This window comes from Nuphar pumila, chromosome 16 (genome assembly GCF_984573655.1).
Source record: "Nuphar pumila chromosome 16, dmNupPumi1.hap1.1, whole genome shotgun sequence".
Taxonomy (NCBI): Eukaryota; Viridiplantae; Streptophyta; class Magnoliopsida; order Nymphaeales; family Nymphaeaceae; genus Nuphar; species Nuphar pumila.
Window position 1 is genome coordinate 57590566 of NC_143264.1, and position 288358 is coordinate 57878923.

Sequence of the window (288358 nt, forward strand, 5' to 3'; positions counted from 1 at the left end):
CCATTGACGTTTTTCAACCTTTTCATTCTCCATCCCATGTTGCTTTCCTATCATCTCTTCTTTTCGATGAAGAGCCTAGACATTTTGGCAAGGTTGTCAAACATCTGCATTGATGTGAGGCTATGTCAAATGAAATCCATGCTTTGGAAGATAATCACACCTGGTCTATAGTTATATTACCACCTGATAAACACCCTATTGGTTGTCGTTGGGTGTATAAAGTCAAACACCGAGCCGATGGATCCATAGAGCACTACAAAGCGCGACTTGTGGCAAAATGATACATGAAAATTGAAGGATTCAACTACCATGACACATTTATTCGAGTAGCCAAACTCACTATTATTCGTTGCTTACTTTCTTAACAACTATGAAAGGTTGGTTCCTCTATCAGCTTGATGTTAGTAATGAATTCTTACACAGTGATTTACATGAAGACGTCTACATGCGGCTTCCTCCTCGTTTTCGTGTTAAAGGAGAAAATCAAGTGTGTCAACTTCATAAATCCCTTTATGGATTGAAGCAATCCTCGAGAAACTGATTTATGAAGCTTACATCTGTCCTTAAGGATGCTCAGTTCATTCAATCTCGAGTTGACTACACTTTATTTACATGGCAAACATCCAATAGTTTCATTATTATTCTCATCTATGTTGATGACATTATTATCACTGGTAATAATGATTTGATGATCACACAAATTAAGGATTTTCTCCATACTCGATTTTACCTTGAGGACTTAGGTGAACTTAAGTATTTCCTTGGCATCGAGGTCACACGTACTCCTTTTGGATTTTTTCTCAGTCGGCGAAAATATATTCTTGATATCTTGTCTGATGCTGGTCTTCTTGGGGCAAAATCCATAGAATTTCCTATGGATAATAAATGTAGACTTACCATATCCAACTCCATATCGACGTTTAGTCGGGAGACTTATTTACTTAACTATGACACGACCAAATATTATTTATCTCGTTCAACTGTTAAGTCGACACATCAAAATGCCGCTTTCAGAGTCCTTCAATATTTAAAGTCTTCACCAGCAAAAAGAATTTTTAGACAATCAAGCAATACTCTACAATTATTAGCTTATTGTGATTCGAACTGGGCCACCTGTCCCACAACCCGTCATTCGTTTACTAGATACCTCACTTTCCTGGGTCGGAATCCCATCTCATGGTGATCTAAAAAGCAAAATACGGTATCTCTATCCTCTGCCGAGTCTAAATACCGAGCTATGGCTATAGCCACTTGTGAGCTAATTTGGTTACGTGCGTTACTATAAGATCTTGGTTTCTCTCATGTACAACCCATGAAGCTCTATTGTGATAACCAGTCTGCTCTTCACATCGCTGCCAATCCCGTCTTCCTTGAACGCACTAAGCACATTAAAGTGGATTATCATTTTATTCGTGAAAAATTATAAAATGGGCTGATCTCTACACATCATGTTTCTACCAAAAATCAACTTGCCGATGTGTTCACTAAACCACTTGGGAGAGACAGATTTCATGAGCTTATTTCCAAGTTGGGGGTCATGCAATTGCCGACTCCAACTTGAGGGAGAGTATTGGCTCACTCTATCTTTATCTCAACTTCACCTCATGATCGGTTACCGAATATCCTGGACTGGGCCATCTGGCAATAACATCTTGCTATCTTCTTGAAAACCACTATGGCATATCATGGCTTGAGCCATCTGACCATAACATTATCATATATTGGCAGGAGTTACTGCATATTACAGGCTATCTAGCCTCTCTCTCTATAACTTTTCTTGTTGTATTTTGATATTATCAATATCTTGTAACTATTGTAACGATATCCTGTGCGCCTTTTTTATACCTCAGATTTCATCACAGAATAAATAAGAAATTCAGAGCTATCTCTCATTTCACATGTTTCTTAGGGACGAGTTTTTTGGTACTTTTTTTTACGGTTTCATAAATGAGTTTGTACCAATATCCGGTACTCGTACACTTGATATGCGATACGCTGCAACTATGAAAAAAACTAAAATCTAATACTTGATGATTTACATAAGATTTTTATTTTTATTTTTTTAAAGAGAAGTTGGGGAATAACCCCTCATGGAATTCGAACCTGAGACACCTTGGTTACGATAGTGTGACCGAGCCATGGACCTATCTCATTCAAGAATTGTGATCAGGTGCAATTTGATTGCACACCAAGTGTGCTTCTGCACCTAATCACCCACCATCTGCTGTTGGGTCCCACAGTTTCCAGGATTGCACTTGAGATTGGAATGAGATCTAGGTCCAGACAGGGACCAACATGTTGGGCCCATGCCTCAAATTCCATGCATATCCAAAGCAGGACTATTCTTTCTATTACTGCTAAATTCTAATCTAATCATTCCAAATCTTATAAAAAGTAAAAGCAGGGGTAGTAGAGGCTAAACAGTTTTGTGCCTTCAGGATTTTTTATCAGATGACACTTTTATCGTATTTTCTTGCAGTGAAATTATAAATTTAGGTTTAGATAGTGGACACAAAACCCCTTATATATATAGGACTAATGTCAGATAGCGAATTGATCGGGCGTACAATCAGCGGTGGAAAGAAATTTTCAGAAAAAGGGTCTTTAGCAGAGGTCGTCGGCCTTACAGGCTACTGCGCTTTAGCCTGTAAAGCCTTTAGCAGCGGTCGCGGCCTAAAGGCCTTTTGGGTGGATGCCTGGCCCGCGTCCGCTCGTTTGATGCTAACAAAGCGTCCACCATTAAGCTCATAAGAAAAAGCTACCTTTTCTCCTACATTTTCAAGAGCCCATCTCTCTTACACTTTTTTTGTCAGAAGCTGCTCAGCCAAAGCGATGTGATATTTTCTTCACACCATTCGACCATACAAAATTCATTACAATTAACTTTCACTTTTTCCTTTTTTTCTCTCTCCTATATGGATGGACCAACAAGATGTTAGGTTAATTATTTCTACCTTTTCCTTTATCGACTCTAAGTGGTATAAAAAGGAATTTGTTGGCTTTAGTATTTTTTTCAATGCATGCTTTTAATAAAAAATAAACATTTTAATTTAAATGTACACCAATTTTATTATTAGTCTTTTTTTACAATAAATTTTTAAAGTAAACTCCATTTATATAGAAGCCAAAGGCCATCCTAGTGCCTTATAAAAGGAATAAGGACTAATTACCGGATCACATTTTAGTTGAAAATGGATATGGATGAGTTAGCTTTTGAGCCTACTAACTGAGAGAGAGAGAGAGAGAGAGAGAGAGAGAGAGAGAGAGAGCAATTAATGAGATGCCTAGTCAAAATTACTAGAAATTAATGAGTTTCCGAACAAAACTAACTGGCTATTTAATGAGTTAATTGATGAAAAAGAGAGAGCAATCAATGAAATACCCAACCAAAATTATTTGTAATTAATGAGTTGCATACCAAAATTAAGAGTGAGAGAGTACAACATACATTAAATCAAGTTGCGAGACACGATAATTAGTATGCAATTTGACGAACTTATTGAAAGAATATAATGATAGGTTGCATCTAGGGGTGTGGCAAAATCTGACACGACCCGCCAACCCGACCCGCCAACCCGCTTCTTAGCCGGGTTCGGGTTTGGCTTAAACGGGTCAACCCGCCTAACCTGTTTATTAAACGGGTTGGGTTCGTGTTAGGGGTATGCCAACCTGGCTGACCTGTTTAATAAACGGGTTAGGCGGGCGGGTCAACCCGTTTACCTGAACATGACCCGCCAACCCGTTTACCCAACCCCGACCCGCCCGCCAACCCCTTTACCCGTTTACTCGAACCCGACCTGCCAACCCGCCCGCTAACCCGCCAACCCGTTTACCCGACCTAACCCGTTTATTAAACGGGTTAACCGTGTCGTGTCGGGTTACCCGTTTAATAAACAGGTCGGGTTCATGTTGAGGTATGCTGACCCGCCAACCCGCCCCGATTGCCACCTTGCATCTACACAATTAACTGAAAAGTTCATAACCTTGGAAGGAGATTTCTAGCCGAGCGGATACATTATAAATTTATAACCCAGGGGCAGTTGTGGTCACCCTAGAGAACACCTTTTTTAACAGCTACCAAAATAAAGCGTCCAACTTTTTTTGTCTTTCTTTTTTATTGAGAGAAAGGAAAGCTTAAATTTATTAGGATAAAATAATAGTAAGTTATCTTAGAGGGATGAGGTATCGATCCCAGCTTTACAAGAAGGGAAGGACAACAAACAAATAGAGGGTGGAGCCAATACAGATCGGTCGCAGGCCACTTGAGGGCAACCATGTGAAAGATATTGGATAGAACCTCTAGTTAGCATTTGACCGCCACCTCCCTCCAAGCATGATACTTTAAAAAAGCTAAAAATTAGCCTAAAATTTTCCAAATAAGAACCTCAAGTTAGCATTTGTCGTTGGGTGTCAATGGGTCAGGCTTAACCGAGACCCGACCCATACCAAACCCTATAAGCTTAGGGTTTAGTTATAATGAAGGAGGTTCGATTAGAAATACGGCTTGATCCAAAGGGTAAGATTAATATATGAATTCAGGTATGGTTTGTGAAATTCCATACTAGACATGGGTCTAACCCAATTTTCGATTAAGACCTGTGGTTTTTCAATATAAAAAAAGATAATTTTTTTTATTTTTTTGGGTATGGACTGGGTCTGGTTTATGTAATCCATATAGGGTTCGGGTATGGTTTTTCTTATAGCAAATCCAATCAAACTCAATACCCACACCTCAAAGTCAGATCCGGGTTCGGACTCACCTGAGTCTGAACCAGATCTGACCCATTGACAACTTAATTGATTGTCTCTAAATTTTCTGATATGAGGGACAGAAAGTTCAGGTTTGGCAGTTTTCAAAAAACATGAGGCCTATATTGGAAATTCAGAAATATAAGGTCTGTTTTTAAAAGAAAACGTAAAATGCTGGTTTCTCAGTGAAAATTTTACTCAAGGACAATGATCGTAAGTATGGCAGGCAGAGCCAGCACGGCTAGGTCTCTGATCCTGGTGGCAGTTTCTCTGTGTAAATATAAAAGAAATCCGAATTTCCCCTTTATTTGGACTCTGTTTGAGAGCCAGAGATGTAGGGGTGGCAATCGGGTCGGGTTGGCGGGTCGGGTCGGCGGGTTAGCGGGTCAGCATACCTCAACACGAACCCGACCCGTTTATTAAACGGGTCGACTGTGGCAAACATGAACCCGACCCATTTATTAAACGGGTAACCCGACACGACCCGCCTAACCCGTTTAATAAACGGGTCGGGTCAACACGACCCGTTTACACGACACGGGGACCCGTTTATTAAACAGGTCGACCCAATAACATAGACACGATAACCGACCCGAGTAACCCGACTGGTTAAACTAAAAGTCTAAAACTGCCAATTGATGAAACAGAATGAAAAGAGCTGACAGAGTGAATGCATCAGGGTTCAGCTCTTTAAGCTGCATCTTTCTGAACAATTCAAATGCTCACCATCACCACTTTGTCAAAGACACCATCAGAAAACCCCTGTATAATGTTTCTTCACAAAGTGGTGCTAAAATTCCAACCATACCGAGTACACAAGCAGTACTGCAAGGTAGAATCAGGCAATGTCAAAACAGCCAATACTATTGATCTGTTTCAAATATGGAATATCCTAGCTGGTATAAAGATGCATTCTTCATATAATCTGAACTATGTACAGGTAAACATGCAAGTATAATACTAAAGACCTGATGTTTGATGTACCAATAAATGGTAACAACCACAACAAAGGATCAGCCTGAAACAACATAAATAGTAATTCTTACTCACACTGATGAATGTGAAAAGGGGTGGGATATATAGCCGTGTGCTTCAAATGGTTTTTCCCTTTTATAAAGATGGAAGGCAACAACAAAATATTTAAACCAAAAACATGCCACCAACGATAGGTCTACCACTAAGCCCAAACAGGCTGTAGGTAAAAAACAACTTAATCTGATACATTGAGTAACCAAACTGGATAGGGCAGCAAGTGCAGATTAGCTTGAGAGCATACACTAAAAAACCATAAAAGAAACCCTCAAATTCCAGCCAAAACAACACCAACAAAAGTAAAAATGGAATTTTAGGAGGAAAAACTAAAACCCTACAAAAGCCTCAACCCAATTTGAGAGAAACCCCATGGATGTGCATCCTCCACAGTAAAAGATGCAGAGGCACTCGTAGCAGCCTGTTGTTGGTATTCCACTTGCTTGTGGACCTGTAAACGCAACTCAGCAACCCACAACGGAAGGAGGGAGAGCGGTGGATGCTGCAAGAAATAGAGAGAGAGAGACACCCAAAACAGAAGGAGGGAGAGCGGTGGATGCTGTCGAGTGAGAAAGGGGTCTCGGGCCTCTCGACGTCTCGCAGCTCGCTATCGGCTGCGGCTAGGTAAGAAGGAGCGAGAACTGGAAAAGTGGAAATGCTAACTTTAGGGTTAGAATCATATATATATATATATATATATATATATATATATATATATATATATATATATATATATATATATAAAGTTATAAACGGGTTGCGGGTTGACGGGTTCGGGTAAACGGGTTGACCCGCCCGACTAACCCGTTTATTAAACGGGTCAGCCGGGTTGGCGGGTTGACATACCCCTAACACGAACCCGACCCGTTTAATAAACGGGTTAGGCGGGTCGCCCTGTTTATTAAACGGGTTCATTTTTTCCAAACCCGAACCCGCCTAAGAGGCGGGTTGGCGGGTCGTGTCAGGTTTTGCCACCCCTACAGAGATGGGAGGGGATAGATTTGAATGAGGGTTTAATTAACGGCACCCACCCCAAAGGTGTTTGAAAACTCTGTTTTGGGAGATGAGAATTGTGTTGAGAGCAGAGAAAGGGGCGGAGATGTGTCATTTTCAACTACATCCTTACAACGATGTAGTCCTCATTTCCCATTTTCTTCTCCACCCCCATCACCCCTCTCATCTACTCTCCAACACCAGCTCCCAAAGATCCCAGAAGTATAAAGAAAACAGACATGGTGATGGTAGTTGGAATGTCATGCTCATAAAAAGGGACAAAGGCAGCAGCATCAAATATACGAACTACGAAAGTGTCATTTTTTAGAACAGGACACCAAAAGAGGTTTATAAGGGCTTTTTTTTAATGTGTACAAGCAGTTAGGCATTTTTTTTCAGTAATGGAAAATAAAAACTACTTGGCATTTGGGCTCAAAGTGTATTGTGTAGGAATCTTTTGATCCAAAACACCCAACTTTACTTGGATTGAATAAAAGAGAATTACCAACACCACCATCATCATGCGTTTGTCCCCACTTACAACGGATTTTTAAGAGGGGGATTGAGATCTAATTTGTTGAACCATGTTGAGAGAGAGAGAGAGAGAGAGAGAGAGATCCGACTTAGCTCCATACATCAATAATTTCAGTACAAGAAAATAGCAAAGAGAAAATTAGAAGAGCCTAATGTGTTGCTTGTTCTAGTGCTTGCTCTGTAATGAGTGCCACATTATGTTTCATGGATACTGAATTTATGAGGTGGCTATAGTTTCCCTTCTCCATAAACAACTGAGCGAAATGGTGCTTGCAATAAAGGATGCCATTAAGAGAAGCGTATGTGGATAGTGTGAGGGCGCAACCACCATAAGCACACTTGAAGCAATTATTATGATAAGACTGCCCTTCCACTGTTACCTGTGACAGAAATTTGGATTAAAAAAATAACCCATATATTTTAAATAAAAATACAACTCAAAATTGGTAGCTTAAACCATGGTGAATCAGATAACAGATATAAGTTAGAAATAACCAAGTAAGGTGAGAAAACATTTTGCAACATGGCAGATGAACTACTTAAGAGTCAGCTAGGTCAACCACAAAGGAACAGCTTGAAGAAAAGTGACTGCTGAACTTCATAACTAATTAAATTGAGATATAAAAAATACCCTTAAATTTTAGCAAATTTTAGACAAACCACTTTTAACATATGTAGGTCATGATCATTCAAGAGCTTACAATCGGTATAGACATGATGAGAAAATTCTAGACAAAAATCACTTCAAAACATGAAAGATAATGATCCATTGGGATGGAAGCAACATGTGATGGTCATTGTCTCTACACAAGTGGTGGTACATTTTTATTCAAAATGATTTTATATTTGCTTCTTGTTTGTGACAGTGTGTTTGCAAGCATCTAGCCTACTAGAGTGGCATTGAAAGTGTAAAAGATACCAATCTAAAGATGAACCACAGAGAAAAATGTAGAGGGCACTGATGCATGCTTCATGCTAAGACAAACAATATTGTTGTACATTAATGAAAGAATAAACAAAAACAAGCACCCTTTATCAACAACTCTAACAAAGATTTTATGGTTGTAAGTCAAAATATATAAAAACGTGAGTTGAATATTTTACTAGAGATAACAAGCATAACTGATACTCATATAATGAAACAACTACTCAATGTTCTAGTCTCAACATACTCATAAGTGCTAATAGTTTGAAAGTACTGTAAATTGCATATTTTCATGCAATAAACAATTTGAAAATGTAACATAGGATTCCATCTATGATGCTGACATGCTGACAATTTGTTACAACAAAGAAGATGAATATGGACCATGGGAAATTTCAAACAAGTAGTCATGCTGTAGGCAATTGTTAGATCTTCTAAATATATTCAGTTGAGTATGAAAAATTATCAGATCTTTTAAATATATTCAGATTACTTACAAAATTTCAACTTGATGTAGTACCTATGTAGCCAAAAGCCTAGTTGGCAGAACCCAAAAAAGCCAAGTCGGTGTAGGCAGGACTAGTCATCTTAGTCAGTACACAAAAAATAAAAAGAAATAAAAAAATACAAAATTTACAATGAGTTGCTAAATTTAATAGCGAAGATGTATTCAACAACGTAATTATGAAAAAAAATATATAGCATGATGCAACACATCATAAAATTGTAATTTCACTATATGACAAACTATATTTGGTTAATAATTATCTTGTTGATTAGATCCGATAATACCTGTAGAAGAAGCTCCTCTCATTATTGTTTAAATAAAAATTAAAAAAACCACTAAATTAGGGGGGAATGATTTTACTCGAGTGTATAGGCAGCCCTATAAACTCCACTATTTTCTTGCCATTGTAAAACTGGAAACTATTGAAGCTGGCACCATCTCAAAGGGTGTGAAGCTTTACACTTGTATTCAGCCTTGTCACAGCTTGAAACTGGCCATAAATGTTTAGTCTCATGAAATCCCTTTGTTAAGTTATATGTATAATTTCATAGATAGTTATATATATATTCAAGATATACATATACATAACTATAATTAATAATGTAATTTAGGTTGCTCACCAGCGGCATTTTGGTCATTTTGTACATGTTAGAAAATAGGTTTTTCTTTATTCTTCTTCTTTTAATTTTTTGTATTTTATGTCATTATGTAAGGGCATTCTTGTAAAATGCCTTGTAGTCGTTGGGAGTACTCCCAACAGTCACAAATATGACCGTTGGGAGCCTCCCAACATCTATTTGGAGGCTCCCTCTTGGCCTTTTCTTGTCTATAAATAAGGGCTTAAGGCCCCCTTGTATTTGTAAGCTTCTTTGAAGCTCCTTGATGAATAAATTCATTATTTTTAAGTGTTATCTCTCTTTTGATATTGTATGCGCTCTTGTGCTTGTGTAAGCCTTAGTGCTTTTTAGATTGTCCCATAGTGGACTTGTGCATGTGCACTTTGTGATTGCATTCTTAGTAAGCCCTTAGTGATTTTTGTGCTTTGGACGATTTGTGGGTGTGATTTGTGCCTCTTGAGTGAGGTGTGTGAAGACTCCTTGTTTCATTTCACCCTTCACTACAGTATCAGAGAAAATTTTGGGCCAGTTTGACCTAGAACAATCCACTTCTTGACTTGCCTAGGTGCATGGCTCTAAGTGATTAGGCTATGCCTAGCCCGACTAGATGTATTAGTCACCAATTTTGACTACATAGAGCTGCAACATTATAGAACTTATAATAGGGACAGATCCAGATTACGAACAAATGCACTCGGACCTAGCATTTATCAAGTCATATCTCACAAAGTCTTGGTACACTATTTAATGGGAAGTTGGTGAAATTAGAAATCCAAGACATCAGAATAATCAAAAGTAGAAGAGGAACTAGCACTGAGATGAGGCTGTAATTTCTGCTCAGCAATGGGCAATAAAAGATGTTGCAGATGGAATAATCTAGCTTTAAACATAAACAATTCTAAGAGTAGAAAAACTCAGAAACCAACCTTCTCCAGAGGATATGCTGTTTTATTACATGCAGTGCACTTGTCCTGCGTACCAGAGAACATGGAGGAAATTCTACTAGGGGCCTTAGCCTATAATTGCAACATCAAAATTAAGTAATAGAAACAAGTTCAAAACATTACTGTTAACTAGGAAATAATGGATGGGAAAATGGATGTTCTAATATGACTTACCAGTTCAGACCTTTCTGAAGACTTTGGTGCTAAGAAATAGAAAACGAATTAGATCAAATTCAACAACAATGTAAACAAATGAAAGCTAATAAATGTGAAATGCAAGCAGAAAAGCATTTTTATCTTACGTAAATGGAAGCTCTTGTTGAAACTTCCTGTTTCCTTAAAAAGCTGTTCAAAATGAGGCTTGCAGTAAAGGACACCTTCCAAGGAAGAGTAGTTGCTCATCTGAATACAAAGACACATATGAAGTGCAAATCAATATGGGAAAATGGAACCTTGGTTGTTTTAGAATTCAGGACTTCAGAGAAAACAAGGGAAATAGATAGGAAAGATAATATTAAGGATGGAGGAGGATGCATCTTCAGTAATAACAGAAAAAGCTATTTTTTAAGTGCAAATCTACGAGAAACAAGTTTCCCACTGGCTAATCATTGAAACCTAACCAAAGCAAATAACTATTGGGTAATAGATATATTTTTATAACTACACAACAATAAAGAGAAAAAAAAAGCGAGAAAAAAAATTCCATGATGCACGCACCTAAGGTGGTTTCATAAAAAATCAGTTATAAAAAGTTCCAAACAAGGTATAGTATAACATCTCCTTTTGCTATGTTTGGCTATTCGGTAAGAGCCTAGGAGGCAATTCCTCATGTAACCAGGATAACAACTACTCATAAACCATGAAAGATTTATAGTTTCCTAGTCTTCCACATGATGCAATTTTAGTTTCATAAAAACAAAAAAACACATTTCCAACTGCATTCAGTCAGAAGTGAAAAACCACTATGCTTTAAGTTGCCTTTTCTAGGCCAAGTTTGTGGAGAACATTTGAAAAAACAACTTAAACCATCAAGCAAGTTTGGCAATCCGTTGTTGTCTGTGTCCTAATCTATGTAACACAGACTCTTCTAACAGGGCACCGCACCCACACCCATGTGGGTGTGACACTTCGACACAACTTTCTTTGTGTCAGGTGAAGCCAACCACACTTATGTCCATTTCTATCCAAAAATAGATTTAGTTAACCCTAACCAAGTCCAGTTTTATCTATATTATATATAAATACATAAATGCCACACATACATGTAGTGTTAACTTAAAACTGTTAAAAATTATATATATACCCTCCCCACACCTCCGCACCCAAGTTTTTTTAATGTGACGCATCACCGCATCCGCACCCGCATCCACACCTGTGTGACATAGGTCCTAATCTACAGTAGACTAAAGTCAAAGCAATCTTGTGTTTTAACTAAACTTTTTCCAAGTCCACAAGGCAAACTGAGTTTAGCAACCACATAAAGAAAGCTTTTGTCAAGTTGAGAAGCACCAAAAAAAATTTGAATTTGCATTTCTTGATTCAGCCTCTTCTAACTCAAACAATGCCATCAGTCCCTCTACTTTGTGAGACCACCAGCCATACAAAAAACTCGCATGAGTACTGTTTGCCAGATTCATCTTCAAGAACAGTGGGTCCATTGTGATTTATTATTGTGTGACATGGAAATTTGACTTGATTTGGCTAAGCTGCCTTAGACCAAGGACACGATTGTATGGCAATCTGGACCTGGTCTGTGACTAATCCTCTCATATGAAGGTGATTCAACCAATGATGCAATTGGAGGAAACATTTTCATGTCTTCCCAGTATTCAGTTTTGAACTTTTTGATATTTTGCATAGACTAATTGGTATCAAAGGTGCCAAAATTCGAGTCTGAATATAACCGCTAAAGGTAAAAAAAAAACAATTCCTATATTCAGCTTCCTTTCAACAGGTGAAATCTAGTGAGAAATATCAATACACTACTAGTGAATTGTAGTAGATTGCCTATAGGATATATGAGCAACATAATTTTGGATGTGTTGCTGGCACTTTTTTGTGTAGCTGACAAAAACTAAAATACCTTTGACCACCATTGTTACAAGATTTAATAAAATCCACATTATGTTAGAGACAACATAACTACATAAATAAATGTAAATAGGCAATCATTTATGAGTAAAGAGTAAAGACACCACACAAGATCTTAAATCAAGAGTCGTGATGAAGGTATTAGAGGCTAGCCTCATCTCCCACTCATAATATACTCCAAACATAATCTGACTCATAAATCCAACGAAATCCCATGCGTTTGTGGTAGGGCTGTCAATAGGTGCAGTTTGTATCGGGTACCCAACCCGACCCAAACCCGAATACACGGGTATGATCATGAAAAATGCCATCGGGTCGACCCAAACTCGACCTGAGCAATATGCGGGCCGGGTTTGCGTGATGATTTTTGCTGGGTACCTGACCTGACAAGGCTGGAGGATTTTGATATGTATTTTTAATAAAAAAATCTGAAATTATACGGATTCGGGTCTGCTGCTCCATTTTCATGATCTAACAAAACCCAAACCCAAGCCCAGTTATTTGTTATTTGGGCAGGGTTCAGATATACCCTAATGGGTCGGGTACCCGAGCGTTGACCATCCTAGTTGGTGGGGAAATAAATTTTAATGGTGAAAACAGTTTAAAAGTATAAATTTAAGATGCCAAGGTATACAAATTGATGTCTCTAAATTAGGGTTGTCAACGGGTCGGGTTTGGTTCAGACCAAAATGAGACCAAACCCAGATCTGATTTGAGATATTGGTACTGGGTTCAGACCCGGATTCACCATAAGAGAAAGCATCCCAGATCTTATAAAAATTAGATGAACCAGACCCCAGATCATACCTGGTAAAATAGTATATATATTTTAATCTTGTTTACATTGAAAAAATTATGGATCATAGTCGGAAGACTCGGAACTCAAGTCGAGACCGGGTCTGGTATGAAATTTCTAAAACCATACCCGGCTAATATATTAATCAGAGCCTTTTGGCACGTTTGGACGAGAGAAAAACTCTCATAGGAAAGAAAAAGAAAGTTTTGCCCATGAGAGTTTTTGATATGAGAAGTTTTTCATAAGAAAGTTTTTCGATTGTAGCTGAAAAAAACAGGAAAATGTGAAAAAATGAGAGAGGAAGAGGGTGGTGGTGGTGATGGTGAGATGGGGCAGTGAAAAGTGTAAAAATAAATTTTCTCTTAGTAAAACAATATTCGTAGGGAGGAAAGTTTACTAACAAAAAATTATATTTTTTTGGAATAACTCAATTATATAGAAAGATATGAAAATTCCGTACGAACAGATTTTATTTTGCATCACCTTTCCTGCATCTTTCTACTTTCAAACGTGCCCTTTGAATCTAGCCTGAATTCTAATAGGTCCTCCTTGTTTATCACCAAACCAAAGGGTTTGGTGGAATCGGGTCGGGGTTTAGACGATAAAATGCATCCAATGTATTTAACCCTAATTTCACTGAAGAATGAAGATATATCCAGAAGGACAAGGAGAAGGAGAAGGAGAAAATTACCACCAAGGTGCCTTTGCAATGGCTGCATCTGAAGCAAGACTTGTGATACGGAACCCCGTCTGCAGACAGGAGATCGACGATGTAAACCGTCTTGTCGCACGCCTTGCACTTGTCCAGCGTCCCGGTGAACGACATCTCGATTGAAATTGGAATCTCCTCGCAATCGGAAAAGGAGCAGAGATTGGAGATCACGGATCGAGACGGAGGCCGCCCGAGCGCACAGCAAACCCCGAAAGATCGACTGGCCTAGCCCAAAATTCCACTGTCCCCTCCGGACCTTATATCTGATAGCGAGAGGAACAAACAACGAATCCATCGCAACCGCACCCTTAATTTGGGCTCAACTCCGCAAAACCCTGGATGACGTCCCAAAAAAGAAGAAGCGAGTGACAGCATCAAAAGGTAGGTATTGATGCCCTAATCTGAGGGCCCCCGAATTCCAGATGGATGGTGGGACAGATCGAACAAAGAGGATTCCATGAGAGAGAGAGAGAGAGAGTCTCGTGGCTGACTACCCATATAACAAACCCCGGTCATGGCGGCAACTAGGGGTTAGCCGTTAGTGTTTTCTTTTTTTCCACGGTCGACTGGTTAGAAAAAAATAAAAAAGAGCGAGGGAAACGGGACATGTAAAGGAAGAAGACGACGTCGCCATCAAGTATCGTTGGCCTTTCCTTCCCAGTGAATCTATTATAAACTCTTTCCTTCTTTTGCAAGGTGTCCCTACATCAAAATAGGTCTAACGGCTGAGACGGGCCCGTTCTCTCTCTCTCTCTCTCTCTCTCTCTCTATATATATATATATATATATATATATATATATATATATAATGGGTACGGAATAAATTAAACTTGCTAAATGAGTTCTTAAGGTTATTTTTAGTTATTTTTAAATTATGTAATTGATTTGATTTTATAGGGAAGTGCTGGATTTTGACACATGGTTGGGTTTTTATATGGTTAAAAAATCAACGGTCCAAAGTCTTTGTAAACTTTTGAGGCTTTAAATATCATTTTTTCATCGAAAATACATGAGCCGGGTGGGAATTCTTCGTATGCCCAACACATTTATGAGGTCAAATTGTTAAAAATATATCAAAAAAGCAGAAAAACGCATTTAACAAGTTCAATTTTAACATATTTCATTTTGTAAGTACTCATTACTCATACACATATATATATATATATATATATATATATATATATATATATATAAAAGTGGTAGTTACGACAACCCTTAAAGTGCACAACTAGCAGCAGACCAGACCTCATAAATGTGTTATATATATATAAAAGTGGTAGTTACGACAACCCTTAAAGTGCACAACTAGCAGCAGACCTCATAAATAGCGACCACTTTTTTAGGCTTTAGCGCACTTTCATAAGACACCGCTAAAGGTTTCAGTTCTTCAGTAACCTTTAGCAACAATCAAAACCATCGGTAAAATGAATTTAAAAAAAAGACACAGACCTTTAGCAGCGCCCTAAAACGGCCCTAAAGCTTGGACATCGTCAAATACTGTGTGGTAAGTAGTTTTACCTCTGAGCTCTTTCAACAAACTCGCCCAAGTTGGGCTGTGAGTGGAAAGTCCACTAGGCATTGAAGTGGCCAAGGAGCCAAACGGCGCACCATGTCATGTGCTGCGCTCACTGCGTGCATGCTAAGGCCTACACGTGTGCGTGGGGCTGAACTGGTCTGGGCGCTGCATGTGGGTGTGGCGTCGAACTGCGCTCACACGAGTTCTATCAATCCACTACGCCCCTTCTTCTCATTGCCCTCAATGAGGGACCTTGGGTACTTGGCACAAAATTATGTTGCTGGATCGTTATCCAAGAAGTACTCAACTTCAACCTCAAAAGACCAAACCATTTTTGCCTTTAATGAACCCATGTTTTCTTCAAAATTCGAATGGGTATAACCTCATCCATACCTACTATACTATCCAATCAGGAGGGAGGTCACCCTTGAATGGTTTGAGAAGGAAGACATGGAACACTGGGTGTATGCGGAGAGCCAACCGATAAATCAAGCTTGTAGGTTTTCCTTCCAATGCGTGCCAATATACTGAAGGGTCCATAGTATTTTGGGACCAGTTTAGGATGGCTATAAAACATACCCTACGAATCGCATGGTGACCTGTTCCCCATTTTCCATGCTCATGTTATTCATTGGAGACATGTACATGCAACTCATCCATCATGTGACCCTCTTTCCCCATGGGGGATCCTTCTTGCCCACTCATGAGTCCCTACTAAGATATTGGGATCATACGCAATAGTCGCTTTTATTTCAATTAATTATGACGCTTTCTTCCTTAACCCAACTTGGATTCTAAACACATAGAGTACACTTCCTTAGCTTCGCATGACACTTTTTTTTTTAGCTAGCTCATGGTTTGCCTTACGGACCCTCTCACTTTAGTATTGTGACTTGTGAGATCTCACTTGGTTTGGCCTTGCCATTAATCTCAATGCACACATGAGAGCCCTCTTGAGGAGCTTGGGTGTCCAAGAGTACATCATCATCATCATCATGAGCAACTTTAACATTGTGAGCAACCTCACCTTTTCTCATTCTCTAATGACTCATCATCCTCATTATCAATGATTTGGAAAAAAAAATTGAGAACGTGACACCTATGCTTAGGGCTCCATTTGCCTCTACACTTTAAGCATTCCTCACGTTTGCTTATCTCCTCCATTTGCCTTGGGGAAATAGATTCAACCTTAGGCTTTGGAGTTTCCTCTTTCTGGAGTGGGGTCAGCTTTGAGCTCTAAGGAGTTTTTTGGGGATCTAGTTACTTGGAAGCACCCTCATAATTGTCCAATCAAATGGGACCAAATATTTCAAGAACACTTTCTCAAATTGGGTCCAATTGGGTTTTCCCCTTAAGATCTCTATCCAATGGAACCATTTAAACGCCATTCCCATTAGCTTGGGAATAATCACATTGTGATAGCACAGGAGATAGTGGTTTGCTTGGCATAACCACTCCACTCCATTGCCATCAAATGTAGGAAGCTCAACCTTCAATTGTCACCCATTGACGCCTTGACCATCTTGGCTTTCCCAAGGTGCCTTACCAAGAACCCAACCCTCATTAACTCTTTGGAACTCTTCGGTGCCTCTCTAGCAACCTTAGAAAATTCCTTCTCAGCCCCTTTTTCCTTCATGCAACAAGAGGTGAATTGAGTCATGGGTCGCTCATATCTTCCCACACTCACATTCAGCTTCTTGTTTAAGTGTTTGGGGTAACTCATGTATCCCTCGTACCTCTTGTGGACATCTTAGGATCCTTGGGAGCCATATAGCCATGCTTGATGTAACAGCCAAAAATTTCTAACTTGAAAACTTCCTATAATTTTGTTTTTATAAACGATTCGATGAATTACATCGATAACACAGTGAACAACATTTCATGGTTCTAAGTTGGCAAATCTTAGGCGGGTTACAGGCAAACACATGACCACAAAGATTGAATCCTAATTTTATTGGACTTGGGTCCAAAAACCCGTACACACCATTTTGTCTCATAATTTAAACTGGATTCTTTTCAAACCATAATTGAATTAAAAGTTGGTAGATATCCGAGTTAACATTCTCAAACTTAAAACAATTTAAACATTCAACATAAATAAAATAAACCAGGGATCACAGAGAGTGTGGTTCATTGACTCATCGCTCTATCCAGCCATCACAGCATCAGTCAACTCATTCGTAACCTAAAATGCTTAATATTGAAGGGATCAGACTCCATTCAATCACATATCACTAATATCATAATTCCTTCTATTACTTATCAATGATAGAAATTACACAAGATAATGATAAAGCATTTATCACAATATTCAAAAGCAATTCTACAATCCAATATACCCAGATAATACAAACTCTATAGTCTCAACCTCTAGTTTGCATAAAATCTTTCATGTCAATCAATGGCATGCAGTATTATTAACAAGTAAAAGATCATGCTTTGAATGTTTGAATTATTAAGACATATTTTCACTCATGTTTATCATAAAGTAAAGTGATCAAGTATAAGTCTTTATTTTGCTTAGTAGCCCGTTTCAACGGGTACTTATGAAACAACCGAGACAAAAGAGACCATGACATGCATTTATTATGTCATGCATTCTGTTTTCTCGGATGACTAACTGAATCGTAATGGCTAATGCGGGCGGTCCAAGATCGAGAGAAACTCCCTACAAAGATCATTAAATTTAGGATATATCTTATACTATTGCACTACCTTTCTAAGACAACAATTTGGTAGAATCCAACCCTGTAACTCCGATGACTGAGGACATCGAGCCATTGCTAGTTGAGAGCATGATAATCAACAAAAATATTCATCAGAGTTTGTACCACTTACTCTCTCCAAGGTAAGCATCTACTGAATGGATTATTTGGTCCACTATTATCAACATGGTATTATATTTCATAACATATGCCTCTTATAATTTTGACAAATCATGACTCAATGGCTCAAGCAACCTTTCGGGTAACTTTACCATTATTATTTTATCTGGCTCATAATCCATTTAGTAATCCCTGTTGCTTTTAGGTCAGTCACGTAAATTATGTATGCATAAATTTTCATAATTGGGTGTGCCTCTCACATCCCAAGGGTTTTCATTAATTACATATACATGCAAGCTCATCTATGCTTAACAGTTGCACAATAATTCTCATATCCACTAAAGCCCCTTTTGACAGAAAAAAATAATGAGTGGACGTGAACCCGCTTATGGTGTGCTAAAAAGGTGGTTAGCAACTACCACCTTTTCTCTCTATATATATACACACACTAAAACTGTGAGAACCAGAACTCTTTTTGCAAATCTGACCATGCAGATGCGTTTGACATGGTGAATTTGATAGGAATTTATTGTTCTATCGTGTATTTTCGATGAAAAAATATAATTTTTTGGATGCTTGAATATTTATGATGATTCTAAGTCATGGATTTTAACACCTTAAAAGATCTTCCTTATGCATCTAGATGATTCAAGAGTTGGTCTTTATAAAACAAAGCATGTAGATCACATCTATATGGACGGATTTAAGAGAAAAGAACAAAAAATCCATGTAAATCGTGGTTCACATGGTGGTTGTCATATATATATATATATATATATATATATATATATATATATATATATATATATATATATATATATATATATATATATATGTGTGTGTGTGTGTGTGTGTGTGTGTGTGTGTGTGTGTGTTAAACGAAATATGCTAAATGGATTTTTCGGCTTTTCTATTATTTTTTCCATCTGACCCCATAAATGTGTTGGACATGGTTTATTTACTAGGAATCCACAACTGGATCATGTGTTTTCAATGAAAAAAATGATATTTGGAGCCTCAAAATTTTACAAAGATTTTGTACCATTGATTTTTTGAACCTTATAAACAACCCACCCATGTGTCTAAATCTAACCCTTCAAGAGTTGATCCCTATAAAATCAAGTACATAGATCACATATGTATAGTTAGAATTTAAAAAAAAAGCTCTCAAGCCCCATTTAGCATGTTTCAACATACTTCATTTAGAGTGGATGTACACACACACACACACACACACACACACACACATATATATATATATATATAGTAGAGCATAGCCACTTGATGAGTAAGTGCTTGAGCACCTACTTAATCAAGCGGACCGTTCATCGCACACGGTCATGCACAAAAACATAAAAAAGATCAAAAATACATTTTTCCACTAAAAATACCCTTTAGTGGTGCTTTTTGAGAGCCTCTAAAGGCTTAGGGATACGCACATCATTACAAAATTGTAATGATGCATGCATCCTTTTGAACATTTAGCAGCATTTTTTAGCGCCACTAATGCCTTTTGGGTATGTTTTGACCCATTTTAGGCACATTTTGACCCATCTTGACCGGATGTTTTTTGTTTTTGCATTGGCCATCGATCAAGTGCTGCCAACACAAGCACCTATTGATCAAGTAGCTATGCTATACTCTATATATATTATTGCTAACTACTTTTCTAGCTAAGCATCATGCTAACTAGGCTTTCAAAGGGTTTTCCTCGTGTTTTCTTTAAATCTAATCATACATATGTATTCTGCATGCTTAATTTTATAGGGACCGACTCTTGGATTATCTGATTCCGATACTCAAATAGGTTTTTATAAGGTTTAAAAAATGGAAGGTCTAAGATTTTCCTAAATATTCAAGGCTTAAAAAATCATGTTTTTAATCGAAAAACATGATCCAAGTATCATTTCCTAGTAAATTGATCGTGCCAAACACATCTGTAAGGTCAGATATACGTAATACATGGGAAACCCCTTTGAAAGCTCGGTTAGCATGACAGTTAGCAACTACCACCTTTATATATATATATGTATATATATATACATATATATATATATATATATATATATATATATATATATATATATATATATATATATATATATAGAGAGAGAGAGAGAGAGAGAGAGAGAGAGAGAGAGAGAGAGAGAGAGAGAGAGAGAGAGATTGGTAGCTATTCACACCTTAACTGCAAAATCATACATGCTAAATAGGTTTTTCTACCCTACCAGTGTTTTTTTCGCAGTTCTGAGCCCATAAATATGTCGAGCATGGTAGTTTTACGAGTAATTCACACCTGGATCATGTGTTTTTTTATGAAAAAATGATATTTGGAGCTTCAAAAATTTACAAAGATTTTGGACCGTTGATATTTTGAACCTTATAAAAACCCACGAATGTGTCAGAATAGAACGCTTCAAGAGCTTATCCCTATAAAATCAAGTACATAGATCACATTTGCATGGTCAGAATTTAAAAATAAAATGAAAAAGGCTGAAAAACCCACATCTAGCACGTTTATTGTGAGCCGCTACCAATCTCTCTCTCTCTCTCTCTCTCTGAGAGAGAGAGAGCATAGTGCTAAATGAAACATTTTATCAATTTTTCTGCATTTTTTTTTTAATTTCTGACCATACAAATGTAATCTATATGTTTGTTTTTATAGTAATAAGTTCTTGGAGGATTTGATTCGGATGCATTGATAAGTTTTTATAAGGTTTCAAAATTCAACGGCATACAATTTTTATAAATTTTTGAGTCTCCAAATACCATTTTTTTCCATCCAAAATGTGTGATCCAAGTGTCGATTTCTAGTAATCAATCAAATACACCTGTGTGGTTAGAATTTAGAAAAAAACACCAGAATTTAGATAAAATGTTTGATTTATCATTGTGCTATATTTACATGGGCTGTCCATAAAGGCCGTTTTTGCACAGGCTGTCCATCAAGGCCGTGATGGACGGCCCACATAGTTGCGCACCAGAAGGTTGCATAGCTCTCTCTCTCTCTCTCTCTCTCTCTCTCTATATATATATATATATATATATATATATATATATATATATATATATATATATATATATATATATATATAACAGGACTCCACTAGCCGTCCATCGTGGCCTTGATGGACGGTCATCACAAAAAGCTAAAAAAAACTAGCTAAAAGTGAGATTTTTTGCCTTTTTTGGCTTGAGCGCAGTTTCAGACCGCCGCTAAAGGTCCTAGCGGAAACTGAGACATTTAGTGACGGTCAAAAATTTGTCAGTAAATGCCCAGCTTTCTGCTGGGACCTTTAGTAACAGATTTCTGACCGCCTTTAAAGGTCTCAGTTTCCTCTGGGACCTTTAGCAGCGGTCAGAAACGACTAAAGCCAAAAAAGGCAGAAAAGTGGGCTTTTAGTTCATGTTTTTTTTGTGGCCATCCATCACAGGCCCATCCCACCTGTGATGGACGCACTATATATAACAGGCAAGCCCATGGGATTTTCCACACAACTGGAAATGTGCTGGTGCCCTGCACCAAACTAAGAAGAGAGATTCCCATGTTTTGGGATTTTTTTTCCTCTTAAACAAGCCAGCTTGAGCACCGTGGGATAGGTCTAAGAGTTCAAAAATTTTAGATTTCAGCTTAGAAATAATGTACTTTTTCAGAAATGTGTCAGCTCTAGTCACCACCAAATTGAGCCGAGGTTGGACATACTCATGTTCGGTGCATTCAGCTTGTTTACCAGACCTATGCTAGACCGGTAAAAGGTTTAATTCATGTCTTCTTGTTCCATATACTTCACTGTGAGACGATTTGATGCATCGGTGAATCCAGTGAGATCATGCCTGTATAATGATGAAAGTTAGGCTTTCCAAAGAAAATAATTTTCAGAGGTCCGTTTAATTGATAAGAATGATCAAACCGGTTTCGCATCCCTAAAGTCATCCTTATCTTCATACATCTCCTTGGGATTTCATTGATGCAAGTTGTATTTTGATCAAATTGAACATGGACGTGATCTACACCATTCATTTAGTGAAGATTGACATTAAAATCACCATCAGACGTGTGCAGGATACAAAAATTTGTGATTTAAAAAATCACAATTTTTCATCAAAAAATACAATCCGAGGTCGATTCTTATTAAATTAGCCACGCTGAATCCATCTATAAGGTCAGATTTGATCAAAACAACTTGCATCATAAGATTTAAAGAGTATGAAGATGGGAGATAAGTGGAAGTCTATAGCATCATCCAAGTGAAACTTCAAGCATTGCACTATATAGGTGTCTAAAAAATCTGACAAATATAGGCCATGTAAGTTGATATAAGGAGAATCAGGATCACCAAATATTTAAATGATCATCTAAAAAAAGCTTTCTGTTTTCATTTATTACATGGAGAAACCGACGCTGAAAGTCCTGCTGAGCTATGGTTGCCACACCCTGTGATGTAAAACCTTGAGGCCAACCCTTGGGACATGCACCCCAGGTGTACTCTCGATGTCGTTCACCTTGAACACCTTAAGTTGATCCACCTAGCCAGGTGTGAGGAGCCCTTGTGAGCATCCAAAGAAGTTTTTTTCTTCTGAAAAGCATAGGTCATACATGACACACAAGGTTACTCAGGATCACCAAATGTTTAAATATTAATTTCAAGAAAACCAGAAGATTTCATAATTCTCTGTTTTGATTGATTCAGTGGTTAAGATCTAAATGTCATACACATTCAGGACAGGATCCCCACTGAGATCAGCCAGATTAAGGAGGCAACACAACATTTTGACATAATATTAAATCTGAGATTGTCTTCCCATGGCGGTCAATCCTCCGTGAACAGTTCACTCCACCATCTAGAGCGTTCCGAACGACGATATTTAGTGAACTGATTCCCTTGGCTTCATAGATTTCAGTGCTGACATGCTCATCAACCCAATCATTTCCCTTACTGTTATCAGGACCTACAAATATAGAGCTAACGAAAAGAGAGGATACCACCTGCTTCACCCATGTGGGTGTAATTATCTTCTTCAACCTCTCAATATCTTGAGGACAATGTGGAATGATAGAGAAGTTCAAGTCGTTGCCTTTATCTCCAGCCCTGCTGTGTGCTACATGATATAAAGGAATCTTTTGGCCACTTGGTGCAGGCTGTTGAGGAAGAGTGCTGGGTGTTGAAATGCTATCTGCAAAAGCATCACATTGGCTCCCAAATGATTTGTACGTCGCAAGTGAAGGACACAACTGGGTTTCCCTTGTCTCTAAAGCAGCAGAACATTTAGCACTTGTGCAATAGAAGACATGTTCACGTATAACCTAGATTGAGAAAATAAAAAATCAAATGTTAGAGCAATCAAATCCCAATGAATCCAAGATGTACCCCACCGCTTTCACTGGTCAGTCTTCCCAAGGCATGGGGATCGGTGGACCACCCAGGGTTTACTTTGTAGGGGCATGGGCCCATTAAGTGACCCATGTTCTTAGGAAGGTTCCTCGTCATAAAAAAAATTTAATAAATAAATTCAGAAAATGAAATCCATAATAAGGGAGTGACATTAGCAAGAGAAAATCAGCAAACACTGTTCTATGATATCTGAATGTAATATAGATGCAACAGTTCTTATGGTTAGCCATTTTGAATTTGCCAACATAAAACAGTTTAGTTTGGTGGCAATTCGAGTATTTCAGAATTGAGGGAGTTTATTGCACTAAACTATTATTATGCTTTGAGCAATTTTTTTTACTTTTTTGCCATATGTTAGGTCAGCCATGTGCTAAAAGAGGTCTCCATCTTTTTTTTGGCAAAGTTCTTGTACTCGCAAAAGTACTATTCAGATTCTAACAAACAAAAGGCCTCCCATCTTTTTTTTGGCAAAGTTCTTGTACTTGAAAAAGTACTATTCAGATTCTAACAAACACAGACATGCACTTTCCAGTTTCTATGCACCAGTTACTACCATTATGATTTAAAGGCAATGTATAAGCAGTGTTTTTAAGTCCATGTTGATAAAGGTCCAAATATAACTGTTCAATTCTGTTATTATGGCATATTGTATTGCTAGGGTGGCAGAAAACAGATAGTTGGCAAACTCATGACTCAGCTGAGTTGCCTCATATCAGTTCATAACCAAGACAGAAAACTAGTACAACTCAGTTAAGGGCCAAACTTTGATGAGTCTAAGCATTAACTCGGCCAAATCAACCAAAACTCAGTCGAGTCAGCTGAGTCTTGGGTTAGGTGAAACAGAAAATTTGAAAAAAAGCTTTTTAAAAGCACATGAAAACAAAAGAACATTTAACTTTAAGGGGTCAAAAAACAAACTGAAGGCACAACCTTCAATGCTACTTTTACACCCTTTTACTCATAGTAGAGTGTGTTGAGACAGGCAGGTGGAACCGTGGAGGATGTTAAAATGTAATGTATATACATATATGTATATATGTGTATACGTATATGTAATATCGTGTATTTTTTCATGTGTTTCAAATTATAAAATTCTGAAATTTTGGCTAAGTACTTTACTAAATACGATAAATATCATGGAAAATATCCTCAATTATAGGTGACCTCAGCTGTGCCTGGGCATGGCCTAGGGCCTACTGACAAGACCAAGTTGAGACGATTAATATTTGTAAAACTTTTTGTTTTTAACCTTTCAAATCAAGCAAAAATCGAGCGAAATTCAGGCAAAATTCGGAGGCAAAAATCAGGTAAGTATACCGTTAGATGCGTCCCGTAATTCTGAGAACATTGGTATTTCGTTTTTCTGAAATCGGGTTACGGTTGGCCCGAAAATCGCATTTTTTCAAAAATTGCCCGTCTCTATTTTTACCATTTTCTGGATTGGATCCGATCCGTTTGATCCGAGTTGACATGGATCTGAACCCAATCCAGGACCCATATTAACTAAGATCTGATCCAGGTTAGGATCCATATAGATTTTGGATATGGATATGGATCTTGGATTTGGATCCAGATTCAAAATCCAAATATAACCAATTTAAAGGTTAAATTAAGAGTAGATTATGCTTTAAGAGGACTTCCAGAGGAGGGCGATACCCTCTGGAATATTCTAAAAAATTAATTATTTAATAATTCAATATTAAATAATTAATTAAATATTAAATAATTAATTAAATAATTAATTAAATATTAAATAAATAATTAAATATTAAATAATTAAAATTTAAAATTTTATTTATTGGATAAGGTGGAGTTCTACATTTAGTAGAACTCTACCTAGAAAGGTATTCTAAAGAGGGTGACACCCTCTAGATAGACTCCTAATTAGTTAACTAATGAAAAAATAAAATATAAGAGAGAAGAAAATAATAAGGAGCAATTAGAGAGATAGGACTCTATTCTCTATAGAAAAGAGGACTCTAGAGGGGGCGTCACCCTCTAGAGGATCCTATCAAAAGATAAAACAAAAAAATAAGGAAAAAAATAAAAATTCTAAAAAGAGTATTTAAGGGGTTGGATTTCCCCCTCTCTAGAATCAATATTCTAGAGAGAGAGGGAGCCCAACTCGTGGGAGAGAGAGAGGAGAGAAAGAGAAAAGAAAGAAAAATGTTGCGGAAGAGATGAAGTGCACCGAACCCTAGGTAGAGAGAGAGAGACACGAGAGAGAGAGACGACTGCAAATAATAGAACCTGTTAACTCGTTATTAGGGCCTCTCTCTATGTTAAATAGAGAGAGGCTGAAAAGAGTAGTTACATTTAAGCCTACTATAAAATCAAAATTTCAAATAGCCTCTAATATATAAAAAGACTTCACTTAAAACCACCTATTCTCAACACTCCCCCTCAAGCTGGAGCATAGATATCAATCATGCTCAGCTTGTCACAACATTTTGAGAAATTTGGTCTAGCAAGAGGTTTTGTAAACATATCTGCAACTTGGTCTTCAGACTTTAGGTATTTGGTAGTGATATGACCAACTTGAACCATATTTCTTACATAGTGGCAATCAACCTCAATGTGCTTTGTTCTCTCATGAAATACAGGATTGTTCGCTATATATGTTGCCGCTTTATTATCACACATCATGGTCATGGGAGAAGAAACTTTCACCTGAAGATCATTAAGAATAGTACGAACCCATATCAATTCAGCAACTGTTTGGGCCATAGCCTGATATTCCGATTCTGCACTTGACCTAGAAACAACATTTTGTTTCTTACTTCTCCAAGAGATCAAGTTGTCTCCCAGAAACACACAGAATCCTGTGGTAGATTTTCTATCCACTACAGATCCTGCATAGTCAGCATCAGAATAGGCCACTATCTCCAGATTTTCACCTTTTCTGAACAATAACCCCTTTCCAGGAGAAGATTTTAGGTATCTGAGAATCATAATAGCTGCATTCCAGTGTACCTCAGTTGGCTTGTCCATAAACTGACTAACTTTGCTTACTGCTAAAGCAATATCCGGCCTAGTCACAGTTACATACAGTAGCTTCCCTACTAGGGAGCGATAGCTTTTGCTATCAACCGGTTTTGACCCTTCTTCAAACAACTGAACTTTATGGTCCATGGGAATATTTGTTGGTTTAGCTCCCAACATTCTCGTTTCCTTTAATAAGTCAAGAACATACTTCCGTTGAGACAAAACCATCCCTTCACGGCTCCTGGCAACTTCTATACCCAGAAAATACCTGAGTGAACCAAGGTCTTTTGTAACAAAGTGTTTTTGGAGATGAGCCTTTCTGGCTTCAATAGCTTTCACATCATCTCCTGTAAGAATGATGTCATCCACATATACCACCATAACAACTATTCCAGAGCTAGTTTTCTTGATAAATAGTGTATGATCTGTTGCTGACCTATTAAAGCCAAAGCATGACATCACTTCAAACAATTTTTGAAATCATGCTCGAGGACTCTGTTTCAAGCCATAAATCGCCTTTCTCAATCTACACACCTTCTGACACTCCCCCTCAACCCCGAAACCAGGAGGTTGGTGCATGTAAACGGTCTCAAATAGATCCCCATATAGAAAAGCATTCTTCACATCTAACTGACACAAGCTCCAACCAAGCTGAACAGCTACTGAGAGAACAAGACGAATGGTACCCATCCGTGCAACAGGAGAAAAAGTTTCAAAGAAATCAATACCATATGTCTGAGTATATCCTTTCGCTACTAATCTGACCTTGTACCTTTCAATAGAACCATCAGATTTATACTTTATTGTATATACCCATTTACATCCAACAATGTCAGCATCTGCTGGGGAATCAACTAGATCTCATGTATGCTGAGATACTAAAGCATCCATTTCTTCTTGAATAGCCAGCTTCCAGCGATTATCAAGCTCTGCCTGTTGATAGTTCAGAGGAATAGTTTCAGCAGATAAGGCTGAAATAAAAGACTTCATCTGATTTCCAATTCTGGCATCGGAGACAAAATGTGATATGGGATATAAGGTACATTGTCTTGTCCCCTTTCGTAGAGCAATAGGCCTGTTATCATCATCCTGAAGATCAACAGTGTCAGTAGAACTTACCTCAGGAGAAGAAGAAGATGAAGGCTCTTGCGGAAGTGGAGCTCTACGCACATATACCAATGGAGGATTATTAAATCTAGAAGAGGATGAAGTTTGGTTCGGTAATGAGGGCACAGATTCCAAAGGAAAAGGAGGTATAAGTAATGGAAAAGACTCAACTGGATCAACCTGCAGCGGGGAAACGGAACTAGAGAAATATGGAGAGGATTCCAGGAAAGATACATCTGCACTGACATACTCTCGGCGAGAAATAAGATCATAACATCGATAGCCCTTTTGATTTTTTGGATAACCGATAAATATGCATTTTGTAGCTTGAGCGGCTAATTTATCACGGTCAGGGCCAAGTTTGTGTACAAACAAACACATCCAAATATTTTTGGTGAGAAAGAAAAAAGTGGGGCATTAGGTTTTAGGATATGTAATGGAATTTGATCACCCACAGAAGACGAAGGCATGCGGTTGATCAGATAACAAGCAGTGGTAATCGCATCACCCCAGTATAACGCAGGAACATTGGATTGAATCATAATGGTCCTGGCAACATCAAGGAGGTGCCGATGTTTTCGCTCAGCCACCCCATTTTGTTGAGATGAATAGGCGCATGAAGTTTGGGGTTGGATGCCATGATCTTGGTAAAATTGTAACAGACCTTTTGATTTAAACTCGAGAGCATTATCAGTGCGAACAATCTTGACAATAGATTCAAACTGAGTTTTTATTTCAAGAATTAGGGATTTGATAATACTTGGAACTTCAGATCGTTCTTTTATTAAAAATACCCATGATAACTTAGAGAAATCATCAACAATAACAAGATAATAACGACACTGAGTCTTAGTAGGAATCTTACTAGGACCCCATACATCTGCATGAAGAAGTTCAAAAACTTTATTACTAGACTGACTCTGACTCGAAGGGAACGAACTTCGATGATGCTTGCCCAACTGACATGCTTCACACTGAAATGATGTGGTGGAAGGAATATGAGGAAAGACCGACCAAAGCTTTGACAATGAAGGATGACCAAGACGACGATGCCACTGAACAGGACTGAATGAATGTTCCACTATAGCATGAACAATACCCATTGGATGATGTAGGTAGTAAATTCCATTTTCTTCATAGCCTCCATCAATCTTCTTCCCCGTCAGCAAATCCTGAAAATGACAACCCATTGGATCAAATATTACTCTACAGTTTTGTTCTTTTATAAGGCAACTAACAGAGAATAAACTTTGAGGAAAGTTTGGAGCATAAAGAGCATCTTTCAACTGTAATGAGGAGGATATAAAAATATTTCCCTGACCAACAACCGGGGAGGAGCTCCCATCGGCTAATGAGACTCTAAGCTGAGCCTTAATATCCTTAAGATCTGAAAAAACACGTGAATTTCCACACAAATGTCTGGATGCACCAGAGTCAATAACCCACTTACTATCAGTCGAATGAAGATGATGTACGGTTGAATAGGCAACACCAGCTACAGGAGGGGTGGAACTCAAAGGTCGAAGAGCTATCAGCTCATCATATTCCGCACGACTAAGGGTGATACTACTTTCATTTGCAGCGATATTCTCTTGTATATTTGTTGCCTCGATAGTAGTAACATTTGCTTTTGGAGTATATGACTTTGATGAATAAGAGGTTGGCCGACCATGCTTATCCCAGCAACGATCTTCTAAATGTCCAGATTTTCCACAGAATGTACATTGAAGCTTTCCTCTGCCTCCCATACCACGTCCACGTCCACGTCCTCGTCCTCTGATATTCTGAATATTTTCACGCCCATAACTAGATGGGACAACAAGAGCAGATGACTGAGTCACAGGCTGAGATTGTGGCAGAGAGATCGCAAGTCTACTCAGACGATTGTAAGCATCAGCAAGAGTGGGAACATCTGATCCAGTCAACATTTGAACTTTTGCAACAGAAAAATCTGAAGAAAGAGCTGTAAGAAAACGAGCAACCATGGTTTGTTCTTGATGATCCTTTTGCTTCGAGCAACAAAGAGGCCTGTGAGCATTAAGTCTTTCAAACACAACTTTGACAGAGGCATAGTACTGGGCCAAGGTCTGACCTCCCTGTTGCAAATTATATATTTCCTGTTCGACTTGCAGGATACGACTCACATTCGTTTCTTGTGAGTATGTATCACGAAGATTGTCCCACATCAGTTTGGCTGTATTATAGTAGATCAATCCATCTGCAATATGGGGTTCGACACTATTCATGATCCATGACATAACTATGTCATTATCTTCATCCCAAGTAACATATTTTCCCAATTTCTCAGTGGGTTCGCCTTCCAACAAAATATGTTTTCGACGATGTTCAGATACCGACATCATAAAAGTTCTGGACCACCTGGCATAGTTGGTTTCATTCAACCTTACGGAAAAGCCATACGAGAAGGGGTTGGCAAAAGCCTTATACTCCCCAATATGTTCCGTTTTGGAATCACATTTTTAAGTTTCAGCCATACTAAAAAAATACTCCTGTTTCAGCAGGGACAAATTTCAATAACGTGTGTTACATTCACACAGCAACCTAGCAACTGTTACAAAAAAAACACCGACAATAAGGAACAGCAGGCCACAAGAAGAGTATTTTCCCAGCACAGCAGGGAATCAAGCCTGCAATTTCTGCTACAGTAGTGGACAACAACCCACACATATGAATATTGAACAACTGCACACACATATGAGACAATCACGCATCAGCCAGAACCGACGACCAGCATCTATCCTCCACACAGACTCCCTCGACAAAAAAACTGATAATTTTCATCACAGCAGATAAAACCAACTTGTTGTTTCCACTAATCACGACAGCATGAACTGACAACATGAACTGATTAACTAATCACGATAGCATGAAAAAAAAATCAATAACGATAGATGCTGCAATCACGATAGATGCTGAAGTCACGCCAACAGTTGCAATCACGACAGTAAAGAAATTAACGACAGCATGAAGAATCACGTCAATCATGACAATCACTACAACATGGAAGGTAAACATTGTTATCAGCTGCCAAATCCAGAAAATATCAGCAGATCTCGATCAAGAGAAGGGGGTTACGACTGCCAGACCTGAAGATACACTCCCACGATGGTCATTAGATCTAATGACAGATCTGTTATCAGATAAAAAAAAAATTAATCCACACCTGGTTCGAGATCGTTGCAGATCACGCTCCTGATGTAGGTCACGCTCCTGGTGTAGATCACGCTCCTTGGTGTAGATCACGCTCCTGAGATCGTAGGCTTTGATACCATGTTGCGGAAGAGATGAAGTGCACCGAACCCTAGGTAGAGAGAGAGAGAGATGAGAGAGAGAGAGAGAGAGAGAAGAGAGAGAGAGACTACTGCAAATAATAGGACTTGTTAACTCGTTATTAGGGCCTCTCTCTATGTTAAATAGAGAGAGGCTGAAAAGAGTAGTTACATTTAAGCCTACTATAAAATCAAAATTTCAAATAGCCTCTAATATATAAAAAGACTTCACTTAAAACCACTTATTCTCAACAAAAAAAAGAGAGGAAAGAAGAAGAAGGAGAAGGAGGAGAAGAAAGGAAGAAGATCTGTTATTTTCGACAATTTTTTCGATCTATTTTCGTTTCTAATCTAAGGTACAGGTTTATCTCTAAGTTTTTACGGGAAGGAATAGGTAAAAATTTAATTCATGTATGGGTTTGAGGAAAAAGGGTAAATCTGTAATATCACGTATTCGTCAAACTTAGTCATTTTGAGATTTTTCAAAAATTTGGCTAAGTATAAAAGAAAAATCGGTAGATCCTCGATTTTAGGCTAATGTGTTTGAGTCTGGGCTTGACCTAGGTCTCATTGCCAAGGCCTAAACGGGCCACTTAAAACGTGAGAAAAAGTTTGATTTTCGACTTTTAAATTCAAGCGAAATTCGAGTTATTTTCTGGTGAAATTCATAATTTATGTTCAAGTTATATATCGTTGGATGCGCCTCAGAATTTTGAGCACAACGATATTTTACTTTTCTGAATTCAGGATTCGGTTGGCCCAAAAATCGCATTTTTTCGAAAAAGGAGCAGTTTGTCGATTCGGATCCGGATTTGGATCCGATGGATTTGATCCAAATTAATACGGATTTGGACTCTATCCAAGACCCATATTAATCTGAATTTGGTCTAGCCTAAAACCCATTTGGATTTTTGGAGATGTCCATGCCCAACGATTTTCCAACCTTAAATTTATTTTGTGCCTTTAAATTGAAGTTAATTAGTGTTAAGAAGCCTCATGGCAACTTTTGGAAGCTTCTGGATTTTTATTTATTATTTAATATTTACTAATTAATTAATTTTAACTAATTTCGAATTTTATTTTTATGGTTGTTTAGGGCTTCTTAATAGAGTCCTTATACATGCCAAAAAAAAGGACTTAAGAAGGTTTGAGAAAGGACTTTTAAAAATTGGAAACTTTGAAAAAGTCAACATAAAAGAGTTTTGGAAATAAGGGAGTAAGAATCTCAAAAATTAGGAAACTCTCCAACTCCAGCCCATCTAGAAAGGGCTGGAGAAGATGGGGGGGCATCACCCCCTCTTGGCCTATTTAAACCTCAAAAAAAAAAAAAAAAGAGGAAAGAAAAAGAGAGGGAAAAAGAGAGGGAGAGAAAGGGAGGAAAAAAGAGAAAAAGAGAGGAGGAAGAAGAGGGAGATCAATTGATCTCCAGCCATCCGATGTTTTCACCATCAAATCCATATTTTTTTTTTATTCACGGTTAAGGTACGGGGTTCCTCTCTAGAAATCAAGTGAAAAATCGAATAAAGAAGAGATTTTCATGCAAGATTTTCATGAAAATCCATGAAAAATAGTAAATCTATATGTTTACTCTAAAATACATGGAGGATTTATGGATCCTCTTCCATGGATTTGTTTTGATTTTATTCATCTTTTCAAAAAAATAAATTTCTGTGTATGCTTCTTTTTATGTTAAATCAGAATTTATTTTATAATAAAAATAGCTTGTTATGCGCTTGTATTATGATATTTTCCTTTTCCATGGACGGTCCATGATTTGACTTATTAGATGCATATAAATAAGTGGTAAACAAATCTCGTATGCGTGCATGTCTCATAAAAATCAACATAAGCATATTAAGAATGGGTACTTGTCTGAAAAGAATGTTTCGATATTAGCTGGCCTTGTGGGTACACACAGGCATGATACATAAAAACAGTCGAGATCGATCCGGGGGTCTATTATGCTATGTATTTTATGATACCCCGAATGATTGACTGAGTCCACTCCTAAGGGGACCGCCAATGACCGACAGAGTAAATCCCCAAAGGCCACTTGTTCCACTTGTTTTCAAAGGATGCATCCAACTTCTGCAGAAGTGTTGAGATAACTTTTGTAGCCCCTTTCCCCTAACTCTGATGACGGGGGAAACTAAGTCATTTGCCTGAAATAGCCATTAATAGCTTGTCCATCAGAGTTTTGTACCATTCATCCTCTCTCTTGATGAACCGTTTCGAATGAGCACGACGGGGGTTTCTTAATCGCTGCCCCATTCTACATACTCTGATCCATTAGACCCACTCGAGCATCTTGCCTGTAAAGACGCATAGTCATCATTTAGTGAATTACACGCGTCATTGCGCGTTCGAGGCAACCACACACCACTCATCCTACTCACTGCAGTACGCAACGTACCTGTTAAAAAATATAACCACGATGAGAGGGGTTAACTCATAATGAGGGTGAAAACAACATTATTTTGTGGTCTCAAACACGTGCCCTTGCACATTAGAAATAGACACAGACCTCTCATCCTACTCATCATAGTACGCAACGTACATGTTCAAAAGTACAACTACGATGAGGGGTCTGGATTTCTCACAGGAAATCCCCAACACATCTGCTTTGCAAAAGTCCATAGTGTAATCATTCGAGTTCCAACTTGTCTTACTCTGGTCCTTTAGACTGTCACGAGCCTCTTGCCTGTTAGGCGAACATCGATATTATCTGATTACCATAAAGTGTCAAAATACGTTTCGAGGTTACTACAGACCTCTCATTCTGCTCCTCGTAGTCCAAACATATCGTGCATGACTAAGAGTACGACTATGAAGAGAGGGACATGGACAACAATAATCTCGCGAAGGAAAGAAAAAAAATGCCAACTATCTTAGTTTGGCCAGAAAAACCCAATAACTAGGTCTCGCATCAGAGGTGATGTAGCACCGGTCTAGCAATGGTGCAGGTTCCTCGGTAGAACCTTCGCCCATCCCATGCACATGCCCTTAAACAGGGTCATCCAAGTTGCATTGAATACGTGAACTAAAGTGGTAAAACACTTCTCCCAAATACATCGATTTGAGAGATCGAGCTGCTATCGCATAAAAGACTTTCAAAATTTGCTTTACAAAACTATATGTTTCGAAAATAGGTTTGCGTTTAAAAGTCATCCCTTTGAAGAACCAAGTGCATAAGTGTGCATCGTGTCTTTTAACACAAATGAAAAGAAAATATGCTCAAAGGCTGCACTTAAATGCAAGTTGACAAAAGCAAGCTCGTACACAATCCAGTGCGACGAAAAAGTGTGATCGATCCCCAAAGTGCAAAATTGTGTGTCGAGCATAAAACTTCATAAGTAGTGTACAAGGTACGAAACCATACCTTAGCCAAATAGCCAAGCAAGTACGTGAGTACTCAAGGCAATGCACAAGATACGAAACCATACCTCGGCTAACCAAACATGCAAGCAAGTTATACGCAAAGTAGAAGAGCATCAATAACTTAAAAACCAAAAAGGACAAAAAGAAAAGCCTTGGCGCATAAAGTGCGGGACAACATAAAGGAAAGTACAAAAATTAAAAGAGACAAAACGTAAAAGCCGTGGCGCATAAAGCACGGGGCAACAGAAAGGAAAATAAAGAAAGTAAATATGAAACAGAAGCCTGGGCACATAAAGCGCGACGGCAAAGTAAAGACAAGGAAGTAAAAAGCCATGGCGCATAAAGCGCGGGGCAACAGAAAGGTAAAGTGCAGAAAAGTAAAGAGAACAAGAATCGTGAAACTGCGTCCTTGAGTTAAAAAACATCAAATGTAAAGATAAGAATTAAAAGCATGGGCACATAAAGCGCGGTGGCAACAGGAAAGGAAAGTGCAAGGAAAGTAAAGAGGGCAAGGATTGCGAAACCGTGTCCTTGAGTCAAAAGACATACATATAAATTTTTATATGTATACATGTATAATTGTCTCTTTATTTCCATTTTAATTATTTTTTCTTAATTTAGCATTCGTCTGTTCATTGTACTTTTACGCAACAATCCCCTACCTTGAGGGGTTGTGGGTCTGGGTACGCTAGCAAGGGTAAGAAAGCACGGGCTCAAGCCACGGGGTGCGAGCCAGCTCCGTCGTGCAACCTGCGAGCATAAAAGCGTTAGCATGAACATATTTTGAAAAAGAAAGGGGATCGGTAAAACCCACAGTGGGTTCGGACTCGGCCCCGGTTTAGATACTACGAAGGCAAGCAGATGGGGTTCTGCTCCCTGCCTGCATGCTGTAGAGGCAGGCAGGGGCCCTGCATCCAACAACCAAGAAGCAGAGGCAGGGGCTTCCCTTGCCAGGCAAGAAACGGCAGAGGCAGGGAGCAGGGCCCCCTGCCTGCCGAAACAACTGATGTAACGCCCCAGAAGTTCGACTTGAGAGAAAAGGGTTTGAAATAAAATTACCTTCGAAAATCAGAGTTTACAGCAAAGATTTTTAAAGATGCCAAAATGTTTTAAATTAAAGCACAAATCGATTCTTCTCAGTACGTTAGCAAAAGGACCCAGTGCAAACACAAGCCCATTTCAAAAGCCAGAATAGTGAGCAAAAGATAGAAAAAAGTATATTCATAAAAAGGGTTGGGTTTATACAAGGCACGAGGATATCCACCCAAAACAACAAAAAAGTACAAAACCAAATAGCCAGCGTATCGACGAGAGAGGCGAGGCTTTGACCACGTAGCATTTGCACCACCGCCAGTAAGAAGAGGTACCTGTCACCTACACCCATAAAAATGGGGTCAGTCCTGAAAATTGGTAGGTACACAGAAGGAATAAGATGAACTAATTTAAAGCATGCTCAAATATAAGCAAATAGAAACTGATACAACATATGCAGGTGAACAGCAAGCTAACCAAGATATTATGTAACGCCCCAAAAATCCAGGACTTGTAACTTTTTAGAATAGTTTAGAAAGCTTTGAAATCATACAATAATCAGAGTTTAAATAATACTTCAGCGGAAAATGATATTTTTAAAATCACAAGTCGATGGACCTTGAGCGCATTACAGCGTAAACTTTCCTTTGTCAAATCCCGCACAACCATTGAAATCAAATGGTTTAGAAATGGAGTTTCAATAATTGAGAATTCGTTTGTTGAAACCAAGAAGAAGCTTACTAAACAGTTTTATTAACTCACAGTTTAATAAAAGAGAAATTTTGAAACACACTTTATACCAAATTTACCAACATGTCCTCAGGAGTGAAATGTCAGGGAAAAAACTCTATCTTGATCTCATCACGTCATCGTGCCATCGCAGACTGTATTACCTATCCATTACCTGCCCATAAAATGGGTCAGTTTCGCTAAAAACTGGTAGGTGCACAGACATGACAATATTGAACATAATTAAGCAGAATAATTTAATATGTCAGGTAGACAGACAATTATATAGCAATTTAATTTCAACAGATTCAGAGAGCAACTATCATGAGCACAATGCTAAAATTATTACAAGCATTTTACTGGCACAAGTAGGCTAACTATTACAAGCAAAGCACTGCACAAGAAAGTTAACTAGCAAAATACAATGCTTCGTCAACCACACACAATTCCATAAGTATTGAACCTGTTGTACCCTATAACTTTCATATGGGCATAACTCAACAAATTGTGTGATCAGATTATGTTTCGATATTAACTGGCCAAGCGGGTACGCATAAGGCACGACTCTAGAAACAGTCTAGACTGATCCAGGGATTTATTATGCTATGTATTTTATGATAACCCGGATAGCTGACTGAGTCCGCACCTAAGGGGACGGTCGGTGACCAAGAGAGAAATCCCCGAAGCAGCATAAACAATGGATGCATCCCAAACATGGAGAGCTACCACCTAGGATAATTATGGTAGTCTCATTCCCTTAACTCCGATAACTGGGGAAGCAGAGTCTTTTGCTCGTAACTGCCATTAATGGCCTGTCCATCGAAGTTTTGTACCTTCCTGTCCTCTCTCCTGATAGGAGTCAGCGATTCGAATGAATACATCAGGGGTAGTTAACTGAAGACCCATTCTACATACTCTGGTCTTTCTACCCACTCGAGTATCTTGCCGGTGAAGGCGAAAACATCACTTATTTAGGTGATCACAACATTTTGTTATTTGCGCTCATCGAGGTTGCCACAACCTACTCATCCAATCATCGCAACGTAAGAAGACGTACTTGTCAAAAAGTACGGTCGTACATGTCATAAGTACGACTACGATGAAAGGGATATGGTTCCACAAAAGAAACCCCAATAGATATTATCTGCAAAAGAATGAATACAACACAGCCTAGCAAGATAAGTCTTGAATTCACTTCAACGACATTTTTCATATGATGCAAGGTCATCTCGGATCTCTCGTCTGATCAACAAAGTACTTAACATGTTATGCATGTCTAAAAGTACGCTATACTGAACCGGGGAGGTTTGTGGGCTTCTCAAAAGGAATACCCAACACACAACTTCATAACAATTCAAAGAAATAGGAGTGCTCATTTGGCACGATTCATCCTTAAAAGCCATAATGCCACATTAAGTCATTCACGCAAGGCACAACACTATCAATCTTGCATCCAAAATTTATCTTAGTATCGACATGTGACACTAGATTGATAAAAAAAGAATGGGTCCTTCAACAGAACCCCACTCATTCATATGCTCATGCCCCTGATCGGGGTTATTCAAAATGAGCCGCAACTTGAATCAAGGTTATAAAACATTTCTCCCAAGTGTGTGGACTTGGGAGGGGCCAAATGTGACCGCAATCCTGCAAGACCTAAAACTTAACTTTGCAAAAGCTGTGCAATTTGAAGAGCACTGGGTTGACAGAAGGAAACTCGCTTTTAAAGAACTACAACGCACAAACACAACTTCTAGTGTTTTGAAAACAAGTGATATCAGGATAGGCACAAGACTACGTTTATGTAAGTACATATTTACCATAAATATGAGCATATGCAGGTTATAACCTGACAACAAGCAACTCTCGACTTGCAATGCCGCACATCGAGCGAAACGCACATAAGTAACACACGAGGTACCAAAACCATACCTTGACCAGTTAGATAGGCAAACACATAAGGTCATAAGTAATACACGAGACACGAAGTCGTACCTCACTCAAAGGAAACGTGCAGGCAAAAATGTATGCAAGCAACCAAGGGCATATGTATTTCAAGAAATACGAAACCAACCTCAACTCATAAGCAACTATGCAAAATAATGATCGAAGAATGAAATTGTACATCGACCCATAGGAACGTACAGGCAAGTATATATGCAAGCAATTAAGGGCATGAGTATTGCAAAAAGTACGAAACCACCTTCAACCACATAAGCAAATACTCAAATTAATACTCGAAGAGTACAACCGTACCCGAACTCATAATTATAACAACAAACAACAACAACAACTACGCCTTCATCCCAAAACAATTGGGGTCAGCGATATGAACCAAAAAAGAAATTCATTTTGGGTCTTCCACATGAATCCTTTTCCTCCAATCATTTCTATCCAACGCCATGTCCTCAGTGAGGTTCAAAGCATTCATATCCTTTCCTATCATCTCCATCCAAGTCTTCCTAGGCCTACCCCGACCTCTTTTAACTAATATATTTTTCCATTTCTCCAACCTTCTAACTGGAGCATCATTAGGCCTTCGCCGAATATGTCCAAACCACCGTAAACGATTCTCTCGCATCTTATTTTCAATGGGTGCAACACCTACCTTCTTACGTATCTCTTCGTTCCGAATCTTATCTTTTATTGTATTTCCACACATCCATCTAAGCATCCGCATCTCAGCTACACTCATTTTTTGAATATGATGTCTCTTGGCAGCCCAACATTCCGTACCATATAGTAAAGCGGGTCTAATAGTCGTCCTATAAAACTTTCCCTTCAACCGCAATGGCATTCTACGGTCGCACAGCACTCCAGTAGCACTTTTCCATTTCATCCACCCAACCTTTATCCTATGATTTACATCTCCATCAATTTCTCCATACTTTTGAATGATGGATCCCAAATATTTGAAATAATCATTCACCGGTATATCTTGCTCACCAAGCTTCACTACACTCCCATCACTACTTCGTTGCTTACTAAACCGACATTCCATATATTCAGTCTTACTCTTACTCAACTTAAAACCTCTAGCTTCCAATGTCTGTCTCCATAATTCTAACTTAGCATTAACCCCAGCTCTAGACTCATCAATCAAAACAATATCATCAGCAAACAACATACACCACGGTACATTTTCTTGAATTGATCTCGTAAGCTCATCCATCACTATCGCAAATAGGAAAGGGCTTAAAGCAGATCCTTGATGTAACCCAACCGTTATCGGAAAATTGGTTGTCACTCCTCCACAAGTGCGGACATTGGTTACTACTCCTTCATACATATCTTTAATTATACTAATGTACTTGAGAGAAACACCTTTCTTCATCATTATGCAGACAAGAAAATATTTCAATGCAGAAGCAATATAAATCTAAGTATATCCAGCATGGACATCTTAATTATTTTAATTTAATTAGGTTCATCAATTGCCCTTTGTGCGACTTTACCCTACATTGGGATGTCGTGCAGCTGCGTACGCCTATGCGTGAGGATAATACGAGGGTTGAGCAGCGGAGCACGATCGGGACCTGTTGCGTAAATATGCAAGAGTGTTAAATATTCAATTATGTTAATATAATTAATGGTGCGACGAGGACATGGGTAGGTTTAGGCGACAGGGACGAGCCACTACCGAAAACAGCAAGGTGGCAGAGAAAGAGCCATTGCCAAACATAGCGAGGCGGCAGGGGGCGAGCCCCTGCAGACAGCACTGAAGCTGCAGGGGTCGCACCCTTGCCGACAGCAGCGAAGTGGCAGGGGCTGAGCCCCTGCCGACAGCAGTGAGGCGGCAGGGGCTGAGCCCCTGCCGACCGCAACGAAACAGCAGGGGCTGAGCCCCTGCCGACAGCCACGAAACGGCAGGGGGGCCAGCCCCTGCCGACAACACGAGACGACAGGGGACCAGCCCCTGTCGACAGCCACGAGACGACAGGGCTAGCCCCTGCCGACAGCAACAAGGAGGCAGGGGCCAGCCCCTGCCGACAGAGAGAGGGAGAGAGCTCGGGACGGGGGGGGGGGGTGACAGGGGGACAAGCCCCTGCGTGCAGAGAATCAAGGGGCAACAGGGGCATTGCCCCTGCCAGCCGAGATAGGAAGACGGCAGGGGCACTACCCCTGCGCGCCAAAACCCCAGAGGCAGCAGGGCGAGCCCCTGCTTGCCGGGAAACATGAAGCGACAGGGGCATTGCCCCTGCCTACAGGTGATCTAGGGGTGTCAGGGGGACTGACCCCTGTCAGAAAAAGAGAGACCGGGGCGGGGGTGATAGGGAGGGCAACCGACCTCCCGTCGGTTTCCCTATCACCCATAGGGGTGAGGGGGTGTCGCAGGGGCCATTGGTCCCCTGCCGGCACTCCGGCGCACCCCCAGAGGGAAGAGGGGACGACAGGGGCCCCATAGGCCACCTGTCGGGCCCCCGATGGGCACAGGGAAGGTGGGAGGCCGTGGCAGGGGCTGTGAGCCGCCTGTCGGCCTCCCGGCGAGGTGACGGAGAGAAGGGTGAGGAAGAGAAGAGGGAGGAGGAGAAGGAGGTGAAAAGGGAGGTGCAGAGGGCGTACCTGGAAGGAGAGGAGGTGAGGTGGCTGGCGGTCGGCGGCGTGCGCAGGAAAGGAGGAGGCGTCGATCGGCGTTGCCGCCTGCAGGGAACGAGAAGGGGGGCGGGGCATCGATCCCCCCCTCCCGCAATGCTCTTAAAGAGCTCGGGGAGGGGCGACAAAAGGGGAAACCCCGATGGGTTTCCCTATCGGGCCGAAGGCGCGATGGGGGGGGGGGGTGCGGCGCACAGGAGGAAGACCTCCTGTGTCGGGTTTTTTTAAAAAACCCTAACGGCGATGGGCTCGGGTCGGGTCCGGACCCGACCCGACCCGACCCGACCCGGCCTGGGTCCGATTTTTTTTTTTTAAAACGCTGGTTTTACATCCTACCCCTCTTAAAAGAATTTCGTCCGCGAAATATCATTTAAAAGACTATCTGCAACAATCTGGTTCTTAGTTACTCGTTGTTAATGAGGATACACTATATGTGTGAGTGATCTGAAACACGTATGCTATTAAAGTAATCAGGATAGCACATAATAAATTCCTGAGACAGGTTCGAAGCCAACAACTCGATCGAACAAAATGTGGGTAATTTTGTTAATATTTTATGTCTTCGCAAGGGTTTATACGGAGTCACAAAAAAGGTTTGGCAGAAGACTGTAAGAATGTTTATTCGTCACCTTCTACTAGATTCGATACGAATGAAGAGACACAACAAGACATTGCTTTAGTTTGTTTACGTTCCTTGAACGGAGGTTTCTGTACTTTATCATAATCAAGTTGTCGTTCGTTACCCTTACTAATTCTAACAGACTTTATGTCCGGAATAGCCTCAACTTATCCCTATAACTCAAGGTCTTACATGGCCAGTTGTCTTATCTTCGCTTAAGTTATCATTCGTAGAATGGCCCTAACTTTCATAGAAGACAAAAACATAACCTCGCATCAAGATCTAGAATCAACAAGGATCCGATTCTCTAATCTAAAACCAGTATATAATCATGCTACAACATAAAGCCAAATTTAAAGATTCATAACCGACTATAACAAATGCTCTCAAAAGAGCATCATAACACACCAGCATCATAACGCGTCCTTGAGTTTAAAAGACAGAAAGTAAAGCCTAGGCACATATAGCGCGACAACAACAGAAAGTAAAGTGCTGGAAAGTAAATAGGACAAGGATCGCGAAACCGCGTCCTTGAGTTAAAGAACAGAAAAGAAAGCCTGGGCACATATAGCACGACGACAACAGAAAGTAAAGTGCTGAAAAGTAAACATGACAAGGATCGCGAAACCGCGTCCTTGAGTTAAAGAACGTACATATAGCTTATATGTATACGTATATATATACATTGTTTAATTATCTTTTCTTTAGTTCAGTTTAGTTTATTCAAAGTCCTTTTGCGCAACTTTTCCCTACCTTGGAGAGTTGCGAGTTCCTGCACGCCTGCGGGCGTAAGTGCGAAGAGTCTCAGGCCACGAGACACGAGTACGCTCCGCCGTGCAACCTGCAAACGTAAAGAGGTTAGCATAAGACAAAGGTGGAACACGGGCCTAACCGCCAAGGAAAAACGGGCAAACAGGGCCCCTGACGAATAACCCAGGTGGCAGGCGACAACCAACAGCGACAGGGGGCAGAGCCCCCCTGCGGGCAAACAGAGGCGACACGGGGGGGGGGGGGAGCCCCCTGCCGGCAAACAGAACACCGACAGGGGCGAAGCCCCCTGCCGGCAAGCCGAACCACGACAGGGGGCTCCGCCCCCTACCAGCAAACAAAAACGACAGGAGGCGAAGCTCCCTGCCGGGAGACAGAACGACGACAGGGCCCCCCGCCCCCTGGCGACAAACAGATCGACAGGGGGCCAAACAGGGGGGTCAGGCCCCCTGCCAGCAAGCCGAACAACGACAGGGGCTCTGTGTAATAACCACAAAATTTTATGCGTAAATTTGCATAATTTATGTGTTATGGGCCTGGGTCCACTTTTCGGATCCAGGATAAATATGTGAATAATATCATATTTGAAATATATATATATATAATATAATAAAAAAAAAGATTAATAAAAATATGTAAGGGATCCACAGTTGAATCCATTTGGACCCAACCTATGGATCCACTTCGCAATGGGTAGAGGGTCCAAAATTGTGGACCCTAATAACCATCGAATCTGCACCGGGTCCCGGGTTCGGACCCGAGTTGCGTCCCCCGTAGCAGGTAAGTAACGAAAAAATAAAAAAGAGGAACTCTTAGCCCCGGGTCGGACCCGACCCGGATCCGTAACCTGGTAGAGTTTTTAAAACCCGATATCGGGTTGCAGTCTTTAAAAAAAGGGGAAAAGCAAGAATCGTGCCTAGGGCACGATTCCTGCAGTACCGAAAGGGAGGAGGGGGAGGGGGAGCGGTTACAGAGGGAGTAACCGAACCCCGCGCCTCTCGGCAAGAGAGAGGGGGGGGGGGGGGGTTTGGCGATAAAAGGGGAAGTGGAGAGGGGGTCTCACCCTCTTCCCTCGTCTCTCTCTCGTTCTCCTCCTCTCTGTCTCTCCCATCTTTTTCTCCATCCCTCTCGAACCTTTCGCGGCGGCAGCCACCATCACGATTACCGGAGGCGGCGACCCTCCACCTGCGGCAGTCACCTCCTCCTCCCACCGAAAAAGGTAGGAACCCTGTCTTTCTCCCTCTTATTAAGGATGGTAGTCGTCCAAGGGTATTTATGTCACTGCACTGTTGTATCTCTATATTATGTATTATGCTTGTATCTCTTCATGGGTCGGGAGTTTGCGCCTGGAGCAGACCCGTTATCTATTGTTACTTCAGACCCATAAGTAATATAAAGAGTATTAGGGCACGTTCTCAACAAAAGAGAACGATATCAGCCCTTCTTTGCTGCAGATGTCTCCAACCTCTTTCTCTCTGTTGCTGTTGTGTGAATGCAACGTGGGTGATAAAACCTAACATGGTATCAGAGCAGGCTCGCCTGTGACTTCCATACAAAGTGTGCAAGACGAATTCCAGCGAGAGTGCCCTGCGAGATTCAGATCTTCTGTCATAAACAGGTTGGACGATTCATCTTTTCTTCGGTAGCCTTCATCCAACCCTAAACTGCTATCCTTTGCCATCATCCTTCTTCTCTTTCATTTTATCCCCTCTTATTCATCATCTACGTCATCAGACCTGGTCATCGTCAGACCTAGTATCAAGTTCTTCCACCCTAGGCCTGATCGGCAAACCCAAATTTGGTTGCCATCGGGTCTGCTCTCTTTTCTCCTTTGTTTCTATTTCTCAATACTTTAAAGGGACCCTATCTCGATACGTCTGTTGAGTTTCAATACATATCCTAAACTGCAGCAGATCTGAACTATTTCAGATTTCTTGATACGTCTGTTGGTTTTCAATACATACCCAAAACTGCGTCAGATCTGAAACTGCATCAGATCTGAATTATTTTGCATTTTCTGGATTGTCAGATCAGATTATAATAAATCTGATTTCATATCAGACTGATTACAATGCTTGTTGTTATCTAAAAAAAAAGGAGAAACAACAAGCACATTTACTGTAATCTTGGGCAGATTTTACACGATTTTTCACATCTATTCACAAATTTTTCAGTCTTATCCTCACCCACTGTTCTTCCTTCTTCTTTCATCATTATGGATTCTCCCTCTTTGCGTCTAGTTTTCTCGGACATCTCATTTCTGAAAGGCTCAACAATTCAAACTACTTGACCTGGAAAAGACAAATTCTGCCATTTATCAGGAGTCTGGATCTCTCTGGGCACCTTGATGGGACAGTCTGCGCACCACCCGAGTTCATCACGCAGGAACAACAGGGTGACAAAGGAGATGCCTCCAGCACGATAAGTCGCAATCCAAATTTCATATCATGGAGGAAGAGAGACCAATCAGTCGTAGCATACATTACCTCCACTCTCTCTCAAGAGGTATTTGTGAGTATTCCCGATGAATGCTCTGCTTTGGAGTTGTGGCAGAAGTTAGCTAAGACATATTCACAGATTTCGGAAGCCAGGATTCTTCATTTGAAAAGAGAGTTCCAGCTGTTAAAGAAGGAAAGCCTTACTGTGACAGAGTACTTGAATCGAGTCATGACTATCACAGATCAATTAGCTATGGTGGGCTGTGAGATCCCTGACAGAGAAAAGGTGCAACAAACGCTGAATGGTCTTGGACCCGATTATCACATGTTGGTTACATCATTGCTATGTCTGCCATCATTACCAAACCTTGAAGATCTCCGTGCAAAGCTACTACAGTATGAAGTCACCATTAAAGGGGAGACCTTTTCAAATCACAACAGTCACGAGGTAATGATCACAGGGGTAGGATCAGAAAGGGGGCAAAAATCCTTCCGTGGAGGACGTGTTCAAGGAAGAGCTAATTTTGGAGGACGTGGATTATTGCCTACTCCAAATAATCAATTCAACTCATTTTCCAACAATCAAGACTCCAGACATATACCGACATGCTATTTATGTAATAAGAGAGGACACATTAAGGCAAATTGCTGGCATAACCCTCAAAACAAAGGAAAGATGAATGGGGCTACACTTCCCAACAAAGGAAAAGAAATAGGGGGACCGAAGGATGATGATAAGGGCAATGTGAAGAACCTCTTGATTTCTGCACTTTCAGGGTTGAGTTTCAAACAAAATGAACAAGGAACATGGTATATTGACTCTGGGGCGACAACACATGTTACAAGTGATGTTGGTAAGATCTCAAAACCAATTTCCTATTTTGGAAAATTCAGCATTAAGACTGGTGATGGTACTCTTCACCCTATATCACATGTTGGAACCGTTGACCTTCCTCTTTCTAATTCTTCCCTAATTTTGCCTAATGTTTACCATTCCCCGGGCATAGCTAAAAATATTGTTTCTGTGTCTAAACTTGTTGACGAAACTAACTCTTCTGTTGAATTTACTTCTTCTTCTGTATGTGTTAAGGACCTTCTTACGAAGAAGACGCTCGTTAAAGGGGAGCGACAAGGAAATATGTATGTCCTCAAGGAGTCTCCATCTTCAGTTCGTGTTGCTTCACCATCTTCAGTTCGTGTTACTTCACCAATCTCATTAATTGTTCAGTCAAAATTGTCTCAAGATTGTCTTAGTTTTGTTAAATATGTATATGTAAATGGATATATTTCATGTACTGTATTGTACCACTGTACTGTATTGTACCACTGTACTGTATTGTACCACTGTACTGTATTGTACCACTTGTACAGCATATAAATATCAATGGAAAGGGGAGAAGATCCCATTGCCGCCCAACATTTTTTCTCTCTTCCCTCTTACCTCTCTCTCTATCTCTTGCTACGATAGTAAGGTGACTCCCACATCTGATTTCTCACATGGTGGAAGGCCCCTAAGGACCTTGACGTGCGTTTTTGGGCGTTCTCAAGGAAAGTGTTTTTTTTTTTCATCTTTTCTCTGTTGTTTCTCCGTTGAATCACTATATTTCGACGTCGTTTCTTCATTTCCTCATATCGTGCATCTTTTCCTTCTTACATATTCTGTTATCCCCAATTTTATCAACCCTAATTTCTGTTTTCAATTTTATCAAACCTAATTTCTGTTTTCCCCAAATTTGGGAACCCTCATTTCTCAAAAGTGCCTCTTTTCTCAAACTTCTTGTGATTTCTTATCTATTTCTTGCAATATAGTTGATAAATCGTACATTCTGCACGATTAACTGAAAAATCGTGATTTCCAAAACTCAAAAATTTCTGTCCGTACGGTTCTGTCCGTACAACCGTACGGTTCTGTCCGTACAACCTACGAATTTCTGTAGTGCTGTTTGATTCATCCTTGATCTTCTTCCTTATGGATTCTAAAATCAGCCCCGGATTTCTTTCTCAACTTATTTCTCACAAATTAACTCATGATAACTACTTACTTTGGAAACGGCAAATTCTGCCGTTTATCCGAAGTCATGGTCTTTCCGGGCATCTGGATGGGGGATCACCCGCCCCACCTATGACTATTACGCAAGAGGTAACTGGTAATGATGGGAAGGTGAGTTGCATTGCTATTCCAAATCCTGTGTATGATGTTTGGTTTCAGAAGGACCAATCTGTGGTTGCCTATTTGACTGCCACGTTATCTGATCGTATATTACAAACTATCTCTGACCATTTTACTGCTGCAGAACTATGGAGACATCTTGCTCACTCTTATTCACAGGTTTCTGAATCACGTGCACTTCAACTGAAATGGCAGTTCCAATCTATGCGAAAGGGAACTAAGACCATTACTGAATTTCTAGGGGATATCAAAATTATCATTGATCAGTTGGCCGCTATTGGATATCCTGTTTCTGACAGAGATGTTGTTCAGCAGGTATTGGGAAGCCTTGGGCCCCAATATCGTATGTTTTGCACTGCATTACAGGTTGCCTCTACACTTCCATGCTTTGAGGATTTACAGGCCAAACTCTTACAGTATGAAGTTAGTTTGACTCAAGATCATCTTATTGATGATCCTCACCCTGTCATGTTTACATCTGGGTCTACCTCATTTCGTCCACCTGCTGCTCATATGGGCCGTGGAGGACTCCTTCCTACTCCTACTGCTCCACCTGCCACTAGAGGTACCCGTGTCCCTACTTGCTTCCATTGCAACAAGCGTGGCCATGTGAAAGCAGATTGTTGGCACAACCCACAGAATCGCAACAAGGCAGGGAGGCCAGGACCAAGAGCTGGACAGATGAATGTTAGACAGTTTCAGGGGCAGCCGCAGGGAAATTTTCGAGCACATCAGGGTACTGATCAGGGACAGAGTGCAGGGTTGCCACATGATGTGCAACAAATTCTGATGACTGCATTTAACAACATGAATTTGCGTCAGAATGATGATGGAGTTTGGTATATTGATTCTGGAGCAGCCGCACATGTTACTTCTGATGCAGGTAAACTTTCCAACATGGTTCCTTATATTGGCACTGGCACTATTGTCACGGGAGATGCTTCCCACCACCCTATTTCTCATACTGGAAATGCATCTCTCTCTTTGTGACAATCTACACTACCATTGAAAAATGTCTTACTCACTCCTGCCATTGAGAAAAACATTTTATCTGTTTCTAAATTGGTTGATGAAACAAATTCATCCATGGAATTTACTCCGTCTTCTGTTTGTCTTAAGGACCTTCGAACCAAGAAGATGCTCGCTAAGGGTGAACGATGCGGAAACATGTACGTCTTCGAAGCAGCCCCCGGGACTTTGAAGACGTCATCTACCGTGTCTCCATCTTTTCCTGCTTATTTGAGTCAGTCTTCTTCTGTTATGCAATGTAATAAGCCAGTTTCTTGGCATCGTCGGTTAGGTCATTGTAGTCAAGGGTTCCTTGACAAATTGTCTTCTCAGGGTTTTATTCCCAAAGTCAAATTAGATCATAAGTGTCCTAGTTGTAATGTCTGCAAGAGTCATGTACTTCCCTTTCAAAGTATCAATAAAAGAGCTTCCAAGCCATTTGAAATTATTCACTCTGATGTTTGGGGCCCAACTCCTGTTTCATCTCTATCTGGCTCTCGTTATTATGTGTTATTTCTTGACTCTTTCACTCGTTACACTTGGATTTACTTTATGAAATCTAAATCTGAAGTGTTCAAACTTTTCAAACAATTCCATGCTCTTGTTCAGAACCTTTTCAATTCAAATATCACTTATTTCCAGTGTGATGGTGGTGGAGAATACATATCTCATGATTTTAGTGAATATTTAAAGGACCATGGCATCACACGTAACTCCTCTTGTCCTTACACTCCACAACAGAATGGAGTAGCAGAACGTAAGCATCGGCATATTGTTGAAACCGCGTTAAGTATGATGCACAATATTGATATTTCTTTCTCTCTTTGGACTGAGGCCTTTCACACTGCAGTGCATATCATTAACAAGTTGCCTATGGAATTATTAGGAGATCAGTCTCCTTATTATTTGCTTCACGGTTCTCACCCTTCTTATGATGATTTGCATGCTTTCGGATGCATTTGTTATGTCCATGTGGATCATTCTTTACGTAACAAGTTTCAGGACAGAGCAGTTCAGTGCAGATTTCTGGGATATGCCGATGGGTATAAAGGATATAGATGTTATGATCCTATTTTGGGTAAGATTAAGGTGTCTAGAAATGTTGTTTTTGATGATGACCATTTCAGCACTTGTGATACTTCTCAGGTATATGAGCAAACTACTTATGATCCATGGCTTTGTGATACTTTGCTATATGACTCTATCAGAGATCCTGTTGTTGATGAACCAATTCAGTTTGAAGCAGACAACTCCATCATCCAGGATGCACCTTCACGGTTTTCAGGTTTGGTTTATGCCCGTCGAGGAGCCCCTCCAACTCCATCTCACGAGGCTCCCCCTCTTCGACGATCCACACGTGAAAGGCATCCTATCCATCGTTGGGTTAGTTACAACAATTTTTCTCTTGACTTTCAGTTGTTTCTAACCAATGTGGCCAAAGAGAAAGAGCCGTCTACTTTCCATCAGGCAGCCCATTCTCGAGCTTGGGTTGAAGCTATGAACGAAGAAATGGCAGCACTTCATGAATGTCATACATGGGATATTGTTCCACGACCTGTTGATAGAAATGTTGTTGGTTCCAAATGGGTTTACAAGATCAAGCGTAAACCAGATGGTAGCATTGAAAGATATAAAGCTCGCCTTGTTGCACGCGGATTCACACAACAATATGGGCAAGATTATGAGGAAACTTTTAGCCCTGTTGTCAAAATTGGCACCATTCGTGTGATCCTCACTTTGGCACTTCAGCATGGTTGGTCTCTTAGCCAGTTGGATGTCAAGAATGCGTTCCTACATGGGGACTTGAAGGAAGAGGTGTATATGGAGCAACCTCCTGGATATAGTGAACATGATGCGGCTACATGGGTTTGTAAATTGAGAAGGTCTCTTTATGGTTTAAAACAGGCATCTCGGTCTTGGTTTGAGAGTTTCTCCATGGAAATTCAGCAGCATGGCTTTTCTAAGAGTATACTTGATCATTCTTTATTTATGTATAAGAATGATCATGTTACTACTTGGGTTCTTATATATGTTGATGACATCATTATCACTGGGAGTGATGATGCACATATTGCCTTGGTCAAGTCTTTACTCATGACCAAATTTAAGATGAAGGACTTAGGCCCATTGCGATACTTCTTGGGAGTTGAAGTCGATAGGCAAGATAATCGACTCACTCTAAGTCAACACAAGTATACTCTTGACATTCTTCACACCACTGGTATGATTAATTGTAAACCTCTCAGCACCCCATCTGTCTTAAATCATAAGTTTAGTGCAAAAGAAGGCCAATTATATCATGATTCCACTTTATATCGCCGCATTGTTGGTATGTTGCAATATCTTACATTTACAAGACCTGACATTGCTTATGCTGTAAATCAAGCATCTCAGTTTATGCATGCTCCCACTGATTGTCATATGGAATGTATTAAGCGTATTCTCCGATATCTGAAAGGGACTATTGGAGATGGATTGCTCTATCACAAAGATGAAAGCTTCACTATAGGACACCGTTTACTTACATATTGTGATGCAGATTGGGGTGGGGATCCTGATGAGCGTAGGTCGGTTTCAGGATATTGTGTTTTCATTGGCCCAAATATTGTCACTTGGAGTAGTAAGAAACAAAAGGCCATTGCTAAATCCAGCACTGAGGCAGAGTACAGGGCAATGGCAGCAGGGACAACTGATGTCACTTGGGTATGACATCTTCTTCAAGAGTTGAATGAACCCATCTCTTCCTCTCTGCTTTTATGTGATAATCAAAGTGCCATTAATATTTCTTTTAACCCTATTCATCATTGTCGCACGAAGCACATTGAGATTGATCAGCATTTTGTTAGACAAAAGATTGAAACAGAAGAAATTGAGGCTTCGTATGTCAGATCAGAAGACCAAGTGGCAGACATCTTCACCAAAGGATTGGTTAGTCATCAATTTTGGTTACTTAAGAGCAAGTTGAGCATGATTGAAGATCATCCTCAACTTGAGGGAGGTTGTTAAATATGTATATGTAAATGGATATATTTCATGTACTGTATTGTACCACTGTACTGTATTGTACCACTTGTACAGCATACTGTACTGTATTGTACCACTGTACTGTATTGTACCACTTATACAACATATAAATATCAATGGAAAGGGGAGAAGATCCCATTGCCGCCCAACATTTTTTCTCTCTTCCCTCTTACCTCTCTCTCTATCTCTTGCTACGATAGTAAGGTGACTCCCACATCTGATTTCTCACAAGTTTGTCTAAGTGTAATAAGCCAGAAGTTTGACATCGTCGATTGGGTCATTGTGGTCGTTCGTTTATTGAAAAGCTTGTGTCAGAAGGGCTTGTTCCAGAGTTTAGTTTGAATAAAAGATCAGAAGAACCTCTTTGTTCCAGTTGTCAGTTATGTAAGAGTCATGTACTCCCCTTTCATTCAATAAATCAAAGAGCTTCAATTCCTTTTGAAATCATATATTCTGATGTTTGGGGCCCTGCTCCCGAGACCTCCTTGTCTAGCAGCCGCTATTATGTCATTTTCATTGATAGTTATTCTAGATTCACCTGGATATATTTTATGAAACACAAATCTGAAGTATTCAAAATCTTTTGTTCGCTCCATGCTCTTGTTTATAATCAATTTTCATCCAAAATCCAACATCTCCAATGTGATGGAGGAGGAGAGTATTTATCACATGAATTTATTGAATTTCTCCAAAAGAATGGAATTAATCGTCGTATATCTTGCTCACATACACCACAACAAAATGGTGTTGCTGAAAGAAAACACAGGCACATCGTGGAAAGTGCCTTAAGTATGCTCCACGACTCCTGTGTTCCCTTGAGTTTATGGACAGAAGCTTTCCACACAACGACATATGTCATAAACCGTTTGCCTATGAAATTGCTTAAAGATAGATCTCTATATTTTACTCTTTTTCAAAGACACCCTGATTATAACGAAATGCGAGCCTTTGGTTGTGTCTGTTATGTTCACATTGACAGTTCTCAACGTGACAAGTTTCCAGACAAGGCATGCAAGTGCTATTTTGTTGGTTATGCTGACCAGTACAAAGGGTATCGATGCTATGACCCAACCTCTCGCCGCATTAAAGTCTCACGGAATGTTGTGTTTGATGAGTTCATTGCTGGGGAATCAGACAGAGCAGCAAAGCAGAGTCAGGGAGAGAAGCAAGCAGAGCAGAGAAAAAGGGATGAAGTGTATGAACCGTGGATGGCTGCAGAACTTTTTGATCAGACAGAAACACGAGATGATTGTTCGTGTAAATCACCAACTATTGCGTAAGAAGAGGCCGACAAAAATTCTCAGATGGAGGGAGTCATAGATTCCCAGTTGAGTGTACCATCTACGTCTGATGGTAATACAAGATTTCAGGGACTTGTCTATACAAAAAGAAATGGCCACAACAATGACTCATGCCCTGACGTTCAGCCTCGAAGGTCTGGAAGAGCCCGTCATCCCATTGAAAGATGGGTAAGTTATGATAACTTCTCCATGGATTTACAATTGTTTATTTCCCAGATTGAAAAACAAGGGGAACCGAATAATTTTGTAGATGCATCTAGATCAAACAGGTGGATAGAGGCCATGAACGAAGAAATGCAAGCGTTGCACGAATGTGGAACTTGGGAAATTGTTCCACGACCTTCGCACAAAAATGTAGTAGGATCCAAGTGGGTCTACAAAATCAAATACAGGCCCGATGGATCTGTTGAACGGTATAAAGCACGCCTTGTGGCTAAGGGTTTCACTCAAGAATATGGACAAGACTATGATGAGACATTCAGTCCAGTTATTAAATTGGGTACTATTCGACTGGTTCTATGCTTGTCAGTACAGTATAGATGGACACTCTGTCAGCTTGATGTCAAGAATGCTTTCTTGCATGGCGATCTAAAGGAAGAAGTGTACATGGAACAACCACCTGGATATGCAGAACATGGTCCCAGTTTACATGTCTGCAAATTACAAATGGCTATTTATGGTTTGAAACAAGCATCTCGCTCATGGTTTGATAGTTTTTCGCTCGAAATTCAGCGACATGGGTTTCTTAGATCTCAACTTGATCACTCCCTGTTTATCTATCGACATCAACAGGTCAACACTCTACTTCTTATATATGTAGACGATATTATTCTCGCCGGAAATTCGGATGAGCATATAGAGATCATCAAGGACTTACTGGGAAGAAAATTTAAAATGAAAGATTTAGGCATATTGCTCTATTTTTTGGGAGTAGAAGTGGATCAACAAAATGAAACCTTATCCCTAACTCAACATAAATACACAATGGATTTATTGGATAAAGCAGGGATGAGAGATTGCAGGCCGTTGTTTACTCCTAGTGTGTTGAATCATAAGCTCAGTGCCCAAGATGGAGAACCCTATCGTGATCCCAAGCAGTATCGTAGCCTTGTGGGAATGCTTCAGTACCTTACTTTTACTAGGTCTGATATTGTCTATGCAGTAAATCAGGTATCTCAGTTTATGCATGATCCGCGTACCGAACACATGAATGCGGTTAAAAGGATTCTTCGATATTTAAAAGACACGATTGGAGATGGCTTACTTTATCATCGGTCTCGGGTTGAGGGGAGCAAACATCAAATCACTGTATATTCAGATGTAGATTGGGCTGGAGATCCAGATGACAGAAAATCAGTTTCGGGATACTGTGTTTATCGATGGAAATCTGGTGGGGTGGAGTAGCAAGAAGCAACGAGCCGTTGCCCGATCCAGTACAGAGGCAGAATATCGGTCTATGGCGGCAGCCACCACAGAAATCACTTGGATGAGGCATATACTGGACGAGATAGGAGAAAAGTTTTTGCCTGCTACACTCGACTGTGATAATCAAAGTGCCATTCAAATTTCGTTTAACACCATTCATCACGGCCGTACTAAATATATAGAAATTGATCAACACTTCAATAGTCAGAAAATTGAAGATGGAGAAATTGACCCAGTGTACATCTCCACTGAAGATCAAGTTGCAGATTTGTTTACCAAGGGTCTCACTAGTATACGTTTTTTGTACTTAAAGGGCAAGTTGTCCATGGTTTAAAACTGTGCACAACTTGAGGGTGGGTATTAAGGATGGTAGTCGTCCAAGGGTATTTATGTCACTGCACTGTTATATCTCTATATTATGTATTATGCTTGTATCTCTTCATGGGTCGGGAGTTTGGGCCTGGAGCAGACCCGTTATCTATTGTTACTTCAGACCCATAAGTAATATAAAGAGTATTAGGGCACGTTCTCAACAAAAGAGAACGATATCAACCGTTCTTTGCTGCAGACGTCTCCAACCTCTTTCTCTCTGCTGCTGCTGCGTGAATGCAACGTGGGTGATAAAACCTAACACCTCTTCCCTGTGTTTTCTCGGCTAGCTGCCGACGACAGTCTCGGGCTGACAGTCTCGGGCTGCGAGCGTAAGAGATGACAGTCTCGGGCTGCGGGACCCGTGGGGGCTTCGTCGTGCAACCTGCGACGCAAAAAAGTTAGTACGCCATGATCCAAAAATAGGAGGCGGGTCCGATAAGACCCGCAAAGGGCGTCAGACCAAACCCCGGTGCGAGGGTAGGCAGGGAGCTTCGCTCCCTACAGAAAAGCTGCAGAGGCAGGGGCATAGCTACTGCCTATGCACGAAGTGGCAGAGGTAGGGGGTGATGCTCCCCCCTTTCTAGCTCCTTCTAAAGAGGGCTGGAGATTGGACTTCCCATATAGGAGTCCATCTCCAACTCTTCTTTCCAAATTTCCTAAAACTCTTCTTCTTGACTTTTCTCATTCTTTCCTTTTTTTTTAACTCTATTAGAGTTCCTTTATTTTCCTACCTTATGCCTTTCTCATAACTATTATGGACTCTTCTAGAGTCCCCACCATTTAGCAACTTCTGAAATTCAGAATTAAATAATATATAATATATAATATTAATTATTTATTAATAAATAAATATTCAGAAGCTTTCATAGGGTACCTTATCCCTTCGGGAGTTTTTTTAACTTTAAAAATCCTTTAATCTAACCCTGTATTTTGAATTTAAAGTTTTAATTTTGTTGAATCTGGATTTTAGATTTGGATCTGGATCCAAGATCCAAATCCATATCCAAAATCCACATGGATCTTGAGCTGGATCAGATCCTAATTAATATGGGTCTTAGACTGAGTCCAAATCCATATTAACTTGGATCATATAGGCCGGATTCGGTCTGATCCAATCCAGACCTGGTCCTATCGAGGCAAGGCCTTTTTTGAAAAAATATGATTTTCAAGCCGACCGTAGCCCGAATTCGGAAAAGTAAAATACCGTTGAACTCAGATTTTTGAGGCGCATCTAACGGTATATGAATCAAATTTTGCCTCTGAAATTTGCATGAAGCTTTCATAGGGTACCTTATCCCTTCGGGAGTTTTTTTAACTTTAAAAATCCTTTAATCTAACCCTGTATTTTGAATTTAAAGTTTTAATTTTGTTGAATCTGGATTTTAGATTTGGATCTGGATCCAAGATCCAAATCCATATCCAAAATCCACATGGATCTTGAGCTGGATCAGATCCTAATTAATATGGGTCTTAGACTGAGTCCAAATCCATATTAACTTGGATCATATAGGCCGGATTCGGTCTGATCCAATCCAGACCTGGTCCTATCGAGGCAAGGCCTTTTTTGAAAAAATATGATTTTCAAGCCGACCGTAGCCCGAATTCGGAAAAGTAAAATACCGTTGAACTCAGATTTTTGAGGCGCATCTAACGGTATATGAATCAAATTTTGCCTCTGAAATTTGCATGAATTTCGCTCAAATTTCTTTTGATTTTAAAGGTTGAAAATAAACCTTTTTATCACCTAATTGGCTCGTTTCGATCTTGTAAATGAGACCTGGGCCACGCTCGGACTCAATCATCACATCCTAATATCGAGGATTTACCTATATTTCTACAACACTTAGTTAAAATTCAGGCTAAGTATGAAAATACACGATATTATAGGAGTTTTTGTACCATTCTATCATCTCACTTGACGGAACCAAAGAGGCAAATAAGTATGTCAGGTTCCATTTTCACTGACGACCCATTCTACATGCTCTCGTCTTTTAAACCAACTCGAGCATCTTGCCTATAATGGCGATCATCACTATTTATGTGATTTTCTTTTAATCATTGTGCATTTTCACACTACGAGGTTACCATAACCTCCAGTCCAATCATCATAGTACTAAGATGTCGTGTATGTCTGACAGTACCACTACGATGAGAAGGATATCGGTTTCTCAAAAAGAAACACCAATATTATTTCAAAATTTTAAAGTCCCGTGCTTTAGGCTAGAGAATATCTGAGTCATTTCGGATACCAAAAAGAAAGATTGGACATACGTACCACCTAGGGCTACGTAGTCAAAGCCTTTCTGTTACATAGGTTTAAGGGAAAAACTCAGTTGCAAGTACGCAAACTTTAAATGCTTGTTTTGCTTTTCGAGACAGCGAATAATACGAGCTTGAAATCTTGCATTTGAAACCCTTTTAAAAATAAAGACTTGGCGAGGATGCGCAAATATGCATTTTTAAATACATGCAAGCATAATATAAGGTAGGCAGGAGTACGCAAAACTGCATACTTTATACAACAACAACAACTACGCCTTCATCCCAAAACAATTGGGGTCGGCAATATGAACCAAAAAAGAAAATCATTTTGGGTCTTCCATAAGAACTGCATACTTTATAAAGTTATATATATATATATATATAATACATATATATCAAATCATAAGCCTGTGCGCATTACAGCGCGGCGGCAAAGTAAATGACATGAAGCAAGGCCTAATGTGCAAAACCACACATCGAGCTAAATAAACTGCATAAGCGATGCACGATATACAAAATCGTACATCAGCTAAATAAATTATGTAAGTGATGCACGAAACCGTACATCGGATAAATAAATTACATAAGCGATACACGATGTACGAAATCGTACATCGGCTAAATAAATTGCGTAAGCGATGCACGATGTACGAAACCGTACATTGGCTAAATAAATTGTGTTAGCAGTAGCCTATGCACATTACAGTGTGGCGGCAAAAAAAATGACAATTTTAAATGAACAAGAATACGCAAAATTGCATCCTTGAGTTAAAAGTATATATATATATATAATACGTATAAGTTAAAAATATTTTGTCATTTATGAAGAAAGGTGTTTCTCTCAAGTACATTAGTATAATTAAAGATATGTATGAAGGAGTAGTAACCAATGTCCGCACTTGTGGAGGGGTGACAACCAATTTTCCGATAACGGTTGGGTTACATCAAGGATCTGCTTTAAGCCCTTTCCTATTTGCGATAGTGATGGATGAACTTACGAGATCAATTCAAGAAAATGTACCGTGGTGTATGTTGTTTGCTGATGATATTGTTTTGATTGATGAGTCTAGAGCTGGGGTTAATGCTAAGTTAGAATTATGGAGACAGACATTGGAAGCTAGAGGTTTTAAGTTGAGTAAGAGTAAGACTGAATATATGGAATGTCGGTTTAGTAAGCAACGAAGTAGTGATGGGAGTGTAGTGAAGCTTGGTGAGCAAGATATACCGGTGAATGATTATTTCAAATATTTGGGATCCATCATTCAAAAGTATGAAGAAATTGATGGAGATGTAAATCATAGGATAAAGGTTGGGTGGATGAAATGGAAAAGTGCTACTGGAGTGCTGTGCGATCGTAGAATGCCATTGCGGTTGAAGGGAAAGTTTTATAGGACGACTATTAGACCCGCTTTACTATATGGTACGGAATGTTGGGCTGCCAAGAGACATCATATTCAAAAAATGAGTGTAGCTGAGATGCGGATGCTTAGATGGATGTGTGGAAATACAATAAAAGATAAGATTCGGAACGAAGAGATACGTAAGAAGGTAGGTGTTGCACCCATTGAAAATAAGATGCGAGAGAATCGTTTACGGTGGTTTGGACATATTCGGCGAAGGCCTAATGATGCTCCAGTTAGAAGGTTGGAGAAATGGGAAAATATATTAGTTAAAAGAGGTCGGGGTAGGCCTAGGAAGACTTGGATGGAGATGATAGGAAAGGATATGAATGCTTTGAACCTCACCGAGGACATGGCGTTGGATAGAAATGATTGGAGGAAAAGGATTCATGTGGAAGACCCAAAATGAATTTCTTTTTGGTTCATATCGCTGACCCCAATTGTTTTGGGATGAAGGCGTAGTTGTTGTTGTTGTTGTTGTTTTCTTATGCAACTTTCCCCTACCTCGGAGATGGTCTAACTCACTGACAATTTCAAGCGTAGGTTCTTAAAAGCTCATGCCTTGGTAAACGTGTCACGTGCCGGTGTGGAGCGCTAACAGGATTATGTTGCGCTGCATAAAGGATGATATTAAAACCTTATCGTGATGATGATTGCGTCGCAGGAGTCAAACCCGAACCCAATTCGGGCCGACCGGACCAAGTCGGGCTTAGTACAAGAGGCGGAGGGTAAAGCACGACTGAGCCCGGCTCAGATGACTGATTGAGTCAGCTCAGTATGAAAGCGCGGACCAAGCTGAGCTCAGTTCCAGCTGAGCTTAGCTTGGTAGGCCAAACAATCAAAAGAAAAAAAAAGAGGGGTGGGCTCAGTCTGCAGGCGGGGACCGAGCTGAGCTCGGTTCCAGTTGAGCTTAGCCCGGCAGGCTAAGCAACCCAAAAAAAAAGAGAAGGGTGTGCTCGGTGGTCAGGGTCAATGTCACCAACATGCGAGGAAGAGGAGGGTCGTCTGTGGGTAGCAGTGGCCGCGGTTCAGCAGGGGAACCGAGGTGCCAACCCTCGACCTGAGAAACCGAGGCAACTAGGAGGAAGTGGGGGTCAACCCTTGGTCCATTTGGTGGCAGGAAGCCGAGGGCAACAAGGTGGCTCGCCAGCGTCTCTTGTCTGGCAGAAAACGCCAACGAGGAAGAGGAATAGAAGGGAGGCGGCCTGCTGGCCCGCCTCTCCCAACCGACAAAGAGCAGGTAAGAAGATCGGTGGGAAGGTAGCATGCTGGCCTGCCTCTCCCGTCCGATCAGAGAGCAGACAAAGAAGAAGTGGAAGGAGCAGAGAGGGGCGGAGCTGCCCTCTCTCTCCGTCTGGCGAAGTGCAGAGAAGAGAGGTGGAGGAGGGGCGGGGCTGACGCCCACCTCCTGTTTGCTAGCATCCGGTGATGGATTGACGGTGGCACCCTCCTCTGCCGAAAATATATATATATATATATATATATATATATATATATATATATATATATATATATATATAGAGAGAGAGAGAGAGAGAGAGAGAGAGAGAGAGTACTTGAGGGGCAACGCCGGTCTGGGTGTGCCGACAACAGAAAGGAGACGAGGGGGGGGGGGGGGAAGAAGAGGGAGGAGAGAGACGAGGTCGGGGCTGGTCGTGCCGGCGAGAGGAAGAAGATGAGGGGAGAGAGGTTCGGGGTCGGGGAACTCCGGCGAGCAGAGATCCCGGCAGGTGGTTGGGGTTGTGCGTCGGCGTTACTCAGGCGAGGGAGGTGGTGTCGCATCGGGGTCGGGTCATTCGCCGGGGCGGTTCAAGGAAAGTGTCAGGGAGAGGTGAGGTGTTGGGGTTACTCGGGCTTTGGGTGTTCCTTAAAAAGAACCCACCCCCTGTGGGGGGTTTAAATAGAACACGGGGGTTGTGTTGGCCCGGATCCGGTCGGATCCAACCTAGATCCAAAACACTTTTTTTTTAAACCACGAGTCTTACTGTTCCCTTGCGACTTACAGTGTACAGTTGCGCTTAGAGTCTGTTTTGCTTTTGTTGAGTCTGATATAAGCTGCCCGGTTCAGGTGAATCAATACCCCGAAGGGGCAGCCCGTATACTTGAACTGTAATAGCCTGCAGGCAAAATTGTGAATGAAGTAAATGCGTTGAGCTTTCTTTTGTTCACCCTCGTTGTGATTGCTTCTTGTGATTGCAATTTCTCTCCCTCTATTCTCTCTTGCTCTCTGATTACAAGCTTCCGCGATCGGCAAGCGAGCTGACTAGTAGGCTTGCGGCGGTGAGGAAGGATCGTCGCGCCGCGCTGGCCCATTGAAGAAAATAGGCCCGTGACAAGTGGTACTAGAGCCCGTTCTCGTGCTGGAGAAGGGACTCCGGAGTCTGTGTCGACAGACACGCCGACAGACTGCGATTTGTGAGCAAGACATCGTGGCGCCTTATCAAAACTTGCGCAACACCAAAGGCAAGACAATTGCTTAAGCTGAGGAGATGGATTCACCTCGGGGCCAAGAAGAGTTGGCTGCAACTGTTAACAAGCTGGTGAAAGAGGTGACTTCGCATGATAAAGTGATTTCACGCGCATGTGAAGCATTCAATGGACTGAATGATGTGGTGGCGAGCCTGCAAGAGCAGGTAACCTTATTAATGAAGCAGGTCACTTCGTTGACGACTACAGTGGCCGACTTGCAGACTGAAGTAGGGGAGCTTCAGTTGAAGAATCGTACGTTGCAGCGGACGGTGACCCTAAATGGCGGAAATTGTGAGAGACCATCAATGATTGATGTGCCAAGACCAGCAAAATTCAATGGTTCTCGTGACAGCAAGGCCATTGAGAACTTCTTGTTCCAAGTAGAAGACTACTTGGATATCCAGAATGTGACCCTCGAAGATCTGAGGATTAAGGCTGCAGCGGCCTTACTTGATGGAGATGCTATCGCTTGGTGGAGGCGGAAGCACAATGACATGGAGAGGGGTCAATGTGTGATAGACACCTTTGATGACTTCAAAATGGAGTTGCGCAACTACTTCATGCCAAGAAATGCGCAGAGGCAGGCTTACTGGATGGTTCGTGAGCTCAAACACACTGGTTCGTTGCAAGACTATGTCAGAACGTTCCAGAAGCTTATGCTGGAGATACCTAACATGTTAGAAGACAACATGCTCAACTGGTTCATTGTGGGACTTCAGCCATGGGCATATTCTGAAGTGGAAAGGAGTAACCCCCGTATTTTGGAGGATGCATATGTGGCGACAGAGCGCTTAGTTGACACTCAGCGCAAGCCTTTCACCCCATAAACCAAAGTTGGGAAGAAGTCTGACCACGGAGGCAAGAAGGATGAGCAGCGTAATGATAAAGGTGAGGTGTCGACACGCCATCAATCCGAAAAGAAGCAGAATTTCACAAAGCATAACAACAACAACAAGGGTGCGGTTGTGACATGTTGGTTCTGCGGCGATAGACATGTAATGAGATATTGCGGAAATATAAAGAGTGCATACAAGCACTTACAACAATGAATAAAAGAGACAATATCACAAATCCATAAAGTGGCAATACAAGCACAAGCCTTTAAGAAGGCAACAATATAAAAAGCCTCTTATTGAGAAGAGAAAGAAGCTCTCAAGGATGAGAATACACAAGGGGTTCACCCCTATTTATACAAGAGGAAGAGGAGGAAAAAGAAGGGCCAAAGGGCCTCAAAAGGAGAGCCAAAAGGGGGCTCCCATAGAGTCGTTGGGAGCCCCCAACGGTCACATTTGTGACCGTTGGGGGCTCCAACGACTTCTATGTTGGAGCCCCTTTAGGTCCTCAAAAAAGAATAAAAAAGAATTAAAAAAACAAAAATAAAAATTACATTTAGACAAAAAAGAAAAATAGTTGTTTTCTAAAACAACTATGTGAAATTACAAAAATACCCCTATCGGGTATTGATGTAATATACAACATATATATATTAGATACATTTTAACACCCCCCCTCAAACTTTACGGGGGAATGACAGAAAGTTTGCCAAGAAGAAACATGAAGCGAGGAGCCGGAAGAGCTTTAGTGAAGAAGTCCGCCAACTGATATTCTGAAGTGACATATGGTAGAGCAATAGTTCCTCGTAAGAATTCATCACGAACATAGTGGCTATCTATTTCGATATGTTTTGTACGTTCATGAAAAGTATGATTGCTCGCAATATAGATGACACTCTTGTTGTCGCAACATAGCTTTGAGGCTTCAGTAATATCAACGCCCATGTCTTTAAGCAAACTGCGAAGCCATACAAGTTCCATTGTCGTGGTTGCCATAGCCCGGTACTCAGCTTCAATGGATGATAGTGAAACTTTCTGCTGCTTCTTGCATCGCCAGGCAATCAAAGAGTCCCCTAAAAAGACACAAAAACCAGTAGTTGAGACTCGATCATTGGGATTACCTCCCCAATCTGCATCAGTATAAGCAAGAAGATTTAAGGAAGAAGAGGAGGATAGAAATAGCCCTTTATTGATGGTATTCCGTATGTAGCGGATGATTCGGAGAACAGCATTCATATGCACAGTTGTAGGAGCATGCTGAAATTGACTAACTGAGTGAACCGCATGAGTGATATCTGGTCTGGTGATGGTTAAATAGGTAAGAGACCCAATGAGTTGTCTATAAGGGGTGGGATCCTCCAGAAGAACCCCATCTTTTAACCGCAATTTGGCATTAATAACCTCTGGAGTCTCTACTTTCTTATCATCAGAGATCCCAGACTTAGAACATATATCTGCAGCAAGCTTCATCTGTGACAAAATATATCCTCTAGGAGAATATGCAACCTCAATTCCAAGAAAATATCTGAGAAAACCTAAGTCAGACATATCAAAATTATCTTTTAACATATTTTTAACATTGATAATACTATTTTGATCATTTCCAGTGATAATCATATCATCAACATAAAGCAACAAAATTACGATACTAGAACCTGCATGTTTAACAAAAAGAGCAGTGTCAGTATAACAAGAATGAAATCCTAACTTTATCATGATATCACTGAAACGATCATACCAAGCCTTAGGGGCTTGTTTAAGACCATATAATGCCTTCAAAAGTCGAAGTGTTTGACCTTGCTTAATATTTATTCCGGGTGGCGGATCCATATAAACTTCTTCACTTAAACTTCCATTTAAAAAAGCATTTTTTACGTCTAGTTGATAAATAGGCCATTTTTTGGCTGATGCGACAGCTATTAAGGTCCTCACACTAGTCATTCGAGCTACGGGAGCGAATGTTTCTTCGTAATCAATGCCATATTCTTGGGAGTATCCCTTAGCAACTAATCTAGCTTTATATCGTTCTAAAGAGCCATCGCTTTTAGTTTTAACTTTGAAGACCCAACGACAACCAATAGGTTTTTTGTGTGAGGGTAGATTAACTATTTCCCAAGTATTGGCCTTTTTTAAAGCATTTAGTTCAACTTGCATTGCTTCAACCCAATGAGGTATAGATTTGGCTTGATTATAGTGGGCCGGTTCAAAATAAGAGTGTAGAGTTATCAAACATGCCCGATAGTTGGGAGTTAAGGAATCATAGGATACAAACCTATTTGGGGGTATTGATATTCTAGAAGAATGCCTAACTGGTGGTTCCTCAGTGGATTCAGAATTTTGAGAGTATTTTTCGAGGGCACTAATAGGTTTTTCTTGATTTCTTCTTGAATAAACATTTATATTGGTATCACTATCATGAACATTTATATTTGAATCACTATCATTTGACAGTGTTATGTCAAGAGGGGATACCTCACAAGTATTGTCTATGTTTTCAAGAAAATCTTCTTGTATGTCATCAATGAAATCATATAAGAATATATAATCAATTTCATTTGTTTCTTCTATTTTATCAAAACCGTTTTCTTCTTCTAGAAATGTTACATCTTTTGAAACATATAGTTTATCATTCTTAAAATCATAACATCTATACCCTTTTTTATTTTCACCATATCCAAAAAATACACATTCAATTGCTTTTGGAGATAACTTATCCCTTTTATGTAGTAGGACAAAACATTTGCAACCAAAAATACGAAGACGATTAAAATCGGGTGAAAACTTAAAGAGTTTTTCATAGGGAGAAGCATTTTTTAACTTAGAAGAGGGCATTCTATTGATTAGATAGATTGAGGTTAGAACAGCTTCGGCCCAAAACTTCTTTGGAATATTCCTAGATACAAGTAATGTTCTAGCGGTTTCTATAATGTGCCTATGTTTCCTTTCCGCTAGGCCATTTTGTTGAGGAGTCCTAGGACATGACTTTTGTTGGCAAATGCCATTTTGGGTTAAATAGTTTTGGAATTCGTGAGATAAGTATTCGCCACCGGAATCGGATCTTAAAATAGATATGTTACTTTGAAATTGATTTTGAACCTTTTTATGAAAATCTTTAAAGAAAGTAAATACTTCCGACTTATGACTAAGGAAATAAATCCAAACATACCGAGTAAAGTCATCAATAAATGTAACATAATATGAATAGCCCCCTTTAGACATAACCGGAGAAGGCCCCCAAACATCCGAATGCACCAATTCAAAAGGCCTTGATGAGAAAAAGTTCTAGTTGGAAATGGAATAGACTTTATTTTTCAAAAAATACAATCTTTGCAATTAATTTCTTTTTCCTTACAAAATTTGTTTCCAAAAGGAAAGAGGCACATTTTGGAATAACTTGGATGACCAAGTCTTTTATGCCAAGTTTCCATGTTTTTTTCTTAGACATAAGAACAAAAAAAGTTTGTAGGGAGATCAAGATGGTCCATATAATAGAGGTCTCCCTTTCTATGGCCTTGCCCAATCCGCTTCCCGGACCGGAGATCCTGCACAAAGCAACCATTAGATGAGAAAGATATTTTACATCCATGGTCGGCAATTTGAGAAACCGAAAAAAGGTTTAAATTTAGTTTGGGAACAACTCTTACTTTTGGAACACAAAAATTTTGTGAATCTTTAAAAGAACCAATACTTGAAATTTTCAAAAAAGTTCCATCGGCCGTAGAGACACAAGAGTCCTTTGAATTGGTGCAAACATCACTAAGTGCATTTTCATGAGGGGTCATATGAAAAGAAGCTCCGGAATCAAGGATCCAAGAATACGTACCGGGTGATGATGATGAAGCAATAGCCGCACCCGATGTGGAGGAAGAAACTTTTAGCATTTGTTGAAGAGACATAGATATTTGTCCAAGAGTTTCTTTAATGTCATTGTTCTTGCCTTCATCTTCTTTGGTGGTGGTTTCTTCAAGAGAGGCCACTTTAGGCTTGAAGGTTCCAATAAGCTTTGGACAAGCGGGTCTAATGTGTCCCGGCTCATTGCAATAATGACAAACAATCATTTTTCTTCCTCCATTATAGTTCCCTTGTTTCCCAAAATGAGGAGGCTTATAAGTTCTAACATTGTTACCCGGTTTGGATACGGCAAGGACTTCATTAACATGCTTACTCATGCCAAGCCTTGTCTCCTCTTGAGTGATTTCGGCAATAGCGTCCTCAATAGGAGGAAAAATAGATCTATGGAGAAGTGAAGATCTCACTTGCTCAAATTCGGGACGTAGCCCAAAAAGAAATTGAAACAATCGCTCTTGTTCCATTTGTTTTTGCCTTAAATCAATATCTTCCATAGAAACCCATTTTGGCTCCAAGAGAGCCAATTCATCCCATAGTGGGTTTAGGGCACTATAGTAGTCTTGAATGCTAGAATCACCTTGCTTGTGTGAAAACACGTGAGAGAGAGGGAGAGAGAGAGAGAACCTTTCTTGAGAAGTCGGCAGCCCTTAATGTCTCGGTTGCTGCACTCGTGCCTTTATTAGTATAGGGTTACAATTATAATTTACAGGGACAAAATTGCCCCTTATAAGTAACACATGTTACATTATAATACAGCTAAAGTAAAACTCGTGGATGGATATGGATCCGATATCGGATCCATATCCAATCCATATTCCACATTCTAATACCCTCCCTCAAGTTGTGCATGGGGTTGAACCATGTGCAACTTGTTCTTCAGATACCAGAAGCGATGACTTGTAAGACCTTTTGTAAACATATCGGCAACTTGATCTTCTGAAGGCACATAAACTGGTTTAATCTCTTTGTCGGCTATCTTTTGTCTGATGAAATGTTGATCGATTTCAATATGTTTAGTCCGACTGTGATGAACAGGATTGAATGCAATTTGTATAACACTTCTATTATCACACATAAGTGTCGAATTTGAGATATCCTCTCCCATCTCTGTAAGAAGGTGCCTAATCCAGGTCACTTCTGCTGTGGTAGCTGCCATAGATCTATACTCTGCCTCTGTGCTAGATCTTGCTACAACCTTCTGTTTTCTGCTACTCCATGAGACAAGATTTCTCCCAATGAAAACACAGTATCCTGAAACAGACCTTCTCTCATCTGGATCCCCTGCCCAGTCTGCATCTGTATAGGCAAGTATGTCACGTTTTGGTGATTTCCATGAAGACTGAGTGTATGTGAGTCCATCACCCACCGTTCCTTTGAGATAGCAAAGGATGTGTTTGACAGCATCCATGTGACCAGTCTTTGGTTCATGCATGAATTGAGATACTTGATTGACAGAATACACAATGTCTGGTCTAGTGAAGGTAAGGTATTGTAACATACCTACTAAACTCCGATACTTGACTGCATCAGGATATAACTCACTATCACAAATATTGAGCCTTTGGTTAACAACACTGGGTGTGGGTAGAGGTTTACAATCTGTCATTCCTGCTTTAGCCAGAAGATCAAGAGTGTATTTATGTTGAGTTAATGACATTTTATCACCTTGTCTATCTACCTCTATTCCAAGAAAATATCTCAGCTCCCCAAGGTCTTTCATTTTGAACCGCATACTCAATAGAACTTTAATTCGTTGAATGTGGTCTGGAGCATTACCAATGATAACAATATCATCAACATATATGAGTAAGAAAACCACAGTGGTACCGTTCCTATATATAAACAGAGAATGATCAAGTTGGGAACGAAAGAAACCATGTTTATGGATTTCTAAGGAAAAACTTTCAAACCATGACCTAGAAGCTTGCTTCAATCCATACAAAGCTCTAGTTAACTTACATACATATTCTTTTGGGCTTCCCTCTGCATAACCTTGAGGCTGCTCCATATAGACTTCTTCCTTTAAGTCCCCATGAAGGAATGCATTCTTAACATCAAGCTGACTGAGGATCCACCCATGTTCAATTGCCAGGCCAAGTATAATGCGAATAGTTCCCATTCTCACCACTGGGCTGAATGTCTCATCATAATCCTGACCATATTCTTGAGTGAAACCCTTGGCCACAAGACGCGCCTTGTACCGTTCAATGCTACCATCCGGTTTATATTTAATTTTATAAACCCATTTGGAACCAACAACATTTTTATCTGGAGGACGGCCAACTATCTCCCATGTTCGACATTCATGAAGTGCCTCGATCTCCTCATTCATCGCTTCAATCCATTTGTTGGATTGGATAGCTTGATGAAAACCAAGTGGTTCATCGTGTTTTTCAATCTGGGATAGAAAGATCTGAAAGTCCATAGAAAAGTTGTCATAACTAACCCACTTTTCAATAGGATGCCTTATCCTGCCTGATCTTCTTGGTGCTTCTCTGTCATTAGACAATGCAATGTGTTCTTCAGTAGGTACATTCGTTTGCTCTCTAGATCTCCTGGTATACACATTTCATTTGTATCTTCGACACTATGCTTGTGATGCATCATCTGAAACTGTCTCACCATGTATGCTTTCAGGAGGCAGAATAGTATGCTCGGCAGCATGTGAAATAAGTTCAGCACTAAGCCATGGATCATACCAATTAGCAACTGAACCAGTAGGTTCACGATTGACATCTGTTTCTTTTCCCAGAAAATTATTTTCATCAAAAACAATATTTCTGGAAATTCTGATCTTCTTATTGGCAGGATCATAGGATCTGTAACCCTTGTGTTCATCTGCATAACCTACAAATTGGCATATAGAGGCTTTGTCTTGGAATTTAGTTCTCATGGATTTGTCAATATGAACATAACATGTGCATCCAAAAACTCGTAACTCATTATAATCGGGATGTGCACCAAAGAGAACATAATAGGGAGATTGATTTTCAAGAATAGGCATGGGAAGGCGGTTTATCACATGAGTGGCAGTGTGAAAGGCTTCAGACCAAAGACTAATGGGTAAGTTACTCCCATGCATCATACTCATTGCACTTTCCACAATATGTCTGTGTTTGTTAGAAAGTGACTTTAAATACATTGGGTTCAATAATGAACCCATATCTATGCACGTGAGGTGCAAATATACCCATTAAAGGGAAACAACATAAGCACATAATGTGCTAACACATAAAACCCATAAAAAGGGAAAAATATGACATAAAGTCATAAGTTGCATATCATTGAAGAATAATGGAGAAGGGGTAAAAACCCCATTACAATGGAGCATAAGCTCCCTCAAGAAGTAAGAAATACAAAGGGGAGAGCCCCTATTTATAACAACAAAAAGGAGCCTTGGAGGGGCTCCACACATAGACGTTGGAGCCCCTCCAACGGTCACAAATGTGACCGTTGGAAGGGGCCCAACGTCTATTTGAGTGGGCCCCCCAAGGTACCTTTTGGTACTTGAGAAAAAAGAAATAAAAAATAAAAGAAAAAGAAAAATAAAATAAATTACAATCACATTCATAAAGTGAATGTGCGTAAAACAGAGAAAAAGACTAAAATACCCCGACGGCTAAACAAAATGAAAAAATATATATATAAATAGGAGGATACATATACATATATACCATATATGTATATGTATCATCTTTTATATATATAAAATATATCTAATTACAACAATAGATGGGTACATTTTAACACCCCCCCTCAAGCTTTGCAGGGAAACGAAAAGATTGAAAAAAGGGCAAAACTCCACGAGGCTTCGGCGACTCCAAGAGGCTTCGGCAAGGATGCAATGAAACTTGAAATAGCCTTCCTCCAATTGTCTTCAAATGATGAACCCATTTCTCGAACCATCCAGGGTACTTCCCTTTGTCCTATCTCCAAGATCCTGAGAAAAGAAAACAACAAAGAACAAGTAAACAATATCTTTGCACTTTAATAAAAAAGGAACATTCCTAACAAGGTGCAAAATTTATGCATAATATGATAGTTACTTTAGTATGAAACGAAAAATTTAGAAAACCAAAGTTTCTAAATCATACATTATGTTAAAACAAAATGAGCGGAAGCAAAATGCAAGAATGCATAATGCATTCATATGGTCCACCATTGGACAAATATAACCCCATAATGGGGAATAACAAAATGATCCACTAAGGGATACCACAAGAAGCCTACGAAGAGGCATAACATACATATGTTTTATTGAATAAGAGCCCAAAAAAGGCCATAAAGAGCATATGCATATACGAATCATTATATGAATTGATACTCAAAGAACTAAAACATGCTTCAAACATGTAGTGAAGATCCAAAAAAGAGAAACGAAGTCTCCAAGCATACTTTAGGCAAAATAAACCCAAGAGTTCACAAGGTTTTTTAAAAACATTTATGAAAGTCACACTTAATAAAAAAAAATATTTTATATATAAGGGTGGCAAAAACCATAAGCACTTAATATATAGATTAAATGCTAAGAAATCAACTTGATATGCATATCAAAAAGATGATTTACTTGAAAAACACAAGTCATGAATGAAATTTTGCAAATTTCAATAATAGTTTATTCATTACAAACAACTTCCTCATTAGTCCTCCAAAACCCATAAATCAAGTGTATAAGCTACTAGATCAAGAATATAAAACCATTAAAGGCAAAAGACACACACAAAGGTGTGTAAACGAACCTCTTGTCTACATATAATAATACTTGAAATAAGTGCATCTACGACAAGAGCAAGAGAATACATGCCAACATGGACTAAAAAGTATCTCTTGTCTACGTAAAAATGCACTTAAAACCAAGTATGTTCAGCTACTAGAACAAGAGTAATAAGCCAACCATGGGCTAAAACATAATACATCTCTTGTCTACATAAGATGGCACATGAAATGAGTGAAATAAGCCAACCATGGGCATACATCTAAGCGACTAGAACAAGAACACAAACGCCAACATGGACTAAGATCACACACGATGGTGTGAATCAACGTGTCTTGTCTACATATAAGATCACTCAAGACAAGTGTGTTCAGCTACTAGACTAAGAGAGCAAAAGCCAACAAAGGGCTAAAAACACACGAAGGTGTAATAAAATTCTTGTCTACATATGATGACACTTAGATAATGGGCATAAAAGGAAAGGACTTTTGAGGCAATAAAGCTTGTAATGACAACATATAAATAAAACCTCGAATGAAACAATATTCCTTTTAAAAAAGAATACTCATAACAATAACATTTTGGAATAAATGCATGTAAAAAGTATCTTCAACAAGATACTACAATCGATAAAATAATATTCTTGAGAACAAATGTGTGAACATACACACACCAAGAACACTTGTGAAGAAACACAAGAACACATGTGCACAACAAGCACAACATACGGAATCACAAATGTGCAAGTGCACTCATAACATTCTTAAACAAATAAAAGGTTGGGCTATAATCCCAAAACACCTTGATTTTAAATGTACCTTAAAACATTTAAGGTTTCAAACACCATATGTCCATCACATTTACATAGAGGCATCCATAATATCAATGGCCACAAGAGAAAAAATGAGTGACACACTCATAATTAGAGATCAAATAACAAATCATTTTAGAGTCCCAAGGTGCCCATAATTCACCTCAACAACCATCTATAATATGGAAGGTGGACAATCTAAAATGATACAACACGAGGTGCCCATAACTCACATCGACAAACATCTCTAATATAACAATAATAAGGCCAAATAAATGATGCATTAAATAACATGTGATGGACAAATATAAGTGCCACAAAAGGGCAGTAACCACATAAGGAATCATTTTCCAAATAAAAGTTTTTACCAAGAGGACCGATTAACAAATTGAATCAAAGGTCCAATATAATCCATCAAAAGAATTTTGCATAAACACGAATTATGCTTAATCTTCAAAAGAAGTCTTGTACCAAAAAAGACTTATTAAGCAACAAACACAACAACATAAAGAATTCATCAAGACAATCAAGCTTTTAATCAAAGAAATCATAAGAACCGTAATGGTTCACAAAGAAGGCTTTAACACAATACTCAAGGAAAGAATATTCAAAAAACACTTGAAAATTTATAGATTTGGGATTAAATCCCATACAACAATTTTAAAATATTCTTTGATTGTGATGAGATATGCGGACACATACAAAGTGCTATAAGCACTTACAATGATTTAAAAAGAACTCAATATCTAAATTCATTATATTTTTCACAAAAGAAATGTGCATAAAGGCTCCATAATGCAAAAAATGTCTACAAAGAGACAATACACATGTAAGCACACAAGGCTTTATAAAAGATGTGCACGAAGGCACTCATACAATACTTGAACAAATACACACCAAGGTGTAAACAAACATGCACTAAGGCATGTATATCATAAAAAAGAGGGAATGCATACAAGCGCAAAATATTTGAGAAGCAAATGTGCACAAAATACAAAAATACACAAAAGTGAGCAAGTATGCACTTTATAAAAAGAGCAATGCTTGAAATTCTCAAATTTTAATTATGTAATTACATGCTTGATAAGTGCAATTGAGGACAAAGAAAACCATATTATGGACAATGTAGGCATCTTTAAAGATATTATTAAGAGGTTTCGAAACCTTATGAAAAATACAAACCAACAAGTTTATAAGGAAAAAATGAAATCATTTATACCAAAAAGGATGTAATAGATGAACTATGCACTCTATGTGGGAAATTCCTTTTAAAACAATCTTTCCTAATGGTTCATCATAGATAATTTTTCAAAAAAAAAACATTGAAAAACTTTTTAGGAATTCTTATAAGTCATCATTAACAAGAACTACTTTAGGATTCAACAAAGATTTTAGATGTGAGAGATTCTCATACAATGATTATATCAATTTTTTCAAAAATGCACTAAAATCCATAATCAAGAGGGGAACTCAAATCAAATTAGGGTTCATATGAGAGTTAAGAAATTTTAAGCAAAGATCATTATTTTAGCAAGAAATCATATATATAATTTTTAAAAGTTAACTTATAGGTCAATCATGAAATATTTATTTAAGAACTATAAATCTCACATAATTGAAGGTAATTTTTAAAAACATAAATTACTATTATATGCGATGAGTAGTTCGAAAAATAAACACGAATTTTATATTTGGACAACAAACGATTTCACCAAATTTAAAAGGAGATATTTTCAAAATATATGAGCACACGAAATGTGAAAAGAAATAATTCAACTATCATGACCATTAAACGAACAAACTATATGCAAGAAACATATTGTCAAATGCATAATACTTTTAAGAAAAGGGATACATACCGAATAACTTGAAAAGCATAATACTTTAGGAAGAGCAATGAATACTTCACCATTTCTTGAGCGACACGCTTTCCGTTGCACCAAAGGACAACCCCATCGTGACCTCGCTCTGATACCATGTTAGAAAGTGACTTGAAATACATTGGGTTCAATAATGAACCCATATCTATGCACGTGAGGTGCAAATATACCCATTAAAGGGAAACAACATAAGCACATAATGTGCTAACACATAAAACCCATAAAAAGGGAAAAATATGACATAAAGTCATAAGTTGCATATCATTGAAGAATAATGGAGAAGGGGTAAAAACCCCATTACAATGGAGCATAAGCTCCCTCAAGAAGTAAGAAATACAAAGGGGAGAGCCCCTATTTATAACAACAAAAAGGAGCCTTGGAGGGGCTCCACACATAGACGTTGGAGCCCCTCCAACGGTCACAAATGTGACCGTTGGAAGGGGCCCAACGTCTATTTGAGTGCCCCCCCCAAGGTACCTTTTGGTACTTGAGAAAAAAGAAATAAAAAATAAAAGAAAAAGAAAAATAAAATAAATTACAATCACATCCATAAAGTGAATGTGCGTAAAACAGAGAAAAAGACTAAAATACCCCTACGGCTAAACAAAATGAAAATATATATATAAATAGGAGGATACATATACATATATACCATATATGTATATGTATCATCTTTTATATATATAAAATATATCTAATTACAACAATAGATGGGTACATTTTAACAGTGTTTACGTTCAGCGATTCCATTTTGTTGTGGTGTGTACGGGCAAGAAACTCTACGATGCATCCCATTATCTTGGAGAAAATCTAAAAATTCTTTAGAGGAATACTCACCACCCCCATCACATTGGAGAATTTGGATATTTTGAGAGAATTGATTTTTAACATAGGCATGAAAGTGACGGAAAATGGAAAAAACCTCTGATTTGTATTTCATAAAGAATATCCAGGTAAAACGAGAGAAGCTGTCAATAAAGGATACATAATATTTACTTCCAAAAGAGGAAGGATTAGGAGCTGGGCCCCAAACATCTGAACATATTATCTCAAAAGGTATAGAAGCTCTTTTATTTATTTGATGAAAGGGAAGTACATGACTTTTGCAGACCTGACAACTGGGACATATTTTATTTCTCAATAAAGATGAAACAGACTCCGAAAGAAGACCGTTGGACACTAACTTTTCAATAAAGACTTGACTACAATGACCAAGAAGAGAATGCCAGAGATCTGACTTATTACATTTGGATGTACTTAAGACACTTTTGAGGACGAGATCAGACTGGGGCTTCAGGACACTGGAGGCTGGATCTTCATTAAAGACATACATGTCTCCACGTCGCTCTCCTTTAGCGAACATCTCCTTCGTTTGAAGATCCTTGACAAAGACAGAAGTAGGAGTAAATTCCACAGAAGAATTGGTAGAATCAACAAGCTTGGAAACATATACAATATTTTTCTTTATATTTGGTGCATGAACAACATCAGATAAAGGAATGGATGACTTAGACAAAGGAATGACGACATTGCCTATGTTCGAAATAGGGTGGTGAGTCCCATCTCCAGTTACAATATTAGATTTTCCAAAATAGGGAGTCATAGTAGAGAACTTACCTGCATTACTAGTGACATGGGTTGCTGCCCCAGAGTCAACATACCATATTCCATCATCATTTTGCTTCAGATTCAAGTTGGCCATAGCAGATAGAAGGAGATCCTTAGCATCCTTACTGACTCGGAACGTACCTGCAGTTCCTGATGCACCAACATTTCTAGTGTTTTGCATTCTATTCTGATTTTGTGGGTTGAACCAGCAGTTGGCCTTGATATGACCTCGCTTGTTGCACTGATAGCATGTGGGAACATTCTTTGAAAAATTGGCATTAGAATTTGGTGTAGGTAGTATCCCACGTCCACCCTGAATTGGATTTCCCTTGCCTCTGCCACACCCTCCCCGTGTACGATCAACAAACATCCGTGTGACAAGAATCTCATGCGTAGATGATTGCCCTGCTGAAGCATCAGATATGCTTTTCAAAGACATCTCGTATTGGAAGAGTTTAGCACGTAATTCCTCAAAACTGGGCAACGAAGACAAGCATAATAAAGAAGTGACAAGAACATGATACTCTGATCCCAGGGCATTCAGAGTTTGTTGCACCTTTTCTTTATCGGACACTGGATATCCAACAAGGGCTAATTGATCTGTGATGCTTTTGACTTGATTTAAAAATTCAATAATGGTCATTGCTCCCTTCTTTAAAAGCTGAAATTCACGCTTGAGAAATAGTACCTTAGCCTCTGATATCTGAGAGTAGGTTTGAGCTAAAGTTTCCCACAATACTTTAGATGTGCAATCATCAGGGATAGAAACCAAAACTTCTTGCGACAGTGTGGAAGTGATATATGCGACGAGAGCCTGATCACGTTTCATCCAAGCAGTAAATACAGGATTGCGGGTGGTGCTTGACATTGCTCCATCTCCTTTTTCTTCGGTGGTGACAAATTCCGGAGGTATTTGAGTGGAGCCATCCAAGTGACCTGAAAGATCTTGACTGCGAATAAAAGGGGTAATCTGCCTTTTCCAAGTCAGATAGTTATTTGTATTCAGTTTTTCCGAAACCAGTTGCCCCAGGAAGTTGGAGGAAAGACTAGAACTACCTGAAGAATCCATTTGTAGGCTTATGACAGAGATGTGGCTGAAAACAAAGAATAGAGTGACGCAGCTTATGACAGAAATAGGTACCAGAAGAAACGAATTCATCCTTCTTGTGTAAACTGTGAATGAATGAAGAAGAAGAAGTAACCAACTGTGAATGAATGAAGAAGAAGAAGGGACCTGCAGTGGCTGTGTGAATTAAGAAAAAGAAGTGCAGATGCTGTGTGTGAATTAAAAGGAATAAGAGAGATTACAGCAGTTGCTGTGTGTGGATTAAGGGGAATAAAAACAACTACAGCAGTTGCTGTGTGAAATAACAGGAATAAGGAGAACAATAAGAAAAGAGGGTGAAATCACAGAACTATAAGAAAAGAGGGTGAAACCAAATCACGGTGAAACCACGAGGAATAAAAAAAATAAATTAGGAATAAGAAAAAATGAATTACGGTGAAATCATGACAAATAAGAAGAACTCAGCTTCTTTGTGAGTGAAGGGAACAAACAAATCAAGAAGTAGATGCCTACAGAAAGGAATAGGGAAAAAAAAATGGGAACCTGATTTACATGAACTGATTCACGTTGCTGAGGAAGGCAGATTTACGAGTTCTGAAAACTCGACTTTTGCTGATTTACGTGAACTGGTTCACGTTGCTGAGGAAGGCAGATTCACGAGTTCTGAAAACTCGGCTTTTGCTGATTTACGTGAACTGATTCATGTTGCTGAGGAAGGCAGATTCACGAGTTCTGAAAACTCGGCTTTTGCTGCAGCAGTCTTGGCTAGTGCGCGTGAACAGATTTGGTAGTTCACGTCGCTGAGGAAGAAGATCCTTTTTCACCCAGGAATACAGCGTGCTCTGATACCATGTGAAAACACGTGAGAGAGAGAGAGGGAGAGAGAGAGAGAACCTTTCTTGAGAAGTCGGCAACCCTTAATGTCTCAGTTGCTGCACTCGTGCCTTTATTAGTATAGGGTTACAATTATAATTTACAGGGACAAAATTGCCCCTTATAAGTAACACATGTTACATTATAATACAGCTAAAGTAAAACTCGTGGATGGATATGGATCCGATATCGGATCCATATCCAATCCATATTCCACATTCTAATAGCTTGGTGGTTCTAATTTTTTCTTGCAAGAAGTATGCTCTTGCAAGATCCTTTTGGGTATACATACCCCTCATAAAGGACCAAGCCTCATTGGCTCTACGAAATTTAGCTATATTTGCACATACCTTAAGTTTCACATTGTTCATAAACCACGCAAGGATTTTTGCGTGATTGTTTTCCCAATCTTCCACTTCCTTTTGATGACTTTCAATGGCCTTGAGGCGAGCATCTCTCTCAAGAGCCTTTTCTTGACCTTCTTTCATCTTTGTGAGCATAAGCTTCGGTTCCGGAACGGTCCCCATGACAAAACCCCAAAGCTTCTTTCCTTTGAGATTATTCTCCATAGCCGATGCCCACATCATATAATTCTTTCTATTGAGCTTGAAAGATAGGTCAATCTTTGTCTCCATGATGTTGCCAAGAAGTGAGAAGATGTTCACAAAATATGAGATACACGAACCACACCTTTCCTTCAAGAATCGAGTGGCTCTGATACCATGTAATGAGATATTGCGGAAATATAAAGAGTGCATACAAGCACTTACAACAATGAATAAAAGAGACAATATCACAAATCCACAAACTGGCAATACAAGCACAAGCCTTTAAGAAGGCAACAATATAAAAAGCCTCTTATTGAGAAGAGAGAAAAGCTCTCAAGGATGAGAATACACAAGGGGTTCACCCCTATTTATACAAGAGGAAGAGGATGAAAAAGGAGGGCCAAAAGGGGGCTCCCATAGAGTCGTTGGGAGCCCCCAACGGTCACATTTGTGACCGTTGGGGGCTCCAACGACTTCTATGTTGGAGCCCCTTTAGGTCCTCAAAAAAGAATAAAAAAGAATTAAAAAAACAAAAATAAAAATTACATTTAGACAAAAAAGAAAAATAGTTGTTTTCTAAAACAACTATGTGAAATTACAAAAATACCTCTATCGGGTATTGATGTAATATACAACATATATATATATATATTAGATACATTTTAACAAGACATATCGCCCGGCAGTGCCCAAAGCGCCTTGTAAAGGATGACAGGCAAGTCAATGCTGCACGGGAAGAATGCAGCGATACTGAATGCAGTGACACTGAGACCATGCAACCAAGGATGGGGGCCATGCGATCGATTAACGCAGCTAAAAGTTGCGCAGCTAAAAACATGCAGGTCAGTAAGGAACTTATGTACGTAAAAGTCATTATGAATGGAAAGTCTACTTCAGTTATGATAGACTCTTGGGCCACACACAACTTTGTCTCGCGGGAAGAGGCAAAGCGGTTGGGCTTGAAAACTGGGCCAAAGCAAAGGACTATCAAAACAGTAAACTCTAAGGCCAAGCTCATCCTTGGTGAAGCAAGAGATGTGGCTACTCAAGTGGGGAGTTGGGTCGGCAAAGCCAACTTCTCTGTGGTGCCCCTAGACGATTTCAAGGTGATTCTGGGTATGGAGTTTCTGTGAAGCCAGAATGTTATGATGCTGTCAAAGTTTAACACGTTGATGATTATGGGGTCAGACCTGTCCCACACAGTGCAGTGCCTTACGCAGAAAGGCAAGTCTTCAGTGTTATCGGCAATGCAATTGAAGAAGGGTGTCAAGCATGGGGAGCAGACATTCTTAGTTGCAGTGCGTGCAGATGAAGGGAAGGTAGAAGCAGCAGTGCCTCCGACCCTAGCCCCACTATTGGAGGAGTTTCGGGGGGTGATGCCTCCGGAATTGCCAAAGCGTCTTCTGCCAAGACATGAGGTCGACCACAAGATTGAGTTGACCCCGGGAGCGAAGCCTCCCGCAATGGTCCCATACAGTATAGGGCCAGCTGAACTAAAGGAGCTGCGCAGGCAGCTAGACAAGATGTTGGACGCAGGCATTGTTCGTCCATCAAAAGCCCCATTTGGTGCCCCAGTCCTTTTCCAGATGAAACATGATGGCTCTAAACAGTTATGTGTGAATTACCGTGCTCTGAATAAGGTCACAGTGAAGAACAAGTACCCATTGTCATTGATAGCGGACTTGTTCGATCAGCTAAGCAGTGCCCGTATCTTTTCTAAGCTAGATCTACGATCGGGTTACTGGCAGGTGAGGATTGCCGAAGGTGATGAGCCGAAAACAACTTGCGTCACCCGCTATGGTGCTTACAAATTTCTAGTAATGTCATTCGGGTTGACAAATGCTCGAGCCACGTTCACGACTTTAATGAACCAGATCTTCTATCCTTAGACAACTTTGTGGTAGTCTACACGGATGATATCGTGATCTACAACAATGTTTCAAGTGCTGAAGGAGAATGACCTCTGTGTCAAACGAGAGAAGTGTCTCTTCGAGCAGGAGGAGATCAACTTCCTTGGCCACGTTGTGGGGCGTGGTGTGCTGCGTATGGATGGGCAGAAAATAAGGGCCATCCAGGAATGGGTTCCGCCAAGCAAAGTGCCAGAATTGCGGTCCTTCCTCGGTTTGGCAAACTATTATCGGCGTTTCATCGAAGGTTATTCCCTCATTGCTGCGCTCCTCACAGATTTGTTAAAGAAGAATCGGGTATGGCTCTGGACAGGAGCGTGCTAAGATGCCTTCGATGGCTTGAAGAAAGCCTTAGTGAGGGAGCCGGTGCTGCGACTGCCTGATCATTCGGGACCCTTTAAAGTCCACACTGATGCCTCAGACTTTGTCATTGGCGGAGTTATTATACAAGATGGTCATCCGATCGCATATGAGAGTCGCAAGCTGAAAGATGCAGAGAGGCGTTACACAGTGCATGAACGTGAGATGACCGCCATTATGTATTGCCTCAGGACCTGGCGACACTACCTTTTGGGTGCCGAGTTCGTCGTTAAGACGGACAATGTGGCCACGAGCTATTTTCAGACGCAGAAGAAGTTGACGCCTAAACAAGCTCGATGACAGATGTTTTTGGCTGAGTTCGACTTTGCCTTGGAGTACAAGGTTGGAAAGACCAATGTTGTGGCGGATGCCCTGAGCCGTACGGCTGAATTGACAGCTGCGTGCGCGGAGTCTTCTGAAATGCATTTGGACAGTGCATTGTTGAGCCACATCCGCAAGGGTACGCAGCAGGATCCGACCGCACAACACCTTGTTTCTCTGGCGCAGGCAGGAAAGACTCGGCCATTTTGGCTACAGGATGACATCCTCGTAACAAAAGGGGGACGCATCTTTGTGCCACGGTGGGGAAGCCTTCGCCGAGAGCTACTCAAGGAGTGCCATGATACACTATGGGCCGGCCATCCTGGTCAGGAGCGGACCTTAGCACTCCTTGAGCGCGGCTACTATTGGCCGCAGATGAGAGACGACGTTGAGGGGTATGTGCGGACATGCCTCATATGCCAGCAAGATAAGGGGACAAACTAGAAGTCTGTCGGTCTCCTTGAGCCTCTACCAATTCCAAAACGTCATTGGGATAGCATCTCCATGGACTTTATTGTTAGTATGCCGAAGATAGAGAGCCTCAGTTCTATTTTGGTTGTGGTGGATCGTTTCTCAAAGTATGCCACCTTCATCCCAGTTTCCAAGGAGTGCCCTGCAGAGAAGACTGCAGAGTTGTTCGTAAAGCATGTGGTGAAGCACTGGGGCATACCAAAGAGCATTGTGAGTGATCGTGATGCTCGCTTCACGGACAAGTTCTGGCGTGAAGTATTTCGGCTACTTGGCTCTGAGTTGCTGTTTTCAACAAGCTTTCATCCGCAGACAGATGGGCAGAAAGAGCGTATCAACGAGATACTGGAGCAGTACCTTAGGCACTTTGTTAGTGCCAATCAGAAAAATTGGGTGAAGCTCCTTGATGTGACACAATTTTGTTATAATCTGCAGAAGAGCGAGTCTTCAGGCCACAACCCGTTTGAGATAGTCACGGGGCAGCAGCCACTGACCCCGCACACTCTTGCCACACAAGAAAAGGGAAAACTATCCTTCGCCTATCAGTTTGTTCGCGACTGACACGAGCAAAATGAGTTGGCGAAGGCATTCTTACACAAAGCGGCAAGGAGAATGAAGAAGTGGGTGGACAAACATCGTCGGCCCGCAGGATTCCAAGTTGGGGACAAAGTGTTGGTGAAGTTATATCTTGGACGCACAAGCATCTTCCGCGGGCGGCACCGCGGACTACTCAGAAAGTATGAGGGACCCTTCACCACCACAAAGAAGGTGGGCAAGCTGGCATACAAGCTGGAGTTGCCCCCAGACTTCAAGGTGCACCCGGTGTTCCACGTGTACAACCTCAAGCAGTTCCATCCAGATGATGGAGACCCGGAACACAATGTGCCGCAACGCGCTCCCATCATGCAGAAGGCCCCGACAGCACAACGGGCCAAGAAGCACCTCAGTCAGATCCTTCGCCACAAGGTCAACTACTTGGGACAAGCGAAGAAATACTTGGTGCAGTGGGAGGAAACAGCAGAACCAACGTGGGAGCCTGCATTTCGAATGAACAGCTGCTACCCAACTGAAGTCAGGGCTTACCACGAAACAGATGGCGCCGAGGACGGCGCATGATTTGAAGGGGAGAGCATGTTCCCTTGCGACTTACAGTGTACAGTTGCGCTTAGAGTCTATTTTGCTTTTGTTGAGTCTGATGAAAGCTGCCCGGTTCAGGTGAATCTGTAAAACCCATTTAAAAAAAAAAAAATCTGTTTGGACCCGGGCCGGGTCCGGACCCGACCCGGGCCCCCTTTTTATTTTAGGGTTTTCAAAAGAAAAACCCGAGCATTCGGGCGCCGCAACCCCCCCCCCCTTTCTTTCCCCTTCGTGTGCGGGCAAGTTTGGGAAACCCACCAGGGGTTTCCCCTTTCGATTGCTCCTGCGCCTTTTTGAGGGAGGTTGGAGGGCGAGGGGAGTCACGCCTCCCTCTCGCAGCCCTCGCTCCCCCCTCCGCGCCGGTCTCCTCCCTGCTGCGCGCGCCGCCGACGCCGGCCACCACTTCCAGGTACGCCGTTCTCTTCTCCTCCCTCTTCTCTCCTTCCCCCCCCCCCTTTGTCTCCTCGCCGGGAGGCCGACAGGCGGCGCACGGCCCCTGCCGCGCCCTTCCGCATCCCCTGTACCTTTCAGAGGGTCGACAGGGAGCCCTCGGGCCCTGTCGCCATTTTTCTTTTTCTACCGGGGCTGTCGAAGGCCCAGCAGGGGTCCAGTCACCCCTACGGCACCTGTTGCCGTCATCATTTTGGGGGTCGCCATGACTCGGTCTGGCAGGGGCCCAGCCCCTGCCATTCGTTGACTCGGTCAGCCCCTGCCATTCGTCGACTCTTCCGGATAGGGGCCGAGGCCCTGCCACCTCACCGCCATCGGCAGGGGCTCAGCCCCTGCCGATTCGATGTTTCCGGCAGGGGCTCAGCCCCTGCCACTTGACGTTTCTGGCAGGGGCTCAGCCCCTGCCACCTTCATTTTCGCAGGCAGGGGCTCAGCCCCTGCCACCTTCATTTACGCAGGCAGGGGCCCAGCCCCTGCCACCTAATCGGTTCTGGCAGGGGCTCAACCCCTGCCACCTTCATTTTCGCAGGCAGGGGCCCAGCCCCTGCCACCTAATCGGTTCTGGCAGGGGCTCAGCCCCTGCCACTTTCATCTTCGCAGGCAGGGGCTCAGCCCCTGCCACTCGGCTGTTGCTGGCAGGGGCTCAGTCCCTGCCACTTGATTGTTCTGGCAGGGGCTCAACCCCTGCCACATTTATTTTGCCGGCAGGGGCTCAACCCCTGCCACATTTATTTTGCCGGCAGGTGCTCAGCCCTGCCGCTTCTTTGCGTTGGCAGGGGCTGACCCCCTGCCGCCTCAGTAGTTTTCGACAGGGGCTGATCCCCTGTCGCCCCGTTGCTGTCTGCAGGCAAGGGCCCGCCACTTGTCGTTTTTCGGTTTTCGGCCAGCAGGGGCACACCCCTGCTGCCTCTCTTTTTCTCCTATAGGCAGGCTTATTTTTCTACTTCTCCGCATAATAATTAGAGTAGCACTGTTGCAGACCTCGCATCGGACCCCCGCTCTGGCTCCGCGGCCCGAGCCTCGTATCATCTACACGCGTAGACGCACGCAGCTGCACGACATCCCGAGGTAGGGGAAAGTCGCACGATGGGTTTGTAAGAATGAAATAAAATTATAAGGATTTTGTGATAGAATAGTTTTTTTTGGCATGCATTCTCAATCGTAGAATTTCCTAACTGGTGATTGTCTGTGTTGTGTTTCTGCATCTGTATTCTTTTGAAATTTCATACTTATTGTTGAAGCTCTACGAGTATACTCATTGCTAGAAAGACCTTATTCCTGTATGTTCGCCTGGCTCACTGTTATAAGTTACTATAAATGCCTTATTGATTATTGCCTGATGAATCTTGGAGGTGACTTCTTGATTCTTAGTATTCGAGCATGCCAAGCATAATACTGACATTTATAAAACCTCGTGATAGGCTATCTATCGAGAACCCACAAATTTACTTTGGTAATTAGACCTGAAGAAAAGTATGATACAATAGTACGGGAGGTCATTCAGTACCTCAAAGTGATTAAGAAATTCCTTATTGATATCCATGAGATGATACCGGCCTCCCCAGGCCCCTCTGCTCAGAGAGCAATTCATGTTACGTATGAACCAAAAGAATCATAAACCATTATGCTGCCCTCTCATCGTAGTTGTACCTCTGGGAAGGTACGATCGTACTTTTGGACAAGTACGGCCCATGTGGGTTACGATGGTGGGATGATGAGGTTGTGGCAACCTCGATGAGTGCAATTAGCAAAAGGCTGAGATCACATAAAAAGGTGATCATTCGCCTTCACAGGCAAGATGCTCGAGTGAGTCTAATAGACCAGAGCATGTAGGATGGGGCGGCGGTTAAGAAACCCCCGTCGTACCCTTCCGGTCTTCACGGTTCATCAAGGGAGAGGATGGATGGTACAAAGACTCCGATGGACAGGTTGTTAACAACCACCCCACGAGCAAAAGACTCGTTTTTCCCCAGTCATCGGAGTTAGGGGAAATGGGATTACCATAAATTATCCTAGGTGGTAACTCCCAGGCACTTCTGCAGAAGTTGGATGCATCCATGGGCCACGAATGCCTTTGGAGATTTACTCTCTTGGTCACTGACCGTCCCCTTAGGAGCGGACTCAGTCAGCCATCCGGGTTAATGAAAACACCTGACATAATAAACTCCCGGATCGGTCTCGGCTGTTTCTACGTTTCGCGTCTGTGCGTACCCACAGGCCAGTTAATATCAGAACTCAAATAATAATTTTATGAATAAATGTAGATGACTGAGACTTACACTGCTTCTCTTTGCACTTATTACATTTGCTAGAATAGACTACAACTGCTTTAATTGCTTAAATATCATAATTACTTATCTCATGAATGTCCTGTTTTATTTTCATTCTACTTATCTGTTCGTGCACCTACTAGTTTGTTATGAAACTGACCCATTTTATGGGTAGGTGAGGAGTAGGACTTCACTGGCGGCCGATGGTGTGGTGCAACGTGGATCAAGATTCATTTTCTTTCTGCTGGCGGCTTGGCTCTGGGACTTTTTTTGGAGTTTTTCTTAGATTTATTGAACTTTGGAATAAAAGACTCATTTTGTAATAAACTGCAGATTTTAATCGATTGCCTTATTTCTTAAATTCCTTTAAGATGTTGTACATGTGAATGATGTTTTTTCAGCTAACGTACCCAGGATTGTTGACTTGTGTACCTTTCTAAATGTCTTCCGCTGTTGTTTTTAAATATTAAACTTTAAATCTTTGAAAGGTTTTTCGATAAGGTTTTCGAAATCACAAGTCGAAATTTTGGGGCGTTACAACTTGGTATCAGAGCCAGATCAGAAAGAAGTGAATCTTGACTATTGAGCATCCCATCGCGCTGTAAGTAAGTCTTTGATATTTTATAGCATGTTTAGACTAAATTATATTCTTGTGTTATTCGTAGTACCGTTGGATATATGGATCCGGTTACTGGTTCTAATGGTAGTCGCGATAGGAGCACGCGTAGTGTACGTGGCCGTTCCGTAGGGGAGAGGGGCGGACGTGAGATGTTCGGGGCTGGTTACTGGGCTAACCGCCCTCCTCTACCCATTTTTACGGATGAGCAAGGCTTCGCACTACCGATCGCCTACCAGATACCCTTGGCAGCAGCGTGGGCTGAGGTGCATGCTCGAGAAGGTGGTTTCGTGCCTTCACACATTCGGGTGCACCATCAGACACCACAGGAGTCATCGGGAGATTTTGTTCCCCCTGAGTTAGCAGCGGAGTGTGGTTTCTGCGGAGAAACAGGCCACACCATGGATGCCTGCCTCCACAAGGCTGAGCATGACGACAAGATCGCAATTTCGACTGCAGGCGAGCAACCGCCCCCTCCAGCTGACCCAGTTGGCGGTGTATCACCCACATACACACCTGCGACGGATTCTTCAGATTATAGTCTTGGCTCACCGGAATATACTTCGGCGACTCCCCTTTACGGGCAGGAGCCCTCCTACGAGGAGCCACTTCCCTTCACCCCTAAGCGCAGATTCAGGCGCACGGGCAATAGAAGGGAATATCTTAGGAAGTATTCTAGTCGTCCCTAAGGGGAGGTAGCACTTACCCAGTTTTGTTGGAGTCTGTGAACTCATTTATAATTATAGAATAGAACTTTTGCTCATGTACCAGCACAGCTGAATTCTAAATAATTGACTTTCGTAATAAAGATTAATGTTTTTGCCTTGCTTCTATACTTATGCCTACTTGTACGTCTTCAGTATTTTTGACTTTAATCTTGGTTGCTTTTAAGGATGGCGGGAAACTCAAGCCACAGCATGGCTGATGAGTTGCGTGAACAGAGGGGATTCATGATGGATACCCTCAACTCCTTAGCTGAGGCGATTCGTAACCAGGGTCGCCTCCATCAGGATCCAGGTTCCCTTGTTGGGAATGCACCAACCGCCACATATGAAAAATTTCTGAAGCTGGACCCTCCTACTTTCTCTGGCAAGGTTGATCCTGACTTGGCGGAGAGTTGGGTTAAAGAGGTGGAACGGGTGTTCCAAGTGTTGTCCGTTCCTGATGATAAGAAGACAATGTTCGGGTCCTTTCGTTTGAAGGACGACGCTCGCGAATGGTGGGACACTACGCGGGAGGTGCAGTTTCCGGGTGCTGAGGTGATTCCGTGGGAGGCCTTCCGAAGGGTTTTTCTCGGAAACTATTTCCCTCCTCATGCGAGGGAAAAGAAGGTGGAATTTCTGGAGCTGTGTCAAAGAAGCTTAAGTTTGAACGAATATATCGTCAAATTTCAACGGTGGGAGCGCTTTTGTCCTCACCTATTCGAGGATGATCATGAGCGGGCCGGGAAGTTTATACGCGGACTGAAGGAAGGACTCAGGCATAGGGTTCTCACCAGCATGCCCGCGACTTTTTCTGCGGCAGTAGCAGCAGCCACCCTACTGAACGAGGATTGGGAGCGTTAAAAAAGTGTGCAAGCCAAGAAGTCAACCACGTCAGGTGGTGAGCAAAAGAAGACATTTTCCGGCGGCCCAGGGCAACGACCACCTTTTCCAGTGAAGACTGAAGCAGGGAAGAAACAGTTTCCTCCAACAAAACGCCAGCGACAACAGGGCCCTCCACCACCCAGGCAACCGTCGAGTGATAACTGCCCTAGGTGCAAGAGGCCTCATGTGGGACAATCTTGTCCGCGGGACACGGGCGGATGCCTGTACTGTGGCAAGATGGGCCATTTCATACGCGACTGCCGGAAGAAAGCAGCAGATGACCTCAAGCGAACCGACAACGTATCTCAGCCTCCTCGACCCCCTCATCAGCAACAACAGCGAACACAACCAAGCAGTGGCAGAGAGCCGGGTCGAGTTTATGCAGCTACGGTCGATCAATTGACCAAAGGGGACCTCGTTCAAGGTACCATTCTTGTTGCCGATCAAGCAGCTTTTGCACTCTTTGATTGTGGTGCCACACATTCGTTTGTTTCAGAAAAATTCGTAAAACAATTGCATATAACGGTAAAAACGCTTGATAATGCTTTAGACGTGTATAACCCCGTTGGGAAGAACACAGTTTGCACCACTTTCATACCTGAATTGGACGTAGTTGTGGCAGAGCGGCACTTGCCTGTTTGTGCTATCCTGCTGGAGATGACTGAATTTGACGTCATCCTAGGCATGGATTGGTTGCACAAGTATCATGCCAAGATCTTTTGCCGTGATGGCAAGATCGTTTTATCACCTCCAGGCTCTTCGAGAGTAGAATTCAGAATCCCCAGACATGTTCGAGCAAGCCGGATGATCTCGGCGCTTAAGGCACAGAACTTCTTGCGGAAGGGATGCACTGCCTTTTTGGTTAGTGTTATCCAGTCAGATCCAATGCCCATTCCCATCAGTGAGCTTGATATTGTTCGCGATTACCCCGACGTTTTTCCTAAAGAGCTGTCGGGACTTCCACCGTCTCGTGGGGTAGAATTCAGTATTGAATTGCTACCAGGTACGAAACCAATCTCCAAAGCACCCTACAGAATGGCGCCAACTGAGCTTGAGGAGCTAAAGAAGCAGTTGCAGGAGTTGTGGGATCAGAGATTCATTCGCCCCAGCGTTTCTCCTTGGGGAGCTCCTGTACTCTTCGTGAAGAAGAAGGACGGGACTTTGCGGTTGTGCATCGACTATCGAATGCTCAACCAGGCCACAATAAAAAACAAGTACCCATTGCCGCGTATCGAAGACTTGTTCGATCAGTTGCAGAAGGCCAAGGTTTTCTCGAAAATCGATCTTAGGTCTGGATACCATCAACTCAGAATTAGGAATGAGGATATTCCTAAGACGGCCTTTCGGACGAGATACGGACATTACGAGTTCACAGTCATGCCGTTCGGACTGACCAATGCCCCCGCAGCTTTCATGGACTTGATGAATAGGGTGTTCAAGCCATTTTTGGACACCTTCGTGATCGTGTTCATCGACGACATCTTGGTGTACTCAGAAAGTCGAGAGCAACATCGAGAGCACCTAGTAATTGTGTTGGAAACCTTGCGAAAGGAACGGTTGTATGCCAAGTTCTCTAAATGTGAATTCTGGCTCGAGGAAGTTATGTTTTTGGGACACGTTATTTCTAAGGAAGGAGTGTCCGTGGACCCTGCAAAGGTGGAGGCTGTACTAGGTTGGCAGCAACCAAAGAACGCGCGTGATATCAGAAGTTTCCTTGGACTAGCGGGTTACTACAGAAGATTCATTCAGGATTTTTTCTAAAATTGCGTTACCCCTGACGAAGTTGCTGAAGAAAGAGGCTAAATTCTTATGGGACGAGAAGTGCAAGGCGAGTTTTCAGTTGTTGAAGGAGCGACTTACCAGTGCTCCTATTTTGACCTTACCTTCTGGTAAGGGCGGATTCGTGATTTATACTGATGCCTCTGGGTCAGGCCTAGGGGCCGTGCTGATACAGAATGGGAAGGTAATCGCTTACGCTTCTCGACAACTTAAAATTCACAAGAAGAACTACCCAACTCACGATTTAGAATTAGCTGCGGTGGTGTTCGCACTGAAGATATGGAGACATTACTTGTATGGGGAGCAATTTGAGGCATTCACCGATCATAAGAGCCTTAAGTACCTATTTTCGCAGAAGGAATTGAATATGAGACAACGGCGTTGGCTTGAATTCCTCAAGGATTACGACTTCACCCTCTCCTACCACCCAGGAAAGGCGAACGTAGTGGCGGACGCCCTCAGCCGCAAAGCACCAGAAGTTTCAATTAATGCTTTATTTGCTGGATGGAGGTTGGTCGAAGACCTAGCCTCATGGGAACCTTTCGCGATCACTCAAGGTTCAATCGGTTTATCCCACCTTGTTGCTCAACCTGAGCTACTTACGAGGATCATCAATGGACAGAAAACGGATGCACGCTACGAGAAGTTGAAGGCTCAGGCGATACTGGCAGATACCCCTTTTCGTCTGAAGGAGGATGGAAGTATATGGTTGAGGGAGCGCCTTTGGGTTCCTGACGACCCGATCCTTCGAGATGAAATTTTGGCAGAGGCCCACAAGTCTAGGTACACAATTCACCCGGGTAGCACGAAGATGTTCAAGGACCTACAACGCAGCTATTGGTGGAACGGTATGAAGCGAGACGTGGCTGAGTATGTCTCGAAGTGTTTAACGTGTCAGCAAATCAAGATCGAGCACCAGAGACCCGGTGGGGTCATGCAGCAGATAGAGATCCCTCTATGGAAGTGAGAAGATGTTACCATGGACTTTATAGTCGGTCTTCCGAGGACACGGAGGAAGCATGACGCGATTTGGGTGATCGTCGATAGACTCACCAAGTCGGCTCACTTCCTACCTATCCGTCTCAACCAATCGTTAGATAGTCTCGCTGATCTCTATGTTAGAGAGATTGTGAGATTGCACGGTGTTCCAGTCTCGATTATCTCCGATCGTGATCCTAGATTCACTTCAAGGTTTTGGGGACAACTTCAGTTGGCGTTGGGCACCAAGTTGAAGTTCAGCACTGCGTTTCATCCTCAGACTGACGGGCAGTCGGAACGTACGATTCAGACCTTAGAAGACATGCTTCGAGCCTGTATGATGGACTGGAAGGGAGAGTGGGATTCCCACATCAGTTTGGCGGAGTTCGCGTATAACAACAGCTATCATGCGAGCATCGGGATGGCCCCATATGAAGCTTTATATGGGAGGCCATGTCGATCACCTGTTTACTGGGACGAGGTTGGCGAACGAAGTTTGGAGGCACCTATAGTTTTGCAACACTATACTCAACAAGTGCAGATGATTCGGGAACGACTCCGTACCGCTCAGAGTCGGCAGAAGAGCTATGCAGATAGACGCCGACGAGAGCTTACCTTCGATATTGGTGAGATTGTTTTTGTTAAAGTATCTCCGACGAAAAGCGTATTTCGGTTCGGGAAGAAGGGAAAGCTGAGTCCTAGATACGTCGGACCGCTCGAAATCCTGGAGCGGATTAGAGAAGCAGCTTACCGCGTGGCGTTACCTCCGCAGTATGCTCAGATCCATAATGTTTTTCACGTATCCATGTTGAAGAAGTATGTTCACGATCCATCGCATATCATTCATTATGATGATGTGGACATTAGAGGGGACTTGACATTCGAAGAAAGACCAGTGGAGATCATCGACCGTCGTGACCAAGTGCTTAGATCAAAGACCATTTCCTTTGTAAAGGTTCGGTGGAAACATCATGGAATTGACGAATGTACTTGGGAACCTGAGAACGATATTAGGGAAAAATATCCTGACCTGTATTTTGATTCTTCAAGGTAATAAATATTTCGCGGACGAAATTCTTTTTAGAGGGGTAGGATGTAAAACCCATTTAAAAAAAAAAAATCTGTTTGGACCCGGGCCGGGTCGGGTCCGGACCCGACCCGGGCCCCCTTTTTATTTTAGAGTTTTCAAAAGAAAAACCCGAGCATTCGGGCGCCGCAACCCCCCCCCTTTCTTTCCCCTACGTGTGCGGGCAAGTTTGGGAAACCCACCAGGGGTTTCCCCTTTCGATTGCTCCTGCGCCTTTTTGAGGGAGGTTGGAGGGCGAGGGGAGTCACGCCTCCCTCTCGCAGCCCTCGCTCCCCCCTCCGCGCCGGTCTCCTCCCTGCTGTGCGCGCCGCCGACGCCGGCCACCACTTCCAGGTACGCCGTTCTCTTCTCCTCCCTCTTCTCTCCTTCCCCCCCCCCCCTCTGTCTCCTCGCCGGGAGGCCGACAGGCGGCGCACGGCCCCTGCCGCGCCCTCCCGCATCCCCTGTACCTTTCGGAGGGTCGACAGGGAGCCCTCGGGCCCTGTCGCCATTTTTCTTTTTCTACCGGGGCTGTCGAAGGGCTAGCAGGGGTCCAGTCACCCCTGCAGCACCTGTTGCCGTCATCATTTTGGGGGTCGCCATGACTCGGTCTGGCAGGGGCCCAGCCCCTGCCATTCGTTGACTCGGTCTGGCAGGGGCCCAACCCCTGCCATTCGTCGACTCTTCCGGATAGGGGCCGAGGCCCTGCCACCTCACCGCCATCGGCAGGGGCTCAGCCCCTGCCGATTCGATGTTTCCGACAGGGGCTCAGCCCTTGCCACTTGACGTTTCTGGCAGGGGCTCAGCCCTTGCCACCTTCATTTTCGCAGGCAGGGGCTCAGCCCCTGCCACCTTCATTTACGCAGGCAGGGGCCCAGCCCCTGCCACCTAATCGGTTCTGGCAGGGGCTCATCCCTTGCCACCTTCATTTTCGCAGGCAGGGGCCCAGCCCCTGCCACCTAATCGGTTCTGGCAGGGGCTCAGCCCCTGCCACTTGATTGTTCTGGCAGGGGCTCAGCCCCTGCCACATTTATTTTGCAGGCAGGGGCTCAGCCCTGCCGCTTCTTTGCGTTGGCAGGGGCTGACCCCCTGCCGCCTCAGTAGTTTTCGACAGGGGCTCATCCCCTGTCGCCCCGTTGTTGTCTGCAGGCAAGGGCCCGCCCCTTGTCGTTTTTCGGTTTTCGGCCAGCAGGGGCACACCCCTGCTGCCTCTCTTTTTCTCCTATAGGCAGGCTTATTTTTCTACTTCTCCGCATAATAATTAGAGTAGCACTGTTGCAGACCTCGCATCGGACCCCCGCTCTGGCTCCGCGGCCCGAGCCTCGTATCATCTACACGCGTAGACGCACGCAGCTGCACGACATCCCGAGGTAGGGGAAAGTCGCATGATGGGTTTGTAGGAATGAAATAAAATTATAAGGATTTTGTGATAGAATAGTTTTTTTTGGCATGCATTCTCAATCGTAGAATTTCCTAACTGGTGATTGTCTGTGTTGTGTTTCTGCATCTGTATTCTTTTGAAATTTCATACTTATTGTTGAAGCTCTATGAGTAGACTCATTGCTAGAAAGACCTTATTCTTGTATGTTCGCCTGGCTCACTGTTATAAGTTACTATAAATGCCTTATTGATTATTGCCTGATGAATCTTGGAGGTGACTTCTTGATTCTTAGTATTCGAGCATGCCAAGCATAATACAGACATTTATAAAACCTCGTGATAGGCTATCTATCGAGAACCCACAAATTTACTTTGGTAATTAGACCTGAAGAAAAGTATGATACAATAGTACGGGAGGTCATTCAGTACCTCAAAGTGATTAAGAAATTCCTTATTGATATCCATGAGATGATACCGGCCTCCCCAGGCCCCTCTGCTCAGAGAGCAATTCATGTTACGTATGAACCAAAAGAATCATAAACCATTATGCTGCCCTCTCATCGTAGTTGTACCTCTGGGAAGGTACGATCGTACTTTTGGACAAGTACGGCCCATGTGGGTTACGATGGTGGGATGATGAGGTTGTGGCAACCTCGATGAGTGCCATTAGCAAAAGGCTGAGATCACATAAAAAGGTGATCATTCGCCTTCACAGGCAAGATGCTCGAGTGGGTCTAATAGACCAGAGCATGTAGGATGGGGCGGCGGTTAAGAAACCCCCGTCGTACCCTTCCGGTCTTCACGGTTCATCAAGGGAGAGGATGGATGGTACAAAGACTCCGATGGACAGGTTGTTAACAACCACCCCACGAGCAAAAGACTCGTTTTTCCCCAGTCATCGGAGTTAGGGGAAATGGGATTACCATAAATTATCCTAGGTGGTAACTCCCAGGCACTTCTGCAGAAGTTGGATGCATCCATGGGCCACGAATGCCTTTGGGGATTTACTCTCTTGGTCACTGACCGTCCCCTTAGGAGCGGACTCAGTCAGCCATCCGGGTTAATGAAAACACCTGACATAATAAACTCCCGGATCGGTCTCGGCTGTTTCTACGTTTCGCGTCTGTGCGTACCCACAGGCCAGTTAATATCAGAACTCAAATAATAATTTTATGAATAAATGTAGATGACTGAGACTTACACTGCTTCTCTTTGCACTTATTACATTTGCTAGAATAGACTACAACTGCTTTAATTGCTTAAATATCATAATTACTTATCTCATGAATGTCCTGTTTTATTTTCATTCTACTTATCTGTTCGTGCACCTACTAGTTTGTTATGAAACTGACCCATTTTATGGGTAGGTGAGGAGTAGGACTTCACTGGCGGCCGATGGTGTGGTGCAACGTGGATCAAGATTCATTTTCTTTCTGCTGGCGGCTTGGCTCTGGGACTTTTTTGGAGTTTTTCTTAGATTTATTGAACTTTGGAATAAAAGACTCGTTTTGTAATAAACTGCAGATTTTAATCGATTGCCTTATTTCTTAAATTCCTTTAAGATGTTGTACATGTGAATGATGGTTTTTCAGCTAACGTACCCAGGATTGTTGACTTGTGTTCCTTTCTAAATGTCTTCCGCTGTTGTTTTTAAATATTAAACTTTAAATCTTTGAAAGGTTTTTCGATAAGGTTTTCGAAATCACAAGTCGAAATTTTGGGGCGTTACAGAATCAATACCCCGAAGGGGCAGCCCGTATACTTGAACTGTAATAACCTGTAGGCAAAATTGTGAATGAAGTAAATGCGTTGAGCTTTCATTTGTTCACCCTCGTTGTGATTGCTTCTTGTGATTGCAATTTCTCTCCCTCTATTCTCTCTTGCTCTCTTATTACAAGCTTCCGCGATCGGCAAGCGAGCTGACTAGTAGGCTTGCAGCGGTGAGGAAGGACTGCCGCGCCGCGCTGGCCCATTGAAGGAAATAGGCCCGTGACACTTACACTGTTACACATACACTTATAATCTTTAAAAAATCTTGACTCGCCAACAATACCTGAAAGAAATAAGGTAGCATAAATACCCATAATTTGGACTTTTATTTTGCATGAATAATAATGAGATTCAGATAAATGCTTTACCTGTATTATCGGAAAATTAACTATTATCACCTAACGAAGTTGTGTGCATGAATGTGTTTCATGCATGCTCAACTTTAAAGAAAAAGGCCCAACAACACCAAGAATCGAAGAATATCTCTTACCAATTCTTTCTGAAGAATTATCTCCTTCTTCCACCCAGTGCTGCATTTCACAAATTAAACTGATTAACAAATTAACCTTGCATAATGGAAAAAGAAAATCTATTCACAGCATGTTTAGTTCTTGAAATTGAAGCCCATTCTGCAAAATCAAGATTTTTGTTTCTTTGAATTATGAAAACATAGATGCACAATCAACAGAAGTGATGAGGAAAGAGCATTCTTGCATGTTAAGTAAAAATTCCCTTTCCTCCTTTTCTTTGAGGAACATGGACCTGTCAAAACAAACAGTTGACTTGATTTCATGGAATGGACTTTGACTATCACAAACCAGACATGCTACAAAGCAGAAAAAGAGAGGACCATCAATAAGATCAATATTTAAAAGAGCAAATTGAAGTGAAGCTGTTTAAGAAAAAAAGATCAGTGTCTGACAGTTGGTATTACAAGATAACGTCCACATGCAACAGTTGATTAAAAATGCAGAGAACCTGATTCCACCACCTCCTGCAGGTCCATTTGTATAAAGTGCTTCAAACTCTTTGACAAAGTGAACAGCATGGTTTTTTGAGTCAAACAGTCCATCCATTCTGAGTCTTATGTCCATAACATGTTCCATACATGAGTTATGCTCATCAATGCTTGATGCCTTTAGGCTATCTACACCAATAATATAGGAAATGATATGATCTTGAATACCAGGAACTCTTTCTTCAGTCCATGACCTGACCTGTTGAATATATCTGACTATAAATCACTAGTGCATCTGATAAATTGGAATTTATTACTTCAAGGTTGTGATGATGTCCCACAGCTGCCAAATTTAACAAAAATGCTACTGAAACAAAATAATTAGCAGAAGATATAAAGTCTAATGCAGCCTCCCATAAAGTAACCTATTCTTGTGCACATGGGAATTTAATTCAAGATCGAAAAGCACAATCAATGCTGTACTAACATGAGCATATTATGCATTGACTAACCAGGAAGTCAGCAGCTTCCGCACGCTTCACACACGCATAACCACCATAAGATATTTCTCCCCAACCTTTCCATCCGCAATCCTGAAAAAACATTTATCAATACCAAAGAAAAGGCTATGACAAAGATCAATCAATTACCTGAAATTTACAAATGACCACTAATTACACATTTTCTAGCCCTCTTTTTTTCCAAAAAAAAATGGATGACATGTCGCAAAGAAGTAAAAGAAAAAAATTACAATCTGCTAAAAGTTGCACATCACCTCAGAGTATTTCCTTTTGAATCCAACTATCTATATATTCCCATCTTGTTTCAATCAGTCTCTCGCTATCCTTATATTGTTTTATTCCATTTGAAAACATACATTTTATATTCTTAAAAGTGATAAGGGAACTCATTCCAGATTCCACTGAGCATAATTAGAAGTCATGTTAACCTATATATAGTTGAATACAAAACAAATTTCACAGACAAATATCTTGAAAATTAACCACTTATTTTTCTTCATATCCTTGAACAACAATAAGTTTCACACAAAAGAAATCCTATACACTTTCATATTTCTGTGTGCTGTCTTCATGTGCATCTGCAATACAGAAATCTGCTTAAACATTGTCCAATGGATGCCCACGTAGAGTCTGGCATGACATTATGACAGGCATGTAAGGACGGGAAGATACCGTAGCATGACATATATAAGATGGTTCCCAGTAATGGATCTCTTATAAATAGATACTGCTAAGCACATAGAAAAGATAAGAGAAAACACATAAACAGCCATATGAAGATGTTATAAAATAAATTCAATTTACAAGGAAAAAATGAAGAAAACAACAAAAGAAACTTTATATAGATAAAGAAAATAATAGTACTTGGTTTAGATACAGGCTCGGTGTAAGTGTAGAAACATGGTATCAAACTTGGGTGTGCATCAGCAGTTGAATTTCTCTAACCTGATCAGAAATGAGAATTATTTTTTGCAAAATCCAATTGATGGGAATTAGTATATGTAGGTCAAACATGAAATAAAAGCATAATAAATTTTAGATTTTTTGGCAGCATCAATAGTTCTTACATAATTGTACTAGAAGTATGATAAAGGAATAAACATCGAGCTGCACATAGAAACCTATGCTGATAACATACGCCATAAGTATGGGAAGATAAACAGATATTCCAAGCTTGGCAGATTCAAATTTTGTACATCTTCCGTAATCTTCAATTCTGGAATGTCAGAATATTTTACCGTTGGAACCAACTGAAGTAGCTTATTGGGAAACTTTTCAGTAGATGGCATTGTTCCCAAGCAAAGAACCTTATCTTTCGACAAAGCATGGAAAGTAACATCTCGAAAATCTACAACCTGTTTTGAGGAGATATAGAGTCAGCATTTCTGAAGTATTAATAGTTCTATGGTTTAAAAATAAGTGCCCTTAGGAGAGAAAGTCAAGAAACAAAATAACACCAACAAATGTTTCTAACTCACCACGTCAGGTGTAACATAAGCACCAGGATCTCCAACTTCATACAGCAGCTGTTGTGCACAAGTATTAAAATTTAAGACCCCACCGCTTTTTTCTGCTTTAGCCACACAAACTGTTCCGTCAAAGCTAACTTCTGCAAATGGAAGTGACAAATCTAAAAGCTGTTCAAAAGAGAGGTCTCGATCCTTATCCCCTGAAAAAAATACTTATTAGTTATTAGAATCAGCAGATCATCGATCTGGAACACAAACAATTTCAACAGAGGAATAACACAGGTATGTCAAAGCTAGTACATGATATAAAAGGTCAAGCTTCAACAGCGATCATGGATGTGCCTATGAGATACACTTGCAAGAACCAGAAAATGTACCAGGATGCATGTAATATCCCCCAGTAAGTTGACAACCACATTCCAGAAGATGCCCAGCTAACACTCCCTGTGCCAGCTCATTGAAGTCATTCCAATTCCATCCCAGTTCATAAACCTATGTATGGTGCAACAAAAGTGATATACTGTTGTTACTTAATACTATGGGAGGAAATATTGTATCTAGCATCATATAAAAATAACTACATAATCAAGCTCTCCAATGCGACCCGTTAAAACCCAGGTTGGTGAAAAATAAACAGGTATGAAATTCAATAACAGCCACACTGAATTTGTGAAATGTAAGAATAAGGTAAATCATAGTCTTCCATGTGCTTAATAATTCTAACAATCAAGAACATTTGGAAAGACCAATTCATGCCTACAAACAGAACTTTAGGGATAAATCTTTTACATTTTTCTTCCTCCTGTTATGGTTGGCTTCTTTGTTCATACATGCCTATGTAGAGATGTAAACAAATAAAAATTTTGACCCGAATCAAAAAGCAATTAAACCCGATCTGCATGAGTGCTAAAGGAGATGGATATAAAACTAGTTTTGCTTGCAGATACACAATGTTATAAGGAAAAGATTAAGGCTACTATACAAACAATATGACCCTAAAAAATATATCTAATGTCAATAACTTAAAAGTTGGAGTTCTTTTTAGAGCTCAATTAAGAGTAGGGAACATGCAAATGCATCTTCTGTAAAACCCGAAAATTTTATAAAATTATGCAAATTGGGCCTAGATCCAAATTGCAGATCCAGGACCCATAATGGGGGTTTTCTGCATACATTTACCTCGTAAATTTGATAAGTACGTATAAGTACAATAATTTTTAATTAATTAAATAATTTGGAGAATAATCATTCAATAGGGGTGCGTAGATGGGTATGGGATCCATATACCGGATCCATATACATATGTATATATATTTTTATATATCTATATATATATATGTATAATCATAAATAAATAATATTAATATTATTAATAAAATAGAAATATACATATATATATATATATATATATGTATATATATTAAGCGGATTCGAGGATCCATAGTTGGATCCACTTGGATCCAACTTGCGGATCCATTTTCATGGGGGTAAAAATTTTACGTATAATGTGAAATTAAAATTTAATAAAATTTTATTTTTAAAACTTATCCGAGGATCCACAGTTGGATCCAACTTGTGGATCCATGTTGACTTGGGGCCGGGTTGCAGGTCTCGGGTTCGGACCCGAGCCCCACCCCATAAATTTTTCTGCCCTGTTAAATAAAAAGGGCAACCCGATAAGGGTTGCCCGATAAAACCTAATACAAAACAGAAAGGGGGGCGCAGGGGCAGGGGGGTTACGCAGAGCGTAACGACTCCGCGCCCATCTCGGCAGAGAAGGGGGAGGCCTGGGGCCGATAAAGGAGGGGAGTGGATGTAATGAAGTGCCAAATGAAAAGAGCAACGTCTCCAAGCGAAAGCACGGAAGCACGCACATACACAAGATGCCACTAAAGGGCAAAATAAACCACAAAAGTGGTCAAGCACAAAAAGAAGATAAAAAATATATCTCACTTCATAGAATGCTTCAAGAGAAGCTTAGCAAATACATGGGGCTGAGCCCCTTATTTATACACAGCAAGGGACCCAAGGAGGGGCTCCCATAGAGTCGTTGGAGCCCCTCCAACGGTCATATTTATGACCGTTGGAGGGGTCCAACGACTCTATGTGGACCCCTCTCAAGTGAATAAAAACAAAAAAGAAAAAAGCAAAAAAAGGAAAAAGAATAAAGGAAAAAGAAAAGGAGAAAAGCATATCAATGATATGCGTGTACAGGGTGAAATTACAGAAATACCCCTATCGGGTTTTACAAAATAAATATATATATATATATTTATATATATAGATAGACATATATATATATATATATGTGTATGTGTCGTAATCTATGTATATATATATATAAATATACATCATATTTTAACACCCCCCCTCAAACACATGGTGAGATCACCGAGAGTTTGCTAAGGAGGAAGTAGAAGCGAGGCGAAGGCAAAGCTTTGGTGAAGAAGTCCGCCAACTGATATTCGGTAGGAACATATGGAAGTTGAATGGTGCCTCGTAAAAACTCGTCTCGAACATAATGACAGTCCATCTCAATATGCTTCGTTCGTTCGTGAAAAGTATGATTGCTAGCGATATAAATGGAGCTCTTGTTGTCACAGCATAGCTTTGAGGGAGTTGAGAATGAGACACCCATATCTTTAAGTAAGCTTCTTAACCATATAATCTCAGTTGTGATAGTGGCCATCGCCCGATATTCGGCTTCAGTAGATGAGAGAGAAACTTTACGCTGCTTTTTACACCTCCAAGAGATAAGTGACTCCCCAAGAAACACACAATAACCTGTGGTCGAAATACGATCATCGGGGTTACCCCCCAATCAGAGTCAGTATACGCAAGTAAAGTAAGAGGTGAAGAAGAGGATAAGAATACTCCCTTAGTTATGGAATCTTTTAGATATCTGATAATCCTCATTACTGCTGCCATGTGAGTGGTGGTAGGAGCAGTCTGAAATTGGCTTGCACTATGAACAGCATGGGAAATGTCAGGCCTGGTAATAGATAAATATGTTAAGGATCCAATCAATTGACGATAAGGTGTGGGATCTGCTAAAGGAGTGCCATCATTGGCTCTCATCTTGGCATTGATCACTTCTGGAGTCTCCACCCTTTTGTCATCTGTTAGCCCAGACCTAGCAATAATATCAGAGGCAAGCTTCATCTGAGATAGGACATACCCCTTGGGGGAGTATGCAACTTCAATTCCTAAGAAATACCTCAAAAAACCCAGATCAGACATATCAAAATTTTTCTTAAGAATATTTTTAATAAGATCAATACCTTTCTTATCATTACCTGTGATAATCATATCATCAACATATAATAACAAAATGGTTATGTATTCATTAGAGGATTTAACAAACAAAGCAGTATCAGTGTAACATGAGGAGAAACCATTATCAAGAACTACTTTGCTAAAAAGATCATACCAAGCTTTTGGCGCTTGTTTTAACCCATAAAGAGCTTTGTTTATTTTTAGAATATTGCCTTTCCCAATTTCAAGACCCGGCGGAGGATCCATAAGAAATTCTTCACATAAAGTTCCATTTAAGAAAGCATTTTTAACATCAAGTTGGTATATAGGCCATTGTTTGATGGATGCTAAGGCAATTAAGGTTCGTACACTAGTCATTCTGGCCACGGGAGCAAAGGTTTCTTCATAATCAATCCCATATTCTTGGGCATAGCCTTTTGCTACCAAACGAGCTTTGTATCTTTCAAGAGACCCATCACATTTAGTTTTGACTTTATATACCCATCTACACCCAATTGCCTTCTTCCCTAAAGGTTGAGGAATAATGCTCCAGGTTTGGGCCTTGTTAAGAGCCTCTAATTCGATTTTCATGGCTTCAATCCAATGTGGGTGATCTTTAGCTTCCTTAAAAGAGGAAGGTTCGTGATACGAATGTATTAACATAAGACAAGTCCTATAATTCGGAGAAAAAGATTCATAGGACACAAACTTTTGTGGTGGCCTACTGGTACGAGAAGATCTCCTAGGTAGATGGTTGTCAGTAGATTCTTCTAAAGAAATGTCTTGAGAGTATCTGTCAATAGCAGGTTGATGTTCATTTCCTATCCGCCGGGTATAGACATTTATATCATTAAGGTTTTCATTTTGGGAGGTATTATCATGTTGTTGTATATTATTATAATGTGAAATCCCATCACAACTAGTATCACAAGAAATAGCCTCAGGAGACTCAATTCTAGGAGCTAAGTCAAATAGAAAAGAATAATCGATGTCTTCCTTAGATGTGTGGATATCGAAACCATTTTGTTCTTTAATAAAGTTTACATTTCTCGACACATATAATTTATTGTTTCGAATATCATAACATCTATAGCCTTTTTTATTCTCACCATAGCCAATGAACACACATTCAATAGCTTTAGGTGACAACTTATCTTGTCCTAGACTAAGTACAAAACATTTGCATCCAAAGATTCTTAGTCTATTAAAATCGGGAGTAATTTTAAATAATTTTTCAAAGGGCGAAACATTTTTCAAAGAGGAAGAGGGCATACGATTCACAAGATATGTTGCGGTAAGAAGAGCTTCGGCCCAAAAGTTTTTAGGAACACATTTAGACACAAGAAGAGTGCTTGTGGTTTCAATTAAATGCCTATGTTTCCTTTCCGCAAGACCATTTTGTTGCGGAGTTTTAGGACAAGATCGTTGGTGCAAAATTCCATTTGTTTTAAAATAATTTTGGAAGTCTTTAGACATGTATTCCCCTCCGGAGTCGGATCTAAAAATGGCTATATTGTGTTGGAATTGGTTTTGAACAAGAGCGTGAAACTCTTTAAAATTGGTGAAGACATCGGATTTATTCTTGATAATATAAACCCATGTGTATCTAGTAAAATCATCAATAAAAGAAACATAGTAAGAGAAGCCTCCTTTGGACATAACGGGTGCCGGTCCCCATACATCGGAATGCACAAGTTCAAAAGGCCTTTTTGACACAAAATTGCTATGAGAATATGGAAGAGAGTGAATTTTCCCAAGAATACAATCATTGCATGTAAAAGTATTTGTATTACAAAATTTTTACAAAAATGGAAAAAGGTACAATTTAGAAATACTAGGGTGCCCAAGTCTCCTATGCCAAGTCTCAATATCTTTGGATTGAACATGATTACAAAATGATTTGGATGGCAAAGACAAAAAATCCATATAGTAAAGGTCCCCTCTTCTATGGCCTTGCCCAATCCGCTTCCCGGACCGGAGATCCTGCACATAGCAATGGGTTGGTGAAAAAGAGACATTACATTCAAAATCGGTAATTTGAGAGACGGAGAAAAGATTTAGATTAAGTTTTGGGATGATTCGGATTTTGGGAACAAAAAATTCTTTGTTTTGGTCATAAATTTTCTCAAGGTTTCCAATACCCTCAACATTTAAAGAAGTTCCATCGGCGGTGGATACATATGATTTAAATTTATTGAGACTTGGTTTTGACAAAAGTGATGCATTTGGAGTCATATGGAAAGAGGCACCCGAATCAAGAATCCAAGAAGACATACCTGGGAATGAAGAAATGGCGGCACCGGAAGTGGAAGGTGAGGATGATGATGTAGAGGCGTTCATCTTCATAAATTGTTGAAGAGTTTCGGTTAGATGAGCGATGGAATCCTTTATGTCACCATCCTTCTTTGAATCTTCATTGATGATTGGAGGAGTTTCTCCCACGGAAGCTACCTTCTTCTTGAATTTAGGGCAATCGGGACGAATATGGCCCGGTTCATTACAATTATGACAAATGATTTTCCTTCCTCCACCATTATTCTTCCAAAAAATGTGGTGGTTTATATGATCTTACATTGTTGTCGGGTCTAGACACGGCATGTACTTCATCAACATCCCTTTTCAAGGCCAAACGGGTTTCTTTTTGACATAAATCGGCCAAAATATCGCTTAGAGGAGTAGAGGCTCTATGAAGTAGAGATCCTCTAAGTTGTTCAAATTCGGGACGAAGCCCATGAATAAATTAAAAGAACCTCTCTTTTTCCATTTGCTCTTGTCTCATAGTAATAGCACTTCCTTCCCATTGCGGTTCGAGAAGGACAAGTTCATCCCATAAAGAGGATAGGGCACTATAATAGTCCCTAATGCTCATATCACCTTGCTTGGTAGCTCTTACCTTTTCTTGAAGAAAAAAGTGCCTAGCAAGGTCTCTTTGATTGTACATACCTTTCATGAAAAACCATGCTTCATTAGCCTTCTTGAATTTTGCAAGATTTGCACAAATCTTCAATTCGACGTTATTCATGAACCATGCCAAGATTTTAGCATGTTCACTTTCCCAATCTTCCATTTTAGAAGAGTAATCAAGAATAGCCTTTTCTTTTTCTTCTTCATTCAAGGCTTTTTCTTCACTTCCTTCAAATTTAGTTAACTCTTTAGTTGTGGTTCCGGAATGGTTCCACATACATAACCCCAAAGCCTTTTACCTTTGAGATTATTCTACATAGCGGCCGCCCACATGCGATAATTGGTCCCATCCAATTTGAATGAGAGATCGATTTTTGCATCTTTGTTGGCCATTAGAAGAAAAATTTATAAGACAAGAGAGTGGAGAGGTATTACTTGTCAACGGAGGATCCAATGAAGTCTTCTTAGCCAAGGCTCTAATACCATGTAATGAAGTGCCAAATGAAAAGAGCAATGTCTCCAAGCGAAAGCACGGAAGCACGCACATACACAAGATGCCACTAAAGGGCAAAATAAACCACAAAAGTGGTCAAGCACAAAAAGAAGATAAAAAATATATCTCACTTCATAGAATGCTTCAAGAGAAGCTTAGCAAATACATGGGGCTGAGCCCCTTATTTATACACAGCAAGGGACCCAAGGAGGGGCTCCCATAGAGTCGTTGGAGCCCCTCCAACGGTCATATTTATGACCGTTGGAGGGGTCCAACGACTCTATGTGGACCCCTCTCAAGTGAATAAAAACAAAAAAGAAAAAAGCAAAAAAAGGAAAAAGAATAAAGGAAAAAGAAAAGGAGAAAAGCATATCAATGATATGCGTGTACAGGGTGAAATTACAAAAATACCCCTATCGGGTTTTACAAAATAAATATATATATATATTTATATATATAGATAGACATATATATATATATATATTATATATATGTGTATGTGTCGTAATCTATGTATATAGATATATATATATATATATATAAATATACATCATATTTTAACAGTGGAGAGGGGCTCTTGCCCTCTTCACTCAGCCTCATCTCTCTCCCTCGTCTCTTTTGTTCTCTCTGTCTGTGTGCGTGCGCCGGAGGAGAGGAGGTCGCCGGTGAGATTCGGCCACCAACAACCACGACAGCATCCGTGAGTGGAGCCTTGGCCACCAGCCACCACCGAAGGCCACGGCAGCCTCCGATTGCCGGAAGGATCGTCGAAAAAGCTCCAAACAGGTACGGGTCTTCTTGGAAATAGGGTGAGGGATCGAATAGGGATTCGATTCCGTGCGTGTGTTTTCGAGAGAAGAAAAAAAAAATCGGGGGTTTTGAGTAGTAACGACAACCGATTTGGGGGTTTAGCTGACAACCCCATTTCGGAACCCTAGCTATGGTTGGGGTTTCTGTGCCTAACCCTAAACCGAAAACATTTTTTTTCAACCCAACTGGATTTGGGTATTTTTCTTGCCTAATCCCACCCTGCAGAATCCCTAAATCACAACGATTTGGGATTCGACTGGGGTATAGGATAACCCCAGTCGTGGGATTCCCGATTTTCCCGAAATGGACAACCCCAGGTTTGGGGGTTTCCTCTTTGGGGACTCGATGAACCTGATTGTGGAAGCCTGGGGTCGATTTGTGATAAAAAGAAGATTATGGTGCATGTAAATGAATTTACAAAAGAGGGAATCTGATTGTTTTCTGGTTGTGGTTCTGGTTTCTATTTAAATAAAATTTTATTTCCCTAATTGATTGTTGATTTAGTGTAATTTCTGAAATTTTAGTACTTAGCATGTATTAATGTGGTGATTTGTTGGATTATCCTGGATTTTTGGCTGTATTAGATAATGGCTTGGAGCCAACTATATGAAAATTTAATGCATCGGCTGTCCTATTAATTAAAGTGTGTCCATAGGGCACTGTGCACTTTACTTGTTCTTTCAAGCATGAACTGCTCTAACAATCATCATGAGGAAAATTGTACATAGCTGTAATCTTGAGTTGGATATTCTTTTTAGTTAATTAATGATTTCAGACTTTAGATGGTTGCTTGTGTACAAAGTACTTTTTGTGATTTCTTATCCACATCAGCTACATTCAGGGTTTACCTTTACATGAAGTTAAATTATCATCTGTTATATTAAGCTTGAATCGAGGGTTAAGAGCATACAGAACTGATAATTATAGTCTGTGTCTCTGCTGGAATGAAGTTCTAGATGAGTGAAACTTGATTAGGGTGGAACGGCAACCCTGATTTTTATAAGAGTGCTTTATACTTCACCTATGTGGAACAACGTCCTTGCATACATTTCAGAGATTTTGATCCATTATCTTTTAGGTGGGTTTGTTTTCCTGTTAAGGGTTTATCTATATGTAAGGAATCCTGAAGGAGTGGTCTTATAGTTACTGTTTTTGAACTAAAATTTCTGAGCCTAATATTAGCATCCAATACTTCTGTCAACTTAGACAGAATAATCGATATGAATGAGTAGTCTCAAAGCTTTTAAATATCATCCAACTTGACTGATTTTAAAGTTAATAGTAATTGACATTAAGGCTGGGATTGAACTTGTGTATCTTTTTAAAAACAAAACTATTTTTCCTTACTGAATAGCTTTAATAAAAATTTTGCTGGAAATGGACTAGTTAGGGACCCACTTATCTTTGGGTTGTGTTACTGCCATATAGGAATAAAAATTCTGTTGTAAAACAGGGAGTTGTACGAATGCGGCAATGGGGATAGGAACAACTTGAATGGTTGCTGGTATACCTGCATTAGATTAATTATGTTTGAAAGGGGCAGCCCTACGTACCATGCAAATTTTATGTTTGATATGCCTGTTTTACCTGCTCATGCCAGAGGGTTTTTAATTCTGTCTCTACAGCATATATATATATATATATATATATATATATATATATATATATATATACATGTCCTGATTTCTATTGACAGGGCTGAATTCCATATGTTTTCATAGTTAGCCGAATGTTGTTAATCAGACTTTCTATTTTCACAAATGAATATACAAAGTCCTAAACCATTAAAACATGAATGATGTAATATACTTCTGATAGGTTCATGAACTGTGAAAGTCCGATAGGATCTCGCATGCATTACCTAATGTGATGCTGTAGGCTGTCTATTGGCATAAGATGGTGCCTGAGTGTGGTTAAACTCAAAGTTTGTAAGATGCAGCGTGGGATCATTTCAACATAACCTGAAAATTTCGGTTGTGTATAATATTGCTCATGTTACACTGTTTAGGGAGGATGGACACATAAAACTGAAATTTTATATGTATTGTATCTTGCTTTGTTGTATCTATCTGAACATTTTACTTTTGTCTAAAGTTCATGTGTTATTTAAAAGTTGGGGTATGGGATTGTATGGAAACACTGTCGGGGAGGTTTATGCTTTCATTTGACTGTTATGATTATGGTACTCATGGGTGTGAACATGAGTCAGTTATTATTAATTCTTCTTGAACTCGTATGCTTGATTATTGTGTGAATTGGTACATGTACACTCACACACTTAAAGAAACCATGGATTTGGTTAAATGTGATGTAGGTAACACACACATATTGAAAATGCATATGAATGCATTATGACATGCATATGTTTGGATTTATGATTTTCATAAGTGCAAATGCTTTTGGCACTTTGGCTTAGTGTTATAAATGAAACACTACTTTTGTTTTGTGATGTGATGCCTCGATGACCATCATCGGCCTGGAGAGCCGTGGGTTTGGTTTTCTTTTATTTATGTTTTTAAAAGCATCACTTAATGTAACGACCCCAACTCATCCCCTTTGAAAATGCGGATTTTTTTTTTCCTAGAACAGTGCGGAAAACTTCCCAGAGACCCGGGGTCCTCACAGTTCCAATTCCAACTGGATAGCCACAAACCACAAAGGAACTTGCAATTAACATCCATAACTAACCATTACCTTTATTCATGAATGAAAAACTAATCTCAAAAAATAAAGTGTCTGACTCAAGTAACTACTGATGACATTAAGCAAATAACAAGAACACTAGACTGAAAAACCGAAATAAAGAGCCACTCTGTCCACAAAGAAGACTGTCAAACTCGTTGTGACTCTCACGCCCTCGCAGTAGCTGTCGACTTCACTGATCACCTGCTTCTGCGAAAAACCAACGAAGTAGGGTGTCAGAATCGAAATCCTGAGCACAGCTACTTCTTAATGAAACAAGTGAGATAAAGAATGAAGATGAGATATCATGCAACAATTAATGGAAATACATACAAGACAGTTTATAGCAATTGAGAATTTAATCATGCAACAATCATAATTGCTAAGCTCGCAAAGACAGTAAAGCAGTAGCATCTACTAAAATTTCAGCATGCAACAAGAATTTAACATTCAACATCTACCCTCATGTACTGAGTAAGGAAACCATTAAAGTATGCATGATCTAATGCATAACAGGAAAAATGCATGTCTTTTATGCAATGCATGAATCATTTTATTATCTTCCATTTAAGTCTTTTGTTTCCTTATGCATGCCCTATTAAATGCATACAACTTTATGTTTCTCTTTTAATTACCGTTGCCCGCGGATACACCAAACGGGTACAAATCCCGAGGTTAAGTTAGGTTCCCAGGGTAGCTTAGCACACAATTTATATTTTATTACTGGGTTCCAACTTAGCCCTCGACCGAATCACCTTCGGAACATTAGACCTCCACATCTAATGTCGGGGACACAAGGGACACCCCACGCCCACAAGTGCCACTTTCTTGGTACAAAAAACAACAGCTGTGTCAAACACACCACTCCCGGGTAAAGTGGCGGACTCTCCCTAAAACCATGGCCAGGAGAAGGAACCTCAATATCGGGTTCAGGGGACCAAAATTAAGCACACAGAGTTTTGTATCCTCACAGTCTCCCCAAGACCGGATTTCTAAGATCCCATTCTCCAGATGGGTGATCCCAGAAGGTATATTACACTGTGCTTTATTATTTCTTTTATTTAAAATTTAATTTCTTAAATTTTGCAACATCATATGCAAAAAGAAAGATAAAAGCTCGCATCTACCTCGCGAGAGCCATCACAGGACTCCGGCCTGTGGAAACATATAGAACAGTGCAATAAAACTGAAATATTAATAAGGCATGATCTTTGCAATGCATTGAAATGAATGAGGGAAAACAATTCCACAACTCGGGTTTACCAAACCCTCGATGATTCATCATGATCACCGAAGCACTGATGCAAGAATCATAATCATAAGTATGCAGTGGTATTAACATGCCTGCAAGGGATAGGCATATACGTACCAAATTAACCTATTGACAATAAACATGAAATATGACATTCCCATATGCAGATTACACAACCCATGTTATACCCCATTTTTCTGTGCATATGCATGGTATGCGCATGCATGCCTCTTTATGCAATTATCACCACATATGGTTCAAATCATGAATTGTAATGAGATGAATAAAAGAGCATTCATGTGTTTATGTATATGCAACCACACCTGTTAAGTCTATAAATAAGTAAGCACTCAACAACTTTGTCATGGAATAAAGTGTAAGCATGCTCAAACACACATATGAACCACATCAACGCCTAACATATGTGAAAATTAAAATTTCAGGTACATGACTTATTCCCAAGGTTTAACATGCCGTAAGAGATTTAAAAGCCTAACTTTACTAATTGCAGCCAGCCCTGTTTTTATAATTTAACACACTTATATCACTAGCATGCTACAATACCCACATGAGAAAAAAAATTGTATCTAACAGCGCAGCCCAGCCGACCCGGTCGGCTGGGTCTGACAGGGTATTCACAGGCCCCTTTTGGGCCTGTGTAAGCTGCCAGGAAGCCCCTCCTGTACAGAAAATTTTTTTGTATAAAGTATACCCAAAAGTTTTCTCAAGGCCAAGGCCCAGGCCAGCACCCACTGACTGGGTCGACTGGGCCTGCCCCAGCCCTGCCAAAACCATCCACACACACCCAACCAAGCACTTGGCTGGGCCTGTCGGTTCGGCCAGCAGCTGACAGTCAGCCGAGAGCCACTCTGCTGGCTGCCAGCCAGCCAAACCAACAGCCGAAACCTCACTAAAAACAGATTTCACAGTTTTTTTTTTTTTTTAAGAACAATGCCCAGCCCAGCCGACCCTGTCGGCTGGGTCCACCAGCATGTGCACAGACCCAGTTTGGGCCTGTGTATGCTGTCAAAAAGAACAGCCTACCTGCCACAAGAAAACTGATATATATATATATATATTTATTTATTTATTTTTATATAAATGTTTTTGTTGCAAGCCTGCCCAGCCGACCTTGTTGGCTGGGCTTAACAGCATATACACAGGCCCAGTGTGGGCCTGTGTATGCTGTCTACAAGAACAGCATAAAAGAAGTTTTATTTACGCACACTACCTGTTAAAAATATCATGTATATATTTTTTTTTTTTGAAAAGGGGAAGAACACCCAGCCCAGCCGACCCTGTCGGCTGGGTCCAGAGGCATACACACAGGTCCAGTTTGGACCTGTGTAGGCTGTCAAAGGTGACAGCAAAACCCACCCCACAAAAACTGGATATATTTTTTTGAAAACACATACCTGCCCCAGCCGACCCTGTCGGCTGGGTCCAACAGCTTGTACACAGGTCCAGTTTGGACCTGTGTATGCTGTCAACAACAGCAACACCACTTACTTTGCAAAACTGCAATCTTCCCTTTTTATTTTTTTGAAAAGGATACCCAGCCCAGCCGACCCTGTCGGCTGGGTCCAAGACATGTACACAGGTCCAGATTGGACCTGTGCATGCTGTCAAAGAGAACAGCAAAACACCTCTTTTGAAAAATCTGCCCCCTAGTATGTCATATATATGTATCTATATATATATTTTTCTGAAACAACAAAAATACAGCCTATACTAATGGAATCACGGTGGAAATCGAGGGTCCACTGTTCCTCTATGGATTTCCACTAAAAGAAGCATGGAAAATCCAATCTTTACCCTATTTCTCATTTATTTCAAGAAGAAGTACCCGTACCTTTTTGGAAAAAGAAAAGAATAGAGGCAGGGGGGCCCCTTTGGCCCCCGCACTCCCCCTCTTTTCCTTGAAACCCAGCATGGGCCAATGACCCCTGTCCCTCTTTAGACCGACAGGGGCCTCTGGCCCCTGTCCCATTTTCTTGTCGAGCAAAACTCGACAAGGGCCATTTGGCCCCTGCACCCATCTCTTTTAACGGTATGGGTCATTGGACCCTACCCTGTTCTCTTTCGCAACTGTAGGGACCAATGACCCCTGCAGTGGATTGCGGAGAAACTAAGCTTTCTCCCTATCTATTCTTTTTATGCATGCTAAACTACGTATTTTGCAGTTTACGCAACGGAGCCCGTTCGCGCCCCGCGAACTAAACCGACAATCACCTACGTTCGTAGACGACTCCATTCTCGTAATACCCAAGGTAGGAGAAGTTGCACAAGGACTTAAATAATTAAATCAAGCTTAAATAATTAATGATCGAAAGCACTTAATGATATATTTATATACTTATACGTATATAAGTACACTTTTAAATCAAGGACGCGGTTTCGCGATCCTTGTCCTTTGCTTTCGCATTTCCTATTTCAGTTTGCCGTCGCGCTTTGCGCCCAGGCTTTTACTTTCGTATTTACTGCTTATTGTCTTTTAATTCAAGGACGCGGTTTCGCGGTCCTTGTCCTTTGCTTGCGCACTTCCTGTTTATGTTGTCGTCGCGCTTTGCGCCTAGGCTTTTGCTTTCGTATTTTACTACTTAATGTCTTTTAATTCAAGGACGCGGTTTCGCGATCCTTGTCCCTTGCTTTCGCAGTTCCTGTTTGTCGTCGCGCTTCGCACCCAGGCACTTCCTTTTCGCATTATTGTCTTTTATTTTTGCCTTGCCATAGACTCAGTGTATTCGGGAGGAATACCTATTCCTCTTTCTACCCGATATGTTTTGGGAAAACCCTTGATCTGGGGCAAGATCAAGTTGTTGGGTGATAGGTTCATTTGTGAAACCCATTTACCAAAACCAGTGTCGTTTATATAGCACCCAAACACTGCGTCATCGGATGTCAGATTCGAGAAAATCACATGTCATATGTTGGCAAGTTGTGTGTCGTTTCGAAAGATTTGAAATGTTAAAATAGCTTTTAAAAACATTATATCTTTGTGAAACACACTCCCGAGGCTCCTATTAAGGACCTGTATCCCTTTCCTCGTAAGTGTACTCCTTGAACATGCGAGACATGTTAGTACTACGACGATTGGATGAGAGAGTCTTATGACCTCGATTAATGCTTAGTGCACATTGTTGAAATCACATATAAAAAAAAATGGGATCGCCTTCATAGGCAAGATGCTCGTTTCGGTCTAATGGACCAGAGCATGAAGAATGAGGCAATGGCTAAGAAACCCCGTCGCGCTCAATTCAACTTGGCTTCGTTAAGAGAGAGGACGAAGGGTACCAACTCCGATGGACAGACCATTTATGGCTTTTTAAAAGGGCAAAAGACCCATTTTTTTCTCCAGTCATCGGAGGTTAGGGGGAGGGATAGGGGCTACATAAGTTAGCCTAACACTTCTGCAGAAGTTGGATGCATCCCTATCAGGCCTTGGGGACTTACTCTCTCGACCATCGGTCGTCTCCATAGGAATAGGATTCAGTCAGACAACCGAGGTATATTAAAATACTTAACATAATGAACACTCGGCTTGGACTCGACTGTTTCGACTCACGTACCATGTATGTACCCGCATGGCCGGTTATCAAGTAATAACTAAATTGAGCATGCACACCCTTTTCAGTTTGTTATACTTAGCTTATTCCTCGAGTCTATCTGCTTAGTTTGCTCGTTACTACCTGCTGCATAAATTATTTATGCCTAATTTAGTTCTTTCTGTCTTTGTACTCTCCTGCTAGTTTTTCGCAAAACTAACCCATTTCATGGGTACAGGTGACGATTAGGTGCATCAGGCGATGGCGCGACTGCGAGATGATTTAAGGATCCACTGTTTCTGCTCGTAGTTCTTCTCCTGGACATTTTGGTTTTTGATACGGTTTTCCCTTGAGGAAACCCAAATTTTGTACAAACTTGATACTCTCTTTAAATAGAAGAAATGGTTTCCTAAGTATTATTGCAGATCGTCCATGGTAAATCTTTGTTTTCTCGCTAACGTGCCCAAGGTTGTCAAACCTGTCCTTTTTCTTTTAAAAGAAATCGTTTCCGATGATTTTAGAAATAAACTCTGTAAAGAAAAGGAATTTTCCAACTATTTCAAGGAATTTATAAGGTTCAAAATTTTGGGGCGTTACAATATTTGTTTTGCTTTTTGAGACAACGAATAAGACGAGCTTGAAATTTCGCATGTGAAACCCTTTTAAAAATAGAGACTTGGCGAGGATGTGTAAATTTGTGTTTTTAAATGCACGTATGCGTAATATAAGGTAGGCCGGTTTTATGATTTTTTTAAACATTTGGCTAAGTCTGGAAGAAAAATCATTTGGACCTCGTTATTAGACCGATGTTTTTTAGTCTTATCCTGGCCCAGGTCTCATCGACAAGGTCGAGGCAAGCCAATCAAGGTATAAGAAAGAGTTTTATTTTTTACCTTTAAATTCAAGCGAAATTCGGGTTATTTTTGGGCAAATTTCGGAATTTGATATTTGTGGAATATGTCGTTAGATGCGTCTCGAAATGCCGAGCGCAATGATATGTTACTTTTTTGAATTTAAGTTTCGGTTGGCCCAAAAATTGCGTTTTTCCAAAAAAAGAGCAGTTTGTCGAACTGGATCTGGAGTTGGATCAGATTGGATCCAATGCTTATGATCCAAATTAATATGGATTTAGATCTTACCCAAGACCCATATTAATCTGAATTTGATCCAGATCATGATCCAATTTCATTTTGGATATGGATTTGGAATTTTGGATCCGGATCCAAATCCAAATCCAAATCCATGCCCAATAAAAATCTAGCTTTAAATTCAGTTTAAAGTTATAGATTGAAGTTAACTGAAGTTAAGAAGACTCCTAAAGTAATTAAACTAACTTGAGAATTTCAAAATTATTTAATTAATTAATAATTAATTAATTAATTAATATTAGCAATTCCGAATTTCTATGATATGAATGATTTGGACTTCTTAAAAAGTCCTTGTACATGCCTCGTATGGCTAAGGAGAGTTTAGAAAGACTCAAAAAAATACAAATTTGGAAACTTTGAAAAAAGTCAAAAAAATAAGATTTTGGAAATTTTTGGAAAAAGGAAGGTGAGAGAGAGAGAGAGTCCTCTTATGATGAAACTATCCCTCTCCAGCCCATCTAAAGAGGGCTGGAGAAGGGGGGGGGGGGGGTCACCCCCCCTCTTGGCTATATAAAGTTAAAAAAAAAGGGAAAGAGAAAGGGAGAAGGAAGGAAAAAGAGAGGGAAAAGGAGGAAGAAGAGGAGGAGAGTTGCTCCAGCCCTCCACCCACGTTTTTCAACCTTTACCCTTATTTTTTTCTTCATTGGATATTCAAAGTATGGGTTTTCTCTATTGAATCAAGTGAGAAATTGATATAGATTGGATTTCCATGCAATAATTTGATGGAAATCCATGGAAAAGTGTATATCTATATTTTTGCAAAAACACATGGAGGATGATGCATGGATCTTCCTCCATGGTTGTATTCTTGATTTTTTCTATTCTTTCAAAGAAATAAAAAATTTGTACATGATAAAACAGAATTTTTATTGGTGGTAAAAGTATTTATTTAAAGGTTTCTTTTGCTAGTTTTTATGATGTTCTATTTAAAAAAAAACATGATTTGAATGTTTAGAATCGGTTTTGCCTATTGGACTTACCATGTTCCAGATGTTGCCAGACCCGGTGGGCAGTGGGTTATTCAAAAAAAAAAAACTGAAGTCCCTTTCTGTTGAGGGTGCTTAGGGGCTGGCAGCCAGCCGAGCAGGGCTTGGCTGACTGCCAGGCCCTAGCAGTTGGATGTACAGGCCCTGGTAGGGCCTGTGCACTAACTGTCAGACCTGGGCTGGCCTGACAGCCCTGGTCGTGCCTCAGAAGGGGGCTCTGCCAGACCAGCACAAGCCCGGCCTGTGCAGGGTCTGTTTGCAGGGCCACCTTGATCCCAGCCGACTGGGCTCGGCTGGGGCTGTACTCTAATTGTTTAAAAAAAAAAGAATTTACAGACGGCAAGGAGGAAACTTGAAACATGACCATAAAATTCACACTGCAACACAGGCTACAGTTACCATCTTCACCCGCAGTGATGTTTCTGAGGTTACCAGCATGGCAAATCTCATCCTCAGGGGCACCATGTGTAACGCCCCAAAATCCAGGACTTGTAACTTTTTTTTGAAAAGTTCGAAAGCTATGTAATCATTCGTTTATCAGAGTTTTTAAATAGTAATTCAGTGGAAAATAGGGTTTGAAGTAGTCAATGGACTTTGAGCGCATTACAGTGCAAACTTTCTTTCGCAACAAATTTGAAACTCCGTACATTTAATAAACCAAATAGATTCTGAAATGCACTTTATAATAATTTAAGACTTGTACAAAGAAAAAGTTTTCTAGAAAGCCTTTATGCAAAATTACCAAACTGTCCTCAAGAGCGAAACGTCAAGGAAAGAGTGTAAGATCTCGTGTTTTCAGACCTTAGTCACTTCATGAAAAACTTTGAAATTTGGCTAAGTCTGGTAAGAAAATCGTTTGAGGCTCGAGTTTAGACCAAGGTCTTAGAGTTTGGGTTTGACCCAAGTCTCATCATCAGGGTCTAGACAAGCCAATCGATGTGTGGCAAAGAGTTTTAAATTCAACCTTTAAATTCAAGCGAAGTTCGGGTTATATTCGGGCGAAATTCGGAATTTGATATTCATGTAATATATCGTTGGATGCGTCTCGAAATTCTGAGTGCAATGGTATTTTACTTTTTCAAATCCGAGTTCCGGTTGGCCCAGAAATCACGTTTTTCTAAAATTTTAGCAGTTTGTTGGGACGGATCCGAAATTGGATCGGATTGAATCCAAGGTATAGGATCCAAATTTTTATGGATTTGGGTCCTAGTTAGGTCCTACAAAAATCTGGAATGGATATAAGTCTTAATCCAAATCTTGTATGAGTATGGGTTTGGATCTTGGATCCGGATCCGATCCAAAATCCAAGCTTAACATTTTTATGACTTTAAATTCAGCTGGGAGTTTTAAATTGGGGTTATTATTATATAAAAAGTCTCCAGGGTCAACATGACCAATTTTGGGAACTTTTGAGTACCCATTAATAAGTAAATTCAAAAAATTGTATTTATTAAATTAATGATTTTTATTAATTTCGGGAATAGAGTTAAGAGGGTTTAGGGTTAGCCCTCTTCCCTAATTAAAAAAGGGTATTGAGGATTCCATACCTTTTAGGATTAGGAGGTCAAATAGTCAACCAAATGTACATTAGGGAAGGAGTCTAGAATTTGGAAACTCCCTAATGTGGGAGACCCAAATCTGGAAACTCACTAATGAGTTTCCAGCATTAAATAGGAGAAGGAAGGGGGGGGGGGGGGGGGGGCAGCCCTTTTCCTTTCTTTTGGCTGGAGAGAAAAAAAAAACAGGAGAGAGAGAGAGAGAAGAGAGAGAGAAAGAGGAGAAAGCAAAGAGGAGTGAAGGAGGTAGAAGAGGAGGTTGGAAGCATTGGAGCTCAGCCACACGCCCCCATAGCCTCTATTCTTTTCTTTTTCCAAAAAGGTACGGGTACTTCTTCTTGAAATAAATGAGAAATAGGGTAAAGATTGGATTTTCCATGCTTCTTTTAGTGGAAATCCATAGAGGAACAGTGGTCCCTCGATTTCCACCGTGATTCCATTAGTATAGGCTGTATTTTTGTTGTTTCAGAAAAATATATATATAGATACATATATATGACATACTAGGGGGCAGATTTTTCAAAAGAGGTGTTTTGCTGTTCTCTTTGACAGCATGCACAGGTCCAATCTGGACCTGTGTACATGTCTTGGACCCAGCCGACAGGGTCGGCTGGGCTGGGTATCCTTTTCAAAAAAATAAAAAGGGAAGATTGCAGTTTTGCAAAGTAAGTGGTGTTGCTGTTGTTGACAGCATACACAGGTCCAAACTGGACCTGTGTACAAGCTGTTGGACCCAGCCGACAGGGTCGGCTGGGGCAGGTATGTGTTTTCAAAAAAATATATCCAGTTTTTGTGGGGTGGGTTTTGCTGTCACCTTTGACAGCCTACACAGGTCCAAACTGGACCTGTGTGTATGCCTCTGGACAGAGCCGACAGGGTCGGCTGGGCTGGGTGTTCTTCCCCTTTTCAAAAAAAAAAAATATATACATGATATTTTTAACAGGTAGTGTGCGTAAATAAAACTTCTTTTATGCTGTTCTTGTAGACAGCATACACAGGCCCACACTGGGCCTGTGTATATGCTGTTAAGCCCAGCCAACAAGGTCGGTTGGGCAGGCTTGCAACAAAAACATTTATATAAAAATAAATAAATAAATATATATATATATATATATCAGTTTTCTTGTGGCAGGTAGGCTGTTCTTTTTGACAGCATACACAGGCCCAAACTGGGTCTGTGCACATGCTGGTGGACCCAGCCGACAGGGTCGGCTGGGCTGGGCATTGTTCTTAAAAAAAAAAAAAAACTGTGAAATCTGTTTTTAGTGAGGTTTCGGCTGTTGGTTTGGCTGGCTGGCAGCCAGCAGAGTGGCTCTCGGCTGACTGTCAGCTGCTGGCCGAACCGACAGGCCCAGCCAAGTGCTTGGTTGGGTGTGTGTGGATGGTTTTGGCAGGGCTGGGGCAGGCCCAGTCGACCCAGTCAGTGGGTGCTGGCCTGGGCCTTGGCCTTCAGAAAACTTTTGGGGCTTCCTGGCAGCTTACACAGGCCCAAAAGGGGCCTGTGAATACCCTGTCAGACCCAGCCGACCGGGTCGGCTGGGCTGCGCTGTTAGATACAATTTTTTTTCTCATGTGGGTATTGTAGCATGCTAGTGATATAAGTGTGTTAAATTATAAAAACAGGGCTGGCTGCAATTAGTAAAGTTAGGCTTTTAAATCTCTTACGGCATGTTAAACCTTGGGAATAAGTCATCTACCTGAAATTTTAATTTTCACATATGTTAGGCGTTGATGTGGTTCATATGTGTGTTTGAGCATGCTTACACTTTATTCCATGACAAAGTTGTTGAGTGCTTACTTATTTATAGACTTAACAGGTGTGGTTGCATATACATAAACACATGAATGCTCTTTTATTCATCTCATTACAATTCATGATTTGAACCATATGTGGTGATAATTGCATAAAGAGGCATGCATGCGCATACCATGCATATGCACAGAAAAATGGGGTATAACATGGGTTGTGTAATCTGCATATGGGAATGTCATATTTCATGTTTATTGTCAATAGGTTAATTTGGTACGTATATGCCTATCCCTTGCAGGCATGTTAATACCACTGCATACTTATGATTATGATTCTTGCATCAGTGCTTCGGTGATCATGATGAATCATCGAGGGTTTGGTAAACCCGAGTTGTGGAATTGTTTTCCCTCATTCATTTCAATGCATTGCAAAGATCATGCCTTATTAATATTTCAGTTTTATTGCACTGTTCTATATGTTTCCACAGGCCGGAGTCCTGTGATGGCTCTCGCGAGGTAGATGCGAGCTTTTATCTTTCTTTTTGCATATGATGTTGAAAAATTTAAGAAATTAAATTTTAAATAAAAGAAATAATAAAGCACAGTGTAATATACCTTCTGGGATCACCCATTTGGAGAATGGGATCTTAGAAATCCGGTCTTGGGGAGACTGTGAGGATACAAAACTCCGTGTGCTTAATTTTGGTCCCCTGAACCCGATATTGAGGTTCCTTCTCCTGGCCACGGTTTTAGGGAGAGTCCGCCACTTTACCCGGGAGTGGTGTGTTTGACACAGCTGTTGTTTTTTGTACCAAGAAAGTGGCACTTGTGGGCGTGGGGTGTCCCTTGTGTCCCCGACATTAGATGTGGAGGTCTAATGTTCCGAAGGTGATTCGGTCGAGGGCTAAGTTGGAACCCAGTAATAAAATATAAATTGTGTGCTAAGCTACCCTGGGAACCTAACTTAACCTCGGGGTTTGTACCCGTTTGGTGTATCCGCGGGCAACGGTAATTAAAAGAGAAACATAAAGTTGTATGCATTTAATAGGGCATGCATAAGGAAACAAAAGACTTAAATGGAAGATAATAAAATGATTCATGCATTGCATAAAAGACATGCATTTTTCCTGTTATGCATTAGATCATGCATACTTTAATGGTTTCCTTACTCAGTACATGAGGGTAGATGTTGAATGTTAAATTCTTGTTGCATGCTGAAATTTTAGTAGATGCTACTGCTTTACTGTCTTTGCGAGCTTAGCAATTATGATTGTTGCATGATTAAATTCTCAATTGCTATAAACTGTCTTGTATGTATTTCCATTAATTGTTGCATGATATCTCATCTTCATTCTTTATCTCACTTGTTTCATTAAGAAGTAGCTGTGCTCAGGATTTCGATTCTGACACCCTACTTCGTTGGTTTTTCGCAGAAGCAGGTGATCAGTGAAGTCGACAGCTACTGCGAGGGCGTGAGAGTCACAACGAGTTTGACAGTCTTCTTTGTGGACAGAGTGGCTCTTTATTTCGGTTTTTCAGTCTAGTGTTCTTGTTATTTGCTTAATGTCATCAGTAGTTACTTGAGTCAGACACTTTATTTTTTGAGATTAGTTTTTCATTCATGAATAAAGGTAATGGTTAGTTATGGATGTTAATTGCAAGTTCCTTTGTGGTTTGTGGCTATCCAGTTGGAATTGGAACTGTGAGGACCCCGGGTCTCTGGGAAGTTTTCCGCACTGTTCTAGGAAAAAAAAAAAAATCCGCATTTTCAAAGGGGATGAGTTGGGGTCGTTACAGGTTTGGTATCAGAGCCCCACAAATACTTGCAATTTTATCGTCTTTTAATGTTTAATTATCATAATTGGTATGTGAGCCCTGTCCTGAAGCGTCAACAAGTTGTGACTCGTCCTCCAGAGCAGTCTTCTTCACTGGTATGTTGCTTAATACTTTTGCTTACTTTATATAAGTCCTATGTGATTATGTTACTTAAAATTTAATGTTCTTTGGTGTGAATTAAAAGTTTGATGTGATTCGGGAACAAATACTGTTCATGATCAACCCTAAAGGGGTAGTGTCAATAATAGTCTAATTTGAAAAGGTAGTGCATTGTAGATGTTGCACTATACCCGTAGAGGCGCTTCGTCTTCTACTGCTGCTCCCACGAACTGGCAGGAGGAAAGAGATTTCATGATGGAGACCATCCATACCCTAACAGAGACTATGGCGGCACAAGCTGCACAAACGGCCCAAGCAGCACAGGCTGCACAGGCAGTCGTGCAGGCAGCGACTCGTGACCCTCCGGTCAACATCGTTCCCAACGCAGGTGGCGTTTCGTTCGAGAGGTTTCTGAAGTTGGACCCGCCTTCCTTTTCAGGAAAGGCAGACCCGGAGGCTGCCGAGAGATGGGTCGAGGAGATTGAGCGGGTGTTTGACGTCTTACTTGTCCCTGAGGAGAGAAAGACACCCTTTGGCACGTACCGCTTAAAGGGCGATGCCATGAACTGGTGGGACACCCTGCGAAGGGTGAAATTTGTTGATTGGGATGAGATTCCTTGGGAGACGTTCAGGGAGGAGTTTCTGGACGCCTACTTTCCCCCTTACGCCGAGGAGCAGATGCAACAAAGGTTCCTCGATCTGACTCAGGGGACCATGAGTCTAGTGGAATACACTACTAAGTTCCGGAGGCTTGAGAAGTATAGCCCAAACCTCTTCAAGAATGAGAAGGCAAGGGCAGCTAGATTCGTTCGTGGACTGAAGGACGGGTTACAGACTCGTGTGCTCGGGGGTCGTCCTTCTACCCTGGCCGAGGCGATCGAGTCGGTCACCGTACTGACCGAGGACTGGGAACGATCCAAAGGTGGTTTTCAGAAGAAGGGTGGCAGCAGAGGAGGTTCTTCAGGCGGGACCAGGAAGAATCCTCCAGCAGGAGGGGGAGTGCAGAACGGGAAGAAGCAGCGGACCTGGGACGGGTGACAGCAGGGCACGCAACAGGGCCGACCTCAGCCGCGGAGACAACAGGGGAAGGCCCAACCGGCATGCCGCAGATGTGGCAAGAATCATCCATTAGGTTTTTGCCCATCGTTTAAGGGGGTATGCTACCAGTGCCAACAACCAGGGCACATTGCCCCCTTCTGTCCGAACAAGCCTGCGGTTCCGGGTGGACAGCCGCAACAACCACAGCAGCAGAGGCCTCAACAGCAGCAGGGTCAGCGCAAGACCAATGGACGGGTCTACGCAACGACAGCAACCTCCCAGGATGATCAGGCTGATCTGATCGAAGGTATATTCTTAGTCGCCGAACACTTTGCACGTGTTATGTTTGATTCGGGTGCAACACACAGCTTTATTTCCTCTTCGTTTGCAAAGTTGCTTGATTTGGCTCCATCTAGCCTCGAAAGGGCTCTTGATGTGATGTCACCTATGGGTGCATCCTCTTCCTGCGGGAAGTATTTTCCGTCCGTAGGCGTGGTGATAGAAGGTCATGAGTTGTCGGCCGATTTGGTCATTTTGGATATGACATTCTATGATGTCATCTTGGGCATGGACTGGTTGTCCAAGCATAATGCGACCCTCCAGTGTCGGGGCAGGAAGGTAATCTTGGAGCACCCCAAGTTATCGACATTGTTGTGCCATTCGACGAGACCAACCGATGAGGTGAAGATCGTGTCAGCTTTGAAGGTCTCCAAGTACCACAAGAAGGGTTGCATGGTATTCTTGGCCAGTGTTTCTGCTCAAGACAGTCAGGCGCCGTCCTTGGAGCAGTTAGACGTTGTCCGCGAATTCCCGGATGTTTTTCCCGAGGATTTGCCGGGTTTGCCTCCGCATCGAGAAATTGAGTTCTCGATCGAGCTAGTGCCTGGTACAACACCAGTTTCACGCGCTCCGTATCGCATGGCACCTACTGAGTTAGGGGAACTGAAAAAGCAGTTGCAGGAGCTTCTTGACAAAGGATTTATTAGACCGAGTGTATCCCCTTGGGGTGCCCCGGTCCTCTTTGTTAAGAAGAAGGATGGTTCAATGCGACTTTGTATTGACTACCGCATGTTGAATCAAGTGACGGTGAAGAACAAATACCCTTTGCCTAGGATCGATGATTTGTTTGATCAGTTGAGAAGGGCCAAGGTGTTCTCGAAAATCGATCTTCGTTCAGGATATCATCAGCTGAGGATTAAAACCGAAGATATTCCTAAGACAGCGTTCAGGTCCAGATATGGGCATTATGAATTTCTAGTGATGTCATTTGGACTTACAAATGCCCCTGCGGCATTTATGGATCTGATGAACCGGGTTTTCAAGTTGTGGCTGGATTCTTTTGTCATCGTGTTCATAGATGACATTCTGATATATTCGGAGAGTGTGGAAGATCACCGAGAGCATTTGCGACTCGTGCTGCAGACACTGAGAGAACATCAGCTTTATGCTAAATTCTCAAAGTGTGAGTTTTGGATCGATAGGGTGATGTTTCTTGGTCACGTGATATCCGAGAGAGGTGTAGAGGTTGATCCAGCAAAGGTGGAAGCCGTTTTGTCATGGGAACAACCGAAGACGGTGACAGACATTAGGAGTTTCTTGGGATTGGCGGGTTATTATCGTCGATTCATTCAAGATTTCTCGCGTATAGCGGCTCCGATGACTCGGTTGTTGCAGAAAGAAGTGAAGTTCGAATGGTCCTCTCGCTGCGAAGACAGTTTCCAAGAGTTAAAAAAGAGGTTGACCACAGCGCCGGTGTTGACATTGCCTTCCGGGGCGGGTGGTTTTGTGGTATATAGTGATGCGTCAGGGACTGGACTGGGTTGTGTTCTTATGCAACATGGAAATGTCATAGCATACGCTTCCCGACAGCTAAAGGTGCATGAGAAGAATTATCCCACACACGACTTGGAGTTAGCGGCAGTAGTGTACGCGCTGAAGATTTGGCGTCACTACCTTTATGGAGAAACGTTTGAGGTCATGTCTGACCACAAGAGCCTCAAATATATCTTCACCCAGAGGGACCTGAATTTGAGGCAACGTAGGTGGTTGGAATTCCTAAAGGATTACGACTTCTCCATCGCTTACCATCCGGGTAAGGCGAATGTGGTGGCTGATGCGCTTAGTAGGAAGGCGTCAGTCACAGCAGCTAGCTTGATTGGACGCAGTTGGGATCTGGTCGAGGAGTTCGTACAATGACAACCTTTTTTCTGATGACTCTGAGCGCATCCTTTGTGCCGGGATGCAGGCACGACCAGAGATCATAGACCGAATCGAGGAACTCCAATCAGAAGATCCGGACTTTGAGAAGTTGTGCGATAGTGCTCAGAAACCAGAAGCGCAGTTTAGCCGAGAGGAGAGCGGGACCATTATGTTCGGAGACCGATGGTGGGTTCCTAAAGCATTACGGGAAGAGCTGATGAGTGAAGCTCACAGGTCGAAGTATTCCGTTCACCCTGGTTCCACCAAGATGTTCAAAGATCTTCAGAGGACGTACTGGTGGAATGGGATGAAACGGGACATCGCGGAGTTCGTATCTCGGTGTCTTACTTGCCAGCAAGTGAAGATTGAACACCAGAGACCGGGTGGACTTTTGCAGCCTCTTGAGATTCCAGAATGGAAGTGGGATGATATCTCAATGGACTTCATCGTAGGGCTGCCTAAGACCCGACGACAACGAGATGCCATATGGGTGATTGTGGATCGGTTGACAAAGAGTGCTCATTTTCTTCCGATCAGGATTAGTCAAAGCTTGGAGAGTTTGGCCGATCTCTACGTAGAAGAGATTGTTAGGCTTCACGGAGTGCCTCGTTCGATAGTGTCAAATCGGGATCCGAGGTTCACATCTCGATTTTGGCGCCAGCTTCAGAAAGCCCTTGGCACTACCTTGAAGTTTAGTACTGCTTTCCATCCGCAGACAGACGGGCAGTCAGAGCGAACGATTCAGACGCTCGAGGACATGTTGAGAGCGTGCGCTCTGGATTGGGCCGGTGATTGGGACAAACATGTGAAGCTTGCAGAGTTTTCTTATAACAATAGCTTTCATGCTAGTATTGGCATGGCCCCGTATGAAGCACTGTATGGCCGACCGTGTAGATCACCGGTTTGTTGGGATGAGGTTGGAGTGAGAGCAGTAGAGTCTCCAGAAATCGTCCAGCACTATGCGGATCAGGTACGTTTAATTCGACAAAGGTTGATTGCAGCTCAAAGTAGGCAAAAGAGTTATGCCGATCAGCGGCGTAGAGAGCTCAGTTTTGAGGTAGGCGATCACGTGTTTGTTCGAATCTCGCCTACGAAAAGTATCTTCCGGTTTGGGAAGAAAGGCAAGTTGAGTCCCAGGTATGTGGGACCCTTCGAAGTCCTTGGACGTGTCGGAGAGACTGCGTATCGAGTAGCCCTTCCTCCTCAGTTTTCGCAGATTCACGATGTTTTTCATGTCTCGATGTTGAGAAAGTACGTGCCTGACCCCTCACACGTAATTCACTATGAGGCGATCGAGGTACAACCTGACTTAACAACGGACGAGAAGCCGATAGAGATTGTGGAACGCCAAGAAAGGGTACTGCGCAGTAGGACGATTCCATTTGTAAAGGTGCGTTGGCAGCATCATGGGCTAGATGAATGCACTTGGGAGCCTGAGGCGGATATGCGTCAACACTATCCTCTTTTATTTGGTACGTTCTAATTTCGAGGACGAAATTCTTTTAAGGGGGTAGGGATGTAAGATCTCGTGTTTTCAGACATTAGTCACTTCATGAAAAACTTTGAAATTTGGCTAAGTCTGGTAAGAAAATCGTTTGAGGCTCGAGTTTAGACCAAGGTCTTAGAGTTTGGGTTTGACCCAAGTCTCATCATCAGGGTCTAGACAAGCCAATCGATGTGTGGCAAAGAGTTTTAAATTCAACCTTTAAATTCAAGCGAAATTCAAGCGAAGTTCGGGTTATATTCGGGCGAAATTCGGAATTTGATATTCATGTAATATATCGTTGGATGCGTCTCGAAATTCTGAGTGCAATGGTATTTTACTTTTTCAAATCCGAGTTCCGGTTGGCCCAGAAATCACGTTTTTCTAAAATTTTAGCAGTTTGTTGGGACGGATCCGAAATTGGATCGGATTGAATCCAAGGTATAGGATCCAAATTTTTATGGATTTGGGTCCTAGTTAGGTCCTACAAAAATCTGGAATGGATATAAGTCTTAATCCAAATCTTGTATGAGTATGGGTTTGGATCTTGGATCCGGATCCGATCCAAAATCCAAGCTTAACATTTTTATGACTTTAAATTCAGCTGAGAGTTTTAAATTGGGGTTATTATTATATAAAAAGTCTCCAGGGTCAACATGACCAATTTTGGGAACTTTTGAGTACCCATTAATAAGTAAATTCAAAAAATTGTATTTATTAAATTAATGATTTTTATTAATTTCGGGAATAGAGTTAAGAGGGTTTAGGGTTAGCCCTCTTCCCTAATTAAAAAAGGGTATTGAGGATTCCATACCTTTTAGGATTAGGAGGTCAAATAGTCAACCAAATGTACATTAGGGAAGGAGTCTAGAATTTGGAAACTCCCTAATGTGGGAGACCCAAATCTGGAAACTCACTAATGAGTTTCCAGCATTAAATAGGAGAAGGAAGGGGGGGCGGCAGCCCTTTTCCTTTCTTTTGGCTGGAGAGAAAAAAAAAACAGGAGAGAGAGAAGAGAGAGAGAAAGAGGAGAAAGCAAAGAGGAGTGAAGGAGGTAGAAGAGAAGGTTGGAAGCATTGGAGCTCAGCCACACGCCCCCATAGCCTCTATTCTTTTCTTTTTCCAAAAAGGTACGGGTACTTCTTCTTGAAATAAATGAGAAATAGGGTAAAGATTGGATTTTCCATGCTTCTTTTAGTGGAAATCCATAGAGGAACAGTGGACCCTCGATTTCCACCGTCATTCCATTAGTATAGGCTGTATTTTTGTTGTTTCAGAAAAATATATATATATAGATACATATATATGACATACTAGGGGGAGGATTTTTCAAAAGAGGTGTTTTGTTGTTCTCTTTGACAGCATGCACAGGTCCAATCTGGACCTGTGTACATGTCTTGGACCCAGCCGACAGGGTCGGCTGGGCTGGGTATCCTTTTCAAAAAAATAAAAAGGGAAGATTGCAGTTTTGCAAAGTAAGTGGTGTTGCTGTTGTTGACAGCATACACAGGTCCAAACTGGACCTGTGTACAAGCTGTTGGACCCAGCCGACAGGGTCGGCTGGGGCAGGTATGTGTTTTCAAAAAAATATATCCAGTTTTTGTGGGGTGGGTTTTGCTGTCACCTTTGACAGCCTACACAGGTCCAAACTGGACCTGTGTGTATGCCTCTGGACCCAGCCGACAGGGTCGGCTGGGCTGGGTGTTCTTCCCCTTTTCAAAAAAAAAATATATACATGATATTTTTAACAGGTAGTGTGCGTAAATAAAACTTCTTTTATGCTGTTCTTGTAGACAGCATACACAGGCCCACACTGGGCCTGTGTATATGCTGTTAAGCCCAGCCAACAAGGTCGGCTGGGCAGGCTTGCAACAAAAACATTTATATAAAAATAAATAAATAAATAAATAAATATATATATATATATCAGTTTTCTTGTGGCAGGTAGGCTGTTCTTTTTGACAGCATACACAGGCCCAAACTGGGTCTGTGCACATGCTGGTGGACCCAGCCGACAGGGTCGGCTGGGCTGGGCATTGTTCTTAAAAAAAAAAAAAAACTGTGAAATCTGTTTTTAGTGAGGTTTCGGCTGTTGGTTTGGCTGGCTGGCAGCCAGCAGAGTGGCTCTCGGCTGACTGTCAGCTGCTGGCCGAACCGACAGGCCCAGCCAAGTGCTTGGTTGGGTGTGTGTGGATGGTTTTGGCAGGGCTGGGGCAGGCCCAGTCGACCCAGTCAGTGGGTGCTGGCCTGGGCCTTGGCCTTGAGAAAACTTTTGGGTATACTTTATACAAAAAAATTTTCTGTACAGGAGGGGCTTCCTGGCAGCTTACACAGGCCCAAAAGGGGCCTGTGAATACCCTGTCAGACCCAGCCGACCGGGTCGGCTGGGCTGCGCTGTTAGATACAATTTTTTTTCTCATGTGGGTATTGTAGCATGCTAGTGATATAAGTGTGTTAAATTATAAAAACAGGGCTGGCTGCAATTAGTAAAGTTAGGCTTTTAAATCTCTTACGGCATGTTAAACCTTGGGAATAAGTCATGTACCTGAAATTTTAATTTTCACATATGTTAGGCGTTGATGTGGTTCATATGTGTGTTTGAGCATGCTTACACTTTATTCCATGACAAAGTTGTTGAGTGCTTACTTATTTATAGACTTAACAGGTGTGGTTGCATATACATAAACACATGAATGCTCTTTTATTCATCTCATTACAATTCATGATTTGAACCATATGTGGTGATAATTGCATAAAGAGGCATGCATGCGCATACCATGCATATGCACAGAAAAATGGGGTATAACATGGGTTGTGTAATCTGCATATGGGAATGTCATATTTCATGTTTATTGTCAATAGGTTAATTTGGTACGTATATGCCTATCCCTTGCAGGCATGTTAATACCACTGCATACTTATGATTATGATTCTTGCATCAGTGCTTCGGTGATCATGATGAATCATCGAGGGTTTGGTAAACCCGAGTTGTGGAATTGTTTTCCCTCATTCATTTCAATGCATTGCAAAGATCATGCCTTATTAATATTTCAGTTTTATTGCACTGTTCTATATGTTTCCACAGGCCGGAGTCCTGTGATGGCTCTCGCGAGGTAGATGCGAGCTTTTATCTTTCTTTTTGCATATGATGTTGAAAAATTTAAGAAATTAAATTTTAAATAAAAGAAATAATAAAGCACAGTGTAATATACCTTCTGGGATCACCCATTTGGAGAATGGGATCTTAGAAATCCGGTCTTGGGGAGACTGTGAGGATACAAAACTCCGTGTGCTTAATTTTGGTCCCCTGAACCCGATATTGAGGTTCCTTCTCCTGGCCACGGTTTTAGGGAGAGTCCGCCACTTTACCCGGGAGTGGTGTGTTTGACACAGCTGTTGTTTTTTGTACCAAGAAAGTGGCACTTGTGGGCGTGGGGTGTCCCTTGTGTCCCCGACATTAGATGTGGAGGTCTAATGTTCCGAAGGTGATTCGGTCGAGGGCTAAGTTGGAACCCAGTAATAAAATATAAATTGTGTGCTAAGCTACCCTGGGAACCTAACTTAACCTCGGGGTTTGTACCCGTTTGGTGTATCCGCGGGCAACGGTAATTAAAAGAGAAACATAAAGTTGTATGCATTTAATAGGGCATGCATAAGGAAACAAAAGACTTAAATGGAAGATAATAAAATGATTCATGCATTGCATAAAAGACATGCATTTTTCCTGTTATGCATTAGATCATGCATACTTTAATGGTTTCCTTACTCAGTACATGAGGGTAGATGTTGAATGTTAAATTCTTGTTGCATGCTGAAATTTTAGTAGATGCTACTGCTTTACTGTCTTTGCGAGCTTAGCAATTATGATTGTTGCATGATTAAATTCTCAATTGCTATAAACTGTCTTGTATGTATTTCCATTAATTGTTGCATGATATCTCATCTTCATTCTTTATCTCACTTGTTTCATTAAGAAGTAGCTGTGCTCAGGATTTCGATTCTGACACCCTACTTCGTTGGTTTTTCGCAGAAGCAGGTGATCAGTGAAGTCGACAGCTACTGCGAGGGCGTGAGAGTCACAACGAGTTTGACAGTCTTCTTTGTGGAGAGAGTGGCTCTTTATTTCGGTTTTTCAGTCTAGTGTTCTTGTTATTTGCTTAATGTCATTAGTAGTTACTTGAGTCAGACACTTTATTTTTTTGAGATTAGTTTTTCATTCATGAATAAAGGTAATGGTTAGTTATGGATGTTAATTGCAAGTTCATTTGTGGTTTGTGGCTATCCAGTTGGAATTGGAACTGTGAGGACCCCGGGTCTCTGGGAAGTTTTCCGCACTGTTCTAGGAAAAAAAAAAAATTCCGCATTTTCAAAGGGGATGAGTTGGGGTCGTTACAAAGAGTCTCATCTTGATGTCATCATGCCATCGTGCCATCGCAGTCGTGGAAGCATTGATCGGAGCAGTTGAATGGCTCCAAGCGAAGGTCCAGAACCTGGATCATAGGGTGGATAGGTTGGTTTGCAAAAGCTCCAATCTAGAACGAGGTGTTAGCCCTCAAGTTCTTTCGGATCTGATGTACCTTCGGGACCCCGATGATTGTATTTTATGTGGGAAGGTAAGTCATTCTGCTAAAAAATGACACCTTAATCAAAGTCGCAACAAAAAGTTTGTTGAAGATCGTAATGATAACAAGCGTCGACCTGCTAAAAAACATAAACTTGGTGAAGGAAATAAGTTGCAACGATCGTTAAACCGGAGATGCCTAAGATGCAACTATGTTCATCGTGGACAAGCATGCCCCCGAGACACTGGTGACTATTTATATTGTGGCAAGATGGACCACTTTATCCGCGATTGCCGCAAGAAGAAGGCCGACAACCTCCAGTGGATGAGCGGCACACCCCAACCTCCTCAGCAACAACAACATGAACAACTCAAGCACTAACCCATAACCTTTTCACTATGACAGAACACATAGAGAATAGCTAATAGTTAACGCCCCAAAATTTCAAACTTGTAAACCTTTCCGAAAAACAAACCAGAGGCTAAAAAGAAATCTCTTTACTTCAGAGATGGATTATGAAATCAGCGAAAGACTATTCCTTTGTTAATTTCAGAATGGCAAGCTGACAACTTTGGGCGCATAAGCTCAAAGAACCAAAGTGCACATCCTACCCTCCTTAAAATAATTTCGTCTGCGAAATTTCTATTGCATATATTGGTCAAAATACAAGTCAGGGTATTTTTCCCTGATATCAGACTCATACTCCCATGTACATTCATTTATTCCATGGTGTTGCCAACGTACTTTTACAAGAGAAATCGTCTTCGATCTGAGCACTTGGTCTCGACGATCAACGATTGCCACTGGTCTTTCTTCGAACATCAAGTCTTTTTGGATATCCACATCATCATAATGAATAATGTGTGATGGGTCATGAACATATCTTCTCAGCATAGATACGTGGAAGACGTGGATCTGAGCGTATTGAGGAGGCAGCGCAACACGGTAAGTCGCCTCACCGATCCGATCCAAGATCTCAAAAGGTCCGACGAACCGGAAACTCAGCTTTCCCTTCTTCCCGACACGAAAAACGCTCTTTGTAAGAGATACCTTAACAAAAACCATATCTCCCGTTGAGAACACGAGCTTTCTACGTCGATGATCGACGTAACACTTCTGCCGACTTTGCGCGGTACGCAAACGTTCCCTGATCATCTGCACTTGCTGAGTATAGTGTTGTAGCACTATAGGTGAATCTAGCATCCGTTCACCAACCTCATCCCAGTAGATAGGTGATCGACAAGGCTTCTCGTACAAGGCTTCGTACGGGGCCATACCGATACTCGCATGATAACTAATATTGTACGTGAATTCTGCCAACCCGGTATGAGAGTCCCATTCTCCCTTCCAGTCCATCATGCAAGCTCGCAGCATGTCCTCCAAAGTCTGAATCGTGCGTTCAGATTGTCCGTCGGTCTGAGGGTGGAAGGCGGTGCTGAATTTTAGTTTTGTGCCCAAGGCCAACTGCAGCTGCCCCCAAAACCTGAAGGTGAACCTCGGGTCACGATCGGAGATGAATGACACAGGAACACCGTGTAATCTCACAATCTCCCTGACATAGAGGTCTGCCAAGCTATCCAGTGACTGACTGAGCTGTATAGGGAGGAAATGCGCCGATTTAGTGAGTCGATCCACGATCACCCAAATCGCATTGTGTTTCCTCCGCGTCCTCGGCAAACCAACGATGAAGTCCATCGTGATGTCTTCCCACTTCCATTGTGGAATCTCCATCTGCTGCATCACTCCGCCTGGTCGCTGGTGCTCGATCTTAACCTGTTGGCAAGTCAAGCACTTTGAAACGTACTCGGCTACGTCCCGCTTCATTCCACTCCACCAATATCTGCGCTGCAAATCTTTGAACATCTTCGTGCCGCCTGGATGAATCGTGTACTTGGATTTGTGGGCTTCAGCGAGAATCTCATCTCTGAAAATAGGATCTTCTGACACCCAGAGACGATCCTTATGCCATACACCTCCTTCCTCACTCAGACAAAAGGGGGTATCGGCCCACTGCGCTAGAGCCTTCAGCTTTTCGTACTGCGCATCGATCTTCTGACTGACAAAGATCTTTGACAATAGCTCAGGTTGAGCTACCATGCTGGAAAGACTGATCGAATCTTGAGTGACCACAAACGGTTCCCACGAAATCAGATCCTCGATCAGCTTCCACCCCACAAATAATAAATTAACGGAAACGCTGGGAGACTTGCGGCTCAGAGCGTCGGCTACGACGTTCGCTTTTCCTGGGTGGTAGGACAAGGTAAAGTCGTAATCTTTGAAGAATTTCAGCATATTCAGCTCCTTCTGCGAGAACAAATATTTTAGGTTCTTATGATCTGTAAAAGCCTCGAACCGCTCTTTGTACAAATAGTGTCGCCATATCTTCAATGCAAAGACCACCACTGCTAACTCCAAATCATGAGTCGGATAATGCTTCTCATGTATTTTAAGTTGGCGCGATGTATAGGTGATCACTCTATCATTCTGCATTAAGATGCAACCCAAACATGTCCCGGAAGCGTCGGTGTAAATCACAAAACCACCTTGACCCAAAGGTAGGGCCAAAATAGAAGCAGTCGTAAGACATTCCTTCAACATCTGAAAACTGCTCTCGCATATGTCGTCCCACACGAACTTAGCTTCTTTCTTCAGGAGCTTCGTCAAGGGTAGAGAGATCTTAGAAAAGTCCTGGATAAATCTTCGGTAATACCCAGCTAATCCAAGAAAAGTCTGAATGTCACGAACATTCCTCGGCTGCTGCCAACTGAGTATAGCCTCGACTTTCACGGGATCCACGGACACACCTTCCTTGAAGATGACATGTCCCAAAAACATGATCTCCTCGAGCTAAAACTCGCACTTAGAGTACTTAGCGAACAAACGCTCCTTTCGCAAGGTTTCGAGAATAACTCTCAAGTGCTCACGATGTTGCTTTCAGCTATCGGAATACACCAGGATGTCGTCGATGAACACGATCACGAAGGTGTCCAAGAAATGTTTCAACACCATATTCTTGAGATCCATAAACGCTGCAGGAGCGTTAGTGAGTCCGAAGGGCATGACCGTAAATTTGTAATGCTCGTACCTGATCAGAAAGGCCGTCTTGGAGATATCATCTCCCTTAATTCTGAGTTGATGGTACCCAGATCTAAGGTCAATCTTTGAGAAGATCTTGTCCCTCTGCAACTGGTCGAACAGATCCTCGATGCGTGACAATGGGTACTTATTCTTTATTGTCGCCTGATTAAGCATCCGATAATCGATGCACAAACGCAATGATCCGTCATTCTTCTTCACGAACAAGACAGGAGCTCCCTAGAGCGAGACACTGTGTAACGCCCCAAAATTTCGACTTGTGATTTCGAAAACCTTATCGAAAAACCTTTCAAAGATTTAAAGTTTAATATTTAAAAACAACAGCGGAAGACATTTAGAAAGGAACACAAGTCAACAATCCTGGGTACGTTAGCTGAAAAACCATCATTCACATGTACAACATCTTAAAGGAATTTAAGAAATAAGGCAATCGATTAAAATCTGCAGTTTATTACAAAATGAGTCTTTTATTCCAAAGTTCAATAAATCTAAGAAAAACTCCAAAAAAAGTCCCAGAGCCAAGCCGCCAACAGAAAGAAAATGAATCTTGATCCACGTTGCACCACACCATCGGCCGCCAGTGAAGTCCTACTCCTCACCTGCCCATGAAATGGGTCAGTTTCATAACAAACTAGTAGGTGCACGAACAGATAAGTAGAATGAAAATAAAACAGGACATTCATGAGATAAATAATTATGATATTTAAGCAATTAAAGCAGTTGTAGTCTATTCTAGCAAATGTAATAAGTGCAAAGAGAAGCAGTGTAAGTCTCAGTCATCTACATTTATTCATAAAATTATTATTTGAGTTCTGATATTAACTGGCATGTGGGTACGCACAGACGCGAAACGTAGAAACAGCTGAGACCGATCCGGGAGTTTATTATGTCAGGTGTTTTCATTAACCCGGATGGCTGACTGAGTCCGCTCCTAAGGGGACGGTCAGTGACCAAGAGAGTAAATCCCCAAAGGCATTCGTGGCCCATGGATGCATCCAACTTCTGTAGAAGTGCCTGGGAGTTACCACCTAGGATAATTTATGGTAATCCCATTTCCCCTAACTCCGATGACTGGGGAAAAACGAGTCTTTTGCTCGTGGGGTGGTTGTTAACAACCTGTCCATCGGAGTCTTTGTACCATCCATCCTCTCCCTTGATGAACCGTGAAGACCGGAAGGGTACGACGGGGGTTTCTTAACCGCCGCCCCATCCTACATGCTCTGGTCTATTAGACCCACTCGAGCATCTTGCCTGTGAAGGCGAATGGTCACCTTTTTATGTGATCTCAGCCTTTTGCTAATTGCACTCATCGAGGTTGCCACAACCTCATCATCCCACCATCGTAACCCACATGGGCCGTACTTGTCCAAAAGTACGATCGTACCTTCCCAGAGGTACAACTACGATGAGAGGGCAGCATAATGGTTTATGATTCTTTTGGTTCATACGTAACATGAATTGCTCTCTGAGCAGAGGGGCCTGGGGAGGCCGGTATCATCTCATGGATATCAATAAGGAATTTCTTAATCACTTTGAGGTACTGAATGACCTCCCGTACTATTGTATCATACTTTTCTTCAGGTCTAATTACCAAAGTAAATTTGTGGGTTCTCGATAGATAGCCTATCACGAGGTTTTATAAATGTCTGTATTATGCTTGGCATGCTCGAATACTAAGAATCAAGAAGTCACCTCCAAGATTCATCAGACAATAATCAATAAGGCATTTATAGTAACTTATAACAGTGAGCCAGGCGAACATACAGGAATAAGGTCTTTCTAGCAATGAGTCAACTCGTAGAGCTTCAACAATAAGTATGAAATTTCAAAAGAATACAGATGCAGAAACACAACACAGACAATCACTAGTTAGGAAATTCTACGATTGAGAATGCATGCCAAAAAAAACTATTCTATCACAAAATCCTTATAATTTTATTTCATTCTTACAAACCCATCGTGCGACTTTCCCCTACCTCGGGATGTCGTGCAGCTGCAAGCGTCTACGCGTGTAGATGATACGAGGCTCGGGCCGCGGAGCCAGAGCGGGGGTCCGATGCGAGGTCTGCAACAGTGCTACTCTAATTATTATGCGGAGAAGTAGAAAAATAAGCCTGCCTATAGGAGAAAAAGAGAGGCAGCAGGGGTGTGCCCCTACTGGCCGAAAACCGAAAAACGACAAGGGGCGGGCCCTTGGCTGCAGACAGCAACGGGGCGACAGGGGATGAGCCCCTGTCGAAAACTACTGAGGCGGCAGGGGGTCAGCCCCTGCCAACGCAAAGAAGCGGCGGGGCTGAGCCCCTGCCGGCAAAATAAATGTGGCAGGGGCTGAGCCCTGCCAGAACAATTAAGTGGCAGGGACTGAGCCCCTGCCAGCAACAGCCGAGTGGCAGGAGCTGGGCCCCTGCCTGCGAAAATGAAGGTGGCAGGGGCTGAGCCCCTGCCAGAACCGATTAGGTGGCAGGGGCTGGGCCCCTGCCTGCGTAAATGAAGGTGGCAGGGGCTCAGCCCCTGCCTGCGTAAATGAAGGTGGCAGGGGTTGAGCCCCTGCCAGAAACGTCAAGTGGCAGGGGCTGAGCCCCTGCAGGAAACATCGAATCGGCAGGGGCTGAGCCCCTGCTGACAGACACGAGACGGCAGGGGTTGAGCCCCTGACGATGGCGGTGAGGTGGCAGGGCCTCGGCCCCTATCCGGAAGAGTCGACGAATGGCAGGGGCTGGGCCCCTGCCAGACCGAGTCAACGAATGGTAGGGGCTGGGCCCCTGCCAGACCGAGTCATGGCGACCCCCAAAATGAAGATGGCAACAGGTGCCGCAGGGTTGACTGGACCCCTACAGGCCCTTCGACAGCCCCGATAGAAAAAGAAAAATGGCGACAGGGCCCGAGGGCTCCGTGTCGACCCTCCGAAAGGTACAGGGGATGCGGGAGGGCGCGGCAGGGGCCGTGCGCTGCCTGTCGGCCTCCCGGCGAGGAGACAGAGGGGGGGGAAGGAGAGAAGAGGGAGGAGAAGAGAACGGCGTACCTGGAAGTGGTGGCCGGCGTCGGCGGTGCGCACAGCAGCGAGGAGACCGGCGCGGAGGGGGGAGCGAGGGCTGCGAGAGGGAGGCGTGACTCCCCTCGCCCTCCAACCTCCCTCAAAAAGACGCAGGAGCAATCGAAAGGGGAAACCCCTGGTGGGTTTCCCAAACTTGCCCGCACACGTAGGGGAAAGAAAGGGGGGGGTTGCGGCGCCCGAATGCTCGGGTTTTTCTTTTGAAAACTCTAAAATAAAAAGGGGGCCCGGGTCGGGTCCGGACCCGACCCGGCCCGGGTCCAAACAGATTTTTTTTTTTAAATGGGTTTTACATCCTACCCCTCTAAAAAGAATTTCGTCCGCGAAATATTTATTACCTTGAAGAATCAAAATACAGGTCAGGATATTTTTCCCTAATATCGTTCTCAGGTTCCCAAGTACATTCGTCAATTCCATGATGTTGCCACCGAACCTTTACAAAGGAAATGGTCTTTGATCTAAGCACTTGGTCACGACGGTCGATGATCTCCACTGGTCTTTCTTCGAATGTCAAGTCCCCTCTAATGTCCACATCATCATAATGAATGATATGCGATGGATCGTGAACATACTTCTTCAACATGGATACGTGAAAAACATTATGGATCTGAGCATACTGCAGAGGTAACGCCACGCGGTAAGCTGCTTCTCCAATCCGCTCCAGGATTTCGAGCGGTCCGACGTATCTAGGACTCAGCTTTCCCTTCTTCCCGAACCGAAATACGCTTTTCGTCGGAGATACTTTAACAAAAACCATCTCACCAATATCTAAGGTAAGCTCTCGTCGGCGTCTATCTGCATAGCTCTTCTGCCGACTCTGAGCGGTACGGAGTCGTTCCCGAATCATCTGCACTTGTTGAGTATAGTGTTGCAAAACTATAGGTGCCTCCAAACTTCGTTCGCCAACCTCGTCCCAGTAAACAGGTGATCGACATGGCCTCCCATATAAAGCTTCATATGGGGCCATCCCGATGCTCGCATGATAGCTGTTGTTATACGCGAACTCCGCCAAACTGATGTGGGAATCCCACTCTCCCTTCCAGTCCATCATACAGGCTCGAAGCATGTCTTCTAAGGTCTGAATCGTACGTTCCGACTGCCCGTCAGTCTGAGGATGAAACGCAGTGCTGAACTTCAACTTGGTGCCCAACGCCAACTGAAGTTGTCCCCAAAACCTTGAAGTGAATCTAGGATCACGATCGGAGATAATCGAGACTGGAACACCGTGCAATCTCACAATCTCTCTAACATAGAGATCAGCGAGACTATCTAACGATTGGTTGAGACGGATAGGTAGGAAGTGAGCCGACTTGGTGAGTCTATCGACGATCACCCAAATCGCGTCATGCTTCCTCCGTGTCCTCGGAAGACCGACTATAAAGTCCATGGTAACATCTTTTCACTTCCATAGAGGAATCTCTATCTGCTGCATGACCCCATCGGGTCTCTGGTGCTCGATCTTGATTTGCTGACACGTTAAACACTTCGAGACATACTCAGCCACGTCTCGCTTCATACCGTTCCACCAATAGCTGCGTTGTAGGTCCTTGAACATCTTCGTGCTACCCGGGTGAATTGTGTACCTAGACTTGTGGGCCTCCGCCAAAATTTCATCTCGAAGGATCGGGTCGTCAGGAACCCAAAGGCGCTCCCTCAACCATATACTTCCATCCTCCTTCAGACGAAAAGGGGTATCTGCCAGTATCGCCTGAGCCTTCAACTTCTCGTAGCGTGCATCCGTTTTCTGTCCATTGATGATCCTCGTAAGTGGCTCAGGTTGAGCAACAAGGTGGGATAAACCGATTGAACCTTGAGTGATCGCGAATGGTTCCCATGAGGCTAGGTCTTCGACCAACCTCCATCCAGCAAATAAAGCATTAATTGAAACTTCTGGTGCTTTGCGGCTGAGGGCGTCCGCCACTACGTTCGCCTTTCCTGGGTGGTAGGAGAGGGTGAAGTCGTAATCCTTGAGGAATTCAAGCCAACGCCGTTGTCTCATATTCAATTCCTTCTGCGAAAATAGGTACTTAAGGCTCTTATGATCGGTGAATGCCTCAAATTGCTCCCCATACAAGTAATGTCTCCATATCTTCAGTGCGAACACCACCGCAGCTAATTCTAAATCGTGAGTTGGGTAGTTCTTCTTGTGAATTTTAAGTTGTCGAGAAGCGTAAGCGATTACCTTCCCATTCTGTATCAGCACGGCCCCTAGGCCTGACCCAGAGGCATCAGTATAAATCACGAATCCGCCCTTACCAGAAGGTAAGGTCAAAATAGGAGCACTGGTAAGTCGCTCCTTCAACAACTGAAAACTCGCCTTGCACTTCTCGTCCCATAAGAATTTAGCCTCTTTCTTCAGCAACTTCGTCAGGGGTAACGCAATTTTAGAAAAATCCTGAATGAATCTTCTGTAGTAACCCGCTAGTCCAAGGAAACTTCTGATATCACGCGCGTTCTTTGGTTGCTGCCAACCAAGTACAGCCTCCACCTTTGCAGGGTCCACGGACACTCCTTCCTTAGAAATAACGTGTCCCAAAAACATAACTTCCTCGAGCCAGAATTCACATTTAGAGAACTTGGCATACAACCGTTCCTTTCGCAAGGTTTCCAACACAATTACTAGGTGCTCTCGATGTTGCTCTCGACTTTCTGAGTACACCAAGATGTCGTCGATGAACACGATCACGAAGGTGTCCAAAAATGGCTTGAACACCCTATTCATCAAGTCCATGAAAGCTGCGGGGGCATTGGTCAGTCCGAACGGCATGACTGTGAACTCGTAATGTCCGTATCTCGTCCGAAAGGCCGTCTTAGGAATATCCTCATTCCTAATTCTGAGTTGATGGTATCCGGACCTAAGATCGATTTTCGAGAAAACCTTGGCCTTCTGCAACTGATCGAACAAGTCTTCGATACGCGGCAATGGGTACTTGTTTTTTATTGTGGCCTGGTTGAGCATTCGATAGTCGATGCACAACCGCAAAGTCCCGTCCTTCTTCTTCACGAAGAGTACAGGAGCTCCCCAAGGAGAAACGCTGGGGCGAATGAATCCCTGATCCAACAACTCCTGCAACTGCTTCTTCAGCTCCTCAAGCTCAGTTGGCGCCATTCTGTAGGGTGCTTTGGAGATTGGTGTCGTACCTGGTAGCAATTCAATACTGAATTCTACCCCACGAGACGGTGGAAGTCCCGACAGCTCTTTAGGAAAAACGTTGGGGTAATCGCGAACAATATCAAGCTCACTGATGGGAATGGGCATTGGATCTGACTGGATAACACTAACCAAAAAGGCAGTGCATCCCTTCCGCAAGAAGTTCTGTGCCTTAAGCGCCGAGATCATCCGGCTTGCTCGAACATGTCTGGGGATTCTGAATTCTACTCTCGAAGAGCCTGGAGGTGATAAAACGATCTTGCCATCACGGCAAAAGATCTTGGCATGATACTTGTGCAACCAATCCATGCCTAGGATGACGTCAAATTCAGTCATCTCCAGCAGGATAGCACAAACAGGCAAGTGCCGCTCTGCCACAACTACGTCCAATTCAGGTATGAAAGTGGTGCAAACTGTGTTCTTCCCAACGGGGTTATACACGTCTAAAGCATTATCAAGCGTTTTTACCGTTATATGCAATTGTTTTACGATTTTTTCTGAAACAAACGAATGTGTGGCACCACAATCAAAGAGTGCAAAAGCTGCTTGATCGGCAACAAGAATGGTACCTTGAACGAGGTCCCCTTTGGTCAATTGATCGACCGTAGCTGCATAAACTCGACCCGGCTCTCTGCCACTGCTTGGTTGTGTTCGCTGTTGTTGCTGATGAGGGGGTCGAGGAGGCTGAGATACGTTGCCGGTTCGCTTGAGGTCATCTGCTGCTTTCTTCCGGCAGTCGCGTATGAAATGGCCCATCTTGCCACAGTACAGGCATCCGCCAGTGTCCCGCGGACAAGATTGTCCCACATGAGGCCTCTTGCACCTGGGGCAGTTATCACTCGACGGTTGCCTGGGTGGTGGAGGGCCCTGTTGTTGCTGGCGTTTTGTTGGAGGAAACTGTTTCTTCCCTGCTTCAGTCTTCACTGGAAAAGGTGGTCGTTGCCCTGGGCCGTCGGAAAATGTCTTCTTCTGCTCACCACCTGACGTGGTTGACTTCTTGGCTTGCACACTTTTTTAACGCTCCCAATCCTCGTTCAGTAGGGTGGCTGCTGCTACTGCCGCAGAAAAAGTCGCGGGCATGCTGGTGAGAACCCTATGCCTGAGTCCTTCCTTCAGTCCGCGTATAAACTTCCCGGCCCGCTCATGATCATCCTCGAATAGGTGAGGACAAAAGCGCTCCAACCGTTGAAATTTGGCGATATATTCGTTCAAACTTAAGCTTCTTTGACACAGCTCTAGAAATTCCACCTTCTTCTTTTCCCTCGCATGAGGAGGGAAATAGTTTCCGAGAAAAACCCTTCGGAAGGCCTCCCACGGAATCACCTCAGCACCCGGAAACTGCACCTCCCGCGTAGTGTCCCACCATTCGCGAGCGTCGTCCTTCAAACGAAAGGACCCGAACATTGTCTTCTTATCATCAGGAACGGACAACACTTGGAACACCCGTTCCACCTCTTTAACCCAACTCTCCGCCAAGTCAGGATCAACCTTGCCAGAGAAAGTAGGAGGGTCCAGCTTCAGAAATTTTTCATATGTGGCGGTTGGTGCATTCCCAACAAGGGAACCTGGATCCTGATGGAGGCGACCCTGGTTACGAATCGCCTCAGCTAAGGAGTTGAGGGTATCCATCATGAATCCCCTCTGTTCACGCAACTCATCGGCCATGCTGTGGCTTGAGTTTCCCGCCATCCTTAAAAGCAACCAAGATTAAAGTCAAAAATACTGAAGACGTACAAGTAGGCATAAGTATAGAAGCAAGGCAAAAACATAAATCTTTATTACGAAAGTCAATTATTTAAAATCCAGCTGTGCTGGTACATGAGCAAAAGTTCTATTCTACAATTATAAATGAGTTCACAAACTCCAACAAAACTGGGTAAGTGCTACCTCCCCTTAGGGACGACTAGAATACTTCCTAAGATATTCCCTTCTATTGCCCGTGCGCCTGAATCTGCGCTTAGGGTGAAGGGAAGTGGCTCCTCGTAGGAGGGCTCCTGCCCGTAAAGGGGAGTCGCCGGAGTATATTCCGGTGAACCAAGACTATAATCTGAAGAATCCGTCGCAGGTGTGTATGTGGGTGATACACCGCCAACTGGGTCAGCTGGAGGGGGCGGTTGCTCGCCTGCAGTCGAAATTGCGATCTTGTCGTCATGCTCAGCCTTGTGGAGGCAGGCATCCATGGTGTGGCCTGTTTCTCCGCAGAAACCACACTTCGCTGCTAACTCAGGGGGAACAAAATCTCCCGATGACTCCTGTGGTGTCTGATGGTGCACCCGAATGTGTGAAGGCACGAAACCACCTTCTCGAGCATGCACCTCAGCCCACGCTGCTGCCAAGGGTATCTGGTAGGCGATCGGTAGTGCGAAGCCTTGCTCATCCGTAAAAATGGGTAGAGGAGGGCGGTTAGCCCAGTAACTAGCCCCGAACATCTCACGTCCGCCCCTCTCCCCTACGGAACGGCCACGTACACTACGCGTGCTCCTATCGCGACTACCATTAGAACCAGTAACCGGATCCATATATCCAACGGTACTACGAATAACACAAGAATATAATTTAGTCTAAACATGCTATAAAATATCAAAGACTTACTTACAGCGCGATGGGATGCTCAATAGTCAAGATTCACTTCTTTCTGATCTGGCTCTGATACCAAGTTGTAACGCCCCAAAATTTCGACTTGTGATTTCGAAAACCTTATCGAAAAACCTTTCAAAGATTTAAAGTTTAATATTTAAAAACAACAGCGGAAGACATTTAGAAAGGAACACAAGTCAACAATCCTGGGTACGTTAGCTGAAAAAACATCATTCACATGTACAACATCTTAAAGGAATTTAAGAAATAAGGCAATCGATTAAAATCTGCAGTTTATTACAAAATGAGTCTTTTATTCCAAAGTTCAATAAATCTAAGAAAAACTCCAAAAAAAGTCCCAGAGCCAAGCCGCCAGCAGAAAGAAAATGAATCTTGATCCACGTTGCACCACACCATCGGCCGCCAGTGAAGTCCTACTCCTCACCTGCCCATGAAATGGGTCAGTTTCATAACAAACTAGTAGGTGCACGAACAGATAAGTAGAATGAAAATAAAACAGGACATTCATGAGATAAGTAATTATGATATTTAAGCAATTAAAGCAGTTGTAGTCTATTCTAGCAAATGTAATAAGTGCAAAGAGAAGCAGTGTAAGTCTCAGTCATCTACATTTATTCATAAAATTATTATTTGAGTTCTGATATTAACTGGCCTGTGGGTACGCACAGACGCGAAACGTAGAAACAGCCGAGACCGATCCGGGAGTTTATTATGTCAGGTGTTTTCATTAACCCGGATGACTGACTGAGTCCGCTCCTAAGGGGACGGTCAGTGACCAAGAGAGTAAATCCCCAAAGGCATTCGTGGCCCATGGATGCATCCAACTTCTGCAGAAGTACCTGGGAGTTACCACCTAGGATAATTTATGGTAATCCCATTTCCCCTAACTCCGATGACTGGGGAAAAACGAGTCTTTTGCTCGTGGGGTGGTTGTTAACAACCTGTCCATCGGAGTCTTTGTACCATCCATCCTCTCCCTTGATAAACCGTGAAGACCGGAAGGGTACGACGGGGGTTTCTTAACCGCCGCCCCATCCTACATGCTCTGGTCTATTAGACCCACTCGAGCATCTTGCCTGTGAAGGCGAATGGTCACCTTTTTATGTGATCTCAGCCTTTTGCTAATTGCACTCATCGAGGTTGCCACAACCTCATCATCCCACCATCGTAACCCACATGGGCCGTACTTGTCCAAAAGTACGATCGTACCTTCCCAGAGGTACAACTACGATGAGAGGGCAGCATAATGGTTTATGATTCTTTTGGTTCATACGTAACATGAATTGCTCTCTGAGCAGAGGGGCCTGGGGAGGCCGGTATCATCTCATGGATATCAATAAGGAATTTCTTAATCACTTTGAGGTACTGAATGACCTCCCGTACTATTGTATCATACTTTTCTTCAGGTCTAATTACCAAAGTAAATTTGTGGGTTCTCGATAGATAGCCTATCACGAGGTTTTATAAATGTCTGTATTATGCTTGGCATGCTCGAATACTAAGAATCAAGAAGTCACCTCCAAGATTCATCAGGCAATAATCAATAAGGCATTTATAGTAACTTATAACAGTGAGCCAGGCGAACATACATGAATAAGGTCTTTCTAGCAATGAGTCAACTCGTAGAGCTTCAACAATAAGTATGAAATTTCAAAAGAATACAGATGCAGAAACACAACACAGACAATCACTAGTTAGGAAATTCTACGATTGAGAATGCATGCCAAAAAAAACTATTCTATCACAAAATCCTTATAATTTTATTTCATTCTTACAAACCCATCGTGCGACTTTCCCCTACCTCGGGATGTCGTGCAGCTGCGAGCGTCTACGCGTGTAGATGATACGAGGCTCGGGCCGCGGAGCCAGAGCGGGGGTCCGATGCGAGGTCTGCAACAGTGCTACTCTAATTATTATGCGGAGAAGTAGAAAAATAAGCCTGCCTATAGGAGAAAAAGAGAGGCAGCAGGGGTGTGCCCCTACTGGCCGAAAACCGAAAAACGACAAGGGGCGGGCCCTTGGCTGCAGACAGCAACGGGGCGACAGGGGATGAGCCCCTGTCGAAAACTACTGAGGCGGCAGGGGGTCAGCCCCTGCCAACGCAAAGAAGCGGCGGGGCTGAGCCCCTGCCGGCAAAATAAATGTGGCAGGGGCTGAGCCCCTGCCAGAACAATTAAGTGGCAGGGACTGAGCCCCTGCCAGCAACAGCCGAGTGACAGGGGCTGAGCCCCTGCCAGAACCGATTAGGTGGCAGGGGCTGGGCCCCTGCCTGCGAAAATGAAGGTGGCAGGGGCTGAGCCCCTGCCTGCGAAAATGAAGGTGGCAGGGGCTGAGCCCCTGCCAGAAACGTCAAGTGGCAGGGGCTGAGCCCCTGCAGGAAACATCGAATCGGCAGGGGCTGAGCCCCTGCTGACAGACACGAGACGGCAGGGGCTGAGCCCCTGCCGATGGCGGTGAGGTGGCAGGGCCTCGGCCCCTATCCGGAAGAGTCGACGAATGGCAGGGGCTGGGCCCCTGCCAAACAGAGTCAACGAATGGTAGGGGCAGGGCCCCTGCCAGACCGAGTCATGGCGACCCCCAAAATGATGACGGCAACAGGTGCCACAGGGTTGACTGGACCCCTACTGGCCCTTCGACAGCCCCGATAGAAAAAGAAAAATGGCGACAGGGCCCGAGGGCTCCCTGTCGACCCTCCGAAAGGTACAGGGGATGCGGGAGGGCGCGGCAGGGGCCGTGCGCCGCCTGTCGGCCTCCCGGCGAGAAGACAGAGGGGGGGGAAGGAGAGAAGAGGGAGGAGAAGAGAACGGCGTACCTGGAAGTGGTGGCCGGCGTCGGCGGCGCGCACAGCAGGGAGGAGATCGGCGCGGAGGGGGGAGCGAGGGCTGCGAGAGGGAGGCGTGACTCCCCTCGCCCTCCAACCTCCCTCAAAAAGGCGCAGGAGCAATCGAAAGGGGAAACTCCTGGTGGGTTTCCCAAACTTGCCCGCACACGTAGGGGAAAGAAAGGGGGGGGTTGCGGCGCCCGAATGCTCGGGTTTTTCTTTTGAAAACTCTAAAATAAAAAGGGGGCCCGGGTCGGGTCCGGACCCGACCCGGCCCGGGTCCAAACAGATTTTTTTTTTTTAAATGGGTTTTACATCCTACCCCTCTAAAAAGAATTTCGTCCGCGAAATATTTATTACCTTGAAGAATCAAAATACAGGTCAGGATATTTTTCCCTAATATCGTTCTCAGGTTCCCAAGTACATTCGTCAATTCCATGATGTTGCCACCGAACCTTTACAAAGGAAATGGTCTTTGATCTAAGCACTTGGTCACGACGGTCGATGATCTCCACTGGTCTTTCTTTGAATGTCAAGTCCCCTCTAATGTCCACATCATCATAATGAATGATATGCGATGGATCGTGAACATACTTCTTCAACATGGATACGTGAAAAACATTATGGATCTGAGCATACTGCAGAGGTAACGCCACGCGGTAAGCTGCTTCTCCAATCCGCTCCAGGATTTCGAGCGGTCCGACGTATCTAGGACTCAGCTTTCCCTTCTTCCCGAACCGAAATACGCTTTTCGTCGGAGATACTTTAACAAAAACCATCTCACCAATATCTAAGGTAAGCTCTCGTCGGCGTCTATCTGCATAGCTCTTCTGCCGACTCTGAGCGGTACGGAGTCGTTCCCGAATCATCTGCACTTGTTGAGTATAGTGTTGCAAAACTATAGGTGCCTCCAAACTTCGTTCGCCAACCTCGTCCCAGTAAACAGGTGATCGACATGGCCTCCCATATAAAGCTTCATATGGGGCCATCCCGATGCTCGCATGATAGTTGTTGTTATACGCGAACTCCGCCAAACTGATGTGGGAATCCCACTCTCCCTTCCAGTCCATCATACAGGCTCGAAGCATGTCTTCTAAGGTCTGAATCGTACGTTCCGACTGCCCGTCAGTCTGAGGATGAAACGCAGTGCTGAACTTCAACTTGGTGCCCAACGCCAACTGAAGTTGTCCCCAAAACCTTGAAGTGAATCTAGGATCACGATCGGAGATAATCGAGACTGGAACACCGTGCAATCTCACAATCTCTCTAACATAGAGATCAGCGAGACTATCTAACGATTGGTTGAGACGGATAGGTAGGAAGTGAGCCGACTTGGTGAGTCTATCGACGATCACCCAAATCGCGTCATGCTTCCTCCGTGTCCTCGGAAGACCGACTATAAAGTCCATTGTAACATCTTTTCACTTCCATAGAGGGATCTCTATCTGCTGCATGACCCCACCGGGTCTCTGGTGCTCGATCTTGATTTGCTGACACGTTAAACACTTCGAGACATACTCAGCCACGTCTCGCTTCATACCGTTCCACCAATAGCTGCGTTGTAGGTCCTTGAACATCTTCGTGCTACCCGGGTGAATTGTGTACCTAGACTTGTGGGCCTCCGCCAAAATTTCATCTCGAAGGATCGGGTCGTCAGGAACCCAAAGGCGCTCCCTCAACCATATACTTCCATCCTCCTTCAGACGAAAAGGGGTATCTGCCAGTATCGCCTGAGCCTTCAACTTCTCGTAGCGTGCATCCGTTTTCTGTCCATTGATGATCCTCGTAAGTGGCTCAGGATGAGCAACAAGGTGGGATAAACCGATTGAACCTTGAGTGATCGCGAATGGTTCCCATGAGGCTAGGTCTTCGACCAACCTCCATCCAGCAAATAAAGCATTAATTGAAACTTCTGGTGCTTTGCGGCTGAGGGCGTCCGCCACTACGTTCGCCTTTCCTGGGTGGTAGGAGAGGGTGAAGTCGTAATCCTTGAGGAATTCAAGCCAACGCCGTTGTCTCATATTCAATTCCTTCTGCGAAAATAGGTACTTAAGGCTCTTATGATCGGTGAATGCCTCAAATTGCTCCCCATACAAGTAATGTCTCCATATCTTCAGTGCGAACACCACCGCAGCTAATTCTAAATCGTGAGTTGGGTAGTTCTTCTCGTGAATTTTAAGTTGTCGAGAAGCGTAAGCGATTACCTTCCCATTCTGTATCAGCACGGCCCCTAGGCCTGACCCAGAGGCATCAGTATAAATCATGAATCCGCCCTTATCAGAAGGTAAGGTCAAAATAGGAGCACTGGTAAGTCGCTCCTTCAACAACTGAAAACTCGCCTTGCACTTCTCGTCCCATAAGAATTTAGCCTCTTTCTTCAGCAACTTCGTCAGGGGTAACGCAATTTTAGAAAAATCCTGAATGAATCTTCTGTAGTAACCCGCTAGTCCAAGGAAACTTCTGATATCACGCGCGTTCTTTGGTTGCTGCCAACCAAGTACAGCCTCCACCTTTGCAGGGTCCACGGACACTCCTTCCTTAGAAATAACGTGTCCCAAAAACATAACTTCCTCGAGCCAGAATTCACATTTAGAGAACTTGGCATACAACCGTTCCTTTCGCAAGGTTTCCAACACAATTACTAGGTGCTCTCGATGTTGCTCTCGACTTTCTGAGTACACCAAGATGTCGTCGATGAACACGATCACGAAGGTGTCCAAAAATGGCTTGAACACCCTATTCATCAAGTCCATGAAAGCTGCGGGGGCATTGGTCAGTCCGAACGGCATGACTGTGAACTCGTAATGTCCGTATCTCGTCCGAAAGGCCGTCTTAGGAATATCCTCATTCCTAATTCTGAGTTGATGGTATCCGGACCTAAGATCGATTTTCGAGAAAACCTTGGCCTTCTGCAACTGATCGAACAAGTCTTCGATACGCGGCAATGGGTACTTGTTTTTTATTGTGGCCTGGTTGAGCATTCGATAGTCGATGCACAACCGCAAAGTCCCGTCCTTCTTCTTCACGAAGAGTACAGGAGCTCCCCAAGGAGAAACGCTGGGGCGAATGAATCCCTGATCCAACAACTCCTGCAACTGCTTCTTCAGCTCCTCAAGCTCAGTTGGCGCCATTCTGTAGGGTGCTTTGGAGATTGGTGTCGTACCTGGTAGCAATTCAATACTGAATTCTACCCCACGAGACGGTGGAAGTCCCGACAGCTCTTTAGGAAAAACGTTGGGGTAATCGCGAACAATATCAAGCTCACTGATGGGAATGGGCATTGGATCTGACTGGATAACACTAACCAAAAAGGCAGTGCATCCCTTCCGCAAGAAGTTCTGTGCCTTAAGCGCCGAGATCATCCGGCTTGCTCGAACATGTCTGGGGATTCTGAATTCTACTCTCGAAGAGCCTGGAGGTGATAAAACGATCTTGCCATCACGGCAAAAGATCTTGGCATGATACTTGTGCAACCAATCCATGCCTAGGATGACGTCAAATTCAGTCATCTCCAGCAGGATAGCACAAACAGGCAAGTGCCGCTCTGCCACAACTACGTCCAATTCAGGTATGAAAGTGGTGCAAACTGTGTTCTTCCCAACGGGGTTATACACGTCTAAAGCATTATCAAGCGTTTTTACCGTTATATGCAATTGTTTTACGATTTTTTCTGAAACAAACGAATGTGTGGCACCACAATCAAAGAGTGCAAAAGCTGCTTGATCGGCAACAAGAATGGTACCTTGAACGAGGTCCCCTTTGGTCAATTGATCGACCGTAGCTGCATAAACTCGACCCGGCTCTCTGCCACTGCTTGGTTGTGTTCGCTGTTGTTGCTGATGAGGGGGTCGAGGAGGCTGAGATACGTTGCCGGTTCGCTTGAGGTCATCTGCTGCTTTCTTCCGGCAGTCGCGTATGAATTGGCCCATCTTGCCACAGTACAGGCATCCGCCAGTGTCCCGCGGACAAGATTGTCCCACATGAGGCCTCTTGCACCTGGGGCAGTTATCACTCGACGGTTGCCTGGGTGGTGGAGGGCCCTGTTGTCGCTGGCGTTTTGTTGGAGGAAACTGTTTCTTCCCTGCTTCAGTCTTCACTGGAAAAGGTGGTCGTTGCCTGGGCCGTCGGAAAATGTCTTCTTCTGCTCACCACCTGACGTGGTTGACTTCTTGGCTTGCACACTTTTTTAACGCTCCCAATCCTCGTTCAGTAGGGTGGCTGCTGCTACTGCCGCAGAAAAAGTCGCGGGCATGCTGGTGAGAACCCTATGCTTGAGTCCTTCCTTCAGTCCGCGTATAAACTTCCCGGCCCGCTCATGATCATCCTCGAATAGGTGAGGACAAAAGCGCTCCAACCGTTGAAATTTGGCGATATATTCGTTCAAACTTAAGCTTCTTTGACACAGCTCTAGAAATTCCACCTTCTTCTTTTCCCTCGCATGAGGAGGGAAATAGTTTCCGAGAAAAACCCTTCGGAAGGCCTCCCACGGAATCACCTCAGCACCCGGAAACTGCACCTCCCGCGTAGTGTCCCACCATTCGCGAGCGTCGTCCTTCAAACGAAAGGACCCGAACATTGTCTTCTTATCATCAGGAACGGACAACACTTGGAACACCCGTTCCACCTCTTTAACCCAACTCTCCGCCAAGTCAGGATCAACCTTGCCAGAGAAAGTAGGAGGGTCCAACTTCAGAAATTTTTCATATGTGGCGGTTGGTGCATTCCCAACAAGGGAACCTGGATCCTGATGGAGGCGACCCTGGTTACGAATCGCCTCAGCTAAGGAGTTGAGGGTATCCATCATGAATCCCCTCTGTTCACGCAACTCATCGGCCATGCTGTGGCTTGAGTTTCCCGCCATCCTTAAAAGCAACCAAGATTAAAGTCAAAAATACTGAAGACGTACAAGTAGGCATAAGTATAGAAGCAAGGCAAAAACATAAATCTTTATTACGAAAGTCAATTATTTAAAATCCAGCTGTGCTGGTACATGAGCAAAAGTTCTATTCTACAATTATAAATGAGTTCACAAACTCCAACAAAACTGGGTAAGTGCTACCTCCCCTTAGGGACGACTAGAATACTTCCTAAGATATTCCCTTCTATTGCCCGTGCGCCTGAATCTGCGCTTAGGGTGAAGGGAAGTGGCTCCTCGTAGGAGGGCTCCTGCCCGTAAAGGGGAGTCGCCGGAGTATATTCCGGTGAACCAAGACTATAATCTGAAGAATCCGTCGCAGGTGTGTATGTGGGTGATACACCGCCAACTGGGTCAGCTGGAGGGGGCGGTTGCTCGCCTGCAGTCGAAATTGCGATCTTGTCGTCATGCTCAGCCTTGTGGAGGCAGGCATCCATGGTGTGGCCTGTTTCTCCGCAGAAACCACACTTCGCTGCTAACTCAGGGGGAACAAAATCTCCCGATGACTCCTGTGGTGTCTGATGGTGCACCCGAATGTGTGAAGGCACGAAACCACCTTCTCGAGCATGCACCTCAGCCCACGCTGCTGCCAAGGGTATCTGGTAGGCGATCGGTAGTGCGAAGCCTTGCTCATCCGTAAAAATGGGTAGAGGAGGGCGGTTAGCCCAGTAACTAGCCCCGAACATCTCACGTCCGCCCCTCTCCCCTACGGAACGGCCACGTACACTACGCGTGCTCCTATCGCGACTACCATTAGAACCAGTAACCGGATCCATATATCCAACGGTACTACGAATAACACAAGAATATAATTTAGTCTAAACATGCTATAAAATATCAAAGACTTACTTACAGCGCGATGGGATGCTCAATAGTCAAGATTCACTTCTTTCTGATCTGGCTCTGATACCAAGTTGTAACGCCCCAAAATTTCGACTTGTGATTTCGAAAACCTTATCGAAAAACCTTTCAAAGATTTAAAGTTTAATATTTAAAAACAACAGCGGAAGACATTTAGAAAGGAACACAAGTCAACAATCCTGGGTACGTTAGCTGAAAAAACATCATTCACATGTACAACATCTTAAAGGAATTTAAGAAATAAGGCAATCGATTAAAATCTGCAGTTTATTACAAAATGAGTCTTTTATTCCAAAGTTCAATAAATCTAAGAAAAACTCCAAAAAAAGTCCCAGAGCCAAGCCGCCAGCAGAAAGAAAATGAATCTTGATCCACGTTGCACCACACCATCGGCCGCCAGTGAAGTCCTACTCCTCACCTGCCCATGAAATGGGTCAGTTTCATAACAAACTAGTAGGTGCACGAACAGATAAGTAGAATGAAAATAAAACAGGACATTCATGAGATAAGTAATTATGATATTTAAGCAATTAAAGCAGTTGTAGTCTATTCTAGCAAATGTAATAAGTGCAAAGAGAAGCAGTGTAAGTCTCAGTCATCTACATTTATTCATAAAATTATTATTTGAGTTCTGATATTAACTGGCCTGTGGGTACGCACAGACGCGAAACGTAGAAACAGCCGAGACCGATCCGGGAGTTTATTATGTCAGGTGTTTTCATTAACCCGGATGGCTGACTGAGTCCGCTCCTAAGGGGACGGTCAGTGACCAAGAGAGTAAATCCCCAAAGGCATTCGTGGCCCATGGATGCATCCAACTTCTGCAGAAGTACTTGGGAGTTACCACCTAGGATAATTTATGGTAATCCCATTTCCCCTAACTCCGATGACTGGGGAAAAACGAGTCTTTTGCTCGTGGGGTGGTTGTTAACAACTTGTCCATCGGAGTCTTTGTACCATCCATCCTCTCCCTTGATGAACCGTGAAGACCAGAAGGGTACGACGGGGGTTTCTTAACCGCCGCCCCATCCTACATGCTCTGGTCTATTAGACCCACTCGAGCATCTTGCCTGTGAAGGCGAATGGTCACCTTTTTATGTGATCTCAGCCTTTTGCTAATTGCACTCATCGAGGTTGCCACAACCTCATCATCCCACCATCGTAACCCACATGGGCCGTACTTGTCCAAAAGTACGATCGTACCTTCCCAGAGGTACAACTACGATGAGAGGGCAGCATAATGGTTTATGATTCTTTTGGTTCATACGTAACATGAATTGCTCTCTGAGCAGAGGGGCCTGGGGAGGCCGGTATCATCTCATGGATATCAATAAGGAATTTCTTAATCACTTTGAGGTACTGAATGATCTCCCGTACTATTGTATCATACTTTTCTTCAGGTCTAATTACCAAAGTAAATTTGTGGGTTCTCGATAGATAGCCTATCACGAGGTTTTATAAATGTCTGTATTATGCTTGGCATGCTCGAATACTAAGAATCAAGAAGTCACATCCAAGATTCATCAGGCAATAATCAATAAGGCATTTATAGTAATTTATAACAGAGAGCCAGGCGAACATACAGGAATAAGGTCTTTCTAGCAATGAGTATACTCGTAGATCTTCAACAATAAGTATGAAATTTCAAAAGAATACAGATGCAGAAACACAACACAGACAATCACCAGTTAGGAAATTCTACGATTGAGAATGCATGCCAAAAAAAATTATTCTATCACAAAATCCTTATAATTTTATTTCATTCTTACAAACCCATCGTGCGACTTTCCCCTACCTCGGGATGTCGTGCAGCTGCGAGCGTCTACGCGTGTAGATGATACGAGGCTCGGGCCGCGGAGCCAGAGTAGGGGTCCGATGCGAGGTCTGCAAGAGTGCTACTCTAATTATTATGCGGAGAAGTAGAAAAATAAGCCTGCCTATAGGAGAAAAAGAGAGGCAGCAGGGGTGTGCCCCTGCTGGCCGAAAACCGAAAAACGACAAGGGGCGGGCCCTTGCCTGCAGACAGCAACGGGGCGACAGGGGATCAGCCCCTGTCGAAAACTACTGAGGCGGCAGGGGGTCAGCCCCTGCCAACGCAAAGAAGCGGCAGGGCTGAGCCCCTGCCGGCAAAATAAATGTGGCAGGGGCTGAGCCCCTGCCAGAACAATCAAGTGGCAGGGACTGAGCCCCTGCCAGCAACAGTCGAGTGGCAGGGGCTGAGCCCCTGCCTGCGAAGATGAAAGTGGCAGGGGCTGAGCCCCTGCCAGAACCGATTAGGTGGCAGGGGCTGGGCCCCTGCCTGCGAAAATGAAGGTGGCAGGGGCTGAGCCCCTGCCAGAACCGATTAGGTGGCAGGGGCTGGGCCCCTGCCTGCGTAAATGAAGGTGGCAGGGGCTGCAGAACCGATTAGGTGGCAGGGGCTGGGCCCCTGCCTGCGTAAATGAAGGTGGCAGGGGCTGAGCCCCTGCCTGCGAAAATGAAGGTGGCAGGGGCTGAGCCCCTGCCAGAAACGTCAAGTGGCAGGGGCTGAGCCCCTGCCGATGGCAATGAGGTGGCAGGGCCTCGGCCCCTATCCGGAAGAGTCGACGAATGGCAGGGGCTGGGCCCCTGCCAGACCGAGTCATGGCGACCCCCAAAATGATGACGGCAACAGGTGCCGCAGGGGTGACTGGACCCCTGCTGGCCCTTCGACAGCCCCGGTAGAAAAAGAAAAATGGCGACAGGGCCCGAGGGCTCCCTGTCGACCCTCCGAAAGGTACAGGGGATGCGGGAGGGCGCGGCAAGGGCCGTGCGCCGCCTGTCGGCCTCCCGGCGAGGAGACAGAGGGGGGTGGAAGGAGAGAAGAGGGAGGAGAAGAGAACGGCGTACCTGGAAGTGGTGGCCGGCGTCGGCGGCGCGCGCAGCAGGGAGGAGACCGGCGCGGAGGGGGGAGCGAGGGCTGCGAGAGGGAGGCGTGACTCCCCTCGCCCTCCAACCTCCCTCAAAAAGGCGCAGGAGCAATCGAAAGGGGAAACCCCTGGTGGGTTTCCCAAACTTGCCCGCACACGAAGGGGAAAGAAAGGGGGGGGTTGCGGCGCCCGAATGCTCGGGTTTTTCTTTTGAAAACCCTAAAATAAAAAGGGGGCCCGGGTCGGGTCCGGACCCGACCCGGCCCGGGTCCAAACAGATTTTTTTTTTTAAATGGGTTTTACACACTGGGGCGGATGAATCTGTGATCCATCAACTCCTGCAACTGCTTCTTGAGCTCTTCGAGCTCGACTGGCGCCATCCGATATGGAGCCTTAGAAATTGGCGTAGTACCCAGCAGCAACTCGACGCTGAACTGCACCTCACGAGGTGGAGGAAGGCCTGGCAGTTCCTCCAGGAAGACGTCTGGAAAATCTCAAACAACCTCCAAGTCTCCCATCGGGACTCGCGTCGGCTCAGACTGGATGACACTAACCAAAAAGGCAGTTCTTACCTTCCTCAGGTAGCTCTGCGCCTTCAGCGACGAAATCAATTTGCTCGCCCGAACGGGTTTTACGATTTTGAATTCCACCTTGGGCATCCCTGGTGGAGATAAGACAATCCTGCTATCTTGGCAGAAAATCTTGGCATGCTACTTGTGCAGTCAATCCATGCCTAGGATGATGCCAGATTTCGTCATAACTAGCAGGATAGCACAAGCCGGTAAATGTCGATCTTTCAAGACTACGTCCAACTCTGGTATGTAGACCGCACAAATGGTGTTTTTCTCAATCGGGTTATACACTTCAAAGGTATTATGCAAGGGTTTTACAGGTACGTGCAAAAAATCGGCAAATTTTACCGAGATAAAAGAGTGTGTGGCACCACAATTAAAAAACACAAAAGTCGCTTGGTTAGCGACAAAAATGGTACCTAGCACTAGGTCGCCCTTGGTCAACTGCTCGACCTTGGCGGTGTAGATGTGTCCTGGTGCCCTTCTCTGACCGCTCGCCTGCGGTTGTGGCGTCAGATACTGTTGTTGCGGCTGTGGTGGCCGAGGGAGCAAAGGTGCTCCGTTGTTATGCCTGGAGTCATCAGTCGCCTTTTGGCGGCAATCATGGGCGTAGTGGCCCATCTTGCCACAATAGAGGCATCCGCCTGTGTCAAGCGGGCATGCCTGCCCAATATGAGATCGTTGGCATCTGGGACATACATTGTCAGCCTGCTGTCTGGCTGGAGGGTTGCCCTGAGGCCGCTGACGCTTCGAAGGAGGATACTGTTTCCTTCCTCCTTCGCTCTTTATAGGAAAGAACGGTCGTTTGCTTGGGTCGTCGGAAGGTGTCTTCGGCTCACCACCCGCAGTGGGTGGCTTCTTGCCCTGAGTACTTCTAGTGCGCTCCCAGGCTTCACTCAAGAGGGTGGCGGCAGCAACTGCCGCAGAGAAGGTCGAGGGCATGCTGGTTAGGACCAGATACATGAGCCCCTCCTTCAGACCCCGAACAAACTTTTCTGCTCGCTCGCGATCATCCGCGAACAGGTTAGGGCAGTAGGATTCTAAGCTCTGGAATTTGGCGATATAATCCGTCAAACTCGAATTACCCTGTCTGAGCTCTAAGAACTCCACCTTCTTCTTCTCCCTCGCATGAGGCGGGAAGTAGTTCTCCAAGAAAGCCTTTATGAAAGCTTCCCAAGGAATGGGTGAAATTCCAGGAAATTGCACACCTCGGGCCATGTCCCACCAACTGCGGGCATTCTCCTTCAGCCTGAAGGTCCCGAATAACGTCTTCTTGTCGTCAGACACTGACAAGACCTCGAACACTCGTTCCACCTCCTTCACCCAGTTATCGGCCATGTCTGGGTTGAGCTTGTCGTCGAAGGTCGGGGGGTCAAGCTTCAGAAATTTCTCATATGTCACTGCGGTATGCGGGCTCGGCTCAGGAACGGGCACTGGTTCCCTTTGAGAACGAATCTGATCTCGCATAGCCGCTGCCAAGGAACTTAGAGAATTCATCACGAATCCCCGCTGATCTAACCATTCGTCAACAGACTCTTCATTCGAGTTTCTTGTCATCCTTGGAGTAAACAAGGAATACCAATAATTAAAAATTTCAGGAAGCTTGAAATAAGCCAAAAACATAAGTACTATTCATGTTTGACATGAGTAGTTTATGAAAACCCAGCAATGCTGGTACATAATCAGAACGTGTCAAGTCACTTAGCTTAACAATGCAAATACACCTACTAAGCAATAGGAAAGGTATACTCACAGCGCGATGCGGATGCTCAATGGTCAAGAATCCTTGCTTCCCTTAGCTCTGATACCAAGTTGTAACGCCCCAAAAATCCAGGACTTGTAACTTTTAGAATAGTTTAGAAAGCTTTGAAATCATACAATAATCAGAGTTTAAATAGTATTTCAGCGGAAAATGATATTTTTTTAAAACCACAAGTCAATGGACCTTGAGCGCATTACAGCGTAAACTTTCCTTTACCGAATTCCGCACAACTATTGAAATCAAATGGTTTTAATATGTAATTTCAATGGTTGAGAATTTGTTTGTTGAAACCAAGAAGTTTACTAAAACAGTTTTAGTAACTCAAGGTTTAATAAAAAGAGAAATTTTGAAATACACTCTATACCAAATTTACCATGTCCTCAGGAGCGAAACGTTAGGGAAAGAGCTCTATCTTGATCTCATCGCGCTATCGTGCCATCACAGAGTGTATCACCTATACATCACCTGCTCATAAAATGGGTCAGTTTCACTAAAAACTGGTAGGTGCATATACAGGACGATATAGAACATAGTTAAGCAAAATAATTTAATATGTCACGTAGACAAGCAATTATCGATATTAACTGGCCAAGTGGGTACGCACAAGGCACGACTCTAGAAACAGCTAGACTGATCCGGGGGTTTATTATGCTATGTATTTTAAGATAACCCGGATAGCTGACTGAGTCCGCATTTAAGAGGACGGTCAGTGACCAAGAGAGAAATCCCCAAAGCAGCATAAACAATGGATGCATCCTGAACATGGAGAGCTACCACCTAGGATAATTATGGTAGTTTCTTTCCTCTAACTCCGATGACTGGGGAAGCCGAGTCTTTTGCTCGTAACTGCCATTAATGGTTTGTCCATCGAAATTTTTGTACCTTCCCGTCCTCTCTCCTGACAGGAGTCAGCGGTTCGAATGAGTACATCAGAGGTAGTTAACTGAAGACCCATTCTACATACTCTGGTCTTTCGACCCAACTCGAGTATCTTGCCGGTGAAAGCGGAAATCATCACTTATTTAGGTGATCTCAGCATTTTGTTATTTGCACTCATCAAGGTTGCCACAACCTACTCATCCAATCATCGCAACGTAAGAAAACGTACTTGTCAAAAAGTACGGATGTACTTGTCAAAAGCACGACTACGATAAAAGAGATATGGTTTCACCAAAGAAACCCCTACAGATATTATCTGCATAAGAAGTAACACAACACAATTTGACAAGATAAGTCTTGAATTCATTTTAACAATATTTTGCATATTTCATGATACAAGGTCGTCTCGGATCTCTCGTTCGATCAACAAAGTACTTAACATGTCGTGCATGTCTAAAAGTACGCAACACTGAAAAAGGGAGGTGCGTAGGCTTCTCAAAAGGAATACCCAACACCCAACTTCATAACGATCCAAAGAATATAGGAGTGCTCATTTGGCACGATTCATCCTTAAAAGCCACAATGCCACATTAAGTCATTCACACAAGGCACAACACTATCAATCTTGCATCCAAAAATTTATCTTAGTATCGACATGCGACACTAGATTGATAAATGAAGAATGGGTCCTTCAACAGAACCCCACTCATTCATAGGCTCATACCCCTGATCGGGGTTATTCGAATTGGGTCGCAACTCGAATCGGGGTTATAAAACATTTCTCCCAAGTGTGGACTTAGGAGGGCCCAAATGTGACTTCGCAATCCTGCGAGACTTAAAACTTAACTTTGCAAAAGCTGTGCAATTTGAAGAGCACTGGGTTGACAGAAGGAAACTCGCTTTTAAAGAACTGTAATGCACAAACACAACTTCTAGTGTTTTGAAAACAAGTGATATCAGGATAGGCACAAGACTACGTTTATGTAAGTACATATTTACCATAAATATGAGCATATGCAGGTTATAACCTGACAACAAGCAACTCTCGACTTGCAATGCCGCACATCGAGCGAAAAGCACATAAGTAACATACGAGGTACCAAAACCATACCTTGACCACTTAGATAGGCAAACACATAAGGTCATAAGTAATACACGAGACACGAAGTCGTACCTCACTCAAAGAAAACGTGCAGGCAAAAATGGATGCAAGCAAACAAGGGCATATGTATTTCAAGAATACGAAACCACACCTCAACTCATAAGCAACTATGCAAAATAATGATCGAAGAATGAAATTGTATATCGACCCATAGGAACGTACATGCAAGTATATATGCAAGCAATTAAAGGTATAAGTATTGCAAAAAATACAAATCCACCTTCAACCACATAAGTAAATACGCAAATTAATACTCAAAGAGTAAAATCATACCTCGACTTATAAATATGCAGACAAGAAAATATGCAATGCAGAAGCAATATAAATCTAAGCATATCTAGCATGGGCATCTTAATTATTTCAACTTAAATAGGTTCATTTATTGCCCTTTGTGCGACTTTACCCTACCTCGGAATGTTGTGTAGCTGCGTACGCCTACGCGTGAGGATAATACGAGGGTCGGGCCGCGGAGCACGAACGGGGACTATTGCGTAAGCTGCAAAGGTACGTTATCAGTATGCATTTGAATGAATAGGGAAAACGACAACAAAGGACTGGGGTCTCGGCTTCTCTGCAAAACAAGGCAGGGATCAACGGTCCCTGCTGACCTGAAACGGAATGGGGTAGGGTCCAATGACCCATGCCGCCAAAGGAAACAAGTGCACGGGCCATCGGCCCCTGCCAGATGACTAAAAGAGGGGCAGGGGCCATCGGCCCCTGCTGGGTCTCCGAAAAGGGAGGCAGGAGCCGAAGGCTCCTGCTGGCTTTAAAGGAAGGGCAGGGGCCATCGGCCCCTACCAGAAAGAGAAATGGCAGGGGCTGATGGCCCCTGCCGAAAAAATGAGCAGAGGGAGGGGAGCACAGGGGCCAAAGGCCCCCCCGCAGCTTCCAAAAGAGGAGACAGGGGCCAATGGCCCCTGTCGTTCATGGAGAAAAAAGGCAGGGGCCGCCATCGGCCCCTGCTGGGTTTTAAAAGAAGAGGGGAAGGGAGACAGGGGGACGACCGACCTCCTGTCGGTCGCCCGATCTCTCACAGGGAAGAGAAGGAGTAGACAGGGGCCCCATAGGCCCCCTGTCGGCCTCTGATGGATACGCAGGGCACGGCAAGGGTCGTGCGCCGCCTGCCGGCCTCCCTGCGAACCCCTAAGAAGGGAGAAAAAGAGGGAGGTGAAGAGGGAGGGCACGGCAGGGGCCACCGACCTCCTATCGTGCCTTCCAGCGAGATGACAGAGAGAGAGAGGTGAAGGGAGGAGACGACGTACCTAGGGAGAGGATCGTCGGCGGTGGTTGCAGCAGCGGCGGCGATCGGACCAGCAGGAGGAGGCGTCGGCAGGCAGACGAGGGAAGAGGGCGCGAGGGGGAGGAGGCGTCGGTCGGGGTTGCCGGCGAGGCTGTCGCCTGTAGGGAACGAGAAGGGGGCGAGGCATCGATCCTCCCCTCCCGCAACGCTCTTAAAGAGCTCGGGGAGGGGCGACAAATGGGGAAACCCTGATGGGTTTCCCTTATCGTATCGAAGGCGCGGTGGGGTGCGGCGCACAGAAGAAAGACATCCTGTGTCGGGTTATGAAACCCTAATGATGATGGGCCCGGGTCGGGTCCGGACCCGACCCGGGTCCGATTTTTTTTTTTTTTAACGTGGGTTTTACAATCTCACGATCCAACAATCAGTGTGAACAGACTTTATGTTTCGATATTACTGGCCTGCGGGTATGCGCAGGCAAAACGTAGAAACAACTGAGACTAGTTTGGGCGTCTGTTATTCTATGTATTTTGAATAACCCAAATAGCTAGTTGAGTCCACTCCTAAAGGGACGACTTTAGCCGAGAGAGGATTCTCCAAAGGCTGATAAGCAGTGCCACGGATGCATCCAACTTCTGTAGAAGTGTTGAGCTAACTACTGTAGCCCCTTTCCTCTAACTCCAATGATTGGGAAGGCCGGATCATTACCCGTAGGCTATGTCACATGGGTGCGGGTGCGGGTGCGGGTGCGGGTGCGGGTGCGGGTGCGGGTGCGACACGGGTGCGGCACAATTTTAAAATTTTTGGACACGGGGACTCGGCAAAAAAAAATATATATATATATATATATATATATATATATATATATATATATATAATTTTATTTTATTTTTAAAATGCCACAGCTGACAGCATAGTCTGTGTGTCTGTGCACAGGCACAGGCACAGCACTGTGCACAGGCACAGGCACAGACTGTGCACTGTGCACTGTGCACAGGCACAGACTGTGCACTGTGCACAGGCACAGCACTGTGCACTGTGCACACTGCACAGCACTGTGCACAGGCACAGGCATAGACTGTGCACTGTGCACAGGCACAGACTGTGCACAGGCTGTGACTGTGCACACTGCACAGACTGTGCACAGTCACAGTCAGGCAGCACAGTCACAGTCTGCACTGTGCCTTTTTTTATATATATTTTTAAGCAAAAAAAAAAATAAAAAAATGGTTTTTTAGGGACATTTTTGGACTCGGTCAAAGTTGACCGAGTCCAAAATGTGGACGGACTCGGCCTGGACTCGTTGACCGAGTCCGACTCGGCGTTGACCGAGTCCGGGCCGAGTCCGAAGCCGCACCCGAGTCCGCACCCGTGTCGGGGCGTGTCGACTCGGGTGCGGCACCTCCTTAGCCGAGTCCGTGTGACATAGCCCGTAGGGTAGTTGTTAACAACCTGTCCATTGGAGTTTTGTACCGCTCTATCCTCTCCCTTGACAAACAACAAGAAGCGAATGGGTGCGTTAGGGGTTGTTTAACTAACGACTCATTCTATGTTGTGGTCTTTAAACCACTCGAGCATCTTGCCTGTGAAGGCGAATGTGAGGTCATTTTATGTGATTACAGCATTGTGCATTTAGCACTGTTCGAGGTCGCGCGACCGTCTCATCCGATCATCGCAGTACTAGACGTGTAGTGCACGACTACAAGTACTCTAGGATGAAGGGGGTATAGCTCCTCAATAGAAGCCTCAACAAAAGTGTTTCACACAGATGTAATGTTTATCAACTTTACTTTTGACATTTTTTATCTTTTGAAACAGCCAGTACCTTGTGCCAACATTATGCATGCGATTTTCCAGAATCTCATCCGCTATCGGGGTATCTACATGCCTCGCATGACTCGATACCGGCCTCGATAGACGGGATACAGGTTTCTCAACAGAACCCCTGCTAAGAAGTTCGCTCGAACCCCAACTCGTTTACAGGACTGCGTACTCAAAAAGTCAGGATCCTTGCGAGGTATCCCTCTCCTTAGACGAGGATGTAACGCTAGCTCCCAACTCAACTCTCATCGCAAGAGAGAGAGTGGTGAATGCCCCTTGCATCCTCCACGAGGATGCCTTTAAGGCATACGCAAAGAGCGAAAACTTGCGCGTCATCTGCAATAGCAAAGCAGTAACAACACATATGCAAAAGCAAGAGCCTAGGAGCAAAGTGCAATGGCAAAGTAAAGACGGTAAGCAGAAATGCAACACAAAACCTCGGCGCAACGCGCAACAGCAAGTAAAGACTGATAGAATGTGAGTGTTACAAATATATATAGATAGATAGATAGAAATTCAACATGTATGTCCAATAAAAGGGAATTGAGAACATGTATAGATCCATATATACATGTTCCATGACATGAACAATAATAAGATCACTAAATCTGATTTTATTGCATCCATTTGTATTTTTGCTATGCATGTACAAGAAAACAAAAAATCGACATGCCCATTCTTGGGTGAACACTCATCAAATCTGTAAAACCCCATTTTAAAAAAAAAAAAAATCTGTTTGGACCCGGGCCCCTTTTTATTTTAGGGTTTTAAGTAACACGACACAGGATCCCGAGCGCCGCACCCCCCCTCTTCTCCCCCCTTCGTTTTCGGGTTGATTGGGGAAACCCACCGAGGTTTCCCCTTTCATCGCCCCCCCCCGAGCTCTTTATGAGCATTGCTGGAGGGCGAGGGGAGGCACGCCTCCCCTCTCGAGCTTCCTCCCCCTCACGCCGGTCTCCTCCCTGCTGCGCCCGCCGCCGACGCCGGCCACCACTCCCAGGTACGACGTTCTTCCATTTTCTCCTCCCTCTTTTCTTCCTCACCCCCTCCCTCTCACCTCGCCGGGAGGCCGGCAGGCGGCTCACAGCCACTGCCGCGGCCTCCCACCGCCTCCCTATGTCACCGGGGCCCCGACAGGTGGCCAACGCGGCCCCTGTCGTCCCCTTCTCCCTCTGCGATTCGTCGGAGTGCCGGCAGGGGACCGGTGGCCCCTGCGGCACCCCTTTTTGCTGCCACCTTGTGGCCTTCGGCAGGGGTTGGCCCCTTGCCGACCTGTGTTGTCGGCAGGGGATCAGCCCCTGCCACTTCGTGCTGTCGGCAGAGGTTGGCCCCCTGCCGACCTGTGCTTTCAGCAGGGGCTGGCCCCCCCTGCCGTCCAGTGCCGTCGGCAGGGGTTGGCCCCTTGCCGACCTGTGTTGTCGGCAGGGGCTCAGCCCCTGCCACTTCGTGCTGTCGGCAGGGGTTGGCCCCTGCCGACCTGTGCTTTCGGCAGGGGCTGGGCCCCCCTGCCATCTAGTGCTGTCGGCAAGGGTTGGCCCCTTGCCGACCTGTGTTGTCGGCAGGGGCTCAGCCCCTGTCACTTCGTGCTGTCGACAGGGGTTGGCCCCTGCCGACCTGTGCTTTCGGCAGGGGCTGGGCCCTCCTGCCGTCTAGTTTTCAGGAAAGAGGCTAAATTCTTATGGGACGAGAAGTGCGAGGCGAGTTTTCAGTTATTGAAGGAGCGACTTACCAGTGCTCCTATTTTGACCTTACCTTCTGGTAAGGGCGGATTCGTGATTTATACTGATGCCTCTCGGTCAGGCTTAGGGGCTGTGCTTATGCAGAATGGGAAAGTGATCGCTTACGCTTCTCGACAACTTAAAATTCACGAGAAGAACTACCCAACTCACGATTTAGAGTTAGCTGCAGTGGTGTTCGCACTGAAGATATGGAGACATTATTTGTATGGGGAGCAATTTGAGGCATTCACCGATCATAAGAGCCTTAAGTACCTATTTTCGCAGAAAGAATTGAACATGAGACAACGACGTTGGCTTGAATTCCTCAAGGATTACGACTTCACCCTCTCCTACCATCCAGGAAAGGCGAACGTAGTGGCGGACGCCCTCAGCCGCAAAGCACCGAAAGTTTCGATTAATGCTTTATTTGATGGATGGAGGTTGGTCGAAGACCTAGCCTCATGGGAACCTTTCGCAATCACTCAAGGTTTAATCGGTTTATCCAACCTTGTTGCTCAACCTGAGCTACTTGCGAGGATCATCAATGGACAGAAAACGGATGCACGCTACGAGAAGTTGAAGGCTCAGGCGATACTGGCAGATACACCTTTTCGTCTGAAGGAGGATGGAAGTATATGGTTGAGGGAGCGCCTTTGGGTTCCTGATGACCCGGTTCTTCGAGATGAAATTCTTGCAGAAGCCCACAAGTCTAGGTACACAATTCACCCGGGTAGCACGAAGATGTTCAAGGACCTACAACGCAGTTATTGGTGGAACGGTATGAAGCGAGACGTGGCTGAGTATGTCTCGAAGTGTTTAACGTGTCAGCAAATCAAGATCGAGCACCAGAGACCCGGTGGGGTCATGCAGCAGATAGAAATCCCTCTATGGAAGTGGGAAGATGTTACCATGGACTTCATAGTCGGTCTTCCGAGAACGCGGAGGAAGCATGACGCAATTTGGGTGATCGTCGATAGACTCACCAAGTCGGCTCACTTCCTACCTATCCGTCACAATCAATCGTTGGATAGTCTCGCTGATCTCTATGTTAGAGAGATTGTGAGATTGCACGGTGTTCCAGTCTCGATTATCTCCGATCGTGATCCTAGATTCACTTCAAGGTTTTGGGGACAACTTCAGTTGGCGTTGGGCACAAAGTTAAAGTTTAGTACTGCGTTTCACCCTCAGACGGACGGGCAGTCGGAGCGTACGATTCAAACCTTGCAAGACATGCTTCGAGCCTGTATGATGGACTGGAAGGGAGAGTGGGATTCCCATATCAGTTTGGCGGAGTTCACGTATAACAACAGCTATCATGCGAGCATCGGGATGGCCCCACACGAAGCTTTATATGGGAGGCCATGTCGATCACCTGTTTACTGGGACGAAGTTGGCGAACGAAGTTTGGAGGCACCTATAGTCTTGCAACACTATACTCAGCAAGTGCAGATGATTCGGGAATGACTCCGTACCGCTCAGAGTCGGCAGAAGAGCTATGCAGATAGACGCCGACGAGAGCTTACCTTCGATGTTGGTGAGATGGTTTTTGTTAAAGTAGCTCCGACGAAGAGCGTATTTCGGTTCGGCAAGAAGGGAAAGCTGAGTCCTAGATACGTCGGACCGTTCGAAATCCTGGAGCAGATTGGAGAAGCAGCTTACCGCGTGGCGTTACCTCCGCAGTATGCTCAGATCCATAATGTTTTTCACGTATCCATGTTGAAGAAGTATGTTCACGATCCATCGCACATCATTCATTATGATGATGTGGACATTAGAGGGGACTTGACATTCAAAGAAAGACCAGTGGAGATCATCGACCGTCGTGACCAAGTGCTAAGATCAAAAACCATTTCCTTTGTAAAGGTTCGGTGGCAACATCATGGAATTGACGAATGTATTTGGGAACCTTAGAACGATATTAGGGAAAAATATCCTCACCTGTATTTTGATTCTTCAAGGTAATAAATATTTCGCGGACGAAATTCTTTTAAGAGGGGTAGGATGTAAAACCCCATTTAAAAAAAAAATCTGTTTGGATCTGACCCGGGTCGGGTCCGGACCCGACCCGGGCCCCTTTTTATTTTAGGGTTTTAAGTAACCCGACGCAGGATCCCGAGCGCCGCACCCCCCCTCTTCTCCCCCCTTCGTTTTCGGGTTGATTGGGGAAACCCACCGAGGTTTCCCCTTTCATCGCCCCCCCGAGCTCTTTATGAGCATTGCTGGAGGGCGAGGGGAGGCACGCCTCCCCTCTCGAGCTTCCTCCCCCTCACGCTGGTCTCCTCCCTGCTGCGCCCGCCGCCGACGCCGGCCACCACTCCCAGGTACGCCGTTCTTCCATTTTCTCCTCCCTCTTTTCTTCCTCACCCCCTCCCTGTCACCTCGCCGGGAGGCCGGCAGGCGGCTCACAGCCATTGCCGCGGCCTCCCACCGCCTCCCTATGTCACCGGGGCCCCGACAGGTGTCCAACGCGGCCCTTGTCGTCCCCTTCTACCTCTGCGATTCGCCGGAGTGCCGGCAGGGGACCGGTGGCCCCTGCGGCACCCCTTTTTGCTGCCACCTTGTGGCCTTCGGCAGGGGCTGGCCCCCCCTACCGTCCAGTGCTGACGGCAGGGGTTGGCCCCTTGCCGACCTGCGCTGTCGGCAGGGGCTCAGCCCCTGCCACTTCGTGCTGTCGGCAGAGGTTGGCCCCCTGCCGACCTGTGCTTTCAGCAGGGGCTGCCACCCCCCTGCCGTCCAGTGCTGTCGGCAAGGGTTGGCCCCTTGCCGACCTGTGTTGTCGGCAGGGGCTCAGCCCCTGCCACTTCGTGCTGTCGGCAGGGGTTGGCCCCTGCCGACCTGTGCTTTCGGCAGGGGCTGGCCAGGGGACCGGTGGCCCCTGCGGCACCCCTTTTTGCTGCCACCTTGTGGCCTTCGGCAGGGGCTGCCCCCCCTACCGTCCAGTGCTGTCGGCAGGGGTTGGCCCCTTGCCGACCTGCGCCGTCGGCAGGGGCTCAGCCCCTGCCACTTCGTGCTGTCGGCAGGGGTTGGCCCCCTGCCGACCTATGCTTTCAGCAGGGGCTGGCCCCCCCTGCCGTCCAGTGCTGTCGGCAAGGGTTGGCCCCATGCCGACCTGTGTTGTCGGCAGGGGCTCAGCCCCTGCCACTTCGTGCTGTCGGCAGGGGTTGGCCCCTGCCGACCTGTGCTTTCGGCAGGGGTTGGGCCCCTTTGCCATCTAGTGCTGTCGGCAGGGGTTGGCCCCTTGCCGACCTGTGTTGTCGGCAGGGGCTGGGCCCCCCTGCCGTCTAGTGCTGTTGGCAGGGGTTGGCCCCTTGCCGACCTGTGTTGTCGGCAGGGGCTCAGCCCCTGCCACTTCTTGCTGTCGGCAGGGGTTGGCCCCTGCCGTCTTGTGTTTTCGGCAGGGGTTGGCCCCTGCCATCCATGTGCTTCCGGCAGGGGCTGGCCCCCTGCCATCCATTGCTGTCGGCAGGGGCTCAGCCCCTGCCACTGTGTGCTGTTGGCAGGGGCTCAGCCCCTGCCACTTCTTGCTGTCGGCAGGGGCTCAGCTACTGCCACTTGGTGGCTGTCGGCAGGGGTTTTTCCCCTGCCGCCACGCTATTTGTTTTTGACAGAGGGCTCAGCCCTGTCTCCCCGCGGCTGTCTGCAGGCAAGGGCTCGCCCCTTGTCGTTTTTCGGTTTTCGGCCAGCAGGGGCACACCCCTGCTGCCTTTCTTTTTCTCCTATAGGCAGGCTTGTTTTTCTACTTCTCCGCATAATAATTAAAATAGCACTGTTGCAGACCTCGCATCGGACCCCCGCTCTGACTCCGCGGCCCGAGCCTCGTATCATCTACACGCGTAGACGCACGCAGCTGCACGACATCCCGAGGTAGGGGAAAGTCGCACGAAGGGTTTGTGTGAATGAAATAAATTATAAGGATTCTGTGATAGAATAGTTCATTTGACATGCATTCTTACTCGTAGAATTTCTTAACTGGTGATTGTCTGTATGGTGTTTCCGCTCCCGTATTTGTTTTGAAATTGCATGCTTATTGTGAGCTCTACGAGTAAACTCCTTGCTAGAAAGATTTTATTGCTGTATTTTTGCCTTGCTCACTGTTATAAGTTACTATAGATGCATTATTGGTTATTGCCTGATGAATCGTGTATGAGACTTCTTGTTTCTTAGTATTCGAGCATGCCAAGTATAATACAGATTTTTATAAAACTTTGTGATGGGTTATCTATCGAAAAACCCACAAATTACTATCATTAGACCTGAAGACAGGTATGATACAAATAGTACGGGAGGTCATTGAGTACCTCGAAGTGATCAAGCAACTGTTTATTGATATCAATGAGATAATACCGGCCTCCACAGGCCCATTTGCTCATAGGGCAATACATGCATGAACCAAAAGTATCATAGAACATTATGTTGCCCTCTCATCGTAGTTGTACCTCTAGGAAGGTACGATCGTACTTTTGGACAAGTACGTCCCATGTGGGTTACGATGGTGGGATGATGAGGTTATAGCAACCTCGATGAGTGCAATTAGCACAATGCTGAGATCACATAAAGGGTGACCATTCGCCTTCACAGGCAAGATGCTCGAGTGGGTCTAATGGACCAGAGCATGTAGGATGGGGCGGCGGTTAAGAAACCCCCGTCGTACACATCCGATCTTCACGGTTCATCAAGGGAGAGGATGGATGGTACAAAGACTCCGATGGACAGGTTGTTAACAACCACCCCACGGGCAAAAGACTCGGTTTCCCCAGTCATCGGAGTTAGGGGAAATGGGATTACCATAAATTATCCTAGGTGGTAACTCCCAGGTACTTCTGCAGAAGTTGGATGCATCCATGGGCCACGAATGCCTTTGGGGATTTACTCTCTTGGTCACTGACCGTCCCCTTAGGAGCGGACTCAGTCAGCCATCCGGGTTAATGAAAACACCTGACATAATAAACCCCCTGTATCGGTCTCGGGTGTTTCTACGTTTCGCGTCTGTGCGTACCCACAGGCCAACTAATATCAGAACTTAAAGAATATCTTCATGAATAGTTGTAGATGACTGAGACTTACACTGCTTCAACTAACCACTCTTTGCACTTATTACATTCGTTAGAATAGACTACAACTGCTTATCTCATGAATGTCCTGTTTTATTTTCATTCTACCTATCTGTTCGTGCACCTACTGGTTTGTTATGAAACTGACCCATTTCATGGGCAGGTGAGGAGTAGGACTTCACTGGCGACCGATGGCGTGGTGCAACGTGGATCAAGATTCATCTTCTTTCTGTTGGCGGCTTGGCTCTGGGACTTTTTGGAGTTTTCTTAGATTTATTGAACTTTGGAATAAAATGCTCATTTTGTAATAAACTGCAGATTTTAATCTATTGTCTTATTTCTTAAATTCCTTTAAGTTGTTGTACATGTGAATGATGGTTTTTCAGCTAACGTACCCAGAATTGTTGACTTGTGTTCCTTTCTAAATGTCTTCCGCTGTCATTTTTAAAAGTTAAAACTTTAAATCTTTGAAAGGTTTTTCGATAAAGTTTTCGAAATCACAAGTCGAAATTTTGGGGCGTTATAAAATCTGAACATGAAATAAACTATACATGATCAATACATGAATTCAAGAGATCGACAAGCATAAACCAAGTTTTTTTGTACAATAAAAATTATTAAAAAAGAGTAAATTTGCATATATATATATATATATATATATATTCGAAATCGTGTATTTCTATATATATACATAAAATCAGATCTCTCTTTTTTTCACTAAAATATTACATGAACCTAATCTAGGCTATTTCTCCATGTTTGAATCAATAGAAAAACCCGTACCTTCGATTGGAGACGGAAAAAGAGCGGAAAAACTTCATCGGATGATCAGAACGGAAAGGGATCCTCCTTTCCTTCTTCTCCTCCTTTTTCTTCTTCTTTCCTTTCCTTTCCTTTTCCTCTCTTCTATCTCTCTCTCTAGAAAACAAAATCTAGAGAGAGGCGGCAAGTTAGACCCTTTATAATTTTTTTTTGGTCTTCTAGAGAGAGGGTAACGTCCCTTCTAGAGTCCTTCTATAGAGGATAGAGTTCTATAAAATGTAGAACTCAATCTCTTTCTAACTACTACTATTTATCTTCTTATTATCTCTTATTTCATTTTATTTCTTTTTTTACTAATTTGAGATCTATCTAGGTAGAGTTCTACCAAATGTGTTATTTTTCCGTTATCCAGATAATTAAAATTCATAATTTATTAATTATTAATATTTAATTAATTATTTTTAAAATAATAAATTTCCATAATGCTCAAAAGGGCACCCCCCCCCCCCCTCTGGGAGTCTTTTTAACATGGAATTTCACTCAATTTAACTTTTTAATTGAATTTAGAACTTTTAAATTGGTTGGACTTGGATTTCATATATGGATCTGGATTTGGATCCGTATCCAAGATCCAAATCCATATGGATCTCAACCTGGACCAGATCCTAGTTAATATGGGTCTTGAACTGGGTCTAGACCCATATCAACTTGGATTAAGCGGATTGGATTCAATCCAATCCAGAACTAGTCACATCGAGGCGGGTCATTTTTGAAAAAATGCGATTTTTGGGTCAACCGTAGCCCGAATTCAGAAAAACAAAATATCAATGTTTTCAGAATTTTGAGACGCATCTAATGATATATTATCTGATTTTCGCCTCAGAATTTCACCTAAATTTAACCTGAATTTTGCTCGATTTTAAAGGTCAAAAATAAAAAGTTTAAACAAATCTTATTTGCCTCGTTTAGGTCTTGTCAATGGGTCATCAGCCATGCCCAGACTAAGCTGACATCGCCTAAAATCGAAGATTTTATCAACTTTACAAAATACTTAGCCAAATTTTCAGAAATCTTAGAATCTACAATGAAGGAAAAACATACGATAAATGTGACTGTTAGGAGCAGCTCCAAAGCTAGTTAGAGATGTCCCATTCAAAAGTATCAAATTAAAAAAGCAAAAAAACAGCAAAAATAATAAGTATACAGTCAGCCTCTAATGGGCTGACTTCTATTACAAACTGAAATGACCGAAATACCCCGGATTGGGGTATTTCGGTTTACATAATATGGACATACATATATATTAATATATACATATAGATATATGTATATATCTATATATACATATAAATATATATTAGAAGCTTGTCTTAACAGTGTCTTGTTTGAATAGTTACTACTTTTTCTAAAAAATTTAAAAGAATTGTTTCAAAATATTTTTCTTGTTACTTTTTTAAAAACAAAATAAATAATAATAATAAATGTCTAGTTTATTTTCTATACTTATTTTGTTGGTGTGTGTGATCATGGTAATGTTTTTCCTCTATAAAACAAGTTTATTCTCAATATATTGTCTAGTTTATTTTTTATATATTGTATTTTCATCTGTTTTTGGTATGCTTGACCATCCTCTCTCCATATGTATATATATCTAATATTATAACTATTTATGAAATATATATATATATATATATATATGTGTGTGTGTGTGTGTGTGTGTGTGTGTGTGTGTGTGTGTGTGTGTTATTTTTGGTGTTATAATCGTTTTGTTGTAGTTGTTGCTTCATGTTGCAGGAACTTAGAGAACTCATGGATTGAGCTTAGGCGACATGAATTAAATTTCTTAATGATGATTGAAGTTCAAGATCTCATCTTGATGTTTATGCAAGGGTTTGAAGACCCATCCATATCTTATTGTTGCAAACTTTCGGTGATCCACCACAAGTTTGAGGGGGGTGTTAAGATATATGTAGCCTTTTCTTGTGTAATAATTTTTGTCATGTATATACCAAAGTACACCTAAGTGTACTTTAGGTATTTCCTTCTTTTTATGTAGTCTTATACTCAAGGTATATTTAGGTATACCTTTTCCATGTATTTTAGGATAAGTATACTTGTAGGCTAGTTCTGGGTTTCTTTTAATTTTATTCTTTTTATTTTTTTGTATTTTGGTAGCTAGTCCAACTAGCTGTTGGGGTCTACTAGCCATTAGGATGGTCTGACAGCTAACGACTAGTACTTTGCTTGGCTATTTATATAAGGCTTATGCCTCATTGTGAGTTTGAGATAGGATATTGTGTAATTGTTTTGCAGTGAGGTTTATATGTAAATTTTGTTTATTTTATTATTAATAAAAATTACTATGTTATTTGTTGGTGTTTTTATAAATGTATAAATGTTATTTCTTATCTATGGTCAAATGAGTTATGTCTATGCATTTGTTCCTCTTTATTTGTCTTTCCTTTGTGTCTCAGGTTCCATGCCGCTTCGTGACAAGTTGACATGAACAAAGAAGGAATTCCCTGTTGATAAACTGATAGGCTTTAAAGGAGACATGCCACAGTCTCTTTAAATGCTGGCAGCATTATAGAAAGAGATTTGTCATCTTAACATTATGTGAGAAGCCTGTGAGTTGCCGAAATGCGAAGGCCATGATTCATGAACTGCTTACAGAAACCTTAAGCCTTAGAGAGAAGAAACCAACGAAGAACTCCATTAGATATAACTGAGTGAATGACTTAAAAGGAAAAGATCAGTACTTTCTATGAGTTCCCAACAAGCAAATGCAAAAAAAAAAAACAAGGGAAAATTTTCTGTGTAAAGTAAAATGAAAAGCAAAAACTAAAGCTTGCTAAACAGAACGTGACTGAATCTGAACATAACAAAATTGTAGTACAAAAACACAAATATTAGAATCCAATCAAAGTACTTTATAGGCTACCAAGATAGAGAAGTGCTACTAAATGAAGAAAAAAGTCAAGCCAAATTGCAGAGTAAGCCTAGAACCTTGAAACTAAATGACATTAAGATTCTGGAAAACTTAGAAGCATAGAACCATTTTCATACCATTGGACCCAGAAATAAGGCAGCATCAGCAATCCTTGAAGTAATTATCACATGGGGTTTGTATTTCTCTAGGCATTGCACAATTGGAGCGGCTCCCAGATATGTACTTGAACCCTTTAAGCATCCAGAAAATAAAAAATAGTTAAATACAATTTAGAATAAAGGAAAATTATAAAGTAAAACTAAAATATCACTATCCAAGGTGTCTGTGTAATATCGTGTACTTTTCCTTCGTTATAGATTCTGAGATTTTTTAAAAAATTGACTAAGTACTTTGAAAGTCGATAGCAATCCTCGATTTTAGGTGGAGAGTCTAGGCGTGGCCCAAGACCCATTGACAAGACCTAAACGAGCCAATTAAGATTTGAAAAAACTTTTTATTTTTTAGCTTTAAAATCGAGCAAAATTCGGGTTAAATTCAAGCAAAATTTGAAGGCGAAATTCAAGTAAATTCAGGTAATATATCATTAGATGCATCTCGAAATTCTAAAAACATTGATATTTTGTTTTTCTGAATCGGGCTACGTTGACCCGAAAATCGCATTTTTTAAAAAGTGACCCGCCTCGATGTGACCAGTTTAGGATTGGATCGAATCTGATCCGTATGATCCAAGTTGATATGGATGGATCTGGACCCCGTTCAAGACACATTAATTAGGATCTGGTCCAGTTTGAGATCCATATGGATTTGGATCTTGAATCCAGATCTAAATCCAAAATCCAAGTCCAACAAATTTAAAGATTTCTCTGGTTGGTTTCTCTGTATCTCTCCCTCTTTATCCTCCTTTATATTCCTTTATCTTTCTCAAACCCTAATCCCAATGATTTGTTTATAAACCCAAAAGTTTCCTTTTGCACCTTTTTTCTTTAAATCCGTTTCCTTTATTAAATCTGAAACCTTTTCTCCTCTCAATATCAGTATTAATAGACAAAGTAATACATAACAACAAGCATCAAAAACACATGCATGCAGATAGCATGTGCAGGAACATAGAATGGGGCTCTTACTTCTGCCACAGGATCGGAATTCAAGCATGACAATGATGATCCTGGCACATAGAGACAGAAATAAGTGATTCTGTTGTAAAAGAGGAGAAAAAAGAGAAAAAGGGGCATATACCGATATCTGAATTCAAAGAAAATAATATTTTGATGTGGTAAGACGTGAAATAAAGAAAAATAAAGTTAAATTTTAGGTCAAAATGTGGGGCTGCATTTAATGCTCCAGTATCAAAGAAAAAGGTCATTGTTGTCTTAAACAAATCATTAGCTATCCATCATGCAAAGACTTGGGAATGTGAAGTACCAATTTGAAAAAAATTAATGTATAAATCTTGTGGCATTTGTTTTTGTTTCCTTCAAACATATGCCTAATTAGTGAAACATCCAAGTAATCCCAATCATGAAAAAAAGCAATTTATCAAGATTAAAAGACTACTAAATTGGAATACCAATCTTTACAAGGGCTGAATGCACAGGCTAGTATTAAATACGAAAGGATTTTGATGGCAGCATAAAAATGTATTCTTATGTCATAAATTTCTGGACAACATTATTTAAATTTGGCATTTGTTCCGAACATTCAAAAATCAAATGTATATTGGGATATAAAGGTGCTCTTAGACCTCATGCAAAATTCCTTATTTTGTGATAGATCCAACTACATCAGCAGAAAATGATCTTGTGCCAAAAAATTGAAAGAGGGAAGGGAAAAACACAAAACGTAGGTACAGAAATCAAGTAGTGGACACCATCACTAAAGGTTTGCAGAAGGCAACACATGGAATCAAAACAAGCTGTAATTATTCAAGCATGATGAACTTCAAAGTGATTTTTAAGAGTCATAACCAAGGGATATTTTCTGGAGTTTGTACACCCAGAAATAGTTTTCTACAAGTGGAATAATATATATTGTATCATATTTTCTAGAAGGCAGTTGCAAGTGTGGATACCTCACTGCTTCATATGTGCTTAAACTCTAAATGTATTAACCAGACTACCAAAGTGCATCATCCTGTCATGCTAAAGATATTAATGGAGTAAAGACATGTCCTCAAATTCTAACCTAGCTTTGATGACCATTCTTTCATTGTCCTTGAACCTGATTTCATCTATAAACCCAGTTGTGATGATAGCTAGCATCTTCCCTTTCGATAATGCCGCAAGCTGACAAAGTCAATTTAGATACCAAATTCTGAATATGACTGAGCATGGCACTTGCATAATCACATGGATGTTTGCATATTGAGCATGAAATGAAATGAAAGTTGTATTTTTGTAATCATGTGATCTTATGCATGTGAAATTTGTTATTGATGTACATTCTTGTTTAGTATGTATGAAGGTGCATTTAGAAGCGTGTTAAATGAATGTATAAGTAGCATGCTTATCATGGTTTTTGCATTAGATGCATTTGTAATGAAATAAGCGGAAGAAACCAAGAATGCTAAAGCATTCACTATGTCCCACACGGACAAATGCAACAAGCACAAGAGAGAAAATCCACTAAGGGATATACAAAGGGCCTTATAAAAAGGCTACACACATGAAAAATAATATCACTATTATTGAAGAGGAGCTCTCAAGAGCAATACAACATACATGGGGGGTTCCCCCTATTTATAAGAAGAGGAGACCAAAGGGGCTCCCAATAGAGTCGTTGGGAGCCCCCAACGGTCACATATGTGACCGTTGGGGGCCCCAACGACTCCATTGTGGGGCCCCTTTTCGGTATCCAAAAAATACAAAAATAAAAATAAAAAGAAAAATAAAAAATAGTGAAATACGAGAAACAAAATAAGTACCCCTATGGGGTACTTTGTGAAATGACCATAATACCCCTATCGGGTATTATGGTATTATTACATATGTTTTAACACCCCCCCTCAAACTTTACGGGGGAATGACCGAAAGTTTGCCAAGGAGGAACAAGAAGCGAGGAGCAGGCAGGGCTTTGGTGAAGAAATCAGCAAGTTGATATTCTGAAGTGACATATGGCAATGTTACTGTCCCACGAAGATATTCATCACGTACATAATGACAATCCATTTCAATATGTTTCGTCCTCTCATGGAAAGTGTGGTTGCTGGTAATGTAGATAGCACTTTTGTTGTCGCAACAAAGCTTCGAAGCCCCGGTAATTTCGACTCCCATATCTTGAAGAAGACTTCGAAGCCACACCAGCTCCATTGTAGTGGTTGCCATAGCCCTGTATTCTGCTTCAGTAGAAGACAATGAGACTTTCTGTTGTTTCTTGCACCTCCAAGCAATTAGCGAATCTCCTAGGAATACACAAAAGCCAGTAGTTGAGATTCGATCATTTGGGTTTCCTCCCCAGTCAGCATCAGTATAAGCTAGTAAATCTAAGGAAGAGATTGAGGATAGGAATAGCCCTTTAGTCAAAGTATTTTTAATATATCGAATGATCCGGAGCACAGCACTCATATGCACAGATGTAGGAGCATGCTGAAATTGGCTTGCAGAGTGCACAGCATGAGCAATATCGGGCCTGGTGATAGTCAGATAGGTGAGGGAGCCTATGAGTTGCCTGTAGGGCGTAGGATCGTCCAGCAGAACTCCATCCTCCAGTCGTAGTTTAGCATTGATAACCTCGGGAGTCTCCACCTTTTTATCATCTGAAATCCCAGATTTGGAGCATATGTCTGCAGCAAGCTTCATCTGTGACAGTATATACCCTCGAGGAGAGTATGCAACTTCTATGCCAAGAAAGTACCTGAGAAAACCCAGATCAGACATATCAAAATTATGTTTTAACATATTTTTAACTTTAAGAATACCGCTTTCATCATTGCCAGTGATGATCATATCATCAACATAAAGCAGAAGGATGATGATACTATTACCTGCATTTTTAACAAAAAGAGCAGTGTCAGTATAACATGAGCGAAATCCCAATTGTAACATGATAGCACTAAATCTATCATACCAAGCCTTAGGGGCTTGTTTAAGACCATATAAGGCTTTTAATAACCGAAGGGTTTGACCTTGGTTAACACTGATTCCCGGCGGAGGATCCATATATACTTCTTCATTCAACTGACCATTAAGAAAGGCATTTTTAACATCTAATTGGAATATAGGCCATTTCTTAGATGATGCTACCGCAATTAAAGTTCTAACGCTTGTCATGCGAGCCACGGGAGCAAAAGTCTCCTCATAATCGATGCCATATTCTTGTGAGTATCCCTTAGCAACTAATCTAGCTTTATAGCGCTCTAGGGAACCATCACTTTTTGTTTTGACTTTGTAGACCCATCGACATCCTATAGCTTTCTTATTTGGAGGAAGGTGAACTATTTCCCAAGTTTTAGCTTTATTTAAAGCATCTAGTTCAACTTTCATTGCTTCAACCCAATGAGGTATACTTTTTGCTTGATTATAATGGGAGGGTTCATAGTAAGAATGCAAGGCTATTAGACAAGCTCTATATTTAGGTGAAAGAGTTTCATATGAGACAAACCTATTAGGTGGAATTGATTCTCTAGAAGAACGCCTAAGGGAGGTTTCTTCTAGGGGTTCATTAAGCCGCAAGAATTTTTCTAAAGCACTAATAGGTTGGGCTTCCTCACGCCGAGTGTATACTTGGAGATTGTCACCATTAGTTGGTGATACATCATCATCATGAGAATCATGAGTATTTTCTAAAATTTCCGGATGACTCAAAGAGTCATCATTTGAATCTTCTAAAAGATCATTGATAAACATATAATCAATTTCATTTGATTTTTCCAATATGTCAAATCCATTTTCATCTTCTAGAAAGGTTACATCTTTGGAGACAAATAACTTATTGTTTTTATGATCAAAGCATCTATAGCCTTTTTGATTTTCACCATATCCTAAAAATACACATTCTATTGCTTTAGGTGACAATTTATCTCTTTTATGTAAAAGAACAAAGCATTTACACCCAAAAATCCGAAGACGATTGTAGTCGGGTGTCATATTAAAAAGTTTTTCATAAGGGGAGATATTATTCAATTTTGAAGATGGCATCCTATTGATTAAATAGGTGGAGGTTAACACGGCTTCGGCCCAAAAATTTTTAGGAATATTTTTAGAAATGAGTAAGGATCTAGTGGTTTCCAAAATATGCCTATGTTTTCTTTCCGCTAGACCGTTTTGTTGAGGAGTTCTTGGGCAAGATTTTTGATGACAAATGCCATGTTGTTTTAGATATGCTTGAAAATCATTTGATAAGTATTCTCCACCCGAATCGGATCTAAGAATGGATATTTGACTTTGAAATTGATTTTGAATTTTTGCATGGAATTCTTTAAAGAAGTTAAAAACTTCCGATTTAAAGTTAAGAAAATAAATCCATACATATCTAGTATAATCATTAATAAAAGTAACATAATATGAATAACCACCTTTAGATAGAACCGGAGATGGCCCCCAAACATCGGAATGCACCAATTCAAAAGGTCTTGTTGTCACAAAGGATCTAATAGGAAAAGGAGTAGACTTCATTTTGCCAAAAATGCAATCTTTGCAATTGATATCTTTTTCTTTACAAAACTTGTGTCCAAAAGGAAAAAGATACATTTTAGAGTAACTTGGATGTCCAAGCCTTTTATGCCAAGTTTCAATATTTTTGTCTTGGACATAAGTACAAAATGAGGTATTTGGAAGCATTAAATTATCCATAAAATAAAGGTCTCCCTTCCTATGGCCTTGCCCAATCCGCTTCCCGGACCGGAGATCCTGCACAAAGCACCCTTGGGATGAGAAAGATATTTCACATCCATGGTCGGCTATTTGAGAAACGGAAAAGAGGTTAAGATTTAGTTTTGGAACTATTCTAACTTTTGGAACAAGGAAATTTTGAACATTTTTAGAATCAAGAGTTCCAACACCATTTATTTTGAGAAAAGTTCCATCGGCCGTAGAGACACAAGACATTTTTGAATTGGTGTGCACATTGGTTAATGCATTTTCATGAGGGGTCATGTGAAAAGAAGCTCCGGAATCTAAAATCCAAGAGTACGTACCGGGAGGTGATGATGAGGCAATGGCGGCACCGGAGGTGGAAGAAGTGACCTTTAAGATTTGTTGAAGAGCCAAGGAGATTTGTCCAAGAGTGTCTTTGAGATCCCCGTTCTTGCCGTCATCTTCTTTGGTGGTGGATTCTTCAACGGAAGCCACCTTTGGCTTGAATGCCCCATTTAGCTTTGGGCAAACGGGTTTAATATGTCCCGGCTCATAACAATGGTGACATATAATCATTTTTCTTCCACCACTCCCTTGCTTACCAAAATGAGGTGGTTTGTATGTTTTAACATGATTGCCGGGTTTAGATACGGCAAGAACTTCCTCTATGCTTTTACCCATGCTATGCCTAGTCTCTTCTTGAGTAATCTCGGCAATAGCTTCTTCTAAGGGAGGAAACGTGGATCTATGGAGAAGTGAGGATCTCACTTGTTCAAATTCGGGACGAAGCCCAAATAAAAATTGAAACAATCTATCTTGTTCCATTTGTTTTTGTCTTAGAACCACATCCTCCATAGATACCCATTTAGGCTCTAAAAGAGCCAATTCATCCCACAAAGGATTTAGAGCACTATAGTAATCTTGTATGCTCATGTCGCCTTGTTTTGTGGTTCTTACTTTTTCTTGCAAGAAATAAGCTCTTGCAAGATCCTTTTGGGTAAACATACCCTTCATAAAAAACCAAGCTTCATTTGCCCGGCGGAATTTTGCAATATTTGCACATACCTTAAGTTCGACATTATTCATAAACCATGCAAGGATTTTTGCATGGTTGCTCTCCCAATCTTCCATTTGATGATTATAATCTTCAATGGCCTTGAGACGAGCATCGCCTTCAAGTGCTTTCTCTTGATCTCCTTCCATCTTTGTGAGCTTAAGTTGGGGTTCCGGAACGGTTCCCATTACATAACCCCAAAGCTTCTTGCCTTTGAGATTATTCTCCATTGCGGATGCCCACATCATGTAATTTTTTCCATTGAGTTTGAATGATAGATCGATCTTGACTTCCATTGCTACACAAGGAAGATGTGAGAAAGAAAGGAAGTAGAGAGAGACAAGATTTTACCTTTAGAAGATCTTATGGCTCTGATACCATGTAATGAAATAAGCGGAAGAAACCAAGAATGCTAAAGCATTCACTATGTCCCACACGGACAAATGCAACAAGCACAAGAGAGAAAATCCACTAAGGGATATACAAAGGGCCTTATAAAAAGGCTACACACATGAAAAATAATATCACTATTATTGAAGAGGAGCTCTCAAGAGCAATACAACATACATGGGGGGTTCCCCCTATTTATAAGAAGAGGAGACCAAAGGGGCTCCCAATAGAGTCGTTGGGAGCCCCCAACGGTCACATATGTGACCGTTGGGGGCCCCAACGACTCCATTGTGGGGCCCCTTTTCGGTATCCAAAAAATACAAAAATAAAAATAAAAAGAAAAATAAAAAATAGTGAAATACGAGAAACAAAATAAGTACCCCTATGGGGTACTTTGTGAAATGACCATAATACCCCTATCGGGTATTATGGTATTATTACATATGTTTTAACAGCATTCGGTGGTCAAAAGTGGATCACCACAGGCGGTGTGGGCCTTGAGCAGGTGTTGCTCCATGTTTAGCTTTTTCTTATGCATCACAAAAATCCACATAATGTTTATTGAACTAATTGCATTGTTTCATGTTATAAAATACTGTAGTTCCGTGATGAGTTTTGCATGTTGATTTACGAAACGAATGTTGTTTGGTTTTGCATGTCGTTTTGCAAAACAAAGATTTGAAATAAATCATTCTTTTGAATGAAAAGATAAAAAGAGAAAACAGTGTAATTAATGTTTTTTTAGAATATCTCTTCTTTAGTGTGGGAATCCTAGATTGTGGTTTTGGGGAACCGTGACGATACTAAAACTCCATGTGTGTTTTGTGCCCCTGAACCCAACTAGGTGATTCACCTCCCGGCAACAGTTTTAGAGAGTTTCCACCACTTTGCCTGGGGTGGTGTGTAGACACAACTGTTGTTATTGGTATACCAAGAAAATGGCATTAGTGGATGTTGATTTCTTTAATGTCTTGGCATTGGATTTTCTAATGTTTTGATAGATGGTGTTGATTCCTGATATCGGTCGAGGGCTAAGTGTGGAACCCAGTAATAAAATGTAAATTATGTGTCAAGCTACAACTGAAAACCTAACTTGACCTTGAGAATTGTTGTACCCGTTTTGAGTATCCGCGGGTTATGGTAATAAAAAGAAAAACAAAATTTGTGTGCATTTAATAGGAACGTGCATATAAAAAAAACTCTGATAAAAGATAATAAATTACTCATGTATATGCATTGATATCATGCATATTCCTGCTATGCATTAGATCATGCATATTTACATGTTTCCTTATTTGTGTTATATTAATGGTTGCATGATAATTATTTTCTAATGCATGATAAATGTTCTTTATTGCTTAATAGTTGTTCTCTATTGCTTAATAATTGTTCTCTATTGCATGAGTGAATATTTGAATAATGAATTTGTTATAATTGTGTCCCTGTAAAATGTTGCATGAATCTTATTTATATATTTTTTGCTTATTTGATTCATTAGAGGGACTCGTATGCAGAATCTATGATTCTGACACCCTTATTTTTATGTTTTTCACAGCCTCTAAGACTCAGTGAGGGGACTTGCTACTACGATGAGCTACGAGGGCTACATGAATGCTTGACAGTTTTACTTAGGGACAAAGGGGCTCAACTTTTTGGTTTATTTACATTCCTTTACATATTGTTCTTAGACTCTATGATTTAATTAATAAAGTTGGTTTATTTTCATTGATGGTAATGTAAGATCCCTTGTGGTTGTAGATATGTTATGATTGTAAAGGCCCTCGATCTCTGGGAATGTCTCCACAATTGTTTTAAAAAAACACTTTTAAACAGGTACGAGTTGGGGTCGTTACAACGCCTAAAGTCCATTGACTTGTTATTTCAAATATCATTTTTCACTGAACTACCATTTTAAACTCTGAAAAAGGATTGAGTGCAAAGCTTTAAATTTTTCCTAAAAAGTTTACAAGTTCGGGATTTTGGGGCGTTACAGAAGCTCTACTAGTAAAAGAAATGTTTGTACTGCCGATGGAACCTCTCTTGATATTAATGGAATTGAAAATTTTGAAAAATATCCTAATTTAAGCATTCCTCAAATAAGATTTGCTCTAAAACTAAATTTAAAATTATTTTTTGTTTCTCAAATCACTAATCATGGATGTAGAGTCTTCTTTATTTCTAACCAATGTTTAACACAGAATCTTCAGTTCGGGAGGCAGATTGGGGAAGGGCATAGAGAATGAGACTTATACTATATGGATCAGTTGAAAATTTCTATCAAGACTTTTTGTCTTAATGTTCATAAATTGGATAAAGTTTTGTAGCATCAAAGACTAAGACACTCTAGTATGTATAAATTATCCAATGTTCCTCCTCTGAGGATTTTTTGTAATGATATCTCTAGTACCGATTGTATTATTGCAAAAATGAAATCAATTTCATATCAAGAGAGGTCTTTTTTTGCTGCTAAACCGCTTAAATTAATTCATTCTGATGTTTGGGGTCCTGCCCCTATTGCCTCCAAAGGAGGATACACTTATTATGTTATTTTTGTGGATAATTACTCCCGCTATACTTGGATATATTGTCTCAAACATAAACATGAAATATTTGAGAATTTTAAATTTTTTCATAAGTTAGTTACAAATCTTTTAAAGTCCAATATATCTATTTTTCGTTCTGACTCAGGGGGTGAATACATGTCTAATGACTTTCAACAATATCTAAGAGAAAATGAAATACTTCATCAAAGGTCATTTGCATTACACCACAACAAAATGGTTTGGTCGAAAGAAAGCATCGACACAGAAGAGAGATCACTAGAACTCATCTCATATCTAAAAGTGTTCCCAAATATTTTGGGTTGAAGTTGCTCTCACCTCTGTATATCTTATAAATAGACTACCTTTTTCAAAAATTCAAAACCTTTCACCATATGAAAAAATTTATAATGTTTCTCCTGATTATCCTAGATTATGGGTGTAATATCGCGTATTTTCACACTTAGTTAAATTTGAGATTTCTCGAAAATTTGGCTAAGTCTAGGAGAAAAATCGTTTGAACCTCGATTTTAGATTGATGTTTTTGAGTCTGGGTTTGACCCAGGTCTTATCAACTAGGTCTAAACGAACCAATCGAAATGTGAGAAAAAAAATTATTTTTTACCTTTAAATTCAAGCAAAATTCGAGCAAAATTTAGGTTATTTTCGGGCGAAATTTAGAATTTGATATTAGTGTTGCATGTCGTTGGATGCGTCTCAGAATTCTGAGCGCAACAGTGTTTTACTTTCCTCAATTCGGGTTCTAGTTGGCCCGAAAATCATATTTTTTTGAAAATTTAGCAATTTGTCGATACTGGATCCGAAACTGGATCGGATTGGATCCAAGTCATATGATCTGAATTATTATGAATTCGGATCTTATTTAAGACCTACTTTAATCTGGGATAATCCAGATTTTGATCCAATTTCATTTTGGATATGGATTTGGATTTTTAGATCCGGATCCAAATTCTTGTCCAAAAACAATTTAGCTTTAAATTCAGTTTAACACTTTAAAATAAAGTTAGTTAGGGTTAAAAAGACTCCTAGAGTAATTAAACTAACTTTGGAAATTCAAAATTTATTTAATTAGTTATTAATTAATTAATTATTAAATTAATTATTAAATTAATTTTATTAATTTCGAAAATACAGTTTAGGGCTGAGTAGGACTCCTTATTCTTACTTAAGAGAGGCTATGAGAGTTTTAAAAGAATTGGTAAGTTAAAATTAAATAAATATACCAAATGTGGAAAAAAGTCAACATGGGAAGTTTCTAAAAATTTGGAAACTAGGGGAGAGTTCTCATACCTTTTAGAAAGGGATGAAGAAGGGGGAACGTCACCCCCTCTCTCTCACTTTATGAAAGAAAAAAAAAGGGAAAGGGGAAAAGAAAGAGAGGAAAGAAAGAAAAGAGAAAGAGAGAAAAGAAGAGAGGAGGAAGAAGAAGGAGATCTCCTCATCTCCAACCGTCCGGTGCTTGCAACCAATCTTTTTTGTTTTTCTTTCAATCTTCGGTTAAGGTATGGGTTTCTCTTTTGTTTCAAATAGGGTAAGGAGCACAAATTCGTATTCTATGCAATATTTTAGAAAAAAAATATATGAGAGAAGTAAGTCTGAGTATTTACTCCTATAAGGGTTTGATATCCCTATCTTTCGAACTATATTTTGGGAAAAATATGTACTTTTGAGGATCTTGTCCGTGGATCCCTAAATCAGGATAGATTCACATCTTTATAACATGCGCAAATCAGGTCCAGTTTTAGAATATGTAAGATCGTGGGGGTATGATACAAGAATAAGCATTAGCATGCATACTTACTAAGATGCATACATGAGCATGGGTTATTAGCTTATGGATTCATGAAACGTATTCCAGATTTTGATTAGTTATATAGATACATAATAAAAAGAAAACCTGTGTGTTCTGATTTATGCGTGTGGATAAAACGATATCAGTGTAAGCTATTTCCTGGTTAAACCAGAAATCGTGTCCTTGTTTTATAATTGAGAACATCTGTGTTAAGTGGTATGTTTATCCTCTTTGGAGTATTTGTAGAAAAAGTCTGGATGCAAAGGCCTGTGCAAGCCTGTGGGGCTATGAGGTGTACATGGCTCAGCTGGGGTCTGGTCAGGCTGAACCAGACCCATCTTCGTACCAGCTGGACACCTGGCAGCCCAGCCGAGTGGGTCGGTTGGGGCATGCCAGGCCCTGTCAGGCCTAGTCCAGCCCGGTTGGACTGGTGCAAGCTGGGCAGCATCCTGCCAGGCTTTGACAGACCTGCCAGGCCCAGCCGAGTCGGCCCTGGCAGGTAGTTTTTTTTTTGAAAAAAAAGTAGTAAAATTTTCTTTTTGGGTCTGGGCTGGCTGGCAGCCCAGCTGAGTGATACTTGGTTGGCTGCCAGGCCTTGGCAGGGTGCTCACTGGCCCAGCTGGGCGTGTATAGTGACTGCCAAGCTCAGCCGACTAGGTCAGCTGGGCTGGAGCCAAGTCCCAGCCGACCGTCAGTAGGCTGGGTGCTGGATCAGTCTTCCTTTCAAAAAAATATATAAATAAAATATATATGCGGTTTGGTATGGACAGGCCCAAATTTTCTGTTTATGAAAATAAATTGGTTAGGCTATGCATGCTAATATTACAAATTATGCTAAGTGTATTGGGCTTAATCATATGCATACAAAGGGGTGATGTTCCTTATGTGATTAAACTTGTTGTGTGATACTTATTCGAAATTGTTGTTGCAAGCAGGCTTGTGCATGTATATATACGGAATTTAGGTGCTTTTGCAAGATCAAAATGGCATGAGTGTTCGCACGTTTTAATTGGAATAATTCATTAATGAAATCATGCATTTGTCAGGAATTGTACACTGAATGAAAGTTAGAATCTAATGTGAGTGTGTGAACTCATGTACACGCCTATGAATATTATAGTTACTCGCACATCCTCTTGAAGATGGCATAAATGAATGTACTTTAAGAGGCATTTAAAAGTGGATGCATATTGGCATATGATTCATGATTTTTGCATATGAATGCATCGATGATCAAATGGATCATCCTGAGCTGTGTGAGCCTTGAGCATGTATTGCTCTTTGTTTTAAATTATTAAATGCATTGCAAAAATCAAATGTGATATTATTGCACTGTTTCATGTTGCCACTAGTTGTGGTCCCGTGAAGAGCTTGACATGTTAATTTGCAAGCTTATGTTATTAATTTTGCATGTTGATTTGCAAATGTAAAAGAGATGAATTAATAACAAGATAAAAGAAAGTAAAGAACAGTGTAATTTATGTTTTTTTGATGTCCCTTCTTTAGTGTGTGAATCTTGGATATTGCGGTTTTGGAGAAACTGTGAGGATACTAAAACTCCATGTGCGTTGTTGTTGCCCCTGAACTCGATATTGAGGTTCTCCTAACCACGATTTTAGAAAGAGTCTGTCACTTTGCCTGGGGGTGGTGTGTAGACACAACTGTTGTTTTGATATACCAAAAAAAGTGGCGCCAGTGGATACTGATTTCCATGGTGTCTCTGACATTGGATGCTGATTTCCAATGTTCCGATGGATGGTGTTGTTTCCTGATATCGATCGAGAGCAAAGTTTAGAACCCAGTAATAAAATACAACTTGTGTATTAAGTTACCCTGGGGACCCTACTTGACCTCGGAGATTTTACCCGTTTGGAGTATCCGCGAGCAACGGTAATTAAAAAAAAGAAACTTAAATTATGTGCATTTAATATGGACATGCATATAAAAAAAACTCTAATAAAAGATAATAATTTATTCATACATTGCACTGAATCATGCATATTACTGTTATACATTAGATCATGCATATTTATTTGTTTCCTTAATTGTAATATATTGACGAATGCATAATATTGTTCTTTAATGCATGTTAAATGTCTTTAGTGCTTATATTGTGACCTCTGTTGTTATTAAATGTTCTCTCATGCTTAATAAATGTTCTCTATTGCATGAATAGTTAATTGAATTATGAATTTGTCATAAATGCGTCCCTCTAAAATTTTGCATGAATCTTATTTATGTTCTTTTTACTTATTTGATTCATTAGAGGGACCTGTACGCATGATTCTTTGGATTCTGATACCCTACTTTTTGTGTTTTTCGCAGCCTCAGATGCCTAGTGGGGTGACCTGCTTCTGAAAAGAGTTACGAGGGGACCACACGACTACATGGCAGATTCTTTGAATGGCGTGGCTTTTTCCTTTTGTCTTTCCTTTTGCTTTCTTTACTTTTAATTAATTATGTCTCAGACTCTTTACAATTGAATAAATAAAGTTTGGTTTGGTATGAAAGATGAGTATAAGATTCCTTGTGGTGGTGGTGTTTAATTGTAAGGTCCTGAGTCTTTGGGAATGTTTTCGCACTTATTTAAAAAAAAAATTGTCACTTTTTCTTGGGTATGAGTTGGGATCGTTACAATGGGTCTTTGGGTGTAAATGCTTTGTTCTCATCCATAAGAATGATAAATTATCTCCTAAAGCAATTTCATGTATATTATTAGGATATGGAGAAAGCCAAAAAGGATTTAAGTTTTATGATACTAAAAATAAGAAACTTTATATTTCTATGAATGCCACATTTCTAGAACAAGAAAATGATTTTGACACTGTCTCATAAAAAGATGAAAGTGAATACAAGTTTTTAGAAATATCCCTACTAAATGAAGATATTAATGAGATAACTTGCAACGAATCTCAAACTACTGAGCCCCACGATCATCCAAATGTCATTCAATATCAAAGAAGACAAGATAATGAACAATGAAGTGCGTTTGATAAATATTCAACAATAGAAGAACAAGAAAACACAAGAATTAGGCACTCAGAAAGACCACGTAGAGTTCCAGATAGATTTGTGTCATATGAATCTTTTGAACCTCACTATAGAGCTTGTTTAGTAAAACTTTATTCATACTTTGAACCTTCCATGTTTAATAAAGCAAAGGACTATCCTGAGTAGAAAAATGCTATGACTGAAGAAATTAGAGCCTTAGAAAAATCTCAAACTTGGGAATTGTCTGATATACCAACCAACAAGAAATCAATAAGATGTAGGTGGGTTTTTAAAGTCAAAACTAAAAGTGATGGATCCCTAGAGAGACATAAAGCTAGGTTAGTAACTAAAGGATATGCTCAAGAATATGGTATTGACTACGATGAAACAATTGTTCTTGTAGCACATATGACTATTTTTAGAATTCTCATAGCCATAGTCTCTGTTAGGAAGTGGCTAATTTATCAAAATGGATGTTAAAAATGCATTTTTTAAATGGTAATTTAAAAGAAATATATATAGATCCACCCCTTGGATATAATGTTCCTAAGAGAAAAGTTCTATGCCTTAGAAAAACTTTGTATGGTCTTAAACAAGTTCCAAAAGCTTGGTATAATCGCTTTAGTTTTGTTATGCTTAAGCTTGGATATACTTCTTATTATACTGACACTGCTTTCTTTGTTAAGAATTCTGTTGCAAGTATTGTTATTTTATTACTTTATATTGATAACATGATCATAATTAGAGCAAATAAAAAGAAAGTAGATCAAGTTAAATTTATTCTTAAGTAAAGTTTTGAAATGACTGAACTTGGTTTTTAGGTCTGGAATTATTGATGACAAAAGAGTAAATACTCCTGAAGTGATAAATGCAAAGATAAAAATTGTTGATGGAGAACCTACTTGACATATGGGCAGATGATTGGAGCATTGACATACTTGACTATTACTAAACCAGACATAGCGCAAGCAGTTCACATAGCCAGTCAATTTCAACACTCTCCTACCTCTGTGCACATGAGGGTCGTGATGCGTATTATTAGATATTTAAAAAATCCTGTTTCTAAAAGATTATTTTTATCTTCTTCTCTTAATTTAATTACTTATTATGACTCTGATTAAGGGGGGAGAGACCCAAATGACAGACGCTCAACTATTGGTTTCTATGTTTTTGTAGGAGATTCCATAATATCGTGGAAATATAAAAAACAACATAAAGTATCTCTATCCTCTATAGAAGTTGAATATCTGGCAACTACTATGACTGAAATTGTATAGCTAAGGCGTCTTCTCAAGGATATGGGAGTAATTGTGACAGAGCCATCAAGATTATGTGGTGATAACAAAAGTGACATCTATATTGCTGGAAATCACATTTTTCATGAGGACACTAAACATGTTGAGATGGACTGTCATTATGTTCGAGAAAAGTTTTTGAAAAGAACTATTTCACTGTCATATGTGACTTCAGAATACCCGCTTGCAGATTTCTTTACCAAAGCCTTGTCTTTGCCACGGTTTCATTTCTTGTTGGACAAACTTTCGATTATCCCACCGTAAGTTTGAGGGAGAGTGTTAATGTAAACATATATGTTTACATATGTTAGTTAGAGGTATTTTAGTCTTTTTACATGTAAATCTGGAACTAACGTATTTTATCTTTCTTTATTTTTTTATTCTTTCTTTTTAGAAAATGTAAATATTCCCAGCCAAGAGGGCTTTTTGGGAACTAGGATAGTCATTGGAACTCTACCCAACGGCTAGATTTCTAGCCGTGGCTCTTTAGTGCCTCTCCTTTGTATATAAAGGGGTGAGACCCCTCTCTCTTGTTATGCATTCTCAAAGGGATTATTCCCCAAAAATATCCATTATTTTTATGTGTTCTCAGCCCTTAGTGGCTCATTCTTGTGTTTACATGTGTTGACCCATAAGAGGTCATATTCACTAAGTGTTCTCTTGCCCATAAGTAGCACACACATTGGATTTACAACTTGTCATTAGAGTACAATTGGATTAATGATGATGCACACTGCAAATCATAGCCTGCTAACATGGCGGTAACATGTATGCAATGTAACGAAACAAGAAAGCAGCAAATTCACTTTGTTCAACTTCTTAAGACAGAAATCAAAGTTTACTAAAATATGATCAATAAAATTGCGACAATGCTTACACTTGCAAGAAAATTGGACATACATATTTCAAATTGGGTGTGGTTCCCCAACAAGAAGCTACGGTATACCTGATTTAAGTAGAGTGAACTCAGAAGCCACAGAAACTGTTATGGAAAGTCCAAGATTGCTTGCCAGGTTTAGGACCTTCTCCTGTGCGCCAAGTGGATTGACTTTCACAAGATGTTTTAGAACAAGTTACAACAGTAACCAATCCAACAGCATATATTTTCAAGATATTGGAACCCTAAATATGTTAAGACACGTTCTTACTTGCACCCATGTTGGTAATTATGCACATTTCTCTTTCAACAGCTAATGGCAGAAGCAAAGACATCCATTCTGAAACTGCATGCACATTAGTCAGTGTCAGAATTAACAGAAGCATATAGAAAAAGAAAAACTGTCCAAATGAAATCTCTGAAGCTTGTGTGAAAAACAAAAGCTGTCCATCCAACTTGATATAAGACAGAAAAAGGTGATGGAACTCCCATACTCAACAAACAAGAATACAACACCTAACCACCTACACCATATAACAAGGCATTAAAACACATATAAACAAACAAATAAAAAAGAAACAAGCAAAGAACTACATAAAAAAGCATTTAAATGGCCCAATAAGTACATGACCCCAAATTACTTTATAAGCTAAACACCTAGCACAAGGGTAGAGCAAACAGCTGTGTAATGAAGTAACACCAAGAAGATGGGTCCCACCGGCACCAAGGTCACAAGCACAAGAGTGCACAAATGAGCCACTAGGGGCACACACACAATGGCCACTAAGGGCATAAAAGCAACAGTCACTAAGGGCACAAAGTAGAATTACAAGAAAGCACACTCAACACTTTAAAATAATAATTTTATTAAGGGATCAAAATGCACAAAGAATGCATAATACAAGGGGGGTGAGAATCCCCTATATATAAACAAAGAGCAGCCCAAACTAACTGTTACGCTAGTCTAACGGCTAGAAATACTAGCCGTTAGATTAGTATCCCTAGCTAAAGTACAAAATAAAAAACAAACAAATAATAAATTTGAATTACAAAAAAATATATGTATATACATATATACACTATACATATACATATATAAATATATATATATGTGTGTGTGTGTGTATGTGTATGTGCATGTATAATATATGTAATATCTTGTGTTTTTACACTTAGTTAAATTCAGAGATTTTAGAAAAATTGGTTGTGTTCTAGAAACATTGAAAAAATACTCGATATTAGGTAATGACATTTGAATCTGAGCTTGGCCCAAGTCTCATCAACAAGACCTAAACGAGCCAATTGAAACATAATAAAAACTTTTATTTTTGACCTTTAAAATCAAGCAAAATTTAAGTTAAATTCAGGCAAAATTCAAGTTATATATCAATAGATGTGCCTCAAAATTCTGAATTCAACGATATTTTATTTTCTTAAATTTGAGCTACGGTTGGCCCGAAAATCATTTTTTTTAAAAAAGGCTCGTCTCGATGAGACCGGGTCTGGATTGGATCAGACTAGATCCGATCTGTATGATCCAAGTTAATATGGATCTGGACCCAATCCAAGACCCATATTAATTAAGATCTGAACCAGTTCAAGATCCATATGGATATTGGATATGGATCTAGATCTACATCCAATATTCAGGTCCAACAAAATTCAAAGCTTTAAATTCAATATACAGGTTTAATTTAAGGAAATTTGAAGTTAAAAAAACTCCCAGAGGAGTAAGACACCCTCTAAGAACCTTATGGACATTTATTAATTAATAATTAATTAATTATTAATTATTTAATTATTAATTATTAATTATTAATTATTAATTATTAATTATTAATTAATTAATTATTAAAATTTAATTAATTCCAAATTTCATTTAGATATGGTAGTTAACAAATAATTAGGGTCTCTAGAAGAGTCCAATTTGGTTGAGTAAACAAAACTAAAAAGGTAAGTAAGTAAAAAGAAAAGAAAAAAGTAAAAAGTGGAAAAATCAACATAAAGAGATTAGGAAAGGAGGGTTGGAGATAGAGTCCCATATGGGAAAACTCTATCTCCCAGCCCATATAGGAAGCCCTAGAGGGGCATCACACTCTAGAGGATTCCCTCCTCTATAAAACCTCAAAAAAAAATGGGAAAGAAAGAAAGAGGAAAGAGAAAGAGAGAGAAGGGAAATCGTGGGAGAGGAAAAAGAGAAGAAGAAGACCCTCTTTCACTCCGAATATTTTTTCCGATCTCTTTTTCAAACTTCAACAAAGATATGGGTTCTTCTTTTGATTCGGATGGGGGAAACAGTCTAAATCAGATTTACGTGGGGGTTTTATATGGAAACCATGAATCTGATTTTTTTGTGCATGTTCAATCAATGTATTGATGCAGGAGAGTAGGAGCCATGGAGTTCAATGTATGCATGGCTTGTGTTATGTATTTCAGATTTCAAACTTTTGATTTCAGGATAAGAACATGCTTTATACATGATTGTGCACATATATATATATATATATATATATATATATATATATATATATATATATATATATATATATATATATATATATAAACGAGTGGGGGCTCGGCCAGGGTTACCCTTAACCCATGACGGACTGGTTTGGATCAGATCTGATCCAAACTAGACCTGTCACAGGCTTAGCAAACTGATTTTAATTGTATTAGTGTGTGTTTTAATATATATATATATATATATATATATATATATATATATTCGTATATTCAGATCTGCTGAAACATTGTTTTTTTCTATGTGAATCTCACCATACTGTATTCAAACACAACCGACTCGAATTAGATTTGTCAAGTGAGGAAACACTTATGCTGACTATCCCCTCAAATAGTCATTAGTACAAGAACATAATACAGTTCATTTTAAAATTTCTTTGAGAGAGTAACCAAGTAAGCTTATGGATTTTTGTTTATACTTGATAATATAACATTTTGATCATCCTGGTTACGTTGAAATTATGTAGATCCTAATGGGAACTTGAGCTGGCCTGGGTCTGATATGAAAATTTCACAACAAATCCCCAGCTCCATATACTTTTTGGACTCTGTATCAGACCTGAATTCTGATAGAAAGTCTGTTATTATCAGCAAACCCTGACCCTGTAGGGTTCGGTACTGGTCAGATCTGGGTCACACCCGACCCATTGACAGTCTATGTAGAAATCATTTCAAATTTATATGGTAGTTCAGATTTCGTTTGGCCTGGGTTAAACCTCGGTAGGTCTATAACTTCTTTTATCATCTTGTCATTTTCTATTACAGATGGGAAACTGAAACCAAACGGATTTGGGATTCTGTGTATTTACTAGCTCGATCATCACAATTTTCAATTCCTACTGCATCTAGATCAAAAGAGGAGTAAGAGAAAGAGTAAGGGGATCGAGAGGGAGACGTCGTTCGATCACGGGAAAATTGACAGGTAACCCTCTCTCTTCCTTGTTGTGTTTGTTTTATGGAAGGAGAGAACGGCACTGGCAACCATAAAGGTTGTCGGCGTTAGTCAGACAAGAGAGAGGCTGGCAACCATAGGGTTGCTGGCATTTTCGTATAAAGGAGAGAGGGGCGAGAGACAGAGGGTGGCATCCTCTGTCTCAAGCATCGACAACCAAGGGATTGTTGGTGTCGCCCACCGAGATAGAGAGGGTGAGAGACAGAGGATGGTGCCCTCTGTCTTAGCCGTCGACAACCTCCTACGCCATCGTAAAGAAGAGAGGGCTTGATGGTGGGTGGGCACCCTCTATCCCAGCCGTCGGTTGTCAGCATCCTTAATTGTGGAAGAGAGAGAGGACAGGCGAGAGACACTAGTTAGAATCCTGTCTCAGCCGCTAGCAACCAGGAAGTTGTTGACGTCCACGTCGTGAGATAGAGGGGGGCACCTCTGACTCAATCAACAAAAATTAAGTGGTTGTCGGCATTGCTTAGCCAAGAGATAGATCGACGGACTAGGGGAGTGACCCTCTATCTCAATGATTTTTGTAGACCATAGACTGACTCGGTTCGGGTCTAAACTAGACCGACTTGGCCTGGGTGCGATCATAGACCAAGTTTAGTTGGTTTGAAACCAATCCAACACAGTCTAGGTGCGACCTAGACCAAACTAGGGTCAGGGTTAAACCTCGGTAGGTCTACAATTTGCATTGCATTCACTGCATCATAGCTATTTATTCTTTTTGTAACTTGTGTACTGCATCTAGATCTACATACTAGATTAGTTTATCATATGAAAACGAAAAAAAAAAATAAAGTAAAAAGAAAAAGACGTTGTGCCATTTTCTTTGATAGTCTTATAGTTTTTTTTGTTTACTCGGTTTTGACGCCAAGGAGTTTGCTAATTGTTTTCAATGTCAGGTAGTTAGTTGGTGTTAAAGCAGATTCGTGATAGGTTATTGAGTTAGTTTAATTGATTTAATTAGTTTAGTGTTCAGCTTAAATTAGAAGTCGGTCAAACATCATGCATTTTCTTTTTTTATTGCGAACAGCCATAGGCGTCTTTTTGAATAGCTAGTTATTAATAATGGTCTTGTTGTTTTAAATTCACCATAGTTAGATAGTTTAATATCAAGTCTTGGTACAGTAATTTAGTTAGTTTTGATTTGCTGCAGGTCATTTGATGTCAGCCCAGAATCTTGTTGGTTTGAATTTTTGTTTTGCATGAATGGCAATTAGTACATAGGAGCTGAGTCTTCTTAAGCGTCGTTTCCCTTGAGAATAGGGTAGCTTGCTTATTTTAGTATCTTCTTGATGAGTATTGTTGTAGATTAATGGTTATTTAATTCTGTTGAAGATGACTAGGGTTTCACGCAAATCAAAAGAGAGAGAAAGAGAGAGAGAAAGAATCGTTACTTTCACATTAGGTCTAATCTCACTTAAATAGAGAGATTAGACATAAAATAAGCATGTACAAAAATACCCTTTGCTACAATGAGAAACTACGATAGACCCAACGTATTAAATAATTACGAGACTATCCTTGGTACGGTGACTATTTCTCAACACTCCCCCCCTCAAGCTGGAGCATATATATCAATGATGTTCAGCTTGTCACAACACTTTGAAAAACTTGAACTAGCCAGGGGTTTTATGAAAACATCATCAATTTGGTTTTCTGAAGATATGTGCTTGGTACAAATGTACCCAGTTTGTACCAAGTCACGTACATAGTGACAATCCACTTCAATATGCTTTGTCCTTTCATGAAACACTGGGTTATTAGCAATATAAGTAGCAGCTCTATTATCACATATCATCTCCATAGGTAATGAGACTTTTACTTGGAGATCAGTCAACACAGATTTAACCCACATCATCTCTGCAGCGGTCTGAGCCATAGCTCGATACCCTGATTCAGCGCTCGACCTAGCAACAACAGTTTGTTTCTTACTTCTCCAAGTAACCAGATTTCCTCCAACAAACACACAGAATCATGTTGTTGACTTTCTATCAACAACCGACCCTGCATAATCCGCATCTGAGTAGACAATAACATCTAGAGAGAGATTTTGTCTAAACCATAGTCCTTTGCCAGGGGATAACTTTAGATATTTGAGGATCATCATTGCAGCCTCTCAGTGAGCCTTTGTAGGTTTGTCCATAAACTGACTTGCTCACGGCTAAAGATATATCAGGTCTTGTTACAGTCACATATAATAGCTTGCCAACTAAGGAACAATAACTGCTAGTGTCCACATACTCTGATTTTTCATCAAACAGGTGAGCCTTAGGATCCATAGGAATCCTTGCAGGTTTGAAACCTAACATCCATGTCTCCTTTAGCAGGTCCAAGACATATTTTCGTTATGACAAAACCAATCCTTATTTACTCCTTGCAACCTCTATGCCCAAGAAATATCTGAGTGGTCCCAGATCCTTAGTTACAAAGTGTTTCTACAGGTGGGACTTGGTTTCAGAGATGTCTTTTTCACTGTTGCCTGTGATTATAATAGTTAAAATATATCATGCGTATGGATCTGGATCCAGATCCATACGCATGGCATATTAAATGAAACACACATGCTAAATTCATCTTCATTAATGGCATCCTTGTAATATCTCTGATATTACAAGGCTCGTTGTATACTCCTTGTATTTTATAAATGTTAGGGTTTGGAGGTCGAGCAAGCTGTGTGCCGCCCCAGCCGATTTTGCATTTCTCTCTCTCTCTACTTTCCTGTGCAGGCTCTTGCAGGCTGAACCACACATACGAGATCGAAATCTCACATGGTATCAGAGCTTTCCCTGGTTGCGGAATCCTATTAGGATTGTGTTCAGCGAGATCACAGGTTTTGGCTTGTCTTCCTCTCCCAATCTTTTCCCTTTTTCATTTTCCGCTTTTCCCCTTTTCATTCTCCTCTCTGACTGCAGTCTCGTGGGAATGTTACAATACTTGACCTTTACCAGACCTGATATAGTTTATGTTGTCAATCAGGTATCCCAGTTTATGCATGCTCCAACAGAGGGTCATATGGAAGCTGTGAAGTGCATTCTACGCTATTTAAAAGGAACTATAGGAGACGGACTTGTTTATCGCAAGAACGATAATTTGCATAGAGGACATGAACTCATCACTTATACAGACGCAGATTGAGCAGGGATCCAGATGAGAGACGATCTGTCTCTGGATATTGTGTATATATTGGACACAATTTAGTGTCTTGGAGCAGCAGAAAACAAAAGGCAGTGACACGATCGAGTACAGAGGCTGAATACAGATCGATGGCTGCAGGCACGGCAGAAGCCACATGGATTAGACACTTATTGAGTGATCTTGGGGAGACAATTATTCGATCATTTCTTCTATGTGACAATCAAAGCCCAATAAACAATGCATGTAATCCTATCCAGCATAGCAGAACGAAGCACATTGAGATTGATCAACATTTCATACGACAGAAAGTCGAGCTGAAGGAGATAAAACTACGTCATGTTCGAACAGAAGATCAAGTGGCAGACCTGTTTACCAAGGGGTTTGTAATAACCTCAAATTTTGTAATTTATTTATTTAAATTTATTTGAAAACAACGAGTATTTTTCTAAATTTGGGTCTCGGATCCGTTACCGGATCCATAATAGAACGTGTAAATAACCCACAATGGGGTATTAAAACTATACTTATAATAGTTAAATAATTAATTAATAGTATAAAAGAAAAGAAAAACCGAGTATTTAAGGTTGGATCCGTGTTTGGATCCAAATGGATCCAACATATGGATCTAAGATCCATATAATGGCCTTTATATCCATATTCATAATAAAACTAATAATATAATATATAAATAAAATTTAAATTTTTATTTTTTTTATTTATCCGAGGATCCACAGTTGGATCCATTCGGATCCAACTGATGGATCCATATGGTTGGGGGTCGGGTTACGGGCCTCGGGTCCGGACCCGAGCCGCACCCCCTGTGTAACCCTTTTAAAGAAAGGGGCAACCCGATAGGGTTGCCCGATAAGGTTGTAGCAGAGCAGAAAAGGGGAAAGAGGGGGGGGTTACGCAGGCGTAACCGAAACCCCCACCCATCTCGGCAAGAAAAGAGGGGGGGGTTCGGCGATAAATGGGAAGTGGAAGAGGGGGGTCTCACCCTCTTCTCTCTCTCTCTCTCTCTCTCTCTCGTGTGGGCGAGCATTGGGGAGGTGGAAGATCGCCGGAAGGCTGCAGCCACCGCAGGCCACGGCAGCCCCTTTTGTTGTCTCTTCCCTTGCGTGCGACCATCACGACACCGGAGCAGTTGAGGCCGGTGGAATAGCTCGTCTCCTCACATCAACCGCAACCCCCAAAACATCGGATTGTAAAGGTACGGGTTTTTCCTCTTGATTTCGAGTGGGAAAGAGGGTGCAAATTTTGTTTTCCATGGAATATTTTAGGAAAATCGTTAGAGGGGCAGATTTGGGGGTTTGAGTCGTCGGAACCCCAAATCGTCAGTTTTGTGAAATTGGAGGCTATGGGTTATACTGGTACCTTATTGGGTGGGTTGAGGATGCTATCGAAATTAGTTTTGTGGCTGATAGGTTTGTCTAGCAGAAGTTTTCTCCACGACCGATAGTCTAGTAATCTGATTTTCAGTTTTTTTTTTAGGATTCGAGTTGCACATGTTGAGATTGTGTGGCTGGTTTGGTATTGTTTAGCATAAGTGGGGTCTATCGTGATTTTGTGGGGTATTTGTTCCAAGGATGTGTAAGGGTTTGCAATACACTCCCTATGAGTGGACTAAATCATTGCAAAACCTTAGTTCTGTGTGTATGCTGAATATCATAAAAGGTTTTTTTAGTAGGTACTGATTTTAGGAATCCCAATTCTTTTAAGAGTTTGTCTATTCTATTGGAATGTATATGACCTTGTGTAGTATATAATTAGACATGTGCTTGCTGAAATCAAAAGTTGTCCAGATCTTTTATGGTTTTGGCTACATTCATTCATTTTTCAATAGACCAGTTCATTTAGATATGAAATGGGGATTAGAAATTCTGCTTTGTCTATACTAAAAAGGGGTGTGTTATTTTTATTATCCTGCATATATATATATATTGTAATGATCCAAGTTATCTGGTCTTTTATTAATAATATCGATTACTTGATCTTTTTTTTATGGTCTTGCATATTCTGTTGTTTTGAGTAGGCTGCATTTCTGTGTTTTGTTTTAGCTGCTGTCAGTGAAGAGATGAATAAAAATAACTTAGAAGTTATGATTATTATGCCTGCAAACTGAAAACCTTTTTGGTATGCTAATGCTCATTCTTATCAAATACTCTGATATGCTTGTTGGGTCTGGAAGTCTAAACCAGTCTGTTTTTGGGATGCTAGATTAGACCATGTAACCTGTACATTACATTCCACCCATCCAGTTAATATACATCATGTTATGTTATTTTCTTGTAAGTAGAAATACCCCTATTTAATTGTAAAGTGCATAATAGTCATTCTTTATATGAAGGCCAAACAAATTTTAATTGGGGGACCAGACTTAACATATGTCCAGATTGTCTGACTGCAACATATACATACATGCTCGGTTGGTTATGTAGGGGGGCTGCATCTATCATTACCCCATTATTGTACACACACACACAACAGTTATACCGATTTTATAGTGTTACCCTGGTTATATTTTATCTCATGACCAACATGTGTATAATGGTTTCTTGTTATATGCTACTTTATGTTCAACATATGTAAATGTTCTGGTTATACTTTATCTCGTGAACAATATATATATGAATGTGACTACCTTTGCAAAAATATGTTTCCAAGTTCAGTGTCCTAGAAAGATTGTACATGGTTTACTAAGATTGTGGTGTATGATTGGTGAATTGTTGACTCGTGTTTTGGGTGACTTTTCTACATAACTCTTTTTGGTCCAGTAACCAGTGCTAGAAGCTTCTGTTTGGTAAGCCAACATGGTCTTGGTCCAGGCCGCCCAGTGTTCACCAGTGCTACTTAGACCATATGCCTAATATTCATATTAATTGTCAACCTTCAAAATTCTTGGAGAAAGTTTTGGTGCAAGGGTTGTGCATTTTTATCATAATAAAAAGAAATCTTAGGACACCAAATCTATCTTGATTTATGTTTATGTATTTTGTTCATGCCCATTTACATGGTGATCAAGATACGTAGGATAGCTTATGCTGCGTTACTAATGGTAACACTTGGCTGTTTTCTCATGCATGAGTCTACATGGAATTGAAGTATGTCTACATGCGAGTGGTTGTATGAGTGTGCACATAGCCGTTGTACGTGTGTATTGCAGGGAAAGCATGCATACAAATACTCAATGAAATCATGCCGTTGACATGAATATGCAAATCCGGGGGACACATGCAATAAATATGAGACTGCGAATTCATATGCATGCATATGCTTATCATTGTTTAGTGCGCATTTTTAATTGGCATGCATAAATGTACATTGTGAAACATTCAAAAGTGATGCTTTGTGGTATGCTATTCATGGTTTTTGCATGTGGTGCATCGATGATAAATTGGATCATCAGGGGCTGGGTGAGCCTCGAGAACTAGTTGTTCTCCGTTTTAATTGTTTGTGATGCATTGCAACAAATCAAATGTGATATTGTTGTTTTACCGCACTGTTCTATGTTGTCACGGGCTGTGGTCCCGTGAAAAGCTTAGCATGTTGATGTGCAAGCTTATATTATTAATTCTGCATGTAAATTTGCAAATGTAAAAGGAAATGAATTAATAACCAGATAAAAGAAAATAAAGAACAGTGTAATTCACTTTCTCCTTGATGTCCCTGCTTTAGCGTGGGAATCTTGGATATTGCGGTTTAGGGGAAACCGTGAGGATACAAAAACTCCGTGTGCGTTTTGTTGCCCCTGAACCCGATATTGAGGTTCTTCTCCTGGCCACGGTTTTAGGGAGAGTCCGCCACTTTACCCGGGAGTGGCGTGTTAGTCACAGCTGTGAGTTTGTTTTGGTATACCAAGAAAGTGGCGCCAGTGGATGCTGTTTTCCCTGGTGTCCCCGACTTTGGATGCTGTTTTCCAAGGTTCCGATGGATGGTGCTGTTTCCTGATATCGGTCGTGGGCTAAGTTTGGAACCCGGTAACAAAATACAAATTGTGTGTGAAGCTACCCCGGGAACCCTACTTAACCTCGGGGATTGTACCCGTTTGGTGTATCCGTGGGCCACTGTAATTAAAAAGAGGAACTTAAGGATGTGTGCATTTAATAGGACATGCATATGGAAAGAGGAAAACTTAAATGGAAGATAATAAATGGGTCATGCATTGCACACAAATCATGCATATTCCTGCTATGCATTAGTTCATGCATATTTACCTGTTCACTTAGTTGTTTATGTTGATCATTGTATGATGTTGATCTATTTTACATTTAATTGCCTTATTGATTAAGTTATGATCAATGTTGCATATTTCGTGTTCCCTCCTGTTAACTGTTTAATTATGCATGAATGGTTAATGGACTTAAGAATTGAGTATAATTGTATTCCTCAAAATATTACATGGATCTTATTTATGCTCTTTTTCTTATTTGATTCATTAGGGAAACTTGTACGCAGAATTCTTCGGATTTCTGACCCTCTTATTTTATTGGTTTTTCCCAGGCACAGGTGATCAGTGAAGTCGACTAGCTTCTGAGAGATACGAGGGTCACATTTGTTTCAGACGACTTCACTTACGGACAGAGTGGCTCTACTGTTATTTTCTTTTAGTTCTTCTGATTTCCTGCAGTTTGATATTTCATTTTTGACATGGAACATATTACTCTTATTGATTCATTAATAAAAGAATTCAGTGGATTGGTTATGATTGATAAATGTAAGTTGCTTTGTGGTGTGTGGTTATCCAACTGAAATTGGAACTGTAGGGACCCCAGGTCTCTGGGAAGTTTTCCGCGACTCTTTTAAAAAAAAATATTCCGCATTTTTCAAAGGTAGGAGTTGGGGTCGTTACAGGGTTAACAGGACGTCAATTTTGGTTATTGAAGAGCAAGTTGTAAATGCTCCAAAATCACGTACAACTTGAGGCAGGGTGTTAAAATATATCATGCGTATGGATCTGGATCCAGATCCATACGCATGGCATATTAAATGAAACACACATGCTAAATTCATCTTCATTAATGGCATCCTTGTAATATCTTTGATATTACAAGGCTCGTTGTATACTCCTTGTATTTTATAAATGTTAGGGTTTGGAGGTCGAGCAAGCTGTGTGCCACCCCAGCCGATTTTGCATCTCTCTCTCTCTCTCTCTCTCTCTCTCTCTCTACTTTCCTGTGCAGGCTCTTGCAGAGCTGAACCACACATACGAGATCGAAATCTCATAATAATATAATCAACATATACTACCATAACCATAATCCCTGAACAAGTCTTTTTAATAAAAAGAGAGTGGTCTGAAGCAGATCGAACAAACCCAAATGCTGACATGACCTCAACCATCTTAGAGAACCACGCACGAGGACTCTGCTTGAGACCATAGATTGTCTTGTTCAACTTGCAAACCTTCTGACACTCCCCGCATGTAAATTGTCTCCTCCAAGTCTTCATATAGAAAGGCATTTTTCACATTAAGCTGACAGAGAGACCAACCATAGTGCACGACGACTGACAAAACAAGACGAATAGTCTCAAGACGAGCAACAGGAGAGAATGTTTCAAAGAAGTCCACCCCATAAGTCTGAGTATAGCCTTTTGCAACCAGGCGGGCCTTAAACCTTTCAATTGATCCATCTGAGTTATACTTAATAGTATATACCCATTTACAACCAACAATATCAGCCTCATGTGGAGGATCAACTAAGTCCCATGTTCTCCGAGAAAGCAGTGCATCCATTTCATCCTGCATGGTCTTCACCCATTTGGGGTCTAGAAGAGCTTGATGATAATTTAGGGGAACTGATGTAGCAGATAGTGCTAATACAAAATTCTTCATATTTTCACCAAGTCTTGCCTCAGAAACAAACTGAGAAATAGGATGAAGTGTACATTGTCTTTTGCCCTTTCGAAGAGCAATAGGTAAATCACCATCAACAATAGGCTTGTCAGTAGGGTAGGAACACTCACCTCAAGAGAAGCTGATGGCAAAGGCAGAGAGTTGGGTGAAGCTCGATGTGTGTACACCACAGGAGGATTTTTGTAACGAGACGGAACCAAGTTTGGAACGAGAGGCTCAAGACAGACAGACTCTAATGGAAATGGAGGAACAGAAAGAGGAAAGGAGTCACCTTGGCTAGCATGTAATCTTGGAGAGGTACTAAAAAAATATGGGATAGACTCAAAAAATGAAACATCTGCACTGACATACTTTCTCTGGGAAATGGGATCATAACAATGCTATCCTTTTTGGTGTTTGGGATACCCAACAAAAACACATTTTATAGACTGGGGTGACAATTTATCTCGGTTGGGACCAAGTTTATGAACGAAGCACATACAGCCAAACACCTTTGGAGAGATAGGGAATAGTGGAGCTTCAGAACTGAGAATTTGAATGGGAATATGATCCCCCACAGAGGTTGAAGGCATACAATTTATTAGGTATCCCGCAGTTAGACCACATCTCCCCAGTAAGATGCGGCATATTAGACTGAATCATGAGGCAACGGGCAACATTTAGAATGTGTCTGTGCCTGCACTCTGCTACTCCATTTTGTTGAGAGGTATGGGGACAGGAAGTTTGAGGTTGGATTCCAAGTTTTTTGTAAAATTGTAATAATTCAGAGGATTTGAATTCAAGAGCGTTGTCAGTGCGAACAACTTTGACGCAAGAATTAAACTGAGTTTTTATTTCAATAATCAAAGATTTAAGAATAATGAGGGCTTCAGCCCTATCTTTTAACAAGAATACCCAAGATAATCTAAAAAAATCATCTACAATGACTAAATAATAACGACACTTAGAACGACTAGGAATTCTACTTGTACCCCAAACATCAATATGAAGAAGATCAAACAAATTTTGACTTGAAGGACTCTGATTAGACGGAAATGAACTCCTATGATGCTTCCCAAGCTAACATGCTTCACACAGCAGAGTAGAGGATGGCAAGATATGAGGAATAACTCTACGCAATTTAAGTAACGGAAGATGACCAAGATGATGATGCCAAAGCAACGGACTAGAGGATGACTCAACTGCCGAATAAACAGAGCCAACAGGTTGGTGTAGATAATAGACTTCACCTTCCTCATAGCCTCCACCAATCGTCTTCCCCGTCAGCAAGTCCTGAAAAGTGCAACAAGTAGGATCAAATATTACTCTACAATTCATATCTTTTGCAACACGACTAACAAATAACAAATTTTGAGGGAACGAAGGGGCATGGAGAACATTTGATAACTGAAGAGTAGGGGAAATGGGGATATTTCCCTGATCAACAATGGGAGAGGAACTTCCATCGGCAAGAACTACCTTTTTATGGTTAGCAACACTATTTAAAGATGAAAAATCACATTCATTTCCACACAAATGTCTAGATGCCCCTGAATCAATAATCCACTGACTACATTGGGAAGATAATCCATCACTGGCAGAACATGCAACATCAGCCACGGGGGAACTAGACGGACGATGCGCCAACAAATCATCATACTCAGCATGAGTAAGAGTAACTGAATCACTAGGAGGAACAACGGGAGACTCGGGTTTGGCGACTTGAGCTGTAGGAACAATTTTAACTGAAGGTGCAGGAGATCTTCCATTAAATGCCCAAATCTCCGGCAATAGGTACACTGAAGCTTGCCTCGTCCTCATATGCCTCGACCATGTCCACGACGACTGACAAAACAAGACGAATAGTCTCAAGACGAGCAACAGGAGAGAATGTTTCAAAGAAGTCCACCCCATAAGTCTGAGTATAGCCTTTTGCAACCAGGCGGGCCTTAAACCTTTCAATCGATCCATCTGAGTTATACTTAATAGTATATACTCATTTACAACCAACAATATCAGCCTCATATGGAGGATCAACTAAGTCCCATGTTCTCCGAGAAAGCAGTGCATCCATTTCATCCTGTATGGTCTTCACCCATTTGGGGTCTAGAAGAGCTTGATGATAATTTAGGGGAACTGATGTAGAAGATAGTGCTAATACAAAATTCTTCATATTTTCACCAAGTCTTGCCTCAGAAACAAACTGAGAAATAGGATGAAGTGTACATTGTCTTTTGCCCTTTCGAAGAGCAATAGGTAAATCACCATCAACAATAGGCTCGTCAGTAGGGTAGGAACACTCACCTCAAGAGAAGCTGATGGCAAAGGCAGAGAGTTGGGTGGAGCTCGATGTGTGTACACCATAGGAGGATTTTTGTAACGAGACAGAACCGAGTTTGGAACGAGAGGCTCAAGACAGACAGACTCTAATGGAAATGGAGGAACAGAAAGAGGAAAGGAGTCACCTTGGCTAGCATGTAATCTTGGAGAGGTACTAAGAAAAATATGGGATAGACTCAAAAAATGAAACATCCGCACTGACATACTTTCTCTGGGAAATGGGATCATAACAATGCTATCCTTTTTGGTGTTTGGGATACCCAACAAAAACACATTTTATAGACTGGGGTGACAATTTATCTCGGTTGGGACCAAGTTTATGAACGAAGCACATACAGCCAAACACCTTTGGAGAGATAGGGAATAGTGGAGCTTCAGAACTGAGAATTTGAATGGGAATATGATCCCCCACAGAGGTTGAAGGCATACAATTTATTAGGTATCCCGCAGTTAGACCACATCTCCCCAGTAAGATGCGGCATATTAGACTGAATCATGAGGCAACGGGCAACATTTAGAATGTGTCTGTGCCTGCACTCTGCTACTCCATTTTGTTGAGAGGTATGGGGACAGGAAGTTTGAGGTTGGATTCCAAGTTTTTTGTAAAATTGTAATAATTCAGAGGATTTGAATTCAAGAGCGTTGTCAGTGCGAACAACTTTGACGCAAGAATTAAACTGAGTTTTTATTTCAATAATCAAAGATTTAAGAATAATGAGGGCTTCAGCCCTATCTTTTAACAAGAATACCCAAGATAATCTAAAAAAATCATCTACAATGACTAAATAATAACGACACTTAGAACGACTAGGAATTCTACTTGTACCCCAAACATCAATATGAAGAAGATCAAACAAATTTTGACTTGAAGGACTCTGATTAGACGGAAATGAACTCCTATGATGCTTCCCAAGCTAACATGCTTCACACAGCAGAGTAGAGGATGGCAAGATATGAGGAATAACTCTACGCAATTTAAGTAACGGAAGATGACCAAGATGATGATGCCAAAGCAACGGACTAGAGGATGACTCAACTGCCGAATAAACAGAGCCAACAGGTTGGTGTAGATAATAGACTTCACCTTCCTCATAGCCTCCACCAATCGTCTTCCCCGTCAGCAAGTCCTGAAAAGTGCAACAAGTAGGATCAAATATTACTCTACAATTCATATCTTTTGCAACACGACTAACAAATAACAAATTTTGAGGGAATGAAGGGGCATGGAGAACATTTGATAACTGAAGAGTAGGGGAAATGGGGATATTTCCCTGATCAACAATGGGAGAGGAACTTCCATCGGCAAGAACTACCTTTTTATGGCTAGCAACACTATTTAAAGATGAAAAATCATATTCATTTCCACACAAATGTCTAGATGCCCCTGAATCAATAATCCACCGACTACCTTGGGAAGATAATCCATCACTTGCAGAACATGCAACATCAGCCACGGGGGAACTAGACGGACGATGCGCCAACAAATCATCATACTCAGCATGAGTAAGAGTAACTGAATCACTAGGAGGAACAACGGGAGACTCGGGTTTGGTGACTTGAGCTGTAGGAACAATTTTAACTGAAGGTGCAGGAGATCTTCCATTCTTGTCAAAGCATCTATCTTCTAAATGCCCAAATCTCCGACAGTAGGTACACTGAAGCTTGCCTCGTCCTCCTATGCCTCGACCACCTCCACGTCCACGTCCACATCCTCGGCCATAGGAAACAGACAGAGCAGAAGTTTGTGATTCCGATTGGGATGAAGGAAGAGACATGGCAAGCCTACTTAGTCGATTATATGCCTCAGCAAGAGTGGGAACATCTAAGCCTGTCTACATCTGAACTTTGGGAACTGAGAATTCAGCTGACAAGGCAGTAAGGAACCGTGCAACCATGGTGTGCTCCTGGTGAAGTTTTTGTTTGTCACAGCACAGTGGTCTATGTGCGTTTAGTCTCTCAAAGGCTGCTTTCACAGAGGCATAGTATTGGGCTAGAGTTTGCTCTCCTTGTTGCAATTTATAGATCTCTTGCTCTACTTGAAGAATCCGACTAACATTAGTTTCTTGAGAGTAAGTATCTTGCAAATTATCCCACATTTGTTTTGCGGTGGTGTAATAAATAAGCCCATCGGCTATGTGAGACTGCACGCTATTCATAATCCATGACATGACAATATCATTGTCCTCTTCCCATGTAGCATACTTTCCAGTTTATCTTTGGGCTCATTTTTCAACAAAGTATGTTTTCTACGATGCCCTGAGACAGACATCATAAATGTACGAGACCATCTAGCATAGTTGGTCTCATCCAGTTTGACCGATGATCCAGACGAAAAGGGGTTTGCAAAGGCTTTATAATCAGCCATTGTTTCGGACTTCATATCCGACTTCTGTATTCCAGCCATGGGATAAAATCAGAGTTGCTGGTTGAGGAAGCGGGAGCGGGAAGCGAGGCACTTTCAAAAATGTAGGAAGCGGGGAAGTGTGGGACCACTTAGAAGAAAATTATGAACTGTCTCAGAAGCGACCTAGGAAGCGAACCGGAAGCGACCTAGGAAGCGAACCGAAAGCGAGGGGGAAGCGAAAAAACGAAAAAAATGGGGAAGCGAGGGGGAAGCGTGTTTCCCATAAAAAGGAAATGTGCTTCCCATAAAAGGGAAGCGGGAAGCACTCTTCCCAAAAAAGGGGGACGCTTCCCCTCACGCTTCGGAAGCGCGATGTTTCGTGCTTCCGAAGTGCGCTTCGGGGAAGCGCGCTTCCCCTTTACCCTAGGCACTTCCGGTAACTCTGAATAAAATAATGGGTTTGTTCCAAAAAAAAATGCAGGTACAACCACACGCACACACAACGTGCTGAAAGTTCGAATCTGATGCACACCAACCAACTATGAAACCGACTATATCAAGTTTTAATTTCGCTGATGAAATCTGAGATACACGACCACCGACTGTAACACAACGATTGTTCAGATCCAAAAACTTGCAAATATAACTTTGAATGAAACTTTACCTAAACCATCCACCTCAACAAAGGACTGCGACCGGCTGCATACCACGACCACACACCCAACTTCATATCAGAATAATATAGATCAGATCTGATCTAATCCACATCTGCAACCTTAGAGGCTACCACGATAGAGATGAATGCGACTGGTTCATGCCCGAAGCTGTAGGCTGGTTCGACGTCCACTCTACCACCATTAACACGAACTGACAGTTGAATCACCATATGGAGGACGCGATCCAGAACCAGTCGTTGTAGACTCCAACGATCACCATCTGATATGTGTTTCTGTTGGAGAAGGAAGACGTCAGATCAGACTCTGTACATGTTGGCTTCAGATCTGCGTTTCTGCTGTACACGCGAGATCCGAGGAGGAAGACGTTAGATCAGATCAGAAGTTGCACACGTTGGAACCGATCCACAGGTGGGTCGATTAAGTCAGATGCCCAGAATTGCGTCCAGCTCTGATACCATGTTAAAGACGACTAGGGTTTCACACAAATCAGAAAAGAGAGAGACAGAGAGAGAGAGAGAGAAAGAATTGTTACCTTCACATTAGGTCTAATCTCATTTAAATAGAGAGATTAGACATAAAATAAGCATCTACAAAAATACCCTTTGCTACAATGAGAAACTACGATAGACCCAACCTATTAAATAATTACGAGACTATCCTTGGTACGGTGATTGTTTCTCAACAAATTCAATTAGCCCCAATAAGCATGTCATCCACGTTAGGATAGTCCATCTAGTCAGGTTAGATAAAAAAAAAAGAGCAACGTCTTCAGCATCATGTCTTCTATTTTGTCAATTAGTGCAGCAACGTGTGCATCTTTCTTTTATTAACTATTTTCAATAAACGTTGCTAGCTTTAGTTGTGATTTTTTTGTTACACGTTCTCATTAGAACTGCCTGTTAGTTTTTATATCAGCTGAGTCATTGCTTTTGACTGTTAACAGAATTTTTTAGTTTAGGTTAGTCATTGTTGTACATTGGTTAGCTTAATTAGTTTAATTTGTGTTTTAACAATCTGTATAGCATCCTCTAGTATGTGTCATGCATTAGTTATTTAGTTATTTTCATCTTACATTTAGTTTAATAAATAGCTTTACTTGATTCGGGTCAGCCAAGTAGCATAGTTTAGTAGTAAATCTTCGTGCTTAGTTTTTGTCAATTGTTATTAACGTATGATATTAGAGTAATTTAAGTAGTTTGTCATGTTCAGTTGAGTGCTTTCTTGATCTTTAGTTTCATGAATTATTGATTTCTTGAATTAGTTAGTCATCAGCTTGTTGCAATTTAGTTTTTTTTTATTGCTAGTTAGGTAGTTTTGCTATTTCGTCATTTAGTGTTAGGTTGTTACAAGTTAGTTTGTAGTTAGTTCATGTTAATTAGTTCATGTTCTTGTGATTTTTCTTCATATTTACATTTGAATTTCTCATAGCCTTCTTTTTCTGTTGTGTTTTGTTTTTGTATTTTGCAAGGAAGAGTTTGGACGTGCGGGAGAGCCCTTTTCGTACCGCCGAAGAGCTCTCTGAGGTCTCTAAAAGGTCCCCTCAAAAATGCCCTTCAACCCATCAGGGAGCCCTTGGAGAGACCTCAAAGAAATAAGAAAACCTAAAAAGACAATCAATCAAGGGACATAAGGGGACAAGATGACTCAAGCACTGAAGACACTTTTGCTTTTCTTTTTTTTAGATTAGGGTTTTATTTATTTATTAATTGGGTTTGTAATAAGCCATTTAATTATTTGTTTAAGCCCTCTGAGTAGGACACTACTTGTTAAATTATGTAATCAAACTTGTAATTTCATATATATATTTTATATATATAAGGTAATACATATACATATATTATATATATGTATATGTATTTACCTAGTATATATATAAAATATATATATTCCTATCATTAGTCTTAGGGGTAGTTTAGGCATTTTACACATATTCTATTTTATGAATATGTTTTTGTATTTTCTTTTTCTTTTTCTTGTAATTAATGCATTGTACCTACCTTGGGAGGGGCCCAACACATTAGTGGTTGGACCCCTCCAACGACTATGTGGAGCCCCTTCCAAGGTCTCCTAATGCCCTATAAATATGGGCACTCCCTCTTGTATTTCTCTCAAGGGTGTTGGGGATTATTGCCCAACCTTTTTATTGTTTATGAAACTTATGAGTGCAGTTGCACATTTGTGATTTCGTGTTTTGTGCTTTTGTGCACAAGTGTTCCAAGTGTTCTTGGTGTGTGTATGTTCACACATTTATATCGTTCCATCGACTATAACATCTTGTTAAAGATACTTTTACATGGTATCAGAGCCTCGTTGAAAAAGAAGAATTGTGATCTTCCTCCGTTTGAGTATCTTGAAAAGCGTGCCTTCAAGCTTTTTGAGATTGAAGTGGATCATCTTCTTCGGGCGATATTTTAGAAGCCTCTTTTATCAAGAAAGACGTGGAAAATACTTAAGGTACGTATTATTTCTTGTCTTCTTTCCTCTCTAATGGGCAAAAAAAACTCTCATTTCTCTCTTGGGTTTAAGCTTTGTTGAGAATAGGTGGTTTTAAGTTAAGTTATTTTATATTAGAGGCTATTTGAAATTATTTTTCCATAAAGGGCTTAGATGTAATTAGTCTTTTTAGCCTCTCTCTATTTAACATAGAGAGAAGCCCTAATGAAAGTAAGAACGTGTTTTCTCTGTGCAGCCATCTCTCCCTCTCCCTCTCTCTCTCTCTTCTATCTTTCCCTCTATCTCTCTTTCTCTACCTAGGGTTTGGTGAATCATATCAACATGGTATCAGAGCCAGCGATCGTGGGAGCTTGATTGATCGTGATCAATCTATCGTGGGAGCGTGATCGAAAGGCATCTGTAAATAAGGTCAGCTGGTTAGGTTTAGGTATAAGATCTGATGACAGATCTGGAGATCTGTCATCAGATCTAAGGAAGCAAGATGCGGTTCCCCCCCCCCCTTTTTTGCAGTTCTGGTAGCTTCTCTCTACCATGATCCCCTGTCGTGAGTTCCCTGTTGCCGAGTTTTATTTCTGCCGAGATTTCCTGCCCTGTTTTGGTTTTGTTGTGATGTTGTGATCCCCTGCCGTGATTCATTGCTGAGTATATCTCTGCCGTGATGCCTTGATTGCCTTTGCCTGCACTGTATCGTGATTTGGTTGGCTGGAAAGCAAGTTTTGTGCTATGTCGTGATTGGTTGTTAGTCCTTGTTCGCTGTTGATGGTGAGTCGTTGTTTGGGTTTCGTTTTCTGCCGAGATTTGTTTTTTGCTGTGATGTCGTGATCCCTGCATTGTATCGTAATTTGGTTGGCTAGAAATCACGGGTCGTGATTTGGTTGGCTGAATATTAGCAGCATCATGATCTGGTTGGTTGGAAAGTGTGTGCCGTGAAAGCAGCAGGTTTCTTTTTTTTTTCAGCAGGCGTGATTCCCTGTAGTGTGATCAAAGTACAGTCGATCGTGGAGGCTTTCTTGATCGTGATCAAACTTTGATTCAATGAATATTTTTTAATCAGGTCAGCGATTAAAATTTTTTTTTGTTTGCAAATGTTGGTAGTTCCTGTCGTGATTCTGCAAAAGTTTGATTGATGTTGGTGTGGGAAAATAGGTTGTTTGTGGAATTTTTTGTTGAAGGATTTTGTGTTGAGTATTGCTACTGGTTGTCTTAGTGGCTGATGTGTGAGAGTCTGATCAATAGACACATATTTATCGTGTTGGATGTGTGATCTTGATGTGCAACCTATAGCCATCCGCGGCTGAGGTGGAAGGTGCTGGTCAAGTTTCTTTAAAGAAAAAAAAATTAAGTTTGGATCTGAATAGTAGCAAGTCGTCTTTCTCAGATTTCATTGGTGAAATCAAAACTTGATATAGTCAGGTTCGTAGTTGATTGTGGGTGTGCTCGTGTGGTTACTCCTTGATTCTGTGAATCTAGCCAATTAGTTTATATTATGGCTCAAGTGGTTAAATCAGATGCAGATTCCTCCAATGATTGTGTAACTCTTAGCAGGGCTGAATATGACGAGCTCCTTGCTTTACGATCATCCAATTTGAAGTCTTCTGTTACGGAGGTTGTGTGCTCGGCAGGTGATGGCCTATCTGCTCAAGGTGGTAGGTGGATCATTGATTCTGGAGCCTCTGGTCACTTGTGTGGAAACTCGAGCAACTTTTTGAGTTTAAAACCTGTGACAGGTCAAAAAGGGATACGTCTTGCTGATGGTAGCTCTTCCCCAATTGTAGGGCAAGGAAACATGTCTATTACCCCTACTCTTCAATTGTCGCATGTTCTTCATGCTCCTTCGTTTCCACAGAATTTATTATCCGTCAGTCGAATGACAAAAGAGTTGAATTGTAGAGTGATTTTTTATCCTATGGGGTGCACCTTTCAGGACTTGCTGACGGGGAGAAAAATTGGTGGCGGCTATGAGGAAGGTGGTATGTATTACCTACACTAACCAGAAGTTTCGGCCTATTTTGCTGGTACATTATCCTCAAGTCCTCTATTGCGGCATCATCGTTTGGGTCATCTTCCAGTGACAAAACTTCGTCGTGTCATTCCTCATATACCTCCCTCAGCTTCTTTTCAGTGTGAAACATGTCAATTGGGAAAACATTGTTGAAGCTCTTTCCCCACTAGTCAGAGTTCGTCAAGTCAAGGATTGTTTGATCTGCTTCATGTCGATGTGTGGGGTCCGAGTAGGATTTCGAATAGGTCTCAGTGTCGTTATTATCTAGTTATTGTTGATGACTTCTTAAGGTTATCGTGGGTGTTCCTGTTAAAAGATCGGTCTCAAGGTCCTGTCATTCTTAAATCTTTAATTACCGAGATAAAAACTCAATTTGATGTGTGTTAAAATTGTCCGCACTGATAATGCTTTTGAGTTCAAATCCAAAGACTTACTTCAATTCTATTCTAGTAATGGGATTCAACCTCAATTTACATGCCCCCATACCTCCCAGCAAAATGGGGTGGCTGAGAGGAAACATAGACAAATTCTTAATGTTGCTCGGTGCCTTATGATTCAATCGAATATGCTTGCTTCATACTAGGGCGATGCGGTTCTGACAGCTGGTTTTCTGATAAATCGCATGCCGTCAAACTCTGTAGAAGACCAGATCCTGATTCAAATTCTCCATCTAGAGGCTCCTCTCTTCCCTATCCCCCCTAAAGTTTTTGGATGTGTGTGTGCTTTGTGCATAAGTTGGGTCTGGATCGAGATAAACTTGCTGCTCAGTCTATTAAATGTGTTTTCCTTGGGTATCCTAAGAACCAAAAAGGATATTGTTGCTACGACCCTATATCTCATAAAGAGTATGTTAGTGCGAACGTTACCTTCTTTGAGTCTATTCCTTATTTTTCAAGTACTACTCCTAGACTACAGGAGAGCCTTGGTGATATCCTTCCTCTGCCGATTCCTCCCTTTCTGTTAGAGTCGCTTCCTCCTCAGTCCTTGGTTCCAGTGTCAGGTGTGTCTCGCTTCCGAAACCCTCCCATAGTATACACGCACAGGGTGCCTCCTACCTCCATGCCGCCATCACCTTCTCCTCCGCAGGTAAGTATTTCTGAGCAAATTGTTGCCCCTACATCAAATGTTGATCTTCTCATTGCTCTGCGCAAGGGAAAGAGATAGTGCACTCTTTACCCCATCACACAATTTGTATCAGAAGCTCATCTTGGGACATCTATGCAGAATTTTATTTTTGCTCTGTCTGCCTCTTTTGTTCCACTTCATCACAGTCAAGCTCTAGTCGACTCCAACTGGATGCAGGCTATGTTAAAATGTATCTCCCAAAATTGTTGATGTAAATATAAATATATATACTTATATAAATAGAGATACATATACATATAATATATATATATATATGTATATATATCTCTATATATAAATATATATATTTATATATATTTTATTTTATTTTTATGTTTACCCGATAAGGGTATAATTATAATTTCCCCTCTTACGCATATTCCATTTGGAATATGTTGTACTTTTCTTTCTTTTTATTTTTTGTATTTTTATTCTTTTTATTTTTTACTTTTTCATAAAAGGTGCATTGGGGGTCCCCCAATAGAGTCGTTGGGGGCCCCCAACGGTCACAAATGTGACCATTGGGGGCTCCCCAACGACTCCTTTGGGAGCCCCCTTGCACCTCCTCTTTCTTGTATAAATAGGGGTGTTCCCCCCTTGTTTTCCCTAAGCTTGAGAGTCTCAAGCATTTGGTTCTTTCTATAAAATACATGTCATTGTGCATGTTTATTATTTTTACGCTTTTGCGTACTTTGTTAAAGTGTTGTGAGAGTGCCTTCGTGCACATCTTTTCTATATTATTTGTGCTCGTATGCGTATTGTCTTTTCATAGACAATTTTACATGGTATCAGAGCAAGGTTGATTATTGAAGATCGTGGGATTCTCCATTTTCGAGTACCTCGAAAAACGTGCCTTCCGATCTTTGAAGTTTGAAGTGGTGGATCTTTCTTCTCAAATATTTTAGAAGAATCTTGTGCAAAGTTGGTGTTGGAAATATTATGTTGGTACGCTTTTTTCTCTACCTTTTTACTCTCTAATGGGCGAAAAAGAGTCTCATTTTGCTCTTGGTTTCAAATTAAATGGGTCCAACTATCATGTTTGGGCCGGAAATATGGAGGCTCATATAAAAGGGAAAGGCCTATGGGGATATGTACTTGGCACAATTCCGGAACCGGAACCCAAGATTACCGTAGTAAATGGAGGCGAAATCAAGATTCTTGAGGGAGAAGAAAGAACCAAAGCCCTTGAAGAATACTCCAAGAAACACGATGAATGGGAAATGAAGAATTTCAAGATTCTTTCATGGTTTTTCTCATCCATGGAAACCAAGATTAATGCCAACATTATTAAATTCAAAAAGGCATCGGAAGCTTGGCATTATCTTGAAAAAATGTACACCTCAAGGGATCTCTCTCATAAGTATTACCTTCAAAAGAAGGCTATCTCCCTTACTCAAGGTGAAATGACGATTAGAGAATACTTTGCCGATCTTTCCTCTATTTGGGATGAGCTTGCAATGCTTGAACCAAAATGGAGTGGAGAGGCAATTGAGCTCCGTCACAAGCAACTTGAAGAAGATCGGTTCTTCAACTTTTTGAATGGGCTAAGGCCCGAATTTGAGCAAATAAGGTCATCTCTTCTCTCCTCTTTTTCTCCCCCTTCTCTTGAAGATGTTCTCACCAAATTAAGTGGTGAAGAGACTCGTATGAATTTATGTAAACAAGGACCAAATGTTCTTGCGGTCCCTTGTAATATTGAAGAAAATAGTGAGGTCAATGTCGTATCCAGACCCGGAAACAATGTAAGAACCTATCGTCCCCCTCATTTTAAATTTCAAAATCAAGGTGAAAATGGTGGTCAAAGAGGAAGAAGGGACTATAGCAAAACTATTTGTCATTTTTGTAAAGAACCGGGGCATATCAAACCCGTATGTCCCAAATGGAAGAAACTTCTAGCCATGGCTACCACTGGTGTACCGCAGAAGGATGAGGCATCTTCGAGTGGGACCCTTTCTATAAATCAAATAGTGGAAGCTCTTCAACCTCTCCTCAAGGGATCTACCTCCGGTGCGGCCGTATCCACTTCTTCCTCTCCAGGTAAAATTTCTTGGCTTTTGGACTCCGGTGCATCCTTTCATATGTCCCCAAACATTTTCTCACTTTCCGATTATTCGAAAAATGGTTCCCCATCTTATGTCTCCACTGCTGATGGAACCTCTCTTGAAATTAAAGGAATAGGTAATTTTGAAACTCAAGAATTTTCTATTTCAAAAATCAGATTTATACCTAAACTTAACTTAAATCTCCTCTCTGTTTCTCAACTCACGGACCATGGCTGCGATATTAAATTCTCTTGTGATAAATGCTTAATACAGGATCGCAGTCCGGGAAATTGATTGGGGAAGGCTTTAGAAGAGGAGATTTATACTATATGGAATCTCTTCAAGTTCCAAAAATTTTGTGTAATGTTGCCCAACATAAAGATATAAATGTGTGGCACAAAAGACTTTGTCATCCTAATATCACCAAGTTATCATATTTACATTTTGCAAAAGACCTATGTAAAAGCTTTTTTTCTTGTAATGACTGCATTCTCGGAAAAATGCGAAGTTTACCTTTTGAGCAAAGAACTATGTTATCTTCTAAAACTTTCAAAATTGTTCATTCGGATGTTTGGGGACCTGCACCTGTTGTTTCAAAAGGAGGTTTTTCTTATTACGTAATATTTGTGGATGATTTTTCCAGATATTCGTGGATATATTTTCTTAAGTTTAAACATGAAGTGTTTTCATGTTTTAAAATTTTTCATTCAATGATTAAGAATCAATTCAACAGCAACATAAAGATTTTTAGAAGTGACTCTGGAGGAGAATATTTCTCCAATCAATTTAAGGTATATCTTGAGGATCACGAAATTATTCACCAAAGGTCTTGTCATAAAACACCTCAACAGAATGGGTTGGCTGAAAGAAAACATAGGCACATTATTGAGACCACTAGGACCCTTCTTATATCTCAAAATATTTCTAAAAACTTTTGGGCTGAAGCAGCTCTTGCTTCTGTTTATTTGATAAATCGCTTACCATCTAAGATATTAGGAAAAATATCTCCCTTTGAGGTATTACATATGCTTGAACCTGATTATAATAGGTTAAGAGTCTTTGGATGTAAGTGTTTTATACTTACGGATAAGAATGACAAGCTCTCTCCCAAGGCTATTCCTTGTGCCTTTCTTGGTTATTCTGAAACTCAAAAAGGTTTTCGTTGTTATGACCTTAGAGATGATAAGTTATATGTCTCTAGAAATGTAACTTTTTTAGAAAATGAGAGTGGTTTTGAAAAAAATGTTTCTCAACAAGAAAATTTTGATTACTCCTTATTTGACTTATTGTCTAGTAATGATGATATATCTAGTGATGATGAGGTATCATTAAACCATGATGAGAAAAATGATGCAGATATTGGCGAACATAACTCACTCAATGAACAAGAAAGTAGAGTTCCAAGTGAGCCAATAACCTACTCTCGTAGAAACCAAGACGCCTTTAGAAGTGCTATTGATCAATATAGTGAGTTTTCTCCTATTCTTGACCATAGAAGATCTGAAAGGAATAGAAGACCTCCAACTCGTTTTGTATCTTTTGACTCTTTTTCACCCCGATATAGGGCTTGTCTTAGTGCCATCCACTCTTATTTTGAACCAAGAAATTTTGAAGAGGCTAAAAAATGTATAGAATGGCAAGAAGCCATGCAAAGTGAACTTAATGCTCTTAAAAGGGCAGAAACTTAGGATTTCCAAACTCTACCTATAGGAAAGAAAACTATAGGATGTCGATGGGTCTTTAAAGTTAAAACTAAGAGCGATGGTTCTCTAGAAAGGTATAAAGCTCGCTTAGTTGCAAAAAGGTATGGGCAAGAGTATGGAATTGATTACGAAGAAACCTTTACCCCTGTAGCTCGAATGGTTACCGTTAGGTGTCTTATTACTATTGCATCTATTAAAAATTGGAACATTTTTTAAATGGATGTTAAAAATGCCTTCTTAAATGGTGATCTTAACGAAGAAGTGTATATGGATGCCCCACCAGGCATGATAATTCCTAAAGATAAAGTTCTTCGTCTTCGTAAGGCTCTCTATGGTTTAAAGCAGGCCCCCAAAGCCTGGTATGATAGATTTACCAGTGTAATGTTGGAAAATGGTTTTTCCTCATGTTATACTGACACTGCTTTGTTTACTAGAAAATCTAATGCAAGGATTGTAATTTTGTTACTCTACGTTGATGACATGTTAATTACAGGTGATGATGTTCAAGGAGTCAAGGGTATTAAGTCCGTCTTGACTTCAAAATTTGAGATGTTAGACTTAGGTTTTCTGACATATTTTCTCGGAATTGAGGTTGCCTATTCGCAACGTGGTTATTTTCTATCTCAGTCTAAACTTGCCTGCGAGATTATTGACAGGTCAGGTATTTCTGATGACAAAGTATGCAAAACTCCTGAAGTTGTGGGGGCAAAAATGAAGATTGACGACGATGTTCCTTTAACCGATCCTACTCCTTACAGGCAGTTGGTAGGTTCTTTAATGTATCTTAGCATTACTCGACCCGATTTGTCACATGCTATACACATCGTCAGTCAGTTCCAGCATGCTCCTACAACCGTTCATATGAGTGTTGTGCTTCGCATCATCAGATATTTGAAGGGAACGGTAAATAAGGGAGTATTCTTATCCTCTTCCTCTGAATTGAAATTGTTTGCTTATACTGACTCAGATTGGGGAGGTGACCCTAGTAACCGTCACTCCACCACTGGTTTCTGTGTTTTATTAGGTGAGTCCTTGATCTCATGGCGATATAAAAAGCAACAGAAGGTCTCCCTGTCATCCACTGAAGCCGAATATAGAGCCATGGCATCTACCACCATGGAAATTGTATAGATTCGAAGTCTTTTGGAAGATATGGGAGTGTTTATCAGAGAACCAACAAAGTTGTGCTGTGACAATAAAAGTGCAATTTATAAAGCATATAGAGATGGACTGCCATTATGTCAGAGAAGAATACTTGAAGAAGGTCATTGATCTACCATACGTAACGTCTGAGTATCAGCTTGCTGACTTCTTCACCAAAGCTCTATGTTCGCCCAGATTTCATTTCCTCCTTGGCAAACTTGCGGTTATCACACTGTAAGTTTGAGGGGGGTGTTAAAATGTATCTCTCAAAATCGTTGATGTAAATATAAATATATATACTTATATAAATAGAGATACATATACATATAATATATATATATATATATATGTATATGTATATATATCTCTATATATATAAATATATATATTTATATATATTTTTTATTTTATTTTTATGTTTACCCGATAAGGGTATAATTGTAATTTCCCCTCTTACGCATATTCCATTTGGAATATGTTGGACTTTTCTTTCTTTTTATTTTTTGTATTTTTATTCTTTTTATTTTTTACTTTTTCATAAAAGGTGCATTGGGGGTCCCCCAATAGAGTCGTTGGGTGCCCCCAACGGTCACAATGTGACCGTTGGAGGCTCCCCAACGACTCCTTTGGAAGCCCCCTTGCACCTCATCTTTCTTGTATAAATAGGGGTGTTCCCCCCTTGTTTTCCCTAAGCTTGAGAGTCTCAAGCATTTGGTTCTTTCTATAAAATACATGTCATTGTGCATGTTTATTATTTTTACGCTTTTGCGTACTTTGTTCAAGTGTTGTGAGAGTGCCTTCGTGCACATCTTTTCTATATTATTTGTGCTCGTATGCGTATTGTCTTTTCATAGACAATTTTACAGGCTATGCGTGATGAAATGGATGCCCTATGGTCTCGAGGCACTTGGGACTTGGTTGATCTTCCCACAGATGCAGATATTGTAGGCTACAAATGGGTATATAGCATTAAGTATAACTCGGATGGGTCGATTGAACGGTATAAAGCCCGGTTGGTTGCAAAAGGCTACACTCAGACTTTTGGTATTGACTTTTTTGAAACTTTTTCCCTAGTTGCTCGTCTTGGCACTATTCGTCTCGTTCTTTCTGTTGCTGTACACCATGGATGGCCCTTGTTTCAGTTGGATGTCAAGAATGCCTTTTTGTATGGGGATTTGCATGAAATTGTCTACATGCAACAACCTCCAGGGTTTGAGGTTCAGGGGGAGTGTCAGAAGGTGTGCAAGTTAAAGAAGGCTATTTATGGCCTGAAGCAGAGTCCGCGGGCATGGTTTCACAAATTATTTGAGGTAATGTCGAGCTTTGGATTTGTCAGGTCAGCTTCAGATCATTCCTTGTTTATCAAGAAAACCAGTACTGGAATTGTTGTTATGGTGGTATATGTCGATGACATCATATTAACAGGGAGCAGTGCCCAAGATATTTCTGCAACAAAAGATCATCTTCTGAAGCACTTTGTTACTAAAGATCTTGGTCATCTTCGATATTTTCTGGGTATCGAGGTTGCAAGAAACAAAGAGGGCTTAGTGTTGTCTTAAAGAAAGTATGTGTTGGACTTAGTAAAAGAGATTGGAATGCTAGGAGCTAAGCCAGCTAATATTCCAATGGATCCCAAAACTCACATGTTCGATGAGAAGTCTGACTATGTGGATAGTGCCAGCTTTAGATCCTTGGTGGGTAAGTTGCTATATGTGACTGTTACTAGACCTTACATTTCATTAGCCGTGAGTAAAATTAGTCAGTTCATGGACAAACCTAAAAAAGTTCACTGGGATGCAGCTATGATGGTTCTTCGGTATTTAAAGTCATCTCCTGGTAAAGGTCTGTTGTTTAAACGAAATCCATCGTTGGATGTGGTTGCCTACACTGACGCAGATTACGTAGGATCTGTCGAAGATAGGAAGTCAACATCTGGATTTTGTGTGTTTGTGGGAGGAAATCTTGTTACATGGAGGAGTAAGAAGCAAACCGTTGTAGCCAGGTCGAGTGTTGAATCTGAATACCGAGCAATGGCCCAGACTGCAGCTGAGATTATGTGGGTAAAATCAGTCTTGACCGAACTTCAGGAGAAAGTATCCCTTCCTATGTTGATGATGTGTGACAATAGGGCTGCTACATATATTGCCAACAACCCAGTGTTTCATGAAAGGACTAAACATATTGAAGTTGACTGTCACTATGTTCGTGACCTGGTTCAAACTGGGTTTATTTGCACCGATCATGTATCTTCCAAAGATCAAGTAGCGGATGTTTTTACCAAAGCCCTGGCAAGACCTAATTTCTCAAAATGTTGTGACAAGCTCAGCATGATTGATATCTATGCTCCAGCTTGAGGGGGAGTGTTGAGAATAGGTGGTTTTAAGTTAAGTTATTTTATATTAGAGGCTATTTGAAATTATTTTTCCATAAAGGGCTTAGATGTAATTAGTCTTTTTAGCCTCTCTCTATTTAACAGAGAAGCCCTAATGAAAGTAAGAACGTGTTTTCTCTATGCAGCCATCTCTCCCTCTCACTCTCTCTCTCTCTCTTCTATCTTTTCCTCTATCTCTCTTTCTCTACCTAGGGTTTGGTGAATCATATCAACAAGCTTAATGACTCAAACTATCATATTTGGGTCGGTAATATGAAAGCCCATATTAAAGGAAAGGGGCTTTGGGGTTACATTCACAGGTCTATACCGGAACCAGAACCCAAAATCACCACCATTGAAGGAGGGGATATTAAGATCCTTGAAGGGGATGAGAGACTAAAGGCTCTTGAAGAATATTCTAAAAGGCATGATGATTGGAAAATGAAGAACTTCAAGATCTTATCTTGGATTTTTTCATCTGTTGAGACCAAGATTAACGCCAATATCATCAAATTTAAAAAAGCTTCCGAAGCTTGGTTGTATCTTGAGAAAATGTACACTTCAAGAGACTTATCTCACAAGTACTTTCTCCAAAAGAGGGCTTTAACCCTCCAACAAAATGATATGACCATTCGGGAGTACTTTGCCGAATTATCCTCTATTTGGGACGAGCTTGCCATCCTTAAACCAAAATAGAGTGGAGAAGCTATCGAGTTAAGGCACAAACAACTTGAGGAAGACCGATTCTTCAATTTTCTAAACGGTCTTAGACCCGAATTTGAACAAGTTCGGTCCTCTCTTCTCTCCGCTTTTACATCTCCCTCCCTTGAAGATGTTATCACCAAGCTAAGTGGTGAAGAGACCCGTATGGGAGATTAGCAAGAATAATCCTAGCATTCTTGTTACCTCTTCCACTCAAGAAGATGTTGAATTGGTTAATGTCGTGTAAAGACCGGGGAATAACGTGAAGACCTATAGACCTCCTCATTTCAAGAACCAAGGAGGAAATGATCGGTATGGCAAGAGGGACTATAGCAAGTTAACTTGCCACTTTTGTAAAGAACCGGGACATATCAAACCTATATGTCCTAAATGGAAGAAATTAATTGCAACAACTATGGCATCCCAAGCGGAAGAACGATCTTCATCAAGTGAGCCTCTTTCTCTTCAACAAATCGTAGATGCTTTGCAACCTTTTCTCAAGGGAGGCATTTCCGGAGCCACTATGTCATCTTCTTCCCCCGGTAAGACATCTTGGCTTTTAGATTCCGGGGCATCCTTTCACATGACCCCAAGTACTTGCTCCCTTTCAAATTTTTCTAAAAATACTCTTCCATCCTTTGTCTCAACCGCGGATGGAATACCTCTTGAGATTAAAGGAATAAGCAATTTTGAAAGACAAGATTTTTTTGTTCCAAAAATTCGTCTTATCCCAAAACTTAATTTAAATCTTCTTTCCGTCTCCCAACTCTCGGACCATGGTTGCGATATAAAGTTCTCTTCTAATAAATGTTGGATACAGGATCGTCAGTCCGGGAGATTGATTGGGGAAGGCTCTAGAAGAGGAGACCTCTACTACGTTGATTTTCTTCAAGTTCCCAAGAGTCAATTTTGTAATGTTGTTCAAAACAAAGATATTCATGTATGGCATAAGAGATTGGGTCATCCCAATATTGTTAAAATCTCCTATTTTCCTTTTATTAAACATTTTTGTAAAAGTGATTTTATATGTAATGAATGTATTCTTGGGAAAATGAAGTGTTTGCCTTTTTCTCAAAGATCCATGTTTACGACAAAACCTTTTGAAATTGTTCATTCTGATGTATGGGGTCCAGCTCCTGTGATGTCAAAAGGAGGATTTCCATACTATGTAATTTTTGTGGATGACTATACTAGGTTTTGTTGGATTTATTTCCTTAAACATAAACATGAAGTTTTCTCAACTTTTAAAAGCTTTCATATGATGATTCTAAATCAATTCAATAGATCCCTAAAAATCCTTAGGTCTGACTCTGGAGGAGAATACCTCTCAAATGAATTCAAAAGTTATCTTGAAAATTTTGGTATTCTTCACCAAAAATCTTGTCCAAAAACCCCCCAACAAAATGGGTTAGCCGAACGAAAGCATAGGCACATCATTGAAACAACTAGGACTTTACTCATTTCACAAAACATTCCAAAGAATCTCTGGGCTGAGGCAGCCCTTACCTCTGTCTATCTGATAAACAGACTTCCATCGAAAAATTTAGGCAAAATTTCTCCCTTTGTAAAATTATACGAGAAGGAACCTGATTATAGCAGGTTAAGGGTCTTTGGATGTAAATGTTTTGTTCTTACTGATAAGAATGACAAACTTTCTCCTAAGGCCATTCCTTGTGCCTTTCTCGGCTATTCTGAAACCCAAAAGGGTTTTCGTTGTTATGATGTCAAAAGTGATAAACTATATGTTTCCAGAAATGTGAGTTTTTTGGAAAATCTTAGTGGATTCGAACGTGGTGAATCTCATAATGAGAATGTGGACTATTCTTTTTTATTTGATTTACTAAATAAAGATGATGACTCTAGCGATGATAAGTCAGATCAAGGTAACTTAAATGAATTTGAAACTGAGGAAAACATCCCTTTGCTCCCTTCATCACATCAACATATTGATGAAGGGTTACCTAGAGACACTATCACCTATACTCATAGAGATCAAAACAACTTTAGAAGTGCTCTTGAAAGATATGATGATACTGGTCCAAGTGCTTCTCAGAACGAAGTAATTCCTCGTAGAACCGAAAGAAGTAGAAAGACTCCCTCTAGGTTTATTTCCTATGACTCTTTTTCACCTAAATATAAAGCATGTCTTAGTACCATTCATTCTTATATAGAACCTAGAAATTTTGAAGAAGCACAAAAGTATCCTGAATGGATTAGTGCAATGAACAATGAAGAGAAAAGCTAAAACTTGGGAGTTTCAAAATCTTCCTAAAGGTAAGAAAACAATAGGGTGCAGATGGGTCTTCAAAATAAAGACTAAAAGTGACGGATGCCTTGAAAGATATAAAGCTCGTTTGGTTGCAAAAGGATATAGTCAAGAGTATGGTATTGACTATGAAGAAACTTTTGCTCCTATAGCTCGTATGGTCACTGTCCGATGTCTTATAACCGTTGCCTCTATCAACAAATGGAACATCTATCAAATGGATATTAAAAATGTTTTTTTAAATGGTGATTTAAACGAAGAAGTTTATATGAATGCTCCACTTGGAATGAAGACTCCCAAGGGAAAAGGGGTTCGTCTTCAAAAAGCACTTTATGGCCTAAAACAAGCTCCCAAGGCCTGGTATGATAGGTTTAACTCTGTAATGATCGAAAATGGATTTGTTTCTTGCTTTATAGACACTGCTCTATTTGTTAGAAAATCCAATGCAGGGATTGTGATTTTATTATTATATGTTGATGACATGCTCATCACTGGGAGTAATTCTAACGGGGTTAAAAGTATAAAATCTATCTTGAAAGATAAGTTTGAAATGTCTGATTTGGGTTTTCTAACTTACTTTTTGGGGATTAAAGTAGCATATTCTCCTAGAGGATACTTCTTATCTCAAACTAAGCTTACTTCTGAGATCATTGACAGGTCAGGTATTACAGATGAGAAGCTTTGCGAAACTCCTGAAGTAGTAGTGGCAAAAATGAAAATTGATGATGGGGTTCCTCTTTCGGATCCTACACCCTACAAACAGCTTGTAGGATCTTTGATGTATCTGAGTATTACCAGACCAGATATATCCCATGCAGTCCATACTCCAAGTCAGTTTCAGCATGCGCCTACATCAGTTCACATGAGTGTCATCTTGCGAGTCGTAAGATACATAAAGGGTACTCTAAATAAGGGAGTTTTTCTGTCCTCTTCATCCGATTTAAAATTGATTGCTTATACTGACTCTGATTGGGGAGGTGACTCAAATAATTGTCACCCCACCACTGGTTTTTGTGTATTCTTAGGAGACTCACTAATTTCGTGGAGATGCAAGAAGCAACAAAAGGTGTCACTCTACTCAACTGAAGCTGAATATCGTGCTATGGCAACTACTACCATGGAGATTGTTTGGATTCATCAACTGCTGGAAGACATGGGGATCACAATTGAAGGGCCCACCAAGCTGTGTTGCGACAACAAGAGTGCAATTTACATTGCGAAAAATCACACCTTTCATGAGTGGACTAAACACATCGAAATAGACTGTCACTATGTTCGTGAAGCATATCTCCGGGGAGTCATTGATCTCCCTTATGTCACATCCGAATACCAGTTAGCAGATTTCTTTACTAAAGCCTTGTGCGCCCCGCGGTTCAACTTCCTTCTTGGCAAACTATCGGTCATCTTGCCCTAAGTTTGACGGGGGGTGTTAAATTATGTAATCAAACTTGTAATTTCATATATATTTTTTATATATATAAGGTAATACATATACATATATTATATATATGTATATGTATTTACCTATTATATATATAAAATATATATATTCCTATCTTTAGTCTTAGGGGTAGTTTAGGCATTTTACACATATTCTATTTTATGAATATGTTTTTGTATTTTCTATTTCTTTTTATTTTTCTTGTAATTAATGCATTGTACCTACCTTGGGAGGGGCCCAACACACTAGTCGTTGGACCCCTCCAACGGTCACATTTGTGACCGTTGGAGGGGCTCCACCGACTATGTGGAGCCCCTTCCAAGGTCTCCTAATGCCCTATAAATATGGGCACTCCCTCTTGTATTTCTCTCAAGGGTGTTGGGGATTATTGCCCAACCTTTTTATTGTTTATGAAACTTATGAGTGCAGTTGCACATTTGTGATTTCGTGTTTTGTGCTTTTGTGCACAAGTGTTTCAAGTGTTCTTGGTGTGTGTATGTTCACACATTTATATTGTTCCATCGACTATAGTATCTTGTTAAAGATACTTTTACAGTGCTCTCTTAGTTATTTTATTTAATTAAATTTTTTTATTCTTCAAGGCAATAAAGAGTAGTGTAGATTGTGTGTTGAATACAAAATATTTCCCGTTCCCTCATATCGACCCAGACTCCACCACTCGTGCGAGTCGGTTTTTATATTTTTGGTGTCTGGCTTTCACTTGATTTTGAATAAAAATATTGTTTTAAAAAGCGTTTTCATAAAACTCACACCACTCACCAGGCTCATACGCAAAAATTGAAACAATCATGTTATAAATGAAATGATGTCAACATACGTTTAAAATGCACATTCATATATGTCAATTTAACATGTGCATGATATACCACCTTCATATGCATGTGTTCAGTATTCATGTGCATGTACCTTTATGTAACCATTCCACAAACATGCTTTCATTGATGAATCATCTCAATTTGGACAAGTGAACAATCAATGCATTTATGTACATGTGAAACACACATTAATTCATGTATGCACATGCACTTAGAAACAAACTTCGTATAGCATAATACTTAAGTATGTCATATCAATTCAAATCATGTGAAAGTTTTCATTCACAACATGTATTCAAATCAACCCACATGTGTATAACGAAATTCTGAAATTTTAACATGCATATTAAATATCTAATTCCAGACTTAAATAATATAAGTGTTAAATATATATATATATATATATATATTAAGTTGGCTTATCAAACTTAGCCGACACCGTCGACTAGGGTTCAGCCCCGACCCGGCTGATCCCAAACAAGCCACCCGCCTGTCCAAAACAAAGTCTCTTTTTATTTATAAAAACTTTGTTTTCAAAAATATAATTGATTCATCACATTTTTTTTTTGAAGTAGGCCTATAGCCTTGCCGACCCCGTCGACTAGGGGTTCAAACCCCACCCAGCTGAACCCAATCAGCTGGGGGTAGCAGGCCACCCACCTGCCACACAAGATTTGTTTTTAAAACTTTTATTTTCAGTTGTTTTTTTTTTTGAAACAAAACCCAGCAGCTCCTTACACAGGCTGCACCTGTGCAGGTCTGCCATTTCATGACATTTTAGTGACATTTTGAGAATACCAATAATGTTTGCTACTATGAGTATGAATGTTAGATGAATGCTTGCAAGCATATCATGTATAAACACTTCATGTCGGTAAATGTTTACTAAGATAGCAAACATAAACAAGGAAAAGTTTGGGTGCAAATATTAGAAATCGAACATATTCCAAATGCTCCTGAAAACAAACCAGATCTGCAATCAATACTTGACACCTTTATGTTATAGACTAATACATACTAATTCCAAGTATTGAGTTCCTATAAATGAAGAATACAATCATCTGACAAAGTTCTGGTTTTTCAACTATCTACTGCTTATGGATGATTATCAATATGTGCTCTCACTTGAGTGCTAGAGCACACACCTCCATGACTACTTTATCCCCACCGATGGGGATACCAGTCCAAGCCATTACCACTCAATCTCTACACTTATTAAAAGAAAGTCCTCTACCAAGAGAAGAAATAATATAATGCAATACATCATTACAACAAGTTCCAGGTTCTACGCTTTTGCTTCCTCAACAGTACTTTCAAAAGGCATGCTAGATGCTCTCATCATTATATCACATAATCAGAATTTGTTCCAACACGTGCTAGCAAAGTACCAAGTTACAACCCCCTTTTGCTACATTTACAACAATTGTTGTTTGTAACCTCCTTTTGCTACATTTACAACAGTTCCTAAACTGCAACTTCTTTCTCTGTTTGATATGTAAATCACCTTCCATTTCAAGGCAATGTACTTGTTAGCCCCCTGCTCTAACCCAGACAAAAAATCCTGAATTCACAATTGCTGACTAACCACAAGAACTGCCGAAAACCTACAAAGTAAGACTGATTAGAAATGTTTACCTAAATGCACTTTTACTGGATTAATGTGCTGATATTCACCGGCTATGTCATACTCCATTCTATGTCCCCATATATATTACTCATTTTAGAAGCTTTAAAAAAATGGTTGTATCCCCCACATAGGCAACCATATTTGTGTGATGTAGATCATCAGTGCACAAGCTCTAACAATGGAAATATGGAACTGTTTAAAATGAACAAAAAGATTTAATATTCATGTACAAACGCATATGATAGTATGTGCATATGTATGCACAGTTTTGTGACACCATTGATAGGTATGCATAGGCATACAGAGGGTTGTGAGAGTACCCCACAACAGCAGCGTGCAGAGAAATGACACTAATAATACCATCCAAAAAAAAAGAGAAGGCACTGATTTTAGACTACTAACAAATCATATGGCATAGTTAGCTAACACATACATTCCCATGAGAAATTCTTGAAATAGTGACAAGGTACCACTACAGCCTAAATAAAGGGCATCCATGGATATCAATATCTATCAACAAAAACCTCTAAATAAACGCATTTACCACCAATAAAAATTTTGTTTTAGTATATACAGATTTTTTATTGCATGAAAGAATGAAAATAATTAAGGGTACAACCATAGAAGAAGATCCATGCATCCTCCTTCATATATTTTTACGAAAACATAAATTTAAACCCTTTTTCCATAGATTTCCATCAAATTATTGCATAGAAATCCCATCTATATCAATTTTCCACTTGATTCAAGAGAGAAAACCCATACCTTGAATAAAAAAAATAAAGAAAAATAGGGGTGAAGGTTGAAAAACGTGGGTGAAAGGCCGGTGCAGCTCTCCTCCTCTCCTTCCTCTTTCTTCCTCTTTTTTCCTCTCTTTTTTTCTTTCCTTCTCTCTTTCTTCCTTTTTTTTTTATGTTTAAATAGGCCAAGAGGGGTTATGCCCTCCCCCTTCTCCAGCCCCTTTAGATGGATTTCCTCTCCTCTTTTGAGAATTCTCTCTCCCTCTTTCCAAAAAAAATTAAACTCTTTTAAAACTTGACTTTTTCAAAGTTTCCAAATTTTTAGAAGTCCTTTCTAAAACCTACTCTAGCCTTCTTAGGCATGTACAAGGACTCCATTTAGAAGTCCTTCTCAACCCTAATTAAAATTCAGAATTCATAAAAATTAATTAATTAATAATTATCTAAAAGCTTCCAAAAATAGCCAAATTAACTTAGGAGAATTCTCAACCTTATTTAACCCCAAATTAAAGCTTGTTATTGAATTTAAAGCTAGAAAAATGTTGGGCATGGATTTGGATCTAGATTTAGATCTAAGATCCAAATCCATTTTTAAAAATCCAAATAATTTTTGGACTGGACCAAATCCATATTATTATGGGTCGTAGATAGAGTCCAGATCTATAATAATTCGGATTAAACCCATTGGATTCAGTCCGATCCAAATCCGGATCTAATACGACAAACTGCTCTTTTTTCAAAAAATGCGATTTTTTGGCCAACCAGGACTCTAATTCAGAAAAGTAACATAGCGTTGTGCTCGGCGTTCCGAGATGCATCCAACAATATATCACATGAATATAAATTTCGAATTTTGCCCAAAAATAACCCGAATTTTGCTCGAATTTTGCTTGAATTTAAAGGTCGAAAATAAAACTCATTCTCACATTTTAGATGACTCATTTAGACCTAGCTGATGAGGCATGGGCTAAGCCCAAACTCAAAAGCATCGGTAAACAAAATTTGAGGTTCAAACGATTTTTCTCCCAGACTTAGCCAAATTTTTGAAAAAACTGAAAATAACTAAGTATGAAAATACATAATATTACTGGCTGGTCAGACCCGAATACAGACCGTATTAGGTGCGGACCAGACCCGAATGTATGTTGATCGGATTTCTCACACAATGATGTCATCTTTAGTAACTATATTGTATAGCTGTATGCATACATGATATTTTTCAGGCACAAAGATGCATCAACATAGCATTTCCAGCATGTTATTTTCTTGTATATGTAGATGCATTAATCAAATGATCGTTCGACTTTTGTTGGGCTGCTGTGAGGCAGACCAATGCTACACATTTTGGTGAAGGATTGCCTACTGTCCAACACTATTTGGCTGCACGTTTATGCAAGAGAAACATGCTGCCTGTAACGACTCCAACTCATACCTTAAAAACGCAAATTTTTTTTTTTTAAAGCATTGCAGAAATAGAGACTCGGGGCCTTAACAGTTCCACTCATCATTGGATAACCAACCAACCATAAGGGATTTTAAATTTATCATCCACACCATAGCAAACCAAAATTTTATTAATTAAGTAAGAAATAGAAGTCTCGAGACAATTGCATAAAAAGAATCAGAGTACATGGCCTGTAACGCCCCAAAATTTCAAACTTGCAAACCTTTCAGAAAAACAGACAAGAGAATAAAAAGAAATCTCTTTATCTCAGAGATGGTTTACGAAATCAGCGGAAAACTATTCTTTTGTTAATTTCAGAAAGGCAAGCTGACAACTTTGGGCGCGTTAGCTAAAAGAACAAAAACGCACAACCCATGCTACTTGCAAACACTTGGAAAAGCCACTTTCATTTAAGAAGTTCTCCAAATAGTACAAAATTCGGATATCCCAAGGAAAATCCGTTACAAAACCCCAAACATCAGGACGCAAGCTAAGAGCAGGAAGAATAACGTCTTGGAGCCATCTTGCCATCGCGCCATCGCCTGTGGTGTACCTAATCATCACCTGTACTCATAGAATGTGTTAGTTTCGCGAAAAACTAGTAGGTGCACAAGAAAGACCACAGGAAACTGAATTATGTACATTTAATTCAGCAGGTTACGCAGTTTAAGGCAAATATGCAGTCAAACAGGTAAGCAATGCACGAGGTAAAATAGTGCAAGCGCGTAAGTAGTACAAGTGAATAAGTAGTGCAAGTGAGTAAGTAGTGCAAGCGAATAAGTAGTGCAAGCGAGTCCGTAGTGCAAGCGAATTAGTAGTGCAAGCAAGTCAGTAGTGCAAGCGAGTCCGTAGTGCAAGCGAATCTCACGACCCAACGACCCGTGTGAACAGACTTTATGTTTCGATATTACTGGTCTGTGGGTACGCGCAGGCGAAACGTGGAAACAACTGAGACTAGTTTGGGCATCTGTTATTCTATGTATTTTTCAATAACCCGAATAGCTAGTTGAGTCTGCTTTAAAGGGGCGGCTTTAGCCGAGAGAGGATTCTCCAGAGAAGGCAGTGCCACGGATGCATCCAACTTCTGCAGAAGTGTTGAGCTAACTATTGTAGCCCCTTTTCCCTTAACTCCAATGACTGGAGAGGCCGGATCATTGCCCGTGGGGTGGTTGTTAACAACTTGTTCATTGAAGTTTTGTACCGCTTTGTCCTCTCCCTTGACAGAACAACCAGAGGCGAATGGGTGCGTTAGGGATTGCTTAACTAACGACCCATTCTATGTTGTGGTCTTTAAACCACTCGAGCATCTTGCCTGTGAAGGCGAATGTGAGGTCATTCATGTGATTACAGAATTGTGCATTTAACACTGTTTGAGGTCGCACGACCGTCTCATCCGATCATCGCAGTACTAGACGTGTCGTGCACGACTACAAGTACTCTAGGATGAAGGGGGGTACAGCTCCTCAATAGAAGCCTCAACAGGAGTGTTTCACAAAGATGTAAAGTTTATCAACTTTACTTTATCTTTTAAAACAGCAGTACCTTGTGCCAACATTATGCATGCGATTTTCTATAACCTCATCCGCTATCGGGGTATCTACATGCCTCGCATGACTCGATACCGGCCTCGATAGACGGGATACAGGTTTCTCAACAAAACCCTTACTAAGTAGCTCGCTCGAACCCCAACTCGTCTGCAGGACTGCATACTCGAAGAGTCAGGATCCTTGCAAGGTATCCCTCTCCTTAGACGAGGATGTAACGCTAGCTCCGAACTCAACTCTCGTCGCAAGAGAGAGAGTGGTAAATGCCCCTTGCATCCTCCACGAAGATGCCTTTAAGGCATACGCAAAGAGCAAGAACTTGCACGTCATCTGCAATAGCAAGGCAATACCAACACATATGCAAAAGCAAGAGCCTAAGCGCAGAGCGCGACGTAAGGTAAAGGCGGTAAGCAGAAGTGCAACGCTAAACCTCGATGCGATGTGTGATGGCAAGTAAAAACTAATAGAAGGTAAAGGGCAAGGATTGCAAAACCGCATCCTTTAGTGAAGTGCATACTTGTATAAATATATATATTTGTATATATATATTCATTTAATGATCGTTTTTAGTTTAATTGAACTTAATTCAATTATCCAAGTCTTTCGTGCAATCTTCCCCTACCTTGGAGAGTTACGAGCTTGCTGGCGTCTGCGGATGTACACGATTGACGGCTCGGGTCGCGGAGCGCGAGTGGGATCCGTCATAGCTGCAAATATGCGATATTAAAATGCACAAAAGCAAAAGCAAGGCGAAGACTCGACTTCTCTTATACATAGGGCTGGGGCCAACCGTCCCAATTGACTCGAAAAAAGGATGGGGCAGGGCCAAATGACCCTGGCCGCTAAAGAACAGGTGCAGGGGCCATCGGCCCCCGCTGGTTATTTTTAAAAAGACAAGGGGCCTTCGGCCCTTGTTGGAAATCTTAAAAGAAAAAGAAAAAGAAAAGCAGGGGACCATCGGCCCCTGCTGGAAAAGTACAAAGGCAGGGGTCGATGGCCCCTGCTGGAACAACAAAAAGAGCAGGGGTTGATGGTCCCTGCTGGAACAGTAAAAGGGGCAGGGGCCTCCTGCTGGAATAGTAACAACAACAAAAAAAGGGCAGGGGCCGATGACCCCTGCCAAGAAAATGAGCAACGAGAGAGAGACGCAGGGGCCAATAGCCCCTCTGCGACCTTTGGGAGAGGAGGCAGGGGCCAAAGGCCCCTGTTGATTTGCTTAACAGGATACGAGACAGAGACCAAAGGTCCCTGTCGGTTCCTTAGAAGAACAGGAGGCAGGGAGGGGTCTCGACCCTCCCTGGTAAAGTCAAAAGGGCAGGCATGGGCCCCAAAACCCCCTACCGGAACCCTCCTCACAAGCGGCAGGGGTTTTACCCCTGCCGACCTGTCGACAGCAGGTGGGGTTAAAACCAGGGTTACCGGAAGCGCCTAGCTAAAAGGGGAAGCGCGCTTCGGAAGCGCGAAACCTCGCGCTTCCGAAGCGTGGGGGGAAGCGTCCCCCTTTTTTGGGAAGCGTGTTTCCCTTTAATGGGGGATGCGTTTCCCTTTAATGGGGGACGCACTTCCCTTTAATGGGAAGCGCGCTTCCCATCACGCTTCCCCCTCGCTTCCCCCACACTTCCCCTGTTTTTTCCAATTTTTTATATTTTTTATTTTTTTATTTTTTATTTATTTTTTTCGCTTCCCCCTCGCTTCCGAGACGCTTCCTAGGTCGCTTCCGAGACGCTTCCTAGGTCGCTTCCGAGACACTTCCCGAATCGCTCCTAAGTGGTCCCACGCTTCCCCGCTTCCTAAAATTTTAAAAGTGCCTCGCTTCCCACTCCCGCTTCCCGTATCGCTTCCCGCTCCCGCTTCCTCAACTGGCAACCATGGTTAAAACCCCTGTCGCACGACCCTTCCCTGTCGTAAACAACCGACGGGAAGGGCTTTGCCCCCGTCTGTCGATGAGCGGGAGAAGAGACGGCGAAACGGAAGAGAAAAGGGGGAGAAAGGCGTACCTGGTGGTCGTCGGAGGGAAGCTCGCCGGCAGAAAGAGGGTCGATGATGTCGGTGGCGGCGGGTTGTTGAGAGTCGCCGGCGTCGGTGACGGTGGACGAGCGAGAGGGTAAGGGAGAGAGACGAGAGAGCAGAGGGGAAAGGCAGTGAGGGGGGTTTCGTAACCCTCCTGCCGCTTGCCTCGTTGTCTTAAAAGACAGCAAGAGGCGGTGGTCCGGGTCGGGTCGGGTCCGGATCCGGCCCGAATCAAAACAAATTTTTTTTGTTACATCCTACCCTCCTTAAAATAATTTGGTCCGCGAAATTTCTATTGCATATATTGGTCAAAATATAAGTCAGGGTATTTTTCCCTGATATCAGACTCAGGCTCCCATGTACATTCATTTATTCCATGGTGTTGTCAACGTACTTTTACAAGAGAAATTGTCTTCGATCTGAGCACTTGGTCTCGACGATCAACGATTGTCACTGGTCTTTCCTCGAACGTCAAGTCTTTTTTGATATCTACATCATCATAATAAATGATGTGTGATGGGTCATGAACGTATCTTCTCAGCATAGATACGTGGAAGACGTCGTGGATCTGAGTGTACTGAGGAGGCAGCGCAACACGGTACGCCACCTCACCGATCCGATCCAGGATCTCAAAAGGTCCGATGAACCGGGGACTCAGCTTTCCCTTCTTCCCGAAACGGAAAACGCTCTTTATAGGAGATACCTTAACAAAAACCATATCTCCTGTTGAGAACACAAGCTCTCTACGTCGACGATCGGAGTAACACTTTTGCCGACTCTGCGCGGTACGCAGACGTTCCCTGATCATATGCACTTGCTGAGTATAGTGTTGTAGCACTATAGGTGAATTTAGCATCCGTTCACTAACCTCATCCCAGTAAACAGGTGATCGACAAGGCTTCCCGTACAAGGCTTCGTACAGGGCCATACCGATACTCGCATGATAACTATTATTGTACGCGAATTCTGCCAACCCAGTATGAGAGTCCCATTCTCCCTTCCAGTCTATCATGCACGCTCGCAGCATGTCCTCCAAAGTCTGAATCGTGTGTTCAGATTGCCCATCGGTCTGAGGGTGGAAGGCGGTGCTGGATTTCAGTTTTGTGCCCAAGGCCAACTGCAGCTGCCCCCAAAACCTGGAGATGAACCTCGGGTCACAATCGGAGATGATTGACACGGGAACACCGTGCAATCTCACAATGTCCCTAACATAGAGGTCTGCTGTAACGCCCCAAATTTCAAACTTGCGAACCTTTTCAGAAAAACAGGCAAGAGACTACAAATATCTCTTTCCTTCAGAGTTTGTTTATAAAATCAACGAAAGATTTTCTTTTGATAAATCATAAGGCAAGCTAAAAGAACCAAAATTCACAAGATTCGGATATCCTAAGGGAAATCCGATACAAACCCAAGCGTCCAGGACGCGAGCTAAGAGCAGGAAGAAGAAGTCTTGAAGCCATCTTGCAATTGCGCCATCGCCCGTAGTGTACCTAATCATCACCTGTACCCATAGAATGGGTTAGTTTCGCGAAAAACTAGTAGGTGCACAAGAGAGGCTAACAGGAAACTGAATTAAGTACATTTAATTCAGTATGTTACACAGTTTAAAGCAGATATGCAGTTAAACAGGTAAGCAATGCGAGCAGGTGAATAGTGCAAACACATAAGTAATACAAGCGAGTCAGCAGTGCAAGCGAGTAAGGAGTGCAAGCGCGTAAGCAGGGCAAACAGTAAGCAGTTCAAGGCAAGTAAGCAGTTCAAAGCAAGTAAGCAGTTCAACTGACAAACGCAGCATACGATCCATTTGATCATAAGCTGTGAACTACTACGCAACAAGCTTGTCCTCATTCCTAGAACAAGGTCTCTGCATCTAAAACAGTATCAGGACATCGTTGGTCGCTCTCACGACTTCTAACAAACGCTTTGTCCTGAACAACCTTAATTTATTCCCATCTCTCAAGGCCTTACGCGGCCAACAGTCACCGGTTATCACGCACTAAGGCGTCATACTTCCTCAGAAAAGCTCACCCTTCCGTAGAAGGTCTAAAACATAATCACTAACTCAAATCGCTAATGATTTGATTCTCATATATGAGTCTTGCATGTAATCATGCTGAAACAGAAAGCCGAAACTATGAATTCATAGTTGGCTATCACAAACAATCGCAGAAAATCGTCACAACTCACCATAACTTTCTGTGGTAAGCAAAAACACAAGATCCACATCGGATCGCTCGGTCCGGGAGATATACGACCTGATAAGGAATTACCGCCCTAGAGGGTATACTCGGTCTTGGACCATACACTTCCTCACAGGAGTTCACCGTCTTTGCGGCTACCCATTCGTGGACAGTGTACATCCTCACAAAGATTTTACCGCTCTAGCCGGGTCACCTGATCTTGATCATACATACCCCCACAGCGAACCCTTTGGGAAGCGGGTCCCCAACTAATGCATATCCAATGAAATTCATTGTGATACACGCATCAACACAAATGATCGCTCTCAGGGTCGATAGCCACTAATACAAACAACAAGATCAACGCCGGATCACCTGGTCTGGGAAATGTATAACCTCACAAGGAATTCCGCCGTAGATGGTATACCTGGTCTTGGACCATACACTTCCTCACAGGAGTTCATCGTCTTCGCGGCTACCCATTCGTGGACAGTGTACATCCTCACAGAGAATCTACCACTCTAGCCGGGTACCTGGTCTTGATCATACACGCCCTCGCAGATAATCCTTTGGAGATCAGGTGCTCGACAAACACCCTACTCGGTGATACACGCATCTATACAATCGACTGCTCCGAACAGTTGACTGCTCTCGATGTCAGTAGCCACAATATGGGCACAAGCATGAATATCAACAATATGCATCGTATCACTCCATGCAGAAGCATATAATCCTACGCATCGTATGATTGCCACAAGGAATATTGCAATCCTCAAATAGGCCCTCAAAGCATGTGTAAACGACACATGAGAACGCGCAGATATGGCAATTCAGTTGATTCTATGGGCGAAGGGTAACTAACTCTACTCGTCAGCCAAACAAAAAAACTGAATAAGACAAGCACGCATAACAATGCTCGTAAAACATATAATTATCATAAAATGGCTCAGTCCATAGACAAGTAATTAAATTAATTGTAAGGCATAAACCATTACATCACAAGTCATTCATAAGCAATCATACGGCAACAGTTATATCACAATATGTATGCAGCTTATAAGACAAGCGGCCACATCAATCCTAGTTGCCACCAGTTCGTAGATTACGAGCTGTATGCAATCACATCAATCATATGAGATGCAAGCCAACAAGTGCTACGCTACAATAAGAACCAAACAGTTCGACCAAGGGATAAAGCAAGTCACATGCTAATATGTAGCAACTGGTATAATGCTATTATTATAAGCATTTAACTAGTATGAGAAACTCCTTATTACTCCGCAAAGAACTGCGTAAGCAGTTTAACCAACTAGAGTAACGCCTTGACAGGCGTGCACAGTTCAACGAGTAGTATACTAAAATATCAAGCAAGCAAGTGAATTAGTAGTACAAGCGAAGCAGTAGTGCAAGCGAATCTCACGACCCACGACCAGTGTGAACAAACCTTATGTTTCGATAATTACTGGCCTGCGGGTACGCGCAGGCAAAACGTAGAAACAACTGAGACTAGTTCGGGCGTTTGTTATTCTATGTATTTTCAATAACCCGAATAGCTAGTTGAGTCCGCTCCAAAGGGGACGGCATTAGCCGAAAGAGGATTCCCCAGAGGCTGAAAAGCAGTGTCACGGATGCATCCAACTTCTGCAGAAGTGTTGAGCTAACTTGTGTAGCCCCTATCCCTTAACTCCAATGACTAGGGAGGCCGGATTTTTGCCCGTGGGGTGGTTGTTAACAACCTGTCCATTGGAGTTTTTGTACCGATCTGTCCTCTCCCTTGACAGACAATCAGAAGCGAACGGGTGCGTTAGGGGTTGCTTAACTAACGACCCATTCTATGTTGTGGTCTTTAAACCACTCGAGCATCTTGCCTGTGAAGGCGAATGTGAGGCCATTTATGTGATTACAGCATTTTGCATTTAGTGTTGTTCGAGGTCGCACGACCGTCTCATCCGATCATCGCAGTACTAGACGTGTCGTGCATGACTACAAGTACTCTAGGATGAAGGGGGTATAGCTCCTCAATAGAAGCCTTAACAGGAGTGTTTCACAAAGATGTAAAGTTTATCAACTTTACTCTATCTTGTGCCAACATTATGCATGTGATTATCTTGAATCACATCCGCTATTGGGGTATCTACATGTCTCGCATGACTCGATACCGGCCTCGATAGACGGGATACGGGTTTCTCAACAAAACACCCGCTAAGAAGTTCGCTCGAACCCCCAATTCGGGATCACCCGAGATATGCCAAAAAGGCGAGCAGAACCAGTCAATCACATCATTCCAAATGCTTCGATTTGGAGCAGTCTTAGATGCTTTTGCGCAGTTCCCCAAAATCTCAAGTCGACTCTGCAGGACTGCGCACACGAAGAGCCAGGATCCTTGCGATGTATCCCTCTCCTTAGACAATGATGTGTTGCTCGCTCCCGACTGAACTCTTGTCGCAAGAGGGAGAGTGGTAAATGCCCCTTGCATTCTCCACGAGGATGTCTTTAAGGCATACGCAAAGAGCAAGAACATGCACGTCATCTGCAATAGCAAGGCAATACCAACACATATGCAAAAGCAAGAGCCTAGGCGCAAAGCGCGACGGCAAAGTAAAGGCGGTAAGCAGAAGTGCAACGCAAACCCTCGGCACAACGCGCAGCGGCAAGTAAAGGAACTGTAAGCAGGAGTGCACTCGCAAAACCTTTGTATGATGCACGACGGCAAAGTAAAGAACAAGGATCGCAAAACCACGTCCTTGAGTTAAATGCATACTCGTATAAATATATATGATATATATATATATGCATATATATTTATTTAATTGTCCTTTTTAGTTAATTGAACTCAATTCAATTGTCCAAGTCCTCTGTGCAATTTTCTCCTACCTTTGGGAGTTGCAAGCTTGCTGGCGTCTGCGAGTGTGAGCGGTGGACGGCTTGGGTCACGGAGCGCAATCAGGATCCGTCGCACGAGCTGCAAAAGTAACGATCTTAGCATGCTACCACCAAAAATAGAAGGCCAGGGGCACTGTCGCCGTCCTGACGTAAAGGAAGCAGAGGCAGGGGCATCGTGCACATGCGCACCTGCTATAAGCGCAAGAAGCAGGGGCTGCGAGCCCCTGCTGACTTGATATCAGCGGACTCCGAGGAGGCAGGGGGTTGCACCCCTACCCTCATAAAGCGAGGGCAGGCAGGGTTGCGCCCCCGCCTGACAAAGTAGAAGAGAGGCAGGGTCAAAGTCGCTGCCTGTCAACAACGAACGGAGGCTCGCCTGATGTGCCAGGGAAAAGCGAGGCGAGGGGGCTTGCCCCGGCCTGCCGAAAAACAGCGAAGGTAGGGGCGATGCCTCTGCCTAACGAGAAAAGAGGCACAGGGAGGGCTCAGCCCCCTCCCATGCCGCAACAAGGAGCTGGGAGGGGCTCGGCCCCCTCCCCTGTCAAAACAAAGAGCAGGGAGGGGGCTCGACCCCTCCCCTGACGAACAGGAGCAGGGAGGAGTTGTGCCCCTCCCCTACTGTATAGAGGGAACAGAGAGGAGGGGGGCGAGCCCCTCCTCTGCCGTAACAGGAGGCAGGGAGGAGGGCTCGGCCCCTCCCCTGCCGTGACAGAGAGAACAGAGAGGGGGGGGGGAGCCCCTCCTCTGCCGGAAGAACCACGAAGAGGCAGGGGTTCCGCCCCAGCCGAGAAATCCACAAAAGGCAAGGGAGCAGAAGCCCCTGCCGAAAAGGTGGGCCGACACAGGGAGCTCCGCTCCCTGCCGGCGAAACAAGAGGGACAGGGGGAGCGGAGCCCCCTGCCGACGAATGGCGACGACAGGGGGCTCTGCCCCCTGTCAATCGACCCAAAGAGAGAGATAGGGGGGAGTCCCCCTGTCGGTCGATCTTGAGAAAGGCAAGGGGTAACCCCCTGCCGATAGGAGGCGACGGCAGGGGGCTCTGCCCCCCTGTCGGTCGACCCCTCACCGAGAAGAAGAAGTAGAAGAGGAGGCGAAAGGAAGGGAAAAGAGGGGACGTGGATGCGTACCTGGGGTCGCCGGAGCGGAAGGCGGTGGCGGTGAGCCGCCGGCACCTTCGCAGCAGAGAGAGGGAAGGAGATGGCCGGCAGCTGAGGTTGTCGGCTCCCTACAGCACACGGGATGAAAATGGTGGTCGGCGGCGAGTCACCGGCGTCAGTGGCCGCAGGGACGAACGAGGGGGAAAGAGGGAGAGAGTCGGTCGGGGGAGAGAGACCGAGAGAGGAAGAAGGGGGGCGGGGGTTCTCTTTGAAACCCCTGCCTCGCTGTCTTCAAAACACGGGAGGCGGTGCCTCCATTTGGGTCCGGGTCGGGTCCGGGTCCGGATTCGACCCGAATCCAAACTTAAATATTTTTTTTTTTCGTTTATTACACTACTACTATTGGCGGATACCAACATGGACAGCAGGGTGCATGATCAAATCTTACCTGTCAGATGTGTGGAAAAAAGGGCTATAGTTGTTCCGATTGTTATTGGCAAGATGTACCCACATATAAGCCTCTTGAAGTGCCTTATCCACCACGATTGAGAGCCTACTGATTGTCTCCTTCACCACCTTCTGGATTATGACCCCATGTGAGTCAGCAAGGATACACTGCATCTACCACTGGATCAAATCGTGATATTGATGCATTAATTATGTCCTTCAATTAAGTTGGGCTCCGTCATAATGCTGCTGGAAATTCATCACAAGGGACCATTGATCCAAATTCTTGGGTAGCTGGCCAAAATGTACCAACCTGGGCAGCAACATCAAATGCCAATTCTCCTGCACATAACACTTGGTTGGTTGACTTCGGAGCTGCCCATCATGTAATAGATGACTCATGGTTGACTTCAAAGCTGCCCATCATGTAATAGATGACACAAGTAAACTCTATAGCCGTATACCCTATTGTGAAAATGGTAGTATAGTCACGGGAGGCGCAAAACACCATCATATCGCACACATAGGAACTGCCACTATTCCAATGAGCTGTGAAGTTCTTAATCTTTCTAATACCTTGTTCCTAATATTCATCGAAGTCTTATTTTTGCCCCTCAGTTAATCGATCAAATCAAGTCTCATGTTTTCTCTCCTCTTTCTGTTTCTGTGAAGGACCCTCTTATGAAGGAAATCCTCGTTGAAGGAGAAAGGGTCGGAAATCTCTATGTCATGAACGAAGCTCGCAAAAGTCTCAATTGTGTTTTGTCTGTTCTTGTGTCTTAAGTTACTAGTCCCAATAAATAAGTCCAAGTGTGGCACCACAAGCTTGGACATTGCAATTCTAGTTTTATTCAAACTCTATGTAATAAAAGTCTTATTCCCTTAAAGAATACGGCCTCAAAAGTGTCATTTTTATATTTTAAGTGTCATTTTTGTAAGAGTTGTGAATTGCTCTTTAAGTTGGCTAATAAAAGAATTTTGTTTCCATTTGAATTGGTTCATTCTAATGTGTGGGGGCTAGTGTATGTTCTCTCTATGTCTAAATCCAAGTTCTATGTAATTTTTGTTGATGACTTTACGAAGTCTACTTGGATTTATTTCTTAAAGCACAAAGATAAAGTTTTCAAGTTTTTTGGAGGTTCAAATCCTATGTTGAAACTCAATTCTTCTGCAAAATTCTTTGTTTCCGTAGCGATAGTGGTGGTGAATATATTTTCTTGGCTTTTACTAATTATTTACATGAAAACGGTATAATGTGTGAGATGTCTTGCCCGAAAACCTCCCAACAAAATGGGGTGGCCGAGCGGAAACATCTTGAGACAACATTAACCATGTTGGTGGATTCCGGTGTTCGAAAAGTTCTTTGGACGGAGGCTTTTCACACTGTTGTGTATTGTATTAACCGAATGCCCCTATCCAATCTAGGAGGAGAAACTCTCTTTTTTCTCCTTCATGGGAAACACCCGAACTATGCTCTAATGAGAGTTTTTGGGAGCAAGTGTCTTGTTCACATACATGCCTCGTTACGAAATAAACTTGCTCCTAAAGCGCAAGAGTGTTAACTTGTGGTGCATGATGATGAGTATCTTGGATATCTGTGCTTTAATCCCATCACACAAAAATTTGTGATCTCTAAACACGTTTTTCATGAAGATGATTATGCTTCCAGTACATGTGCAGAAAATCAATATGATACAATAGATTTTCATTCCTTCTAGCTGAGCACCATACTGCCTGTGATTCTATGCTGGCGTCACCCAGAGAAATGGACAAATCAGTCCATAGTGTTTCAGATCAGAATGCTGAACCACTTTTTCAGTTCTTTCCTCGAGTTTATTCTCGTAGAAAGGCTGCACAGCCCCATATTATGATTGATGAACCCGCTGCATCCTCCCAGTCATGTTCTGAAAACAATGTGCAGTCTATATACATGCCTGTCCGGGTGTTTAATCTGATTGTGAAGTTTCTTCTTCAATACCAGTTTCCTCTGCTGTTTTGATGTTTTCTTCTATAGGGTGGGGACAGGCATTGGGTAGGTGAGCGGGTGGGGAGGGAATATATAAGCATTTCTTGATATCAAATTCTCTATTAAATTGAACATTTTACCAGGGCTTCTTCAATCAATCATGTAGAAATAAAATAGAAGAAACGAAAGCAGGAAATAACGGAAAGCTTAAAAGGAGATTTTTTGAAGTTGGTTTTCCAGTGCTAAAACCCTCCAACTATAGACGGCAAGATTTTGATGTTCTTTTCATTTTGGAGAAAACACTGTTTTTAAAATTCTCATAATATTTAACATTACAAAATAAATAATCAAACCATGATGATAAAATGAAATCATCAATATACTTGTGTTTTCTGAAATTCTCATAATATTGAACACTAAAAGACAAGCAACTAAATCATGATAATAAAATAAAATCATCAATAAACTAGGTTAATATTTTCGTGTCACGAATGGGTCAACTTTTGCTACCATGCCATACTAATCTTCAACTGTCTAAAATGAGTGAAACCACGAATCCTCCAAAGGGGACTGGAAAATCTCTCGAAATCAACAAATTCTCAGTTATTGTAGGCAGAGCCTCTCCACTTTTGCTTATTCATTAAATTAGAAATTTGAAATGTTTAACAAGTAGATGGATGATGATAGCATCAATATAATGTCAAGATGGCAGTGAGCGGTGGCAGAACATACAACAGATGCTAATTCGGGCATCAAACGATCATAAAACAAAGCAAATGCTTTCACGTCACTTCTTCGGTAGCTTATAAATATACATATTAACACACATCCAGATAGTGGAAAGGAAACATACCACGAGGATCAAAACCATCACCACCAGACACCATTATCTGGTAGCGATCAGCAAGAGTACGTTCTGCCAAACACTCGATGACTAGATAGTCCAATTGCGGGACTCGTTGAAGCAATTTGAGAGCACCCAACGGCCTATCTCCACCAAAACCAGCTCCACAACCAATGAACACCTTCTCTTTACGCCTGACAGGGCTCACCCTCTACAATATCAGCAACATTTCACAACGTTACTAACTTCATCTTCAAAATTCAATTAAACAGTTCATTATAAACTAAATCAGAAAAAACAGTTGATTAGACAATCCACAGTTACCAATTTGATTTCGCAATTGTATATTTCATCCATCTCCATGACCAATGGTCCCTTCACAGAGTAACTCCTGAAACAGAAATTCTAGCATCCATTAGATGTAGATGAAAAAGAAAGAGAAGACTGAAAAGGAAAAAAACAACATACAGAACGGCCAGATAGAACAAAAAAGGAGGAATAAATGGTAACTTACAGATCAGTCATGCCGAGATGATACAAAGCTCACGATATTTCTATCACACAAAGATATTGCTAAATTTAATCAAACTCCCGCTTCCAATTTAAACTGAAAAAGATTTGCAACTCTATCAAATTTTCAAATTTGAATCCGATATATATGATCGATGAACCAAAACTAACAAATGCAAACCAATTTCTCTAATGCACAAAAGAGTAAATTCCCGTCAAATTTCAGGACCACTTAACCAACTTGCACGGAAATTCATCTCCACCAACACCAAACTAAATGTTTTCTTTCGAATTGGAAAGCATTGACGGGTCACAATTGAAGAACCACGGAGTCAAATAAGATGTGATTCTTGTTTCAAGTGTACATTTATGTCGTATCAAATTTCGGGACCGGGAAACGTATGAATGAAAACCCGCTAGAATACTAACGAATTCACTCCTAAGCCAAATAACCATAATATATACATATATAGAGAGAGAGAGAGCGAGAGAGAGACAGAGAGAGCATGGAGAGAGAGAGAGAGAGAGAGAGAGAGAGGATCATATGTGGGTGAGCACCTGAGCTGGGAGTAGAACAAGAATGACCGAATTCTTGCGATACCCAAAGAGAAGCGCGCCCAAGCAGGGGTTCACAATAAATAAATATATATATATATATATATAGTAATGGGTCCGTGCTAAACCCATTTGGTGCTAAACCGCTTGATATGGGTCGATTTTAAACCGTTGATTTTTTTAACTTTATAAAAACTCACCCATGTGTTGGAATCACACGCTTCAAAAGTCTCTCCCTATAAAATCAAGTACATAGATCACATATGTACTATCAGAATTTTAAAATAAAAATAAAAAAAGCCCAAAAAAACCATTAAGCATGCTGTTTAGCACCAACCCATTACTTATATATATATATAGAGAGAGAGAGAGATTAATGAGTATGTGTTAAATGAAATATTCTAAATAAGTTTTTTCAGGTTTTTTTTGTTTTATTTTAAATTGATTTTATAGGGATCAACTCTTGAAGTATTTGATTTCAACACATAGACATTGTTGGGTTTTTATAATGATCGAAAAATCAATGGTCCAAACTGAGAAATAAAATATCAGAAGAGCAGAAAAACCCATTTAACATGTTTCATTTAGCACGTAATCATTACTATATATATATGAGTAATGTGTTTCTTAGGCCCCTTTTTTGTTTGGCCTCATTATGCCCCTTCAAAAACAATAGTTTTAAGTATTTTTTTTCTCGAAGTTTAACATTGTAGATATGATCTATAGGTTTTGTTTAGTGGGAACCGGCTTTTGAATCACCCAAATACAAGGTTTTTTCGATGATCCAAAATCAATGGCTATGATGGTGCCAATTGTTTTCATCTCATAAAAATATGTTTTTACGTCAAAAAAACATAAACCAAGAGTTGATTCCCACTGAATCAAGCATGCTAAACACATATATCACAAACAAACATTCAATTCAATATTCATAGTCGCTATTAGCCACGTGTTTTTTTACTGACAACAAATTGTACTCGCTATTAGTCAATAAACTTCATTTTTTTAGTTTTTTGGTTGCTTCAAAAGTATATTGTTTTCTATCGAATTTGGAGTATATCTTGCTCCTATGAATTCTCCTAATAAGGTCATGTTTGTAAGGTATTAGATATCTTATTCATTTAAGTACTTTATTTAATGATTTATAATTTATAACCAACCGATGGACGCATGTTTTCTTTTCGGCAACATTATCAATAGAAAAAGGTTGTGCAGTTCCAAGGATAACAACTTTTTCTTATTATTGTTTTTTTAACAAAGCCTTAAACTTCTTTTTTGCATGTTTCTAATAAACTTTCATTTGAATTGGCCAAACCTTAGGAATTTTGTTTTCTTCTAACCCTTCAATATAGGGTAAACTAACCTCATTTTTTTTATGTACCAAAAGGAGGTAGGTATTTTTGCACATACCTCTTTTTCAAGTTTTTGGTTGAACTTTTTGATTTATTTAAGCGGCATGGGATTCTTTAGTCCTTCTTCTATTTTTCTGGTTTTAATTTCATTCAATAGTTTATTTGCAAATGTTTTCTTATAATAAATTACTTCCTTTAATTGTATAAGTGAAGATTCTTCGATCCTAGATTAAAACTTGAAGGAAATAGGATTTTCTTTAATCCTACCAAATATTCCTTCTTTTGTTGAGAGAAATGGTTGGATTTGTGATAGGAAGAGACTTTTCTAAGATTACTCTGTCTCAATTTTTTGAATAATAAAAATAAAGTTTTGATGCATCTTTCTTGAGAGCAAACATGTAGCTTAGGTAGTTTGTACTCTACTTTCATTTTTTCTCTATTAGCATTTCTAATATGGTGAAGAGTTTTTTCAAAGTATTGAGTTGGAATCAAACATTCTCCTATACAATTAATGTCTGCTCATCAATCTATTAAGGTTATATGTTTGAAGATAAAGTCCGATAGAACTTTATACCGGACTTTACATTATCATTTTTGCTTGTATAGCTTCTCAATGGAAATCATCAACTATTTGTTTTTTATTTTGTGGCTTCTCTTGTCCCTTAATAACTTCATCAAACTCACTTTCTTCTTGAGATGCATTTTCAGAGTTTTCTATTATGTCACTTAAATTCCTGTGTATCCAACTTTTAATGCATCAGTTTCTATTATTTTAAAGGCTCCTAAATCTAGTATTTGTAAGTACGGTAAAGTTCTCACCTTTTGATATTTCTTTATACCTCATAATGCTTTTTCTATCCATGGGAGAGGTTTTTTCTTTAACTTGTCATTTGGAAAATTTCTATCTTTTGCAAGGTTTTTATAGAAATCAGAAACATAGTTTCAGCATATAAAAAATCGTTGCAATTGAGTCTTGTATTTAATTTCATTTGAGAAATTTTCAGCAAAATCTAATATTCTTTGGATCAAAAAGATTTTATCATATTGGAGTTTTTATCCCAGGAATCTTATGTTTGTTTTAAATAGATTTATCTTTTTGGCCAAAAGAACAAGTCCATTTTGTTTTAAAATGTTGAAGAAAATCTTCAAATGTCTCTAATGTTGATCTATGTTTTGTGAGAAGATTAATGCATCATCAATGTATATAATCTGCTTTTGATTTTAATATCAAATATATAAACGGTGAGAATAATTTACTACATGACTTTTTATCTCATGAATTTTTATAGAAAAAATGAACTACAAAAATGTGATCAAGACTTGAAAAATTCCATCAGTGAAGAATGATAAAGATGAAAATTTCATCTCCATCTACTCCATTGATTAAGTCAAGAAAATTAAAACAGAGCTGCCTTTATATATGTAGGGCTGATGAGAAAATTTTGTCTCTTAAAGTGTTGGAAATCACTTTCTCCATAGGATCTTGAGAGAAGATACCTTCCTTGCGATGAGTACTTTATCCATGAAACTAAAGGGAAGAATAAAAAAATCTATAAAACAATTCTAATTTAGACAAAGAGTACAAAATTATGGCACACAAGCGAAAATGCCCATTCAAATATGGGCGTTGAAAAAATCTTTCTTCTATGCAATTGGGATATTTCCTATGACCCCAATGTAGTTAGAAAATAATTCTCTGACATCTAGGGCATAATATACTACAATTACTAGAATTATATGGATATATGGATTAATTCTTTATACATTCAAACTCTTAGAAAACATTCAAATGTGGTTTTTTTATTATTGGTGGTCAAAATTTGGGGACACGGACGATATCTTGCAGGACAATCTAAAAGAAAAGATTAAAAAATTACTCCAAACAATAAGTTATGGTTTCCTAAAGATGAAGATGATAGGCTAATGAGATTTTATGAAACTGCATGTCTCCCATGGATTATGAGATAAGAATTTAAATTGTCACTAAAAATACTTAGTCATCCATGTTTATGAGGCATTTTGATATAAAGTGGTGGGATAAATTTTATATCCAACTAATTATTCAAGGGAAAGAGCTAAAAGTAGCTCAAAACCCAAATATGGGATAGTTTATAAACAAAATGAGAAAAAAATCCTTAAAGAAATCCCTAAATTATCATAAAAAGATTTAGAAATTGAGTCCTATAAAGGCATTTAGAGTTAATGGAGCACTCAACAAAGCCTTTAAACATTTTTGTGGAGAATCCTTCAGAATAGGATCCTTCAACAATAGATGAGTTACTTTTCTATATTAAAAAAATAAGAAAAAAAGGATGAAAATTCTACTTCATCCTCAACTAGCAGTAGCAGCCACATGCCATATCAGAAAAAGAAGAAAAAGCAAGTATTGTAGAAGAGACAAATGACCCTTCAAGAAAGCAAAATGTATTGATGGCTTAGAAAAAGAAAGAAGCAAAAAAAACATCAAGACAAGGGAATAAAGTAAAGTATATTCTCTATTATCAAAATAAGAAACTCCACTAAAGCAAAGCGGATTCCTCATTATAAAAAATAAGACACCACTAAAATAAATTGGATTTCTCTTAGTTGGCTATTGAGATTCCTCCCTTTATAAATAGATCATTTGCAAGGAAAAGGGCATCCTTCTCGTCACTCTCTCTCTCTCTCTCCTAAGTAGTGTAAATGTGTTGTCCACCTCGATAAAAGAGTCACCTACTTCTCTAATAGTATTTAAGTGTTTTACTTCTAGAAAGCATTTTGTATTATCATGCTAGAATGCAATGTTAGATGTATGTTAAATATTCATTATAAGTTTTTGTTAATTTTGTGTATGATTTGTTGATCGCATCGATCATGTAGCAAGTTGGTATAAGAGCCAAGTTAGTTTATTGGCTAATAGCGAGTATTGTTGCTTATAAATTTTATCAAAGGTCTGAGGCCTCCTTGTCGTGGAAAGCTCTATTCTCCCATTTAGTCAGGTGGGCATTTAGGGACTCTATGAAAGATGTGTTAGCCATTTACATGTCACTTGACAAAATAGCTAGGAGATTAATACAAGCTTTAATTAGTAGATTTGTTTAAAGCCCTGGTCAATCAACTTGTATAAGATCTATGTCGGTCAAAAATTCATATTTTATATGTTTCAAAAATATAAAAAAAAACATAACTAATTGGAAATCCCAAAGATTCCAATAAAAGAAATCTATAAGCAGGGAACTTTCAAGTTCCAATCTTATTACTACAAAAAAATGAAAAAAAACTGCCTATATGTTATATTCTAGGAGAGAGAGAGGTCGATAGTTGAATGAAATTTAGATGGAATGACAATACCAATTTTTCACACTTTGTTATCAGATACTTAGGTACACAAATGCTTGTAGGGCCCAAGGGTACAATGATGCCCAAACTGTAAACTCCGCAAATTCTTTGTTTTTTTTTTAAATGTTAAGAGACTGTTTTAAGAGAGATCCATTGACCATGAGTAATCAATGAACTTTTGGATGTTTGTATTATAAAAACACCTTTTGGTTTTGGATTTCAATGGGAGATCCACATGGATCGACACCTATAAAACCTAGACCCAACCATACATTTGACATACATAAGATTCACTCAATCTCTTAAATAAATGTATTCAAATCTAGTATGGATATGAACTTGTAGAGCTAGATAACAAGGACTTCTTCCAATTTCACATACCAAAAGGACAAGCATCCGCAAGCAACTTGCAGAGTGGATACAAAAACATATCATGGTTTCCATAAGGACTGTTATATCAATGGGAACCTTATGGCTTACCGAACGTTTAATTATTTGGGACATTTCACCTGCAGTCGTGGCCATTTTATCTGTAACATATAGAATGGACTAAAATTTTGCTTTTATATGAGCAAGTTAAATTAGTAAGATCATGTGTGGTGCAGAACAAGAACATTACACCTCACGCGTGCTCTAATATCAGGCCTGAATGACTAGGCATGGCAACATTTAAAAGACTTAAAGCCTTTAAAAGACTTAAAATTTGGACCTGTCAGATGGATCCAATCTCAAAACAAGTTGGATCTGAGTCTAGAAATTGATCCAAAACTATGAATCAAATCTCAATTATGCAAAGATCTAATTGTTTATTATTTATATATATATATATATATATATTTATATATATGGTCTTGTTGGATCCAAGACCCAAAATGGGTCCCACATAAAATAACTTTGAGGTTTGGGTCCAAGCGGACCCAACCAAATCCAAAATACAACAATGTCGCATTGAATTAGAATTGGATCCAATCGAGTCTCAATCTCATCCATAAGACCTAGAAATAAGGGTTTGGGATGGATTTGGACCATAAGGATCCAAACCACAAACACACACTCTCTCTATATATAGATTGAGTTGGGTCCAAATCCCAATCCAACCTCAAAACTGGCTCCCCCTCTCTTAGTTTGGGTTGCATCCAACAGGATCCAGCCCAGGTCCAAACACCCTACTCTCTTATTTTTGGGTTGGATCCAATCAAATACAACACTCACCGACCCCCACCCCCGACTCTATTTAAACCCCCTCACATCGATGTCTCCCTCATTCACCACCTCTCTCTCTCTCTCTGACCTCTCCCTCCTAAACCTCTCTCTCTCCAAAATCTCTCTTTGTTATCCCTCCTTCGTGCGCCACCGCTACCACCTCGAGGGAGCGTTAGTGTCGTGAGATGCTCAAGTGAGCCCCTCCTCCCTCTTTCTTCCTCCTCTACATTTTTTCTGGAAGCAACAACAACAACTATAATGACCCCAACTTATCCTCGTGAAAAGTGTTTTTTTTTTTAATAATTGTGGAAACCAAACCCAAGGATCCGGGGTCTCACAGATTTAATAATTACCAAACCATGGAGATAGTGCATTGAATCAATGAAGGACAACCAACTTTATTAACCAATATAATGAATGTCAAAAAAACATAAATAAATAAAGTCTGTAACATAGAGCCACTCTGTTAAGAACAACAGAAACAGGTCACGCAAACTCTTAGGCTCCATGTAGTAGTCACCACATCACTGAGCTCTTGGTCCTGAAAAAATATTTTGAAATATAGGGTAAGAACCAGAGTTCTGTGTATGAATTTCTCTAAAAATCCAAATAAAAAGGAAAGCGCATAAACCAAATTCATGCGTAAATTCAGAGGAATATAACAATAAGAGTTTCATAATTAATTTACCATTCAAGCATTTAAAACAAGTATCATGCAATAACAATTTTTATATAAGACAAAATAAGTATGAATGCATAAATTAATGCAAAATAGTAAATATGCATGATTCAATGCACATGCATGAATAACTTATTAAGTTATTATCTGAGTTTTCTTTTGCATGCATGTCCTTATTAAATGCATATGATTTTAGTTTTACTTTTTATTAAACCCGTGAATACTCAAAACAAGCACAACAATTCTCGAAGTCCAAGATAGGTTTCCAGTTGTAGCTTAACACACAATTTGCATTTTATTACTGAGTTCCACACTTGTTTCTTGATCGATATCAGGAATTAGCACTATTCATTAAAACATTAAAAACCAACATCTAATGTCAGGACATCAGAAAAATCAGCATCCACTGATGTCGCTTCCTTAGTATACCAATAACAATAACTGTGTTAACCCACCCCCAGGCAAAGTGGCTGAAATCTCCTTAAAACCGTAGCCTGGAAGGTGAACTACCACATTGGGTTCAAGGGCACATTCGCACACAGAGATTTAGTATCCTCACGGTTTCTCCAAAACCTTCATTCAGGATTCTCACACTATGGAAGGGACATCCACGAAGAAAATTAATTACATTGTCTGTCTCTTTTATCTTTTTAAACAAATTTCACAAGAACTATTTTGCAAATCAACATGCAAAACCCAACTCGGGCCCTGACCCGTTACATTTTGACAGTGTAATTAATTTGAAAAGCCAATAATTCTAGAACAAATTTTGTAATGCATAAAAATAAATTGTTGGAGCAACATATGCTCTGGTCACACATGGCCTGTAGTGGTTCTCAACGAACTACATATATGCATCTTATGCAAAATTCTCAGTGGACATACACACACTTGCTCAAAATATGTTCACAATGCACATTCGATCACACACAATAAGAGTGCACATGTAAAAAAAAATTCATATGGATGCGAACAAAAGCTTGCAACTACATTAACATGATCTAATTTATGCATAAGCTCTCAAACATGCACATGATCATATTCATGCATACAAAAAAATAAATTTCATAATTTCTCATGCGTATGACATAAGCATTTGCAATATGATAATTGAATGAATATCATATTTAGCATAAGTACTCTGTAGTCCATATAAATAAATTCTGAACATAACTACATTGTTCAGAAAAACATAACATACCAAACATTAGCAATTTGATCAAAATCCATGTGCCAGACACCATGAAAATCAAATCATATTGCACAAGAATCAAGAAGGGGCATACTGGTCTAGATTTTACCAGACCAAGGTCCAACCAACAAGCCATACTTAAGCCGCCTCATATGTGCAACAACATGTTGTTGACAACAAGTTGTCGTTGGGCATTGGCGTGTTGTTGGCAACATGTTGCTACTGCAGGAACATACAACGACATGCTGCGAACAACAGAACAATGATGTACAAAAAATTGGAACACCATAATGCCCAACAATAATCCACAAAACATGTATGTACAACATATTTTTCGGCATTTATGACAGTCCACATGACAACATAAAAAGAAAATAGATTCAACAACAAATAAAAACATTTTTGACATGCATAACATCATAAAAAACAATTTTGATATTCATGACAACATCTAAAAGAGTTTGCATCAATATAGTTTGATGTCAATCATCAAACAACATCAAAACAAATTGATGACCAACGTCACAACAGTAAAAAAAAGTAGAGTTTACTAGCAGCCCATCGGTGTAGGTATGAATTTGATTATCTGTCAATTTATCACTCGGTCTAAGTCTACGTGTTCAAGAGCACAACAAATCTGACCACAAGAGGGAAATCGACAGACAGACCCAATCTGCATGCTTAGAACACTTAGCAAATATAGGTTGGATCTGCATACATGTATATATGTTGCAGATCTGAACCAAATCTGCAAACATAATTACATGTTGCAGATCGGCATGATTAAAACACTTATCAGATCTGCATACATGTATATATGTTGCACATCTAAACCAGATCTGCAAACACAATTACATGCTACAAATATGTTCTAGATCTGCATAGATGTGTATATGTTGTAGATTTGCAAACATAATTACATGTTGCAGATCTGTTCTAGATCTGCATGCTTGAAATACTTAGTCGATCTGGGCCAGATCTGCATACATGTATATATGTTGCAGATCTGAACCAGATTTATAACTACATGTTGCAAATCTGCATATGCTGCAGGGAAAGCCACAACAGGACAAAAAAAGTATCTAATAGGCTACATGCATGAATCATAAGATCCATTAACAAAAACAGGCTAAGATCACGAACCTAAATCAATTTCTTTTTATCAAAAAGATAATAGAACAAATATATGCCAATTTTATATGAAAAAAATATTATACATGTAAGTGAAGTGCATGTTTTAGATGTAACAACCGAATCTATATCATGAGCATATACATTTTTTTTTTGAACATGAGTATTAAAACCTAGCCTATGGAAAAATTGGCAGGGTTAATATATATATATATATATATATTATATAATATAATATAAAAAAGGGATTGGATGCAGAAATTGACAACATATATGTAAATCCAAGAATACTTGATGTTGAACATATGTTTAAGCATGGAAATCATTGGCATGGTTACATCAACCAAGAATGTATGAAATCGCGACTCAAGACATGGGTTTAACATGTTTTTAGAATCTGATTTTGTTTTTTCACCCAAACTTTTTCATGGACCTAATTTAAAACCCTTTCTTCCTACACGAATCTAGAGAGGGACCCGTACCTTGGATTAAAACATAAATAGATAAGAAAAATCATCGGATAATGGGTGGAAAGGATGAATCTTCCTCCTCTCTTCTTCTTCTTCCCCCAGTTTCCTCTTTCTTCTCTTTTTTTTCCTTCTCTCTCTCTCCCCCGCCTCTCTCTCTAGAAAGCAAAATCTAGAGAGAGAGACGAGTTAGACCCTTTTATAAAAAAAATTATAATTTTTTTGGTCTTTTAGAGAGAGTGGGTGACGTCCCCTCTATAGTCCTTTCTATAGAGGACAAAGTTCTACAAAATGTAGAACTCTCTCTCTCTCTAACTACTCTTACTTATCCTCTTATTATCTCTTATATTTTATTTTTTTATTATTAACTAATTTGAGATCTATCTAGAACACCTATGTAGGTATAGTTCTACTCCATGTAGAACTCCACCTTATCCAATAAATAAATTTTTGAAATTTAATTAATAAAAATTTTTATTAATTATTTAATATTAAATTATTAAAATTTTAGAATATTCCAGAGGGTGTCTCCCCCCTTTGGAAGTCCACTCAACATGAAATTCTTACTCAATTTAACCTTTAGATTGAATTTAAAGTTTTAAATGGGTTAAACTTGGATTTCATATCCGAATTTAGATCCAAATCCATATGAATCCCAACCTGGACCAGATCCTAGTTAATATGGGTCTGGAACTGGGTCCAGATTTATATCAACTTGGATCAAACAGATCTGATCCGATCCAATCTGATCCAATCTAGAAATTATAAAAATAGAGGCGGGTCATTTTGAAAAACATGAATTTTGGGCCAACTGTAACCCGATTTCAGAAAAATGAAATATCAATATTTTCAGAATTATGAGACACATCTAACAGTATACTTACATGATTTTTGCCTCTAAATTTTGCCTAAATTTAACCTGAAGTTTGTTTGATTTTTGCTTGATTTTAAAAGTTAAAGACAAAAAGTTTCTCAAATATTATTCGCCTTATTTTGATCTTGTCAATGGGCCCTGAGCCATGCCCAGACCCAGCTGACATCACCAATAATTGAGGGTATGTTTCATGATTTTTATCAACTTTATAAAACACTTAGCTAAAATTTCAGAATTTAAAACTATGAAAAAACACATGATATTATAGCAGTTGCTACTGTTGTTGCCGTTGGATGTTCAGCCAGGAGGGGTGGCTGACATTGCCCTCTGTCATCACCCCCTCTCTCCTACTGCCTCGGCTGCCCACGACAGTCATGGCTGACCATTCCCTCAAGTAGTGGTCCAGCCACACACCGCACTAGATAGGGTGCGATAGGACCGGAACCCCACCTCATGGTGGTGCCTCCTGCGCTGTCGTGCCTCTCCCCCTCCCTTTTTTCTGATGACTGCTACTACCTCTTGGGCAGACCAACTGCGCCCAACTTGGTTCCTTCTAAATGGGGACCAAGCCCAGCTTGGTCTTCTTCTGGATCAAGACCGAGACTGGCTCGGTCTGGCCACTATGCCTCTCTCCCCTCCCTTGCCTCTGTTTCACTTAAGCAACAACAACTAGGCTTGAACCGAGCTGAGCTCAATCATGATCCCTATTTTTTTGGAGGAACCAAGTCAGTTTCAAACATCATTTCCCCCCCTTAACCGAGTCAAGCTCGTTTCTCTCTAAAAGATGAGCTAGGCTCAGTCCATCCTCCCCCTCCCCCCCAAGCTTAGCTCAGTTTTCCCAAATCGAGCCAAAGCTCCAATGGTTGTTCCTTAATTGAGCCTGTCTCAGGCAAGGATCCCCTTGTCCATTTAGGAACTGAGCCCGACTTGGCTTGCTGCCCGACTTGACCTTTTTGGCCCCAGCCCCCTCCCTCATTAGGTCAGGCTTGGCCAAGCCAAGCCCCTCCCTTTCTTGTTTCGGGTCTAGCTCAGTTAGGCCGAGCTGGTTCGGTCGCGGATTTTGTTCCACGTAACCTAAGTCAAACACAATTTTCCTCAAAATTGAGCTTGACTCGGTTCACCATTACCGAGCTCGGCTCGGTTTCCTCAAACCGAGACAAGCTTGGGTCTTTGTTTTAAAATGAACCTGGCTCAAATGAGCCCTAGCCAAACTGTAATACTCAAAATTTTTAATGATTCATAAATTCTAAAGAAAATTCAAGTTTTAATTCTGATTCATTCTAGATATGAATTATAGTTTTAAAACCCTAATATTTTTGGTAAGTATTGATTAAAATGGAAATTTGAATTCATAGTTGGAATCCTGATAAAATTCTGTAGAGGCTTGTTCAAAAATCGAAATTCAGAGACATTCTTATCATTAATCAAATCATCAAGGGTAGCTTAGTAATTTGCCAATCTAGTGGCATTTTTTGGTAAAATACTGAACTATATAAGGCCAAAATAGTAATTTTTCTTTTAGGGACATTTTCAGGGAAATAATAGATTTGTCACGGACAAAAACAGTAATTTGCCACCCCAATGGCAGACCAGGAAATTTTCTGAACTACAGAAAGGCAATAAAGTAGCTTCTAAAATTCCCATGTGGCATTTTTGAAAGAAGGGATTTGAATTAGGGCATAATAGGTATAAAAAAGTTAGCAATCGAATAAAATATAATATTTTATACTATTTTATTCTAGAGACCATGGTTTTGGAAAACCATTGGCCCAAAACCAAGGACAACCATCATTTTCCCAAAACCATGAGCTGACACATGTCACCTCATAGTGACGAGGTGACACTCAACCCTTTTTTCTCTCTGACACATGACAGCAACAAGTAATATTTTAATAAAAAATAGACAAGTGTCTTTAAAATATAATTTTTTATTAAACTCAAGTGACAAATATCACTTAAGTGGGACCCACAGGGGGGCAACACCTCCTCTCTCTACTATAAATACCCCCTCACCCCCTCTCTCTCTACCCAAGTTCTAAAGTCCTCTCTCTTTAAGCTCTCTCTTCTACTTTATCTCTCTAACCTTGAGTTTCTCTCTCTAGCTTTTAAGCCTAAACCTCCATTGAATCTCATATTTTTTCTGAGAAACCCCTTCTAGCCTCTTCCTTCTCTCTCTAGACAAGATATGTTCCTTTGTAGAAGCTTCGATGAGCTAAATCCAGCCCCGGAAGCGCTGCCTGCAGAAGTTCTGCTAAATTTACCAGAAAAATCAGATTTGGATCGCAGAAGCGCTGCTCAATTTTTCTAAATCAGGTTAGTATTCAAATTCTTCTAATTTTAAATTCGTAATGGTAGAACCTCCTATTCTCCCTCCTACTTCTTTTTCTAGATTAAAATTTTGGTAATTTTGCCAAAATCTAATCCAACCCTCGCTCTATGCAGGATAAGTTCTGCTCAAAATTTTAAAATATTCTTAAGTATTCATAACTATTATAGCAGTAGTTCTGGCAAAAATTTTCTAAAAGATTTTGAAAAATAGAGTTTTCATAGTAGAAGTTCTGGCAAAAATTATTTTAAATAATTTTTGAAAAGAATCTGAATTATGGCAAAAGTTTTTTAGATACTTTTAAAATTTTGAATTTATTTTGTAGAAATTATATCAAAAATTTTATTGTTATTTCAGAAAAAATTGATTTTTTTAAAGGAAATTATGTAAAAATTTTCAAAATCCTTTTTAAATACCTGAGTCAATTTTTTTGAAAGACCTTTATAAAAATATTTTTAATGCAAAGTCATGTTCAATTTTTTACAACTCGAATTCAAGTTTAAACTCTTTTTCGAACATTTGAGTTATTACAGAGGAAACTTTATGAAATTTTTTTATAAATTTTTTTAAGATTATTTCTAAATAAGTTTTAGATTTTAATAATTTCTTAAAAAGATATTTCTATGAATTTATAGTGCAAATACTGCCCAAAATTCAATATAAAAACATTATATAATAAAATAAATTTTATCAAATTAAATCAAAGCACAAGCACTTTATCTTATTCTTCCTCGTTCTACCAAAAATCAAGGTAAGTTATTCTATCAAAATCTTATAATTTTTATATTAGACATATTTTTTATGCATATATGATTATTTAAATCTGATTCATGGTCAAATGCATATTTTAATATATGCATGAATTAAATATCTGTTTTGAATGACAAGATTTCAAATCTTATAATTTTGAATCAAATTTTGATTAAGCACTATGTTCAAAACCTTGTTGATTTTCGATTTTAATAAAAAGAAGATTTTTGTAGCATGTTGATTTTCGAAAAGTTGCAAAAAAGCACCCATTTGCTTTATGAGTCATGTCTACATACAAACTTAATTTTCGCCTTCATAGGCGAGTGCTTATTTTATAGAGCAAAATTCTAGATGGGCTGAGTACATATGACCCAAGTGTTTATTTAAAAAGAATTATTTGTCTATTGAGCCTAGTTTTGAAAATATTAAAAGTCCTATAAAAGAATCCTTCAGGCCCATCTAGTTTAGCCTACCCTGGAAGGGGTAGTGGTACAACCAGGAGTGACATTGTGAAGATGATGATTTTTAGGAGCAATAGATTCTCTGGGCCTCCTGTCACTCAAGTTAAGAAGGTCGAGACTAACGGGTTTGAGACTGCCGCAGTTAGTGGATGCACCTGATTCGCCTATTTGCTCACCATTATCGAGAATCTTCTCGGTCGTTGACCGCTCACTTGGGATCCCATTTCATTCAGGTATCCGGGTAATCCACAATAAAATAATATATCCCCAGAATACTTAGTCTGAGATTGAAGTGCCCTTCACCGTACCAGAAGGACGTTAATATCGAAACAATAACCTTTCTTTCACAGAATTTGATATGAAAATATGCATTGTTGATATCACACATAATCATGTTTTAAAATTATTTTAAATTGTGTAATTGTTCTTGGATGTATGCATTTTTTATTTTTTATTTACTAAAATCATGCTTAATATTTGAATTGTATAATTTTGATTAATAGCTTACCTTGCTGTCACAAGTTTGACCCTAGTTTATGGGGATTTCAGGTTCGAATATGGAGTAGATAATATTACAGTGGATGTTGGACAAGAGCGGCATCAAAGAATCCAGATTTCCAAGATCTCGAGATTTATTTTAAATTTAATCCTAAATGTTTTGATTTCTGAACCTTGTGAAAGGAAACTGTATATAATGTTGATATAAATTTATTGTTACTTTTATGGTTTGTGAAATGTGACGTGCACGAGTTTTAAAACCGGAAACCAAAAACCATTTATGTTGTTTATATAAAAAAAATTATGCATTTTTAAAGGTTTTAAAACCCCAAGGCATTACACAAACCGTGCATCAATTTACGAACATGCATGAACCAACTCGGGCGTTCCGATAATCAAGTCACTCAGGTTAGCCACACATGCCCAGCTCGGTCCGGGCAGCTCAAATAGAGTTCAGGTTTGACCTCAGGGACGTGATAGTTGCCTCTTTTCGCCATAAATAAATTTATGACCTTGTTCTTTATGCAGTTTCATAGAACCATTTGAGCACTTCAAATTGGTACAACATACGAGACTTTATACCTTTGACATGAATATTGAGGCACGAGCAAGCTAACACCTACATTTAGAATCGTCAAACATTCAAACTGTCTCTAAGGTAGGGAAAAACACATGCGACGATGGCAGTTGAACACTTCTAATATATGTATTTATATTTACATCATATATATATACTATCTAAATTACTCATTTATTTCAAGTATGAAGTTTTGCGTACTTTTGCTTTATAATGCTTTGTTATACATGTAATTTTATATACGTATATAATTATTCAAAGTGCGCAACTTTGAGTACCCCCGCTCTATTTAAAATTATATAATTTCAAGTACGTAGTTTTGTGTACTTTTGTTTTATTTTGGATGGCCTTTTAGCATATGATGCTTTGTTATACGTGTAATTATATATATGTATATAATTATTCAGAGTATGCAGTTTTGCATACTCCTGCTCTATTTAAATTATATATTTATTTCAAAATACATAATTTTGCATACTTTTATTTAAGATGGCCTTTTGATGTATGACGCTTTGTTATACGTTTAATTATTAATACATTTATAATTATTTAGAGTATGTAGTTTTGAGTACTACTGCTCTATCTAAATTACGTAAGCATTTATTTAGAGTATGCGGTTTTGTGTAATCCTGCTTACTTTAATTTCTGCAAGCATTTATTTAAAGTTTGCAGTTTTGCATACTTATGCCTTGACTTGCAAAAGTTTATGTACGAGACTATCAAGTCTGCATGCCTTCGATGTTTTGCCAAATAAAACAAGTATTTTACATCACTATGTATGAGATATTTGGATTCACATGCGCTGCTTATCTTGCAAATAAAATAAGTCTCATGCTCGCATGCATCAAAGATTTTGCATCTGTATTCATCAGATATCTCCCAAATGCTGGGGTGTTTTTCAAAACTCTATTCCTACCTGGTTTGGACTTTAAAAAGATGAGAATATCATGATTCAGATATTCACAACTGAGTCTTCTCTTCAAACTGACAAATGCGAGACTTTGACTACGGTTAGACATACGTCAAGTCCTCCCATTTGGTATCTGGGAATGACCCGAATATGCCCCCAACCTCAGGAATGAGAAATCATAAGTTTTCAGACTTCTTGATTGTTTATCTTATTGAAACCTTGGTTGTTTCTCATCACATTATTTCTATCAAACATGCGAGACATGCTTGTACACTGATGGATGTAATGAGGTTATGACAAACCTCTTTATGTGATAATGCATAGAATTGTAGAAAAATCATGTATAAATATTGAGATCGCCTTCACAGGCAAATGCTGGATTTGGTTTAAAAGACCAGAGCATGTTGAATGAGTTGCTCTATAATAGAAGACCCGACACACCCATTAATCCTTGAGTTATATCAAGAGAGAGGATAAGAAATACAAACTCCGATGGACATGTTGATAACAATTATGCTCCTCAAGTGGTAATGACTCGACATTCCCGATCATCAAAGTTAGTAAACAAGTATTCCAGTTCTTGTCTACGGGTGGACAAAAAAAGACTAGCCTGAATGGGTGACTTTATATAAGAGCTCTTCCCTGGCACATCACAAGGGATGGGGATCCAATGTTTTGAAGCATGCTAAATACTTGTATTAGTTTCGTTCTATTGTCTAACATCATTATACCTACTAAGATTTCATGAGTCTGACCCATTTTATGGGATCCAAGAGACGAGTAGACCGTTGCTGCAAGCAATGGCGCGATGACACAATGTTGTTAAGAATCCATTCTCTCTGTTGTTCACTCCTGAGCATATTTTGTCATTTTGTATAAGGACTTTTGTATAACTCTAATTCTATATAAATCTTTGTTTTGAATCTATATGAATTTTAATGGATGTATGGAAATACGGGCTCAAATCCAAGACATTTGGGGATCCAATTCATTTGTTAGAAATTTTACCTGCAATCCACCCAGGGTTCACTGACTTGGTCTTTACAAACCACTATTTTCATTGAATTATCATTTTAACTCTAAAAAATTATTGATTACCAAAATTTTAAAAATTTCCTAAATTTTATAAGTTAGAAATTTTAAGGCATTACACAAACCGCAAGCTTGACAATCGTTGGGTTCTCAAGACAACTTAGAGGGTGGTGCGACAATTACATCACCAATAAGCAAAAGGTTGCCATATCAACAAATGTAAAAGCGGATCCTGACAGAAACCCTTTACCTAATAATCGAACAAATGTTATCTTCACCCTAACTAGCAACATAATATTTCATTTTGTGGAAGACATAGGAGACATATATGAGAAAATTAAGATTTAGCTCGTTAATTTAAGGTGTAAAACACTTTTAAACTTTAGATAAAGATACCTTCTTACCAAAATTATACCAACTTTTAGATTGAATAATGATTTTTGAGAAGAAAAATTCATCTAAGGATTGCCATCGCTCTTTGCAAAAAAAGTTAGAACTCAATTAAGAAGTAAAGTTGGTGAACGAAGAATCCCATACTCAAACTACCATATAGGATATCTTATTCAAAAAAATATTGAAGCTCAACTATGTAATGATCATAAAATTAAAGATTAGATAAAAATGAACAAAATTTTGGGGAAGCAAGAGTCAGGAGATTTTTGTGAACAATTTGGATTCTCAACTGAAAACTCTAAATTCAAAAATAAGAAGTCGCTACAATATAAAGAGAAAATGAGCAAAAGTATAAAAATCAAGATAGATTAAAAAAAAAAGAAAATTAGTCAAAAGCCACAAGGGTGAGAGCCTCAATAAAGAAAATTTTCTTCTGCCTGCTATAAATTCGAGAAAAGGGGGGCATTATGCAAATAAATGCTTTCAAAAGGACATAAATAAAAAGGTACAACAAATAACTGCAGAGGAAGATATGAAAAAACTTAGAAAAAATTAAAAATCTCTTACAAATACTAGAAACTAAATCCTCAGAAAAAGAATGCTCATGTAGGAATAATTATTCCTCTGACTCAGACAATGAGGTTTGGGTCCTTTCCTTTGAAGAACAATTTCTTCTAGAAGTAATTGACAAATTTGAAGATCCAAGCGAAAGGAAGAAGCGATTAATTAAGTTTCTAGAACTATAAAAAAGGATAAAAAAGAAAGAAAAAAAATCATCTTTACCAAAAGAATTGTATTCTATAAATGAAGTAATCAAGAGAAGCCAGAAGACTAGGCGAATTAAAGCTAAATAAGCCTTGAAGATCTTCATAAAGAGAAAAAGGAAATGAAAAAAGAAATTTGCAACGTCAAATTAAGGATACAAGCCTTAGTTAAGTCATATAATATAAAACTTTGAAAACACGTCTCAAGAATAAAGTGAGTTCAATGAAGTTATTAAGAGATAAGAGGAGTCACGAAATAAAGAAACATTAGAATAAACAATAAATTCTATTAAGAAGCTATACAAGCAAAAATGGTACTGTGAAGTCTAATATAAAGTTGTACTAGACTTCATGTTCAGACATAAAACCTCTAGATTCAAGAGCAAACATTAATTGCACAAACTTAAAAGACTTAGAACAACTACATTTGCTCCTTACATATATTTCTTTCATTACTTTTATTTATAAAAGACTATGCATTGTCATACAAATAATTCTATCACGACTCCAACAATCACATGTTCTCATTTCATCAAAATCTATGCAATAATCACTCTTTTTAGATCAATCTTTCAAAAAAAATTTGACATGGGATTTAAAAACAGCCCTCTATAGGTGTTCCATGGATTCTCATCTCAAATCAACATACGGAATCGAATCCATATCCGATTCCTCACCCAGATTCAAGAGAAGCACCATACCTCTTTCGTTGGTTTTCCGGCGATCGGAGACAGTCGTCGCGAGGGAAGGGTCGACTGATGTCGCTTTCTCTACTGCCGAGCTAGGGGGGTCGCATCCCTAGTGTCACCTCTTCACGTCGTGTGCGAGAGAGAAACCAAAGACAGGGGAGATTTGGGGAAAATAGAGAGGGAAATGGAGAACGGGAGATAAGGAGGAAAAAGGTTCAGGATCCCCCTTTAGAAGGAGGATGGCCACCCGAGAAAAGAGGAGGCAGTTACCCTCACTCCGGTGGCTGCGCTAGACTCTCCTCCCCTCTCCCATGCGATTTCAGTTAGGGTTCTCTCTGAATCCTAACTTTTGCCTCAGCTATATCAGGCGACCTATATCGGGTTGCCTTATTACCCCCCTTTATTTCTTTTAATGTGCGGGCCAGGTCTGGGTCTGCGACTCAGGATCCAAATCCGATCACGAATTTGGACCTGCACCTCCCACTCAGTATGGATCCACGAATTGGATCCGAATGGATCCAATCGTGGATCCCATTAAAACACTTATATAATATATATTTATATATATATATATATTTCATCATTTATATATATATATATATGGTATTTTACCTATATCCATAAGGATCCTATCTGAGTCTTGGATCCAAAATGTGGATCTCAGGCCCATTTACGCATTATAAAAAAAATCTAAATTAACTAAAGTAAAAATAAGATTATTACAGAGCAACTAGAAATTTAATCCATTAACTACAATAGTAAACATCGACTCATAAATCAGTTGTTAACACATTAATTTAATTGCATTGTCTTGATTACCCCTTCGGGTATGCCAAGGAACCTCGCATCGATAATGGATTTCCAATCCACCGTTTTGTGAATGGGCAACCGAGCGGTTCATCATAATTAGGCTTATCTAGCAACTTTCCCTACTTCTGAGGTACTTAGGCCCATCCGACCTTGTGTTCCCTGCAGGGCAACACGATGGTCTAGCCCGCCCATTCATGTGCTCAAGCCTCACACGGTTACAAAGAGCACTTCGCCTATAAAGGCATCCATCACACATTTATTATTTAGAGGGTTTATGACACAAGTACAAGTGAGCTCTACTTACGAAATGAGTACATTGCCCAACACAACTCGCCATGGAGTTTCAAAATGCACCCAGGATTGCAAACACGTGTCATAACCCTACTGTGATGTTCATGCCACCTAGTCATTCGGGATGAGTCAAGTGTCAAATGGGCAGATACATCCATGTGATGTGAAACATAGAGGAGTTCATTCGAGACGTTTATGCAAGCAAAATCATTGCACATACATAGTTCAACTATAATCATAAGGCACTTGACTCTATGAGCATGATTCAATTAACCCATTTGAGTTCAGTGACATGACGTGCAAGTGGCAAGTTTTCATTCATTCTATAACATCGATGTTTTTATGTCAAATCATGCTCATAATGTATATTTGCAACCGTGTCAAGATGTGCAACAAGTGTATGTATCGTGTGGCATTTCATTTAGCATGCTATAAGGATTTTCAGAAATTCTAATGCATCAAAGTGTATCACTCGATCCAGCTGTGAATAGTTCTACACATGCTTCAATATAAATTCGTAATTGTGTCAAAGTGCAAGTAAAACTATTATCAAGCCTACTGTCATATATTTTTGTAATTTAAATGCTAACACTATATCATTTTTGAGCAAGTTATGACTATTTTACACATGCCTCTATGGCCAATACGCATATGTATCAAGCTCCTGCAAGAAGTGCTTGTGACAATAGTGTACTTCATAAGACATGATATAGAAATCACAACACTTGAATCTCATGCACAATATAGACAATTCATAGCGGTGTAGAGTAGTGCACGTAATGTGTCATGGTCAATCATGCTATGATAAAATTTTCTTAAGTTCACACTAGGCTGCTTTGACAAACAAAGTACAACCAATCTGGGACTGCGGGTGTAGGGTATTGAAAGCTACAATATGCAGTCCAAACTATGCTCTTATTGTCACGATTGCAACAACCAAAGCGCTGCCCAAAAATGCCAAGTGTGCAGAAAGAAAATTGCAGCAACTATATTCTGCCATAAGCATTAAACATGCGGGAGATTGCTAGCTGCCTTGCACGTGTATTATATGTAGAAAATTGGCAGCAACTAGGTGCTGCCAAGAGCGCAATTTTGGGAAAAACTCCAGCCACCAGGATGCTGCTCAAGAAGCCACTTCCTTCAGGAAATGAAAGGAAAAGAAATTGCAGCATGTTAGGCATCACATAGGCGCGTATTCAGCCATTAACATAAGAACCACCGTATCACAAAAAGTAAGTTGGAAAACCATTTTATTTTCATGCCCAGATCTAGAAAAAGAAGTTCAAACTTAAATATATTTTTGCAGGAAATTGACAGTAAGAGATAGGCTGCCATATGTGTCGAATAAGCGAAAAGAAATAACAACAAGAAGCTTGCTGCCAAACATAGCATTCAAGTGCCAAACGTACGAGGAGGAGAATGGTGTTAGAGGCTGCCTAAAAAGGGGCCGGTTATCATCGAAATTTTTTTCCCTCCCTCTGCGAGAGAGAGAAACGATTCTGCGAGTCAAACTTGACCAAAGTTTTGAAAATGGTTATTGAAAATTACTCGCCTCCGTTTTGAAAATTTACGGAAAATTCCGTGAAATGGGATCCGCATGTCGGTACGAGGTTCGACCGTTCCTCACGCCTTTACCAGGGGTAATAGAACCAAGGATCAATTGTGTGCTTTAACTTGACTCAAATATCTAAATCATGTTCTATTTTTCTAGAATGCATAAAGAATCAGGCATATGGTATGGAATTTTTGAAAAGATGCAAGTTTGAGAAATATGATGTTTGCTTTGGGAAAATTGAGATGTACTTAGAAAATGACTGGAAAAGTGCTTGAAAATGGAATTCCTGGGAAAATCCTTGAATTTCATTGGAAAACAAAAATTGTATTGAAAAATGACTCTTGAAGGGAAAATTGATTTAGAAAAAAACTTGGACTTTGAGAAAATCAATTTTTGAGATTTGAACTACTTTTCTGAGGAAATCGATTTCTATAATGGATTTGAGAATTATGGGAAAATCAAGAAGTTCATTAGAAAATGACTTTTGAAATGGAAAATGGATTATCAGGAAAATTAGATATTTGAGAAAATCGATTTTTGAACTTTGAAAATAATATTGAGAATGTCAAAACATTGGAAAATCATGATTTAAACTTGGGAAACACTTTGAAATACCATTTAAAAACTCAGAGTTTTTGAGAAAATCAAATCTTGAGAAAGAATTAGAAAGTTCTGGGAAAATCAATTTCTCTGAAATGGAAGTGGGAAATGAGTTTGAAAATGATGCAAATTGAAAGAATGAATATGAATTTGAAAAAGAATTCTTTGAGCAATTGGGAAAATCCTTTTGAAATTTTGAGAAATGCAGTGCATTTTTGAAGTTAGCCTAAGAGTGTAGGCCGAATGTGGCTAATACGAAGATCAGAAATATGGGTTTCCTTCATATTCTGACTATGGACATAAGTATGAATTCTACCAAGTTTGTCAACTCCTTAAGAGCTTGTGCACGTGCCATTCGTGTCAACCATAGTGGATTTAAAAAAATGTGCATAAATGATACATCAGATATTAAAATTTGCAGAATTAAACTACATGCAATGCAGTCCTATTCTAATCTGAAAATGTAAATCTTACTTCAAATATTACAATTTTGATATTACATTGAATTGAGTAAAGTAAATAAATGAAAGTCTGCTTCTTGAATATTTCTGCAAAACTAGAAAACATGTTAGCACAAAAATATAGGTTTATCTGGATTTATCCAAAAATATTAGAAATTATTGGATATTATTCAGATATAAACCCAATTCATACCTCCTTTGATATAAACATGAAAAATAAGTAATCAAATTCGAAAATAAACCTGGAAATTCGAAATTAGAGTAAAAATGACCAAAATACCCCTGATGACCTGGAAATCAGGGTTTTCTAAGAGAATTTTTGTAAAATTTGGAAATTTAAAAATAAAATGAAATAGGATTAAACATAATATGATGCAATATATGCATGAAAATGCAGAGAATTAAAGATTGAAAATTTGAAATTAAGGTCAAAATGACGAAAATGCCCCTGATAACAAGACTATGGCCTTAAAATGAGGGTTTTCTGAAATAAATTTTGCAAAAAGTTAAAATATGCAATGAAAATGATATGGAAATTAACCCTAGTATGATTCTATATACTTATTCACATGATAGAAACCATACAATGGCAAAACTATCATAAATTATTGAATTTAACTTGATTTTCGCCTCTGAATTTAAAGATTAACTAACACACAAAGTAAATGAGCTTGAAATTGATCCAAAGTTTGGCATGGACACCTAGACTAACCCTAAAAATAGAATGAATCTCGAAAATCTATATTTTTAAGATTTTTTTATATGAAAATTAACTAAAAATCCTTAAATTCAAGATTTTGCCTAAAACTCTAAATCTAAACTGAATTTCGGGTACTAAACTACCATAAAAATTCCCTAAATTTTATGGAGTGACATAGGACAGTTAGGCAAAGATTTTTTCCTTTTACAACTTTTGTTTTTGACCTATGGTCGGAGCTTGACCGCTCTGGCAAGTCTGATCGGAATCCGGTGACTCTAAGAGTTAGGGCAGACAGACAGGTTTCAGCAACAATTATGGGAAAAATAGCAAATTGTGGAGAAAATGACTAAGATTTTGGGATAATGGCCCTGATAAATATAGAAATAATTCCTATTTTTACAATATTAGGATTTGAGCTATGGTTTGGAAAGGAGCAGAGGATTATCAAAGATCTAAATCTCTGTAATTTTCAGACATTGGAATTTGACAGACAAAGAGTTTAATTCCGGGAAAAATATCTATGTTGCTCCTAAAATTCTAAAATTTTTGAGAATGATAGAGGGAATAATGAGAAACAATTACTCTGTTGAAAGGTTTGACATCCAACCTACATATTGAAGCATCACAACGGATTAGGGTCAGTCTAGACCTTGACAAGCAGAAATCAAGATTTTCATAGGGGTCTGAGAAATTCAATTTTTAGAAGAGGCCAAACCTCCTTGTAAAAATATGGGAAAATACTGAAAACAATAGATTCTAACAAAAATCAACTGTATTTTTTAGAGGAAGATTCGAATTGTCCATCTGGGAGATCTCAGACCGACAAGTCTGCTAAAAGAAAGTCTGGAATTTCCAAAAAGTTCAAAACCTGGTTTGGAATCCGATTTATTTAATGGACTTCCAAAACCAAATTGATCCAGATTTTTAATATGAGATCATGGACAAATAGACCTAACTACCATGAATTTTTGGGATTTATTGAGACGAAAATATACATAAAATAACGACTGTAACTTATGCTAAAATTAACACCTACAAGCCTTAATACGAATCTTAATGACATTAAATAAACTACTAATAAAACAATAAAACTAAACTAATGAGATGCCTAAAATGCATATCTAACATGAATATAATGTTTAAAATGAAGAAAAACAAGGATGCACAAAGTTGACTTGATATTGGCTATTGGTGAGAGATCCGGTCCATTGAAGGGGTGGATCTTCTCACCCATATAGTCTTATTAGAGAAAATATGTATCTTCAACCATTAAACCCAGTCCTAAACTCTTTCTCTCTCTCTCTCTCTCTATATATATATATATATATATATATATATATTGGGTTCAAAACGAGCATCACCATGGCTTGATTGACATTAAGCTATGGTCATGTCTTTCATAAAAAAAAAGAATGACTTTTATATCAAGTTTGCAACAAAAGATAAAACATAAAATAAACTTTGGATGAGATCAAATAAAATAGCCAAAGAGGTCTGATGTCTTCTTTATAATCGTTGTAATTTTGAAAAGATTTTTAAACGAAAAACATGTGAAAACCAGACATCAAATAATAAAAACCGGTTCTCACTAGTGGATGAGACCGGGTCGAACTCAGGGAACGGGAATATATCGTATTCAAGTACACAAATCTAAACTAATCTTTATTGCCGAATTATTTGAAATGTAAAATGTTCAAGAAAAGTAAAACAACTAACTATTACAGCAAATGAATACCCTTCGCAGAGGGCGTAAAGTGCAATATTTACAAACCCAATTAAAATTCTAAGTCTAAACTGAAAAGTAAAAATCTTCTATCTTCGTACTTCGTGTCACGTAGTCTCTTCTGCTCCAATCTCGTGCAATCCTGCACAAGTCAAACGAAACACAAGCAGTACCAGAGAAAGAAGAAATAGAATGTACTAAAATATACTACTAATCGCTAAGAATACGAAAGAAATCATTAAAGAAATCTAAATGACAATTTTAAATGCAAATGATATATTTTTTTATTTTTATTGAGTCTAGCTAACTACTTGCAACTATTTTTAATATCAAAGAATCAATCAATCAACTAAGTAGCCTAATATCAAAATACTAAGTAATCTAAGTACTAAGTAATATCTAAAAAAAAATCAGCTTAATCCTTATCATCAGATAATTCGATATCTCAAACTGAATCCAGATATCCAATTAAGTCGGTCCAGCATCATATCATTCTTGCCGGAAAAACAAATAGCAAAGTGATAATTCTGATAGACTGAAATTTTATTCAAAGTTCAACTATTTGATAAAATCAGAAATCAAAGCCAATCAGCTTTGGAAAACAGTAGTCAGATTCAAAAATCGGTAATTTCCCCCTTCATATGATATTCAGACATCCGATCAAATTTTAAAACAAAACATTTACTGTTATTTCCAACAGAAGTAATGTTTACCGGAAGATGTAGTGAACAGTAGCCACCAGAAAATGTAATTATTTCCGATTCTCAATCGTGAATGAGGAATATCAATATCATTGAATCAGTTTATTTTCACTCAGAAAAATCATTCACCAAAAGAAAAATGCATTGACCAGCAATGGACACAGCATCATATACGTTTACTTTCAGATGATAAAATTTGAAATCCACCGGAATGAATCTGCCGGATAGATATTACGGCAGATCAAGATTTATTTTATCGTGGAATTTCCGGTATCTTGCAGATGATCTGGATCCAGATAATCTCAGATGAACCAAAAACAGAACAATTAATTGATCCAGATCCAGATGATCTGGATCATCTATACTTGCGATGCTGTATGAAATCCGGCGATAGATTCAGATCAGAGTAAACCCAACGCATGGATCCGTTGCTACGATGATGCACATTTTTTCTGTTTTTTTTTCTTTTTACGTTTTCTCTTTTTTTTAGTTTTAGTTTTTTACAGAAAATCAATATCAATTGAATATAAAGAAACAAATGAAGAAAATCTGAAGATGAAAGAAGAATAAGAATGAAGATCAGAGGAAGAAAAAGAAGAAGAAGACGAATCGGAGAGGATGAAGAAGAAGAACTTAAGAAGAAGAGGAGAAAGAAGAAGATCTGAAGGAGAAGAAGAAGAATCAGAAGGTCACCGTACCTTAGAGGGGTTAGGAAAGAATGTGGCGACCTCCACCACCACTGCCATCGCCGGAATGAGGAGCTTCCACCACTGCCGCCGGCTGGAGTGTAGATAAAGAAAGAGGAAGAAGAAGAAGTTAGGGAAAAAGGATAGCCACCGGCAATGGTGGAGAAAGGAGAGAAGAGAGGGAATAGAGGGAAAGAGGGGAAAGATGGCTTCAGCCGTGAATGAGAGGAGGCGCCGAAAAAATTTCATTTCATGGGTTTTAAAAACCCCAAACCGGTTGGAACCGGTTTGAAACTAATACAAACCGGTTCAAGCCGGTTACTTATTTTTTAGTTTTCTTTTTTAAAATTGCAAACTGGTTTGAACCGGTTTGATTTATTATATATATTTTTTATTTTAGTTTAAAAACCAAATGCAAACCAGTTTGAACCGGTTTGGTTTATTATTATTATTATTTTTTCTTTTTTAAAAATAATCTAAAAACAACAAACTATTTAAAAGAGTAAAAAAAACAAACTATTTACTAAAAACCTCAAGCGAACTAACTATTCTAAAAAATTATTTACACTAACCTTATTTCACAATATATCTAACTCTAATTTTTAACTCTAATTTTTATTTTATTTTTATTTTTTATTTTTTTTATTATTTTTATTGAAAACTAAAACTAAAACTACTATGACTATAACAAAAACTAAAATATGCATAAAATTGTAAAATAAAACTATTTTCCATGCATTTTCTATTTTTAAATCATTTTAGCATATTTACTCGAAAACTATCATAAAATTGGGTTTTTTGAAACATTATTTTATAAAATCATGCATATTTAAATGTTAATAAACCCTGAATTATATGCATGATCAAATACCCCCATGCTTATGTTTTGCTAGTCCTCGAGCAAACTAGAAAAATGCAAGAAATGAGACTATCATCTAACTCACTTTCGTAGGAATCACGGTTGCATTTAGCTTATGCAACAAGCCCTTTCAACCCCTGGGTTACCCCAGTGGACGAGTAAGGTCTCGTGAGGGTTTGCAGTGATGCTACCCACAAACATCTCTATCATGTATGCATAATATTACACATCCTCATAAGCAGTAGGTAATTAAAGACTTTATTTTCACAAATATTTCCTGTTATTTCAAAATCAAAACATAATTAGTCTTTTATATACCACCACAGAAAAAGAATTTCTTTCACTTTTCTAAATATCATAATTATTTATGTTTAATTCTTAGAAAATCCAATAAAAACATATTATTATTTACTTATCCTCACTCATATGTTTTCTGCACAGGTTTTCTCAATCATACTTCTAAGCACTGAACTTTTCTTTCTTTTTCAGCTCTTTTCTCAATTTTTTTCTTTTCACGCTTTTTCTTTTTGCGTTCCTATTTTTCTTTTATAGCTTGCGTGTGGTATGCTTTTATGCCTTGTGCAATGTCAATATCTTCTATACTTTTTCAATACATACCAAAAGATATCAACTAAGACATAAAAGTGACTTCCTTCATTCACCTTTATAACATGAGAGTCAAATATTTCAACTTATATCTGTTCTCAGTTACTTAGGATCACGAAGTTTTCCACTCTCCTTTTCGAAAATGGAATTAAAAGTTTCAACTTACATCTAAGTTCCATCTACTAAGGATTGTGGAATTATCCAAACAACCTAACGCATGCTATTTTTTCTTTTGAACTCATTTTTATGCTTTTGTTCATTTGCTTAGTTTTTCAAAAATAGAACTGTGCATATTCATATTTATGATTCAAAATAAATTCTAACATGTATCTATCATCATTTCTTTGAAATCCGCATAAACAACCATAATTTTTAGATCTATGTCAGAAAATTTTTTCGTGGGGCTTAAAAATCCTCTAAAAATATTAAATTTGAAATAACATTCATATAAGTTCAAACTTTTTCTTTAAAAATCTACTTTTCATGAGATATGTGTAAACATGTGCAAGAACGTCAACAGAAATATCAAGGTGTGTAAACTACACTCTCCCCCATGCTTGAATGACACTGTCCCAGTGGCATTCCCCCATGCTTATATGAAACTACGTGAATGCACATGAGAGAAATAAATGAGGGAAAAGAGTAGAATGACCTGACATGAATTAAAAATACACGTTCTATGAATGTAATAGATGCAATGTATATATGACAAAACATGAAACCATGAATGAAACAAAAAGAATATGAAAAACTCATAAAGAAAACTAAAAAGTAAAAACAAAATAAAATCTATAAATTCTAAGTAAACCTAATAATGTACAAGATATGGGTTGCCTCCCATAAAGCGCTAAGTTTCACGTCCCCAGCCAGACAGATCCCTGGAAAAATCCTTCATCGTCCATGAGATCAATGGACATGAAGTCAGACTCAACCGGGTTCTATGAAGAAAAGAGTGTCATCTGTGACACTACGCACTGTGTTTCCATCTCTTCTACCTCCAAATGTAGTATCATGACTCTCTTGACATGAAGAACTGAGATTAGTCTCATCTGAGAGACTGGTCAAGCAATGAGAGTCCAGGACCGACCGACTATCAATGAATGCAACTTCAAACAAGTGGTGAATATGATCAGGCTTGACTTGGTCAAGCACCTTCTGCATCTGTACCTCTTGCTTACTAAAAACAATCGGTGATCCTAATGGCTGAGAAAATGGGGCTCTATATGATGATAATGGATGCTGTGAGTCTGGCCCCTTCTGCTGAGGTATCATGGAGATCGACTCGTCAGTAGAAATGATATGGGGTTCATGAGTCGATTCCTGAGTGGGGTGAGACGCCTTCCCATACTGAAGGGATGTAACATATTCGACTTGCTTATGATGTGAAGTAGGTTGCAAGTCAAATGACATGGAATCCTCTCCCTTGGAGACAACAGACTGACTATGAAGGTTCCCCTGAATTTGTCTACTCAATGTCTGAGCTAACTGTCCCATTTGAGTCTCTAGCTTGGCTATTGACTGCGTATGGGAACAAAGAGTGGCCTTGATATCAGAAAAGGCTTCTAACATCTTCTCTTGAAATGATGAACTTGGAATGGGCTCCTGAGGAGAAGGTAGACAATACTGGGGATGAACCTGTGGAAATATAGGATGCGAGTAACCTTGTGAAGGGTTACTGGGTCTATACTGTGTCTGGGAGGGCTGATGGGATGGAAAAATAGACTGGTTTCGCCAACCTGGGTTATATGAGAATGTAATTGAATCGGGCATGGGTTTAGCGAAACCTTGGGCAACATTCACCTGCTCCTGAACGAATTCAGGATATAAGGACGCTGCCAGACAATCCACAACACAGTGTGCAGAGCTAGCACATAGCTCGCACACTCTTTCTACTTGATTTCTCGAAGAATTGGCTAGGAATTGATCTAACTTCCTAGTCAACTGGTCAACCTTGATACGCAATTCTAATTCGGACCCAACTTCGGAAATCCCAACTTTCCTAGGACCACTAGACAAAGATGTAGTCCTATCGAGCCGTGAAGACAAGGTATGATGCATCGTGTTTTCACTCAAGGTCTTGAATAAAGACCAAGCCTCGTCCTCACTTTTGAGCATAAAAGTGCCCCCACAAGACGAATGAACCATTTGACGATGCTTTTCAGTAAGCCCGTCATAAAAATACTGCACCAACTGCCAACGAGGCACTTGGTGATGGGGACACTTGCGGAGAAGATCTTTCAATCTCTCCCAAGACTCGTGAAACTGTTCTTCCTCAATTTGAGAAAAACTGGTTATAGCTTTACGAAACTGGTTCCTCTTACCAATTGGGAAATATTTTTTTAAAAATTCTCTTTGTATTCCTTCCCAAGTAGTAATATGAACCGTCTCAAGAGATTTTAACCAATGCTTGGCTTTATCTTTGAGAGAGAACGGAAACAAGGTTAACCGCATAGCATCTTCTCCAAAATTATTGATTCGCACAGTCGAGCAAATCTCAAGGAATTCGTCGAGATGACGATATGGGTCCTCATTGCTAAGGCCATAAAACGAAGGTAACATTTGAATCACACTGGCCTTAATCTCAAAATGGCTCGCTCCTACATCAGGTCTCGTGATGCAGGAAGCGGGAGTATACGTATTTGGCATGAAATACTCCCTCAAAGGACGGATCAATTGATGATCGTCAGCCATTGCTTACACCTTAGAGTAGACCGGTGTAGCACACGTCTTAACTCTGGGTTTTCTACCTAACTAACGCACTAAGCGGCCAAACCACGCAAACCACAAAGCGAGTAAACTAAAAACAACAAAAACTAAACAAACACCACGCAGTTACACATAACAGAGATTATGCATTAAAAATATGAAATCTATGTGTACGGTACCAATCGTACACAGTCACCTCTAAGGGGATCCTAATAGGTGGGCTGTGCAGAAAAGTAAGTTCGTCTCTAAGATATGCACATACGTGGTTCTAAACCTAAATGCACACAAACACTAGGCAATAAAGCAAATACTAATATTACGCCGTTCCCCGGCAACGGCGCCAAAAATTTGATGTCTTCTTTATAATCGTTGTAATTTTGAAAAGATTTTTAAATGAAAAACATGTGAAAACCAGACATGAAATAATAAAAACCGGTTCTCACTAGTGGATGAGACCGGGTCGAACTCAGGGAACGGGAATATATCGTATTCAAGTACACAAATCTAAACTAATCTTTATTGTCGAATTATTTGAAATGTAAAATGTTCAAGAAAAGTAAAACAACTAACTATTACAGCAAATGAATACCCTTCACAGAGGGCGTAAAGTGCAATATTTACAAACCCAATTAAAATTCTAAGTCTAAACTGAAAAGTAAAAATCTTCTATCTTCGTACTTCGTGTCACGTAGTCTCTTCTGCTCCAATCTCGTGCAATCCTGCACAAGTCAAACGAAACACAAGCAGTACCAGAGAAAGAAGAAATAGAATGTACTAAAATATACTACTAATCGCTAAGAATACGAAAGAAATCATTAAAGAAATCTAAATGACAATTTTAAATGCAAATGATATATTTTTTTATTTTTATTGAGTCTAGCTAACTACTTGCAACTATTTTTAATATCAAAGAATCAATCAATCAACTAAGTAGCCTAATATCAAAATACTAAGTAATATCTAAAAAAAAATCAGCTTAATCCTTATCATCAGATAATTCGATATCTCAAACTGAATCCAGATATCCAATTAAGTCGGTCCAGCATCATATCATTCTTGCCGGAAAAACAAAAAGCAAAGTGATAATTCTGATAGACTGAAATTTTATTCAAAGTTCAACTATTTGATAAAATCAGAAATCAAAGCCAATCAGCTTTGGAAAACAGTAGTCAGATTCAAAAATCGGTAATTTCCCCCTTCATATGATATTCAGACATCCGATCAAATTTTAAAACAAAACATTTACTGTTATTTCCAACAGAAGTAATGTTTACCGGAAGATGTAGTGAACAGTAGCCACCAGAAAAATGTAATTATTTCCGATTCTCAATCGTGAATGAGGAATATCAATATCATTGAATCAGTTTATTTTCACTCAGAAAAATCATTCACCAAAAGAAAAATGCATTGACCAGCAATGGACACATCATCATATACGTTTACTTTCAGATGATAAAATTTGAAATCCACCGGAATGAATCTGCCGGATAGATATTACTGCAGATCAAGATTTATTTTATCGTGAAATTTCCGGTATCTTGCAGATGATCCAGATGATCTGGATCCAGATAATCTCAGATGAACCAAAAACAGAACAATTAATTGATCCAGATCCAGATGATCTGGATCATCTATACTTGCGATGCTGTATGAAATCCGGCGATAGATTCAAATCAGAGTAAACCCAACGCATGGATCCGTTGCTATGATGATGCACATTTTTTCTGTTTTTTTTTTCTTTTTACGTTTTCTCTTTTTTTTAGTTTTAGTTTTTTACAGAAAATCAATATCAATTGAATATAAAGAAACAAATGAAGAAAATCTGAAGATGAAAGAAGAATAAGAATAAAGATCAGAGGAAGAAAAAGAAGAAGAAGACGAATCAGAGAGGATGAAGAAGAAGAACTGAAGAAGAAGAGGAGAAAGAAGAAGATCTGAAGGAGAACAAGAAGAATCAGAAGATCACCGTACCTTAGAGGGGTTAGGAAAGAATGTGGCGACCTCCACCACCACTGCCATCGCCGGAATGAGGAGCTTCCACCACTGCCGTTGGCTGGAGTGTAGATAGAGAAAGAGGAAGAAGGAGAAGTTAGGGAAAAAGGATAGCCACCGGCAATGGTGGAGAAAGGAGAGAAGAGAGGGAATAGAGGGAAAGAGGGGAAAGATGGCTTCAGCCGTGAATGAGAGGAGGCACCGAAAAAATTTCATTTCGTGGGTTTTAAAAACCCCAAACCGGTTGGAACCGGTTTGAAACTAATACAAACCGGTTCAAGCCGGTTACTTATTTTTTTAGTTTTCTTTTTTAAAATTGCAAACCGGTTTGATTTATTATATATTTTTTTTATTTTAGTTTAAAAACCAAATGCAAATCGATTTGAACCGGTTTGGTTTATTATTATTATTTTTTTTTCTTTTTTAAAAATAATCTACAAACAACAAACTATTTAAAAGAGTAAAAAAAGCAAACTATTTACTAAAAACCTCAAACGAACTAACTATTCTAAAAAATTATTTACACTAACCTTATTTCACAATATATCTAACTCTAATTTTTAACTCTAATTTTTATTTTATTTTTATTTTTATTTTTTTATTATTATTTTTATTGAAAACTAAAACTAAAACTACTATGACTATAACAAAAACTAAAATATGCATAAAATTGTAAAATAAAACTATTTTCCATGCATTTTCTATTTTTAAATCATTTTAGCATATTTACTCGAAAACTATCATAAAATTGGGTTTTTTGAAACATTATTTTATAAAATCATGCATATTTAAATGTTAATAAACCCTGAATTATATGCATGATCAAGGTCCTACCTTGAATCAGTTGATATGGAATGCTTGTTGATGGGCTGCAGTGATTGGTTGCCTTGGAGGAGAAGGAGCTGCAACTGGGGCTTTTGTTGAACCAACTGGAGTAGGTGTGTAAACACCCCAAATTTTCATTCACCTCTCTGACATTTCCACCAAGCATCATCATCCAGCCTTTGAAATCGCCGAAGGGCAAAATGGTCATTTTCTGAGTTCGGACCTCGCAGAAAGTCCAGATTGCATCTACAACTCTCAATTTTCTCTATTTTTTTGCTCAGATGTTCAAAGTTCTATTCTTGACAGGAGACGGGAATCTCCAAATCCTGATTCAAGATTACATTTCATAAGACATGTTATTGCATAGCATTGCATGAACTTTTCATATCACTGCACTGCACAACATGTCATTTCGAGGTTCAGAACTCTTGATTTCAAATTTTTCAATCCTATTTTCAAAATCAATTTCAAAACCTTGGGTCTTCAAAATTATCAATTCTTCCCATTTTACCCCCAGGACTCTGAATTTCAAAATATTTTCTCAGGAAAACGATCTGGATAGTTTTTAATATGGATTTCAGCCACCTTATCTCAGATTTTGCCCTTTTTCAAATATCTTCCTTTTACAAAATTGCCCTACAAGGGCTAACTCTTTTCAAAATTTCTGTTTTGCCAATTAGTTCAGATTTTATGAAAATTCCAAAAAGAGGTTTTACTGTCTTATCCTTATTTCAATAAAGAAGCAATGTGGGGCCCACCCTGAGGTGGTGTCACATAGGCTTTTCTTTTGAAAAACCTGAATTTTAAAAAAAACCAAAAATATAGGAGCCTTGTCCCTGGATTGGCGCCACTGGACCTTTTTCTCTCTCCTCCCATTGCCCTGCCATGTGTCAGCATGAGGTTCACCTAGAGGTGGTGCCACATGTCATTTCTCTCTCCTTCCATCCTCCGACACGTGTCAGTGTGGGGACACCTTAAGATGCCGCCACATGTCATTAGACATCCTCTATATTCCATGCCACGTGTCAGTATCCACCATCTTCACCCTGTGCCATGTGTCACTCCCATGCCACCCTGAGATGCCACATGTCATGTGTTGTCCTGTTCAGAAAAAGTAAAGCTTGTCTCCCCTGAGGTGGCACCATTTGAAGTGTCTTTGCAGAGACACGTGTCAATCTCTCCCTTTTTCAGAAAAAGCAGACTGACACATGTCTCTCCCTACTTTTCTCAGAAAAGTAGGTGACACATGTCACTTTTAGCTTCCTTCAGACAAAGTAGAGGACACATGTCACTCTTGGCCTTCTTCAGAAAAAGCAACTATTCAAACCCAGGTTGAGGTGGCGCAAATCCTGAACTTTACCTTTTCTATCTGGTCTGGGATGGCGCCACATGTACTTGTCCCTCTTTCTCTTCCCTCCGCCACATGTCACTGCAGGATCACCCAGAGGTGCTGCCACATGTCCACCCTCAATTCCTCCAGAAGCCAGCATCATTTAAATTTTAAATCCAACCCTGAGGTGGCGCCATTTGAGAAGACTCCTCCAGCTAGCTGACACTTGTCAGAAGTAGAGCCATCCTGAACCGCCACGTGTCCAAATCCCCCTGCATTAGAAAAAGTGGAAACAACCCTCCTCTGAGGTGGCGCATTCTGCTTCCTCTGCTCCTGTCCTCCTGCCACATGGCATGCTCCTACTGCTTCTAGATTCAAATCTCAAACTCCTTTTTTGAGGTGGCACCATTCCAGAGCTCCCACTTGGCTTCACTTTATTATTTTATTATTTTATTCAAAATAAATCCACCATGAGGTGGCGCCATTGAGAAGCCCAGAAAAAGTAGATTTCAAATTTCAAACTCCCCTGCTGAGGTGTCTCACCCACAAAATTCTCATTTTTATTTTCTCAAAATTCCACATGGCATGCCCTGAGATGGCGCCACATGGAGGGCTCAGATTAAGCCTGTTTGAAATTCAAAATTCTCCAGAATTGCTATAAATACCCTAGTCCACGCCCAGTACAGGGAGGGCCCTGGTTTGAGAATTGAACTTCAAAATTCCATTTTTTTCCTTTCTTGGTTTCCCCTGGATTCACGCCCCTCTGGAGCCCATTATCAAGGTCGTCATTCATTTCGAGAGTTCCAAAGCTGCAGAAAAACACAAGGTGCAATTATATTCCTATTGATTTCGATATTATAATATCATTGCTCGATTTGTATTGTCATTTTGAAGAAAGAGCTCATCCGAGTGATGGATCGAGCTATTCTCATAAAATGACACATATCAAAGGATGTCTTTCATGCTTTCTTGATTAAATTTCTTCATTTCATCATGTTCATGCATTAAAATAAGTTAGATTTACGTTTTATTTCATTAAAATAGCATGTTCCATGAATTTATTTAATATTTCATACATTCAGCTTCATTTAGGTAACTCTCTGTTTTTGTCAGTCAGTCCACACATCATTTTATGCATTTATTTTTCGTTAAAAATGCTAAGAAAATCCTAGTATGTGACCTTAGGTGTCCCCAACAATATGCCAAAAATTCGGAATGATTTGAATTTGTTTACTACAGTAAAAGTTCAAAATGGTAGGTCAAGTTTTGTTACCCGGGATACATTTTGAAAATTTATCTCCGACTTGTAAAATCGAGATCTCTCTCATATGAGGTCCGATTTTCGATCTAAAAGATGTTCTGAACTTGGAATAATGTCTAGTTTTTAATATGATTTTCTCAGATGTTTCTAAATATTTTTGATGTCTGACAAAAATCCAAGAGCTCGGGATACGTGTCAGAGCCTGATTTGGGCCTCTCAGACTTTGGATCGACTTAAGTCGATGGGTTCTCTTTGGGTATTGCTTAAAATCCAAATCTGTAAAAAGTGAATGTCATGTTCGGGATGTCCTCTATTTGAATCTGAAATTTTATGATTTTTAAAATAGTCTTACTATCAGTTTCGGATTTTTCTTGTCAGTCTTCTGTTTTGTGATATTTATCTGCTCTGTTGATTTAGGCATGAAAAGTCGTATTTTTATCTTTGTTTCTGTTGATCAAATGCCAAAATCGTAAAAATAAAAGTTGTTCCTGTGTGCATCTTTAGTTCCTCAGTTAAATATCAGAAATTTTTATGGTAGGATGCTAGTTTTATGCAATTTTACATCGGATCGGGTTGATTTTGCCTCCGTCAGAACCAAATTCTTGTTACCAATCTCACCGTAGTTCAAATACCGGAGCTGTAAAAACAAAATTGCTTATTTTCATGTCATTTAGCAGTCTAAAAAATCTCAGATGTTTCCATGGTGGAATTCTCGTATTACTGCATTAAGTGTTGCATTTGGTTCGGGTCCGTAGGCGAAATTCGCCCCTTTTAGGACTTTCTTTAAATTTCAGTATCTAAACCATGTTGTTTCTTGTGTTTTAGCATTCTAGGCTGTTTATCAGAATAGATAGATGTTCCATAACGAATTTTACAGCATTTGGAATTCGTTTGATGTTCGGTTTAGCCGTATCATCAAAACAGGGCCCCGCGGGACCCGGATCCAAGCGAAAAACAAGTGAAATTCAGTATTTTGGATGAATTGCAAAATGTAAAATTATGATTTTACAGTCCTAAGGTGTTTAACAATATGTCATCATGTCTCATCTTGCATTTCATCATCATTTGGTCCAATTCAATTTTCAAAATCTCAATTTTATCAAAATTTCCTTCAAAAAACCCTGATTTTAAAGGTACAACTTTAATATTAGGGGTATTTTGGTCATTTTGACTACAATTTTGAGTTTAAAAACATTTCTTATTGAATTTCTTGCATTTACATTATTTCAAATATCAAGAAAGCATGAGAATATGGTTTATATCCAATTAAGTCCAATAATTTCAGAATATTATTGGAAAATCTTGAAAAAACCCATATATTTGAGCTAACATCATTTCCAGTTTGGTAGGAATATTCAAAAGAAGGAACTGAAGTCTGCAATTTCCCTTTCTTTCATTTATTTAGTGATGTAATAAAGTAAATTTTGGAATAAGAGATTTAATTTTCTGCTTAGCTTAGGACGCATATCATATAGTTTAAATTCCTGCAATATCCTGATTACGTGATTCATGCATTTTATTTCAAAAGCACTATGGATGTACACGAATGACACATGCACCAACTCTTAGGAAGTTGATGAACTCGTCGGAGTCCATATTTACGGCCCTAGTCGGAATATGGACGAGACCCAGATCCATCATCTTTCTACCAGTCACATTGAGCCTCCACTCTTAGGCTATCTTCAAAAATGAACCTCATATTTCCAATTTTGCAAAATATTGTGAATTAAATCAATTAAACTCTGAACATGTTCATGGCCACAGTCAGAATATGTGAAGGATTTACTTTGACTTAATACACATTTTCCAACAAATTTCTCAGAAAATCTTTCAAATGTTATTTCCAAAGTACATTCATATATTCAAATCATCTGCATCATGCCATCATCTACTTTTCCCATGATTTCCTCAAGAAAATTTCATTCTCAAGAAAATCGATTTCTCAAGAAACTCTGAGAATTTTTCAAAAGTCGGTTTTCCCAAGTCAAGTTTTTCCACAGTTTTCCATGGAAAAGGTTATTTTCTCAAGATTTTCAAAAGGGAGTCTCTCACCTTTCTCAAAAATCAAGATCGATTTCCAATTTCTTAAGGCTAAAATTTTCTGAATTTCAAGTTCCTAAGATTCAATTTTCCTTCTCCAAAAGTTTTCCTATGAATCTTCAAGCATTTTCCAAAGAAAATTTTCAGAGTTGGAGTTTTCCTGGCAAACATTTTCTCTTTCAATGTTTATCTTTTCTCAAGAATTCTCTCTATTTTCCCAGGATTTTCTCACATCCTCAGAAACTTTCTTATGATTTTCAAATCCTTTTATCTGAGTTTTCCTGAGAAATCGATTTCCATCATTTGCCTTAAAAATATTTCCAACTCAAAAGCATTTTTCAAGCATGCATCATGTTTTCCAACTTGCATTTTACAAAATCTCATAGCACATGCCTGAATTCTCTGTGCATTTAGGATAGAATACAATTTCGAGGATTTAGCTAAGTCAAGCATATTCTTGGTCCTTGGTTCGATTACCCCTGTTAAAGGCTGCAGGAACGGTCGAACCTCATACCGACAGGTCGAGCCCCATCCCATGGATTTTCCTGCTATTTTCAAAACGGAGGCGAGTATTTTAAAACAATTTTCCAAAACTCTGGTCAAGTTTGACTCGCGAAAGCATTTTTCTCTCTCTCCCACAAGGGAAGGGAAGACGGGAAAAATTTTGCGACGATAACAAGGTGGTAGCGGTGGAGGAAGTGGTTGTAGCTGCGTGGTGGTACTACTCCAAGTTTGGACTGATGGTGGTGCTTCAGGGTAGGTGCCGACTGGAGCTTCAAGGAGGTTGGAGGCTCGTGTTGGAAGGTGGAAGGCACTGGTGGTGAGGATGGTTGTAGTCTAGTGCTTGAAGGTGTCGGTGGCTGGAATCGTGACCAGGAGAGAGAGAGAGAGAGAGAGAGAGAGAGAGAGAGAGAGAGAGAGAGAGAGAGAGAGAGAGAGAGAGAGAGAAGAGAAGGCTAAGGGAGGTTGGGCGTGTGATGCTTGAGGGATTTAGAAAGGTGTTGCATTAATAAGGAGGTTGGACCAAGAAAAGGGGAAAGAAAGAAAGGAGGGAAAAGAAGAATGAAAGAAAGAAGAAAGAAAGAAAAGGAAAGAAGAAGGAAGAGAGGGAAGAAAGAAGTAGGGATGAAAAAGAGGAAGTTGGGGGTTGGTCGACCAAGGGGGAGAAGGAAAGGAGGGGGAAGAAAGGAAGAGAAGAAAGAAAGAAAGGAAAGAAAGAAGAAGAAGAAGAAAAAGGAAGAAAGAAAGAAAAGAAGAAAGAAGAAAGAAGAAGAAGAAGAATAAGAAGAAGAAGAAGAAGAAAGGAAATAAGAGAAAGAAGGAGAAGGAAAGAAAAGGAAAGAAGAAGAAAGGGGCTAGTCGACCACCTTGGTGGATCCCACCTCCTCTCACAAAAAAAAACATAAAATAAAAATAAAACAAAGAAAAGAAAAAGATATATTATTTTTTTTCCTTTTAAAATGAAAATATAGATGTAAATGAAGGAGCCATCTCAAAGTGGGCTCACTTTCCAAATTTGAAATTCTTTTTGAAGACATAGGGGTAGAATAGTCTTTTTAAAAAGTTTTTGGACAAAATGAGCTATTTTTGGCAGTTTTTAAAATGAGCTCCAAATTTGAAATTTCATACCCCGTTGCAAAGCAAATCCAGTTTAGAATTTGAAAATTTGAGTTTGAAAGAAATCTAGATTATTTTCTCGGGAAAAATATTTCAGAATTTAGAATCCTGGGGGTAAAAATGTTAATTTTGGAAACCCAGGGTTTGAAATTGATTTCTAAAAACTTTTAAAACTCAATCTGGATTGAAATTTTCAAAACTGGAGTTCTGGATCTAAAAAATGAAATGAAATGTGATGAAATGATCTGAAATGATGGAAAATGATGAGAAATGCCATGAAAAATGCTAATCCTGAATGAAGAATTTTAGATATTGGACTTTGATTGACACTTGTACCACTTCAAAAAGTGTCAAAATTGATAAAATTGGACAAAATAGTTTAAGGAATGGTTTTCAGACTCTACTAGGCAAGAGTGACTCTGAAAATTAGGGTTTGAACTGATTTGAACTAAAATGAACTGGATTGAGTTGGGTTTTAGAGTTTCAGAACTCGACTGGACTGATAAGACACTGACTCAACTGAACTCTTCGACAAAATTGTCAAGAAAAACTACCATTTTTAGAGAAATGGTGAGAAATGCTCACTGGAGTGAAGTGAATTACGGACCAGAGTTGGGTTTGAGCTAAGACAAAGATCAATAATACTGAGATGAACTAAAATTGAAGCTCAAACACTAGCTCAAATAGTTGGACTCAACTCAATTCCAGCTGAAAGAGCTGAAATGGGCTAAAATGGGCTAAAATGGGCTCCTGGACACTTGAAAATGGTTTTAAACTGAAACTGGAGCACTTGAACTCCTGGTGAGCTCAAGCTGGACTCAGAGAAATATGACTGACTGGGAATGACTTACTCTGAGACAATTGGCTTGGATTTGAGTGAGAAATGAACTTATTTCTGAAGAAATGATCCCATTTTGGCAGGAATGGTCAGAAATGGAACTGGTCTGTTCATTGTGAGCTCAGATGAGCTTGAGATGACTGATATTCTAACTGTTTTTAACTGACCAATGAGCTTGGTTGACTCCGACTGACTGGGGTCCGGTATGACCTAGGGGTAAAATAGTAATTTTCCTAGTGAAAATGGGTAAGGTGGTGATTTTCTAAAATAGACTCTGAGTTGGACTTCTACACTTACCTAACACAGTTGGCACTGCCCGAGGGGGGAAATTTGGGGTGTTTACAGATGCCCCTCTTTGTTACTAAGCCAGTTGAAAGTCAAGTTTAGTGGCAAAAAACACACACACCAAATTTGGGCTATAAAAATGCCCACTTAGAAGGATCTGACTGATATGAAGAAATTAGCCCTGATGAGAATGGTAGGTATGAAATGGAGAATAAAGAAGAAAAATTTACTTTAAAGAAGTGAGATTCAGGTTTTGCCCTTAACCTGGATGGGATGAGAAATACCTCGTGTAAAAATGAGGCTCAGGTTTGACCCTTAACCTGACCGGGAAAATGAAATACCTCATTAGAATCAGGCTCAGGTTTAAACCTTAACATGATCGAGAAATGAAAATGGTAAGTCAGATGGCGAATAAGACAACTTTCTTGTAGAGGAATAAGACAACTCTTTCGACAACGCGAAAGATGAACAAGGCGATCAAAAGGAGCAAGGCGGTTTTTTCGACAACACGAAAGATGAACAAGGCGATCCAAAGGAACAAGGTGATTCTTTTGACAACGCGAAAGATGAATTCTTTCGACAATGCGAAAGATGACAAAGGCATTCAAAGGAGCAATGTGATTCTTTCGACACCGCGAAAGATGACAAAGGCGATCCAAAGGAACATGGCGATTCTTTCGACAACACAAAAGATAAATTCTTTCGACAACGCAAAAGACGACAAAGTTATCCTTTCGAAGAAAAGGCTAATCTTTCAACAATGCGAAAGATGACAAAAGCTATCCTTTTGGAGAGAAGGCTAATCTTCCAACAATGCGAAAGATGACAAAGACAATCCTTTTGGAGAGAGGGTTAATGTTTCAATGACGCGAAAGACGACAAAGGCTATCCTTTTGGAGAGAAGACTAATCTTTCAACAATACGAAAGACGATAAAGGCTATCCTTTCAGAGAGAAGGCTAATCTTTCAACGAAGCGAAGGACGACAAAGGCTATCCTTTCAGAGAGAAGGCTAATCTTTCAACGACGCGAAAGACGACAAAGGCTATCCTTTCGGAGAGAAGGCTAATCTTTCAACGACGCGAAAGATGACAAAGGCTATCCTTTTGGAGAGAAGGCTAATCTTTCAACAATGCGAAAGATGACAAAGGCTATCCTTTCAGAGAGAAGGCTAATCTTTCAACAACACGAAATATGACAAAGGCTATCCTTTTGGAGAGAAGGCTAATCTTTCAACAACGTGAAAGACGACAAAGGCTATCCTCTCAAGGAGGCAAAAGGTGGTGCCAAAATATGTCAAGATGGGCATCGAGCTTTTTACTTCATCGGGATAACTAGAAAATATTGCCAAAATGTTAAAAATTGTTTGTTGATTCCAAATACTTGAAGCTGATGTATATTGGTATGAAAATATTTTCTCTTTTCTACCCAAAGTATTACCTCCAATTAAGCTAACTTCGTAGAATCAAGATTCAAATTCAAATTGCTTGCGATTGGCTTTCTTTCAAGGAAGCTATCAATTTCCTGGATATGAACGAAAAAAAATATTCTTGATATTGTAAAAGCGATTGGTGAAAGGACATTGATAAAAAAAATTCACAAAATTAAAGAAGATTCTTGGCAGATTCGGCAATTTGATGTCCTGAGATTCTTTTCATGATGATCTTCTTGCACTCTTTTTGAGACATTGAGCTTTCTTGGGTTTTGGGGAGTTTATTACATCATCCTTCATTTTAAAGATGTCCTAACTTTTTTCTCTCTTCTCTTTTTTTCAGAAGGGTACGTCATAAACTCCTTCAACTTGGAGATGTTCTGATCCTTCTTTGCCTCAGGAATTATACTGATGATATTGTCTCTTTGGTTAAAAATCTCTTGATGATAGCAGAAATCAAATATCTTTTAGGGTTTGTCGGGAGGCTCATCGCATTCACCTTCAACTTGGCGGTGATCTGAACTTTCCCTGGAAGGATCCATCATAAACTCCTTCATCTTGGAGATGATCCAAATCTTCTTTGGCCCCGGGGGTCTAACTCATCCATCAGCCTTCAACTTGACAATGATTGAGAGATCCCTATTGCAGATATTTGATTGCAGCTTAAATGATTAAGAAGATATGGAAATTGAATGGATTTTTCTTTATCACCCAGGATATTTCAACTACCTTGTCTTTACAAAAATGGTCTTTAAAGATGTGCCATTGACTGCGATCAGTATCAATCACTTATGGCTTTGCGACAACATTGAATTTTCTTTGCTGGCCATATTGGGGATCTATTCTTCATCCTTTTGGTTGGCTCATAGAAAGATTTTGAATTTTGAATCCTTTTTCGTAAAAGCTTTGTCCTTTTGGAAGTAATACTGAAGGTAATTTTGAGGTAATTCTTTGTGCAATAAAGGTTTTGAGATCAACAATTGTTCTTCATGACAAATTGGCAAAATATTCTTGAAATTTTTGGTGAAAGAAATTGCTTGATATCCGAGTTGACACGTCAGTGGGATTTTGGATGAAAGTCCAACACGAACCTGAATTCTGAAGGTAAATCCAATGTGAAATTGGAGTTCTAAAGGTAAGTCCTAGCACAATGCTGGATTTTGAAGGTAAGTCCAACTCAGAGGTTGGTTTTGAAAAAATGACCGAGTCGAAAATCAGATCCTGTAAGAAAAACTGGGAAATTTGAGTGGGAACTCAAATCTTCGAAGGAAAAACTAGACCCATTCGAATTTAAAGGAAAGGAAATTCGAGTCGGAACTCGAATCCTAAACGAAAGACTGAAAAATTCAGAAGGAAAGGAAATTCGAGTCGGAACTCAAATTCTAAAAAAAAAACTGGAAAGTTCAAAAGGAAAGGAAATTCGAGTCGAAACTCAAACCCTAAAGGAAAAACTAGATCAATTTGGTTTTAAGGAAAATAAATTTGAGTCAGAACTTGAATTCTGAAGGAAAACTAGATCAATTCAGAAGGAAAAGAAATTCGAGTCAGAACTCGAATCCTAAAGGAAAAGTAGATCAATTTGAAAGGAAAAGAAATTCGTGTCAGAACTCAAATCATGAAGGAAAAGTAGATCAATGTGGAGCTGAATTTTAAAGTGTACCAGTGTGAATACCAGATTTTGAAAATGAACCAGTACAAGCATTGTATTTTGAAAAATTACCAGTACGAATAGTGGGTTTTAGAAAATTACCAGTACGAACACCGGGTTTTGGAAAATTACCAGCACGAACACTGAGTTTTGGAAAATTACCAGCATGAACACTGGGTTTTAAAAAATTACCAGCATGAACACTAGGTTTTGAAAAATTACCAGCACGAACACTGGGTTTTGAAAATTACCAGCACGAACACTGGGTTTTAGAAAATTAACAGCACAAACACTGAGTTTTAAAAAATTACCAGCACAAACACTGGGTTTTGAAAAATTAACAATTGATTATGATGGAAGATTTTCAGTTTTCATCCTCATGATGACTTGGACAACTGTCAGGGCCTCAGGATTTATCCCTTATCCTGAATGGGCAACTCAGGTTTATCCCTTAACCTGAAGGGGAAATGAATTTGATGCAAATGGATGTAAATGAATGCTTGCAAATGCAAATGAATGCAAAATGATGTAAATGGATGCATATGTGTGCAAATGAGAGATTTGTTTGACCCTGCCTGCATACAAGATGTTTTGAAGACAATTTTCAAAATAATGCCCCAATGTAATAGGGGAAGAAAATTTTGGATAAAAGAAAGATAATTGATGTTCAAAGAATGCTCTTCGAATGTAACAAAACAACTGACTTTTGATCGATTCAGAGACTCTAAAGAGGGTCATTCCTCATGAAAGAACATTGATCATGCATATATTTTAGGGATTTTTCATATAAAAATATGCATGATTTCATGAGAAAATGATTTAAAAACCCAATTTTATGTTAGTTTCGAGTAAATGTGCTAAAATGATTTAAAAATAGAAAATGCATGAAAAATAGTTTATTTTACATTTTAATGCCTATTTTAGTGTTTGACATAATTGTAGTAGTTTAGTTTTTGAAAATCATAAAAAAATTAAAGTTAAAATAGACTTAGTTTGTATTTTCTAAAACATAGTCATTTTGAGTTGTTTTGTAAATAACTTTTTGAAGAGAGGTTTTGAAATAGAATTCTTTGAAATAAGATGGACTTATGGAAAAACTTTCAAAATTATAAATACCGTACGTAGGGGGAAGAGAGGTTTGTCTTCTCTTTTATGCTTTTGCCCTCTTTTCTAACCCTTCCCCTTCACCTTGTTTCTTGCCTTCTTCTTCTTCTCCTTCTCCCTTGATCTCTCTTCTTCCTCAATTCGGTGGAGGCATCCAGCTACGGTAATGGCATATAGGAGGATTCCACTTCTCTTCTAACCCTTCCAATTCGGTAAGTTCTTCTTCTTCTTCTTCTTCCTCTTCTTCTCTTCTCTAATTCCTTCTTCTATGTTTCAATAGATTAGTTTATCTGGAATAAAATCAAAACAAAATAAAACTGTAGCATTTATGATTCATTCTAAAAATGTAGATTCAAAAAGAAAATTCTAGATTTCATTGTAATTTGTAGTTCATATGTAGTGCATAGTATTAAATGTTTTTACTGCATTGATAATAAAATCGATGAAGCTTTAGCATCATTTGAACATTAATTTTTCAAAGTCACTCAATCCGGTAATCAATAGCAATTTGTGATCGATCATCGGATGCCTGGAGTAATTACATTCAATCAAATGGAATTCTGATGACTGATCGGGGAAATTAAAACTGGAATGCATCTGATCTGTGTTGTTGATAAATCTTCTGGCGAATGATTTTTTTTGCTTCTGATAAATCAAGTTTTGTTGATGTAACGATCTGAATCTATCGATCGATTGCCTAATATTGATCGATCAGAAGAGGCTTGATTGAAATCCAGTCGGTCAGAATCATCTGGATACATTCGAACTTGTCTTCAGCCTTCAGCCGCCGGAACTTCTCTTCAGTTGCCATGAGATTCTAGATCTGCTTCAGCCGTCGGAACTTCTCTTCAGTTGCCGTGAAATTCTAGATCTGCTTCAGCCGCCGGAACTTCTCTTCAGCTGCCGGAAACAAGCATTTTTCATTCTTGAACCATCGTGAAATTCAGTTCACGGTTTAATGTTTCCGATCAATGATCGAACTCGTGAATGACTTTGAATCTATTACTGTTTGCATTGATTGAGTGTTGAAATTTTATTAAGGGATAAATTGATTTTATCAAAGATCGATCAAATATTTGAATTTTTCTATCTGAGTGTTTAGATTCCTGAGTTCTGGTTATTCCAGCAGCTGTTTGAAAGTTCCAGTAGATATCTGTTGTTCTTTGAAATTCCAGTATTAATTTTTAAAAAAAAAATATTCAATCGGATGGCTGAATCCGATGTAGATATTGAGAGGCACTGATTTTTTTAATCAGAAAAATAATGTTTTCTGATAAAAGCAATTAGATCTCAACAACTTATTTTCATTGATTTCAAGTGAGGGGAGTGGTTCCTGATAGCCGGTTGAAGACTGTCTTTGATTTTTGCTGAAATTTTCTGTTAATCTTTTAATACAAAGAATTGTATTAATTGTTTGATGGAGCATATTGGATGACTAAATTTGTTGATTGATTGAGTGTGGATTTGCCTAATACAAGAGATTAATTGGATGAAGCTATATAGGATTTCAAGGTTGCTGAATGTTCTGTCTAAAATTGATGCATTACCCACTGAACTTGCTTAACAATGAACTTGATGTAATGCTGTTAGTTTAGTAAGCTGTTAGGTATTAGCTTAGCAGTTAGTTAGTGGTGATTTGCATTATAATTAGATGATTTAGTTACTTAGTAGTTAGATTTAATTAGCATCTTTGTAAGTTAGGTGACTTTAGTATTTTGATATTAGATTTAATTACTGTTCCATTATTAGGTAATTAGTTCATTTGAAATAATTAGGATTGTTATTTAGATTTCTTGCGTAATTGCTTTTGTAATTAGCATTTAGCTAGTTTAGTATAGTTTTAGTTTCTATATTTCTCTCTTGTACTGCTCGTGTCCTTTTGACTTGTGCAGGACCGTATAGAAGAGGAGCAGAAGTTACTACATGACACACGAGATGCAAGATTAGAAGATTTTTACTTTTAAATTTAGAATTAGAATTTTAATTGGGTTTGTAAATATTGCACTTTACGCCCTCTGCGAAGGGTATTCATTTGTTGTAATAGTTAGTTGTTTTTACTCTTCTTGAACATTTTACATTTCAAATAATTCGGCAATAAAGAATAGGTTAGATTTGTGTACTTGAATACGATATATTCCCGTTCCCTGAGTTCGACCCGATCTCATCCACTAGTGAGAACCGGTTTTTATTATTTGATGTCTGGTTTTCACATGTTTTACATTTAAAAATCTTTTCAAAATTACAATGATTTAAAAGAAGACATCAAACATTTTTGCAGAGAAAGAGAATAAAAGGTGGCATCAAGCTCATGAGGAAAATTGATAATTTTATTGATGCATTAAAGGAAAGATGACAAATTAAGGAAAGACAATCGGAATTACATCATCCCTTTAAAATGATAAAGCAAGATGAGAAATGTGAAAGTGTTGGCGCTGTCAGCTTCTTGAGTGATTGAGGAAAAAGCTCAGTCAGAATGGCTGGTCCTTCTTTTTATCTTCAACTAGGAGATTTTTATCAATGCAATCCTGAACGATGTTCTTGAAGACGAAACAGTGGTCAGTATCGTGTCCTACTGCCCGATGAAATTTGCAGAACTAGTCCATGAATCTTTCCATGATCATGGGAGGATCTGTGTCTCTTGGGAGCTTCATCATTTCTTTGGTCAACATATATTCAAGGATTTCATCGAGAGGCTGCTCAAGAGGAGTAAACTGGCGATCGTCACCCCAACCATTATGTTTTTTCTTTTCCTTCTATTGACTCAATTTTTCATTCTTCTTTGAAGACTTTTCTTTCTGACCTGTATGGTTGCCCTTGCTATCTTTGCAGTTACTGTGGCCAGCATTGGCGGAGAAGGTGAAATTTGCCTTCTTCTTTAAATCTTGATTATTCTTGACGAGGGTGATGCCATCATAAACCCCATTCTTCATTCTCATCTCGAGCCACTCAGCCCATTCAGTAAGCTCAATAAAAGATTTAGAAGGTGAGGTGGAGATAAGACCTCTAAAAGGCTGTGAGAAATTATTCAGAATAATCTGGAGTGCGTGCTCCTCTGATATAGGATTTCTCATTTTATTGCAAGTGTCCCTTCATCTACATATAAAGTTTCTAGCTTTCTCATTATCTCTTTGCTTTGTATTGTAGAGGTGGTTCAGCGTTGGCAGCGCTTCGGTGTTGAAAAGGAATCGTTCAATGAACAGATTGACCACCTTGTCGAACTCTTTCAGCTCGATTGGATTGATATGCTCAGAGTACCACTTGGCGGCGGTGCCCTCCAGACTGCGAGGGAAACAAAGGAAGAGAGCTTGATTGTCTCGCTTGAATCGATTGTATTCTGCAAAGAACATAGCCAGGTGAGCCTTGGGATCGCCAGTCCTATCAAATTTGACAAATTTACAGGGGAGATCCTTTAGGTTGTCATTTTTGTCTAAACCATCATAGAAATTTTTGCTTGTGAAGACTTTTTTGCCCTTATCACGGACTTACAAATCCTTGACTATCTTGACCACGTCTCTAAGTTGTGGTTGGTCAGGGTCATTAACAGATTGATCCTTGAACTTATGGGCCGACCCCTGTCCCTGAGTTGACTTGCAAAATGTCTACTGAATCTCACATTCTTTGTCGGTGTCATCTCCTGATTCTGCTTCATCAGATGTATCCTCATGTTGGATACGCTTTTTGGATATCTTCAGTTGTTTCTTTAATGCTCGACCCTTTATCTTTTTCTTGGTAGAAATCTTGCCGGAACTGCCCTCTGCTTGCTCTGCCATCATCTTATTCATCATCTTTTGAAACATGGCATACATTTGAGGATCGACATCATCATTGTCTTGTTGATTTTGTTTTCTGACAGATCGTGGCGAATCCATTTCTTGGTCGCTGCCACTGCTAGGGTGCTGAGGCGACGTTGTTTGCTTCCCAGATCTGGTCTGAACCATTCTTTAATGCCAAAATTCTCTGTAGGACAAAGGGATGATCAAAGTGATAGAAAAATTCTTGAAGGCAATAACTTAGAGAATAGAAGGAAAATAATGGATGAAGATCTGAAATTAGGTTGACAATTTGAAGGATATCCCTTTACTAGGGATTGAACTATTGTTTGGATCGCTATAATTGCATTGTTATTCCATGAGAGGAAATAAACAACCGAGATATGCCTTGTTACTTAGGCAAGGTCGTCAACCACGAAGAAAAAAACATTTTTGAAGGAATATAACAAAGTAATGCATAATTGGTAATGAGCTTCCATGTTAACTCAGGAGATTATTTGAGAAGGAAGGCAAGAAGATTTTTTCAAGGAAAAGCATTCATCACAAAGAGCATATTGCATGAGAGTTCAAAAAATAACATTATGAAAAAAATGACATCCAAATAAGGAAAACTGATGATTTTATTGATGTCTTGAAGGAAGGATGACAAATTTAAAGAAAGCAACTCGGGACTACATTTATTCAAAGAAGCAAAAGCAAAAATGATAGAAGTGAGAAAGCATTGGCATTTGTCATCTTCATGAATGATCAGGGAAAGGCTCGGTCAGAACGACCGACTGGTCCTTCTCTTTAACAGGGAGATTCTTGTCAACACAGTCTTGAACGATATTTTTGAAGATAAAGCATTGCTCATTATCATGCTCCGTAGCTCAGTGGAATTTGCAGAAGCAATCTTTCCATTTTCCTAGGGTGACTAGAGGATTAGCAATTCTTGGAAGCTTAACCATTCCTTTGCTCAACATGTACTCAAGGACCTTTTCGAGGGCTGATCTAGAGGAGTGAGCTTGCGGGTACACTCCCAACCTTCATGCTTTGGCTTCTTTTAAATGCTTGTTTTTTGCTGGGAGCAGGATTGAAGGGGTTTGGCTAGGACAACCGACTGGTTTGCTATTTTGTTTTCCCCTAGAATATCCTTATCAATGCGATCCTGGACGATATTCTTGAGGACAAAATAATTTTTTGTATCGTGTCCTATTGCACAGTGAAACTTGCAAAATTGTTCTTTGAATCTACCCATGATTGTCGGGGGATCAACAACTTTTGGTAAATGAACCATGCCTTTTGTGAGCAAATCTTCTAGAACAG

General features: G+C 40.5%; 2 protein-coding genes across 3 annotated transcripts; both read right to left on the reverse strand.

The window, feature by feature from the left end:
- Positions 1 to 7387: 7387 nt before the first annotated feature.
- LOC149813270 (LIM domain-containing protein WLIM2b-like) lies at positions 7388 to 14157 on the reverse strand. Its single transcript, XM_089991582.1, has 5 exons — positions 13878 to 14157; positions 10602 to 10701; positions 10474 to 10502; positions 10282 to 10371; positions 7388 to 7685 (listed from the first exon to the last, which is right to left on the reverse strand). The coding sequence occupies exons 1-5, from the start codon at positions 14010 to 14012 to the stop codon at positions 7455 to 7457; spliced, it is 585 nt and encodes a 194-aa protein (XP_089847708.1). The 5' UTR covers positions 14013 to 14157; the 3' UTR covers positions 7388 to 7454.
- An 8360-nt stretch (positions 14158 to 22517) lies between these two features.
- On the reverse strand, positions 22518 to 238663 carry LOC149813271 (propionyl-CoA carboxylase). 2 transcript variants are annotated; one of them, XM_089990900.1, is made up of 16 exons: positions 238602 to 238662; positions 238048 to 238140; positions 237858 to 237924; positions 237543 to 237744; positions 185137 to 185211; positions 184935 to 185036; positions 169241 to 169281; positions 168233 to 168346; positions 95598 to 95712; positions 95230 to 95420; positions 94990 to 95106; positions 93743 to 93823; positions 93251 to 93489; positions 92763 to 92802; positions 23227 to 23544; positions 22518 to 22766 (listed from the first exon to the last, which is right to left on the reverse strand). In XM_089990900.1, the coding sequence occupies exons 2-16, from the start codon at positions 238056 to 238058 to the stop codon at positions 22659 to 22661; spliced, it is 1821 nt and encodes a 606-aa protein (XP_089847026.1). In that variant the 5' UTR covers positions 238059 to 238140; positions 238602 to 238662; the 3' UTR covers positions 22518 to 22658. The 2 variants fall into 2 exon arrangements, with proteins under 2 accessions (XP_089847026.1, XP_089847025.1); XM_089990899.1 differs by lacking the exon at positions 22518 to 22766 and having other exon boundaries at positions 22901 to 23544; positions 238602 to 238663.
- Between the last annotated feature and the right edge of the window lie 49695 nt (positions 238664 to 288358).

What these genes read in the sequence shown, in the direction of transcription:
- LOC149813270 (XM_089991582.1), bottom strand. Translation starts at nt 14,012, where the DNA reads ATGTCGTTCACCGGGACGCTGGACAAGTGCAAGGCGTGCGACAAGACG. An exon ending in CAACAAGAGCTTCCATTTAC is followed by an intron (nt 10,503 to 10,601) that starts GTAAGATAAAAA and finishes TCTATTTCTTAG; the next exon opens with CACCAAAGTCTTCAGAAAGG. An exon ending in CAGCATATCCTCTGGAGAAG is followed by an intron (nt 7,686 to 10,281) that starts GTTGGTTTCTGA and finishes TTTCTGTCACAG; the next exon opens with GTAACAGTGGAAGGGCAGTC.
- LOC149813271 (XM_089990899.1), bottom strand. An exon ending in TACTTCAGTTGGTTCCAACG is followed by an intron (nt 93,824 to 94,989) that starts GTAAAATATTCT and finishes ATGTTTTTTCAG; the next exon opens with GATTGCGGATGGAAAGGTTG. An exon ending in TAATTCTTCAGAAAGAATTG is followed by an intron (nt 23,545 to 92,762) that starts GTAAGAGATATT and finishes TTCTCAATCTAG; the next exon opens with GTTATACGTGAACATGTCTT.